Below are 268,311 nucleotides of genomic sequence, written 5' to 3'. Positions count from 1 at the left end.
GAACTTTCACAGGCTATGCTTGAGAATCACACCTCACCACCAAGTCTCAAAAGGTTTGCGGAACGGCGACATTCCGTAAACAACAACCCCTTCTTTTCAACCTCCAAACCTAACAAAACAAGCCACAGAAGTCTCATGGAATAGGTGGTAAAAGATCTAGGAAGGATACGGAAGGACACGAGTGGCTGAGGGGCGGGGCGCGGACCTGGTAATCCCCGACGACTCTCTCCCCGCCCCCATGAACTTCCGCCCTAGCACCTCCTCCGCTCTCACGGGCGGACTGCCGCAAGCTACGCGAAGACGCGCTGGCGTGCGCGGCCCTGGGGGCGGAGCTCAGGGGTAGCTGGGAAGCGACGCAGGACGTGCGTGCGTGCGTACGTGCTCGCTCGCGGTGGCGGCGGCGGATCGGAGAGGCCAGAGCCGGAGACCGAGCTGGGATCGGGCCCCGGGCGGGGGCGGTGCGAGCGGCGCCAAGCGGATCCTGGGGGCGGGGACGGAGCCGGGGCGGGCGGGACTGGAGCGGAGCCCGGGAACTAGGCGGGAGGTCCCAGGGTCTCGGGTTAGGGGGGTGGAGCCGCACTTCGTCGCCGCGGGGGTGCCGGGACTCCGGCCTCAGTGCCGCCGCCATCACGGACTTCCTGTGGGACAAGCGCACGGGCCTCGCCGCCAGAACGGTGAGCGCGCGGGCTGGCGGGCCGCGGGGCCGCGCGGAAAGATGGCGACCGCAGGGCGGGCGGGAAGAAGATTGGATTGGGGGCAAGGGGTCGGGGCGAAATTAGGAGAGGGGGAGGGCTGAGAACTGGGAAGTGGCAGAGGTGAGGAGTAGGAAGATGAGATGGAAGGTCGACCTGCCCTAGATGTATTCTGGAAGACAGGTGGGGAAGTTGGGAGGGATCAGAGTAGGAGAAGGGGTGATGGAGTACGGATAGGAGTGGTTCCAGAGATGAGAAAGAGCAGAATATCAAAGTTGGACCAAAGCCGGAGAGGGGGAAGACACCACCGTGTCACTTGGAGGATGTGGAAAGAGTTTTACCCTAGGAGTTATTTCTGGATTTTCTGAGTGAGAAAGAGAAAAAAAAAGATGCACAAGTTGAGAAAGGTTGCAGGCTGGAGATCCTTGGAGGAATGTGGAGAAGGACAGCCTGTGAGGGACTTTGGTGGCAGTATGTATATGGTGAGATGACATTTGTGTGGCTGTGCTAAGCAAGGTTGGATTACCTGGGAGAGTCTTGTGCTTGCATCTTCTTGGTTTCCAACAAGCCCTGTTAGGCCAGGAATGAATCAAATGCCACCCTCCTCAGTTTGAGAAGTAGCTCAGAATGGGAGCCAGATGTTGGAGTCATGCCTTTTCCACACCTAATCCTACCCCCGCCCAACAAGACTTCTGTCCCTGGGCCTATGTAATTGCTTTCTGCCCTCCTCATCTTCCTGGATTGTGACAGTGATTACTCTCTGATTCTTTCCTTGAAGGAAAAAAAGGATTTGTGCACCATGCCATTCCAATTCCAATAACCAGAAGGTGGCCAGCTTTTAGCCAACTGGTGCTGATATTAATTAAAAACCAGTTATTCTGTACTTAGTAAGCACAAAAGGGGAGGGGCTGGATGGGAAGCTGACTGCAGCTTGGAGCCACATGTATTTAAAACCACTCAAGGGGGATTTGGCCAGTGATGTGAGAAATGATTAAGATAGTTCAAGGAGCCAGACCCAGATCCCTGTAACTTGCTTATATTTGGTTTATACAGCTATATGTAGAAACCTGGGAAACTGGATTCCTGCCTTCAGGACATGAATGGCCTATTTGGGGAGATAAGATACACTTTTAATGATTGTAAAGCATTTGTGATAATAGTCTGTAGTAAAGCATTATTTTGTTGAGTTATGAGGAACTTAGCGTGGCATAGATCTATCCTAGATACCAGCCAATGATGAACTGTTGCAGTCTTCATCAGTTACACAGTCTCAACTGTAATGAGCTGTGGCCCAGACCTGAGTGTCTTCATGAAGGCAAGTTTGAGGAAAATCAGAATAGAGCAATGAGCTGAGTGGGGGGGAAGATTCCTAAAGTTTTTGGGTAGAGTTAGTAGGTGAATATATATACTTCATTAAGGAGGACTTGTAAGCACAGAGGAAGACTGAGGAAGTTGTGAGTGGTTAAAAAAAAAAAAGTAGAAATTGAAGAGCAGAAAGCAGCTTAGCATCTCTGGAGCAGCCAGTCCTTGGAGGGGACTTCTGAAAACTCAGAGCTCGCCCCACTATTGCTACTTTTCCTTCCCTTCCAGATGCCTCATCCTCGAAGGTACCACTCTTCAGAGAGAGGCAGCCGGGGGAGTTACCATGAACACTATCGGAGCCGAAAGCATAAGAGACGAAGAAGCCGCTCCTGGTCAAGCAGCAGTGACCGGACACGGCGGCGCCGACGGGAAGACAGCTACCATGTCCGTTCCCGGAGGTGAGGCTTCAGGAAGAGAAACTCACACTTGGCCCACTCACTTATTTATTTATTCAACAAAGATTTATTGGTTTCAAGCCAAGTAGCTGGTGGAAGGTGATGCTCAAAACGGATAACAAAATAACCCATTTACACTGTGGTGTTAAGAGTCTTATCATAGGGGAAGTATATAGTAGGGGGCTGAGATAGCATCCAACAGGTTTGGTTGGCAAGATGTGTATTTCAAGGAAAACGTCCCAGAGAACGTGACATCTAAGCTTGTCTGAAAGACGAGAGAAGTGTCCCAGACAAAGGGAAAGCAAGTGCAAAGGACTAGGGGCTAGAGGTAACTAATGAGCTAATAGACAAGACAGAGGTAGGTCTCCATGGTTTTAATAACTTAGCAACATGCTCAGTGGGAGGGATGGGTTAGGGATAGTTTGGAGCAAAGCTGGATATCAGTCAGGAATAGCTTAAAAAAGAAATGGCTCTTTATTCCATTGCATCACTGGAGGGGAGGAGGAGGCCCTCCCAGGGAGTTGTATGACAAGGAATGTGGCCTGAACAGATGCACTTAATGGGTGTTTGTTGTCCAACAGCAGCTATGATGATCGTTCATCCGACCGGAGGGCGTATGACCGGCGATACTGTGGCAGCTACAGGCGCAACGACTACAGCCGGGATCGGGGAGAAGCCTACTATGACACAGACTACCGGCATTCCTACGAATATCATCGGGAGAACAGCAGTTACCGCAGCCAGCGCAGCAGCCGTAGGAAGCACAGACGGCGGAGGCGGCGCAGCCGGACATTCAGCCGCTCATCTTCGGTGAGTGTCAGCCCAGGCCCTTCCTCTCCCCACTCTTCTTCAGCTCTCTGGGACCCTGGTAAGTGAGAAGTATCCTTGTTCTCATCTGAGCATTTGGGGCATGAACAGTAAGGTGGGCACTGAGTCTGTCTACTCTCTTGGAAGCTCTCCGACTCTTGGAGGGCCCTGGAATCTGCTTTGGAGATTGATGGGCACAGAGCATTTGTGAACCCCAGTGCCCTCCCTGGCATGCTGGGCTTACTGTGTTGGGAGCAGCTCCTCCACCCCCCAAGGCCTCCACTTTCTAATGGGGACCTTGCTTGTGAACTGCCTTTCTCCCCCATGTACTCCATGGCCCCGTCAGCAGGTGGGCTTGGGTGGGGGCAAGGGGAGACCTATGCCCGCCTGGAAGGGCATCGTGTAGAGCATGGGGTTGTGGGTGACATTGGCAACGACACCACTTCTCTGCTCTGCCCGTGCCTCCCCCCTTTCCCATTTTGGGTTTGGGGACTTGGGATTATGCGCCGCTCTCTCTTCTCACCCCGATCCAACTTACTGCATCTGACGTGTTCCCTTCCACTGTCCCCCATCATCGTCTGTCCCCCCTGGCTGGGCGCCTGTGACCGGTGACCCCTCCACCACCCACCCCGCCTCCCTCCGGCCCCCGCTCCGACACCTGGCTTGCTCCGACCCCCCCCGCCCCCCGACAGCAGCACAGCAGCCGGAGAGCCAAGAGTGTAGAGGACGACGCTGAGGGCCACCTCATCTACCACGTCGGGGACTGGCTACAAGAGCGATGTACAAGCCAAATCGTAACAATCCTATAGCCTGTAATGGTCCCATAGCCATCCTAACGTCCCGAGCCAACCCAAGTCACAGCCTCTTTTGCCTTTTCTCAGTGGTGTTGTTTATCTGGGTGGTTTGAGTTGCTGTTGAGAATTGACCTCTGCTGTCCACTCCCAGCTCTCATGGCCCCTGGGTTAAAGGTGGTGGGAATCATGCAGGGGTTTTTTTCCCCTGTGACCATCTGTATCTGTTCCCCCTTCCTTCATCTCCTCACCCCAGGTTGCTGTACCCTTTTTTCTTCGAACTCAGCTCATTCCCCACCTTCTCTCCCTCCCTCTCCCCGACCCTGCTCTTTTTCATTTCAGATGAAATTGTAAGCACCTTGGGAGAGGGGACCTTCGGCCGAGTTGTACAATGTGTTGACCATCGCAGGTAACTGTCAGCCCCCCTCTGTACTCCACACCTGGTAGCCATAAAGAGGTAGTGAGGGTTATCTAGGGCTTTTTTGCTAATGAGCCATAGGTAGGATATCTTAATCCCCAGGCAGCCCTGTTCAGTCTGAGATGTTCTTGAGATTCCAGCAAAAGCCTCTCCTGCCATCCTATAGGGGCGGAGCTCGAGTTGCCCTGAAGATCATTAAAAATGTGGAAAAGTACAAGGAAGCAGCTCGACTTGAAATCAATGTGCTGGAGAAAATCAATGAGAAGGACCCTGACAACAAGAAGTAAGTGAGTGAAGGAGTATGTGGGGAGTCTGAGAGGCTCCACCCCTATACAGGAAAACCTTCCCGACCTGGACTAGACAGGCAGGGGAGTTGTAGACCTTCTCATCCATCCATCTTTTGTTCATCATCTTAGAGTAGTAGAACATTAGGGCAGGAAGAGAAGGTCTGTGACATTCTCTAATCCTTTCCCTTGTTTTCAGGGCAGTTAGATTGCTCTGCAGTTTGGCTCCGACCCAAGATGGCCTCAGTAGGGATATGCCCTGGAAATGGCCCTGAGACTGAGAATCAACATTTTCATCAAAAAATTAGTTGTGCTTTTAATAACTAGAACTATGCTAATGAAGCCACAGACATTTATGTGTAATTTTTCTGATCACACACATTCCATAATCTAAATGTAGAATAAGAGTATTAAGCAGAGGGCCTCCCTGGTGGCGCAGTGGTTGAGAGTCCGCCTGCCGATGCAGGGGATACGGGTTCGTGCCCCGGTCTGGGAGGATCCCATATACCGTGGAGCGGCTGGGCCCGTGAGCCATGGCCGCTGGGCCTGCGCGTCCGGAGCCTGTGCTCCGCAACGGGAGAGGCCACAACAGTGAGAGGCCCGCATACCGCAAAAAAAAAAAAAAAAAAAAAAAAAAAAAAAGAGTATTAAGCAGAGACATAAGTAGGTATAAACATGGGCCCAATGATGGCTGATGGTGAGTGAATTTCAGGAGCGGGAGTTGGGGTCAGAATGCAGAAGTGGCAGTTTGACAGTATACGGTCCACACTGAAGCCTGGCGCTTGGCAGCTCCTCAGCAAATAGAACTTTTTTTAACTATTTAAAATGTTGCAGGAAAATGGTTTGAAGTTTCGCAGGTAGTACTTCTCTCCTTGGGTCTGCCAGAAAGGCCACTGCTTAGCTGAACTGAATTTTCTTGGTGATAATAGCTGGCATGTTTTTATACAAGTATGTGGAATCAACAGCTATGCAGTCCCTCCTTGTTGGAGGGGTGGTGGGCAGATGGGAGCTCATCAGACATCCCCTTCCCCCATCTCTCTTCCCAGCCTCTGTGTCCAGATGTTTGACTGGTTTGACTACCATGGCCACATGTGTATCTCCTTTGAGCTTCTGGGCCTTAGCACCTTCGATTTCCTCAAAGACAACAACTACCTGCCCTACCCCATCCACCAAGTGCGCCACATGGCCTTCCAGCTGTGCCAGGCCGTCAAGTGTGAGTGGGGCGGGCCGAGGCGGACTCTGGGGCAGCCCCTCCCTCCATTGGACCTCTTCTGTCTCAGTTGTGCACTGCTGAAGCCCCTAAACAGTCAACTCAATTATCTGCAGTTCTTTTATTCACTATCATGTTGACATCTCTTTCTCTTCTGACTTAACTCCTTCACTGATGTCCTTACCATCACTGATTGCTCTTACTCCACATTGAACCTAGCAGGAGCTGGAAGAGAAAGTGTTTGAAGTCAAAGCACCTAATTAACTCTTTTTTCCTTTATTCCCCTTCCTTGGGAAAGTGTAAGTCAGGCAGCAAGCACAAAGAGACAAAAAGATTCCTCGAGCTAGAGGTTTACATTTGTCTGAGCTGAGAATGCTCTCTGTTCCCAGCAAACCAGGCAGGAGCAGGGAGTAGTGCAGCCAAGGGGCCAGGTAGGGACTAGTACATACTTCCTCTTGAGTCTTCATAACAGTACAGTTTCACAGAGTTGAATTCACAGGAGTCAGATAGACACATGTCAAAGTCAGTGCAAAAATGCAACCCATAGGGACTTCCGTGGCAGTCCAGCGGTTAAGACTCTTCTTCCACTGCAGTGGGTGCGGGTTCAATCCCTGGTTGGGGAACTAAGATCCCGCGTGTCACTCGGTGTGGAAAACAAACAAACAAACAAAAAAAAACCCCGTAGCAAGCCATCTTTATACTTTGGTTGAGAAGTACATGTATATCTGATGTTAGTAAGTATAGGGCTTCTGACGTGGATGGACCTAGAGTCTGTCATACAGAGTGAAGTAAGTCAGAAGGAGCAAAATATCGTATATTAACGCATATATGTGGAACCTAGAAAAACGGTACAGATGAACCGGTTTGCAGGGCAGAAATGGAGACACAGGTGTAGAGAACAAATGTATGGACACCAAGGGGGGAAAGTGGCAGGGGTGGTGGTGGTGGTATGAATTGGGAGATTGGGATTGACATATACACACTAATGTGTATAAAACAGGTAACAAGAACCTGCTGTATAAAAAATAAACAAAATTCAAAAATTAAATAAGTACAGGCCTTCTTAGACTAGGCATTTCATTTGGATGTAGAGCAGAAAGCAGCCTAGTGCTTCTGGACCTGCCTTCTCACCAGCTTTGAGCTAGGTGACCAAGCCTGGGGTCAGCTGGTACCAGTTAGCTCTGGCCACTTGGACCAACCCTGACCTGGCCTTCTCCTCTGCAGTCCTCCATGATAACAAGCTGACACATACGGACCTCAAGCCTGAAAATATTCTGTTTGTGAATTCGGACTACGAACTCACCTACAACCTAGAGAAGGTAAGATGGACAGGGTCCACCCCTTGGTCAGTGGGCACAGGTGGCCATGCCACTTTGCCTTTCTCTTAGCCCTTTCTGTCCTCCCTTTTACTTCTTTCTCCCACATTTTCTGCTCTGGCTCTGACTAAAACTGCAGTACCAGAATAGTTGGAAGGGGAGAGATACAAGACAAATTGGAAGAGAATTTGGAAAAAGAACCTCAGTTAACTTTCCAGTAGAGTGAAAATGCTTTCAAGGTTCTTGGTTTGGGCTTCCTTTTCTTTCTGTAAGGAAAGCTCATCTCCACTGACTAACTGGAGATCATGGAGATCTCAGCTAAGGAAGCTATTCCTCACTTTGCTACCTGCTATATATTTTCAGAAATATTGTACACTAGTCACTTGGGTATACTCTTCAGATGCATAGAGACTTGCATGCTGTTCCACAGTTATTCCTAAATCTTCTTCCTCCCCCACTCCTAAAGTAGTCTGCTGGCTATGGGGGTGGCTGTAAAGCAGAAGGCATGTGTGGGAGCAGGCAGGAGGTCAAAGTCGTTTTTTTAAGGCTCAGAAGCACTTTAGAGAATAGTGGTAGAAGCTCGGTCTGTTCATTCTCAGTCTCGGTGCAGAGGTTCATGTTCTTCCTGCTTTGCTCCTAGAAGCGAGATGAGCGCAGTGTGAAGAGCACAGCTGTGAGGGTGGTAGACTTTGGCAGTGCCACCTTTGACCATGAACACCATAGTACCATTGTCTCCACCCGCCATTACCGAGCACCAGAGGTCATCCTCGGTAAGGGGGGAAGGACAAGGTTGTCCAAGTATGTGAGGGGGTGTGGTGGTGAGGATAGGGCCCCCTGAGCCTCATAGTACCTTTTCCTTCCCATTCCTACCCAGAGTTGGGCTGGTCTCAGCCTTGTGATGTGTGGAGTATAGGCTGCATCATCTTCGAATACTATGTTGGCTTCACCCTCTTCCAAGTAAGTGGTGGGGTGTTTTATATGACCACTAGGTATTCTCCTGCCTAATTTCCTTGTCTGCTGAGGAGCTGCCTGCTCACTCCACATTGCTTATCTTCTTGGCGGCTAGACCTCAGCATCCCCTCTCGGTCCCACGCTCAGTTCTGTCTTTGTTTCCCAGACCCATGACAACAGAGAACATCTAGCCATGATGGAAAGGATCTTGGGTCCTATCCCTTCCCGGATGATCCGAAAGACAAGGTGAACCTCGAGTGGGAGGGACTTAACCCTTTTCCTCTTCTCTCCGCAAAATTGGTCTCTATCACATCATTTTCTTTTTTCTTTGACACCTGCCCTCCCCTCAGCTACTCTTGAGATGAGGGAATAAGGGAATCATCCCACAACAAGAGGAACCTCCTGATTCCTCAACTTCCCCCTTCCCCTCTAGGAAGCAGAAATATTTTTATCGGGGTCGCCTGGATTGGGATGAGAACACATCAGCTGGGCGCTACGTTCGAGAAAACTGCAAACCGCTTCGGGTGAGCCGGGCTGGGAATAAATTGTGCCCACCACCCAGAGGTCACTTCCTTCTTAAGGTGTTTTGCCCCTGGAATGCATTTCACAAGCAGAGGGTTAGGAAAGAAGGGGAGGAAAACTGAAAGAAGACATCTTTGTTGATAGAAGAGAGATAAGAGGGAGTGGTTTTATGGAGGGAATGAGGTTAGACAGCCATGTTTTTCTTGAGCCAACCAGAGATGAAAGCAATGTCCTGGATTCTTTAGGTCAGGCAAAAAAGAATAAACTGCCTTTGAAGAGGTTACATTTTACTGACAAGCTAAAGAAGATTCATGAAGTTGACAAGGATATACAAGTAGAACTTTCAAAGAGTATGAAGGAATAATTGTGCTAGTGGGAAGGTAGGGTGAGCTGTGACATCAGAAATGGTCACGGTGTGGTCATTCATAATGGTAGCAAGCAGAGCCGTGGTCCTTCAGGATTGAAATCTAGGGCCTTGAAGAACGCAGGGTTTGTAAGGCATCGTGCCTCACCTTTTTCCTGCCCTCCACCACCAGCGGTATCTGACCTCAGAGGCAGAGGAACACCACCAGCTCTTCGATCTGATTGAAAGCATGCTAGAGTATGAACCTGCTAAGCGGCTGACCTTGGGTGAAGCCCTTCAACACCCTTTCTTCGCCCGCCTTCGGGCTGAGCCACCTAACGCCAAGTTGTGGGACTCCAGTCGGGATATCAGTCGGTGACGATCAGGCCCTGGGCCCCTCTGCCACTCTAACAGCAGTGGGTGTCCAGTTCAGGACACTGGTGCTTTTTTATACAAGAGAACAGAGCCGGAGCCCACTCCTTCCTACTGGCTCCCTGTGTACCTGTGAATATGTGAAATAGTGTAAATATGAAAGAACTTGGACCTATCACTTCAACCCCTGCCTTGTACATAATGCTATTCCATCTCACACTCTTCCCACCCTCACTTGCCCCTTCACAACTGAGTTGGATAGGGGCAGAATGAGGTAACCAGATGGCATCTATCCCATGTTTTATAAGGAATTTTGTACAGTCTTTGTGAAATAAAATGACGTGCTTCATCTGACCCCCATCCCTGGAGTTTGAGGTTTGGGGGTGCTGGGGTGGAGGGATGAGAAGATTGGCAACGAAGGGAGTCCCATCTTATCCTCCAAAATTAACTGTAGTCAGGTTACCAGTTTACCTGTCCAGTTTGTCTCGGGAGGAGAGTGATGGCTGGGTAACATTTCTTGACGGTGAGAAGGGTTATCTGGAATGATAAGGTTTGGGAAGGAGGTTCGATTACTGTAGCTCTTAGGCTGGGCCCCAGGATAGAGCCCGAAGTCCAGATTTAAAAAATTTTTTCAACTGGGCTCCTGGGAGAGTACCATCACCGGTCGGAAGACCCCGGTCGTATGTCTCGGAAGACGAGGAGGGACCGGGATTCTGACGCGAGGCCTGCTGGGAGGTGTAGTTCGGTAATTGAGGGAAGTCACGTGGGGAAGGGGCGGTACTTGGCTACTGAGACTGAGTGAGAGGTGTCACGTGGGGCACTTCCTTCTTTGCCTTTGACCGAGACGCAGGCGCAACCCTCCTGCTGCTGCGGGGATCCTTGTGACCCTTCCGGTGTGTAAAGCCAATCCGTGCACAGAGAAGCGGGGCGGACCGAGAGGAGCGGAGGGAGCTCTGAGAGCCACTGCCGCGGCAGGGGCGTGGAGGGCAGGGGGCGGCCCAAGCCGAAGTTGCAAACATGGCTCAAAGCAGAGACGGTGGAAACCCCTTCGCCGAGCCCGGCGAGCTTGACAACCCCTTTCAGGTGACTTGCGCCGGCCTCTTTGGGGCAGCTGGGGTGATTTTTCGAGTCTAGAGGGTCGGGCTAACTTGTATTCCCGTTCGTGACATTTGACCCGAGGAAGGGCCGCCACGTGGGAGTGACGACTACTCCAAACCAGTGAGCATCCTGGGGGGGCGGGCCCTGCCCCTTAAGGAGCTGGTACTGGCAGTGTGGCGTGAAGGATTGGGGCAAATAAGGGGACAACAGCGTGGCCCCCAAGCTGCAGTCCTTGGAGCCACAGCAGTTGAGAAGAGGCCCCTGTGAGTTCCCCCAGAGGCACCAGGTGCCAGCTGAGCCCCAGATCTTTGCCCACAGGACCCAGCTGTGATCCAGCACCGACCCAGCACGCACTATGCCACGCTTGATGTCTACAACCCTTTTGAGACCCGGGAGGTGAGATTCTGGGAGCACGGGCGGGCGAGGAAGGGTGGGGTATGCCAACAGGCCCACTTTGTTGGGGTATAGGGGACTTTTTTGCACGCAAAGGAAGAAACACCGTGATCTTAGCTCCCTGAGAGAGGCCAGTCTGCCATGGGATGCCTAATCCTAAAGACACTAAGGCCAAGGATCCATCAGTTTGAGCTCTAAATGTCAGTCTTGGGAGGACCTGGAGTCTGGCAGGGCCTGATGAAGACCCTGTCTGGTGAGCCTTTTTTGAAGAAGAAAAGGGATGGGGCCGGTTGGAGTTGCAGAGAAAACAAACCATGTTTAGGTATACAGTTAGAAAACAAGGGATAAAGAAGACTAGACCTGTTTGTCTCACTGCAATAGAAAAAGGTAAGAGTTTTTAAAAGTTTAAGGAGGTTGATACGGTAGATGAGTGCTTTGAGTCCTGGGTAAGGAACTCGATGTGAGGGGTTATGAGGGCTGCTGCAGGTTGTAAAAGAGTTCTCTGATACAAACACAAGAACTAGCTTTCTAACAACTGGGGGAGGGGCTGCCACCTTAGGTAATGAGTTCTAGGTCTAAAGGTATTCAAGTAGACTCTAGATTCCTGTGTTATGAAGGACTAGATGATTCCTAAGGTTTTTTCCAAACTCAACAGCCACCACCAAGCTATGAGCCTCCTGCCCCTGTTCCGATAGCTCCACCCTCAGCTCCCCCTTTGCAGTCTTCGAGAAAGCTCAGCCCCACAGAACCCAAGAACTATGGCTCCTACAGCACCCAGGTAAAGGGGGTGTATGGGTAGAGGTTGAGGAGAGGGACCAGCCCTGGGGTTCAGGACTCACATTGGCCTCTGCTCATACTGGTCAGGCTTCAGCTGCAGCAGCCACAGCTGAGCTGCTAAAGAAGCAGGAGGAGCTCAACCGGAAGGCAGAGGAGTTGGACCGGAGGGAGAGAGAACTCCAGCATGCTGCCCTCGGGGGCACAGCTAGTAAGTGGGTCCTTGATACGGTTGGGGAGGGCATCTGACAGGTTCGAAGTCTCAAAAAAGGACCTCAGAGCATGGGCACTGGAGCCAGACTGCTGAGTTTGAATTTGGGTGCTATGTCTTATTAAGGGTGAGCTCTTAGACAAGTTATTTAATCTTGAGTGCCTCAGTTTCCTCACTTGTAAAATGAGAGTAATGTTTGTACCTGTTTGACAGGATTGTTGTGAGGATTAAACAAAGTCATCTATACAAAATGCTGGGCACAGTGCTTAGAAGTTGTAAGTCATAATAAACACTCAGTATTAATATAACTTTTGCCACTGGCCCTTGTTTCTCTGAGCCCTCAAATTGGAAACAGAAGAGAAGACCCGGAGGTGAAAGGAAGGGGGAGTGATTTGTTGGTCTCTGTCTCACTTGTGAGATCCTCCTGCTCTTTTTGTGCCTTACAGCTCGACAGAACAATTGGCCCCCTCTACCTTCTTTTTGCCCAGTTCAGCCCTGCTTTTTCCAGGATATCTCCATGGAGATCCCCCAGGAATTTCAGAAGACAGTATCCACCATGTACTACCTCTGGATGTGTGAGTAGTGAGAAGCCTTTTTGAAGGAAAAGTACAGGTAGTAACCTGTACATCTTTCTTTTCCTGGAGCGCACTCACCCAGAACTAGACACTTCACCTATCCTCAGCATTTGAGTTAAAGGCTCATTTCTCCAGGAATCTTCCTGGATTACTCCTTTTATAGTATTTAGAACTTATTCTCCAGCCTTCTGGCAAATGTATGTTCTTGCCCTCTCCCCCTTCCCCCTGTCCTTATGCATAAATGTATTCTGAATCCTTTAAATGTCTTTGCCAAGGGGATCACACATGATTGAGATTTGCTAGTTCTGTCTCCCCTGCTGAGGATCCTGTGAAGGCAGAAGCCGCCTTCCTCTCCTTAGTCTGCCACATTTGGTGAGGGCTGTGGGGTGGGCTTCTAGGGAAAAGAGCTTTCACTGACCCATCATCCTGTTCCTCTAACCCTTAGGCAGCACTCTGGCTCTTCTCCTGAATTTTCTTGCCTGCCTGGCCAGCTTCTGTGTGGAGACCAGCAATGGCTCAGGCTTTGGGCTCTCTATCCTCTGGATCCTCCTTTTCACCCCCTGCTCCTTCGTCTGTTGGTACCGCCCCATGTATAAGGCTTTCCGGTAAGAAGGGGGAGTGGGGGTGGTGGCAGGGAGGGGACTTGGATGGGTCCCATTCTGCTTCTCCAACCCTAATTCTTTGCCTACACTTCCCTTTCTTTCTCTTTGCAGGAGTGACAGTTCATTCAATTTCTTCGTTTTCTTCTTCATTTTCTTCGTCCAGGATGTTCTGTTTGTCCTCCAGGCCATTGGCATCCCAGGTTGGGGGTTCAGGTCTGTGAGGCTGCCATCTACCTTCACCCCTTCCTCCCACTCCTGTAGACCAAGTCAGCCTTGGGTACTGGCATAGGAGTTGTTCAGAAAAAGGAAATGTGGTTTTTATCCTTGGGAGGTGCTAATTTAACCAGAGAGACAAGATGTCCTCCATGATAGAGAGCCCAGACACAACTCTCAACAGACATAGATTAAGGGAAAGATGGCTGTGGTCAATCTGAAGAGGCTTCCTGGAGGAGACATGTGTAACCATGGTTGGAGAAGAGGAAGAATCCTCAACAGAAAGGTCTGTTTGGAGTGAGGATGTCTGGAAGAGCTTGGAGAGCTGGGAGCTGATCGTTCAGAAGCTGGGATTAAACTGTGAAGAGAGTAGGTGTAGTTTGGGATTGCGGTGCATGGAAAGCTGCCAGACTGACAGGAAAACGGCCCCTGGTGGGAAGACATAACCAGCGGAGAAGCTGGGGGGACAGAGACCCAGCTGTGAGCAGCCTCTCTTCACTTCCATATACTTTCCCCTCCTTACAGTGGCTGGATCTCTGCTCTGGTGGTGCTGAAGCCCAACCCAGCTGTAGCTGTGCTCATGCTGCTGGTTGCCCTGTTCTTCACTGGCATTGCCGTGCTGGGAATTGTGATGCTAAAGCGGGTGAGGGGCTGTAGATGGGGCCAGGAGAGTGAGATCACGTGTCCCTAGGGGCATGGGTGGAACATTCAGGAGCAACTGGGGAGGGCCAGGCTGACAGACGGGTTCTCAGCTAATGGACCTGGGAGGCGGGTGTTGTGGGGTATGTGTGGGTGTGGGTTGGTAGGGAGCCACAAGGGAAAAGCTAGAGCTGCAGGCTGGTAAGTGGTGGTGATGGCGTTAGATTGGAGTGGGATAACAGTGGCCAGAACGTGCTGTAAAGTCTATGTCTCTACTTGCAGATCCACTCCTTGTATCGCCGCACAGGTGCCAGCTTTCAGAAAGCCCAGCAAGAATTTGCAGCTGGTGTCTTCTCCAACCCTGCGGTGCGAACCGCAGCTGCCAGTGCAGCCGCTGGGGCTGCTGAAAATGCCTTCCGGGCACCGTGACCCCTAACTGGGATGCCCTGGCCCTGCCACTTAGGGGAGGTGACCTAGCCCCCATCCCTGAGGTCTCTGGGACTTGATGAGACGTCACTACTTGATGTCTTCACTATAGTGCCCCCAGTCTCACAGCCATGACTGCTGAACCTGACTTAAGGGTGTGGGGAGCCCAGTGTGACCCAGTCACTGCTTCCCTCCCACTCCCCTTCCCCCAGTCAGGCCACACTGCAGCCACCTCTACACACCCCAACCCAGCTTCCTTCTGCTGTGCCAAGGCTGTTGCTTCGGTTATTTAAATAAAAAGAAAGTGGAACTGGAACACAAATCACCCCGTTTCCAGAATTTTAATGGGAACTAGGCATTATGGAAGAGAAAGTGGAGGAGACTAGAATGGAAGCAGAATGTGGACTCCAGAGGGAAGGTCTGACCTGGCCTTAGTGTAAATGGAGAGCTCTCGGGGATGGGACAGCAGAGCCCGATAGCAGGCGCAGGAAGAGGGAGGGAAGTCCACGGTTGGGGTGGAATCGAGGAGCTGCCAGGGAGCCCAGCTCCCTACCCCTCTCCGTTAATGACAGGGAAGAAGCCGCTACTTCTGCTGGGAACACAGCAGGCCGAGGGGCCTGAGAGGCTGGGTGGGGCTCAAATGGGAGCCGAAAGCGTTGTTAGCTCCCGAGGCCAGCTTGCCCTGCAACCCTGCCTACTGCTCCCTCCCTCCCTCTCCCCTTCTCCCTCCCTCCCTCTCCCCTTCTCCCTCTCCCTCCCTCCCTCCTTCCCTCTCCCCCTCCCACAGGGTCTCTGGCAGGGACTACAACTCCCGGGGTGCGCTGCGCTGGCCCTCGCACCATGCCCCTCCTCCCGCACCATCCCATCCCCATCCCCCGCCTCCAGTCCCGGACCTGCTGCAACCGAGCTGGGGGAGCGGGGGTGTGGTGGGGAGGGGAGCGGGGCTGGCGACCCAGGAGGCGGCGGCGCCGCCGCAGCCTCTCCCCACCAGGCAGCCTCGGATCCCACTGGACACTGAGGGCACACCGACCGCGCCTTTAGAGTCACGCCGCCTCTCCCCTCTTCTCTAGACTTCTTTCCCATCCTTCTCGCCTTCACCCTTCCCACCCTTCCCAGGGTTCCGGACCGCCGCCCTCTGTTCACTCCCGGACCGGCCCTTCTCGGCGCCTCTCTTCTCTAGGGAGATGCGATGAGCCGGTGCCCCCGCGTCCTCATTGCCGTCCCGGGCACGGTGCCCGTCCAGTGCCCGTGGTGGGGAGGGAGCACTCCGGGGCCCCTCCGTGACGCCCCTCCCTTGGCCCCCTCCTCAGCTGGAGTCCCTGGGCCATGCCCCGGGGGACCCAGCCAGGGAGTGGGGTCTAGAGCGAGGGGGGTGGAGAGGAGGAAGGACGGGGCCTCGGGCGCCTCTGAGATGCTCCCAAGCGTCAGGGGGGGCCGAGCGAGGCTCAGGCAACCGGGCGGCAGGCATGATGCCCTCGCCTAGTGATTCCAGCCGCTCGCTGACTAGCCGGCCTAGCACCCGGGGCCTTACCCACCTCCGTCTCCACCGACCCTGGCTGCAGGCTCTGCTCACGCTGGGGCTGGCTCAGGTGCTCCTGGGCATCCTGGTGGTCACCTTCAGCATGGTGGCCTCATCTGTCACCACCACCGAGAGCGTCAAGAGATCCTGCCCGTCTTGGGCTGGATTCTCGGTGAGTTGGGTGCACAGTTGTTGGGTGGGGGAGGCTCCTCGGGCCCCACCCCTCCACACCAGCTGCCAGTCCAAATCCTGGCCTCTCCTCCCTCTCCTGGTCCTCCTCCTCCTTACAGAGCTGGGTGCACCCTGTGGTGAGGGGCTCACTCAGGTGCCTCCCCTGTCAGGCTGAGCCTGTGCCCACTCTATCCCCAGCTGGCGTTTTCCGGGGTGGTTGGCATTGTGTCTTGGAAGCGGCCGTTCACTCTAGTGGTAGGTGCCAGGGTCTGATGCCCACGGGGAGGCAGGTGCCCAGCACCTGAGGGGATGCCTATTTATGCCCTCCAAAAGGGAATTGACTCTCCCATTCATGCTGTCCAGGCACAAATGTCTGTGAAGGAGGGTGGCTCCATCTGCGGTAGAGGGTACTCTTGGGGTCCCAGCCCTGAGTCTGTGCCCTGTTTCCCCCAGATTTCCTTCTTCTCCTTGCTTTCGGTGCTCTGTGTCATGCTCAGCATGGCTGGCTCTGTTCTCTCCTGTAAAAACGCTCAGCTGGCCCGAGACTTCCAAGAATGCATCTTGGTGAGATTTGAGGAAAGAGAGCCTGAGAGTGCTGGTTGGGGGAGGTGTGCAGGACAACCTGGGCTTGTCCTGATTCAGGCTGCCTCACCCTCTCCACTCCCGCTCAGGACGGAAAGGTCTGTGTGTGCTGCCCTCCTGTTCCTCTACTGCGGCCCTGTCCAGAGTCGGGGCAGGAACTGAAAGTTGCCCCTAACTCCACCTGTGATGAAGCCCGAGGGGCCCTCAAGGTGAGCATGCACCCCCCCCTCCCCCCCTCCGCCATTCCTTCCTCTCCCACCATCTTCCTGGTTCTCACCCTTCTGCCTCCTGGAGTCCTCACAGGCCCCGAGTATGTGGGGTTTACTACACCCCAGGCGCCTCTCACATCCCTCTCTCTCTCTTGCCTTCCCCAGAACTTGCTCTTTAGCGTCTGTGGGCTCACGGTTTGTGCCGCCATAATCTGTACTCTCTCTGCTATTGTTTGCTGCATCCAAATCTTCTCCCTGGACCTTGTGCACACGGTGAGTGGGGAGCCGGGGTCAAGGCCGATAAGGCAGGATGTGGGCAGGGTGTGTGTGCTGGGATTGGGCTTGAGGGGTGAATACAGTGCTGGCTTTTGAGCACCAGGGGCTGTGGGTCACCTAGTAGGCATGTCTGTTGCAGGGATATTTAGGGGGTCCAAAGGAGAGTGAGGAGAGAAATGACAGGGAGTAAGAGAAGTACGTGATGCCAGTCTGGGGGCATTGAAAAGTGGGACTAAAAGTTGGGCGGAGTCAGGAAGGTCTTAGATGGGGGTGGGGATAATGGGTTGATGTTCTGGTGGGGACAGAGAACAGATAGTGATTTTGGGTGCAGAAAGGTCCATGTAGAGGAGGACTTTCTAGATGGGCAGGGCAAGAGCTGAAGGTCCTCGGCTGGGGCAGGGTTAGAGGAGGAACTGGTTTTGGCAAAGGGGCCAGAACTGAGCTTCTTGGAGGGGGTGGGGCCAGAAAATGTAGATGAGAGAGGAGTTTGGGAGCCAAGGAGCTGTATTCCCAGAAACCAAGTTTGCTGACTTGCTTGCTCCCCAGCAGTTGGCCCCTGAGCGCTCAGTCTCAGGCCCTCTGGGGCCTCTGGGCTGTACATCCTCGCTCCCAGCCCCTCTCCTACACACCATGCTGGACTTGGAGGAATTTGTACCGCCTGTGCCCCCGCCGCCCTACTATCCCCCAGAGTACACCTGCAGCTCAGAAACAGATGCACAGAGGTGAGGCCAGGTGGAATCTGTGGGGAAACTAAAGAAGGTGACTGGGGCTGAGGCCGGGGATTGGTGGGGAGGGATCTTTTTGGAACAGGAGTTCTTTCCCAGGCTTTGACCCTCTCCCTCATCCTGCCAGCATCACCTACAACGGCTCCATGGACAGCCCGGTGCCCTTGTATCCTACTGATTGCCCCCCTTCTTATGAGGCCGTCATGGGGCTGCGAGGAGACAGCCAGGTGAGAGCAGGGCTTGGTGTGGGCTGGGGAGTCAGAGACAGAGCCTGAAAGCTGGTGAGCTGCTGTCACTGGATAAAGATAACACTGGTTCTCGTGATCTGTATGGCACTGGCACATTCACTGTCACCTTTGATCTGCCTGATAGCTTGGCGAGGTGGGGGGGGTAAGAACTGTTGTTTCCATTTTACAGATGTGGAAACTGAGGCCCACATAAGTGACTTGAACAAAGTGACAAAGCTGGACTGGAATCTAGGTCTCTAGAGCTCTGTCCAGCCTATGGGGTGGCCTAATCAGTGTGTAGGGCTTGACCCTTGACCCTTGTGTCTTCTGCAGGCCACTCTGTTTGATCCTCAGCTTCATGATGGCTCCTGCATCTGTGAGCGAGTGGCCTCCATTGTAGATGGTGAGCGGAAAGTGGGGAGGGTGGACAAGGTCTGGGATGCCTGGGATAGCAGAGCTGGGTGTGGGGGGCAGAGGGGGAGAGACGAGACCGAGTTGGTGGTTGAGGAACAAATGAGGGCTGGGGCTTCTTGCAATCCTGGGCTTAGTTGTCTCCTCTGAGATAAAACTGGAGGCAGGATGGCCCGCCAGAGGCTGGGCCTGAGAAAAGAGGAACCGCCTGGGCCAGGCCAGGCTGGTGCTACCCGGCAGCCCCTACCACCCACAGTGTCCATGGACAGCGGGTCTCTGGTGCTGTCAGCCATCGGTGACCTCCCCGGGGGCTCCAGCCCGTCGGAGGACTCGTGCCTGCTGGAGCTGCAGGGCTCCGTGCGCTCCGTTGACTACGTGCTCTTCCGCTCTATTCAGCGCAGCCGCGCCGGCTACTGCCTCAGCCTGGACTGCGGCCTGCGGGGCCCCTTTGAGGACAGCCCCCTGCCCCGGCGGCCCCCGAGAGCTGCCCGCTCCTATTCTTGCTCTGCCCCCGAGGCCCCACCCCCGCTGGGTGCCCCCACAGCTGCCCGAAGCTGCCACCGGCTGGAGGGCTGGCCGCCTTGGGTGGGACCCTGCTTCCCCGAGCTGAGGCGGCGGGTCCCCCGGGGAGGCAGCCGGCCAGCTGCAGCCCCTCTCCCCCTCCCCCCGGCTCGCCGCTTCAGCGATAGCTCAGGTTCCCTCACCCCACCGGGGCACCGGCCTCCTCAGCCGGCTCCCCGACCACCGCTGCTGCTGCCACGGTCCCACAGTGACCCGGGCATCGCCACCTCCAGCAACACCGGTGAGCCGCCACAAGGTTCAGGAGAGGGCAGGCACTGGGAGCTAGAGGGCCAGCGATACCCACCAGGATTTGGGACACTGTTGAGGTCCCTGGGGAGGAAGAATGGGTGAATTCACTCCTGCAGTAGACACTTCTTATGTCCCCTCCTAGAAATACATCAACAGTTTAATGGCTAAAAGAAGAGGATTTGGTTTTTGGAACGCAGTCCCACAGTTCCCAGCTTGGGCTAGTTACCTACCCTCTCCAAGCCTCAGTTTCTCACCTGTAAAACAGGTATAATAACAGTACCTCACCATAGGTACTGTGGAGTTACTGAGGAGAGATGCAGGTCAAGTGCTCAGCCCGGGCACAGAAAGTGTTTGTCGTTACCATTACGTGCCACGTACTGGAGACGCTGCAGCAGGGCACGATAGCGCCTTAGTCCCTGATTTGGTGGATCGTACCATCTAGTTGCTGGCGGACCTGAGCAGAGATGATGCCCCCTTGGTTGGGCATGGGGTGTGGAAGCTGGGCTTGAGTTCTCAGGAGGGCCGTGAGATTGGCGGGCGCATCCACTGAGCGCTCCCACTCAGTCCCTGTCTCTCTCTTCCTTCTCAGCTGAATTCAGGGACCTTTATACCAAAGTGCTTGAGGAAGAAGCTGCTTCCATTTCCTCTGCAGATACAGGTGAAGCATATGGTTGGTGCCCAGGGGGCAGGGGGTAGGGGAGTGCTGCCTGGCCTTCTCTGCACCTCCCATTCTACCCACTCTCCCTCTCCCTCTGTCTCTCCAGGGCTCTGCTCTGAAGCCTGCCTCTTCCGTCTAGCCCGTTGCCCTTCCCCCAAGTTGCTACGTGCCCGCTCAGCCGAGAAACGGCACCCTGTGCCCACCTTCCAGAAGGTCCCCCTGCCCTCAGGCCCTGCACCTGCCCACTCCCTGGGGGACCTGAAGGGCAGCTGGCCAGGCCGGGGCTTGGTCACTCGTTTCCTCCAGATGTCTAGGAAGGCCCCAGACCCCAATGGGAATGGAGCCCATGGACATAAGCAGGTAGAGTGAGGGAATCCAGGGAAGACACCCAGGAAAGCCTGGTGCTTCAGGTGGGGCCACACTGATGCTCTTTCCTGTGGCCCCATCTAGGTGCCCCGGAGCCCATGGGGCCGGCCAGGCCGAGAGAGCCTCCACCTTCGCAGCTGCGGCGACCTCAGCTCCGGCTCCTCCCTGAGACGCCTCCTGTCTGGCCGCAGGCTGGAGCGCGGCACCCGCCCCCACAGCCTCAGCCTCAGTGGGGGCAGCCAGGAGACTGGGCTCTGACCTGGGCATCCTCCCACACTGAACAGATCCAGATGAATGCTGGGGCCGCAGGCACCAGCTGGTTGGGACCAGCAGCCTTCAGCACCCCCTTGCACTGGCTGACACAAAAAGAAACCTGCTGAACACTCCCAGAAGTATCCCTTTCCCTCCTACCTCTAGGGGCTCCTGCTGCTTGCCTCTGCCCCTCCAGCCTGGGGAGACCTTCTGTCCTGCGCTGCATGGGTGTTCAGGCTGTGCGGAGAGATGCCCCTGCTTACAGCGTTGGAGGAGGAAAATAAAGTCCTGTTCCTCCAGCATGAGAGTGACTCTCTCTAATTCACCACGGGCCCTGTGGCCAGGGCAAAGGCATGTCCCGGTTGTTCGAGCACAAGGGGCTGTACGCCTGTGCAATGGGGTGGTGAGGCATGAAGGGTCAGAAAAATCTGGGTGGCCTCTCAGCTCTGCCACCTTTAGCTGCATGATCTTGGGCAAGTTATTGAACCTCAATTGCCTGATCCTTAAAACATTGTGAGGACGAAAGTTTGTAAAGCTCTTAACACACTAAGTAAGGCTTCAATAAATTTCAATTTTCCCTTCTCTTCTGGTTCATTCTTTGTCACTATTGAAATTTATTCTAGCATCTCTCATAGTTATGAAAACTCTCAAGACGCTGATTATCTATTTCCAGCTACCACACAATATCTCTGCCCCTTTTCATAACCAAACGTTTTTTCTCTTCCTTCCTTCCACTCTTGAACATCCATTCTCTCCTCGCCCATTCCCATCAGGCTTCCTCCCCTACCTCTCCCCAGGCACTGCTCTTTTTTAAAAAAAATTTTTTAATTTTAATTTTATTTATTTATTTATTTTTGGCTATGTTGGGTCTTCGCTGCTGCACGTGGGCTTTCTCTAGTTGTGGTGAGCAGGGGCTACTCTTTGTTGCGGTGCCCAGGCTTCTCATTGCGGTGGCTTCTCTTGTTGCGGAGCACGGGCTCTAGGCACGCGGGCTTCAGTAGTTGTGGCTCGCGGGCTCTAGAGCGCAGGCTCAGTAATTGTGGCGCACGGGCTAAGTTGCTCCACGGCATGTGGGATCTTCCTAGACCAGGGATCGAACCTGTGTCCCCTGCGCTGGCAGGCAGATTCTTATCCACTGCACCACCAGGAAAGCCCCCAGGCACTGCTCTTGACAAATTTTTCAGTAAGCAAAAAAGTTAGACCCACTGGCCAATTCTCTGCCTGCATTTCACTTGACCTCTAAGAAGCATTTAACCCAGATAATCAGCATCTTTCCTCTTGAATTTTTCCCATTCTTGTCTTTGAAAACATCATACTCTCCTAATTTTTCTCCTGCTTTACTGTCTTGGTATCATTTGTCAGAGTTCACACCTCTGCCCAACCGCTTAACACTGGAGGGCTCCAGGGCGCTCCCCTTGGCCCTCTTCTTTTTTCTACCTCCAGTCTGTAAGTGGCCCTATCAAGATCCATGGCTTTAAAGGCCATCTGTGTGTTCGTGGATAACTCTCTCCTTTACCTCTCCATGAGCTCCAACCTCCAATTTGACATCTTTGCTTGGATATTTAATGCGCCTCTCAGACTCAACATGGCCACAATGGAACTCTTGATTCCCACCCCAGCACCTGTTCCTCTTCCAACATTCCCATCTCAATAAGTGGCACCATCATTCACCTAGCTGCACTTTCTATAAGCTTGGGAATCACCCTCATTTCTTCTTTTCCCTCATCCAACACATCTGATCCTACCTTGAATTTATCCATGTCTCACCAGCTACCTAGCCCTAGTCATCACCCTCTCTCCCAAACTCTTGATCTATTTCCATTCTTCCTACAATCCATTCTCCACTCAGCAAAGTGCTAAGAAATCATGTCATATTAAAGTTCTGCCTAAATGTACTGGCTTTCCACTGTATTTAGGATAATCTCCAAACTCCTTATGAAACTATGGTCAGGTACAACCTGGTCCACTCTGCTTCAGCCAAACTGCGTTGCACAAGGGCCTTTGTACGAGCTAGCTATTCACCAACACGAAACTCGATGCCCTATATCTGTTGCTTTCACCTAATTCGGGTCTTAGTTCCATTCTCACGTTTTTATTGAGCACTCCCCATTCTATCATACCGCCTTGTTTTGAACACCTATCACTATCCAAAATTACCTTGTTTTTGTTTTCTGTGTCGTCCCACAGAATGCAAGCTCCTGAGAGCAGGGGCTTGCTCATTGCACTGGATCTAACAGTAGGTCCTCAACAAACTCATTAAGTTATTAAAAGGCAGAGTGGGGCCTTGTATACAGCGTGGAGACCCTATGACTTTGGGGATAGCCGTGGGGCCCTACAGGAGAGGAAGGGGTTAGGGAGAGGCACTGCCCATAGATGGCGTCTGGCTGCAAGGCTTCTTGAATAATTCACCATCATAACAACCCAGCTTCAGGGAGGGAGAGTTAGGGCGCAGCCAGAACGACAAAATGAGGTAGCAGGGAGTGGAGATTGGGATTCCCAACGGGGCAGTTTCTGGGCACTGAATGTTCCCTATCCTGAGGCTCCCAAAGGAGGAAGTTCAAGAATCCATCTCAACTTCCGTAAGCTGGACTCATTGAGGGAATTCAACCTCCCCCAACCCTTAGGATACGCTGCCGAGTGTAAAACGAGGCGCATGCGCGCTTCTAGCTTCCCGCGCCCTCTTTCCGAAGAGACCTCCGGATACGCTTGCGCCCTATTTGGGCTACGGCTGGTCAGCGAAAACAGTCCGTCTCCAGCATAACCAATAAGACGTGAGGAAAGGGCCTGCGTCCCGCCTCCTGACGATTCAGGGGTCTCCCTTCTTGAAGCTAGGCTCCGGCCCCGCCCCCGCCCCGCCGGCCCTGCGCGTCTCGCGGCTGCGCGTGGTGCAGTGCAGCCTAGCTCTGCTGAGCCCCCTTCTACCGCCCCGCCCACCCCGCTTTTGCAGGCTGCTCTGGGATTTCCCTTCGCCTCCGTTTGGGGCTGCTGTTTCGCTTCGCCGACGGTAGGCGTAATGGATTTTGCACTTTTGGGATCTTAACTCTCCTTTCCCTGCGTCTGCACTTCACCTTTTTATCATCATTGTTATTATTAATTGTAGGGATGGTTGTATGTTACTAATGAAGAAGAGGGGGAAAATCTTCAAATCCTCTTCTACCCACTTGCTTTTTTGAGGGGTGGAGTGGAAAGAAAGTCTGTGTAATTTATCCATTCTTCAATCATCCGACAGATGTTCATTGAGCACGGGACGAGCACCGGGTGCTGTGCTACGTACTGGGGATACAGACTGATCCCCGCCCTACTGGGCTTTCTCACGGACAGATCAGCAGACAAAGGAGTTAGCCGGCCAATGGGTGCTATAACTGACATTAAGCCATTTGTACAATTAATTGCAAATGTAATAAGAGCTACAAAGGAGATGTAAAGGCTCCTCACACACAGGAGGGGGTGTGTGTGAAAGGAGAGAATTTCTTGGAGAAAATGACATGAGCTGAGTTCTGAAAGGAAGATGAATAGGCATTACCTAGGCTAAATGGAGGTGAAGAGTGATGCATACTAAAGAAGAGCTTGGGCTTCCCTGGTGGCGCAGTGGTTGAGAGTCCGCCTGCCGACGCAAGGGACACGGGTTCGTGCCCCGATCCGGGAAAATCCCACATGCCGCGGAGCGGCTGGGCCCGTGAGCCATGGCCGCTGAGCCTGCGCGTCCGGAGCCTGTGCTCCGCAACGGGAGAGGCCACAACAGTGAGAGGCCCATGTACCGCAAAAAAAAAAAGAAGAAGAGCCTTTGGGAGGATTCTGATCCAGAAAGGATGTAGAACAAGGGGGCCAGTCTGTGACAGGCTGTAATTGGAGGCTGGTCTCCGTCGTCGTGCCCCTTACAGTCTGATTTCTACACAGCAGCCAAAGTGATCTTTTAAAAATATAAATCTGATGTTGTCACCTCCCTGCCCCAAAATGTCCAGTGAATTTCCGTTTTGGAACAAAATTCAGACTCCTCACTGTGGCCACCAAGGCCCTGCAGAACTTGACCCCCAACCTTTTACTCCAACTCGCTTCTTACTCACTGTCCCACTCACTCCTTCTGTCCAGCTTCCTTACCCCCTTTTTTTTTTAAGATTTTTTTTTTTTGGATGTGGACCATTTTTAAAGTCCTTACTGAATTTGTTACAATGTTGCTTCTGTTTTATGTTTGGTTTTTTGGCCTCAAGACATGTGGGAATCTTAGCTCCCCCACCAGGGATGGAACCCCCACCCCCTTCATTGGAAGGCTGTCTTTTTTTTTTTTTTTCTTGGCTGCATTGAGCCTTTGTTGCGGTGCGCGGGCTTCTCTTGTTGCGGAGCACAGGCTCTAGGCACGTGGGCTCAGTAGTTGTGGCTTGCGGGCTCTAGAGCGCAGGCTCAGTAGCTGTGGTGCACAGACTTAGTTGCTCCACGGCATGTGGGATCTTCCCAGACCACAGCTCGAACCCAGGTCCCCTGCATTGGCAGGCAGATTCTTAGCCACTGAGCCTCCAGGGAAGTCCCCCTTCCCCTTTATTTTGTTTCATAGTTCTCACGGCCACCTGAAATTACCTGTTTTTTGTCTTCCACCACCACTAGAACATAAGCTCCATAGGGCCAGGGACTTTATAATCTTATTCATTACTGTATCACCAGGGTCTAGAACAGTGCCTGGCACATAGTAGATGCCCAATTATGATTTGTCAAATATGTGTCTTGGGGAGCACATAGCAGGGGTGCCCAGCTCATTCAGGGGTGTCAGGAAAATGGTACTGATGGTAGGGACATTAAGGCTGAGGAGTTAATGACAGAAAAGAATAGTCATTCATTTTTTTCAAGAGAGGAGAAGAAAATAACATAGAGCAGAGAGGCAAGATGGAATGTGGCCTATTAGACAAAATGTGATTGGAGCATATGGTCCAAGTGGAGAGGTGAGAAATGAGACTGGAACAAAGATGCCAGGTCCCGGTAGCCCTCTTAAAAGGCAGTGTGGAGCCGTTGAAGGATTTTAGGAGGGAGAGTGGTAGCTTCAGAATTTGTATTTTAGTTAGACCATCCAGTTCTTGGAGAATGGATTGGAGGAGAAAAGTAGAGTGTAGGAGGCCAAGCAAGAGTTGTTTCAGTAGTTTAGAAGAGAATAGAAAGGGAGAAGGGTACAGGGAAAGGACAGAGTCAAGGATGAGCCCCAGGTTCTGTGAGGAAGAGGTTCTATTCATGGGGAAAGAAAACACAGGAGGAAGAGTGGGTTTGGCTGGAGGAGATGATGCTCTCATGATGGTCCTGCTGAAGTGTCTGTGAGACACCCAGAGGAAAGGTCTGGAGGGCAGAGTCACATCACAGAGTCCATCCCAGGAGAAGGATTGGGATTGGAAGTGAAGATTGTGGAACCAGAAAACAACTAGAAGGTTAGTCAAAGCCATGGGTTATCTCTGTGGAGAGAGAATGACGTATGAGAAGAGAAGGCCTAGGACAAAACCCTAAGGAACAGACAGAAAGAGGATGTGAAGCCTGCAAAAGAGAAGGAACAGCCAAAGAAGTGGGAGGACATCCAAAGCAGCAGAGTGTGGAGTCATGAAAACAAAAGAGAGTGCTTCTAGGAGGTAAAAAGTCCAGTCAAATAAGGGCTGAGCAGGGACTTCCCATGATGGCTAAGAGCTGCTTGGGCTTCAGAGTAGGACAGACCTGAATTTAGGCTTGACTCTGCCACTCACTTGACCTAAGTCAGTTTTCTCATCTGTAACATGGGGTTGTCAGGCTAATGCATGTAATAAGCACTCATAAAAGATTGGCTGTTGGTATCTTGAGAAAAATTATAGGGGCTTCCCTGGTGGCGCAGTGGTTGAGAGTCCACCTACCGATGCAGGGGACACGGGTTCGTGCCCCGGTCCGGGAAGATCCCACATGCCGCGGAGCAGCTGGGCCCGTGAGCCATGGCCGCTGAGCCTGCACGTCCAGAGCCTGTGCTCTGCAACGGGAGAGACCACAACAGTGAGAGGCCCGCGTACCTCAAGGAAAAAAAAAAAAAGGCTGAGCACTATTCATTGGACTTAGCAACAGAGGGATCATTAGTGACCTTGGCAAGAGCAGTTTTGGAGCCAGGAGGGTCCAGTATCAGCCCGTGGAGTGTAGGAAGTGGAGAGAGGACTCATCAGGTGTAGCAACTCATTCCAGAGGTTTGGCTCTGAGTAATATTACATGCATTGTTGCATGAAATCCTCATAACAACCCATGAGGCAGGAGTTTTGGAGATGAGAAAACTGAAGCTCTGAGAAGTCAAGTAACTTCCCTATATCTCAGTTCTAGTGAGAAATGAAGCAAGGATTTCAATCCTGTATAATCACTCGGGTGTTCATGCTGAAACACCCTTCCTTATTGCCTCTTCTTGAGGGGAACAGGAGAGAAATGGTGGTGGCCGGAGGGGGCAAGTGTGGAGGTAGAGGCCTCGCACAGAAGACTCCTTCTACTGTACCTGGAGGTAAGAAACAAAGCCTGAATAACAATAACAGTAATAATTCCAGCCATCTATATGGAATTTTACAGTTCACAAGGAACACCTCAGATTTTTGGGGGGTGTGGTCTTTGTTGCTGCGCGCAGGCTTTCTCTAGTTGTGGTGAGTGGGGGCTACTCTTCCTTGTGGTGCAGGGGCTTCTCATTGCAGTGGCTTCTCTTGTTACAGAGCACAGGCTCTAGGCGTGTGGGCTCAGTAGTTGTGGCTTGCGGGCTCTAGCGCGCATGCTCAGTAGTTGTGGCGCCTGGGCTTAGTTGCTCCGCGGCATATAGGATCTTCCTGGACCAGGGCTCGAACCCCTGTCCCCTGCATTGGCAGGTGGATTCTTAACCACTGCGCCACCAAGGAAGTCCCTTCTCAGATATTGTTATCTTCAATGAGCCTAATTACAACCCTGCATGGGAAGCTCAGAACAATAAGGAGCAGGCTCACAGTTGTTCAGTATTTGAATCGTACTTCCTGTTGCCTCCACCAAATCGCCTTAGTTAGGTCTCACTCTCACTGTAATAGTCTTGTTCAGAGTTAACCTCATTCTTCCTGAAGTTCACCACTCCTTTGCTTCAAATCACACCAAGGACAGTCTCTGAAACACTGACAAGTAGGACCTTAAACAGCGAGAAGGTGCGGTTGGTAACTTAACCCATTCATTCATTCAGTAAACTTGAGCCCCGATTCTGTGCTTGTCTCTAAGTGAAGAGTTTTAAGGTTTCAGAGAAATAGTAACCATGAGATTTGCCCTGTGACCATTTATAAACTTACAGAAGACTAAAAATATGCAACTGAAATATCTGGGAGGCTGTATGACATGATGGCTAAGAGCTGCTTGGGCTTCAGAGTAGGACAGACCTGAATTTAGGCTTGACTCTGCCACTCACTTGACCTAAGTCAGTTTTCTCATCTGTAACATGGGGTTGTCAGGCTAATGCATGTAATAAGCACTCATAAAAGATTGGCTGTTGGTATCTTGAGAAAAATTATAGGGGCTTCCCTGGTGGCGCAGTGGTTGAGAGTCCACCTACCGATGCAGGGGACACGGGTTCGTGCCCCGGTCCGGGAAGATCCCACATGCCGCGGAGCAGCTGGGCCCGTGAGCCATGGCCGCTGAGCCTGCGTGTCGGAGCCTGTGCTCCGCAACGGGAGAGGCCACAACAGTGAGAGGCCCGCGTACCACAAAAAAAAAAAAAAAAAAAGAAAAATTATAGGAGAGCATGTGAGGTACAAATACTTTCCATTTGCACTGGGCTTTACAAGTATGCTATGGTTATTGTTTAAGAGTTGGTTAATCATGGGCTTCCCTGGTGGTCCAGTGGCTAAGGCTCCGTGCTCCCAATGCAGAGGGCCCAGTTTCAATCCCTGGTCAGGGAACTAGATCCCATATCCTGCAACTAAGTTTCCACATGCCGCAACGAAGATCCCACGTGCCGCAACTAAGATCCAGCGCAGCCAAATAAATAAATGAATAAATATTTTTTAAAAAAGAGTTGGTTAATCAAACTAACTTTATTGCCACAATCATTTGGCAGCATATACATGTATCAAATCATCAGTTGTATGCCTTAAACTTACACAGTGTTACGTCAATTATATCTCAATAGAGCTGAAAAAAAAAAGTTGGTTAATCAGATGAATCCAAGGGTGAAGCCACACCCTAGCAATTAAGGGGCAGAAGGGTCTCACTGGAGAAACAAGTCGTTTGGTGTCAGGAGGAGTGGTGTATCTTCAGATCAGAAACCAGAGCTGAAAGGACAGGTTCCAGGTTGACTGGTAAGGTTTATCCATTCATTCACCTCTTGAGTATTTTTTGAGCACCTACTCTGCTATGCATGGCATAAGAGTGTCTCTCTTTGACTTGATCATGGAGGTGACAGTGGGACTGGGAGGAGGCACCCTCCTTGGGGAGTTGATCTGAGACCTAAAGAGCAAGGAGCCTGTGACATGGTACTTGCCAGGCTCCAGGGCTGGAGTTTGCTGTCTGAGCCAAGCCTACAGCTCATCACAGGGCTGGCTGAAGTGGGATCAGAACTCTTGTGCTGGGTCAGCCAAACTATTTTTGTATTTTTGCTTTTCGCTTATATTTATTTCCCAGTTGTCCTCCCTTGGTGTTTAGCTAAGTCTTTTAAAAGTGCTGTGCAGGGATTTCCCTGGAGGTCCAGTGGTTAAGGCTCCGCACTTGCACTGCAGGGACACAGGTTCGATCCCTGGTTGGGGAACTAATATCCCACATACCTTGCGGCATGGCCAAAAAAAATAAAAAATAAAATAAAAGTGCTGTACAAAGGGGACCGAGGAACGCATTTGTGGCCACCTAGTACGTCCCTAGTGGCTACTGCAACCTGGGCGTTTGAGGTGACTCCCCTAAGGGCAGTGGTTCTCAGTCGCCCCCTAGAGGGCATTTTGGAAACGTCTCTTTAGTGGAGACCAGGATTAGGAGGCACTTTGAGGATTTAGTGGAAGGAGGACAGGAAAGGTAGACCATCTATAACATGGAGGACAGTCCTGCACAAAGAAGAACTGTCTCTCATTCTACTTGGTTTTGGAATGTTCTGCTCAACAAAGGGCTTCCCTGGGGGCTCAGTGGTTAAGAATCCACCTGCCAATGCAGGGGACACAGGTTAGTGCCCTCGTCCGGGAAGATCCCACATGCCACGGAGCAACTAAGCCCATGTGCCACAACTACTGAGTCTGCACTCTAGAGCCTGCAAACCACAGCTACTGAGCCCACGTGCCACAACTACTGAAACCTGCACGCCTAGAGCCCGTGCTCTGCAACAAGAGAAAACCCTGCTTGCCGCAACTAGAGAGAGCCCATGCGCAGCAACAAAGACCCAATGCAGGCAAATAAATAAATAAATTTATTAAAACAACAACAACAATATATGCAAATATATAAATCAGCAGGACTTCATTATATAATAATGCAGAAAAGTTTCACAAGGTGTTTTTTTGTTTTTTGGAACAGCCCAATAATTTAGGAGGAGATCATTATGGAGAAGGAAGCTTAAATTAAATACATTGTCTTGACATTATTACATCTGTCTACTCAGTGTATTAGAGCACTTCCAGCTATGCAATATACTTCGTTTAAAAGAGTTTCAATGCAGTAGTGTACCTGCAAAAGCAATGAACCAACTGCAAATATGTAATAAAAGTAAAGTTTTTTTACTAGCTTCATTGAGGTGTAATTTACATACTATAAAAGTTTCTCCTTTTAAGTGTACAGTTCAATGATTTTGAGTAAATTTACAGAGTTTTGCAACAGTTAATCTCCATTCCCACTCCAGCCCCAGAAAAGCACTAATCTATTTCTGTCTCTACGGATTTGCTTACTCTGGAATTTCATATAAATGGAATCACACAATGTGTGGTCTTTTTGTCTGGCTTCTTTCACTTAACATGATGTTTTTGAGGTACATTCATATTGTAGCATGTATCAGTATTTTGTTCCTTTTTATTGCTGAATAGTATTCCATTTAATGAAATACCACAATTTGTGTATTTATTCACCAGCTGATGGACATTTAGTTTGTTTCCATAAATAACGCTGCTGTAAATATTCATGTGCAAGTCTTCAGGTGGACAAATGTTTTCATTTCTTTTAAGTAGATACCTAGAAATGGAGTTGCTGGGTCATATGGTAACTCTACGTTTAACATTTTGAGAAACTGCCCAACTGTTTTCCAAAGTGGCTGCACCACTTTACATTCCCACGGTAACATATGAGCATTCTAATGTCTGCACATCCTTGCTAACACTTGTTATTGTCTATCTTTTTGATCATAGCCATCCTAGTGCATATGAGGTGGTATCTCATAGTGGTTTTGATTTGCGTTTCCTTAATGACTAATGTTGTCAAGCATCTTTTCATGTGCTTGTTGCCCATTTTTATATTATCTTTGGAGAAATATCTATTCAAGTCCTTTGCCCATTTTTTAATTGGGTTATCTTCTTATTACTGAGTTATAAGAGTCCTTTATATATTTTGGATACTAGGCCTTTATCAGAGATATGATTTGAAAGTATTTTATCCCATTTTGTGGGAGGTCTTTTCACTTTCTTGATGACATCCTTTGAAACACAAACACTTTTCATTTTGATGAAGTCCAATTTATCTTTTTTTTCTTCTGTCATTTGTGTTTTGGAATCGTAAATAAGAAACCATTGTCTAAAGAGATTCTGGACTTAAGCTATAAGAAGATGAGACTTCTGGGAACCGTGGGAAGAAGTAATAGTATTTACGTGTGGGAGGGACATGACTTATTGGAAGCCAGAGGACGGACTATGGCAGATTGCCTCCTAGATGGCCCCCAAATGATCCCCACCTCCTGGTGTTTACACCTTTATTTAGCCCCTCTGCCCCACACACATCTGTATAGAAGACCTGTGTAACCAATAGGATATTGTGAAAATGATAATGTGTGACTCCTGAGGCTAGGACCTTGTGGCTTCTGCCTTACTCTCTCTTAGATCACTCACTGGAGAGGAATCCAGCTGCCATGTTGTGAGGACACTCAAGCAGCCCTATGAATTATTCCACATGGTAGGGAACTGAGGCCTTCTGCCAACAGCCAGCCCCAGTTCACCACCTATGTTAGTGGCTTAACTTGGAAGCAGAGCCTCAGCCCAGTCAAGCCTACTACAGATGATAGCAGCCCTGACCAATATCTTGGCTACCGTCTTTTGAGAAGCCTCAAGTCTGAACCATCCAGATGAGCCACTCCTGAATTCCTTACCCACAGAAACTATGTGAGATAACAAATGTTTGTTGTTGCCTAAAACAAAAGAAAAAGAAACCACTGGCTAATCCAAGGTCACAAAGATTTACTCCTAGCCTTCCTTCTTCCAGAAAATTAAGAGTTTTAGCTCTTACATTTAAGTCTATGATCCACTTTGCTTTGATTTTTGATTATGGAGTGAGGTAAGGGTCTAAGTTTATCTTTTTCTTTTAAAATAAATTTATTTATTTATATATATATATGTATTTTTTATTTTTGGCTGCTTTGGGTCTTCGCTGCTGCACACAGGCTTTCTCTAGTTGCGGTGAGCGGGGTTTTCTCTTGTTGCGGAGCACGGGCTCTAGGCGCGCGGGCTTCAGTAGTTGTGGCACGCGGGCTCAGGAGTTGTGGCTTGTGGGCTCTAGAGTGCAGGCTCAGTAGTTGTGGCGCACGGGCTTAGTTGCTCCGCGGCATGTGGGATCTTCCCGGACCAGGTCTCAAACCCTTATCCCCTGCATTGGCAAGCGGATTCTTAACCACTGTGCCACCAGGGAAGTCCCTAAGTTTGTCTTTTTGCATGATATCCAGTCATCTCGGCACCGTCTGTTGAAGACTGTCCTTTTCCTTACTGAATTGCTAAGGCCTAGAATCAAATAGTGAATATGTGAAGACATGTGGAATGCACTGAATATTATTCATAAAAATTGACTTTTAAGCATTTTGATTTATCATATATTTTATGTTTTTGCAGCACAATAATAATTACATATTGTAAAAATGACATATGATGAAACTTACATATTGAAATTATTAATTCATGGACTGTTTTTGCTTCTGTTAAATCCTAATTTATTCCATTTAGGTTAGTACATATCTGACTATTTTATAATGTCTTATAGGTAATCATGCCTAAGCATTTACTTATTGAAAACATATTTTGCTATAAAAAATAGTCCCATTATCTTTCCTTTATATGCCAATTAAGGCAACTATATTGACTCTCTTAAACTGTGTGTGTAGGTAAGTCATATTATCTATACGTTCATTTCAGGATAGTAGAGAGTATGTGAGGAAATACTTTTTATGAAAAGCGGTGCTCAGGCTGTTAGGCTGAGATCTCCCAGGACAGGGAGAGTGAAGCTTGGGAAGAGAGGCAGACCTGCTTCTCCCCAGCTGAAAATCAATCCATCTTGCCCAACCTGGGAGTCCTGGATTCTGTTTCATTATTGACAAGTTATCCCCTGACCAATGCCTTTGAAGAACACAGATCCAGAAATGTTGCCATCTAGCCAGCACTAAAGAAGCCAACTTGGGCTTCATTTTTTTTTTTTTTTTTTTGCGGTACGCGGGCCTCTCACTGTTGTGGCCTCTCCCGTTGCAGGGATCGAACCCGTGTCACCGGCATTGGCAGGTGGATTCTTAACCACGATGCTACCAGGGAAGTCCCTGAAGCTTTACCTTAATGGCAGTGTCCATATACTGCAGTTGCTGAGGCCTCCATGGCCTGGGACCCATGGAGACAGCCACTGCCATTAGGCTGCACAGGCGGGGATGGGGGAGAGGTTTGATGCTGCTTCGAGGCCTGGACCCGGCCAGTGGGTGGCCGTAGTGAGGGCTTGTAACTCTGCGGGACACAGCCCTCAGCCTGTCCCCGGGGCACCCCAGCTCACCTGCTGGCCCCGCGGCTGGAGGGCCTGGAGGGTCCCGGCGAGAAGGCCGAGATCTGCCTCGGCCTAACCCACTCTCTGTTGAGAGGACCACCGCCAGGCTGACTGCTGGTGGAGTAGGACCTCTAACCGCGGCGCTCAGGGTCTCGCGTTAACAGCCGCGAGCTAAGGGGCCGTGTGCCCGCCCCGCCTCATTACAAATCCAGGTTCCACAGCTGAGTAGTCAAGCGACTTAGGGCAACTTCATGACCTTTCAGAGTCTTAGTTTCCTCATCTCTAAAATGGGGAAAATAATAGTATCTGCCACGTGAGAATAAAATGAGACTATGAACATAAAGTAGCACAGAATAAGTAGTCAATAAATATTAGCCCTTATTATAACCAACTTTATTTAGAAAATAAAATATAAAAGCCTCAAGGGCAAACCACATTATGAGAGAAGAAACAAGACACTCACAAACTCTGTGCCTGCAGAAGGAAACAGGGAGGGGAGTGGGGCTCTAAGGCCAACAGAGCACACAGCACAGGGAGATCAGCTCGGGGCTTTGTGGCCACCTAGAGGGGTGGGAGAGGGAGGGTGGGAGGGAGGGAGAGGCAAGAGGGAGGGGATATGGGGATATATGTACACATATAGCTGGTTCACTTTGTTATACAGCAGAAACTAACACACCGTTGTAAAGCAATTATACTCCAATAAAGATGTTAAAAAATGTAAATAAATAAAGAGGAGGTAGGGGCAAATGTAGTATGTACTTAATATCAATAAATATTTGTGGAGTGAGTGAACTAGAGGGAAGTAAGATCACCTGCCCTCCTCCCAAGAACAAGCCCTGTGTAGCATTTCCTGGAAAAACAGGAGGTCTAGATGGGGCAGATTTGACATAGTGATGATAGTTCAATTCAATGCAACAAGCTGGCACCTACCCACCCTGTTCCAGGCCTTCTACTTAGAATGAGTAAGCCATTCCTTTGGGGAACCCCAAGCTCCTTCCATAAACACAGCCCTAACTTGTTGCAGTATTTGGTGCCAAGCAGTGTGCTAGACACACATTATCATACTTACACCTCACAACAATTCTGTGAGATAGGAGTTATCTCTCCCCTTTTATAGATGAGAAACAGAGGCTTAGAGTGATTAAGTAATTTATTGAAGGTCAGCCAGTAAGTGGTAGAGCCAGGATTCAAACCAAGCTCGTCTCACTGAGACTGTATTCATTATAGTCTATATTCAGTATAGCCTCAGTGAGACTATAGCTCCTATAGGGCTACAGGAACCTAGAAGAAGAAATGGTCAATTTTGCCTGGAGTGTGTCTGGAAAGACTTCACTGAGATAATTTAAAAAAAACAAAAAGGCACAACAAACAAGTGGTTCCCAAGTGTCTACTGTGTACCAGGCACTGTGCTTATCTCCCTGATTTCAGTAGTGACCTGGTGAGGTGGTGGTATTCCCTCCATTTTACAGGTGAGGAAGTAGGCTCAGAGAGCTGTAGTCAGTCAGGTCATAATTGTGTGTGTCACTCCCACTGAATCAATATGATGTGGGCCATGAGGCAACACCATGGACAACCCCCTTGTCACATCCACTGAGGGTGCAGCTTTGTACCACGCTTTCCAGTTTCGGAGCTACTTTACACAACCTCCCTGTCCTGTGATTTCCTTCTCATCTGCATCTGATGATGAAACAAGTGAGGACTGGAGAAGCACTGTCCTTCTGCCCAGGGCCCATCATCCCTGCACTTACTTCTCTGGTTAATATTCCCTAAACCTCACCTCTTCTCCTCCGTGAAACCTTCCAGGATAACCACAGCATGAAGGGTCTCTCTGTGCACACCTGTTACCAAGTTTGTCTTTATCTGTAACCATCCATGTAAGAGTCTGACTCTCAGGAGACTTCTGAACCTCAATAGGGCAAAGACTTCTTAATCATCTCTCAGTATTTTGGCCTCAGTATTTTTTTTTTTTTTTGGCCTCAGTATTTTGCATAGTGAACTTCTTTTATTAGAATCACCTTTATTAGCATGACTTTAAAATTTTTTCTCAAGAAAAGAATGTGCCTGCTGTGGTTCCCATCCTTTGGGATTCGGGAGCCTCTACCCAATCCTTCATTCAGATCTTTCCTCTAGATTCTTCCTAAAGTTGTCACCCATACATGCCTTCCAGAATTTCATAGGGTGTATAATCACCAACAGCCAGGAGGAAGACAGTCAGTCGCCCTTTACAAGTATGGTTGCGATTGCCTCACTTCTTGTGTCATGTGACTCTCCCATGGTTATCACATGACACACCCACTCCATTTTGCCGGAATTAACCCGCAGGGTTCATCTGGTACGTATAGCTACCTCTGGCTCCTGCACCCATGTTTTTATTTAGCTGATACTCTATCCCTCCAAGGTTTGGGAACCTCGCAGTCTCCTCATCTGGTGATGGAGCTTTCAAGTCCTTCCGGAGAGGTGAGTGGGCCAGGGCTCCCAAATGGTCTTGTCGCTCTTTCTGGAATCCTGGCCATCCAGGCTCTGGAATTCAGTGAACGACACACTCTCCTCGAAACCAGGCCATCACGGCCCTTTGATGGAGGGACAGATGGAGGGAAGATGAGGTTGAGGGAGAAATGGTTAGGACGAGGGGTGGAGGAGGGTCCTGGTCAGGGTGGGCAGAGAGCTATTACTAGCAGAGGGCTTGGAGGGTGTCTGGACCCAGGTGTCTGTGGGCTTTGTTCCATTCTATTAAAGGTGGGAGACTAGGCTGGGTGCCCACAGGCAGCCGAGCCCTGCCTGGGAGAGTAGATGAGAGGTGGAGAGGGGCTTGCCCTCTAGCCTCTCCTCATTCTGTTCTCAGGAGTATCCCAAGCCCCAGGACAGAGTAGGCATCATGGCTCCCAGCCTCATGGGATTGCTTCTACTGCAGGCCGTGTCGTGGGCATCAGGTGAGTCAAGGAGGAGGGAGGGAGCCCCGAGGCCCCCTTCTGCCTTATGGTCCTTTGGTAGTCTCTGGCATACTGGTGGTGGACTTCATTAGATGCTCACTAAGCCCTTTTGAGTGACTGAGATCAACTGTGGGGTACATCAAGAGAATCTTTGAAATCAGTATTCAGTCTTTCCTTCCCACTAGTGTGTCCTTCTCCCCATCTTCATCCTTCAGCCCTTGCTTCTCTTGTGCTCTCTCCGTCCCAGGTGCCCACCCCTGCAGCCCTAAAAGCTTTGGCTATGGCTCAGTGGTCTGTGTCTGCAATGCTACGTACTGTGACTCTCTTGACCCCCTGACCCTGCCTGACCCTGGCACCTTCAGCCGCTTTGAGAGCACATGCAGTGGGCGCCGAATGGAGCTGAGTCTAGGGACCATCCAGGCCAACCGCACAGGCACAGGTAACCACTACACCCCTCACCCAGGCTGGGGTCCTCCTGGAGCTAAATCATGCCAGCGATCACCATGGAGTTTCTCCCCTGTGCACTGACACCCTTTATTCCCTGCGGATGTCCTCAGGGCTGCTGTTGACCCTGCAGCCAGATCAGAAGTTCCAGAAAGTGAAGGGTTTTGGAGGGGCCATGACAGATGCTGCTGCTCTCAACATCCTTGCCCTGTCACCTCCTGCACGGGATTTACTACTCAAATCGTACTTCTCTAAAGAAGGTAAGGAGGAAGGGGACAAGATGACATAGTGCAATTGACACTTTGACCTTTCCTTTGACCCTGACATCCACCCATCCCTGACATATGGGTCTCTGTTAATGCCCAGTGAAAAAAATGATTGTCCTACCCATCTTCTGCTGAGTGCCTGGGGCCTCTCAGGCTCAGAAGGTCTGTGCTTCACCCAGAGCCCAAGTTCCCCTTGGCCCTCACTCAGACATAATTTAGGACTGGCAAGTGGTAGACAATGTCCCACATTCTCCTACTGACTCAGACACACATATCTTGGTCTTCTTTTTCTGCAGGAATCGAATACAACATCATGCGGGTCCCCATGGCCAGCTGTGACTTCTCCATCCGCACCTACACCTATGCTGACACCCCTGATGACTTCCAGTTGCTCAACTTCAGCCTCCCAGAGGAAGATGTCAAGCTCAAGGTGGGCACTCTGGCTACCTCAGGCCCCAGTGGCATTGATCCCTGGTGGTTGAGAGGCCTCAGGCTAGAGCAATCTGCAGAGAGACATAGAACGTGCCCTCTGCTCTCTGTGTTCTGTCCTGGGGTGGGAGGGCAGAGGCTGATAGCTAGGCCTGATACACTGGTTGGGCCAGTCTGTTTATGTTCCAGCTCTAGATGTCTCCTCACCACCTTTGTTTCTAGATACCCCTGATTCACCAAGCCCTGAAGTTGGCCCAGCGCCCTGTCTCACTCTTTGCCAGTCCCTGGACATCACCCACTTGGCTCAAGACCAATGGGGCAGTGAATGGGAAGGGGACACTCAAGGGTCATCCCGGGGATCTCTACCACCAGACCTGGGCCAGATACTTTGTCAAGTAAGGGAACAGCAAGGCCATGGGGTCCAGACCAGCCTCCCATCTCGGACACCCTGGTCTGTGTCCCAGCCCTTGATCTGGTTCCGCCTCCAGATCTCCTCAGCTCACCTTTCTACCTTCTGGGTCTTTCAGACTCAGGCCCCTCGGTTTTCCCCACCCAGTCAGGCCTCCTATTCCCCAGGGTCTTGGTTCCCTGTCTTGGCCACGATCACTCACACCCTTTCCCTCGCCAGGTTCCTGGATGCCTATGCTGAGCACAAGTTACAGTTCTGGGCAGTGACAGCTGAGAACGAGCCTTCTGCAGGGCTATTTAGCGGGTACCCCTTCCAGTGCCTGGGCTTCACCCCTGAACACCAGCGAGACTTCATCGCCCGTGACCTGGGTCCCACCCTCGCCAACAGTACCCACCACCATGTCCGGCTGCTCATGCTAGATGACCAGCGCTTGCTGCTGCCCCACTGGGCCCAGGTGGTGAGGACCAGGAACTCCACGGGTACCCTAGTGGCCCCCAGGTCCAGCATCCGAATGGCTGGCTCCCGAACAGAGTGCCTTCCCTGCCCCAACTCTTGATTCCTAGAGCACCCTGGCTGGGACCAGGTGCCCCGGTGGCACCCCTGGGGTGGTGGTGGTGATCCCCCTCTGGATTTCCAGGGCCCCATGAATCTCCACGGTTGTCACTTTAACCCCCTCTAAGTTGTGTTCATCCCACTGCCCACTTCTCACGTCCTAGTGCCTCTTCCAGAACCCTTTGTGCAGGACCCAGGCTCAGTGGCTCTTTTTCCCCAGTAGTCCTTCCCTTTTCCTGTACAGGTGCTGGCAGACCCAGAGGCAGCTAAGTATGTTCATGGCATTGCTGTACATTGGTACCTGGACTTCCTGGCTCCAGCAAAAGCCACCCTGGGGGAGACACATCGCCTGTTCCCCGACACCATGCTCTTTGCCTCAGAGGCCTGTGTGGGCTCCAAGTTCTGGGAGCAGAGCGTGCAGCTGGGCTCCTGGGATCGAGGGATGCAGTACAGCCACAGCATCATCACGGTGAACCACCTGTCTCCCTTTCCGCAAAGCAGACCACCTCAGACCCCTTGCTAGTCTCACCAAAGGCTCTTCTCCAGCTTTTCCCCAGCTGGCTTACTCTTTGGAGCAAATTTTGGGATATCATGCTCCCCTCTGTTGCCTTCCCTTCACAGATCTGCACACCATCACCCTCGTTCCAAATGCCTGAGCGGTTACATCTGCCTCAGATCCCTCAGCTTCTCTGGCGATGCCTCTGTCCTCACAATCCCTCGCTCCTTAGATATTACTCCCCTCACAAGGCTGAGGCACCATAGCCCGTCTCCCTCATGTGACACTTAACTGTATCCACTGGGGGCCTTTGTCTCTGCCCCGTTCCTACCATAGAACCTCCTCTACCACGTGGTCGGCTGGACTGACTGGAACCTCGCCCTAAACCCTGAGGGGGGACCCAATTGGGTGCGCAACTTTGTCGACAGCCCCATCATCGTGGACATCGCCAAGGACATATTTTACAAACAGCCCATGTTTTACCACCTTGGCCACTTCAGGTGGGTGGAGGGCAGGCATCCCCACTCCACACCAGTCCTAGCATCTCCTGCACTGGGATTGTATCCCCGCCCCCCCTCCCCCACAGTGAGGAAGCAGGAAGGTGCCGAGGGTGGGAACTTTGGGAGCAGCACGCATGTCCCCCTTGCACCATCTAGGCAGGTTGTGACTAGCTGGCATTCGAGACACAGACAAACCCTGAATGCCCGATGCTGGGGCTGGGAGGTGGGAGGGCAGGGCACACCCAGCCGCACGGTTTGAGGCCTGGAGAGTTAGGGCAGAGCTTTGGAAGGGTTCTAGGGGGAGGGGTAGGTGGCAGGGAAGATGACTTCTTAAGTGAGAGACTAATGAGCTGCCCTCAGGGCCAGGGGGGCTGGGCTGGGGTCCCTGACGATGCCTGTTCTCACTTCAGCAAGTTCATTCCTGAGGGATCCCAGAGAGTGGGGCTGGTTGCCAGTGAGAAGAATGACTTGGACACAGTGGCACTGATACATCCCGATGGCTCTGCAGTTGTGGTCGTGCTAAACCGGTGAGAGCAGTGGGACCTGGGAACTGGGCTGAGGACAAAGACGGTGGGCTTGGCGGGATCACACTCTCAGCTTCTCCTCCCCACCTCCCCCAGCTCCTCTAAGGATGTGCCTCTTACCATCAAGGATCCTGCCGTGGGCTTCGTGGAAACTATCTCACCTGGCTACTCCATTCACACCTACCTGTGGCGTCGCCAGTGATGGAACAGATGCCCAAGCAGGCGCCTAGGCTCAGCATGGACATCGAGGGGAGAGAGTCAGCTTACATGCTGTCTGTGGCTACAGAGGGTACAGCAGGACTGGGGGGGAGCTTAAGTGACGTAAGCCCAGAGGCAGTGGTTTGGGTGACTCACTCTCCCCTCTAGTTGGTGCCAGGGGCTGGAGGCGCCTAGGGAAAGGACTGGGAGGCCCCAGTGGTCCTCCACCCCCATGCTTGTGTGAGCGTGTGCTGTGTGCTGGTTGCCTGTGGAAACTGGGCCCAGGCCCAGGGTGAGCTCACTGTACAAACACAGGGGTGGGGGGTGGATGGCAAGAGAGGTTAAGGAAAGGAAGAGACTAGGAAGGCTGAACCCAAAACTGGGAAGTGCTTGTCTTTCTTGGAGATGCAGAACCAGGCCCATGCAGATGTCAGCACCAGGGCACAGGCAGCGAAAGAAGCCAAGCACCAGTGGGTAGACTCAAGCACCCAGATGGCCCTCTTGGTCCAGCGAGGAAAAACAGAAGCTTCTTAAAGGAGAGAATGTCTGATCCCAGTCAGTGTGAGCAGTTTTATTCTGGGGGTGGGACCCCATTTCCAGCCATACCAACAATGGGGAAACATAGGAGTCTCTGGAATGCATGACAGTAGAAAAATCAGTCCTGGGAGCATGAGGAAAAATCATTCCTCTTCAACCTCCTCAGCCATGCCCAGGGCCCGTGTGCTTGGGGCCCGGGCAGGTGGTGCCCGCTGGATGGAGACAATGCCACTGAGCAAGGCATAGCCCGCCATGGCTGCCAGCCCCGCCAACACAGATAGGATCTGGTTCCGGCGCCGATATGGCTCCTCCTCAGTCTCTGGGTTTGCTGGTGTCTGGCGTGGAGGTGGCACCTCAGCTGAGGGGCAAGGAAGGAAGGTGGGTCAGGGGCTGGTTTCTGGATCCCCGCCCACTCTCCGCAGAGCTAGCGCCCACCCATCACCCATCTGCCCCTTACCTCCCTCCCAGGGGAAGTAGAGGCTGAGGATATGGGTGCAGTAGGCACAGAGGTTGTGCAGCCCCCGCAGGTGGGCCTGCAGTTTCCCACTGGGCAGCTTTGCCTGCTGCAGCAGGGCCAAGTAGCTGAAGACAAAGGCATCCAGGGAGGCGGGGCTGCAGCAGAGAGAAAGGGTGGGATGGAGAAGGGGGAGAGATGGAGTCGGAGGAAGAGTCGGCCCTGGGAAGGTAGGCTCTGGGCAGCAGGGAACCACCAGGGGAGGAGAGGACACACAGTTCTGGTCCTGGTGTGGGGAAGGCGCCCCAGGTGGCGCCAGCCTGGCCTTGAATGGCACTCTATCCCAGGGCTGCATAAAGGGCACATTGAGTGCCCCACAGCCCAGCAGGCCCCTCCTGGGCCTGGCGGCCCTCCCACCCTCCTGTACCACTGAGGCGGCTCCAGGCCCACACACAGCCCCACTGTCACCAGACCCAATGTCTGTCCCGAGGACCTCTTGTCCAGAGCCTGAGCCCACCCTAGTCTCTGTGGCTGTCTGAACCTGTACCTTCCTTCAAGCCACCTATGATTCCCCGGGAGGCAGACTCACGCATCTCCAAAGAAGAATTTCTGAGAGCCCAGGCGCTGAGAGAGAAGGGTCAGGCATTCCCGAGCTTCCTGGTACAGCTATAGGGGGACACCAAGTCAGCTTGCGGCTGCGGGAACAGTGCCGCCTCCCCTGCCAGGCACTCCCACTCCTGGCCATCGTCCTGAGGGCTTCTCTCATACAACAGCCCCCTGTCCCAAAGGTACCTCCTTCTCCAGCTCTTCCTCCTCCTCAGGCCTGTGCTCCCCACACAGCAGCTGCAGCCGCTCCATGTACTGCCGCTGCATGCGGCCAGGCAGGAAGAAGTTGAGGGGAAAGGGCATAGCCTCTGCGTACCACTTCCGGGTTACTTCCACATAGTTCTTGGCATCTACCCAGAAAGTATGTATCTGGATTGGGTGTGTAGGAAGGAAGAGGCAGGTCTGAGCCAGTGCGCCTGCCTGACCCAGGGTGGGCTTCTGGTCCCCATGCTGCTCCAAGCCTGTAGTGGGTGTGTGTGGGGTGTCTGTGTGTATGCCCGACCCCCTCCCCCGCTGACCATCCATGCTGGGAGGTCTGGGCACACTCACCAGCACCGGGAGCAGCTTCTCCTCCAGCAGAGACATAAAGGCCAAGGTGTCTGCTCCTTGCCGGGCTGACAGATCATAATCAGCATTGTACTTCTGTGGAGGAAACATCCACTGTGAGGTGGATGCTGGGGGACCCCAGGGACACTTCCTCAAGGAGGGAGGCACCCTGTCTGGCACCACCCACACTGACCTCTGAGTGTAGCAGAGGTAGAGTGTGGGGCTTTGCTCACTGAGGCCCCCTTGCCTGGGCCCAGTCAGTAGCCTGTTGCTGTTGGCGGGAAGCCTGGACCTTGGAGCCTGCTGGCCGTCAAGGTCCCGCGCCCATTGGGGGTTGGAAGGAAGGCCCAGCCGCAAACCAGGAGCAGCTCCCAGAGTTTCCACAGAAAGCTGGCAGGATGCCTGCTGACGGCAACTTTCTAACAGTAACTTCTCCGATCCAGACACCACAAAACTAGCAGAGCGGAGCTCAGATGCAGGTTGGGCCTCAGTCAGTGCCTCGGGAACTAGGGGACGCCATCCTCATGCTCCCAAGACCCAGTGAACCCACGTCTAGGGCCCCAGTGCCCAGCTCTTGGGTGTTTCTTCTATGTCATTCCATGGCCCAGGTGCCACCACCACACACACATTCCAACCATACCCCCAGGTCTCAGCCTGCCACACCTTGTAGGCTCCAGTGTCTGCTCCTCAGCACCCTCCTCCACACCCTGAGTAAATGCTGTCCTCAAATAACCTCTTGAGTGTGATCCTTAAATCTCTCTGAGCCTCATTCTCCCCCATGGAATAGGGATAATAATCTTTCTCTCAGTGTGGCTGTGTTAGGAGAAAACTCTTTGGCAACTGGGAAAGCTGTGTTCATACATAAGGCAACAATAGCCCAGTCCCGCCAGGAACTCTGGCTTTTACCTGGATCCCCTCTCTCCATGCCTCTCAAGCCTCCATTAATTCCCTGGTTCCTCCACCTTTGGGAAAGTAGAAGTGAATAAGAGAGCCCCATTTCTGACAATATGTTCACTTTTGGAACTAGACCATGAAACTAGAAGAGCCCTTGGAAAGCAACCTGGCTAAGCCCCATAGTTTTACAAATAAGGAGCTTACGGCTCTGAGAGGTTAAGCAATTTGCTCAAGGTCACACAGCCAATGACAGTGAAAAGCACAGCCTAGGCCTCCCCAATCCTCTCGTAATGCTCTTTCAACTTCCCCACGCTGGCTCTTAGCTTCGTCCATCCTGAGCTCCATATTATAAAGCCCGACCTGGTCCCTGAAAAAAGGGCAATGGCCCTTAGCAATTCCTCTCTGGTACCATCTTTTTTTTTTTCTGGTCTCATCTTTGAGGACCTCATCTGAGCCAACTGTTCTCTCCTACTCTTCTTTCCCTTCCATGTGTCATCAGCCTGTTCATCTCTCCCTCCTCACCCAGCAGGCAGGAGTCATTGTGCCTCCAGATGCCTTGACAGTGGCCTAGCTGAATCTCTAGCCTACTACTGAGATACTGATGTATCACAGCAACACGTCTGTGTCTCCTCAACCAGACGTTATGTTCCTTGAAGCTCGGTCCCCTGCGTCTGGTTTGGCATATATTAGGTACTCAATAAATGTGTGTTGCACTGAATTGTCTGAACGTCTCTCACTGGCAGCCCCCCTACCCAAGCCACCTACCTCTTTTCGAAGGTGGGTGATGATCTTGTGTGGTACTGAGATGACCTCTCCATGACTGGTCTGAAGGGCAGGCAGAGTTCCTGACGTTGAGAAAGAAGTATGTCCACCAGACCCTTAGAGCTGCCTATCCATACATAACTGCACCACATCCCTGTCTGTCTCCTGCTCTTCCCTTTGTACACTCCCTTCCTCACCCCCCAGGGACACTGGGTACCTGAAGGGCTCCGCCAGGGGTTGGTGATCTTGTGCACCTTGAGTGGGGCACCAGTAAATCTGGCATAGGTCTGCAGGGAAGGAAGCAGAAGGCAAAGAGGCCAGGGACATGGCCCCCACAGGGGAATCAAGAAAAGAAATAACATTTATTGAATACCTTTTGTGCTATGCCCTATGCTTAGGAATTGCCTCACAAAAAAAGAGGTAGACATTACTGTTCCCATTTTACTATGGGCAACACAAGGCTCACAGAGATTATGGACATGTCCATGATTACAAGTCAGCCAGGAAAATCCCTCCCTCTATCTCCTCTCCTGCCATCTACCTGGTGAACACCTAGCCTCATTTGGAAGCACTAACCATTCCTTCCTGGGCAGTCTCTATGGCCTGTTCCTACTTATAACTTAGCACCTGAACATTTTATTACACTTATTTGCTGACATGTCTATCTTTCTGTGGACAACTTCAGGGGAGGGACCAAATGCTATTCATCTTTACATGCCAATGTTTGGTATTTGGAAGAGGCCTAATACATGCTTATTAAATGAAAGAGTGAGTGAATGTGTGAAGTGAACTAGTCTGTCTGTCTCCAAAGCTTTTTCTACAGAGCCTGGCTGTAGGCCTTTTGGTTAAATAAAGAATAACCTCAGTAAATGCTGTTGATTGAGGAGGAGGAAAGGGAGGCTGAGGAGAAAGCAGCAGTGCCGAGCCGGAGAACCCTGAGATCGTCCAGCCTTAGTAAACCTTCGGATGAAGAAACAGCCCAGAAAGAAGGGATCGTCCCAAGGTCACAGAGCCAGTAAATGGATGTTCAAGAACTAAAACTCATCTTCTGAACCCCTGATCAGGCCTCTTTCCATCGCTAAACAAAACCTAGGCTGCTACGACACAGGACACTGAGTCTATACCGGCCAGGCACGCTCTTTGATGGCCACAGTTTCCCCCACTGCACCCGTGCTGAGGCGCCCTGGCAAAATTCGGATGACCGGCTAGTCCGGGCCCCCTCCCCAGTCCTCCAGGGCCCAGCAGAGGGCGCCGGCGCCGCTCCTCACCAGTACGGCCAGGCTGTCCAGGTCCACTGAGGGCAGCCCCCAGCCCCCCGACCAGCAGAACAGCTCCATGAGCGCCGCCATCTTGCCCGCCCTCTGTCCCGGAAGCACCTCCCCCTGCGCTTCCGCCCTCCACTGTGCGGATCCGCCCCCAGCCCCTCAGGCGGATCGCAGTGGAGAGCCGGGGGAGGCCCTCAGGAGGGCGCGGCTTATCCCGGCCCGAGAGGCTGCCTGACGGCGTGGGGCGGGGCCGAGGGCTTCGGGGGAGGGCGGACACCGCCTGATCCAGAGGTGGCTCGCGAAGGGGGGAAGGGCTCTCAGCGCGGCGCGCCTTTGGAGAGTTAGGGTTCCTCGGCCGAGGGGAGCCCTGAACCCCCGAAGGCGCGGCGGGCCCAGGAGAAGGGGGTTTTGTGCTCCTGGACGGGCTCTGGGGGCCCTCGCAAATCTGCATGAGGTCTGGGCTGCTCCGGGGGCCCCTCAGGGCTCGGCCCTGAGCGGGGGCTGCGGGGGTGGGGGGGTCCCCCGAGCTGCATGTTTTCCACAGCGCGTTATGTTTGGAACCGGCCCCGCGCCTCCTGTCGCCATGGAAACAAAACAGGGGCGGTGGCGGCGGCCGGAGCGAGGCCGGGCTGGGGCCTGAGTGGGGGGAGGGGAGGTGGGGCTCGCGGGCTGTTGCCTTGGTAACGGGAACAGAGGCGCCCCTCTGCTTCATCCGGGTCACGGCCTGTCCGCCGGTACCCCCAGTGTTCTCAGTCTGGCCCCCGGCCCCTGGCCTGTCCTTTGGTCTACTCCTGTCCTTGGTGTCCCTTTCCTCTTTCCTGATTTCTTCAACCTCACTGACCACTGTTTTAGACTCTCCCTCCAGTTCCCAGCGGACGCTTCCAGACTCGAAGTTTTCCAAAGCATGAGGGAAAAACGGAGGCGCAAGCACAAGTCATGCCCCCCCCTCCAATAAAGAGCACTTGCTCTATCCGAGCAGCAAACTTCATGCCATGCGGCCATCCCCTGGGCACTACAGCGAGCTAGTTTCGGCCACTCCCTTGGAATTCTCTCAGGCCAGCTGTGGAATAATGCCCACTGTCTGGCACTGCCCCGCCAAGGGTTCCTGCCTTCCCCAACTGTAGCTTCCAGAAAACAGTAGCATTCGGTAGCAGCCCCCAACAGCGAGATGCCGGGAGAGAGGGAGGCACCTGGGGGAGAGCACCATTAGGGAGAGGCAGGAGGCAAGGAGGCCTCCAGGACTCTTCCCCAGTGCCCCTGGTTCCCGGAGCTGGGTATGCCTCCAGGGTGATTGGCAGCTCTTTGTTTCAGCCCCCACCTCACCGCCTGCCGGCCCCCCCTTCAACTCCACCTTCCAGTCCCTCCGCCCCCCCGCTCCTGCTCTCCGCCTAGCCTTTTCCCCTCCCAGCCGCCTGCCTGCCAGGGGTAGTGAGCCGGCTGAGCGGCATGGAGACGCAGGAACTTCGGGGGGCCCTGGCTCTTCTCCTCCTTTGCACTTTCACATCTGCCAGTCAGGACCTGCAGGGTAAGCCTGTACCAATCTTCTTAGCCCCCTCTCTGCCTCCTCCCCATTTGCCCCCAGCCTAATAGCAGGGAGCATGTGGGCAAAAGGAGAGGGGAGAGTCCTGACACTGAATCAGAGAGAAGAGTTGATGAAGTTATGGCCCTTTGGGGAGGAGTTGACACCACAAGGTGGTGTCAACTGGGAGTGAGTGGGAGCTGGCCAGGGTCAGCATGAGGCCAGGGCAGAGGACTCAGGAGCTGGATGCTAGCTAGGGCTGCCTGGCTGGGTTGGTGTCTGAGCAACCCCAGGCACCCCAGGGTTTGGGAGAGCAGCTCAAAGGTGGCTTCTTTCACCCCTGGGATCCTGGCTGCCTAAGAACGGGATGGGGGGGGGGGGACCGAGAGGTCTGGGCCCTCCTGGAGGTCTGGTGGTAGGATGGGCCTGTGGCTGTGGGAGAGGTAGCTGGAGCAGATGACACAGGCACAGATTCTTTGCTGGCTGGAAGGGAAACCACAGATTGGCTAGGACGCAGGAGGCAGGGGAGCTGGGTCCTACGTTCCTGTAGGAGAGAGCCAGACAGTAGGAGGGTCGGAGCCTTCAGTGAGCAGCTGTTCTCATCCAGAGCAAGCGTGCTGAACCCCCAGGATGGGAGGAGGGGCACTAGGGTGTGGAATGAGCCAAACCCAGCCGTGTAAAGAGAAACTGCCTTCCTATTTCTGTGCTGTGGGCACCAGGTGCTACTCCTGCCTGGGATCAGCACAGTGACTCCTTTGCGCCACCTGGTGGGAGCATCTCAAGTTTGCGGGGTGCTGTTTCTGTATTTCCAAGTGAGCCTCAGGCCTGCTGGTTCCCAGAGTGGCAGTAAGGAAGGCACAATGCCTTGTCCTCTGATGGCGACAAGGGCTGAATTTCGAGGAGGTGACTAACACTATCGGGTGGTGATGAAGGATGCCCCACCCCCGAAGGCTCAGAGGAGAGAGCAGGCCTTAGCATTTGACAGGGGTCTGACCTTGATCATCCCTGCGTGACCAGTGATTGACCTGCTGACTGTGGGCGAGTCCCGGCAGATGGTAGCTGTGGTGGAGAAGATACGGACAGCCCTGCTCACTGCTGGGGACATCTATCTCTTGTCCACCTTCCGCCTGCCCCCCAAGCAGGGTGGTGTCCTCTTCGGCCTCTACTCTCGCCAAGACAACACACGATGGCTGGAGGCCTCTGTTGTGGGCAAGATCAACAAAGGTGACTGGTGGGCATCTCCTTTCCTGCCGTGGTGACCCCTTTGAGAACTCTTCCTCATCCCCACTCTCAGATCCCTCTTAATTCTCCTTGGGCTCCAGTGGGGACCGTGGACCCATCAGGCTGTGTCCAGGCACCAGGGGCACCTGGCGCTTAGGAGGTGCCTCAGGAGGCCAGGCAGCCAAACAATAGGGTGAGGCATCTGTAGGAATGGGAGTTGTATGTGGGAATGCCTGGGGGGAGGGGAGGCATGTCTCTGTGCCCCAGAAGTGGTATCACTGTGTCCCAGGGATCTGAACTGTCTCAGATCACTGGGACGGTTCAGTGGGTACAGAACTAGCTGCCACCCTAGCAGGGGAGAGAGTGATCTGATGACACTGAAGACTAAGAAAGTCCTAGTCTTTGAATCAATTTGGAAAACATTTTTCGTGTACCTAATATGTACAAGGTGTTGAGAGATACATAGCTGGATAAGGAATGATAGCCCTAGAGATGTGGTATTCAGAAGAATTGATCCATCCCGTCTCTCAGCTGGGAGACGGGATGGGGGACAGTGCACATACTGACCTCCCCTTCTGGGCAGTGCTGGTGCGGTACCAGCGGGAGGATGGCAAAGTCCACGCAGTGAACCTACAGCAAGCAGGCCTGGCTGACGGGCGCACACACACGGCTCTCCTGCGACTCCGAGGTCCGTCCAGACCCAGCCCTGCCCTGCAGCTCTATGTGGATTGCAAACTGGGCGATCAGCATGCTGGCCTTCCGGCCCTGGCCCCCATCCCTCCAGCGGAAGTCAGTGGGCTGGAGATTAGGACAGGACAAAAGGCTTATTTGAGGATGCAGGTGAGCAGGAAAGGAGGACCCCCTGAGTGTCTGTGAAACAGTTTGCACCGGTGGGAGGAAGAATTGGTAGGTCCTCCCACCCTACTCTGCATCTGTCCCCCCAGGGCTTCGTGGAATCTATGAAAATGATTCTGGGCGGGTCCATGGCCCGGGTCGGAGCCCTGAGTGAGTGTCCGTTCCAGGGGGATGAGTCTATCCACAGTGCAGGTAACACAGACTTCTGTTAGCTGACATCCTGGACCCTGGGTCCTGTGATCTTTGGTCCCTCCCATCCTCTTGACCTCCCTCCCCCTTAACAGCAGTTCTTTTGGCACACCTATTCCTGGGGCTTCTGACTCTGTGGTCCCAAATCTCCTTCACCTCTGACTCTATGATCTCCAAATAATACCATCCCAGCAGGAGGTGTGGGTCAAAAATATCTACTTTAAGGTCATCCCACCTACCAGCGTGGCCAGAAAAATAAAATGATCCAAAAAAAGAGTATAACTCTGAAGAACTCTGAGTGGGGGTGAGGAAGTTAGCTGCTTGGTCTTTCTTCGTTGACTGAGCCAAGCGTCTTGAGTCTTTTTTAGCTCCCACTGGCATCTGTCACCTACCAGCCATTTCCCTAAGCATTGCCCATCTGGCTGGTCTCTCTAACAGGGATGCTCAGAGGCTCTTGCCTAAATAAAATGTCCACTTCTCCCAGATATTTCAAAGAGCTCTTGTGGTGGAAGCTTGGGAGGGAGGAAATGGAATGTACTGGGGCCCTGGCCCTGCTTCGGGTCACCTCTCACTTGGATCCCTTCTGCCACTACCATGCCTAGGAACAGGAGGATTTGGGTTTTGACTATCTGTGAGGCAGCTCCCTTAGAGGGACCCTCATCCAGTGGAGGAGCAGGTGCTGCTTGCGCGTCACCACTGCCCTCCTACCATTCGACACCACATCTTTATTCCAAGACTCCAGCCCTTTGTTCCTGTTCCCTCCTTCCTCCTCCTTACCAGCCAGGCCCCTCCTCACATGTCCACCCTCTGTGTTTTCTTGTCCTCTCTAGTGGCCAAAGCACTCCACTCCATCCTAGGTGAGTAGGCCTCGCTGAGGTGAAGGGGCATGAGGATGTGGGGGAGGAGCCGCTGCCTGAAACTAAGTCCTTTTCAGCCAGGAATGGGGTGGGGTTTAAAGATAGGTGGGCAGCAGTGGCAGCACCTGGCGTATTACCCAGAGAGGGCACGGGGCTGGTGCCCCAGTTCTGAGCCTCTCTGCACCCTGGACCCTGACAGGGGAGCAGACCAAGGCGCTGGTCACCCAACTCACCCTCTTCAACCAGATCCTGGTAGAGCTGCGGGATGACATCCGAGACCAGGTTTAGTGGGCCGGTGAAGGGTGGCGCTGATTCTGGGGTGGGGTGGCAGATGCCAAGAGCTGACTCCGCCCCATCCTTCTGTCTACCAGGTGAAAGAAATGTCCCTGATCCGAAACACCATCATGGAGTGTCAGGTGTGCGGTGAGTAGGAGAGTAGGGGAGGGCTCCAGGTGGCATCAGTGTGCTCCCCACCCCAGGGCTTTGGCCTCCACTTCTGGTGAATTAAATGGTGACTTGTAGGTGACTCTGACTGTGCCCGCCCCACCGCCCAGGCTTCCACGAACAGCGTTCCCACTGCAGCCCCAACCCCTGCTTCCGAGGCGTGGACTGCATGGAAGTGTACGAGTACCCCGGCTACCGCTGTGGGCCCTGCCCCCCTGGCCTACAGGGCAACGGCACCCACTGCACAGACATCAATGAGGTGGGTGAGGACCCTTTCTGGAAGGGCACAGAAAGCTGGGGTGAGGGAGTTAGGAGAGGCCCAAGAAGGTGGGGTGAATGTTGGTCAGAAGCAGAGGAACCCTGGGTTTAGGAGAGGCTGGAGACCAGAAAAGACATATGAGAAGGAAGGGAGACAAGTCTGGGACGAAGACTGCAGGGCCACGCAGGGAAGGAGCTGGGAGAGTGGCAGGGGCATTTTGAGAGGGCTGGCTAGGAGGGAACCCACAGGAGGCTGGGGGTGGGATCAGAGCATAAATGAGGTTGGGGAGGGGAGGCCTGCAAACAGGGAGACCAGGAGCAGTGGTCCTGGGATCACAGGCAGGCGCCTGACCTCTTCTCATCCGGTCCCCAGTGTGCTCACGTGGACCCCTGTTTCCCGGGCTCCAGCTGCGTCAACACCATGCCTGGCTTCCACTGTGAAGCCTGTCCCCGAGGCTACAAAGGCACACGGGTGTCTGGTGTGGGCATCGACTACGCCCGGGCTAGCAAACAGGTCAGGTTGGGTAGAGTCCGTGGACAAAAGATCTTGGCTTTGCAGGGGTGGGGGACTTCTGGGTTGGATGTGGAGCCCTTGTGATAAATGGGATGAGGCTCCTGGCTCATCTGCCAGCTTTGCACTGGTTTGGGGTCTGGGCTTCATGTCCATGTTCAAAGATAAGGCCACCCCAGTGCTCTCTCCTGTATCTGAGGAGACCCACCGTAGGTCTGGTTCTACCCAAAGTCTGCCCCTTCAGGTCTGCAACGATATTGATGAATGCAATGATGGTAACAATGGTGGCTGCGACCCAAACTCCATCTGCACCAATACTGTGGTGAGCTGAACGCCTGAGTGTCTGGGTGGTGGGAATGTGCAACCCCCTCTTCAGATTTCCTGCTTCCCCTCCTCCTTCCCTAGGACATTACATGTGGTAGGTGTTCAACACGGACCTGGTTTGGAATTCTGATTCTGCATCTTACTAGCCATGGCCTTTAGCAAGTTATTTACCTTTTCTGAGCCCCAGCATCCTCGCTTGAGAAGTGGGGCTATTACCCTCCTTGAAAGGTTGTGAGGAGAACCTAAAGGAGATAAGTAATGGACCTGGCCTATTAAGCTGTGAGGGTCCCTCCTACACCCCTCGGGGGATGGGGATGTTGCTGGTTGTGGTGGGCTGACCCTCCTTCCTGAGACACTGCCTCCCTACTCTTAGGGTTCTTTCAAGTGTGGTCCCTGTCGCTTGGGCTTCTTGGGCAACCAGAGCCAGGGCTGCTTCCCAGCCCGGACCTGCCACAGCCCGACCCACAGCCCCTGCCATGTCCACGCGTACTGTCTCTTTGAACGCAATGGTGCAGTGACCTGCTCGGTGAGCTAGGCCTGGGGCTTGGAAGAAAAGGGGTGTGTGTGTGACCATGTTTAGGGACTGGTATGGGGGCTTGCATGGGAAAGGGAGGTGGGCCCGGGCCCAGAAACTGGTTGGTGAAAATAGAGCCTGAAGAGGGTGAGGTGTGGGGAGCCAGCCCAGACCACTAACTCCCACCCTTTGTGTTGCCCCAGTGTAACGTGGGCTGGGCTGGGAACGGGAATGTGTGTGGACCCGACACGGACATCGATGGCTACCCAGACCAGGCACTGCCCTGCATGGACAACAACAAACACTGCAAGCAGGTGCAGGGGGCAGGCGGGCGATGAGCAGGATAGGGCACCCCAGGCTGGGATAGGACAGAACTCATCCATCCATTTCCTCCCCCTGACCTTTAGGACAACTGCCTTCTGACACCCAACTCTGGGCAGGAAGATGCTGATAACGACGGTGTAGGGGACCAGTGTGATGATGATGCTGACGGGGACGGGATCAAGAATGTTGAGGTGGCTCCCAGAGGTCCTGACCTTTCCAGCTTCTCTGTGACGCTGTTGCCTTGTCCCATAACCCTGTTCTCCATTGGCCACTGGCAGCTCCTGAGGAGGGGCCCTAATACTCCACGTTAGGGAGCCATAAGCCTGGTGCCCACCATGAGGTGGACCACAGGGAAGTTGGGTGGGTGGCACGGAGCCAAGCAGGTGGGTCATCACAGGAGTGGTGATTGTAGACAAGGGTACAGGGATGAGGAAGGTGCAAGGTGGCCAGTGGTTCAAGGGAGGCCTGACTCTTTCCCTCCCACCCCAGGACAACTGCCGGCTGTTTCCCAACAAGGACCAGCAAAACTCAGATACAGATTCATTTGGTGATGCCTGTGACAACTGCCCCAACGTTCCCAACAATGACCAGAAAGACACAGATGGCAATGGGGAAGGGGATGCCTGTGACAACGACGTGGATGGGGATGGTGCAGGCCTGGGGCTGACGGGGGGGAGGCTGGGAAACCTCTTAAGAATTTGGATATGGTGGGAATGAAGCGGGGAGGCTGAGAATTTGGGAAGGGCAATGCTTGGGGGAAGTCAGCCTGGGTGAGAGATTACCTGTGGCAGATGTCAGTGGGAATGTGAGGGAGGGTGTGGGGTTAGGCAGGGAGTGGGCAAGAGGATAAGACAAGCTACAGGCAGATTTCCTGACCAGCTGTCCTCTGGATGGGAGATAGAGCTCAGGGCTTTCACCAACCTAGAAGACAGAGTGATACGTTCTAGTGATAACCTTGTGTTACCTGCATATCTTCTAGGCATCCCCAATGGATTGGACAATTGCCCTAAAGTCCCCAACCCCCTGCAGACAGACAGGGATGAGGACGGGGTGGGAGATGCTTGCGACAGCTGCCCTGAAGTGAGCAATCCCACCCAGGTACAGGGGAATGGAGAGGGCAGGGAAGGGGTGGGGCGACTGGTGGATGAAGCCCAGCCCTTTGGATGGGAAGTGGTCAGGTCACCCTCTTTAGAGTTATCAAGAGGAGATGGTGAGAATGGGTCCCTCTCTCTCAGACAGATGCAGACAGCGACCTGGTGGGGGATGTCTGTGACACCAATGAAGACAGGTAGGGTTTTGGCCAAGAGATGGAAGATTAGGAGATACTTTACTTTCCTCTAGTATGTTCTCAATTCCCTCTAGGGTCTAACTTTAACTCTCCACTACTATCGAGTAGCAGGTCATTCCCATAGTCTACCTTCCATTCTTACTGCTGGACCTTCACCTCATCTGGCTGACTGCAAGGGGTCTGGCTGAATGGAGGGTAAACCGCAGAGAGACTCCTAAGCAGAAGAGTGGGGAAGGATGTGGTACCTTTAAAAGCCTTTATTAGGTGCCTCTTTTTCCGGACAGTGATGACGATGGACATCAGGACACTAAGGACAATTGCCCACAGCTGCCCAACAGCTCCCAGCTGGACTCAGACAATGATGGACTTGGAGATGAGTGTGATGGGGACGATGACAATGATGGTGTCCCAGATTACGTGCCTCCTGGTCCTGATAACTGTCGCCTGGTACCTAATCCCAATCAGAAGGACTCAGATGGTAAGGCTGGAGTCCCCAGAGGATTGGGCTGGCATGGGCTTTGCCCAGGGAGAAGTGGCAGGCCTTGCTGGGGAGTGAGGGAAGGCAGGGTGGTGGAGAGAGGTCAACATCTCAAGGCCCGAGAGGTGGTAGTGTTGGCTACTGGCAGTGGCCAGGGCCTTCCTGAGCACCTGGCTTCATCCTGCCCAGGCAATGGCGTTGGTGATGTGTGTGAGGATGATTTTGACAATGATGCAGTGGATGACCCCCTGGATGTGTGCCCTGAAAGTGCAGAGGTAACCCTCACGGATTTTCGGGCCTATCAGACCGTCGTCCTGGATCCTGAGGGTGATGCTCAGATTGACCCAAACTGGGTCGTGCTCAACCAGGTACTAGGGCAGTGGGCTGGGCGGGTGCTGTCAGGCCAGACTAGCAAGCAGGGCCTAAGGAGGGCAGCACACCTGGACCAGGGCTTTTGTCTTTACTGCATACCACCAGGGCATGGAAATCGTTCAGACCATGAACAGCGACCCCGGCCTGGCAGTTGGTATGTAAGGGACACCCAATTCAACAATTTCAATGACTTCCAAATGGAGGGGTCCTACAGGCAGAGGATGGAGCCACACATTTAGCAGGCATCCCTTCCCATCCCCACCCCACAATGGGCATCAGTAGCTTTGCTGCCCCTGACTCTGATCCCACCCACCCACCTGCCCCCAGGATATACAGCCTTCAATGGTGTGGACTTTGAAGGCACCTTCCATGTGAACACAGTGACTGATGATGACTACGCAGGCTTTCTCTTCAGCTATCAAGACAGCGGCCGCTTCTACGTGGTCATGTGGAAGCAAACGGAGCAGACCTACTGGCAGGCCACACCTTTCCGGGCTGTTGCCCAGCCCGGGCTACAGCTCAAGGTCCTGCAGCTGCCCAGATTCCCCAATCCAGGGCCCTTTCCCAAAGGCTCCCCCACCAACCCTGGGGCCTCCCCCACTGCCTGAGTAGAGGGAACCCTCTTACCCAGACATCTGGCCTGGAGGTTGGCTCCCTGGGGCTCCAGAATATTCTCCTGACTCCCTTTTCCACCTGCACTTACCAACCTGCTGTCTTCCCTCGGTCGGGTCCTGGGGTTGACCCACTGTGTTTGCCGATGCCCCCTAGGCAGTGACATCAGTGTCTGGCCCAGGCGAGCACCTCAGGAATGCCCTGTGGCATACAGGTCACACCCCTGATCAGGTACGGCTGCTGTGGACTGACCCACGAAATGTGGGCTGGCGTGACAAGACTTCCTACCGCTGGCAGCTGCTGCACCGGCCTCAAGTTGGCTACATTCGGTGAGGGGAGGGGCTGAGCCCTCCCAAGGGACCCCAGGCCCAGCCTTTCCTTCACCTCTAGCTGGGACTCCCCAGTGACCTCCCCTCTACTCAGTGCCTTGGTGCCATTGGGCCCAGACTGGGACCACTTCTCTCTACCTCCCCTCTCACCACAGACTCGGCTGTCCTGGCCCTGCTTTCTTCCTAACACCAGGCAGCTTGGGCTCTGGTGCTGATGCTGCCGAGGACCTATAAGCAATGTTGGGCAAGTCCTTCTTTTTCTGTGCCCCATTTTCCCCTCTGTAAAATGAGGGTGCGTCTGGGAGCCTCCAAACCCCAGGCCAGTCTGTGGAGAGGCACATCACATCCAGCCCCATCACTGGTACAGCCCAGAACCTGCCTCATCAAAGTGTCTGACCTGGAAGGGATCATCATTTACAGAAGAGCTAATGGAAACCCAGACTCCACACCTCTTAGTAGTGAGGCTGAGGTTTCTCAGTTCAGCACTCTGTCCACAACTTTGCATTTCCTATTTGGTGGGGATGACAGGGAAGGGAGGGGCAATGGCCAAGAGCCCAGAGTGCAGGGACTTGGGTTGGTTCCCCTTTAAGGTGTCTGGGGCTGCGGGGTGCCAGGACAGGGGATGGGGGGGTGGACTAGAGCCTGGGAAGCGGGTGACTTCACCCCCCAGCCCATTGTACTCATCGTCATGGCAACCCAATCCTCGCTTGGAATGCGGCTGGTGCTTTGAGATGCAAAGGGGGCTGGACAAAGAGCCAGGGGCCTCAGGCCTGAGAAAAGCACCCCCCTTCCCTCCCCTTTCCTTCCTCCCTTTTCCCCACCTCCCTTCTCTCTCAGGCCTGGTGAATCCAAGGGGGGTTGGGGATGAACAGGGCCAGGTCATGGTGGCACAGTGCCCACTGGCACCCTAGCACCAATGGACACCCCTATCCTGGACAGGGTGAAGCTTTATGAGGGTTCCCAGCTAGTGGCCGATTCTGGGGTGATCATTGACACATCCATGCGAGGGGGGCGTCTTGGTGTATTCTGCTTCTCCCAAGAAAACATCATTTGGTCCAATCTCCAGTATCGATGCAATGGTGAGCCTCCAGACGGAGATCAGCCTGACCTCTCCTGCCTTCATGGGAGTTACTTCTTCTGACCTTAATCATATCTCCTTTCTCAGACACAGTGCCTGAGGACTTTGAGCCATTCCGGAGGCAGCTGCTCCAGGAAAGAGTGTGAAGAGGTGGCCACCGGCTTCAGAATCCTGATTTTAGACCCTCAGGCCTTGGGGTCCATCCTGGAGACCCTGGGGTCTAATTTACAGCCCCTCAGCCAAACACAGAACCTCCTCTGGCACCCATCAGTTCAGCCCCAGAGGTGTGGTGACCCCACTGTTCAGGACATGAGAAGTTTTTGAGGGGTATTTCTCAGGCATTAACGCCAGGAAAGACAACAGCACGTTGCCATAAAGTTCCAATTGTTTTCTAAGCCAGTGCAATTACTTATTTTAGGGGTTTTGCCGGGATAGTGTGGGGAGCAGGAAAAAACCTGAGGCGGGGAGAGGACTAGCAGAATGGAAGTTAGAGATCTAGAGGAAATTTGGCTGAGTCTGGGGCACGGTGAGGAAGGTGCTGGACGGGGGTTAGGTGAAGGACGGAGGTTAGGTGAAGGATGGGGTGGTGGTCGGAGGATGGCTAAAGTCCTCCCAGCCCCACTTACTCACGGTGGCAGCGGCGACACTCCAGTCTATCTTAGAGCAGCCGGGTTCGAGAGCCAGGAGGGCTGGGGCTGCCCCGCTCGGGGTGAGGGGGAGGCCGGGGGGCCGAGGGGGCCGGAGGCCGGGACGAGTGCAATATTGGCGGGGGAAAGAACAACACTGCACCGCGTCCCGTCCCTCCCGCCCGCCCGGGGCCCGGAATCCCGCTCTCCACCGCCTGAAGCCGGACCAGCCCGAGAACCCGGGACGCGCTGGGGAGTTAGGTTCACCTTGGAGGCCAGACAGACTTGGCGCCCGGAAGAGGGTGAAGGGGGTGGTAAGGGGAGGGAGAAGGGGAGAAGGGGAGACCGCGATATCCCGGAAGGCCGCTTTCAGACGCCGGGGCGTTGCGCGCGCTTGCTCTTTAAATACTCAGACTGCGCGGCGCGGAGCCGTCGCCATGGTGACGCGTGTCCCAGCAACCGAACTGAATGGCTATTGCCTGGCAACGCCAGGGGTTGAAGTTTTGGGGCCTCCCACCTAGATACTCGCCCTTTCTCTAGCCGGCGGGTGGGGGTGCTTCCCCGCCTTCGGCCCGCGCCCGGGCGCGATGACGTAAACGCCCTCCGGCCCCGAGCCCGCCCCCAGGTCCGGCTGCCGCACAATGCCGCGCCGAGCCGGCGGAGTTGCGCGCGTCTGGGAGCTGTGGTGTTTCTCCTCTTCCCCGGCTTCCCTGCAATCCTGCCGCACCGAAGTGTTCTTAAAATTCATTTCTCAATCTGTATTCTTTGGGGCTAAGAATTGTTTCCTAATGCGGACGTAATTGCTTCTGTCGGTCTAGACCGCAACCCAGGACCTCCAGATGGGACTCGATAAGCTCCATGTGCGCCGTTGTGGCCCCAAATACTCCTTGGTCCCACGTGTTTCTGCCCTTCAGAATATCACTTGGTCTTCCCAAATCATGCGCGCTCACAAATGGTTTTGCACCACCCCCATCACCTTGTGCCCACCGGCCCCAAATACCACTTTGCTCCACAAAGGATAGTTCCGTGCCCCTAAATACCATTCTGTCGCCCCACCTATTCTCTGCCTCATAAATACGTAACTAATCTGTCCCATTCTCCCTCCCACATTCCGCTGCCCTCTCCAAATACCTCGGTGCCCCTTCCGTGTTAACTCAGGATTCCACCCACTTAGCGCCATTTCCTCCAGACACCGCCCCCACGCGCCTGAGTCCCCTCCTAAAGCTCCAGCCCCTCCGTCGATGGTACAGTGTGTTCCTCCCCTTCTCTGTCCAAGCCACTGCTTCTTCTTCCGGCCCGGGCCTGCCCTCCCCAGCCTCTCTCTGCCCCAACTTAGGCAGCGCCACCCAACCTCCTCTCCCCGGACGAGGCAGCCCCTCAGCCCGCTCGGGCAGGCCCGGTGAGGCTCCCGGTGACCGCTAGAGGGCAGGAGAGCCCGGCCAGCGAGCCGCCGCTACAAGGTGGAGGACTGGGAAAGCAAAGACCCTAGGGTTCGGCCGAACCCAGATTTCATATTTCTTTAACTGGAAATTTCTTCCCCCTTCCCCTTCTCGGGAGAAAGTCAAAGAAGGAACTCAGGCTGCTGGAAAGGCCGGCAGGGGCCTGTACTGTGGGTTTCAGTGTAGAACCGTGTGTGGAACGGGACAGGAAGCGGTTAGAAGAGTGGGGCTGTTCCGGGAAGTAGTGGGGTGGAGGGGGTCCAAAACTAGCACCTAGTTTACTCATTATCGAGCCTTCCCCTTCCTTCTCAGCCCCCAGAGTGGGACTCCAAGGGACCCAGGGAGAATGGGGCAATGGTGCGGGGGACCTGAGGATGAGCTTCCCGGCTTTGACCTAGCCCACTTTCTCTGTTACTTTTCTCACCTTGTCTTGTCCTGGGGCTAAAATAGGACCATGGGGACCCAGGTCAGGTTCCAGACTCCCTCCACCGCCTTCTGGAGCCAGGGAGTGGTTGGTGAAAGGGGGAGGCCAGTTGGAAAACAAACAGGTTGTCAGAGGGTTGAGTGATTGGAGCCCACGTACCCTATTTGAGGGGCCAGGAATGGTTGGGGAGGAAGAGGAAGAGGAAGAGGTAGGAGGTAGGGAAAGGGGGAGGAGGCGGAGCTTTGTCACCTGTCACCTGCTCTGGCTGAGCCTAGGGCGGGCGGGGGACCGGTATAAATCAGCAGGCGCTGTGCCTGCTCCACCTCATGCGCACTGCCTGCCTGAGTCTGTTCTGCCCCCTCCCCACCACTTGGCCAACACCATGACACCGGACATCCAGGCCCCTTTCTTCTTCCTGCTGCTGCTATTCCAAGTGCTTACAGGTGAGGGGCGCAAGGTGGGGAGGGGGTCTTCCCAGCCTTTCTGTGGGTTTTGCTTCCTGGGAGATGGCATCCAAGAGGCAGAAGTTGCAGACAGGGGTGGCCCAGTCTGTGCCAGAATAAAGAATAAAGGAGTGAGGCTAAGGACAGGCTGAGAAGAGACAGCCCCCCAGGAGAGTGGGTGCCAGGGGCAGGCGAACGTCCTGAAAAGAAGTCTGGAGGGGGTGGGGGTGGAGTCAGGAGAGGTAAATCTTAGGAGTGGAGAAACCCGACAAGCCAGGAGCAGACAGATATGGGAAGAAGGAGGGAGGCTGCCAGCAGGGAGGGAGGAGGAGGGCTGACCTAGGGGCCACTCCCCAAATCCTCCTAGCATTACTTCTTCAGATGCCAGAGAATGTATTTTCTCCTTGTGCTGATTTGTCCCCCAACCCAACTCTGTAACCTCAACTTCTGACAGCTGCCACCAACCCTACACTAACAATCTTTCTTACAGTCTCTGATACAACCCCACACAGTAGTGTACAGGCTTTGAGTAACCAAAGCTCTGCCTCAGGCTCGGCTGCCTCTCCGGTCTACGATGGCACCTCACCCTGGGCCACCAGTGGCGCCTCACCTCCGAGCACCAGCCCTGCCTCAGGCTCGGCTGCCTCTCCGGTCCACGGTGACACCTCACCCTCCAGGCCCAGTGGCACCTCACCTCCGAGCACCAGCCCTGCCTCAGGCTCGGCTGCCTCTCCGGTCCACGGTGACACCTCACCCTCCAGGCCCAGTGGCACCTCACCTCCGAGCACCAGCCCTGCCTCAGGCTCGGCTGCCTCTCCGGTCCACAGTGGCACCTCACCCCGGGCCACCAGTGGCGCCTCACCTCCGAGCACCAGCCCTGCCTCAGGCTCGGCTGCCTCTCCGGTCCACGATGGCACCTCACCCCGGGCCACCAGTGGCGCCTCACCTCCGAGCACCAGCCCTGCCTCAGGCTCGGCTGCCTCTCCGGTCCACGGTGACACCTCACCCTCCAGGCCCAGTGGCACCTCACCTCCGAGCACCAGCCCTGCCTCAGGCTCGGCTGCCTCTCCGGTCCACGATGGCACCTCACCCTGGGCCACCAGTGGCGCCTCACCTCCTAGCACCAGCCCTGCCTCAGGCTCGGCTGCCTCTCCGGTCCACGGTGACACCTCACCCTCCAGGCCCAGTGGCACCTCACCTCCGAGCACCAGCCCTGCCTCAGGCTCGGCTGCCTCTCCGGTCCACGGTGACACCTCACCCTCCAGGCCCAGTGGCACCTCACCTCCGAGCACCAGCCCTGCCTCAGGCTCGGCTGCCTCTCCGGTCCACGATGGCACCTCACCCCGGGCCACCAGTGGCGCCTCACCTCCGAGCACCAGCCCTGCCTCAGGCTCGGCTGCCTCTCCGGTCCACGGTGGCACTTCACCTGCCAGGCCCAGTGGTGCCTCATCTCTGAGCACCAGCCCTGCCTCAGGCTCGGCTGCCTCTCCGGTCCACGGTGGCACCTCACCCCGGGCCACCAGTGGCGCCTCACCTCCGACCACCAGTCCTGCCTCAAGATCAGTTATTACAGCACACGAGGGCACCTCTTTTAAGGTTACCATGACCCAAGCCAGCAAGGGCACTCCAACCACAGTTCCCAGCTCTTATACTCCCACCATTTCTGCCAGCCACACTACCGGGACAATTGCCAGCAGCACTAACCAGAGCATAGTACCTCCCACCTCCTCCAATCATAAGACTTCTCAGCAGTTGCCTATTAGGGTCTCCCTGTTCTTCCTGTCTTTTCGCATTACGAACCTCCAGTTTAACTCTTCCCTGGAAAATCCCAGCACCAGCTACTACCAGAAGCTGCAGAGAAGCATTTCTGTATTGGTGAGTAGCTGCCTTTCCTCCACCGTGCTCCCCTGAAGCAGCCTTCAGAACTCTTTGAAGACCTTGCATCAAAACTTAGTCCTTTCCCTCTCACCCCAGTTTGTGCAGACTTATAAACAAGAGGATTTTCTGGGCCTCTCAGACATCGAGTTCAGGTACAGTTCTGGGTGTGGACTCTATGTGGGATGGGTGGATATTGTCTTGACTGTGGGAGGGGCTGGTGTGCTTGTGGTTGCGGGGCATGGGTGGTGTGCTGACCCAGAAGCTGGGACCCATGGCTGAGTTGCCTGTTTCTCTCTGACCAGGCCAGGATCTGTGGTGATAAAATTAACTTTGGTCTTCCGAGAGGGTACCACTGCCCACAACGTGGAGAGACAGCTTGGTCAGCTTGAAGCAGCAGCAGTCAAATATAACCTGACCATCAGTGGAGCTAGTGGTGAGAGCACTTCCCCAGCTGCCAGCCAACACCACACTGCCCGGGACCCTCTCTCTCTCCAGCATCTGGATTCCTGCTTTTCCTCTTGGCACTAATAAGGGGAGGGTCACCTCCTTTGAGAGAGTGCTCTGACCGCTGCTTTTCCTTTTAGTGCGTGATGCATCATTTCCTTCCTCTGCCCAGTCTGGGTCTGGGGTGCCTGGCTGGGGCATTGCCCTGCTGGTACTGGCCTGTGTTCTGGTTGCCCTGGCCATCATTTATCTCATTGCCCTGGTAAGTGCTCAGTCCCCAGCCCTGACGATAGTCCCTCTGCTAGAAGGAACCCCCATGCCCCCCATTACCTCCTATCTCCCCAGGTTGTGTGTCAGTGCAGACAAACGAACTATGGGCAGCTGGACCTCTTTCCAATCCGAGATGCCTACCATCCTATGAGCGAGTACCCCACCTACCACACCCATGGGCGCTATGTGCCCCCTGGCAGTACCAAACGGAGCCCCTTTGAGGAGGTGAGGATGGCGGAAGGAGGCAGAGGCTTTGGCTGGCAGGGGTTCTGAAAGGGTGCTGGGAAAGCCCAAAGAACTTAGAAGAGGTGAGAGTGACAGTAGGCAGTGAGGGCCTGACAAGGCTGGGGTTGGAGGTCAGGCGAGTTCTGGGGGAAAGGCCTTGGGAAGAGACCATGGAAGAAGGGGGACCTCAGTAGGGGGTGCCCCCACTACCAGCACTCCCAGAAGAGCATTCACTGCTCTGCTGAACTGGTGCCAGGGCTGTTCACTGGGATGCCCAGAGGCGAAATGAGTGGGGCACTGCGCCCAGGGGAGCCCTTCATGGGAGGAGCACCTGTGCCCCAGCTTGTCTCCTAAGAATGGAGGGTAGATTGAGACAGACTAGTGGGGAGGAGGGGTCTCTGAATTGGGGAAGAAGTCTCACCAAGCCAGGTAAGCCTGGGTGCCGGGTGAGGGGGAGGTTCTTGGGAATCTCCGGAGAAGCACAGACCCCTCCTCCCTCTTTCTTCCTTTCCCTCCAGGACCTAGTAAATAATTACTTGGCCACCTGGGGCTGGAAAGCCACTCCAAGTGGGGGAGGGGAGAGGAGTTTCCTTTTCTTGACCCCATTTTTCCTCCCCCTGGGGACTTCCTTCTTCCAGTTTTACAGACAAACACACACCTCCTTGGGCTGGAGGAGCAGAGAATGGAGGGGGAAAGGGGCAGAAGGGGAAAGCAGGGGGAGCTGATAAGAGCCGAGGGGAGGGAGGGAAGGGGAGCTCGAGGAGGAGGAGGAGGAGGAGGAGGAGTGGCCCTGTTTACAGTCACCTGGCTGCCGGTGGTGACCAGCAGGTGCTCTCTCCAAATTAACCCTTTGAGAGCTAGTCAGGCGCCTGGACCATTCACCCCAGCCACGGGGTGCCATCCAGGGGCCTTGGGGAGGAAGCTTCTCCCAGGAAAGCTTCTGCCCCTCACCCTGGATCCCTTCTCCCCCTACCTAGGTTTCTGCAGGCAACGGTGGCAGCACTCTCTCTTACGCGAACCTGGCAGCCACTTCCGCCAACCTGTAGGGGCACGTTGCCTGCTGAACATCCAGCCAGCTCCGACTGCCTCCCTGGGTTTCTTCACTGCTGCAGCCCCCGCCTTGCCCCCAACTCTGCTCTGGGCTGGTGAGCTGGGCATTCAGGTGGGCTGCCTCCCTCACAGGCCCCCACCAAGTCCCCTAACCCATCTTAGCCCTGGCGAAGCCCATCTGAGCCCCTGGGGACAAGCCTGAGGCAGTGGCTCCCAGGAAGACTGGCCCGGACAGGTGGGAGATGGTAGTGGGAACCTGAACATGGCTGAATAAAACTCGGGCCTCCTCTGCGCTGACCGCCAACTTTTTTTTTTTTTTTTTTTTTTGCGGTACGCGGGCCTCTCACTGTTGTAGCCTCTCCCGTTGCGGAGCACAGGCTCCGGACGCGCAGGCTCAGCGGCCATGGCTCACGGACCCAGTCGCTCCGCGGCATGTGGGATCTTCCCGGACCGGGGCACGAACCCGTGTCCCCTGCATCGGCAGGCGGACTCTCAACCACTGCGCCACCAGGGAAGCCCAACCGCCAACTTTTGGTCTGTCTTCTGTGACCTGCTGATAGAGGGGCGGTCAAAATGTGTGTGAGGGGGTCTGGAAGAGGCCTTGGGAAAGGAGAGGGAGGAAAGAAGGCCAGAAGGAGCGGGGTTCACTTAAGAAGTAGGTGACATTGGGGCGCAGGAGTGCTTGGTGGAAGAACTCGAGTCACCTCTGTCACCTCTCCTGCATGGCTGGCGGCTCAAGAGGAAGGAGGAAATGAAACCCGGCGGCTCCATCGGCCAGCGTGACCCAGCTCCGCCCGCACGCACGCCCGTAGCTTTCCCCTTTCCCCGGGCCTGGGTTTCACTCCCGCGCCCTCCTCTCCCCTTGGCACGGTGCACCCAGGCGGCTCTATTCTTAGCTGTCCGGGTGTGAAGTAAGTCCTCGGGCGGCGATAACAGCTGCAGAGTCAACAGGGCCACGATAAGCTCCATGTCATATCCGGGGGCTGGCACCGGGCCCGGGCCCCTCCCTGGCCGCCCCGCCCGCCTCTGGCTCTGGAGTCGGCTACCCAGCACCCGGGGAATGGGGAAGTCGTTCTGGTTCCCTGATCCCTTTGGGCCCAGGCACGGGGCCCGCCCCCTCAATCGCATTCCCGCAGAGCCTGGCGCCGCCGCCCGGACGCCCCATCGCGGGGCTGACGCAAACAGCCACCGGAGTGAGGCGCCCCCTGGCGGCCACGATCGGCTCGTGCCTGGGCTGGGTACAGGTGTGGCAGAAGGCGGGGAAGCGACGGGCTTGGGGACCTCCTTCCCTCAGGCGCCAGATCCACCGTGCACCCCTGCTCTGAGTTATAGCAGGGAACCCTCGATCCCCGCGCCCCCCACCCCGCCCCACCTGCCACGTGCAGCACAGAAACTAAGAGGAATGGGCTCAGGGAAGGCAAAGACATCACAGGAAGGCCTGGCATCACAGTTTATTGTTTATAAACCATGAAAATAACAGCTGTTGCTTGACATAGGCCTAGCAGTGCTCACCGCAGGGGGAGGCAACAGCGGGCACCAGAGGCCTTGCCAGGCCCAACCCAGTAGGGAGACTCAACCTCAGCTGGTTCCCCAAGGGAGACTTGGCACATTGGCATGGGTGCAGGACAGGTAAAGCATGCAAGAGGGAGAAGAGGGGGATAAGAGGCATGCGGCTGGGGGTACAGGGACCCAAATAAATAAAGCAGGATGATAGGGTCCCTTTCCCCTCACCAGGGAGTGCCTGGGCAGTGTCCAGCCAAAAAGCCTGCACGCCCCAAAGCTGTAGTTCAGCATGGATGGGTCAGGGAGCTTGGCAGGGCAGAGGGCAGAGCTGGGGAGCATGCCCAGTGTTCCAGGTGCCTTCCCTCCCAATCAGCCTGGGGAGGAGCACAGGGCAGGGATGGGGAAGGGGCTGTCTCCATTGACTCGGGTAAGATGCCAAGGGCAGGTCACGGGGCAGAGATGTGGGAGTGGGAGCCTGGATTAACAGGCAGTGGAGAGAATGGGGGACATCCAGAGAGGTGAGCAGAGGAGAGTCCCTTGGTCAAGAGAAGGCCCTGGGAAGACACAGACATAGGGGAAGGGACAGGACCACATGGCAGGAAGAGTTTGAGGGAGAAGCTGCGGGAGGAATAACCCAGCTTCAGGAGGCTTGGAAGGCCAGGGCCCAGGAGAGGCCTGGAAAGGTCAGTCCAGCTTGGCAAAGCCCCCAATGGTGACCTTCCTCTCGGGCTTAGTGCCCACGGGCTCCTGTAGCTGTACTGCACCACCCCCAATGAAACAAAAGGCAGGGCACACAGGTCCCGAGCAGTCCAGGGGGCACTCCAGGAGCCCTCGGAAGGACACAGCATCCAGGAAGGAAACCCGACCCCGCTCGTAGTCCAGGCAGATGCCCAGGCGGGGCGGCAGGGGCACTGTGCAGCTGGCCGCCGGGCCATCCCTCCCTGTCAGCCCTGCATTTGAGCTGGCCCCAGCCCCCAGCAGGATCTTGCCCATGCCAATGGTTAGGAAAGCGAAGGGTGGCGACGCCTCCACTGTGGCATCCTCGGCACCGCTGTCATGCCCACTGTCCGGGTCGTACCTGCAGGGGTGGGCGTTGGGTAGGAGGACGTTGGGGGGTGGAGTGTGTGGGGGAGGGAGTACCAGAGGGCTGAGATGTTGGAAGGATGGAATGTTGGGGAGTAAGTGGTTCAAAGGATTCATCTGGGGTGCTTCCTTGGTGGCACAGTGGTTAAGAATCTGCCTGCCAATGCAGGGGACACGGGTTCGAGCCCTGGTCTGGGAGGATCCCACATGCCGCGGAGCAACTAAGCCCGTGCGCCACAACTACTGAAGCCTGCGCCGCCTAGATCCCGTGCTCCGCAACAGAAGCCACCACAGTGAGAAGGCCCGCGCACTGCAACGAAGAGTAGCCCTCAGCTCGACGCAACTAGAGAAGGCCCGCGCACTTCAACGAAGAGTAGCCCTCAGCTCGACGCAACTAGAGAAAGCCCGCGCAGCAGTGAAGACCCAACGCAGCCAAAAATTTAAAAAATTAAAAAATAAATAGAAAAAAAAGAATTGATTCTGGACATTGAGAAGAAAACATGTTGAAGAGACAGGGGTTAGAATATAGGGCTGGGAGTTTGGTTTGGTAGGAAAGTGGTGTTGAAAGGAAAGCACGTTGGCCAGAGAGGTGGGGGGAGGAGAAGAAAGACAGGGTATTGCTAAAGCACACTGAAGAAATGCAGAGCTTCCAACACAGGAAGGTGGTGAGGAAATGGTGCTGGGATATCATGCTGAGAGAGCATTTTGAGGGTTAGAGAATCTTGGAAGGATGAGGAGTTAGTGACTAAGGTACTGGGGGAGAGGGGGAGAACAGAGAAAGGAAGCTGGGAAGGTGGATGTTGGGAGAGAGATGAGGGCAGATCAGTGCCTTAGATGAAGGATGTTAGAGGGATGCAGGGTTTTGGGGACCATAGGGTTAAGAGGGAACTGGTGTCGAAAAGAAGGCATTTTAAAGAAATGGGGTACTGGGGGATAGAGTGCTGGGGAGGAAGGGGTCAGGGAGAAAAGTATGTGTGGGTGGGTGTTAAACAGGATGTTGTGGATGAGACAATATGGAGATGGAAAGTTGGAGGGAAGAATTTTAGGATGTTGAGAAAAGATGTGGGTGAAGGAGGTACTGGAGGGAAAAGGCTTTGTGGAGAAAGGATGTTGGAAATGGGGTGTTAGGGAGAAAGGACATGGAGACTTGGAGAGATGGTGTTTTAGCCTGAGTGACAGATGGAGGGAAGTGGAGATGGCTCCCTTTACTATTGTCCCTTTCCCCAGCCACTCCGAATATTAGTCCACAAAGCTCTTTCACTGAGCTCACATTTCTCCAGACCACAGCCACCCCCACAGCCTGGCTCTTATTACTTCCTCCTAATCTCCTCCCAGCTCCATCCCAGCAAGTGTGTCCTCCCCTTGCATACCCCCACCCTGTCCCCAGCTCCCCCACCCAGGTCCCCAAACCCCCAACCCTTCCAGAGAGGCCTGACCTGGGGCTGATCACATCGGGGGCACCCTGGAAGCTTTCCTGAAGCTTGCTCTCCAGCCCGACGCCCACCTTCACCAAGTAGGAGGCTGGGTCTACGGCGCAGGCCCAGTAGCTGCGGCCCTGGGTCACAGCCACATCGCCCAGGACCACATCCACACTCAGGTGGCAGCCCGTCAGTAGCCGCTCAGCAGCCAGCAGCAGGGGCAGCCCTGGAACACTCCGTACCGCTCGCTGGTCCTTGCTGATGGCCAGCCGCTCTCGGCTTGTGCCCCAGCGGCCGTCGAGGAAGAAGTGCAGGACTGGAGTTGGGGAGGGTTGAGACAGAAGGAAGGGCTTCAGGGACAAACACTGGCAGTGGGGGGGAACTTGAGGTGTTAACACGAGACACTGGGAGATTTCAAAACATGGGACGAGTTGCCAAGGGATGGGCAGGGGGCTCTGGGGAACAGGGCCTGGAGAACTGGAATGGGGAGCATAGGAAAAAAGAAGGGGCATCCCATCCCAAGTGGGCATGGGGCCACAGGAAGAGTTTTAGTGATGACTAGTGGGCACAGAAATCAGTCTCCCAGACCCAGCTGACTCGCTGTGCTGCCTCCCACCCCTTTCCCATGGCTGCACCATGGAGGGTCCCCACTGCTGTCCATTCCACCTGGTGACATCCCACCACCATCCACCTGTATTTTCCAGCCCGCACTCTGGTGCTCTTACCTGGCTCTTATACTTAACCCCTAATTCTTCTGCCCCCTACTTGGGTGGTGATGCTTCTCTATTATGCCTACACCCCGGAGTCCCCACTGTTTTCTGGAGAGTCATTTTACCAACATTTATTGAGCCCTTACCCTGAGCCAAAAACTCAGCTAAGCCCTTACACGTTATCATCTCACTTAATTCTCACAACAACCTTATGAGATAAGTATTGTTACTATCCCTACAGAAGAGGAACTTGAAGTTCAGGGAGGGTGAATAACTCGTGTAAAGCCACACAGCTGGCAAGAGGCAGAGCTGGGATTTGAACTCAGGCAGTCTCGCTTCAGAGCTAGTGAGAGTGACGCACTGTGTTATGCCATCTCCCCGGGGCCCACCCAGCACCAGCTCTCAGTGCCTGGGTCCCAAGTGTACCCTGTGCCCACTCACCGGGCGCTGGGGGCGTGTGCAGGTGCACATCTTCACTGTACTCGCCGTAGCCAGCCTTGTTGCAGCCACGGACACGCAGCACATACACAGAGCCTGTGTCAGGGTTCTCAAGCAGGGCGCTGGTGCCCCTCACCTCTTCCCGCCGCTGCCAGCGGGTGGGGCCCGGCTGGGCCGGCACATCCGTGCGCCGGAACTCAATGGTGTAGTGCCAGGCAGGTGGTGAGTGGGGGGGCAGCCGCCAGCACAGGAAGATCTGGTCGTAGGCAAAGGTGCGCTGGGTGTCAATGACCGGAGCCTCGGGCACTGTTGGAAGAGACAGCGGGGGTCAGTCAGGGCCTGGCCGCGGGCCTGGCATGGAGGGTGAGCAGGAAAAGGGAAAGCAGCGGGAGCCGGGGGGGTGAGTGTGAGTGAGAGGGATCTGGAGAAGACACCTGTCTGGGCCCTGGGCAGGAATGGGCAGGGCAGAGCCCACGGGAGAAGGAGAGACAGGAGGCCTGATGCCAGTCCTGGTCTGCCACTCCTTTGCTCTGGCCTTAGGCCAGTCACGTCCCCTTTCTGGGCCTCAGTTTCCTCCTCTGTCAAATGAGGGTATGAGATCACATGGTGTCCCTTCTTTCTATGACCCTTTTTATTCTATGAATAAAGAGGAGCCCCAGGGAAAGGCAGGCAACGGCCACTGAAGCCCAGGCAAGAGGGCACTGAACAGGAAGGAGGGAACTGAGTGGGAGGAGATAGATGCAAGAGTTAGCAAGACAGAAAATAGGGGACAACAGAGGGCAAGCAAAAGCTTGATGGCAGGGGACAAAGTCAGGGGGAAGAGAAGGAAAGTCTAGAGAGCAAAGGTCACAAGGACAAAAGGTCAGAAAGGCAAAGATTAAGAAAGGAAGGCATGAAAGACAGACGGCATTGGTCAGGGGAGAGGAAGGTGGGGATGGGGTCTGGTCAGGGCAGGAAAGAGAAGGAAGCCATGAGTGGGTAGCCGGGCTGTGTGGGAGTGGCAGGGCAGGGCAGGGGGCCTGGTGGGGGGCAGGACCCCTGGGGCAGGGCCGCTGACTTGCCTGGGGTGCTCCGGAGCAGAGTCCGCGGTGGCCACAGCCTACAAACAAAGAGAGGGAGAAGCGGCGCTGAGCGCGGTGGGACGGTGTGCTTGGGTGGGGTGGGCTAGGTGGGCAGGGCGGCTGGCCAGGCCAGGCAGGAGGCTGGGGAGTTCCCCGGCGGGCGCTGCCCCCCGGGCCCGCTGCTGGGGAGGAAGGGAGGAAGGCTCTAATTGGGCACGGGGCCTGGCCATCTCCTCACCTCGCAGGAAGTTAAGCTCTGTCAGCAGCTTCATCTCACGCCCCACGTCCAGCTGGCAGTGGCGGAAGGAGGAGCTGGCAGCTGGCCGGAACATCTGGAGGGCCTCCGTAGCTCGGGCAATCCTGGGATGGGGACAGGCCAGGGTCAGGCACTGCCATCTGGGCAGCCACCTTTCCCCTTGATTCTGCCTTGCCTGCCCCTAGAGCCTTGGTATCTGCTGGGGGCCTTCTTCCCTGTCCATTCGGGCAAACTGATATCAGTGTGGCCTGGTGAAAATCCTCAGGACCCAGCTCTCCATCGGGCAGTACTCTCGACATTGCCTTATACATGGGCTACACCCACGACTGCCCCTACCCCGCAGGAGCCCATGCCCCTGTGCCATGCCCCTGAGTACCTGTTGTGCAGCTGTTTGGCTGCTTGCACAAAGCAAGGCTGGTCTGTTTCCTTAAGAACCTCCTGAGCGTAGCCCACCAGACCTGAGCCATCCAGCAGGCTCCGGTGCTCCTGGATCTGGGCGCTGAGACGGGCCAGCCGCTCCTGCTGGCACTCCTCAATGGCCTGAAGCAGGGATGCCCGCCTCTCCTCCAGCACAGCCCCCAGCCCCCGCACCAGCTGGGACACCTCCTCCTTGGCCTGCTGACCACTCACCTGCCCAGAGAGCAACACTTACTATCTTCTTCTTGAAGGCAGCACCTGCACCAGACTCCTGGGGCACCACGCCATGGCTAGGATCACAAAGGATCTGGGGAAATCCTACCTACCCATTCTAATAGGGCCAGGTTCATGGCTCCAAAGGCTCCTGTACACCCAGATGGGCTCAACTCCTGACCATTTGTGCTAACCTTGCTGGATGCCCACACCATAATCAATCCTGATCCCTTAAGGACTCCCCCAGATAAGAGGCCATGACTACACTAATGTCCACCTGCACTGTACTAACATCTTTCAGCATCTGTGCCATCCTTATCGCCCATTCCCATATCAGCTGATTCAAGCAATCTGGCAAAAGGTATCAGAGCCATCACCTCACCCTCCTTGGTCCAGGGATGTGCAACATCCTCAGCAGGCAGCTGAGCCTGAGGGCATCTGAGCTCCATCCCTGGGGCTTTTCAAGCTCTTCCTCTCCTGGGTGATAGACACCCTGTCTCCACTGCAGCCTTGGGTACCACCTGGCCTGGGGCACTGTTATTCCTGATGACCTGGTTTAACCAGAACCTCGACACATCCATGGACCCTAAATGGGCTTCCTGAGCTTGCAACCAGGTGATTGGGCTGTGCGAATCCACACCCCCTTCCTGCTCCCACTCCCAGGCAGGGCCCAGGGCCCATCTCCATGCCCTCCCTCACCTCAGTGTGCCTCACGGTCTCCTCCAGCTCACAGATCTGGGTCTGTACTGTGTCCTGGTTTCCCAGGATGTATGTCAGGCTCTTTGTCAGCTTGTCCTGAGGGGGAAGAAAGAGGTGGGCATCACACCCGGCTCCAAAGAAGCCAGCAGTTCAGAGGAGGTGTGAGAGGGTGTGAGTGTGGCTCAGCACTGGGGTAGAGTGAGGTGGGGTCCTCACCTTGAGGGCCTGGTAGGCACTGAGCACAGGTGTGATCTTGTGGCCACTGTGGGTGCGTCGCACACGGCAAAGTTGGCATACCAGTCGTTGGCATGTCTTGCAGTAGTGGGTCACCTCTTCTTTGTGATCTGGGCACATCAGGCCCTAGGGACAGAAAGAGCAATGAGACAGTCAGCCAGTGGTGTGTGTAAGGGTGCTGACCTACCAGAGCAGTTTGGTGCTCTCCCTCTGCTGGCCCAATGTGGGTGGAGAGGAGTTTAGCTGGTGGTGCTCCATGGTGCCACCTGGTGGTACACCCTGGCATCAAGGAGAGCCTTTCCTGCAAGCTCCAGGCATTAGCCTTGCTTCTCCCTTCATTTATGTCACAGAAATGTGTGGTAATAACAATAATGATGGTAAATTTAGCCTTGTGCTTAATAATTAGCCTTGGCAATCTTGTTTACTGCTGTAGCCCCAATGCCTAGAATAGCACCAGGCACATAGGTGCTTGATAAATATTTGTTCAATGAATGAGTGCATAACAGACCGTTTTAGTGTATAAATAACCTTCACAAACATTATCTCAGTGATCCTTTCAACAACACTGCAAGCACAGATATTGCAGGGCAGATATTATAATCCTCATTCAGCGGATGAGATGGAGGCTCAAAGACATTCAAAGATTTGTCCAGTGCCTTTTTGTTACAGAAAAAGGAGCTCGGCAATGGCAACTCCCTGGCCATCCCCTTTTGGAAGCCCACAGTGCTGGGCATGCCCTCCCACCCAGCACCACCATGCCCCTCCCTTCCCAGGCCCTGCAAGGGCTGGCTCACCTTGGGGCGAAAGGAGAGGGTGGGCAGGGTGGGCTCATGTTGGGCCTTCTGGGTGCCCCAGGGGTGGAAGAGCTTGAAGCATTCATTGCAGAAGGTGGCGCGGCACTCAGTGCAGCCCTTGGTGGCCTCTAGTGGCGGGGGCTTGCACAGCTGGCACAGGATGGCGCCACCCACACTCACACTCTGGCGGTACCGCTCCACCACACGCTCCAGGGTCAGGTTCCGGAACAGCCCCGCCAAGCCCCGCTCCCCCAGCTCCACATCGCCCTGGCAGGCTGGGCACGGAAACGTGATCACCTGAGGGTGCAGAGCGCCTCGCTTCCGCCCGGGGTATGTCCCAAAGCCTGTGGATGGGCCGGGAAGTAGGGAGGTGAAAATTATAGCTGGCTCAGAGCAGGGGAAGTCTTTTCAATTAAAAAATTAATTTCTATTGTGCCAGAGTGCAGCTCTCATTAGAGCCTGGATGGGCAGTATCTCCACCCCCTGAAAAACAGACAAATGCCCTTGGCCAGTGATGGACCCCTTCCATCTTCCTGATGGACATCCCAGCATCCCCACCCCCACCCCACAGGTGCCAGCCCCACCTGACTTAAGCAGTCGGTCCAAGCGATCTGGCTTGGGGAGAGTTCTGCGGGAGAGGCGGGGACTTCGGGTAGAAGGGGTGGAGGCAGGAGAGGTGGGCTCAGAGCTGGGATCCCCACCATGGCCTACGTAGCCCTGCTGGCCCAGCACATCCCGGGCACAGGCCTGGCATACATTGTGGGTACAGGGCAGCACCAGTGGCTGCTTGTACATCTCTTGACACACTGGACACAGCAGTTCCTTCTCCATGTTCTTCATGCTCGTCTGTGGAGGGGCCAGGAGGTTGGATCAGAGCTTGGACACCTGGGCATATCTCAGCAGCCCCTCAACTGCCCCTTAAAGACCTAAAGGGTCTCAGGAGTGGACAAGACAAGTACAAGGGACCAGACAAGCTATGGATTTTCCCCAGCACAAGCCTTGGCCTGGTTCACAGGCCTTCTCAGCTCCCTGTCTCTTGCTTCTGTTTCACTCCTGCAGAGCTACAGACCTGAGGAGGAGGGATGGTTGGAGCTCGGGTCGCCCCAGCCTCAAGCCCCACCCCCTTCACTGTCCCAGTCCCAGCCGGACCTGCAGCCCCTCTCACCTGGCCTTTGCCCCATCCCCCCATCTCCGGGCCGCTGGCCCCAGGCACATCTCTCAAGGATACAGCCCATTCAGCAGCTCGGTGCGGACCCCCGCCCCCTTCTCTGGCACTCCCCTGCCCCCCCCCTCCCCCGCGTGACTCCTCCCTAAAGCCAGGCTCTCTCCATCCTCCTGCTCACCCAGTCTGTCCTCCAGCCGCGGCTCCAGACTGCAGCCGCCCTCGGCTCCATTCCCCATCACTAACCCATCCGGCTCCTCCTAACCCATTCCCTTTTGCCCCCCACCATCCGGCCCTCCAGCTCCCTTCCCCGGGGTAACCCGGCCTGCCGCAACCCCCTCCCCAAGCGAGGGGGAAAGGAGCGCCCCGCCTACTTGCCCCCTCCCACCGGAAGTACCCCTCCCTTTTTTGGTGGCGGGGGTCCTCAAGCTATGCCCCACCCCCACACCTCACCTTGGTCCCTCTCTTCGCAGCCATCCCGGTCAGGGGCGCAGCTGACACAAAGGAGGGAGGGACACGGAGGGAGGGGGAAGGAAGTGGTTGGGGGGAGCAGGGCTGGCACCGCCCCTGGGAGAGCCGGGCCCGGGTTGCCATGACAACCGAAGGCTCAGAGGCAGCCCTGAGTGGGGGTGCAGTGGGGTGGGGTCTTGCGGAGGGGCTCAAATTGGGAACTGCACCGTGGGGCGGCCCTTTCCTCGCCCCCCACCCGTCCTCAGTTTTCTTGGAAAATATCCAAGCTCACTCACGCCCCCTCCTCATAGCATAGCCCCGTTGCCCTGCAGCCCCAGCCCCGGTGCACGGCTGGAGGCTACCCCAAGCCACCCGCTGCGTCCGGGTAGCTACATGTTCCTCACACCCCAGCAGATGGACGCCTTCACGGCATTCACCTCCCGGCTGTCCCCGGGATTACCCTCTCATACCTGCATCCCGACCCTCCCAGTCCTTTCTGCCGTCACCCGCCCCCTGTCTACATCCCAGCACCTTGCGGGACCCCCACCTGTTCGAGGTCCCGGCTTGCCCGGGACCCCTATACTCCCCCTCCCCTTCCCCTCGACCCCACCTTAACTCACACTGATGCGGACCAGTGCATCCATGATGGAAGTGAAGGCCTGCATATCCTCACCCTCAGCCATGGCCCTACCATGCCCGCCCGCCCCCGTGTGCCCGATCCCGGCTGCGGCTGCGAACCCCGGGCTTAATGCAGGAGCCCGGTGGGGATGTGGGGAGGGGTGGGGGTGAGATGTCACTGCGCATGCTCCAGGGACCAGCCTCGAGCGGCGCTGGTCGAGGTAGGAGGTGGGAAATAGTTTTTCCCACGTGGTTCTCAGAAGGCTGTCGGGTCGGGGGGTGGGGTGGGGTTGGCTGGGTAACATGGAATCGTATTTGAGGGGGAGCCATTTCTTATGTTCGAATTCTTCATTGGCTTCTAATCTTACTCATATAAAGCAGAAGGATAATTTCAGAGAAAGATGGGCTCCAGAATGGAAGGACTAGATTTTGGTTTGGGCAAGAGTCCAGGGGAGATATCAAGGCAATGATCATGGGGCAGGTGGTCTTGAGGAACAGGTACTAAAGCTGACATAATTGACAAAGAAGACAGAAGTGGTCTAGAGGCTATAGTCCATGGGCACAGTGACTTGAAGAGTTAAGTGCAGCTTGCACTGAGAGGCAGCAGATGCTCTGGGTGCGGGGAAGGGCGGGGGACGAGGGTGGTGGCCAAGGACGCTCTTGGACGCAATATTTCCTCCCTGCAGGAAGAGGGCGCTGCATTCAGGCGCCGAGAGGGAGAAAGAGGAATACGTGGGGGAGAAGCAAGTCCACGTTGGGGGCTGACGCATGCGCACAGCCAACCGTGCCCGGTTCGGCTCTCCCCTTGTACAGAGGCGCGGATTGGACCCGAGGGCAGGGCATGATGGGTAACAGGACCAGCGGGGTCCCCCACCGGGCGGACTAGGAGGAGGTCGGATTTGGGCGGATCAGCTTTCGCGGTCCTCTCCCCGCAGAGCTGACGTGTCCTGGGTTCCAGACGACGGGCATTTCCACGGGGCCGGAGGGTTCGGGGCGTCCGGGACTGAGGAATTCTTGGGGGTTGCCGCGGGGTGTGGGGAGTTGGGGAGGGTGGCTGCAGTCCCGGGAGTGCTTGCAGGTGGCTGGGCCTTCCAGTTCCCGGACCTGCCGAATCTGCCTGCGGCTCCTGGAGGGAGGGCTGGGCCTGACTCTGCGTCTCTTCTCCACTCCAGTGGTGGGTACAGGCACCTCGCTGGCGCTCTCCTCCCTCCTGTCCCTGCTGCTCTTCGCTGGGATGCAGATGTACAGCCGCCAGCTGGCCTCCACCGAGTGGCTCACCATCCAGGGCGGCCTGCTTGGTTCCGGCCTTTTCGTCTTCTCTCTCACTGTATCCTTTTTGCGGGGGAGCGGGCAGAGGTGTTTGAGGGTAGGAAGGGTGGTGGGCCACGCAGGCTTGTACCCTTCCCATTAGCCGCACATCTCTGCCCCCATTGCTTGTCCTACTCCTTAACTCCCTCAACCCAGGCCTTCAATAATCTGGAGAATCTTGTCTTTGGCAAAGGATTCCAAGCAAAGATCTTCCCTGAGAGTAAGTGAAAATTGGGGGTTGAGTATTTGAACCCTCTCCAGTAACCTCCCACAACACGGTACTGAATTTCCAGGTGCTTAGTCAGTAAAGGTTTTTTTTTTTTTTTTTTTTCTTTTTTTTTGCGGTATGCGGGCCTCTCACTGTTGTGGCCTCTCCCGTTGCGGAGCACAGGCTCCGGATGCGCAGGCCCAGCGGCCATGGCTCACGGGCCCAGCCGCTCCGCGGCATATGGGATCCTCCCAGACCGGGGCACGAACCCGTATCCCCTGCATCGGCAGGCGGACTCTCAACCACTGCGCCACCAGGGAGGCCCTAGTAAAGGTTTTTTAGGAGGAAAAAATATGTGTATTAAGACTGTCTGGAGACAGATGATGCTTTTGGATGCAGCACTTTATCTAGCTCCCGGAACTGGAGCTAGAAGAGAGGGCCTCTGAAAGCAAGAAACTCAGTTATTTCCTGGCCAGTTCCCAGGGAAGGTTTGAGGGGAACAGGCAGGTTTGGGCCTGTAATGAATACATCCAAGAAGGGATGTTATTTGTTTCCACCAGAAAAAGAAGAAGAAGGGCCAAATCAGTTGAGGGGTTCCGAGGTGAAATTGACCCAATATTAGTGAACTCTGTTTGAGATGATTGTGAAGAGCCTAAGTATTAGATACACCAGCTTTCTTTGTCAGTAGGAATCCTGACCAAAGTAGAGTAACTGTCAGATTGTTTTACTTTTGAAACGGTTCTAATCAAGAATTGATGATTCAGTTATTTATGGAGAATTAAGTTCATAAAGCCAATTAGGCGTCAAGGCCAGATCACCTAAGGGATGCCACATGCCCCAAATGGACAGCAGATGCCATCTCTTGTGAAGCCTTCACCTGGTAGAACAAAGACCTGTCACTGTGGCCCTCGTTTCTTTGTCCTCATGTTTTGCTCTTTCCACCTAGGCTTCCGGAGGTCCTTTCATACAGCGGCTTCAGAACTTCTCTCTGTTAGATTTTATTTCTAACTGTATTGTCTTCATTTGCTTCTGAAAGAAACCTTTGTAGTGGGGCAAGCTATTTGGCCCTCTTCATCTGCCCTGCCCTCCCCAGCTGGTCAGGTGGGATTGCCCTTGCTATCTGCCCTCCCACCTTCTCTCTAGTCCTACTCTAGATGTCTTGAGACCCTTTTCTGCCCCCATGGGTGTGTGTACCCAGACACTGCTCTCCAACTTATGTCCAGGAACTGAGGCCCTCCACTTCCATAACTAGCCAGCCAGGTTAATGAATTGATCCCTATTGGCTGGCTTCTGTTGGAAAGGCCTTGACCCTCTTCCTCAAATGGGAGCAAGCCTTGCCCTTCAGATTCTGCTGTCAGCTTTCCTTTCCTTTTTATTGGAGGGAAGCCAGGATAGGAAAGTTAAGTGATATTTGGGGCAGAGCTGGTGATGAGCATGCATCTCCTACCTCCGTGTTCTGGGCATCAATAAGGCCATCTGAGGTCCTCCTGCTGTTGTCATGCCCTTCCCCTCCAAGCAGTTCCCCCAAGATTCAGAGGACCCCAGATTTCTTCTAGACTCCACATATGAATGCCTGGTGTTTCCATTCTGACCACCCTCCTCGTCCTCTCTTGCTTCCCCAGTTCTCCTCTGCCTCCTGTTGGCTCTCTTTGCATCTGGCCTCATCCACCGAGTCTGTGTCACCACCTGGTAAGTGCCTGACAGCTGAGTAAGGGGTGTAGCATCCTGTCCTTTGGCACCCGGTCCTCCTGTGATGGTTCCAGACTTCCCCATATGTCCCTCCCACTCTGTTCTCCCTCTGTCCCCTTCCCCATTTTCCTAAACCTGATCCTGGATTCTTTCCCTCATGCTGGTATCTGTCTGCTCTAGGAGGCACCAGGCTGGCAGCATGCCCACTGATACCATGACCTTTCTCCTTCACCCTGTAGCTTCATCTTCTCCATGGTTGGTCTGTACTACATCAACAAGATCTCTTCCACTCTGTACCAGGCAACAGCTCCAGTCCTCACACCAGCCAAGGTTACGGGCAAGGGCAAAAAGAGAAACTGACCCTAAATGTTTAATAAAGTTGATTCTTTGTAGCTCTGTAAGCTGTGATATGCTGTGGGCCTCTCCTGCCCATGGCTGCATGGGTGTGCAGAATGTTGGGGCAGATGGGTACTTGCTGTTTTCAGACCTTGGGGATGGTGGGGTTTCCTTCCTCCAGGGTTCATTTTTACCAAATATTTATTGAGTGCCATCAGTGCCAGGCACTTTGCCAGGCACTGGAGTGGCATATACTTGTGTAAGAGTCTCATGGAAGAAAAGTGCATGAATGATCGGCAGTCTTGCCCTTTGGGAAAAGGGGTAAAGACTACAATGCAGGAATGCCTGCCCATCTGAACTGGAATAGATCTTGGAACAGAGGAGTAAGGGAGGGAAAGGCCCCTCACCCCTGCACCTCCCCGTGGAGTTCCATTTAACCTGTGAGGGCTTTGTTACTCTAGCTCCCCACCCTGAGCAAATGAGCCCCCTGCCCCTTCTGCTCCAAGTCTGCAGGTGGGAGTTCCCTACTGATGTTGCCCTCCTGGACCCATCTGTTCTTCAGCATGGATGTATGCCCGTGTTTAGAAAGACTCCCAGGTTGATCACTGTCCCTATCCTCTTTGGTCTGTGCCTTCATTTTTCTCCTCTGTCTCATAGCCAAGGAATTAAGAAACTTCCTAAGTTTTAGCAAAGTGTTGAATACATAAAATGATAGGAACAAGGCCACCAACCTTGGAGCCAGCCTTAATGGAAGTGAGGGATGTGACTTCTCAGGTCCTGCTCTGTCCATGCTCTGCCATGAGGAGTGCCTCTCTGTCCAGAGTGTCTGTCCTTTGGGGCACCTAGGCACCGTCCCTCTTGCTGGGTGGTGTGGGCTTTAGGGTGCTTACCGTGCCTTGGTCAGCTTTGTATTCTCCACAGTGCCTGATAATGGGCAGTGAGGACTGGTGGGTTGGTTGAATGAAAGAACCTGTCCTAGAACAGAAAATCCTATACATGGGATGTGGCTGAGTTTGGGAATGAGACCCCGTGAAGATGAAGAAGTGAGTCAAAGGAGTTCTGGTCAAGGATTAGAGGCCCCCCCCTCCAAACCCCCATTTGTAGCCGGACTCCCGGACCCTTTCTCCTCTATGCCTAAGCTGAGGGAGTGCTATGCAGTTTACCCACATTGCCTGCAGAGGGCGCCACAAGCTCACATATTTCTCCAGGAGACTCGCAACACTTCCCTGCCTGTTGGCCCTGAGGGCTGGGAGGATTGCTGCTGAGTCTCTCCGGTGGAAGCCAACTCTTGGAGGACCCGAAAGACTGGCCCATTGGGAAGGGCTGAAGCCTGAATCAAGTCTTCTTGCTCCTCCAGTCTAGGAATGGAGGCAAAGAGAGTTCAGTGGAGACCAGAGCCTTCCTGAGGGGGAATGGTAGCTCTAGGCTCCAACTTACCTGGTGATGGTTGGGGCGTTACCGTATTTGGGACCCTTGGGGAGGGGAAAGGTTGTCCAAAATGGGTCCTGGACCTCCGGGGAGGCTGGGTTAGTTCTAGGTCTCGCTTTGTCAAACCTAGACTTTCTCCTGACCTGGAACGGGAGCAGTGGGCAGAGGGCCAGGTCCCAGCCCAGGTGAGCATAGACACAGCTGGGGGATCTGGCCACCTCAGGGCACCATGCCTTCCAAGATAAGAGCTTGGGTGGGGCCAGGTTAGGGGAGGACAGGGGAGAGCCCGAGCAGGTGCCAGGACAATGTCAAGGGATCTGGGCACCTGCTGCCACCCACTACATAGGCATCAGCGACAGTATGTGGCCAGGAATAATGACACCTTGCTCAGGGAATGGGTGCCTTTACCAGGCAGGTTGGCGCTGACCTCAGCTCTCCACCCAGCCTATCCCTGGGGTGCCTAGCTGCCGGCTGCCTCCACCTGACCTACCAATTAACCCTGGGAAGGGTATCCCAGACACCAGACACCATCATTAAGTAAGGGGGTTGGGGCTTCCCTGGTGGCGCAGTCTTTGGGAGTCCGCCTGCCGATGCAGGGAACGCGGGTTCGTGCCCCGGTCCGGGAGAATCCCACATGCCGCGGAGCGGCTGGGCCCGTGAGCCATGGCCACTGAGCCTGCGCGTCCGGAGCCTGTGCTCCGCAACAGGAGAGGCCGCAACAGTGAGAGGCCCGCGTACCGCAAAAAAAAAAAAGTAAGGGGGCGTCAGACCATCATGGCTTCTGGAGACCCGAAGGTGAGAAGGGCAAAGGTGCTAACCTCTTGGCCCCGGGATGCCTGGGTCTCTGTACCACCCCGGAGGCTAGAGGCCTAGGGGAGAGACGGGCGGTCTGCCCCTGGAGGCCAGAGGGAAGCCAGGTGCTTCCTTCTGCTCCCTCACACGTGGCCCTGACACTCGCCAGCGCCCGCTGCTTGCTCCGGAAACAGGAGTAAATAATACAGCGGGAGGGGGCCTTGGATGCTAGTTGGGGGGGTGCTGGCGGGAGAGGGCTCCTGACTCAGAGGTGCGCTTCTTGGGGCAGAAGGTGATGCCACCTAAAAAGAGGGTGGTGGGAAGGTGAGATGAGGGGGCTCCCCTGCCTGGGCAGAGGCTGGACTCCTCTCGGGCTGGCACTGACATGAGGGGATGCCTGGCATTTAGGGCATGCCAGAAGGTGGGGGGGGGGGCAGGGCAGACAGGGAGGGGGAGTCTACGCCGGGCCTTGGCTCCAGCCCTTTCCGGACCTTATTGTCCTTGGTGAGAACAGGACGCTGTCCCGTTCCCACTGCCCGGCCCCCCAGCTCTGCTCCCCAGGGGCTCGGGAAGGATGTTGGGAAACAAGAGAAGCCAGAGATTGGTAGAGACAGAGATGCTGAGAGACACAGAGACAGATACAAAGGGAAAAGTTTCAGTCAAAAGCAAGTATTGAAGCTCATTGTGAGCTTGAGCCAGCGCCGAGCGCTATGGGAACCATACGAATGGGAAGCTGGAGGCCCTGCCCTCAGGGACCTCTGGACTGGCCTGCTGTGCGCACTCTCCTCCTTGACTTAGGGTTACTCACAGAGCCATCTCCTAAGCAAACAATAGCCAGAACCCTTGTGCGGGCACAGTTGGTGGCACTTAATTGCTTCACCTCAAGTACATTTCTTTTCCTCCCTCCCAGCAGGCTGGAAGTTCCTCCAGGGGCAAGGCCAAGATCATGCTCCCAAGTCCCACCTCCCTACCCCCTCAGGGCTGAGAGCAAGCTGGCACCAGAGATTGTACTATAAATGCTATCTGGTTGAGCTCCCGCCCTGGCAGAGAGAGAAGCCCCCTAGTTGGCCCTAGAATCAGGCATTGCATTACCTGGGGTGGAGGGCAAAGTGTGAACTGCCTGCCCTGGGACAGGAAGCAGGCTTTAGAGCTGCCCTCACCCCCACCCCGTCCCCGCCCCCTGCCGCGAAGAGCCAGCTATTCCTACCCCAGCCTCCGCATCCCTGGGGGCTTGGGGTGGGCCTCCTTCCTTCGAACTCTTCGACCTGGGCCCACAGTTCTCAGCAACCACTCCCCTGGGAGACAGATCCGCTGAAAGGTGGAGAGAAGTCCAGGTCCCTTCTGTCTACTGAGGTTCCAGATGCACTTCAAAATGAAGAAAAACTGAGACATGTTTGAAATGTGTACACTTGACAAATCAACACTTTAAGACAAAATTATGATACAATATAATCATGCTAGTCGCAAGGTCATTACAGGAATTTTAGAAATGTTTCCCTTCACAGGGAACTGCAGGCCCTACTTTATAATGTAAAGTTCTATGATAATGGGCCTGTCAGAGTCATTGTAGGATTCTTTCTACTTTTGTATATATTTGAAAATTCCACAGTAAAAGTTAAATCATTTGTACTGTAAATTCCTTCTTTCTTTTCTGTGGGAGAGTGACAGTGTGACTGAATGAAACCACACTTGGAGATAACTTCAGAAGCCTACATTTGAGGCCCTGTGTGACAATGAGGCCTGAGCCAAATGGCCCTTATGGTCTTCGAGGAGCCCTTCTCTGAGAATTCCACTCACCGCAAATAAGTTGGACATGTTTCCCCTACTTTTAGGCTCAGGCACTAACAGAAGGGACTGAAAAGTGGGATTCCTTTCTGCACAGGTCTGGACCCCACAGAAAAACCTCCCACACACCCCCATTCTGGGCCAAGAGTTGCTGTGAGGGCTGCTTCAAGGGAATTTCTGGGACTGAAGTGCATGTACACCGGTGTGTGAAGGCCTAGACTAACCCTCCGGGGAGATCCCTCCCCTTCCTGCTCTCTGCCTCCAGCCCCCATTTCCAGCCTCTGTGACCCGGGCCTTTTTCCGACTCAGACAGCTTCAGGTTCTAGACGTATGTGGGGCAGTAGGAAAGAGCCCATGTCTTGAAATCGGACAGACTTGAGTTCTAGTTTTGGCTCTGACACTTACCAGGTGAGGGTCCTTGGGCAAGCTGAGTGATCTCTTTGCACCTTAAATTCATCACCTGTAAAATGAGGATAATAATACTTGCCTCAAATTGTGGCAAAGAGGATTGGAATTAAATAACAACATGGAAGAGCCTAGCATAGAGCTTAACCTACTAGGCATTTGACAAATGTCATCTTCTTCTCCCACGTGATAACAACCATGACCTAGCCAGCCAACTTAGTGCTTTACAGATATTCTCAGTTTCAACACTTACATCAACATTATGAGATTGATATTCTTACTCTGTGTGGTTAATTTTATGTGTCATCTTGGCTGGGCCACATTGCCCGGATATTGGGTCAAACATTACTCTGGATGTTTCTTTTTTTAAATTTTTTGGCAGCACCATGTGGCGTGCAAGATCTTAGTTCCCCGACCAGGGATCGAACCCATGCTCTCTCCAGTGGAAGTGTGGAGTCCTAACAACTGGACCACCAAGGAATTCCCACTCTGGATGTTTCTGTGAGAGGGTTTTCGAATGAGATTTGCATTTAAAATAGGAGTAAAGCAGATTGCCCTCCATAATGTGGGTGGGCCTCATCCAATCCACTGAAGGACTACATAGAACAAAAGACTGACCTCCCCAGAGAAAGAGGGAATTCAGTGGCAGATAGCCTGTGGACTTGAACAGCAACGTCGGGTCTGGCCTGCTGGATTCTCTCACTGGTCTATACTCTGGGCTAGGACCTGGCCCTCTGCTCACTGTTCCCAGCCCCAGTCAGGAGGAAGTCAAGACAGAGACCCTGCAGATATTGGGTTTGCCAGCCTCTACAACTTCATGAGACAAGACCTTAAATTTCACGGATATATCTCCTATTGGTTCTGGTTCTCTGGAGAACCCTGACCAATACATCTGTTTTAGTGAAATGAAATGGGGTAAAATGAAAAAGAGGTTAAAACAACCTGCTCAAGATTATAAGGGAGGACTGCCCTGGTAGCGCAGTGGTTAAGAATCTGCCTGCCAATGCAGGGGACACGGGTTGGATCCCTGGTCTGGGAAGATCCCACATGCCGCGGAGCAGCTAAGCCCGTGTGCTACAACTACTGAGCCTGCACTCTAGAGCCCGCGAGCCACAACTACTGAGCCTGCGTGACACAACTACCGAAGCCCGCACGCCTGGAGCCTGTGCTCTGCAACAAGAGAAGCCTCCACAATGAGAAACCCGCGCACCACAACAAAGAGTAGCCCCTGCTCGCCGCAACTAGAGAAAGCCCACGTGTAGCAACGAAGACCCAACGCAGCCAAAAAGAAATAAAGCAAGAAAGAAAAAAAGAAAGAGAAAGAAAAAGATTATAAGGGAAGGCAAGGCTGGAATTGAAATCCAGATCCATTGGTATTTGCCTTGATGCTTAACCAACACGGTTACAACACAGCATCTGATCCCTGCCACCCCTGACCTCATCTCCTCACACTCTTCCCCATGCTCCTCCATCCCACTCCTGGCTTCCATGTGTCCCCTGTGCCACCTCATGGCCTTTGCACAAGCTGTTCCCACTGCCTGGAACAGCCATCCAGCAGTTATCTACACTTCTGTGTCCTTCACCTCATTCAAGTTTCCATGCAAATGTCTCCCTCTCAGAGACGCCCTTCTGACCATGCTATATCACATGGTACACTGTCACCCTTTAGCCCCTCACCTAGCTATATTTTTCTTCACAGTATTTCTCACTACTTGATATATTAAATATTTGTTTGGTTGCTGTCTGTCTCCTACCATTTCATTGAAGTAGTTTGTTTTCATCGCAAGCTTCATTGAAAGCAGAGATTTTGTCTCTTTTGGTCATTAGAATACTGCTTGACGTGTAGTATAGTAGTTGCTAAATACATGTTTGTTAAGAGAACCAAGACCCACTAGCCACACACCATTGTCACACTTTGAGCTCTTTGCTAAAACTCAACTTCCAGCCTGCATCAGCTCCAAACTGCTGAATCCTCAGAATCAGCCAAATGTTTCTGTCAGCCACCAGCCCTGTTCCTGGATCCCTCCTGCCTCAGGCTATCATCTTTTCCCATCTTGGTCTCTTCTAGTTCACCTGATTCACCCAGACCCTTCTCCAGTCAGCAGCACAATCTCTGATGCACTATTTCCCCTGAAAGCCCGGCTGTGATTTTGTCTGTATGTGTTTTTGTGGATTACATGTCTGTCTGTCCTGTCACCCCAATGAAGCTGTGGGTGCCCTGAGGATGCTGATAGAATCAACACAATCTAATCACCTGGAACCTTCCTCAAGGACCCAATAATCACCATGGCACCTGCTGCCTGACAGGACACACACAGGCACACATGGGGACCTCCCACTTCTCTAAGGGGGGAAGATGCTGACCTGAGGGACCAAACCCAACATAAATACTTTTTTTTTAACATCTTTACTGGAGCATAATTGCTTTACAATGGTGTGTTAGTTTCTGCCGTATAACAAAGTGAGTCACCTATACGTATACATATATCCCCATATCCCCTCCCTCTTGAGCCTCCCTCCCACCCTCCCTATCCCACCCCTCTAGGTGGCCACAAAGCACGGAGCTGATCTCCTTGTGCTATGTGACTGCTTCCCACTAGCTAGCTATTTTACATTTGGTAGTGTATATATGTCCATGCCACTCTCTCACTTCGTCCCAGCTTACCCTTCCCCCTCCCCGTGTCCTCAAGTCCATTCTCTACGTCTGCATCTTTATGCCTGTCTTGCCCCTAGGTTCTTTAGAACCATTTTTTTTTGTAGATTCCATATATATGTGTTAGCATACAGTATTTTTTTATTGTTGCAAGTTTATTTTCCCAAATTTCTTACCATTTATTTTATAATTTTGTCCTTTATTTTATTAGGTAATATTTTTTTGAATTTTATTTTATTTATTTTTTATACAGCAGGTTCTTATTAGTTATCTATTTTATACATATTAGTGTATATATGTCAATCCCAATCTCCCAGTTCATCCCACCACCACCACTTTCCCCTCTTGATGTCCATACGTTTGTTCTTTACATCTGTGTCTCTATTTATGCCCTGCAAACTGGCTCATCTGTACCATTTTTCTAGGTTCCACATATATTGATGGCATACAGTATTAACACAGATACTTTTAAGGGGTCTTTCTTAGGTAGCCTGACCCTGGCTGGCCTTTCCAGCCTCACCTCCTGCCACTCCACCATGAAGCAGTCTTTGCGCCAGAGACAGACACAGAGGGTTACTCACAGTGAACTCTCAAGCCTCCCTGCCTTTGTTCAGGCTTTCCCTTGGCTTTGCAAGCGCTGCCCTCAACCACCACCTGAATTCTCTTACTCATCTTTCCAGTATTACCTTGGGCTTTAGGGCCTATTTGATAGAGGCTCATGCCTTCCCTGAAACAGTCAATCCCTTCCTCTGTGTTGTATGTAATTTTTCATATTCTCCCATCTTTAGTGCACTTTAGAATAAGGGTTCCACGGGAATTTCCTGGTTGTCTAGTGGTTAGGACTCTGTGCTCTCACTGTCGAGGGCCTGGGCTCAACCCCTGGTCGGGGAACTAAGATCCTGCAAGCTGCGAGGTGCGGCCAATAAATAAATAAAATAAATAAATAAATAGAGGGCTCCAGATTTGGAATTTGTCTCTCACTGAAACCAAAGCTTGCCAAAGATGGGACTTCCCTGGTGGCACACAGTGGTTAAGAATCCGCCTGCCAATGCAGGGGACACAGGTTCAAGCCCTGGTCCAGGAATATCCCACATGCCGCGGAGCAACTAGCCCATGAGCCACCACGCTCCTAGAGCCGGTGCTCCACAAGAGGAGGCACCGCAATGAGAAGCCCATGCACTGCAGCGAAGAGTAGCCCCCACTCGATGCAACTAGAAAAAGCCTGCGCACAGCAACAAAGACCCAACACAGCCAAAAAATAAATAAAAGCTTGCCAAAGGAGAAAACTCCAACAAACGTGAGAAAACTGAAGCTCAGAGAGGTTAAGTTACTTGCCCAAGGTCACATAGGTAAGTAAAGGAAAGAGGCAGGACCCAACCTCAGGACATCTGGGGCTCTAAAAGCCCAAACTTTTAACCCCCAAGCTGTACTGCCTTTCATACCTTGCTATAATCATGTCTACTTGTGGCCTGCTGTAGCTGCAGAAGGGTAAAGGTCTGTAAAAAGATTGAAGAGAAAGGAGTTGGACCATAAGAATCTGCTGGCTTTCGTCCAATGCTATCCAAAGCCAAAGACCCTGTGTCCAGTAGATGGGAGTCTCTGGAGTAGTTATATTTCCTGGGACCAGGACAGCTGGGTCAGTTTCCCTGGAGACCATCAAATGCTAACCTGTCCTTCCTTCTGCCCCTCATCTTACATTTATAGAAGCCCTCTGGGTTTCCCACGCTATGCTTGGTCCTGGAGTTACAATGGTCCTGGGTGGCCCAAGTGGGGAAACAAAACACCTACAGCTCAACATGGTAAGTGCCATCTATAAAAGAGAGCCTGTGGGAGCTCAGAGGAGGAAGATGGTATCCAACCCTGCAAGACAGGGTCAAGGCCCAGGAAGGCTGCTTGGAGGACGTGATGCTTGAGCTGAACATTAGAGAAATATGTACCCACATTTTCTTGTGGCATATTTAGGGTTTCACTTTTCACATGAAGTTTTGTTTAATGCACTGGGAATTTATTTTAGTATAAGACGTGAGGTTGAAATATAACTTAATTTACTTTTTCAAATGGTAAGCTTGTTGCAAATGTTTTTCAAATAATCTATCTTTCCTCACTGGAGATGCCATTTCTATCATATGCTGAAATGGTGTATGTTTGATCTATTTCTTCACTTTTTATTCTGTTCCATTGATCTAGGTAGGGAGATGCTATACCTTAGTGGCAAAGTTTGCAGGCTCTGCAGTCTAGTCTGACTATCTAGGGCATACCTGTTTCTTCATTTGTGAAATGGAGATAATAATAGTACCTACTTCATATGGTGGCTGTAAAGATTGAATGAGATTATGCACATAAAGTACTCATTACAGTGCCTGGCACAGAGTAATCAATCAATGAATGTCAGCGGCTATGACGATCCTTATCTGCCCATTCCTATACCAGTAACCCAGAAAGGTGAAATTACTAAGCATATAGCTTTGAGTCAGATGGGACAGTCTGCTACTTACTACCCTGCATGACCTCGGGCAAGTTACTTACCTTTTACCTTCTCTCCGCTTTGGTTTCCTCATTCATACATGGGGATATAAAAGTACCTACTGCAGCCTGTTGTGAAAATCAAACATGCAGTGTCACAAAAGGCATGACACAAAATAGCCCCTCAATGACTGTTTAATCTGCTGATTATTATGACACTATAATTTGTTTTCTGTCTGCCCATCCTTCCTTTCTTTTATAACTCTTTGTTTTCCCTGAAGTTGATAATTGCCTGACCTTTTCTTTCACTCGGTTTTCTACATACCTATCATGAATTCATCCCCCAAATTCTGAAAAGCATATACACCTTCTCTTAATACCTTAAACACATCAGGTGATTCCTCTGTCCCCACGGTTTTTTTTCCCTTAAAGACACCCTCCTGAAGCACTTCTTCTTCTGGCTCCAAGTCTTACTGGTTGCTCCTCTGAGTTTCTCTTTTAAAATATGACAACCGGGCTTCCCTGGTGGCGCAGTGGTTGAGAGTCCGCCTGCTGATGCAGGGGACACGGGTTCGTGCCCCGGTCCGGGAGGATCCCACATGACACAGAGCGGCTGGGCCCGTGGGCCATGGCCACTGAGCCTGCACGTCTGGAGCCTGTGCTCCACAACGGGAGAGGCCACAACAGTGAGAGGCCCGTGTACCGCAAAAAAAAAAAAAAAAAAAAAAGACAACCTCTGTTCTAACACCTATCTCAGGGCACCTATCTCAGGGCACCTGTTAGTTGTCAATGCATCTGCTTTCCTGACTCCTGCTTTCCTCCTTCCACCCCAGAAGGGTCTGTGTCTTGACATCTCTATTTCTCCAAAGTCTGTCGTGACGCTCAAGAAACGTTCCACTGAATGAATGAATAAAAGAATAAATAAGTGAATAAATGAATGAATGAATGAATGAGTGGAATTTTTGTGCAGGAGAAGTGAATTTAAGAGGAACGATATTACATTCCCATCTTGTCGCAAGGCTTAAGGGTGTCCTCAGGCTGTCTACAAGCCCCACGCCAGCTTGGAGCGGGGTCTCGAGGTAGGGAAGCAGCACCGAAAGCCCTCTGGGCCCAGGTCGCGGCTGCAGGAGCGGAGCCGGCTGAGCACAGCCTAGGTCAAGACCGCGGCCACGAGCCTGCCAGGCGCCGCTCGAGGACTACAACTCCCAGAAGGCCGCGCGGCGGAGGAGCACGAGCCGTGGAGGATTCCGGACGCTGACGTCGGAGCCGTGCGGCGCAGGGAAGACGCTAGGCTGGGAGGTAAGTGTAGGAGGAGGGCTGAGGGCTGAGAGCGGAGGGTGGAGGTCGGGAGCGACGGAGGAGCGGCCCTGAGGTTAGGTGGTACGGAGAGGGGGTGAGGTAGAAGGACAGGGAATGGGTCTCAAATGAAGAGCGGGTAGCGGGGTGTCAGGGACCTCGAGCTCTGCTTCCTCTTCCCGCAGTGACCATGACGAAATTAGCGCAGTGGCTGTGGGGACTGGCGCTCCTGGGCTCCACCTGGGCTGCTTTGACCATGGGAGCCCTGGGCCTGGAGCTGCCCTCGTCATGCCGGGAGGTCCTGTGGTCACTGCCCGCCTACTTGCTGGTGTCCGCCGGCTGCTATGCACTGGGTACTGTGGGCTATCGCGTGGCCACTTTTCACGACTGCGAGGACGCCGCCCGCGAGCTGCAGAGCCAGATCCAGGAGGCCCGAGCCGACTTGGCCCGCAGGGGGTTGCGCTTCTGACACCCTAACCTCATTCCCGAACGGACAGCCTGCCCTCCCCTCCCCTCCCCCATTAAAGCGCCAGTTTATTTTCTAACTTTGTTTTGAGTATGGAGTATGGATGATGGGAATTGGGGATTCTGTGTACCAGCTGTTGAGAAGTGAGAGGTAGAAGAGCCACCTTCCTGAAGCTCTCTCAGCCTTTATCTTTGCATTCTGCTGGTACTTCCTCCTATCTGCTCCGAAGGAGGCAAAGACGCCCTTCTCAAGATCTCTCAGAATGGAAAAGTCATTTCACTTTCCTGGTCTTTTTAGCCCTGTTAGGAAGGACTTCTTTTTTTTTTTTTTTTTTTTTGCATTACGTGGGCTTCTCACTGCTGTGGCCTCTCCCGTTGCGGAGCACAGGCTCTGGACGCGCAGGCCCAACAGCCATGGCTCACGGGCCTAGCCGCTCCGCGGCATGTGGGATCTTCCCAGACCGGGGCACGAACCCGTGTCCCCTGCATCGGCAGGCGGACTCTCAACCACTGCGCCACCAGGGAAGCCCCAGGAAGGGCTTCTTGAAGCCTATTCTTCTTCATAACATCCAAGCTCTGTTCTTTTTAAGGCCTTCCTACGTCTTTACAACTTCTTGGTTCTTTCAGATACCTTTTCTGAGCCAACCCTACCAGCCCAAGAGTAACTGTGGATCAGACAGTTCCCGTCTACCCTTCACCAAACCAGGCAGGTTGACTATCCCTGAAGAGAGAACGAGCCTTGATGGGCAAGGGGTAGGGAACAGTTTATTTTAAGGCACATTCTAAAGATTTCACCCCGACCTCCAAAATTAAAAATTAAATCTTGAAAAAAAATAAAAGTGATTCATCTCCCAGGTTCCATCCAGTCTTCTAAGTAAAGCCCTTCCTTTAGTCCCTGGATTCTCAAAGCAGTTCTTTTCCTTTACCACAACACACTTCACCAGTGGAGGTGACCAGCAGGAAGAGCTGAAACAAGGTTTCTTTGGTAGTAGGTTGGCATTAAGGTGCCCAGTGGTCAGGTGAACTCCCTCAGGTTTGTAGAAATTGATAGTTCCTGTCTTGCTCCTGGGGGTACTTCCAGAAAAGGCAGAAGCGAATGAAGCTGGTGAGTATTCCTGGAAGGTTGGGCACCTGAAATCACAAGGGCTGCTATGAGGAGAGGAGCTGATTTTCCACCTCGTACACCTGTCACCCCGCCCCTGTTCTGCTTACCACAATGTACAGATCTTTTAGTCGAAACCCATAGAACGTCCAGGAGGCAGAGGTGAGGAGGGTGGCAATGGTGAGTGAAAAGGAGAGACGTTGGGTCGATTTAGTACGAATGACCTTGGCCTGTGGGAAAGGATGAAAGACACTCCTAGCAAGGCACATAGTAAATCTCCCACCTTGCCTAAGAATTTCCTCAGAAAAAAAGTCCAATGTCCTCCCTGATCTTCTGTTACCCAACCTTTCCCTCCTGCCCCCCACTCACCCAACTCTACTGCCCCGTCCCCTTCCAGGATTTGGGTCTTTCCTTCCTCTGGAGTATAAGCTACAGTCTCTGGCTATGGGAGACTTATCTTCCTTTCCTCCCTGGACACCCCCACTCACCAAGTCAGCTAGTGGTGAGAGGTACATACTGATGGTGAAGACACTGCAGAAGAGGCCCAGCTGCTGAAGCCGGGTCTCAGTGTCGGGCACCAGGAGCCAAAAGTAGCCAAAACCCAGGACAAGGACCCCCAGCAGGGTTGCAGTCTGAAGGAGCACAGCATGCTGCAGAGGAGAGAGTAGCCTTACTTCTGGATGTACCAGGAGCCCTCTCTGACTCTGCTGCTGGAATTAATTCATCCTGCCCTCTCCCATGCTCCAGTTGGGGAGCCAACCTTTGCCCAAGCCTCCAGTATTGCACTTGTCACATCCTCTTTCCCACCAGTGACTTGAGCACATGTCTGATCCACGCACAACCCTGTAGGTTTCTAGGAGCGGGAAAGGTATCTTTTTTTTTTTTTTTTTGCAGTATGCGGGCCTCTCACTGCTGTGGCCTCTCCCGTTGCGGAGAACAGGCTCTGGACGCGCAGACTCAGCGGCCATGGCTCACGGGCCCAGCCGCTCCGCGGCACGTGGGATCTTCCCGGACCGGGGCACGAACCCGTGTCCCCTGCATCGGCAGGCGGACTCTCAACCACTGCGCCACCACGGAAGCCCGGGAAAGGTATCTTTTTTTGGTGAGCTTGCTACACAGAGCAGGAGCTTAATGCTTGTGTGAATGGGGAAGCAGAGCGGATCATCTCACTCTCAGCCACTGGCACTGACTTTGAAGGAACTATGGAGACAAAATACCTTTCCACTCAGTTTGTTGGGCAGCAAGGCACCATCAGGCTAGGCAGAGCTACCAGCTTTGCTAGAATGGGGGACAATATGTGAGTCTCAGAAGGCTGGCTTCATGTCGGAAGGAGGACTGCAAGGCTGGAGGGGTCTTCCAGGAAAAGTTGGCAGTGCCAGCCTGTTATAGTCTTCTAGGAAACAGTGCCCTGCCAGCAAGGCAGGGCAGGGCATGTAGCAGAGGAAGGGGCTCTACCTTCCGATGGCAATAGTGCAGATACACCAAGATATACAGGGTCTGAAGCACAGCACCCACGGCGTTGACGACGATTAGCGTCCAGTTTCCCTTCAGGGCCCCATAACTCAGCCAGCTCAGGTTGCTGCAGGGTGGAGGGGAGGGACATTCGCCCGCTGGGTTGAGTGTGAGCGGGGGACCCGAGGGGCCTCGTCCACATTCCTCCTCACCCCTCCCCAACCTCCCTCAGACAGCCTTTCCCGCCGCAGGCATCGCCCCTCTCACTTGACATCCGTGGTGAGAAAGGGCAGGAACTGGACACTATCCACACTCCGGGTCATCCGCATGTGCTTGAGGTCCGAGCTGTAACGGGGACCCGAAGGCAGGGGGGGAGAGGTGGAAAGGGAGAAACAGGCAGCTGGGGCGTCGAAATCCCCGATGCCTGTCATCCTTTCTGGACAACTGCAGACCCCCGGCCCTACCCTCAGCACCCTGGCCTTCTCCCTCAGGTAAAGTGACCAGCCTTGCCCTTGTACCCCGGCCCTCTCGACCCGATTCCACTTTGACCCTAGGTTCCAGATGCAGCCTGGGGCTGCGGCCACGTCTCTGTCCCCTCTCTCTCCTTTCCTGACTTCCTGGTCCTGCCCCAGCCCAGCCCGTCCGCGCTCTCACAGGCCGGTGGAGAACATGCCGAGGGTGAAGAGCACGCAAGCTCCGGAAAGAAGCGAGTCGGCCAATCCGCCCGCCTCCATCCCTCCCCGAGTCGGATCCCGAGCTCGGCGCCTGCGGCCAGCTAGCAGGAACCGAAGCCCGCGACGCCGGAGCCCCGCCCCTTCGCGCCCCCGGCTCCGCCCCTGCGCGCTCGGCCGTCCCCCCGGAAACTGAACCGGAACCCGGCCCACCCCTAGAGCTTCAAGCCGGAGCTCAGGCCCCGCCCCTGCGAGGGCCTGTGCCGACCCCGCCGGCCCGCTGTCGGCTTGCAGGGTTGCCCGTCTTCCCGTTGCTCTCGGTTTTCTGGCCGGTCTCCTTCCTAAGGCTCCGCGGATTTGTCCCCGGCATCAGCCGCTCCACACTCTATGCTTACTTCTTAGATCACCCAGACCCCCAGCCTCAACTCACTTTCCCATAGGCCGCAAGCCTACGTGGTAGAACTCAAAAGCTTGCTACGGGGAATTCAACACGCTTTCACGGAGGGCCGCAGCTCAGAACTTCAGTTGCCCAGGGATTAGGAGATTTTTTCGCTGTTTGCTGAAGCCTCTTTCCGGTCTCTTCCCTAAGTAACAGGGACTGCCAGGAATCACCAAGTCTTTGTGAGATGCCCTCCCCCTTCAGCCACACTGCCGGCTTTCCGTGACTTGGCCAATCCACTGGACAAACGTATATCACCGACCCCCCCTAGTCCAACCAACTTGCTGCCGGGAACTTTCCCTCCCAGCCTCCCACACATCTCTGCTGGTGGGGCTGTGGGGCGAGCCGCATGCCTCAGCTGGCAGGCGTTCCGAGCGGCTGCCCTGACTCACCCAAGAGCCTGAGTACCTGAACAGTACGCCAAAGCCCAGCGCTGAGAGGATACGAGTGGGGCGGAGGTTGGACAGGAGGAACTTCCAGAGTGGGGTGCAGCCTAGAACCCGAGAGACTGCTGTGGGGAGCACTCCTGTCCTGGACAACCCTCAGAGGAGGAAACACCCCACCCTTGTGGGCTGGTGAGGGGCATGTATTCTTTTCAGAGAGAGGGGAAAAAACTCAAACCCAGTTGCTACTGACATAGCACAGAGCCTAGCAGCAGCAGGGACTCAATGGTCATAAATTAGGATGGAAGGGCAGACAAGCATGTCCAAAAAAACAAACACATTGCTTTATTTTGAGACAAAGAACATTGTATAAAAAAAACTCCAGTTGTAGAAATCAGCAGACACACATCTAGTTCATATACAGATTCTGTACTCGTGGGCCCTGCCCTTCAGGCTACAGTCAGTCGAGGCACAGACTCTGTGCACATGGGCACTGCCCTTACAGCTACACTCTAAGAACAGGTAGGCACAGCCCCCCTGCTGGCGCAGCTCTGTGGAGTGATGCCCCAGGGTGGGAGAGGATGTAGTGCCTGGCTACAGTCCTCTCCGTGGCACCTCCACAGAGGAAAGTCTTGGGGGAGATGCTGGGTCAGCCCAAGCATGCTGCCTCTCCTGTCCCTGGCTCCCAAGCAGGAAACTGTCTCTTGCTTTTCCTTCAGAGCCATCCTGGCTCTCTCTGGGAGGGACATCTTTGCCAAGCTCAGTGTCCATCCATGTAAGCCCAAGCCCCTTTCAGCTCGGCTCCCACAGTGCCCTTCTTAAGAGGCCATGTCCACACAGCTCGTTTCTTTGGCTTAAGGGCAGGAATGGAGGGGAAAGGACTGTCTCCACTTCTTTGTCCATCCCTCTGAGGTGGAGGCGAGGATGGCACTGTCAGGCTTGCTGACCTCCTTTGGGTTGAAAGCTTTAATACTGACCCGTTTTGAGGCTGCTGGGTGGCAGCTTGTGCACGTGGTAGGAGTGGTTCCCAGGACTAGGGCTTTGGGAGGCCCGCCCTGCCCCCTCAGCCCAGTTCCAGTTCTTACAGTGCATGCGGCATACACCTTCATGGGGTTTGCAGCAGCAGGAATGGCAGGAGCAGCACAGCCCAGGCGAGTGGGAAGAGGCGGGGGGCGGCACTGTGACCAATGCTATGTAGAACCTGCACCTCTGGGTCGTCTGCAAGGTGAGAGGGCAGAGGCCCCCAAGGTGAGCAGCCCCCCTATTGGCACTGGCCCTCAGCCCAGCGAGGTTTCCCCTGCCCCTGCCTGGCAAAAGAGCCACCTCCTGTACCCACCCTCTTCAAGCAGACCCCCTTTTGTGCCCCAGGCCCAATTTGCTCCAGCCACCTACCTGCTGGAAGTCTCTTCTCCTGTGCATTGGCATGGGCCTGAGGACTGTGAGCTGAAAGATAAGGGTGGTCTTAGGTCAGGTACTTGGTACACCAAGGAGGCAGAGGGGTGGGAATGCTGGGTGGGCTGGGCAGTGGGACTTCCCAACCATCCCAGATCACTAGACCAGGCCCAGGATAGCGATGGAGCAAGGAGGCCCACAAGGCTGTGACACTCACTGATTTTGCCATTGACGTTCACCTTCAACCTCAAGCACTGGTCTTCCTGGTAGTGGATGGGTTTGGCTACAAAATAAATCCAGAGAGTGATAAGGAAGGAAACTTTTTTGGAAGAAAATATAAGCGTAAATGCCTCTGACCCCGCTTTCTCAGTCCCTACTCATTTTAATCCCTCTCTTCCCTCTAATCTTTTTTTTTTTTTTTTTTGCGGTACATGGGCCTCTCACTGTTGCGGCCTCTCCCGTTGGACGTGCAGGCTCAGCGGCCATGGCTCACAGGCCCAGCTGCTCTGCGGCATGTGGGATCTTCCCAGACCGGGGCACGAACCTGCGTCCCCTGCATCGCCAGGCGGACTCTCAACCACTGTGCCACCAGGGAAGCCCCTCCCTCTAATCTTTGATTCTCACCTTCCTTAGTTTTTGCCCACTTTCTGCCCCAAGTTCAGTCCAAGCTCCCATTCTTGGGAATAACCCCTGACTTTGGAGGTGGTGGTAAAAAGAACATAGACACTGTCCCCTCCCTACAGCCCATCCTCCACTCCTCCCAGCCTGAAGTTGGGGGCAACCTGCACAATAAGTTCCCCTTACCTGGCCACTTTGTCCTCACCCTGCCTAAGCCCCACTGACAGGGTGAGTCCTGGATTCATTCTATACAAAGCTGATCTCACAACTTGTAAAATCCACCAGTGGCTCTCCACTGCCCTCAGGATAAAGTCCAAACTCCTTAGCACTTCTTAGGCCCCCATGCTCTATCTACCCTGTCTATTTCTCCAAGCTCCTATCTCCCCACTTCCAGGTGTCCCTCCTGTTCCCATCAGTCTGAACCATATGAAGTTCCCTGAAGATGTCATGCCTCTTTGCACATGTCCCCTTGTTTGGCCAGCTCCTCTGTCTGTCCTAAACTCTTGGGTCATCTTCCCCAGGAAGCCTTCTCTGAGGTACGCCCCCCACCCCAGACTAGCAGGTACTCAAGTCATTTCCGCAGGGCCCCTGAGCTCATATCTACCATATCACCCTGTTCTAATGGTCTGTTAATCTATGTATGTCCCTTTCCAGGCTCCTGGAGGACAGGGACTCTGTAATGTTTTATTTATCTCTGCGCCTATAGTGCTAAGCAGAGTGCCCAGGACACAGTAGAAGCTCACTCCACATTTGTAATGGGAATGAACGGAAACAGACTTCAGGATTGGAAGGGGCCGTCTGCTGCTTGCCTTCCCACTAAGCATGTACCAAAGCATGTACATCATGCCAGGTGTGTCCCCCAGTGTGTGCACCTGTGTGCATGCCTCCCGGGCACTCACAGATGTAGTAGTAGCTGTGTCCCTCTTTGAACTCCTTGCCCAGGGTAAAGGGTGTGAAGCGCTGGAACTTCTCAGACAGCTTCTCTGGGCCATGCCTGGCACTGGGCTGGTTGCACTGCCAGCGGACCTGGTCCTTGGATTGGGGTTGGCACAGTTGGTACTGCTCACGCTCCACCAGGTACAGTGTGTACCGCTCCATGGCAGCGTCTGCCACAGAGTCATCCTCATAATGAGGACAGATGATGTCCAGGTAGTCATTTAACTGCACGTGTACTGTGTAGTCCTCATTCCGAAACCTGGGCATGCGCAGAGGTAGAGAAAGCTGGTGGTCACTCAGAAGCCAGGCCAGAGCCTTGAGCTTCCAAATGTTTACATGACCCCTCACGTTTCATACTGGACCACCGCCCCCACCAAAGATTTTTTAAACTCTCAACTTCCAGTATTTAATTTACTCATCTTGATCTCTTTGTTTTTTTTTGTTTTGTTTTGTTTTGTTTTGCGGTATGTGGGCCTCTCACTGTTGTGGCCTCTCCCGCTGCGGAGCACAGGCTCTGGACGCAGAGGCTCAGCGGCCATGGTTCACGGGCCCAGCCGCTCCGCGGCATGTGGGATCTTCCCGGACCGGGGCACGAACCCGCGTCTCCTGCATCGGCAGGTGGACTCTCAACCACTGCGCCACCAGGGAAGCCCTGATCTTGATCTCTTAAATATATTTCCACCATCTCCAAACATTCCCGCCACCATCGTCTGCCACTAATCCTCTAAATAGCATCCACTTAGTATCTTTCAGGTACCAAGGCACTTCCCATAACCTCCCTGATATTTACCCAAGGATGGGCTTCTAAATATTTCCTCTGCTCACTCTTCTACCTATAAATATTTCCCCAACTCTATTCTACCACTTGCTCCTTTAACTGCTATTAGACCTCAATCTGAGACCCTACTGGCCCATTCTATAATCAAGATCCACATAACCCTTTCTCTTTCCCATGCTAGTACTCGGCGTCCAACAATCTGTCTTCACTTCTCTTACTCCTCTCATTTTTCCCCTTGACCCACTGAGTATATCTCACATTGTTCAACTTCACTTTTCCCCCAACACCCAGGACATCCATGCCCACAGATAATGTCCAGTCCTTTTGAGTTAAATTGCTTTAATCAATTCATCCAGTCCCCTCAAATCTCCCCTTCTAGCTACTCAAATCTATGCTCAGCTCTCCTTGTCCACTTCTCTCAAAGCACCCCAAAACCTCTCTGTCCCTTTATCTCCAAAAGCCATACTTTCACCTCTTGTGAAATGAGCTCCAGAAATGCTGGAGTTCTCAGATCTGAGAAGGCCTCTCCCCTCCCTCTTCCCAAGATGGAGCCAGCTCCCCTCCCCCAGCCCATTCCCCCCAGGCTCCAAAGGCTCCAGCCGGACTGCCCACCGACCCCTCCCCCGCAGCTCTAGACACCTGGCTCCAGTCTAGGTGGGGTCCTAGTAGGGGAAAAAGTGCCTCCCCACCTCCCTCTCCAAGCCGGTCAGCTTCTCTGAATTCCACCAACCATGGCCAGCTAGAGACTCAGCAGAGTTGGCTGCCAACTTGCTTCAAACCAAAGCCAGGGGCATGGGTGGTGGGGAGAGGGGCAGGGGTTAGGCCAAGAGGCCTCTGAGGTGGGCACCCACTGCTCAGACCCTTAAGAGGCCTGGCTCTGCAGAAGCATGCTAGTGCTCCAGTTAGGCTTACCAAGGCCCCTCCCCCACCCTGGGGAAAAAGAGAGAGAGAGAGAGAGAGAGAGAGAGAGAGAGAGAGAGAGGGAGGGAGGGAGGAGGAGCAGAGAGAGGCTTTTAAAATTCCTCTCTGGAGAGATAAACATAGAAGCCATTTCAGAACAGGTATTTCAGCTCTGGGTCTGGCGTCTTTCCTCCATTCCCGTGACGGGCACTGACTCATTCTTCATCTACCTCTGCCACCCACCCCAGCATTCATGAGAACCTGTGAAATTTTCCCTTGTCAAATGTGGACAGCCCCCAGGACCCCAGGATGGCCCAGTGCCCACTTGCTCTGGGCACTGTCCTCCAGGCAAAAGGAGCTGACAGGTCTGAATGGGTGGGGTACCTGCCCCTCTAGCACTGAGGAGGCCAGGGTGCAGCTCACAGTGGCACTGCCCTTCTTCCCATGCTGCTCCTTCCTGGGGCCTGGAGATCCCAGGGCTGATGCCCACTGCCCTGAGTCACCCATGCCAGCCTCATACCCACCCAGCTTATTACCACCTCGTCTTTGCCCTTAAGCTGGGCCTGGCTTGGCTGCTTGTGGTCTCCACTCTGGGCTGGCTTTCTCTTTAGTCCTGGGTATGGTAGTGTGTGTGTGTGTGTGTGTGTGTGTGTGTGTGTGTGTGTGTCCAGATGGACAGGGCAGAAGCTGTGCTTGGTGGGTGCGCCCATCACCCCCCTCCTGGGGGTACAATCTGCTCCACTTAGCGCTCCTTTGACTCTTGCTCTCCATTTGGGAAAGGGGGGCAGCGGCGTCAGGGAAGGCGGGGAGGGGGGGCAAGGAAGAGGCTCCTTCCTGAAAGAGAGGAAACCTGGGAGCTTGGGAACGGAAAAGGCCAGGGTCCCCTCCTCCCTACTCCTGGCTTCCTGTCCCCTCCTCCTCCTTCAGCCAACACCTGGCACGGGCATAAACAGGGACTTTGCTCTCTCCCTCTAGGACAAGATTGGGTCAAAGAAGCAAAGAACAGAGAGCAAGGAGTGAGGTGGGGGAGGGCTGACTGCACTGCCCCGTCAGGCGGCCAATGGGCAAGAGGGCATTGCCCTCTGGGGTTGGCAGCTGGCTGTTCCCTCCCTGCCCAGCTCTCCAGACGACAGACCCCCTACCAGGCAATGCTGCCACAGGGTCAAGAGGAAACTGGCACAATCTATTTCTCAAGGGGAGTGGGGGGTAGGCCTGCTAGGGCTGCCGGTGGCTGGGCAGAGTGAAGTGTTTTTCCCCCCCGACCCCAAGGTGTCCAGCCTTCCTTTCCTTACTCCACCTTACCCCCCTCTCCCGTTTTCCTGCAAATATTGTTCCCATAACTTCAGAAAACTCAAGAACAAAGAACAAAGGGTCCGATGGAGCTTCTCCCTCCCCGTACCATTTGCCTCACAGCCCTAAACCTGCCCCGGAGAAATTAACTCCTTCCTGCCCAGAGCCCTTTGTAACCCTTTTAACCCCTTCCTGTCCTCTGAAACCTTTCCCACGACCTCCCTCTCCCTTTCTCTTCAGTTTTACTACCTGAACCTCAGATACCCTCAAGCCTACCCACACACAGCATGTGCCTCATTCATGCCACCTCAAAAGACTCTTGAGGGGGGAGGGCTTTCCAGGGTGACCTTAAATACAGAATGAATACTTAATGCTGGCAGCCCAGGTCCCTCCTGAAGGGTCCTTCCAGGATTACAATAAGCATTCTGCTTACTCCGGATGTCAAGACCTGTCAGTGTGGGCAGATGCCCAAGTAACACACAAGGAGAGGCACAGAGGCTTTCTCAGTGGAAGGGCCTAGAACAAGAGCCCTGGCGGCCAGAGAGAGTGGCCCCTGCTAAAGGCAGGGGGTTCAACGCGGGTCCCTCACTTCGGAGTAACAGGGGTGCCAGAGGGAAGGAAAAGAGGGGCAGAGTCAGTGCCTGTGCAAGCAGATGCGGGCAGGGTCCTGCCCTGGGGTGGGGTATTCCCAGCTATGGGGGAGAAGAAAGTCTATGGGATCCCTCCCGCCTCCGGTCACCTCCCCGAGACTCAGGTTAGGGGCTAGCCGGGACAGTTAACCTGGAGGGGGGAGCAGTGCCAACCGGGCGCCCAGGCTGTCGGCCGGAGACTCGGGGCTTACTTGGGGTTTGAACTGTTCCAGAAGACGGTGTGGCGGTCAGCAGCGGCCAGACTGCAGCACAGACCCAAGAGAGGGGCCCAGAGGAACTCCATAGCGCGGGGCCGGGCCAGGCCGGGCGGGGACGAGGATCTCCTCCGGGTCTGGGTTCCCGCAGGCTTTCTCCGCGGCGCAGTCAGCACAGGGCTCACTGCTCTGGGCCCTCCGCCTCGCGACTCCGCCTTTTGGGCCGGCGCCGCCCGACACCCCGCCCCGCCCCCGCCCCGCCCGGCGCGCGGCTGCCCTGGGCCTGGGGGCTGGGGAGGTGGAGGAGGGGAGGGCAGGGGGGAGGGGAGGAGAGGGGAGCAAAGCGCGCACCTCCGCCCGACAAATCTGCTCAGCGCTGTGTGTTTGCTCACTCGTGGATCCGCGTGCAGCTTTGTGGGCCTGTGCGGGGTGGTGGGTCTGTGTCCCCCAAGCAGTCTCGTGCGGGAGAAGGGAACGAACTCCACGTGCGGGTCTGCTAACCAGCGGGTGCGGGACCCGGCTGGCGGGCGCCGTGCGCCGATCTTGAAGGGTGCGAGGTTGTTGATAGGTCCCGCACCTTTCCCGAGCCTTGCACACCCAGGCTCGGGCGCCCGCGTTTCCACACTCTCCTCCTACCCACCCCTTTCCTGGACTCTGCGCTCGGCTGCCCCTCCCCACACACGCTGCTGTTTGTTTTTGTTGGGTTTGTCAATGTTGTCTTTGTTCGGGAGATTGTGTCATTGCCTAGATGCCGGGAATAAAGTGCAACCCTGTGTGTGATCAAGTGTGTAACGTGTGCGGCCGGGGCTTAGGGCGCCTCTGTCCGTCAGTGCCTGTGAGAGGGAGGAACACTCGGGATTCTGGACCCGCGAGGGGGTTCGCTCTTATTTCTAGGGCTCCAAAGGGCACTAATGACCTGTGTGTGAGTGTGTGCTAACACGTGTGTACCGTGCGAACAGGCTTTGAATATGGACTGTGAGAATCTGGGCCTGAAGGGTGACAAACTGTAACCACACATGTGCATCTGGCATGTGTAAATACGTGTGATGGCGCGCAAGTGTGAAAGCATTTGTGAGTAGTATCACAGCCGCGTGTGGGGAAGCGTGTGAAACTTTGACGTACGTATGCTAATGTTTGTGAACAGCGTGTGAAGAGGAGGGGAAACATGCACAGGCGAGCAACGTCTGGGGGCTGGGGGCTGAAGGCGGGGAGGGGGTTTTTGTGCAGCGTCCCAGACTGGGCGACTGGGTCTGGCCCAGTTTGGGCTGGGTCTCCCAGTCAGTCAGGCCCCAGTATCCAGCTCGCCACCCCGCACCCCGAGCAGTGTAAACAAACCCGCTGGAATTCGCCTCTCGGGGCTCCTCTCCCTGCCGGGATCTGCACCGTCTGGGGCAGGGGTTGGCGGGTGGGTGTCTGCCTCCCAGATCTTGGGACGGAGAGGGCGGGCAGGTGTTTGATCAGGTTCGTGTGTGTGTGTGTGTGTGTGTGTGTGTGTGTATCTGGAGCTGGAAGTCCTAATACTGTATGACTGCGTGCGTTTGGTGATTCATGTGTGTAATTGTGTGGCTGTTTTGCATGCCCGTCCGGAGTTGATTTTGCGAGTCTGTACACACCCCTGGCCAGCCCTTCCAAGCGGCTGAGCAACGCGGGAAGCCGCAGACCCGGGGCCCCCTTGAGGCTCGAACCCAGCTTCCCCGGTTCCCAGGCTGTTTCATCCTCCTCTTTTACGGCCAGGCCTCGCCGCAGCCCCTGTAATTACGCGGGGCCGGGACGCAGCGGCTAGTCCGGCGCTGGCCCCGCCGGGGAGGAGCCTGGGGCGGGGGAGGGCCCAGGCCAGCCCTACCCCGTGGGGGGGGCCCAAGTTGCTAGAGGCCCGACTCGGCCGGATTCCGCCGCGCGTAGGATAAATATTTACCCCGCGCGAACTAGGGGCTTGGCTCGGTAACCTGGCGGCCGGGTTCCGGCCAGGCGTTGCGCACGGCCCCTACCACCACCCCCTCGCGCGCACCTGCCCCCAGGCGACGTGCCCAGCCCCGCGTTTACCCGAGGTGCAGCCCGCCCCTCCCTCCGGGGCCGAAGTCTACCCGCCGAACCAGCCCCAGAGCGACGCCTCACGCGCGTTTTGCTCACCTGGGAGGGCACCTGGGTGTCGGCCACCCACGTGTCCCAGGCGAGATTACCCCAGCCCTCTGCTCGTGTCCCATAGAATCGAAGTCCCACGAGGGCAGGGAGTTTTGCTGGTTCACTGCTGTATTGCCAGCACCCGGCACAGCACCCAGCACGCGTAGTAGGTGGTCAAGAAATCTTTGTTGAGTGAGTGAAATCACTGTTCAGTGTTACTTCTGCGGTACTTACTGCTCTAAAAAGAAACCAGAAGGGTTAGAGAAGGAAGGGGTGATGGTAGTTCTTCAGAGAGGGTGGCCCAGGATTGCCCCCTGGAGGAGACAGTTTGGGGCACATTCCCCCGTTTCTCTGACCGCCGGGATTTCTGGGCGGGAAACAGTGGGGTCCCCTGGGCTGCGCCGCTCGGGCCGGGCAGGTTCGGGCTCGCTCGGCCCAGCCCGGCGGGGCCATGTCCGTTCCCGCCCTGCCTGCGTGTAGGGCTGGAGCAAGCCGGGTGGAGGAGAGGTGGGGGGAAATTCTGGGCACGAACGGGACGCGGAGCCCTCTTTCTCCAGCTTGGCACTGTCCCCAGCATTCTCTCTGAAGGCTTGGAGCTCAATCACTCTTCTCCTATCCTAGTATTTGTGCGTATGGGGGTCTTTCGTCCGAACTAATGGGGCACCTCTAGACCCCAGCTGTTGTGATGGGCACCGAAGGTAAGGGTGCGTCTAGGATAAAATCCCTGCCCTTGGTTAGCCCTCAGACCAGTAGGGGAAATAGAGAAGCCACCATTTATACAATAGACTTGCTACGAGGAAAAGCCGAGATTGCAGACCCACAACCGCCCTCGCGCTGCCTGGACACTCCGAGAGCCGCTGCGACTCCTGGTGGACCGGGAGGAAAGCTGCAGGTACTGAGAGACCCAGACCGAGACCGCCCAAGGGACTTTGGCTCGGAGACTCGACCTGCAAACCAGCTCAGCCCCGTGCCCTCCCCCATCCCAGCCCCCAGCCTGCCCAGGCGGGTCTCGTCTCGGTTCTTGCTTTGGGCTACGTCTCACCACAAAGTTGTGCACTTGTGTTGGCTCTCAGCATCGCCACCCTCAGGCAAACATCTGTGCTCAGTGGCGGGAGCCATCTGAGGTGTCTGTCTGTCTGCCTGCCTGTCTGGGAAATTCCCCGCATGAGTCCTTTCTGGAAATTCCTCGGGGACAGGATTAACCCTCTGAGGGCCGTGGGGGAGGCCCAGCCTCTGGAGGGAGGTGCTGTCCACCTGTGGGGCACTGTTGGCCTGGAGGTACCATTCCCAGTCTGGACCGTGCAGAGCTACTTGGTTGCTACTGCCTTGCTGAGCGCCCTGTGGTTTGGGGCGGGGAAGGCCAGAACCACAAGGCCCTGGGACACAGCCAACCTGGCACAGCCTCTAAGGGCATCACTGGGCAGTGGGATGAGGCAGGGCGCAGAGGAGGTGATCCAGAGCTTGAAGCAGCCTCTGCTCCTCTCCCTGTGTCATTTTGAAAAATGAAGTGTATGTTTCCCACTTTATTAGTAATGTGTGTATATTTTTCAAAAGTTGAACAAGAGAACAGGAGAATAAAGGGGAACCACCAGCTACTGTGAACATCTTCAACCCTCCCCTGCCAGCTTTTTGTTTGTAAGGTTTTGTTTGCTTGCTTTTAGATATTGTGTTAAATATGACTCATTTCTATGTTGTAATTCTTTTTTCCCCTTTAACTTTACAATAGAAGATATTTTCATGTATAAACTCTTTGTAAACAATATTTAAAAAATATTTTTAAAGTTTATTTGTTGTGATTGTTTATGAGATATTTCTCTCTATATATATTTTTAATTTTTTTTTTTATTTTTGGCTGCGTTGGGTCTTCTTTGCTGCGCACGGGCTTTCTCTAGTTGCGGCGAGCGGGGGCTACTCTTCGCTGCGGTGCGAGGGCTTCTCATTGTGGTGGCTTCTCTTGTTGTGGAGCATGGGCTCCGCAACAAGAGAAGCCACTGTAATGAGAAGCCTGCACACCACAAGGAAGAGTAGCCACTGCTCGCCGCAACCAGAGAAAGCCCGCGCACAGCAACGAAGACCCAACGCAGCCAAAAATAAAAATAAATAAAATAAATAAATTTATTTAAAAAAAGAAGGATGGGACCATGGTTTCTGCACAGAAAGCACCAGAAGGTGTTTGTTAATGATGCCACCAAAAATTAATCACTTATACCAAATACTGTACTGGAAGGTGCTGGGGGCTCTGAAATATACCCTTGTCCTAAAGGCATCTAATCTGCTTGCAAATATGTACTGAGAATATAAAATAAGAATTATAATAGTGGTATAAGTGGAACAACAGGCTGTGGGCTCACAGAGGAAGGAATGTTTATTTGGGGTCAGGAATGCTTCACAAAGGAGGGGATATATATGTTTTTTCCTCTGCCTTCTTTTGAGTCTGCCAACATGGCTGACTCAGGAGGAGATATTTGAAATGGGTTTTGGAGGATAAGTAGGCATTCATATTCAGGGATGAGTGGAAAAAAACACAAGTAGAGGGGTTAGGGTATGTGCAGCGAATACTCTGGTGTAGCTAAAATTACAGTGGGTCTGGGGGAGTGGCAAGAGATGAACGCAGGAGGTTTGGGGGCCATGTTGCCAAGGGCCTTGACTGCCATGCTCAGGATTTTGAACATTATTCTGTAGCCCATAGATGCTTAAGTAAGAAACATAATCAGGGGCTTCCCTGGTGGCGCAGTGGTTGAGAGTCCGCCTGCCGATGCAGGGGACACGGGTTTGTGCCCCGGTCCGCGAAGATCCCACATGCCGCGGAGCGTGAGCCATGGCCGCTGAGTCTGTGCGTCTGGAGCCTGTGCTCCGCAATGGGAGAGGCCACAACAGTGAGAGGCCCGTGTACCGCAAAAAAAAAAAAAAAAAAAAAAAAGAAACATAATCAGATTTGTATTTTAGAAAAATCACTGGAGGTAACAATGTGGGTAGAAGAGGGAGCTCAGAGGTAGGGGGGCTGGTTAGGCCTGAGCTGCAGGAGTTCCGGTGGGAGTGAGATGGGCCTGAAGCTGAGGAGCAGCAAAGGGGGGAGAGCAGAGGACAGAGCAGACAGAGTTGGATGAGAGCTGAGCCATGGGCAGGAGGCCGGGAGGAGTCTGGGATGGCTTGGTGGGCCAGAAGTGCCATTTACATATAGGAAATGGAGGCGAGGAACAGACCCAGGAGGGATAAATAAAGAGGACAGTTTTGGACATTGTATCAATTGGGAGTGATTTTGGCTGCAAATAACAGAATACCCAACTACTAGTGGTTTAAGCAAGAGGTTTTATGTTTCCCCCAACACAAAGCCCTCTGATGTGGGACAGCAGCTCGACAGTGTCGTCAAAGACCCAATGCTGTCCGCCTCTCTGCTCTGCTGTCCTCATGACTCTGGTTACAAGATGGCTGATTGTACAAGAGCTACATTCAAGCTGCAGGAGCCACAGGAAGAAGGGGTGGGAGCAAGAGGGTTTCTCCTCCTAAGGGTCTCTTTCTATCTGGTAAGAAAATCTTTCCTAGCAGCTTCCTAGACAACTTACTCTCGGGACAGAACTGGTTCAGTGTCCATGGCTACAGCAACATTTGTGCAGGAGAAGGGACAGTTCTGGAGGGTTGGGGCTGGGCCTGGGACCCTCCTCCCTCAAATGGGATCTGCTCTGTTCCCCAAAGAAACAGGAGTCTTGTTAGACTGGGAGCAGGATAACCACTGAATGGTGCCTGCGCAGACATGTTGCATTTGAAGGATCAGTGGGATTTCCAGGGGGAGGTGTCTAAGGGAGGCAGTTGGGGATGGGAGCCAGGAATCCTTTCCCTGTGATTTTGACTGGGGAGAAATCCTTCCTTCCCAGCTACCCAGCCTTGGTCCTCTGGTCCTCCAGGGTAGAAAAGCCGGGTGAGGGTGGGTGGGAAGACATTTATTCTCAATGAAGCTGATAAACCTCTCTTCCACTTCCCTGTCCCCCTCCCCTCCCCCTAATCTTTCACTACAACATAGTGTAAAAGCAGGAATTTAGACACTTTTATTTCAGGGACATTACTTTTACATAACTTTTTTTCCTAATTACAGAAGGAATACATGACCAATACAGAAAACTTGGAGAAACACAAATGAAGAAAGAAAAAAAATCACCCAAAGAAGTTAAATCTCAGGAACAAGCACAATTCACAGTTCTTTTCCCCATGGCTCTGGAATTTTTTTATTTTTTTATTTTTATTTTTTGCGCTACGCGGACCTCTCACTGTTGTGGCCTCTGCGGAGCACAGGCTCCGGACGCGCAGGCTCAGCGGCCATGGCTCACGGGCCCAGCCGCTCCGCGGCATGTGGGATCTTCCCGGACCGGGGCATGAACCCGTGTCCGCTGCATCGGCAGGCGGACTCTCAACCACTGCGCCACCAAGGAAGCCCTGGAATTTTTTATGGTAAATATCTTTGAGAGGTTACAGTTCAATGCCCATGTTACGGCCAGCTCGGAATCCCTTACATTTGTGTAACATTTTACGCTCTTCCAGTGTTTTCAGCTGTGTATTTTATCACGTACTATTTCATCTTTATAGACTCCTACACATTTTGAGGTGGGCAAAAGCAGGAATTATGCCCCCACTGATTAGATGAGGAAACTGAGGCTTGGAAAGATGATGGTATACAGGACTCAGACGGTTAGCTTCGGTGGGGCTTGGGTCCACAGCACCTTATTCCTTCCACACCTCACTGCCCAACTCTCCTGGGCATAAAGGAAAGACCTGGGCATCCAAAGTGCTGAATTTGCTGTGGGCAAATGGGGGAATGTGTATGGAGAAGGGAAAGGAAGGGGGTGGAGAGGGGGCAGTTCCTTCCCTCACCAGAGCCCTTGAGGGAGAGGGAGGAGAGGGGCTGGGGAGGTGGGAGGGGAGGGACCTGAGGGGGTTTGTGGGTCAGGCTTGTGAGATGCAGTCTTCCAGCGCTGAAGCCTGCCCTGGCCTGTCCCTGCAGGCAGTAGATGTCCAGATAATGGCTTACTTTCCATTTCACCAAACATTTTTTGAGGTCAGTTTGTTTATTAGGCACTCTGTTAGGCACTGCAGGAAAGACCAGATAAGGCAACCTGTGAGCAGGAGACAGAGTGGTGCTGTGAGAGCTGGGTCTGAGTCCCAGATATGGAAACTTGGGAAAGGCATTTTTCGTCGCAGAGCCTCCACTGTTTTCATCTGTAAGATGGGGGCAAGGCTACTTTCTTCCTGGAATTATTATATGGATCAAAGGAAATAGCTGCTGTGAGGGGCCTGGGGGAGAAGACTGTCAGTAAGGACTGGTGTATATTTCTCTTTACTAGGCCTGACCTCCTGTACTGACTGGGGGTAAATGTGCTGACCCTGGGAATGAGGAAGGGGAGTCTTCAGGATACAGGGAAGGTGATGGAGGAGGAGCCTTAGGAACACAAATATTTGTTCCTCCAGGTAGTACTTGATAAATGCCCCAGGGACAGGGCAGCCTAGAGCTCTGAGGTGCAGTGGGGGCAGAGATGAATGGGGGAAATCCTTTTGAGGGTTCCCCAGGTAGGGATGTTGGGTAAGGGCATTCCATGCCCAGAGGGAAGGTGCAGGCCTTTCTCCCCTGACTGCAGGGGCGAGGGGAAGGAGATGGGGGGGAGAGGATCTACTCCCTCCATGTTCCTTATTGCCCCCCAGCCTCCCTCTAGTACCCTCCACCACCTTCTCCATCCACTAACTGTGGGCCAGGCACTGCTGGGTCCTGGAGATCCCAAGCTGGGTCTTAAAGAAGAGTAGGAATTGATGAAGTAAGGTGGGGCGGGGGGAGGGCACACAGCAGGAAAGGGCGACACAGCTTGGGGCTGGGCACAGGGAGCGGGCTGGAACCACGCAGAGAGGAGGGGCAGGAGTGTACAAAGAGCTGGAATGCAGGCGGAATGTTGTAAATACCTCGGGGAGATGGGCTCCCAGTACTTTGTGACTCGGAAGAAAAAGCTCCTCACACGGGCAGGAGTCCCCGTGTGAGGAGGTGTCGGGATAGACATCCTGGAAGAGGCCCTTTGGAGACGTGGCTTGCAGGGAAACTGCTTTTGCATGGGCTGAGGACATTCCAGATTGGGCTGGAGCAGGCCAACCCAGAATGGCCTCAGAGACAAGCCGAGGGGGTTGTATTTCATTGGGGAGCCCTAGGCTGAGGGAAGGCAGAGAGAGAGGGGAGGTTTGGAGACTTGAGAGTGGATAATGGGCAGGTTGCCCTGGGAATAATAACATCAGCTCGCGTTTATAGAACATGTTCTCCATTCCAGGCTCATCTGAAGCACTTTGTGTACATTAAGCACTCACTACTTACAATCACCGTAAGAGATAGGTAGTATTATCATCCACATTTTACAGATGAGCAAAGTGAAAGCACAGAGAAGTTCATAACTTCCCCAAGGTCACACAGCTGGTAAAGCGGTGAAGCTGGAATCTGAAACAAGGCAATCTGGCTCGAGGGTCCTGATTTAACCACTGCACCATACTATCCAGCTGTTCCTAGAAAGGGGCAACTAGTGCAGGCCACTGGGGGTGTAGAGTGATGCAAGGCCATTCTGGAAATGATCTCTACAGGATGCAGCAGTTGTTTGGATGTGGGGGAAAGATGGAGCTGTTAGTTCAGCATCTGGAACCCAGGTGGGAGGCAGGGCCATGGAAGCCTCCAGATAAAAGCCTTGCTCTCCCAGGCCTTTCTGCTAGAGCTCAGTCAGTCAGGTGCTTCCACCCAGGGCTCTTACTACAAAGGAAGGACTCAGAGATGTGGGGACTTAGAATTCATTTCTCCCTAGGCTCTTCCTGTGATCCTGGCTGTAGTCTTGGCTGCCCCATGTACCTTGGTCCTTGCCCATCTCCCAAGGCAGGTTCCCAGCCTTTCCATCTGTTGTGTGAACTACTGGACTTCCTTCCAATAAATCATTTTTCTGCTTTAAGTGACCTGGAGTCAGTTTCTGTCACTGGCAAGCCAGGACCTGGATGGGTACAGAGGGAGTCGGTGATGATACCAAGGTCTAAAGCCTGGGAGACCAGAAGGGTCAGCTGCAGATGTATGTTTTGGGGGAAGGACAGGGAGTTCTGTTTCAGCAGGTTAAGTTTAAAAGTGCTTGAAAAAGCCTGGAGAGGGCTTCCCTGGTGGCACAGTGGTTGAGAATCCACCTGCCAATGCAGGGGACATGGGTTCGAGCCCTGCTCCGGGAAGATCCCACATGCTGCGGAGCAACTAAGCCCGTGCACCACAACTACTGAGTCCGTGCGCCACAACGACTGAGTCCGCGTGCCACAACGACTGAGTCCGTGTGCCACAGCTACTGAAGCCCGCACACCTAGAGCCCGTGCTGCGCAACAAGAGAAGCCACCACAATGAGAAGCCCGCACACCACAATAAAGAGTAGCCTCTGCTCGCCGCAAGTAGAGAAAGCCTGCGCACAGCAACAAAGACCCAATGCAGCCAAAAATAAATAAATAAAATAAATAAATTTATTTTAAAAATAAAGAAAAAAAAAGAAAAAGCCTGGAGAATGGGTTGAGAAGAAGTTTCTTCTTGGCCGCTGGGCCTGAGGACAGCGCTTTGAGTTAGAAGTGTGGAGATGGAGCAGAGAATTAGGGTTTGAGGTGCTGGAACTGACATGAGAGAGTGGAGAGCTGGTTTGCAAACAGTGCCTGCAGGGAGCCAGGCAGGAATCACGAAAGAGTGAGGGGGCCCAGGTATATTTGTCAGGGAGGCCAAATGCAGGCTTCAGGCAAGCATCCCATTGCTTTAGTCATCCCAGCAGAGGGAGAGCATCTTTACTGTTTCATCAAGAGCCCAAGGAGAACTCGCACCGTCCTTCCTTGGGCCACATGCCCATTCCCAAACCAATCCTTGTGGCCTGGGGCTGCTGTGCTGGCACTAGCCAGGCTCAGGACAGTGGCTCACTACTGGACCTGGGAGGTGGACTGAGGATGAGGGGGGTCCCACAGGAAAACTGGGCTTCTGTCCCCAGAAGGGGAAATGGAAGCTGGGCAAGCAAACAAGCAGATGTCAACCAAGGGAGCTTGGTAGCTTGAGAAGTTTGCAGAATGGAGGGAAGGATTCTTTTGGATGGAGAAATCTGGGCCCAGTTATAGGTAAAGAGGAGAAAACTACTGGAAAGAGTCTGGAGATACAGAGGGGAAACTGAGGAAGCAGGCCCCAGGAAGGACGTGTCGAGATGGGCTTCAGGCTGCAGGGTAGGAGTCCATCTTGGTGAAAGGAGGAGCAGCTGTTTCTGAGTGGAGGCAGGTAGGGAGATGAGGGTGGGAGGAGGGCTGAGGTACTGGAAAGAAGTCACTAGAGAACCCGTTCCCAGGCCTCACCCAGGCTAAGAGCTTGGGCTTTGGAGACAGAATGCAGAGATTCAGATCCCAACTCTATCGCCTATTAGGATGTGATGCTGGGCAAATCCTATCCGGAGCCTCAGTTTTCTCATTTATGCAATGAAGATGATAATAACGGGGCGCACCCAAAGGATCACAGAGAAGATTAAATGAGATAATGTATGTAAAGTACTTAGAAAAGCCGGCTAGTGTCTGGCATATGGAAAGACCTCAGGATTAGCTATTATGATGGTAATTATTATGATTTTTAGTGCAGAGGGCTCACAGTAACAGTAATGAATTCCAGTACAACTGGCTCTGGCTCCCACCTGCTGACACAGGACCTCCAGCCCCCTGCCAAGTCCCTCTCGAATATTGCTGATGGTCCCCACAGGGTGTTTCGAGTGGGTTCATCATTGTGTGTGCACGCTGAGCGCTGCAGCTGTTCTGCTGGGTGCAGTGTTTTTCTGGTGGTGGGAGTGGGGTGGCAGGCATCTCCCTCTCCTCTCCTGTGTGACCTCGGTCGGGGGAGGAGAGGAAGGTCCCTGAGAAAGGCCACTGGTGTATCCATGTGGTTTGGTGGGTCAGCTCTTCAGTTTTCATTTGCAGCTGCTTCTCTCTATGAGGCCTGACAGGCTTCCCCCGGGGCTGGGCTGAGGATGGGTGTGCATATTCGCCACCTTGCTGTACTGTACTGGGACCTCTAGTCCTCTCTGAGGATGACAGCTTTGCCACGGAGCCTTTGGGGAGCTTCCACAGCCCCTCCGGCAAGGGCACTCCTGTGAGGTGTTCTCTCCTGGCTGCCTGGTGATTGCCAAGCCCAGTGCACACACAAGGCTCCGGTGAGTGACCTGCCTCAGCCCCTCCTGCCATAGCAGCCCAGCTGAGTCCCCAGCAGAAAGCTTGGGCAAAGAGACCGGCCTTGCCGGGCCCCTGGCAAGGCAGGTTGGGAGCGGGCCCTCTCTCCATCTCTGGGCTGTGCTCAGTCACCAAAGGCCCAAATCAGCCCTGAGGCCCCAAGGCCCTTATCAAAGCCAGTTATCCGCCTTCTGCCCCCACCCTTCTACCAGGCCAAGGACAGACCCAAGACCTCCCCCACTGCCTAGTCCCCATCTCTTCCCAGGCCCCTGTTTCAGCAGAACTCTCTCCTCTTTCTTCTTCCAAAAAAGAAAAAGAAAAAAATCCCCATATGTCATTTGAAGCACCTGGATCCTCTGTAGGAGTGGAGAAGGGCAGGGTACCAGCCAGCGACGATGTCCCACCAGAAGAGTTTAATTGATTTTAGGACCCGTAGCTCTAATCTCCAGGGACAGAAAGCAGCTCAGTGGTTGCCTGGGATAGGGGGTGGGGGTGGGGATGGGGGTACTGGCTGGAAGGGGGCGTGAAGGAACTCTCTTGGGAGATGGCAATGTTCTTTATCTTGACAAGGGTGGTGATTACAGGGGTGAATACATTTGTTGAGAAAGTCATCATCAACCTGTACACTTAAAATGTGTGAATATTATTGTGTGCAGATTATACTTCTCTAAAGGCGATACAAAAAAAATATAGCTAACAAACAACAGCAAAGGTTAACTGGAGACTCCAGTTTGTGAACCAGTGACAGGGACAGTGGATGAAGCAGCTGGGGTGGCTTCCTGAGGGTCCCCTGTGGGTAAAGGCACTGGGCCAGGGGCTGGGGCACTGAGAGAGGCCCGTCTCAGCCAGCATCCTCTGGGTGCCCCAGTCCCTGCTATGAGGTCCTTTCCTTTCCCCACAGCCAGGCTCGCTCTAGGAACTGTCTGATTCATGGCAGGAAACTATGTCCTTGAGAAGTTTCCTCATAGGTCCACCTGGAGCCTGATAAATGGTTTTGTCCTGGGCTGCTTGTGTGGCTGGTGCTCTGAGGAGCAAGGACTGCTCCTCTCCCGCTGGCTACCGGGAATGCCTATAAAATAAACATGACTGAAAAAGCCGGTGACCACGGTAGACACAGATGAAATGAAAAAAAAAAAACAAAATCAAAATAAACAAAACTCCCAAACCCACCCTGAGCCTCACACAGAAAAACCAAGATCCCTGAGCTGGGTGGGATGTAGAGCAGGCCTGTTTGGGGTGATATTTATACAAGGGGCTTGGTTCCTCCCTCGGGCAAGTACAGCAAGTTGTAAAATTTGAAGGCACATTTTAAAATTGTTTAAAATCCTCCAAATGTGTTTCCTGTCTGGCACTGCGTATTGGTAATATGTGTGCATGTGTGGCCTGGAGTATGTGTTAATGAGGGAGTTTAGAAGTAGTGATGGCCAAGGAGCCAACGAGAATCAGGGGCAAGAAAGGAGTCTGTTGTTGGTCAGGGTGTGTGTTCCTCATGTTGGAATGTGTGTAAAGGGCTGTGGGACCTGGGAAGGTGGTTTAGTCTGGGAAATTAGCATCTTTTTAAAAACCACCATACTTATACATCATTAGTTAAAGGCCTATAGGGGTAATCATGCAGGTATGTGATTTTTACTTCTAAAGCAAGTAGGTGTGATAATATCTGACAACATATAATAATTAGAATGTCGCAATACACATTTTGATCAATTAGATGATGATGATTAGTACTCCTGCAGGTCATGGCCTTCTACCTTTGCTTAAGCTGTTCCCTCTGCCTGGATGCCTTCACCAGCTGTCAAAACCCTAGTCATCCTTCCCAGCTGGCTCAGTACCACCTCCCCACAGTGCGAATTAATCACTCCCTCTTCTGGGCCCCCATGACATTTTGTCTTTTACAATGTTTACTTTGTTCCTTCCTTTCTGAAATTTAGCTGAATAAGTGTCCGTTGCCCGTCACACATCCTTTGAGGACCAGAACCGACTTGGCTCTCAACGTCTCCCTGCAGCTCTGTGCCCAGAGTGGGCTCTCAGTCAATGTTTGCTGAATTAAACTGTGTTTTTGTTTTTGTTTTTTTAAAGAGGGTTACTTTGCAGAAAATAAAGACTCTGCATTGGCACAGACCTAATTTGGTAAAAGCCATCACACTTTAAGATATTTTTATTTCATACTCTTTGAAGTTTGCCTCATTTAGAGTGTTGAGTGCGCTGAATTTGGAATTGGTGGAATTCAAAATCTAATTTGAAGAAAATGTGGTATTATGTTGTTGTAGTTCTCATACATAATGTTTATCTTGTTAGGAAATCCTTTGTCTGGGGACAGCTTTTGTGGGAGGGCAAGACGGCCTGTGGTAAGTTTGTCTTTATTATGAAATTTCCTGGCATCTGATTGATGAAGGATGGTGACACTCTGGCAACTGGGCACCATTCCCTGTAGTGTTTTCTGGAGAACTCAAAACTGGGTATGGAAAAAACACTTGATTAGTGTGAATAATGGAAAGGCATCCCAAATGTAGCCTGATTAAATAGAAATGTTAAAGGGAGTGGCAATCTATAAGTCTAGCTGTTGTATTCAGCTCTCAAAAAAAAATAAATTACAAAAAGCAAAAGATGAAGGCTCCTTGGTGCTCAGTAGTGAGGCTGTCTTGGAACAGAACTGGAACAGATGCCTGGGGTGGGCTCTCTCATGAAGGTGGGTATTCATGCTTTTTTTCCTTTGCTTCCTGGCTGCCCCCCGGGAGGATGTAGTGCCTGGGAAGAGACAGGTGCTTAGGAGCCAGGCAGATGGGGGTGGGGTGTGGGGTGGGGATTTAAGTGGTCTTGAGTCTCAGTTCTTGAGTCTTGAGTCTCAGTTCCCTCATCTGCAGAATGTAAGGAATAATAAATACCTTACAAGGGTTTGGGATACTCTTGTAAATTGCCCAACACAGCACCTGACGGATGTAAGCGCACATGTGTGGTCGTTCCTCCACTTAGCTTGTGGGGGTTCCCCATCCTCTTCTCCCAGCCTGTCTATGCTATCCTTTCTTCCAGATTAGGCTTACCAGATTTAGCAGATAAAAACGGGGCATGCCCAATTTAATTGGAATTTCATATAAGCAATGAAGAATATTTTAGTATAAGTATGTCCTATGGAATATTTGGGACATATGTATGCTAAAAAAGTATTCGTTGCTTATCTGGAATTCCAATTCAACTGGGGGTTCTGTAGTTTACCTGACAACTGTGTGTCAAGGTGCATTTTCCTTTGTGAAGCCTCCTGGGTCAACTTAGTAAGCTCCACCCTCTGAACCCTTGTAACCCTTCATGACTTTGACACTTCCTTGACATCCAGGAAACAGCACCACTTTTATTTATCATTAATAATAATGACCACTTGCTGCGCATCTATGGTGCACCAGGCATGTAGGGTTACACAACCTGCCGTATTAGCCCTCACACTAACCCTACATGGCTGGAATTAGTGTCCTCAGAGGCCCGAGGAGCATCAGTACAGCCCAGCGGGTACACAGTGGTATCATCCTTCAGGCCCAAGTGTGCAGGACTGAACCCAAACCCCACACTTCTGCTTCCTAGGTCTCTGTCAGTGCCCGGCCCACAGTGGCAGCTGCCCACGTTTATTGTTACGGAGAGTGATGCTCCAAAGGAGCGGCACCACTATCAGAATTGATTTGGGGACGGAGGGGTTACGACCTGTTTCCTGAGTCCTAAAAACCTTATGGCAGGGCTTCCCTGGTGGTGCAGTGGTTGAGAATCCGCCTGCCAATGCAGGGGACACGGGTTCGAGCCCTGGTCTGGGAAGATCCCACATGCCGCGGAGCAACTAGGCCCGTGAGCCACAAATACTGAGCCTGCGCGTCTGGAGCTTGTGCTCCGCAACGAGAGGCTGCGACAGTGAGAGGCCCGCGCACCGCGATGAAGAGTGGCCCCAGCTCGCCGCAACTAGAGAAAACCCTCGCACAGAAACGAAGACCCAACACAGCCAAAAATAAATAACTGCATTGTTCCTTGCAGTACTGTGAAACTCATTCCTGAGCAAAGTCCTCTCTGACACTGCCTGTGATAGAGCACGTGTGGGATGCACAGTGTATACGTGGCATGTGGTAGAGAGCTGGGGCTGGCCAGGACCGAGGACATCCGTACTCCTCTGGGGGTTTTTTTGGTTTAAGCTTGAGAAGCAACTGTAGGAAGCTATGGTCCTTTTTGGAAAAGGTGTTAAGCATAACTAAGCAGCCATTTCCGATACCCAATCTCCATGGGTTTTCTTCTCCCAGATGCAGAGGATCTGGGAGTGTGGGTGAGCGGTAGATAGGTTTATGGTCACCAAATGGAAATGCAGCTCCTTCTGTGGTTTGGACCTCAATTACCATATTAATGTTACTTCCTTGCTTGTGCTTCGAAGTTAGACAAATGCATCATGGTCAAGCACAGTTTGTTCCCAGGATAGAAGGAAGTGACTGATGAGCATGAATGGTTATAGCTGTGAATATACCTGAGCTAGGGGGTGGATCTTCACCCCGATAGGCTGGCTGCCTCTTTCTTCTCATTACCCCTTTTTCTATTTTTATTCCCATTCTAGTTTATATGAATTCTGGGGAGTTGGTTTTATAAGGGGGTGGGGAGAGCGAAGGAACTAGCCTCTCCTAATGATAACCAAGGAGTAGGTATCATCTCCATCCCAGAGTGGGGATGGAGGGGTTTAAAAGCCTTTCCAGGCTTGCAAACCTGAAAATCGTGGAGCTGGGACCTGAACTCAGGTCTGTCTGACTTTGAATCCTCAGCTTTTTCCGTGCTGATGCACAAATTCTGCCCTTTAAAAGACTTGGGGAAACAGGAGGGGTTAATCACACATGTCTATTTCTTAAAACCACACTAGAATGACTGTGAATCATTATATAATAATAATATAGCTCCTCCAAAGATGAGAGGTTTAACACATTTTGGAAGGTGGGCAGCTGGTCGGGGAGTGGGAACTGATTTTTTGAGAAAGGAAGAAGCTCTAAGGTGGGTGCCTGCAGGATGGACTCTTGCCAAAGGATTTTGGAAGAGTAGGGCATCTCTCAAGGCAAGATCTGGCCCAGGGCTGGAAATGGAGATGGGGTTAGGAAAGGGGGGTCTGGGGCAGTTAGGCCCCCAGGTCTTTCCTGGATCCCCAGAAGTGAAGCAATGACACCCTTGTAAACCCTACCCCATAGGAAACCTCCCCACTGCCCTGAGTGAATGAATTCCCTAAGAGATCTCATCAGGCTCCCGGCTCACACGTCCCCTGTGGCTTGCAAGATCTTAGTTCCCAGACCAGGGATTGAACCCCTGGGCCCCTGGCAGTGAAGGCGCAGATTCCTAACCACTGGACTGTCAGGGAATCCCGACTCACACATTTATATCTAACCCATCCCTCACCCTAAACTTTACACTCACAGATCTACTGCTTATGTGACATCTCCACCAGGAAGTCTAGTTGGCATCCCACACTGTTGGGATGGCCAAAATGCACTCTTGATTTCCACTCCCAAACCCATTCCTCCCCCTAGTGACTCCCACCTCAGCAAATGGCACCACCTAATTGCCAAGAAAAACCAAAGCAAAACGGAGCAAAATGGGAGTCACCCTTGACTGTCCTATCTCTCAACCGTCATCCAGGCCTCATCACATCTTGTCAGGTCTGCCTTCCGGTACATTCTGAATCTGACACCAGCTTACCACCTCCACCTCGACCACTTGGGCCGAGCCACCATCACCTCCCCTCACCTGGATCTAGGCAACAGCCTTCCCTCCGGTCTCCCAGCTTCCACTCTCACCCCTATAATCCTATTCTTTACAAGATAGCCAAGAGATCCTTGTAAGCGTAAATTTTATCCTGGGCTCCCCTGGCCAAACCCTCCAGTGGCTCCCAGTCACACAATGGAATTCAGGTGCTCACTGTGGTCTACCAAGCCCTTCATTATCTGGCCCCAGGCTCCCTCCTCCACCTTATCTCAAACCATTTTTCTCCTTACTTACCACTGTCCAGCCACACCAGCCTTCTTGATGCTCTTTGACCTCCCCAACTTGCTTTAGCCTCAGAGAATTTGCACTTTGAATGTCAGGCTGGAAAACCTTTCCCCAAGATATACACTTAGTCAGTCACATGTCGCCTGCATTGAGAGGTCTTTTCTGATGACTCCAGCTCACAAGAGCTTGCACGAGGAAGGTCACACCCATGCACTCCTGTTCCTCGTCATTTCCTTTTTTTTGACATAATACAAAAGATGTTTATTTCTTACTCATATAAAGTCCAAAATAGGGCTTCCCTGGTGGCGCAGTGGTTGAGAGTCCGCCTGCCGATGCAGGGGACACGGGTTCGTGCCCCGGTCCGGGAAGATCCCACATGCCGTGGAGCGGCTGGGCCCGTGAGCCATGGCCGCTGAGCCTGCGCGTCCGGAGCCTGTGCTCCGCAACGGGAGAGGCCACAGCGGTGAGAGGCCTGCATACCGCAAAAAAAAAAAAAAAAAAGTCCAAAATAGACATCTGATTGGCAGGTGGCTCTCCTCCAAGTGAAGATTTAGAACTTCCTTTATCTTGTGATTCTGTTATCTTCAAACTATGGCATCCCAGGTCACCATGCTTATTATCACTGGTAAAGAGAAGGCTCCACTGGATGAATACAAGGTGAACATGGCATGATTGTTATTCTCACTCCATCTGAGGCCTTGCCAGCTTCATCAGTGGTCCTGAGGTCTCAGCTTCAGTCTCTGGAGCAAGCTGGAAGTCCCACTCATCCCATCCTCATTGCCAAACTGTCCCCTCTTCATCTTATTTTGCTTTACTTTTCCTCACAGCACTTGTCATTACCTGACATTTATATTCATACATATATATATTTATATTTAAAATAGATTTTATGTATTTATTAAATATGTATATATTATTTTCTGTTTATTTTTTGTTTCTTCCCAGTAGATTTTAAGCTTCATGGGGCAAGGACTCTGTTCCTTACTGTAGAGAATAATGCTGGGAAGATAGTAGGATTTGAAAAAATAATCTAGCCTCAGGAACACCAGGCAAAAATAGGTAAAAGGAGTATATGGATAAAAATAGTCTGTGTGCTGAATGATGAAATTCCTGCCCCCTTCCCTACCTGCTTCCTGAAAGCTAGGGCTGTACTCCCAGGAACAAGATTAGAGGACTCTTTTCTAGATAAAGTGCCAGAGAATGGTCCCAAAGAAAAGGTTAACCTTTAGAAAAGATGAGAAACCCTCTAGATATCCTTTTTTCCTCCCTTCTTCTTTCTATCCTTCCCTTCTTCCAGCCTTCACTCTTTCCAATTTTCCCTCTGTTTCCTCCTCCCTTCCTTCTTTCCACAAATATTTGTTGAGCATCTACTATGTGCCAGACAATCTTCTAGGTGCTTGGGCTCTATCTGTAAACAAAACTGAGGTAGATCTTTGCCTTGAAGAGCTAGTATTCTATCGGAGTACAGTCACAAACCCAGCTTGTACATACAGTTACCCAACAGCTTTTTCTGTGCCTCATGCTGAAGTATGAATGGATAGCCGAGGATCAGCGGGCATTTGAGGAAGGGTCCAGTGGGAAAAAGACAGAGATAAAGCACACAGAGAAAAAGAAATCACAAAGAAAATAGGAATAATGCAGGGAGTAGAAGAAATCTTTAAAAAAAAATGGTAACTGATATTTTTAGAGAGGTAAGAGGATTCATGAAATAAAAAGATTATGTTGGGCTTCCCTGGTGGCGCAGTGGTTGAGAGTCCGCCTGCCGAGGCAGGGGACACGGGTTCGTGCCCCGGTCCGGGAGGATCCCGCATGCCGCGGAGCGGCTGGGCCCGTGAGCCATGGCCGCTGGGCCTGCGCGTCCGGAGCCTGTGCTCTGCAACGGGAGAGGCCACAACAGTGAGAGGCCCGCGTACCGCAAAAAAAAAAAAAAGATTATGTTAAAAAGCAATTAGACATTTAATTAATCAGAAATTAGACATACGTTAGTAAAAACAATTAACCAAAGGAATGAAAAGTTTAGCTGAAGAAATCTCTAAGAAAGCAGAAGAAAACAATGTGTTGGGGAATAGGGGAGGAAATATAAAAATTAGAGAAACAACCCAGGAGACTGAACATCCAACTAATAAGAGAAAGGAGATGGGAGGAAATTATCAAAGAAATAATACTAGAGGGCTTCCCTGGTGGCGCAGTGGTTGAGAATCCGCCTGACAATGCAGGGGACATGGGTTCGAGCCCTGGTCTGGGAAGATCCCACACACCGCAGAGCAACTAAGCCCATGTGCCACAACTACTGAGCCTGTGCTCTAGAGCCCGTGAGCCACAACTACTGAGCCTGAGTGCCACAACTACTGAGTCTGCACTCTGGAACCCGCGAGCCACAACTACTGAAGACTGCACCTGGAGTCTGTGCTCTGCAACAGGAGAAGCCACCCGGGCATGGCAAGGAAGAGCAGTCCCCTCTCACTGCAACTAGAGAAAGCCCCGTGTGCAGCAATGAAGACCCAACGCAGCCAAAAATAAAATAAGATTAAAAAAAAAAAAAGAAATGATACTGGAAACTTTCTAAGAACCAAAATTTTAGAATGAGAGTGATTTGCATTCATACAAAGGATCAGGAATCGGTTTAGTCTTAGACTTCTCAGTAGCAACGCTAGAAACTAGGAGACCTTGATGTCCTGAGGGAAAACGTTTTCCAACCTATGATTCTACCCCAACCAAACTAGCATTGAAGGATGCGGTTAGGATAAAGGGCACTACAAGTCACTCAAACACACAGAAGAAAGCAAATGTTTCGCAGGAAGTTCTTGGAAATATGTCCACAAAGGAGCAGTAAACACAGAGAGAATGGGACATGGGATCCAGGAAACAGGGCTCTAACACAGGATAAAGGGGAAGGGAATTCCCAGACTGTTGATGAAGAGGAGCTCCAAGGTGGCAGCTGTGCAACAGAACTAAAGACCAACCAACCCAGATTAGAGCAAAGGAGTGAATGACTCCAGGAAGACTGTCTCCAAGAAAAAGGGCACTGCCAAGCTATTGATGCGTCTGACCACATTGAAAGGAAGGATCGATCAGAGAGTTTGGGGATAAATTAGTAATCAGGAAAAGAAAACAAAAATAAATAAATAAAACAGTCCAGGAAACATTTTAATTTTAAATTCATTTTTGAGTTGGTAATACATTCACATGGTTGAAAAATCAAAATGATATAAAAAGCAAAATAACTGACTCCACGTACCCTGTCTCCTCCCAAATAGGCAACCATATTATGTTAGTTTCTTATGGACACTTCCAATGATTTTTTTTTTTAAGTTGTGGTAAAAAAGACATAACAAAATTTACCGCCATAATCTCTCTCTCTTTTTTTTTTTTTCATGGCAGCACTGCACCGCATGTGGGATCCTAGTTCCCCAACCAGGGATCAAACCCGTACCCCCTTCACTGAAGCGCAGTCTTAACCACTGGACCGCCAGGGAAGTCCCCCATCATAATCGTTTTTAAGTGTACAGTTCAGTAGTGTTAATTATATTCACATTGTTATGTTCCAGTGTTTTTTCCATAAGCTATGAGTAAATATGAATATACTATCTTATGTTTTAAAATATTCTATATACATTGTTCTACACTTTGCTGTTTTCGTTTTCCATTATATCCTGGAGATCTTTCCACGGAGAGTTTCCTCATTCTTTTGTCAAGTGGCTTAGTGTTCCACTGTGTGGAGGTACAGTAGTTTATTAGACCAGTTCTCTATAGAAAGACACTTTTTTTCCCAATACTTTACTGTTGTAAATGAATGCCACAGTGAATAACTGTATACATACTTTGTTTCAAATGTCTGCAGATATAGCTGCAGGACAAATTTCCTGAAGTGGGACTGCTGGGTGAAAGGGTAAATGCATTTGTAATTTTGCTTGATATCTCCAAATCCCGCTCCATGTGAGTTACACGGTTTTGCCTTCCCACTGGCGATATATAAAAACGCCTGTTCCCTGAAGCCTCATCAACAGACTGTGCTATAAACTTTTGGATTTTTGCCAAGCTGATAAATGAGAAATGCTACCTCAATGTAGTTCTTTTTTTTTTTTTTTTTTTTTTTTTTTGCGGTACGCGGGCCTCTCACTGTTGTGGCCTCTCCCGTTGCAGAGCACAGGCTCTGGACGCGCAGGCTCAGCAGCCATGGCTCACGGGCCTAGCCGCTCCGTGGCATGTGGGATCTTCCCGGACCGGGACACGAACCCATGTCCCCTGCATCAGCAGGCGGACTCTCAACCACTGCACCACCAGGGAAGCCCTCTTTAAACATTTAAGAGCCATTTGCCTTTCTTTTCTGTGAAATATTCATGTTCTTTGGCCATTTCTCTATTGGGTTGTTGGTCTTTAAAGATAATTATTAACTACAAAGAAAATAAAAAGTTTTTGAAGAAAATTCTAGAATGGATCATAGTATATTACAAGGCTCAATTCTGAATAATTATTACAGTTTCATAACTATCTAAATGCTAAATATTGAATTTACCAAAAATTTGGATTTGACTGTATTGGGAAGGTAGAAGCAAAGTGTGTGTGTTTGCGCATTGAGGGGTAGAACATAGAGAACTAAATACCTTCCATAAGAGGAAGTCATAGATAAAGTCTAATATTAAAAAAAAAGAAAGAAAGAAATAACAAACAGCAGTACCAGCTAAATCAGATTGTTTAGAAATATGAAGGTAAATATCAGAAGAAGCAACTAGAAAGTTTGAGTGTGGTTGCCTCTGGGAATGGGGATTGGGAGTTGGGGAAGGGTGTAGCAGGGGCTATTGTTTTTCATCAAAGTTATTTAGTCCTATTTGACTTTCTAAACTATGTAATGCATTCCTGTGATAAAACAAAATTAATTATATACAATTAAAAGGGGGTGCTATATACATTACAATATAAAGCCTCCCCCTTTTCAATAGAGGGATATAATGGAATGTGATACACAGGAGTGTTTATGCTAGTTATTGCAGCCAGAAAGGGTTAAAAGACTGAAGAAGACCCAACAGGTCTTTTTTTGTCTTAATTAATTAATTATTTTTGGCTGCATTGGGTCTTCATTGCTGTGCGCAGGCTTTCTCTAGTTGCGTCAAGTGGGGGCTACTCTTCGTTGTGGTGCGTGGGTTCCTCATTGCGGTATCTTCCTTCGTTGCGGAGCATGGGCTCTAGGCGCACGGGCTTCAGTAGTTGTGGCACGCAGGCTCAGTAGTTGTGGCGCACAGGCTTAGTTGCTTTGCGGCATGTGGGAGCTTCCCGGACCAGGGCTTGAACCCGTGCCCCCTGCATTGGCAGGCGGATTCTCAACCACTGCACCACCATGGAAGTCCCAAGGGCTTTTTTTTTTGTTGTTGTTGTTTTGCGGTACGCGGACCTCTCACTGTTGTGGCCTCTCCCGTTGCGGAGCACAGGCTCCAGACGCACAGGCTCAGCGGCCATGGCTCACGGGCCCAGCCGCTCCGCGGCATGTGGGATCCTCCTGGACCGGGGCACGAACCCCTGTCCCCTGCATTGGCAGGCGGACTCTTAACCACTGCGCCACCAGGGAAGCCCCCAAGGGCTTTTTAAAAAGCAAACAAAGTCATGTTTGCAGTAAAGTCTCTTCCAATCGTAGGCCAACTTCTGATTCCGTCCATGATGGAGTAATAGGGACCATCCTCTACCCTTCTGCATTAAACAACTAAACAAATGGACAGACTCTATGAAACAATGATATTCAGACATTGGACAACAGGCAGAACAGAACAGCAATCCCTGAGAGGGAGGAAAAAAATGAAGTGAGCTCTAAGATTTCCCAAGATTACCGCCTGAAGAGAATTTCCAGGCAGTGGTGTAGAGAGGGGCACCCAGGCTGAGCCTGGTGATCTCCCGGAGTTGAGGAGAAGGAGCTGGGGGTCTGGGGAGGCCAAGGTGGGCAGTTCACAGGTCAGGGCACTGAAGAGGACAGAGCTGCATGGAGAGAGAATTCTGGAGATCTGCAGAGCATCCCCTCCAGGTGTTCAGTTGTGTGCTGAGCAGTGTACACATGTAGGGGAAGAACCATAGGAAAGGAGACATTCCTCAGAGCTTAGACAACTCCAGGAATACTTTGTGTTCCTGTTACCAAACCAAACTTGGGTTTGCTTGCCTGCTTGAAGTAAAGCCAATCTATTGACACCAAGTTGTGGTGAAGGAGGGTGGAGGTTTTATTGCAGGGCACCAAGCAAGGAGTCCAGGCAAGTTCTTAAAAGACCTGAACTCCTGTGTGGCATTCAGAGAAAGGTTTTCAAAGGCAGGGTGAGGGAAAGGGTGTTGTAGGGTACGTGATCAGCTGGTGGACATTCTTCTGATTGGTTGGTGGTGAGGTAATCCAGAGTCAACATCATCAACCTTCTGGTTGCAACCAGTCTGGGGCAGCATACAATTAACTTCTTCCACCTGTGGGCGTTTCATTATCTACAAAACAGCTCAAAGGGTATGGCTCAGAGTATTGTCTGTAGCCCTTGAGGAGGAACTAAAAGTCCTTGACTTTATTTAATGGTTAAACTATTATTATTTTGTCTTACTTGACTGTTTTCCTTTGTTTCTACATTTCCTCACTTCTCTGATTAAATTTATTCTTTGGAACTTGGGGAAGGCCTAGGAGTCTGAAGTTTTTCTACAAACAAGAGGCAGGTGGAGGACATGGTGGGGGTCTGTCCTGGGAAGGCCCCAGAAGGTCCTGCTCAGTTATAGTCTCACCAGCCAAAGTGGAAAGACCTCCTAACAGTTATCGCTCTGTGCCAGTTATAAATTTATTGCCTCTCAGCTCTAAATTGATTCCTCAGCGGCTTCCTTGATGGCGCAGTGGTTAAGAATCTGCCTGCCAATGCAGGGGACATGGGTTCGAGCCCTGGTCCGGGAAGATCCCACATGCTGCAGAGCAACTAAGCCCGTGCGCCACAACTATTAAGCCTGTGCTCTAGAGCCCGCAAGCCACAACTACTGAAGCCTGTGCGCCTAGAGCCCGTGCTCCACAACAAGAGAAACAACCTCAACGAGAAGCCCACGCACCACAACAAAGAGTAGCCCCTGCTCGCTGCAACTAGAGAAAGCCCACACACAGCAATGAAGACCCAACGCAGCCAAAAATAAATACATAAATAAAATTTTTAAAAAATTGATTCCTCATTGCCTGCTCTGTGAAAATGGAGATGAGCTCTTTAAATATTTTTTGTTATTTTAAAATTATTTTTTCTTCCAGTTTTATTGAGATATAATTGACATACAGCACTGTATAAGTTTAAGGTGTACAGCATAATGATTTGACTTACATACATTATGAAATGATTGCCACAGTAAGTTTAGTGAACATCGATCATCTCATATAGATACAAACTAAAAGAAAAAGAAAAAATACTTTTCCTTGTGATGAGAACTCTTAGATTTACTCTCTTAACAACTTTCACATATAACACACAGCAGTGTTAGTTAGATTAATCATGTTGTACATTACATCCTTAAGACTTATTTATCTTATAACTGGAAGTTTGTAACTTTTGACTGCCTTCATCCAATTCCCCCTCCCCTCACCCCCACCTCCGGTAACCACAAATCTGATCTCTTTTTCTACTAGTTTGTTTGTTTTTGAAGTATATTGACCTACAACACTAAGTTAGTTCCTGGTACATAATACAGTGATTTTATATTTCTATACAGTACAAAATGATCACCACTAAACATTATGGGCATGATTTTAGGCTTTGTTAAAGGAGGATGCTGCAGAGACATTGCAGGAGGAAGTTTTCCTTCTGGATTCTGGTGTGCTCTCTCCACAGGTTTCTGTAGCATACACAGCTTCTCAGATGCAGCTGGGGTAGGGCTCGTCCTTCTCAGCCCTAGAAGTAGTGGCTGAATATCTGCTATTCCTATATGCCTTTAGAGTTCTGTTTATCTCTTACTGACCAATCTCTTGTTATGGTTAATAATTCTATAAAAAAAATATTTATGGGCTTCCCTGGTGGCACAGTGGTTGAGAGTCCGCCTGCTGATGCAGGGGACATGGGTTCATGCCCCGGTCCGGGAAGATCCCACATGCTGCGGAGCGGCTGGGCCTGTGAGCCATGGCTGCTGAGCCTGCACTTCCAGAGCCTGTGCTCCGCAACGGGAGAGGCCACAACAGTGAGAGGCCCGTGTACCGCAAAAAAAAAAAAAAAATGTATTGGGCTTCCCTGGTGGCGCAGTGGTTGGGAGTCCTCCTGCCGATGTGGGAGACGCAGGTTCGTGCCCTGGTCCGTGAAGGTCCCACGTGCCGTGGAGCAGCTGGGCCCGTGAGCCGTGGCCGCTGGGCCTGCGCATCAGGAGCCTGTGCTCCGCGGCAGGAGAGGCCACAGCAGTGAGAGGCCTGCGTACTGCAAAAAAAACCAGACCACCAAAACAAAAATTTATTTATTTATTTTTGGCTGTGTCAGGTCTTAGTTGCGACACGCGGGATCTTTCATCGCAGCACACGGACTCTTCGTTGCCACGCGCAGGCTTCTCTCTAGGTGTGGTGCGAGCTCCAGAGCACGTGGGCTCAGTAGCTGTGGAGCGTGGACTTAGTTGCCCTGCAGCATGTGGGATCCTAGCTACCCAACCAGGGATCAAACCAGTGTCCCCTGCATTGGAAGGTGGATTCTTAACCACTGGACCACCAGGGAAGTTCCAATAATTCTTTATATTAAACTTTCCCTGTTCCTGGCTGATACATGGGCTTCAAGGAGCATCCTCAGAAGAGTATTGACTCAGTGGCCAGACCAAATTAGCCCTAAATGAAAGGCTGTTTTGGTCTTGCCAAATGGCACTTAAAAGCAAGTTTTAAAAGATCAATCTGTTTCCAAGTAACTTAACTGTGTCCCTGAACAAGGCTCAAAAATATTCAAAGCAATTAAAAAAAAAAAGGGCCAGCACCAAATAACATAAAATTCACAGGGTCTGGCATCCAACCAATAACTAACACACATGAAAAAAAGCAGGAAAATACAACCCAAAATGAGAAAAATCAACCAATCGAAACAGATCCAGAAATGACACAGATGATAGAATTAGTAGACAAAGGATTTTAAATAGCTATTATGAATATATTCCATATGTTCGGGAAGATAAAGAAGCACAGGAACATGATAAGGATAGGTGTGAAAGATGTAAAATAGACATCCATTGAACTTCTAGAATTGAAAATTACAGTGCCTGGGATGAAAAATATACTGGATGGGATTAAAAGCAGATTAGACACTGCAGAAAACAGCTGGATGAACTTGAAGACTTAGCAATAGAAAGTAGCTAAAATGAAACACAGAGAGGGAAAAAAACAGAAGAAGAAAAAGAAGGAGAGGAGGAGAATGTAGTAGTAGCAGTAATCAGTGAGCTCTGGAATAATAGCAAGCGGCATATATACCTGTTTGGAGAGCCAGAAAGGTGGGGAGAGGGGTGACGGAAAAATATGTGAAGAAATAATGGCCAAAAGACTTTGTGTTTTCGACAAAAACTATAAATGCATATATCCAAAAAGCTCAACAAACCCACAAGAAATATGAAAGCACATCATAATCTGCCTTAGTCACTGCTGAACATCAGTGATGAACAGGAAATCTTAAGAGCAGCCAGAGCAAAAAACATGTTAAGTAAAGAGGAAAAAGAGAAGCAGACTTCTCGTCAGAAACAATGCAAGCCTGAAGACAGTGGAGCAACGTCTTTAAAGTACTAAATGATAAAGCTGTCAACCTAGACTTCAGTGGAGATGTCTTTCTAAACTGAAGATGAAACAGAGATGCTTCAGACATTCTAAAGCTGAAGGAATTCATTACCAGCAGACCTGCGCTATAAGAAAACATTTCAAGCCCTTCAAGCAGAAGAAAAATACCAGATGGAAATCTCCATCTACACAAAGGAATGAAGAGCACCAGAAATGGTAAATATATGGGTAAATATAAAGACTATTTTCTTATTTTTAAATTCTCTTTAAATGGTAGGGGAGGGATTAAAACAAAACCAATAACGTGTGTGGGATTTATGGGATATGTAGAAATAAAATGCAGTACAACGATTGCACGGAGGCTAGGAGGTGGGAAATAGACAAAGTAAGGTGCTTACACTGTAGGTGGTATAATATTACTTGAAGAAGACAGTCTATGATAAATGAAAGATACATTCTGTAATCTGATGGAACCACACACACACACACGTTGAAAAGTATAGCTTAATAAGATAATAAAGGAGGCAAAAAATGGAGTCACGGTCACAAGCATCCACAGGGGCATGTTGGCTGCCCGCTCTGCAGACTGAGCGTTTGGGTTGGGTTCCTCAGGCCAGAGGGGTGGGAGGGGGCGCAGGGGGGGATGTCCCACAGAGCCTCCAGGTGTTTAGGACAGAATAAGTACTGTCAGAAAAACGCTTCCTCTCTCTTCTGCCACCTTCTGGCAGTAAATCCAGCCTATTTTTAACTCAGGCTTCTGCTTAAGTGCTCTTGGCTACAAGAGAACCTACCGCTTCTGAGGCCCCGGGCGGCCACAGTCTCCCTGGCTTCCCCGCTGTCCTCAGCGCCGGGAGGCTCACGGGCTGCTCCGATGCTCCCAGCTGCCCAGCCACCTGTCCCAGGAGAAGAGGCTCCTTCGCTGCGGGAGTCACAGCGAACACCCACGCACGGTAGGTGGCCCTTCAGCCCGGGCGCAGGTGTGCGAGAGAACCTCTAGGGGGCGCCATGCACACAGAGACTGTGGGAGCGGCGCCGGCAGGGTAGTCCGAGAGGGAATGGGACTGCAGACTCGTACCCGAGGGGATGGTGGTGGTGTGGGTGCATGAAGGTGCACTGTGTGAAAAGGGTGTGCTCTGCTGCGAGTGTGAATGTTTTTGTGACTGCTTATGCTATGAAACATGAACATAACAGCCTCTGCCCTTTTGGTCAGCCGCCCCCTCTGCCGGGCCTGTCTTCCCTCCTAGTGCGCCAGCCAACTCCCACACGCTAGCTGGCAATCTGTATCTGTGAGTGTGTCTGGGCATATCCTTGGGGTCCTGTAGGTTCCAGAGGGTGTGAATGTGGCATTGCTCTCTCCCACACCCCACCCTCTCCCTCCCCTAGATTTTCCCGGACTCCAGACTTTGTCCAGCCGGTTTGGCTGCTGCCCTTCCTGGCAGGAAACAGTTTGTTTAGTTGGGACCGCAGCGTGGTCTGTGTTGGCAACTGTCATCTGTCGGATGCCAGTCCTCAAGCATGTCACCCTGTGTGACCCTGGGTGCAAGTGTGGCTTGGGTGCCTGTGAGCCCCTCCACCTGTGTGTGGGCTCTCGTTTGTTGAGTGTGTTAGACAGTGTGACCTTCCTGTGCGTGCCTGGTGCCCGTGAAGGGTAGGAGTGTGGCTTTGAAGTGTGTTGAGCACGCACGCCGGAATGTGTGTGGAAGTGGTGAAGCGGTGTGTGTCAGGGGCCTGCCCGCGGGGCGGCTGCAGAGGCAGGGGGTGCCGGTGGGCCCGTGCTGCCTGAGCTGCCCCCTTGGCCCAGGGAGGACCCTTCCACCTCAGCTGTGTAAACAAGGCCCCTGCCTTCCTTTCTGAGGCCCCTTCAGGGTTGTCATTCCCCCCGCACCCCATCTCAGAGCAGGGAATTTGATTGAATGCATGGGATTGCAGTGTTGTGAGGTTGTGAGGTTATATGACCGGGTGTGAACTGAAGTGTGCAAAATTGTGCGTGAGCGCGAATGTGAAGCCGCACACCAGCCTCTGAGGGGCAGGTTGGGGGACCCCAAGCCACTTGAGCTGAGCTCTAGCAGGTCCCCAGGCCGGTTCGCCCACCCTCTTATAGCCAGGCTTGGCGACAGCCCTGTAATTAACCCTGGCCAGGTGCTGTGGTGAAAGCCAAGCGTGTGACGCTGACCCTCTGGAGGAGGGGCTGTATCTGCCCCCGCTCCCCCCAACCTCTGTTTAAGCCAGAGGCCAGGCCTCCCCGGCTCAGATCTCAGGCCAGAATCGCTGGGTTCTGCTTGCAGCTGCTCTTCCTGCTCCGGGCCCAAACTCTCCTGTCTGGCCTGGCCCCAGCACATCTGGGCTGTTCCCTGTGTCAGCACCACACTTGCCAGTGTGTCATCCAGGGGCTGAGCTACCCAGCCTATGTGTCCCCACCACTTCCTACCTCTGTCCCTCATGCTAGCCCTTGCCCCCGCCCCAATGAGGACAGCTCATGTCCTTCATCCACACCTGTGTCCCCCCCATCCAAGTCCATGTCTCCTGGTCCTAGCTCGTGTCCCTCCATTTCAATCTCTGTCCCATCCCATGTCACCACCACATCTAACCCATGACCCATGTCCCCCCAGCTCAGCCCATGCTCCTGGGTTTGCCAATAAGGCAGAACAAGGATGGCAAGGGAGACTGCGTAAGGCTTTGGGGCTGAGTAGCTCTAAGCTGGACAGGTGTGGACTTGGCCCAAGTCCACTCTCAGCCCCATAGCATCTAGAACTGAAGGGAGGGAGAGAAGGGGGTAAGAGGTCAGAGAAATTCTGAGATGGAGGAGGGACTGGGGTGTCTCCACTCTGCCCCAGGCTCCAGGATAGGCTGAGCCTAAAGCATCCTCCAGCGCAGCCCTCTGCTCCCCTCAAGGGCCAGCACCCACCCTTGCAGGCCCCCAACCCAGGGCACAAGGCTTTGAACCCAGCCTGGATTGCAAACGGCCCTGCTGACCTCGTGTCCAGAGGGGGAGGATGTGGCTGGCTCTGAACTTCACTCCACCAGCCAAAATCTGTGCTGAGTTGTTTGTTGTGGCTGCTGTTTTTCACCCTGGGGAGGGCAGGAAGGAAGGGACCGTGTGAGAGTCTCTGTCTGGCTGTGTCCTGGGATGTCCCTATGAGGACCCTCTGGGAATTCCAGCGTGTGTTGATATGAACCCTCCTGAGGCCCTTGTGGAGGCGGCCAGGACAAGAGAACAAGGAGGAAGAGGACCCTGCTCAGCATGGGCATGCTGCCATCTGGAGCTGGATTTGCCAGTCTGGAGCTGGCACAGCTCACTGAATTGAACTTCCCTGGCCTCAGGGCCCTGTCCTTTGGGGTGGGGACAGGACACTAGCAGAATGTCAGTTCCTGGGGCACCATCTGGCAGCCATCAGCAGATTCTAGGGGCATCCCAGGTGCTGGGATGTGGCAGCAGGAAGAAGGTGGCTTAGCCTGGCTTTCCCATGCCCTGCTGTTGTCCTGTTGCTCTCTGCCCCGCTCCCCGCAGTATCTAGCTCAGTCCCATATCCCAAACTGTTCTATTTGGTTCTGTGCACTCCTCCCCTGCTTTATCCTCTCCATCAACAGGTATTGAGTCTGGATCGTAGGCCCCCTTCCTTCCTGCCTGCCACCCCTGCCCTCATTCGCACCTCCAGCCCTTGCCCTCAGGCCCATCACTGGCAACATCTCACCTCTGCCTTGGCCAGGTCATCCTGGGCTATGCAGATCTTGGTGCCACAAGGTAGAGGCCCTGTGCCAGGCGGGCTCAGAGTCATGTCGTCTGTGCATCTACATGCTGAGCCCTCACCCCACTCCATCGTACGTGCTCTGGGAACTAAAGCCTTGCCTGAGGGGGATCCCAGCAGCACCCGAGAACTTCCTGAAGCCCCAGCCTCGGGGGAAATGAAAAGAGATCTTTGAAGTGAGTCGTGCTTCCTCCTTAATCCCTGTTTGTGGGGGATTAAGGGGTTTCAAAGACCAGTCTCAAATTCCTGGGAAGGTGCGGATCTTCCCTTCTGGGGCATCACAATATGATAGAAAAAATGGGGGCTCAGGAAACCTGAGTTCCAGTCCTGGCTCTGCCACGGACATCTAAGTGACCGTGGGCAGGCCACTTGCTCTCTCTGAGCCTCGGTTTTCACATATGTAAAATGTGGGGTTTGGACTGGCTCCCCCAATCCAGAGCTGAAGCCCTTTGATGTCTTTCTCCAAAAACTCTGAGTGACTTTGATGGAGGGGATGACAGGAGGCAATCATAATTTGTGGGAAAGGGTTCCAGGTGGTGGTGCAGCGTCCAATGGTCAGAATACAGCGACAGACAGACCCATTTTGAATGTCAGCCTTGAGGGACATAGCCTCTTAGACCCTCAAGTTTTCCTATCTGTGCTATTGGGGTAGAAATGCTTCCAAGGGCACGATGCACACAATGCATATAAAGCACTGGGCACAGTGCCTGGCACGTAGTAGGCGCTCGGTGAATGGAAGCTGGCTTGCTCTAGTTCCTGCTCCCAAATGCCTGGCCTTCTTGCAGCCTTCCCATTCTTGGATGTTTGAACTCACTAGATCCTCCCCATCCCAGCCGGCCAGCTCCTGCCCCACGTAGCCCTGGGGTTGGAGGGAGCCTGCAGCCTGGGCTCCTTTATGGGACAAGCCCACACTCCTCAGCTTTCAAGGCCCTCAAGGCCTAGTAGGGCCCCAGCTATGTGTACCTCCTCCTCCTATGTCCCCAGGCTAGAGTGATTTTTTCCCCCCATGTTCCTATAGCTTCCTGGCATGTACCCATGTTACACCTGGTTATATTGCCATATGTGTGTGTGTCACTGATTCCTCATCACATATCAACACATGCGAAATTATGAGCTTATCTGAGGCTAGAGACTGTCTTCTTTGTATCCCCAGTACCCAGGTTAGGGCTTGGCACTCAGCAGGTGCTCAATAAATGTCGATTGAATCCATGAATGACTAGATCGATGAGCCTACCTTTTCAAGTCTTGTCTCCACATAGGGAGCCCCAGACTAGTGCACTGGCTGCCCCTGATCCTTTCCCCACCTGCCCTCCCACCCCCACTCCTCTCAGCTCTGCCAGTGGGAAACCTACCCACTCTCCACGGTCCAGTCGAAATTCCGTTTCCCATGTTTTATGAGTACAGAGGGGGAGAAGACACAGTCCCTGCTGCTCAGAGACTCACAATGCAGCTGGCAAGAGCCACAGGGCACATAGGAGGGGCACTCACCCATGACCCAGCCTGCCCACACAGTGCCCTGGTTGGGCTGGAGTCACTGCTTAGCAATGAGGAAAAAGGCACCCCCTCCCTGGGCCAGGGAGCTTGGCTGGGCAAGGGAAGCCTGGATAGATTTTGGCCCCTATCAGCAACCCCTCACCGCCCTCCTGAAGTGCCCACCTGTACAACCCTGACCTCACTGGGCTTAGGTGGGGCTGTGACCTTTGACTGCTTCAGCCACTGTCCCGTCTTTTGCCTTCTGTCCCCTGACTCTCCTGATGGATGTAGGGTGCTGTAGTTATGTGCGGCTACAGCACCAGCAAACTCTCAACCTTTTGGCCATAATGTTTTAAATGAAAAAAATAAAATTACAAAGGATTATAAAGGAAAGCAATTATATTGAAACACAGTTATCAAAACATTTACATTGTTTGGTATAGTAATATATATGCTTCTTTATTAACTCATTAAAAACAAGATCTAACAACTACGTAGTGATGAGAGTAAATGATATTTTGAGATACCTTCAAATACTATAACGCAGTCTGAACACATCTGTGTCTGTTACAAAGTCACAGGCGCCCTTAAAACTACTGTGGCTATTTTTTTTTTTTTTTAGAGCTTCTTTGTTTTACCTTCACATTGTTTTTAAATTTATTTATTTATTTATTTAGTTTTGGCTGCGTTTGGTCTTCGTTGCTGCGTGCGGGCTTTCTCTAGTTGCGGTGAGCGGGGGCTACTCTTTGTTGTGGTGCGCAGGCTTCTCATTGTGGTGGCTTCTCTTGTTGAAGAGCAGGGGCTCTAGGAACGTGGGCTTCAGTAGTTGTGGCACATGGGCTCAGTAGTTGTGGCTCAGGGACTCTAGAGCACAGGCTCAGTAGTTGTGGCACACGGGCTTAGTTGCTCCGCAGCATGTGGGATCTTCCCCGACCAGGGCTCAAACCTGTGTCCCCTGCATTGGCAGGTGAATTCTTAACCACTGAGCCACCAGGGAAGCCCGCTACTGTGGCTTATTGCCCAAGTACATAGGAGAATGTTAAATTTCAGTTACAGGCGAGTGAAAATAAAGATATAATTTTTTCCTATCTAGGTTCACACCCCCCTGAAATCCATAGACCCCAGTCAAGAACTTCTGGTTACAGAATGGAATGGGAAGAAAAGGAGAAAACCATCACTGATTGAGCCTTATACTCCCTCTGCCATTTAATCTTTACACCAACCCTGTGAGAGGTGTATTATAACCTAAATTTTCTGATGAGATACTTGAGGCTCAGAGAGGTTGCCATGCCCTGCTCGGAAGCCCTTGTTTCTCCGTCCACTCAGAGCTGCCTCCTTAGGGGAGATGAGCCACAGAACAAGGTGTTCAGTTGACCCTTTGGCCCTAGAGTCCTGTCTCCTCCCCAGGCCCTGTGACCTGTGGGGTTTATTTAACCAGTGTACAGAAGAGTGATGGCCCCTGGAAATCACACACACTCAGTTATTTTCATCTCCAGTTTATTTTTTTTAGACTAAGAGCAGAGTATGAAAGTCACAGCCAAAGCACTTGAAAAAGGCCCAGGAGAATGGGTGGGGACCACAGAGGATGGGCAGGGCAAGGTCCTGGGAGCTGGGTCCCCGCTCAGGGCTGGAGGGGAGGGGGCGTTGTTGTCTCACGGTCTCCAAAAGTGTCTGTGCGTTGCATAGGTCCTGTCTTCACAGAAGACAAAAGAGGGGCCAGGTGGTCCCCCAGTGGGGGGCCTAGCCTGGTGGGGAAGGGGTCTGAAGCTGGAAGGGGATGTCAAGGAAGGTCAGGGGGTTAAGGAGGGGGAGGGACTCTGTCCATCTGTACATTATATATAGAGATATAGAGTCTGTACATGCCTGCCTGGCACCACAATGCCCACCCCTTGTCACCCTTGTCCACTGCCGGCCCCCCCAAGGGTGTCTACTTGTAAACTTGGATTCAATCCAAACCACAGTCCTGGGAGTGGGAGTAGGGGGAGGAGGACGTGCTTATTGCTGTAAACAGGGGAAGGGGGCAGCAGGCGGTGCCACCCCCTCGCCCATCCAGTCCCCTCCCCATGTTCTGCCCCTGGAAGAGAGTGATTGGGGGTGTCTCCCACACTTCGATTTGCTCTCTCTGGGGCACATTTGCCTCTCTTGGGGGGGACAAGGGAGGAGGGCATCAGGGGTCAGAGAAAGGTACCAGGGGGCAGGGAGTCCTGAGCACTGCCCCTTATGGCACCCCGGGTTTGGTACCAAACATTACCAGAGCCACAAGGCCACTAGGAACCCTTGGCTGTCCCTGCGCCTGGTCCACTACAGTGCCCTACTTGGTGGGGAGGGGGCAGAAGGGGTGGGCACAGATGTATGGTGCAGACCCCACTTCCAGTCATCGGAGGAGGGGTCTAGGCCCCAAGGCTAGGCTTCCTTTGGAGAGGCCAAAGGCTCCCTGCTCCGTCCCAGTCCCAATCCATCTCTCCCCGCCAAGGGAGGGGGCAGAGCTAGGAGGCCAAGAGTGTCATAAGGAAGAAGGCGATGCCCACCGCCAGGGGCAGGTGTTCCCGCTTGGGGCTGGTCCCGCTGATGCTCTTCTCAAGCTTGGGCACCTGGGGGTTCTGTCCCTCAAAGTCTTCTGTGGATAGATGAATAGACAGACTGGTGAGAGCTGTGCTGCGTGCTGGGGCGGGGCACGCGGCAGCGGCAGCAGCAGTGGAGCGGGGGACGTGACCACCCACAGGGGTGGTAAAGATCGGTGACCCCGGGAAAGACATGCAAGATGAGCAGGCACCGGGGAGGGGGCTGCGGTTCCAGCAGTGGCCACCAGAGGGCGCTGCGCAGACTCACCCAGCACGTTGATCTTCACATTGGGGCCCATGGTGAACTGGGGGAGAGTGGGGACCGGCTTCTCCCCGGAGTGCGATGCTGCGGGGGGGGGGGGAGGTGCAGGGGGGGAGAGAGGAGGGGATAGTCAGGGCCAGGATTCCCTCCCCCTGTTACAGCTGAGGAGCGAGTCCCCCTCGCCTGTGCCCTCCGCCCCCACCCCCAGGAAGCCAGGGGAGCCCCAAAGCAGGGGAGCCGAGAATGGGGTCGCGGCTGGGAGCCTATTATACTCACTGGAGGCGCAGCAGACGAACACCTTCATCCTCAAACACTTCCAGTGCAGATTGTGGGTGGGCGTGGCTGGGGGGGAGACTGGGCCTGAGTCGCTTTCTCCAGATTTACACCCCGTGCCCTCCTCGCTCAGAAACTCTCCTTCTCACCCCCTCCAAACTGCCCCTCTTGGGCAGTGTCCTTCAGTACCTCCTCCACCCTTTGCGCATTGGTCGTGGTGGGTCCACCGTCAGCCCTAGAAGCCCCTTGGGTCCCATCCCTCAAGAAACAATGACCCCTGAGGTCCCGGCCCAGAAATGGCCCTCACAGAAACAGTGACTCTGCGACCCAAAGTTCGGAATGCCACTAACCTCTTTCTTAGCCTCAAGACTCTGAGCTGGAACCCTGAGGTCCCCAGCCCCCACGCCTCATCCCGAGGTATCACTCCAAGCGACGGAGACCTAGTGCCTTGTAGCGTTGGCCCGCCGCCGGCCCCTCGGGATTCCACCCCCTGGCACTCTTAGGTCCCGCCCTGGTCCGCCGCCTGGCCGTCACTTACAGATGTAGTAGTACTCGTGGCCCGCGTGGAACTCGTAGCCCAGAGAGAAGGCGCTGTAGCGCTGGAACTTCTCCGAGAACTTGATGGGGCTGTGGGGAGCGTGCGGTCGGTTGCACTCCCAGCGCTTGAAGCCTTGGCTGGCGTTGCAGGTGCGGTAGCCTGCCCGGCTCACCATATACAGCACGTACTGCTCCGCCCCGCCTCCGGGCCCTGGCCCCGCCCCCGGGCCCACCCCTGAGCTGTTGTAGTGCGGGCAGTAAATATCCAGATAATCGTTCACATTCACCTGCACCGTGTAGCCCTCTCGCCGCAGGCTGTGGGGAGAGGAAGCGGGTCAGAGAGAACAAACCCAAAGCCAACCCACTTTCCACCTCACCGCTCCGCAGACCTTCCCCAGGGTCCTCGGAGCCTCCCGGCTTTTCTTTTGAGCTTCATGTCTTCTCAGTCCCTGTCTCTGTCCCCAGGGCCCTAGTGCCGCCAGTCCCCCCACAATCCTTCCAGGCCCACTCCTTGTTCTGCCCTTCTCATGGTGGCCACCAGAGGGTAGCAAAGGCGCAGGGAAGCCCTGCCGGCCTCCGAAGGAAAAGAGGCGGGGGAGAAGGGTGGAGGGAAGAAGGGAACGTACGCTTTGGTTACCACAGAAACGGCGCAGGCCCCTGCGACTCCCAGACCCAGGCCCGGATTTCCTCTGTCCATCCCCCATAATTCACTAGTAGGGAGGAAGGATAGAAGGAATGGAAGTGTGAAAGTGGGAGGGATCCTTTCGAGGGATGCGCACCCTCCATCGCCTCTCCCAGCATGCTTTCCTGCTGCTGCCAGTCCGCCCCAAAGGCGAGTCGGACAGGACCTGCCCTCACAGACGCATGTATGGAGGCTTCATGCATATACATGCACAGGTTCTATGGCACACACACAAATATGTTCACCGCCCACTCATAGGCGGCATACACATAGAAAAAGTAGGTGATACGTGTGCTGGACTGGCATGCCAGTATTGGTTGACCCCAGCAATCTCAAGTTCTCTTCCTGCTCTTCCCACACTGGCACATGCTCTCTCTACAGTATGACTGGCCTCTGTACCTTGAGTCCCACTGACCTCCACCCTGAGGCCACGGACAATTAGGTCCCCAGTAACGTGACACAATAGATCAGGGAACTAAGGGACTCAACACCAAGGCTCCATGTGGTGTCGTGCTAACCAGCCAAAACTTCTGTCTCTATACACCTCCCTCCTCAACCTGGAGGCCAACACCCCAGGTGATGATGATGCTGGGAAGAGTAGTGGGCATAGTGCCCAGACAAGATGGCTGTGCCTCTTACTTCCCTGACCTTCTATGAGCAGAGAAGCAGATGCTGGTTCCCTTGTAATCCCCACCTGCCTTGCTAGTTACCATCAAAGTGTTGGTGTTACTGTTCTCCATGGTGGTACTGAGTGGTGTGGGGATGGGAGAAACATCTGAATGGAGAAAGAAACTCAGAGAAGTAGGCAGGAGTTTCCCCTAATTTCCTTAGCATAAGAATGCACACATCTTGGCAGTGAGAGGGGAGTGTGGTGGACACAGGAAGGCATGGGGTACTTGGCAAAATATCAAACCACTGGGGTCCCTGGTCCCTGGAACTCCCTGAGGGGACAGACTCACTTCCCATGTCGCCAGGCACCTCCCAGTTCCACAAACAGTAATTAGATCCATTAGGGAAATGAGCTTGGAGGCCTTTGGATGGCATGGGGCCTTGAGGGTCCCTCCTCACCTCACCCTACTTCCTTGGCCTTGCTTGTGCCACCCCCTCCCCAGACACTCCCTTCCAAGTCTAGCAGTAAGGCAGATAGGTAAGAGCTGGTGCTTGAGCACCCCAGTAAGAATGGGCACAGCCTCCCTGAATCATCAGGAATGCCACCAGCCCCACTTGGTTCCCATGGGAGTGATGGGTCACACTGGCCCCTCCTTGGCCCTGGCACTCAGGTGGGCAGGAGTCTCTGCCTAGGGCACTGGGAGCAGGAAAACGGGTTAGACCAGGCCTAGCTCCCAGCCACCACCCCAGGTTTGCCTCTCTATCCCCAAACCCAAAGTCTACTGTTTTCTCCACAGGCTTTGAGGAAGGGGGGCCACCAGTGCCAGGCCTGGAGCAGCTGCACAGGCACACTGGGGCCTCTGTCCTTGAGCTTCGCCCGGTTTTCCAGCCCTCCTCTGAAGTAGCGCCTCCCTAGGGCACTGCCCAGTTCCTCCACAACACACTCTGCTCTAATAGAGAGGAAGCCAAAGCCAGAGCTATCCCTACAGGTACCTCAGTTTCCTCAACGCAGAGGGGAGTAGCCTTATACAAAGGTTGCTGGGCGACCACAACTGAAGAGAAGCCACCTCTTTCCCATCCCTGGGCTGAGTGGAACAGCCCATGAAATGCACCTCGCCCCCCAAGCTGGGCATGTGGGAGAAAGAACTGCTTGTGGAATGACTGTGCCCAGTTGGTAGCTGGTGGACAGGGGGCAAAGGGCTGGGTGCCAGGAATCTCCAGCCACACCTCCTGGGACACCTGAGGTGTCTGCTCGGCTTGGGCGCTTTAATTGAATCTGTCATCCTCCCAGCCTTGGCACTGAAGAGGGAGGTGCCGCTAGGCCCGGCTTAGCGCCACAGCTCACCCCCGCCTCCAGGGCCGCACCTCTCTAACCTAGAGCCACACCCCGCTCCCCGCCCCACGGGAGAAGAGGATAGGCTGGGATCTGGGGGCTGGGTCGTGCCTGCCCCTTCAAACAGTTCTCTATTCTTCCTCACTTCATCCCCTCCTAGCCTCCCACTTCTCCTCCAGAAAGGCGTGTCAACACACCCCACCTGGAGAGGGTGGCCCCTCACCCTGTTATTTCATTTCTCCTGGCTCTCTCCGCCCCCGGTGCGCATTCCGACCCCTCACTTTCACTCCTTCAGTGCCCTACCTGCTCGAGCCTGGTGGGGTGGGCGGCGGTGGAGCGGGGAAGGAGCAAACCTCTCCCCCTGGGGCAATTAGGGGCAGGTAAACAGGGTGTCTAACAGACCAGGGAGTAGGGAAAGGATCCCCAGAGAGCTGAACTTGTTAAATCCCTGCCCCCACCCCTAGACGCCAGGATGCAGAGCTAAGGAAGTGGAGGAGGGATAAAGACACCGGACCCCGGCTCTCCTCTCTAGCGCGCGCCCCCGAGGCTGCGCGCCGCTCACCCCAGCAGACTAGGCCTGCCCACGTGTGTGCGGCGTGGGGTCCGCGCACCCGGGCTTGGGTGGGTGACTGGCGAGAACGCTCGCGGGGCGGCGCGTGCACGCTGACACCCCCTCACCCCTCCGGCGCCCCGGGCCTCGGCGCCCCACCGTATTGGGTCTTGCCAGCCCCTGGGCCCCGGGCTTCTCCGGACGGCGTCGGATGGGAGAAAATCAGCGCGCCCCATATCCCGGCCCCTCCTCCCTGCGACAGCGGCGGCGGCGGCGGCGGCGGCGGCGGCGGCGGCAGCGGCGGCGAAGGTTTATTGATCTGCAGCGGCGGAGAAGCGCGAGAAACCCGCCCAAAGCGAGACACATAGAAATGGAGAGAGGGGAAGACGCACACCGAGAGGGGGGATGAACAGAAACCGGATTCACTGAGAGGGGAAAGGGAGTGAGACACAGCGAAAGAGAGGGATCCAGAAACCGAGAGAGAGAGAGGGAAGAGAATGAGACAGGAGAGAGGCTTGGAGAAAGGGAGAGACGTAGAGGCCGCTCCAGAGAGGCCCACAGACAGCAAAGACGGAGACGGAGAGACGCAAAGCAGAATATCAGGGACGGGGAAGGGGTTCAGGGCAGAGACTCGGTGACAGAGAGAAAAGAGAGAGCGAGAAAGACCAACAGGGACGTAGTATAGCCTCAATAAATATTTGTTCAATAAATGTATGAATGAAAGAGAGAGAAGCAACAGAAACATTTCAGAGATAAAGAGACAGGTAGGGAGACAGCTAGAGAAAGATGTTCCGTACACTTCTTGAGACAGGGGTGAAGACCAGCACCTTTGCACACTTCTGCAAAGAAATGGAACACGGGCCTGGGTGCATATATTTGGCCATTGGCCAGTCCCGACCCCCCCATTCGACTCCGGGCTCAGGGGACCCCTCGACCTCACACTCTCACGCTTTCCTCCAGTATAGTTCGCCCAATCCCTAGTTTCTGGGCCAGGTTGGGAACAGGTCTCGCTTATTCCAGAGGACCAAACGGAGGGGCCGAGTGGGAGATAGGAAGCGAGATCACGGTCGCTTGCAGGGCACTGCCACCAGGTCTGTCAAAGAGGCCAGCGCACAATTTCCACCAGTACCCTCCCACGTGACCCCCAGGAGGCGGGGTCGCAAGACCCTCTCCACGTGATCCCAAGGGGCAGAGACCCTCGGCAAGTGACGGTGGGTGGGAGCCAGGAGCCCAGCTCACGTGACCGGGGGGAGGGGGCGCGGGAGCCTGTGGCTCGGCCCGGCCCCGCCCCCAGCTCCCTGGCCCTCTCCACTCCCGGCTCCGGAGCACGTCGCTCTCACGATTTATGGGGCCGCGGCTGCCGCAGTGAGGGAGCCGGGGAGCCCGGGCGCAGCGGCAACAAAGGCGGAGGAAGCGAGGCGGGGGCGGCGGCGGCCTCCCGGCCCGGTGCGCGCCCCCTCCCATCTCTGCCCGTCCAGACCTGTGGGGGAGCGGGGAAGACAGAAAGGAGGCTCTCGGAACCTGGGCTCCCCCACCCCCTACCGGGGCTTTCACCTGCGCCCAGGTGTATGAGGGGAGGGGAACCTGATCGACAACATCCCCCTTCCCCCCACCCCGTCATTCCCGCATCCCCCTGGCTCCGGCTTCTCCTAAGAATATGGGGGTGCCCTGACGGTGGTGGGGAACCCGGGTCCCCTCACCTGCGCGCTCTCTGCTCCCTGCCCCCCGCCAGACTCTAGCGGGGCGGGAGGCGGACGTGTGAGTCTGGGGGAGGGGGACGAACTAGACTGAGCAGGGGAGTCAGCCCCCAGTGCCCCCCGGATTTCTCCGAGTCTCGGTCCGGGGGGGAGGGGCCGTATCCCCACCCCCGAGGTTTCCATGGGAAGCGAGAGGGGGGCGTCGTTGGCTCATCCCCACCCCCCAGTCTGACACTCCGGGCGCGACGAGGGAGAGAGGGGGAGGCGCAGAGCCCCAAACAACAAAGAGCGGAGCGGCGAGCGGCACTCCCTCCCCAGGGAGCTTGGGGGTCGCGGCCGCCCGGCCTTCTCAGTCCCCTCCCGTGGGGCCTCGCCATTTGCTCCCGAGTCGCCCCCTGGGGTGGGGAGCCAGAAACAGTGCCACCGCCGCCGCCTGGGTAGGTGTGACAGTGACCCCCGTGTCCCCAGGGATTTCCCCCCACACACACACACACACACAGACACACACGGAGGCGGCCGGGGTGATACACGCGGCGGCTCGGCGGGGAGGAGAAGACAAGGGCAGCAAGGACTGAGCAGAATGAGGACCTGGCCCCGCAGCCGGCACCCAGCCGCCTCTTCACACACCCCGGGAAACCACACGGCCGTCCTGACACCCGCCCAGACCGCGGCCAGCCACCCTAGCTCAGAAGCGGCCGGCCACGCGGACAGCGACCGCAGCCCCCTCCCCGACCCGTCGCCCGCTCCCACCCCCAGACAATCGCCGACGCAGACACACAAATCACACACTCAGACACACACGCACACTGACAGCCGCGCACGCCCGCTCACTCTTGGAGCCACACGCCGTCCCCAGCCCGGGCGTGTGTGTGCGTGTGTGACACACCATCTCCTTGCCTCCCTCCCTTTCACCGGTACCCCACGTTCCCATTCCTATCCAAGCAGCACCTCCAGAGCCCCCCAACTTGGCGGCCCAGCCCCAGCTCACCCCAACCGGGCTTATCCATACAACCAGGGTAACCCATTCGCCTTCGTTCTGAGGAGGTGCTTGGTCGGACTCCTTGCCTCAGCTCTGGACTCCACTTTTAAAAGCAGGAGTCATAGACAGAAACCCTCACGGCTGAAAACAGGTCATCCCTGGGTCCCCCAAGTGCGGCGGCCTATCCCCAGCACACTGGTACTCCCAAACCCCAGCCCGGACGAAGGAGAGGAAGATGGGGGAACTGTCGGGTGGGGGTAAGCTATTCCAGAGGCGGGTGTGGAGAGAAGCCAAGGTAGGGTGGGGTGTCCCCGAACAGCCTCTTCAGCACGGCCCAAGCCCTGGTTACTATACCTTAACAGCCTCTTTCAGACACCCCCCGAGTGTCATAGATGCTCACAGAGTGTTTCCCCCTCTCCCTCGCCTCCTAGCCCCCAGCTATGGTCTCCCAGGACTCCCACCCCAGGTTCCCCCAGGACTTCCCAGGCCTCCCCCTCTCACTGACGCGGGACGCATGGGCTCCCTGGGCCCCCGACTCACTGCTGGTTGGAGCTGTTCCAGTACACCGCATGCCGGTTTCCCAGCGCCCCCCCGGGCCCTTGGGCCAGCAGCGGCAGCAGCGGCACGGGCACAAGCAGCAGCAGCAGCAGCAGAGGAGCCGCCGCCATCCCCGGAGCCGCCGCCGCCGCCGCCCCCCGACTGAGCCCCGCGCTCCCGGCTTCTTGCTTCCCAGCTCCCTGCTGCTGCCGCCGCCGCCGACCCCAGAGCCTTAGGCCACGCCCCCAGCCCGTCCCTCCGCCCTCCCGGGCGCGCCCCTGAAGCCCCGCCCCTGGCGCGCTCCCGCCAGGCCCCGCCCCGCTCGGGCCCGGAGCGCGCGCGCGGCGCGTGGGAGGTGAGGCCCGTGCTGCCCCCTCGGGAACAACCGGAGCGCTACTCGCCTCTCACTCTTAGGTTTAATTTGCTACCGCCGGCCCTGGGCCTTCAGCTCCCCAGTCTGGAGTTCCCAGGAGAAGAATTAGGGAGGCCAAGACAGGGATCTTGATCTCCCGTGAACATTCATTTCTGGGATGGGGCGAAGGAGACTTGAAAAGAAGCTGGAGGTCCAGGACCCCTTAATAAGTAGAACTAGGCCCCCCTCCTTTCTGAACAGTCTGGTCCTCTGCTCCCTTTATGCCCCTCTTCCCATGTGCATGAGGAGTCAGGTGGGTTCTAGAGGGTGGCTGAGAAGCCCTCAGCTTCCGCCTAGGACCTGACAGCTGTTGACCTGAAGCCCCCAGCTGAGCAGGTGGCTTATTTTTCTTGGAGGTAGTGTAGAGTAACTCAGCCCCCAAGAATGTCAGTACTGGGTGCTGGAAGGGCCTTCAGCAGGCCAGGGCCCAAGGCAGAGGAGGGACCAAGGAGAGTCGTCTATAGCAAAACAGGCTTCCCTGGGACACCTACAAAGGATTCTTGACTCACACTCAACCAGAGCCCCCTCCCAGCACAGCCAGTGGTGTCCCCAGGCATTCTCACTCCTACTCTTACAGATGCTAACAAGAGGGCAGCAGGCAGAGCACCTCGTATTCCAGCTCTCACCATAGTCATTGTCCTCACAGTGGCACCCAGGCACAGACATTACACTCACACATTCAGGAGAAAAGGCACAGACACCCAGAGGCAGAGAACATAGAAACACAGGCATTTGATACAGACATACAGACACACACACAGATAACCCTTCGGAGACACACACAGGTAAAGGCACTATCAGACAACTAGAGATCTGTAGAAACACAGGGGTTAGGTACACAGAGACTTAGGAGCACACACCCAGACACACACACAGTGACTCACACACAAGACCATGCACACACTCTGACACACACACAGCTCTGCACTCTCCTCTTCTCTCTTTTCCTATGAAGTAGAAGTTGAGGGAAAGGGTCTAGAATCCGGACCTAGGGGGTATCCACCCCTCATCCCCTTTTTTGGAGAGGCTCAGATTAAGCGTGATCAGGAGGACCAGGTCTCAGACCAGACTCTCAGAAACCAATCCAACCACCTGTGCCCAGGGTGACAGGCATGATGCTCTTTTCTTCTTACTGCAGGAGAGAGGACATACAGGCACTCTTTATCTGCTTATTGTTGGCGGGAAAGGGATCCTGACCACAATTTGGCCTCAGCTGCTGGGTTTGGGGGAGGGGCAGTGCCAACGAGAAAAAGCCCTGTGCCTAGCTGCTGCCAGGCAAGAGCAGGCTCTGTCTTCTCTGGGCTCCTCTTCACCCCAGGAGATCTCTCTCTTCTCAGAAGCCAGAAAATAAATTAGGCCCCTTGGGGTGGGAATGGGGGACATTGCAAACAGCTCTCCCTCCCCCTAGACTCCTCACCCCCAGGGAGATTTGTTTCACCCAAATGATGCTGACCTGCCTACTCCAGGTGCCACAAATCCCAGCCTCCTCCCTGCCTATCCACATCCCTGCTCTGCAAAGGGAGCCTTCTCTCTGTTGGGCCCACAGTTGGCAGGGAGGCTGCCCATATTCATAGGGAGTGGAGCTTCCTGGTTTGGCCTAGGACTTTAAATTCCATTTTAGAAGCCCTGTTTATAGAATCTGGGTCCCACTTAACGATTTGGGCCCTTTTCTGTAAGGCTCAGATACTCCTCTTTAGAATCCAGCATGCTCCCCCCAACCCCTGCTCAATAATAACTGAGTTCTTTTCTCTACAGTTTGGAGCTCTCTCTCCAGGATTTAAGCAGCTCTCTCTATGGGGTCTAAGCCTCTGGTTTTTAAGTTCTGAGTCACTCTCTATAGAGCCTAGGCCTCTGTCTATGGGATATGGTGCTCTGTCTATCTGGGCCCCTATCTAAATCAGGTGCTGGCTGATTTGGGCTTTTGGGTGAATTAGAAAAACCACCCCTCTATGCAGACCCAGTCCTTAGGGTTCATCTCCTGGCAAGAGGTGCCTTTGTGCAAAAACAAAGGTGCTGCTTCCTTCTGTGGGAGGTGGCCCTATGTGTCTCTCTATCTTAGTGAGGGAGCTTGGGCTGATCGCCTTTACTACTTCTTGGGTGGCTCCTTTGTGCCAGGCACAAACCGCACACCTGTATGTGGCAGTTCTGAGTATAGGATATGTGCTTCCAGCTGTAATGCTTAGGCCTGTCAATAGGCCTCTATTCATGGGGTCTGGACTTCTCTAGGGTTTGGGTCTCTGTGTGTAAGAAAGATCTGGGCCACTGTCTACAGGCCTGGAACCGGATCTGAGGCCTAGGCCTCTTTCTGTGGCATCTGGGTCATGGAAAGACCCAGGCCTCCATTAATGGGGCCTAGGGCCTCTGTTTATAACAGTGACTCAAATCTTTCCTGACTGTGACTCACAATAAGATGTATATTTTGCATTTGCAATACAGTACACACACACACACACACACACACACATTCACATATAACTGAAATAATGTTTCATGAAGCAATACTTACCCGTATTACAGAAGATGCACTCATATTTTTCTTCTGTTCTATTCTTAAAAATTTATTAAATAAAGTACAAAGCTCGTTAAGACCCAGAAAATTGATTCCTTGATTGTATCACCCTTAGTCAGTTACAATCTATAGTTTGAAACACTCCAAGGCCTGGGCCCTGAATGACACCCCTCTGCAGAGTGAGGGCCTCTGTGGAAGCTGGGGTTCTCTCCATGGGGCTGATCCTCTTTCTCTAGGGCCTCAGGCCTCTTTCTCCTCTCCTGCAGGCTCTGCCTACATTTCCCTCTGACCCTCAGGCTTGCCAGTATGCTGCTGGCTGCCATGTTCTCTCCAGGGGCACTGAGTCAGGCCCTTGGGAGTTCTCTGAATGTGGTGCCTTACCCCACCCACCCCTCCCCCTGGGGCCAAGGAAGCAGGGAGCTGAACAGGTCAAGAGCAGAGGGAGTACTCAGGCTGTGTGGCCCAAGGCAGCTCCCTTGACATCGGGTGGCAACCACAGAGCCAAGCTGTGTTCAATAAATCATGGAGACTAGGGCCTGGGGGAGGGGGAGGCCAGAATGGAAGGGGGGCCATGGATAAATAATTCATTAAACAAATAAACAAGGAGCCTGTGAGAGGGAGGATCAGGCACGCATGTGAGCGGGAGAGGCAGCCACCAGTTCCAGACATGAAATATTCACAGGTTCCGCACCTCGCCCAGGGCCCATGTGTGTGCCCCAGTGCAGGCAGCCTGTTGGCGTGGTCCTAACACGGGACCCGGGGTGCTAACAAGGAGGGCAATGCACGTATCTTCTGACTTCCAAGTGTGATGTGTGTGTCAGCACGGCTACATGGTGCTCTGATGTGTGGTCCAGGACACAGGAAATTAGAATGCAGGGCTTGGTGGGTGGGGTTAAGGTGTCATAACCTCTGATTCTAGTCATGCCCTGATCCCTCAAATGAGTCCAGCAAGCTCAAAAGCCTGAGGTGGAGAGGCTTCTCTGGGGTGTTACAATGGAGGTGCGTGTGCATCCTCTGAACGTGCTTCTAGAAAAGCTGAGAGGGAGGCAGTTGGGCTTGGCAGTTAACAGGATGGGCTTCGGTTCGAATTCCATTTCCACCACTCGCTGGCTGTGCTAGTCACCTCACTTCTCTGAGACTGTTTCCTCATCTGTAAAATGGGGATGATAACACCCTCGAAGAGTTGGCTGTTATGAGGATTAAGATCCATGTCTGGGAAGCACTTAGCACAGAATTTAGGACCCACAAGGTGCTTGATTGATGGAGGCCTCATCATCATTATTATCCTGAGGTCTGCCCAGGATAATAGCTTCAGATTCTCTTTTTCATTTGTTCCTCCCCATCTCCAAACTTCTCTTAATAGCTATCATAGCGGGAGAGGTGACCTTGGGCTTGGGGAGCAGGGATGGGATAGGAAAAGATTAGATAGAATGAGGGGGAGGAGAAGTTACAGCCAAAAAGAAGCTCACATCCTTGACAGTGTGAAAGGAGGGGGTCCTTGACCTTCTTCTCAGACCCCAGAGCCTCTCCTAAAACTCTCCTTAGATCCATAGTCTCTTCTCTTTCCTGCCACCGAAATTTAGCTTTCTAGCAAGTGGCTGCAAAGGGACAGAGGAATTGGGGTAGAGTCTCTGAGTAGCAGCACAATCTCCTCACCCCACCCGTCCCCAGGCCAGTCTTCACTGCCAGAGCTCTAGCCCCTACCCTCTGCCTATTGGTTGAGCGCTTCCCTGACAAAGATGGCTATGTCTGGGCAAAACTCAGAGAAGTGGCACCCCAGACGGGGTGGGGAGAATCCAGGCTGGAGAGAGCTGCACAGGGCCAGGGTGGAGTACCTGGGGCCTCCCACTAGGCCCTAGCATTCCCCAGCCCTCTCGTGTCCCCTGGAAAGGATCTGCTCCCAGTGGGAGAGAGCCAGCAGACAGGCCTGAGCCGGCCTACTCCTCCACAGACAGAAGAGGAACAGGCTGGGGGAGGGGGCCCGAGATCTTGGTGGGGAGTGGTGGCTGTAACCTCCACGTCTCCTGTGAGGAGCCAGGGGCAGAGGGGGCAATGGCCTGGGCACACCCTAGGCCGTAGCCCAGCCCTTGCCTCCCTTGGCTAGCCTGCTGCTACTTGGGGTGTCAAGGGTCTGGGCCCGCAGGTGTGAAAATGGTGCCTGCCCACCTTTTCCCAAAGAGCCAACATCAGTTCTCCACTTCCCCTCCCCTGGGCTGGGCAGGTTCAGGCTAATCTGCTCCAGAGCTTCACAGCAAACACTGATCTGTAATAAAACCACAATGTGTGTTCGGGAGAAGGGATTCCAGACACAGAAAATCCAGACACACATACACACTCACACACATACACACAGATGCAAAACATACAGCTCTGGGAGGGCAGACACCAGCAGTACTGAAAACACAGCTAAACATGGACCCATACGCTGAGTCAAACACACAAGCATGGTTAGTTCTACACCACTCCTCCATGCCATAAACTTTGTCCTTCAAAACCCAAGTCTTCTCTGACAGTCCATCTTCCCTGTGCTCCCATAGCACTTTCTGCACAGTTCCATAACTGCATTTGCACTTGGTATTGTAATTATTTGCTGGCCAGTTTGTCTTCTAGAGTAATCTGAAGATTCCTTAAGGGAAGAGATCCTGTCTTATGCAAGTGTATATCCTCAGCATCTAGCATGCAGCCTGGTATTTAGTTAATAGGAATAGGTGAGGTGCTTAATAAATAATTGTTGAATTGATGAACAGAAGAATAAATGCATTCAGATAGTGAGACACCCATGCCTAGAGTCCCTCAGAAGCACACAGAGCATAACCAGTGCATGCTACTCAGGCTTCTGGTCCCACCTTCTTGTCTGCTGGTCCCCTGACCCTATTGCCTCTTAGCTTCCGCAAAGTCCCTCCTTTCTCCTTCTTTGCTCAGTGCGAGACCATGAATTTGAGTACCACCTGAGGGCTGGCAGGCAAGGTAAGGGTTAATGACACCTCATTAGTGCTTAATTGGAGAAAGGAAGCTGCCCTGGAACCAGACAGGTGGGCAGGCCTACCCCTTGCTGGAAGCAGGCATCCCTAGTTCCAGTACCCTGTCGGGCATGTGGGTGATTTGGCCCTGGAGACCCTCATCTCAGCCCGGGGCACCTCCCCCCACCATTTGCTTTGCCAATTTAGTCTCTAGGCAGTACAGACCAGCCCTCCCCATCTGTCATCAAACATCCAGAGGGAGAGGCAGCCTTCTTATCCTTTCTCCTTTAGCTAGGCTGTGCCCCTTCCTACCCCTGGAGAGACCGGAGGCTGGGAGGAGAGGTGGGGTAAGGAACTGGACAACTGAGAGGTAGATTAGAGAGCCACTAAGGGATAGATATGGGATACAGACAGGCAACAAAGCTGGGGATGTGGAGATGTCTGCCCAATTTGACCTTAAATGAAGAGAATGCAAATGAGACACAGACGATATGCAGATGAAAGCGAGGAGCTCATAATTAACATTCCGGGTGGCATCAGCTCCATACCCAGGACCCCAACGCTGTTGCCAATACTCCCCTCCTAACCTTCCTGGGTTAAGTGGCACTGCCCATTACTTTGAGTGAGAAAAATGATCTCAAGAAAAATAAGAGCTTGGTTGGGCTAGGACTGCAGGACCTGGGAAACAGGGCTCCACCCTCGCCTCCCCGCCCGCATCCCAAGCACCACCCAAGCTGCTGTTGAAGCACAAGCAAAGACCACTTTCCAGGTTACGCTCGGACGCACCGTCGGTTGCTATGGGGACCCCCTCCTCGTCCAGGCCTGAACCAATGGGCATCACCACTGATGACCTCATGCCCCAGGCCCCGGGATTCTATTGGTTATTTGGAAGCCAGAGTACCCTTCTCCAACTGCGTCACCGCTGGGGATCCCCCGACGACCCCAGCTGGTGTGGCCGACTGAAAGAAGGACGCGCTGGGAGCTCACAATTTGCTGTATGAATGAATAAGGAAAGGAAGGAAGGGATTAATGAAAGGGAAGAAGAAAAGAGGGTGGGGTCATATAAAAAGACCAAAACTCCAGGATTCAGCCTCTAGGGAAAGACTTGCAACCCCAGAAAGTGCGGAGCAGGATCCAGGTCGGAGACTCGAGCTCTCAGGATCTCGGGACAGCAAGATAGAGTGATGCAAAGATGAGGGGAGATTTTGCATCGTTCCGAAAAGACTAGCTTGGCCATCTAGCACCGCTGAGCTCTGGGGAGATCGGTGACTCCCCCAAACCTGCAGGTCTCCCAGCCTCCTGTTACCGCGCCCCGGAGCACGCCTCGAGGACTTCTCATGGGTAGGGCCCAGAGCCTTCAGCCCGTCTAGGTCCCATGAGCGGACTTGGCCCTCGCTGGAGACGCACCCCAGGACTGAAACAGTTGTCCGCACAGGGCCCAGGCTGTAAGGAAAGTGAGTGTAGGGAGGGGCTGGCTTGAGGCCTGCGGCCGGCGGGCCTAAGTTTTCACCGCCCCCCCCCGCCCCCAGGCCAAGTGCGTGGCTGCCCAGGTGTCCACCCTTAACACCTGCAAGGAGCTTAGGCGGCCGGGGAGGGTGTGTGTCTGTGTCAAGTGCGCGCGTCTGCCTGAGAGTGAGGGCGTGTGTCTGAGTGCCGGGGAAAGCCGACTGGGCCCCGCGTCTCTTTCGCACATGCGTTGTCAGCGGCGGATCCGCGCGCCGGCCACAGACTCGGGAGCGAGCGCGCCCGGCTTGGTCCGCGAAGAGAGGGTGTCTGGGGCCGCTGGGAGCAGGATGTGACCCGCACGTTCCTCAGTGCCAGGCTAACCAGTCATCCCCGGCCTGCGCCGCCTCTGCTTTCGCCGGAGAGGGGCGGAGGTAGCAGTACAGTCGGTTTCCAAGGCGACATAGAGACACCGTCCTGGATGACAGTAGAGAAACTCGAACTCAGGACCAGAAGACCGAGCTCATAGTTCATGCTTCAGCTCAGACTTCACCCTCCTGGATGACAGTAGAGACTGAACTCGAACTCAGGACCAGAAGACCGAGCTCATAGTTCATGCTTCAGCTCAGACTTCACCCTCTCCACTCCAGCCCCTCGCCCCCGCTAAGGATCTTGTTTTGGGGTGAGGGCCCTGACACGCAGGCACACGTACCTACAGACAAAGCATTTTATGAAAGTGGCCTTGAATGGGGGACGGGAGGGTCCACTCATGTATGCTCCGTCCGCGGCGCTGTCCTCCATCCCAGGCCTCAGCCAGAGCAATGGAACCAACCCAGAGGGACCGGGGTCCGACCCAGGTGTGCAAGGGGGTGGGGCAGCGGTTCGCAGTCTCCAGCACTTCGGTCTGGTCTGTCAGTCTCTGGACCCCCAGCACCCTCCGCGGCGCCCCCCCCCTCCCCGCGCATGTTCACACGCCGCCTCTAGCCGCCGCAGCCCCGCCGAGCTAATCAGCACAACATCCACCTATCGATCGTTGGCTGGGTGCCAGGCGGGCCGGCATGGTGCCAGTGCAGACTGTGGGGCACCGGGACGGGTAGAGCATAGCTTCGGGGGAAGGAGCACCCCTTCCCTGGCTGCACCCAGGACACCGTTCAGAAAGAGGACCCCGGTTAGTCTTGGGGTGGATCATAGCCTTGCCACCTCTGCCTGCCTGAGGTGGAAGAGAGAGTGAGGCTGAGAGCAAAGGGGACCCTCCCTCCTCGGCCCCACCTCCTCCTCCTCATAAAAGCGAAGAACAAAGAGGCCGCTGGGGAAGAAGGCTTTGATCTGACCCCACCTTCCCAGTTCTAGGCCAGGCACCGCCCAGACTGCCCTTGGGGAGGGGGAGGGACGCCCAGCTCTCAGGGACCCAGGCATTCTGAAACCCAGGTGCTGTCTTTCTACTACCCCTTGCTTTTGCCCCAATGCCCTGCTTGGTGCTACCACAGCTTCCGCAGTGCCCCAAGTGGGTGGGCTATCAGGAGCACCTGTCCCCTCCCCAGCACAGGAAGCCAGCTAGGGAGGTGGTAGAAGGTGCCAAGCTCCACAGCTGCTGCTGGCACCCACCCCACACTGCCCAGAGGGTGCCTACTGAGGCCTGGCATGGATGGTCTGGGCACAGCTGGCAGGGAGGTCAGGCCAAGCCAAGCTGAGAGCAGAGGCTGCAGGGAGTCCCCCCCCGCCCCCCCCCCCCGGTGTCAGGGAAGGAGCCAGAGGGCAGTAGGTTGGGGAAAGCAACAAAAAGATGGGCGGTTTATTGAAGGCTTGGTCCAGACACTTATAAAAATACAAATTGGCATGAAATTCGACCTCATGGCAAGTCCGTCTTCACAGAAGACAAGTGGGTGACCCCCTGGGGAGGAAAGGTGCTGCCCCAGGGAAGAGGCCCACAGGGCACTGGGCACAGATGGCAAGCCTGGGCTTCTTGCTTGACCTGGTCCAGCAATCACCTGTCCCCAGGTCTTCGGCCTTGGCCCCCAGCAGGCTCAAGGATCCAATCCCATCAAATCCCAGTCTTCCTGGGGGATGGGATGAGAATATCAAAGCAGCTGACAGAGACCCTATGTTTGTCTTGCCTCTGTTCCAGGGTGCCCAGGGCTGTCTGCAGCTCCCCTGCAGCTCCTCTTCAGCCTGTGATGAGGAGGCTGGCACCTGGAAGGGTCACCCCAGACCCTCTGACCTCCCCCATCACTATTCCATCTTGTCTGTCTGGCTTGGCCCTCCCAGCTCAGGTAGGGGGCAGGGGCCCTCCTCCAGGAAGTCTTGGGAGGGTTCTGGTTCCTGGGGGTGGCAGGAAGGGTCCGCTTGGCTCAGAGAACTCTCAGGAGACGCAGAATTGGGAGCAGCAGCAGCAGCAAGAGACAGAGGGGGCTGGGAGTGGCCCCCCCTTGCCACCCTGACGTGCCACTCTCTCCAGGGCTCCCAACAGGATGGGCTGACTCAGGCTCTGTGAGGGGGAGGGGGTAGCATTGATGGGTCCTCCTGCTTCAGCAGCCTCCTTCCTGCTCTCCCCATTACCTGTTCACTCCCACCCCTTTCTAAGGGGTCTCCCGAACTGGCCAATCCCTTCCCATAATCTACCACCTCATCATCTCTAAGCCCCAACTTCCACGTCTCCTCCCAGTTGCCATTAGAGACCACCAGTTCAGCTAAGGCCTTGGACAGCCTTGCCCCTGGAGATGCCATTCCCTTTGTGTAGGGGAGGCTCCCACAGGCTAAATGGGGGGAGAAGAGGTTCCTCAGAGTTTGATGCTCCCAGATTCTTCCCATTCCTCCCCTCATTCCTGAGGGCCCCACACTAGCCAGAAGGGTTGCTCCCCTGCCCCAACCCACTCACTGTCCTCCTTGCAGCAGACAGACACCTGGAGCCTCAAGCACTGGCCAGGACTCTCCGGAGTTGGCACTGCTGGGTGGTGGGAAATTGGGAGGAAGAAGTTAGCACAGGCTAGTTTGCATGCCTCAGACTCTGTTTCAAACCCTCCCAGCTTCTTTTCTCTCCAGTTCCCTGGAAAGCTTTTCCTTATTTGGGGGCCACATCTAGGTGCCAGGCCCCCATCTGTGACCCTACTCATGTCCTCTTTCCTGACTCCTCTTCCTTTCCCCTCCTCTCTATTGGTTCACTCTAGATGTCCCCCTACTCGGTCCTGGACTCAGGCCCCCTGCCCACTCCCCCCCTCCTAGGCCTAGCCTTCCTTCCCAGTCCTCCCATTCCCCCACCCCTCAGGATCTCTGCCTTGACTGCTGGCAATGGCAGGTAGCCCCATTCCCCTCCCCACCTTCCCCAGGAGGCAGCCAGTGTGCCCATCTTCACTCACAGATGTAGTAGTAGGTCTCTCCAGGCAAGAATTCGAAGCCGAGGGAGAAGGGCGTGAAGCGCTGAATCTTCTCTGAGAATCGAACAGGGCCAAAGGGAGCGAAAGGCAGGGAGCACTCCCAGCGCTTGAAGGCACCCGGCCCCTCGGCCCGGCAGGCCTCATAGCCTGGCCAGTCCACCATGTATAACGCAAATGTCTCAGGGCCCTCAGGGGGCCCTGGACCCTCATAGTGTGGGCAGAAGATGTCTAGGTAATCCTTGAGGCCCAGCTCCACCACGGCGTCTCCTCGAAGCAGCCTGCAGGCATAAGGTAGGTGAGGGCGGAGGGGCTCATGGCACGGCATACCTGGGGCACAAGGGTCAGAGATACCCCTTCCCAATGGTCCCCACCAGCCAATCCCCCACCTGCTGGAGAGGGAGCAGCTTAGGAAGGCCTGAGTTCTCCAGACTGACACCTCTTGCGAGACAGAGTGCAAGAAAAGGATGAGGTAACCGATTCACAGGTTCAGAGAGGTTAAGGGACTGCAGTGCTTATAACCACATGGCCCAAATGTGAGAAGGCCACTCACTACACCCTAGCTTTTGGGTGGGAGCTGCCACCCACCTATCTAGCCCTAGTGCCCAAGACAGGGCCTGGTGTAGCACCTGTGCTTGATAAATGTTAGGTGGATGGCTGCTGTGAAGAAGCTGGGGCACAGAGGCAAGGGGCACAGATCTGGGCCCACAGAGCAGTCACAGACTAGAGATGGAGCCTGGGAACAATATCCTCATTAACAGATGCATAAAGAGGAAGGCTTGCCTTTTAAGACCTCAATTCAATGCTGAAAAGAATGCCATAGTTAAAAAAAATGAGAGAGTGGATGGTGGGAACCTCACTTTTTTTTTTTTTTTTTTTTTTGCCAGGACAATCAAGTGCAATACAAAGAGGGGAGCCCCCTCCACATACCTCCCAATCTTTGGCCTCCTCAGGACTCCCTTCCACCTGCCTGGGGGAGTCAGTACAGGTGGGAAAACCTGGGACATGCTGTCCCCCTCCAGCATCAAATAGAGCATGAATCACTTCCCCCCGCATCCCCACCATACACAGAGTCCAACTTGACTTATGAAAGGCCCCCAACTGTCTCTCAATGGGTGGTCTTAAGACCACCTGCATCTGGAGTTCTGATTAGAAATGCAGATTCCTGGGCTCAGCTCAGACCTACTGGAATACAAGCTGGGCCTTTGTACGTTTTGTTCCACGGCATCCCCAGTGCCTGGAAAAGTGTCTTGCACAAGGACAGCGCTCAACAAATATTTGTGGATTGAATGAATGAGCCAGAAACCTCAGGGTTAGGGGCTAGCAACCTGAATTTTTTTTTTTTTTTATGGGAAAGAATTTAATTGTTGAACTTTTTTTTGTTCTAAAGAATTGGACCAATCACAACTGAAAACGTTTTTGATACAAAATTTATAATTTTGAGTTTCAGCTTTCAAGATTGAATCCCAAAATTTCCCCCGTATTTGCTATTACATTTTGCTTTCCATTTAAGTTGGGTGATCCTTCTCCAGTACTAGTTTTCTTCGTACAATGGGCCTCCTCCAGAAGATCCTGAGCATCTGAAGCAAAAGCAGAACTACAAGACAGACTATGTCCCTCTCCCAAGTGCCACCTCGTTGCTACACGCACCCTTCCTAGGCCTGGTGATACTTTTTTTTTTTTTTTCTCCTTTTTTGAATTATTAGCTGAAATTGTTTTGGTATCTTTTTTTTTTTAATTAATTAATTTATTTATTTATTTATTTTTAAATTTTTTGCCTTATAACAAATTTAATCAGTTATACATATACATATGTTTCCATATCCCCTCCCTTTTGCGTCTCCCTCCCACCCTCCCTATCCCACCCCTCCAGGCGGTCACAAAGCACCAAGCTGATCTCCCTGTGCTATGCGGCTGCTTCCCACTAGCTATCTACCTTACGTTTGGTAGTGTATATATGTCCATGCCGCTCTTTCACTTTGCAACCTGAATTTTTAACAAAACCTCCAAGTGATGCAGAAGCACTGGTCTAGAACAGAGAGTGAGGAATTCAGAGTTGGAGGACAACAATAGCTCTTATCACACAGCATTGGTATTGTAATGACCTGTCCCGAAGCTTGCTGGCCCAGGGGTTCTTTGGGCTCCCAGAGGGCAGAGCCTAGGTCTTATCTCTAACCCCCAGCACGGTAGCACAGATCCCGGCACAGAGTACATGCTTAATAAATGTTAGTGAGTGAACAAACGGCGTCACAGATTGTCTTAAGTGAAAATCAAAAAGAAAAACAGATGGAGAAAGCGGAGGGAGGCAGGGAGAATTGGGGAGGAGGATGGAAACAGGAAAAAATATCGACGTTCAAAGGCAGGCAGCTCAGGAGAGAGAAATAAATAATAGTTTATATTTGTGCAGCCTGCACCTCTTTCACACACATGACCTCAGTTAGTCCGCCTGACTTCCCAGGGTACTAGGCATTATTAGCCCATTTTACAGATGAGATAACTGAGGTTAGGGAGGTCAAACGACTTGCCTAAAGGTGATTCAGCTAGAAGGGCAGGGCCGAGACTGCACAGAAATAGGACTAATAATGACGAGATGAAAGCAGAGTTACAGAATGAGATCAGGAGAAAGAGTAGCACCAAAGGGAAGGCCAAGCGAGGAGGAGAGTAACCTTCTTTCACAAGAGTAAAGCCCCCCCCGCCGCAAGTCCGCCGGCCCCAGCTTGGGCCGTTGGGAGGCTGGGGATCACCAAGAGAGAAGCGAGGGGGGCGGGACTCGGAGTGCAGGCCGAGGTCTCTCGGCTGCCGGCTCCGAGACCCCACCGATTGCCTTCGGGGCTGGGGTCCCCCTCTCGCCCCGCAACGGGTGCGGGCAGGGGTGGGGGACCCCGGGCACGCCTCGCCCCTCCCTCCTCCCCCGCCGGCTCAAACAAAGGAGCCCCGGCGCGCGGCCGGGTCCAGGCGGCGCCGCGCACAGTGCGCGTGTCGGGCGCGCGCCCGGCCCGGGAGCGCGCAGGCCCGGCTCGGAGCCCGCAGGTTTCAGCCCTGCTACCTGGGGTTACTGGAGTTCCAGTAGACCTCGTGGCGGACGCCACAGCCCCCTCGCAGAGGGGAGCTGAGGAGCGCGGCCCAGAGGACAGTCCGCAGCAGGGGCTGCAGCCGCATCGCCCCCGGGGTCTGGTCTGCTCTGGCCCGGGCGGGCCCGGCCCGTCCCGCTTCGCAGTCGCGCCGAGAAAGGTACAAAGTGCGGGTGGGGGGGGGGACTTGCGGGAAGGGGGGTGGGGTGCTGAGACTCACAGGCCACGCCCCTGGATAACTTTCCACCAATGTGGGCGCGTCTCCGCCTCTTCATTCAAAGCCAACCCTTGTTAACCTTCTGTGCGCTGTAGCGCGCGCGCCAGCTTAGGCAAACTCTTGCTGAGGCTAGAGCGCGTTTCAAGGGGCCGGCGAGGAGGGACGTATTCCACTGTCTAGGAGTTGTTTTAGGGAGGTCGTGTCTTTCGTGTCTGTATTGGTACAGGGTAGAAAGCCTTATTAAATCTTTGGAAGATTTAAATATGGGCCCACGCCTTTTGCCCAGAAAGAGGCCAAGTGAGGCACGGGAGAGGATCCACGAAGTTGTCCAGCCATCTTAGGCACCATTGCTCCTTTTTCTTTGCACATCTAGGGATATAGCGAGGGGAAGGGACAAATCGCCTCCTGGGACCACCCCCCACCCCCACCCCCCCTTTAAAGAACCTCAGATGGCGAGCTCGATGTCCACCTTGGGGTTGGCCCCTGTCCCTTTCCGCCCCACACCTTCGTTCTGGGCGAACGAAGGTCATAGTCTCAAAGACGAAGTAATGAGGTGGTTGCGGCCCATACAAAGCACCTCTGTTCCCGAACCCTTAGGTGGGGTGGGGGAGGGGAGAGGCAGGTGCGCGGCCTTGGAATCGTGGGAGCCGCCGCCGCGCCCCGCCCCGGCTCCGGGGCTCTGAGAATGCCAGCTAGTTCCATTTTTCCCAGCCGCTGGTTAGAGGGTGGGGACAGCGAGTCCAACAGCTTGGCCGGTTTGTCGATGGTCGCCGCCAAGGGGCCGCGCAGCGCTGGAGGTGAGAACTTGGCTACTGGGGGTGGCAGAGGGCGTACAGCGCCCTTTGTGGTACTGGATTGTGCAGAAGGTCATCCCAGACTGGGCAGAAACAAGCCGCGAGCATCCCAGGGACACCCGCTGACCCAGCCTGGGGCTCTCGCCCTCCCTTTCCTGTCTTCATCTGAGGCGCAGCGTCTCCTGGCGGCCAGATCTGGAATCGCGACAGGGGAGACCCTCCTTCCCTAAGCAGACAAACTTCGAGGCGCGCTCCCAAGACCTCACTTTTATTGCAGTTCTGCAGAGACAGGCTGTGCGCACCTCCCTCAGCTCCGTCCAGCTCCCAGACACTCCCAACCCCAAGATGCCACTGCATGGGCGGGTCCCCAGGGTGCTGCTCGACAGCAAGTGGAGGTGCCCGGTGTCAGTGTCTTAAGACTCCTGTTCCGTAGCGTCCAGGCCCCAGCTCCTTCAGTCGCCGCGGGGGACTCCAGGGGTCTGCCTGTTGAAGTCCTAAGTCCAGGTTGGAGGCAGCGGAACCTCAGGAGAGGTCAGAGGTAGAGCGAGGACACTGCTGGGGGCGGCGGCGCAGGCCTGGGGTGTGGGAGGCCGAGAAGAAAGGTCAGAGGTCCCCCCAGACCACTCGCCCCCCCAGCCCATCCTCAGCGCCCCTCCTCCCCTACCTGGAGGGTACCACTGGGGGCGGGATTCCAGCTCCAGGGCCAGACAGGTCAGCCGAAGGGCGCTGGCCGTGAGGGTCAGTAGGCAGTGGTTTTCTCGGGGGTGGGGGCTTGGTGGGCCCCTGAGACTGAGAGAGAGAAGGCAGGAGGCCAGCTTGGGAGGGGGTATCATGTTGCCCACCTCCCACACACTGGTGCTGGGGAACACCAGCTTGAGGGGCGGCACCAGAGGACACCTTTGTCTGCAAACAAACCTGTCACCATTAAAGATGCCACTGGGGTATGTGCCCTTAGGCACAGGGGGCATCTTACTACCAGCACCACTGCCGAGGCTACCAGCACCACATCCCTGGGTGGGGGGGAGAGGCTGTGCCCTTCTCTCCCCCCACCGTTACCTTCGGGTACCTCACCACCGGGTCAGCGGGCAGAGGGCGGGTGGGGGGATTGGGTCGGTCAGCCAGCTCAGCCTGAACAGAGAGAGGGGCAGTGACTGTGAGAGCACAGCCAGGAGCAGTGGGCATGCAATGGGTCTCCCGAGGGGTTCAGGTCAACATGCAAGGTCAGCCAGGGGGCAGGAGAGATTGGGGGCATGCGCATGGGGCTTGAGTGCATGCCAGTAGATGCCTTAGGGGAGAAAGGTGTGGGTCACCTGTGGTGTCCCTGGCAGACTGCAGTCCCACCACTGACCACCAGATGGTGGTAGAAACCAAGGCAGGAGGCTCACCCTTTGCTACTTCTGGGGAGTGTCTGAAGGCTGAGGGGCACCCTGGTCCCCTAGTGAAAAGCGCCACTGGCAGGGAACAGGGAGGAGAACTGCAGTTGGGCACCAAACCTCCCACCTGCCCTGGGCCAGGGTAGGGCCTGGCCCAGATTTACCTGGAGTCTCTTGGGCACAGGGTCAGGAGGCAGCCGCCTGGAGGGAGGGGCCGGGAAGCCAAGAGCACTAGCCTGCTGAAAGAGCAGGAGGAGCAGACAGGCAGAGTGGGGGGCGAGGTGGGGGAGAGGGAGCAGAGAGACAGATGTGAGCAGAGAGGTGTTAGTGCTCAGGGATGGGCAGCCAGGGCCCCGGGGGCAGTGGGGCTGTGCATGCGGTTATTCAGTTTCATGCAGAGGGGGGTGACAAGTGGTGGAGTGGGCGTGCAGACCACCTCCACACACACACTTCTGTCATCAGATCCAGAGGGCTCAGGGCAGGGGCACTCACCGGCCCTTCTACACATGGTGACCAGGGCCTCATCAGGTCCTGGCACACTGAAGGCCACTCTGAGCACCACCCCCTCGTGCCCTCCAGGGGGCATCACTGCTGGGAGCACAGGTAGACCCACCTTTCAAAGCCACTGGCTAGGCCAGCTCAAAGAGCACAGCACTCCCTCCTCTAGGTGACTGCCCCTCCCCAGTCCAGGCTGGACTCTGCTTCTCAGCCTGCAGCCAGGGGACGGGAGGGGAGGGCTGGCCCTGACTCCTCTGACTGACTCTTGGGCAATGCAAGTCTTTCTCTGAGTCTAGAGCCTTCAAAACCCGCCCCCTCCCCCCAGGGCCCAAGCTGGATGCCTGGCCAGGACAGGGTCCTCTCTCCTCTGGCATGCAGACTTACCTTGGCACCTGGCATCAGCAGAGCCCTCTGCGGGGGTCCTGGGCGTTCGGGGGGACCAGACTGGGCTGCCCTGAACATGGAGAAAGGCAAGGAGAGAGGGCCCAGACTCAGACCCTGTTCTCCACCCATTTGCAGCCTTTGAGTGGAGTTAACCCTTTGTGGCCCATTGGAGCACGGTGTAGGCCAAATCAGAAGTGGGAAGGGGAAGCTGATCAGCCTGAGGGAGGGCCCCACTTCAGCACTGGGGTTCCTGGAAAGAAATGATCCTAGCACCCCAGCTTCCCCATGTGGGTCTACATGTGAGGTGAAGGGTTACGGGGCACATGTAGGGAAGGGAGATGTGTGTGGGGTGTGGTCTGGGGGGCTTGGGTTCAGAATCAGGTGTCAGGGGCTGCCCAGGGACGGGGGTGGGGCTCCAGAGCTGCTGTCCTTAACAGAGCTGTGGAGAAAGCTGGTAGTGGGGAGGCTGGTACCTGTATTGGCAGCTTGGTCCCTTAAGCTGGCAGAGTCTCTGGCGCAGGCGGGCACGGTGCCAGTAGCTGGCACCAAGCAGCACCAGGACCAGCAACAACAGGAGGCTGAGGGGCAGCCCTGTGGTCAGGGAGCTGGTTGCTGTGGGTGAAGGCAGGTTTGAAGGTGGGCAGGGCTAAGAACGCTACACCCAGGAAGAGGTGGGGGGGCAGGGAGGTCAGGTGATCAGAGTAGGTGAAGGGGTCAGGGGTCACACAGAGTCAGGGAACCAGCAGCGAAGGGGTCAGAAAAAGAGGGGCAGTGAAGGATGCCGTCTCAGCTGCCCCTGTCCCCCACCTCATGCTACCTCTGATGTGGGTGGTGCAGTCTGGGGGCGCCCAACCCTCCTCACAGTGGCAGTGTCTGTTGCTGTCGCAGACCTAGGAGGTACAGGTTGAACAGTGAGGAGCTGTGCCCTCTGGGGCCGTGTTTCCCTGTCCCCAGCTTTTCAAGATCTCAGATGTCCGCAACTGGAAGGCGTGCTGAGAATGATAGTGTGGAGGGCACCAGCGTTCTGGAGAGAGAGACTCTTTATCTGTGCCAGAGAAAATTAGATTGAACTCACATTGTGAGTGCCTTCTATCTGCGAGGCACTGTGCTAGAAGCTTTCATACTCATCTCATGTGCCCCCAGGAAGTGGGTACTATTATTATGCCCGTTAGTTAGAGGAGGAAACTGAGCTCAGAGACGTTAATAATCTGCCCCGGATCCAACAGTTAAGATGTGGTAGAGCACAGATTAGAACCCAGGTGTGTCTTTTCCTTCCCAGAGGCTCCCTGCTCCCCTTTCATCTCCCCCCATGCCAACTCACCCCATGCCCATGGCATTTGCTTCGACATTCCTGTGTTCCCAGGATCTCCACCGGTTGGCATTGATGGTCGATGCACACCTGCCCGATGGCGAGAGAAGAGCAAAGATCACCTTCTCAAGAGCTTTACTGGCACCGGGAGGCCAACACAAACGAAGCCCACCCCGCTTTTACAGGTGGGGAAACCAAGGCTCAGAGGGTGACGGGACTCTGCTCCATCAGAAGTGAGAATCTGAACTCCCCTCAGAGTCTGCACCTTCTTCACCGGTGGCTAGTGAGGCCTGGGCGCTGCCTGCAGCAGTCCAGATATCCCTCCCCACCTGGTGCTGCCCACCTAGGCTGCTCACCAGGCCGGGGCCACAGGCTGTGCCAGGCAGAGTCATCAGGGGCTGGGCCACGTCGTTGCCCAGGTCCAGGTGTACCCAGCTGCAGTTCAATTTCAGCTGGGTCCCGTTGGCTTCCAGCATCTCCCAGTGAAGATCCCGGGCTGAGCCCAGCAGAGGCTGGGCCCTCCCTCCCTGGCACTGGAGCTGCCCACAAATGGCATCTCTGGGGTTAGGGAGGAGGTGTAGGGTAAGTGGGGCGGAGCCAAGACTCCCACAAACCCAGAGGAGGAGCCAGGTTCCCTCACTTACCTAGGGGCACAGGACACATAGCTGCCATCAGGGCTGCGCCCACAGCTCCCAAAGGCGTCCCCCCGAGTGTTGGCAGTAAGGAGGCAAAGTGGTGCGGCGGGCTGGGCCCCAGGCCCCCAGAGAGCCTGGCACTGCTGGGCATAGGAGGTACAGCGTCCTTGCACGCACACAGCCTGTCCACCAGCACACGGCTCACCGTCCCCCAGGCTGACATCAGGGGGGCACTGGGAGCTGTCTCCTGGGCAGAACTCGGGCAAGTCACAGTCACCTCTGGTAGAGCGGCATTGCCAGCCAGCCGGGCGCAGCTGTGGAGGGTGGGTAAGCATCAATGTGGGTGCTGGGCCAATCCAGCCAGGCCCTGGGAGTCAGAATGACCTTTTCCATACTGGCCCCTGGCAGGTGGGCTCTGGGCGGCCAGTCCAGTCTGTGCCCACCTGGCAATTTTGACAACAGAGTCCATCGGACGCACACTGTGCCCCTGGCCTCAGCTGGCAGGTGAAGTAATCACAGCAAGGATCAGTGCAGTCCTATGGGCAAGGGCACAGAGGGGCCAAGCATCAGAGCAGGCTGGGCCTGAGGGCCTGCCCTAACCCCCTCCCAGAGCCTGAACCCAAAAGGATGCACACAGCAAAGGAAGGCCAGAGCCCAACAATCTATGTGCAGTCCCCGCAGACAGGGAGGTGGGGAGAGGGATTCCTGAGGCTTGGAGACGGCTGACGAGCCAGGGTGAGGGCACAGAAGTGAGTGGGGCAAGGCTCTGGGTGAGGGGCTCACATCTGGGAAGCCACAGTCACATTGCTCGCCGGGCTCCACCAACATATTTCCGCAGACACTGGCCATCGAGGGCAGACCGGAGAGCCGTTCAAAGAGGCAGCTGCCCATTCCACCCAGGAGGGCTTTTTCCAGGGCCTGTCGGCTGCAGTTGCTGAAGTTCAGGCCTGGCAGGAAGCTGGCGATGGTGGCAAGGAAGGTTGAGGCTGCGGACGGCTCCCTGCCCCCTGCCCCCTGCCCTCTCCATCCTGCAGTTACTCACTCTGTCGAGGCCTCCATGATGCAGCTCTTGGCTGGGGCTGGACCTGGACAGGGGCAGCTATTCCCAGGTGAGTCATGGCCCAGGCCTAGGCTGTGGCCCAACTCGTGGGCTATTGAGGAGGCGACTCCCAGGATGCTTGTGGAGTGGTCCTGTCATTGGGGAGGGGATACCCCAGGTCCAGCACCAGCCTGACTGCTCCTCTTCTCTCCTCATCTGACCTCTTGGGCACTGAGCAAGCACCGCCTCCCTCCTTAAGTGCTTCTAAAGTAGGAGGAGAACCCAGGCCTGGGTGGCAGGAAACCTGGGTTCTAGCTCACCTCTGTTACCCATCTCTAACTATATGGCCCTGGGAGAGCACCTTTGTTCTTTGGGCCTCAGCTACCTCCTCCTCCCCCAAGAAATGGGAAGAGCTCATAGGTGAAGACACTAATGAGCGGGCCACAGGCGAGGGTATCCTGACAGCAGAGGCCACGTCATGCACCCCGGCCCTCTATACCCTCAGCTTTGGGGTTGGTAACTTTGCTGGGGGTTTCAGTGAATACATGGGGCCACGTTTGGGAGGAGCTGAACGGGAATGGGGAGGAGACGTGGAAATAGCTCACCATGTTCACACCTCCTGAGAATTCAGGAGAACAGATGGAGTTCTGAATGGCCATGCCCACCATGGGCCCAGAGAATGAAGTGGCACTGCGGGATTGAGAGGGCAAAGGTTAGGGCCCAAAGCCAAGGTGGCCAGAGCTTCAGGGTCTCAGGTAGGGAGCTGGGATGTGAAATTTGCCAGGCCGGGGCAGGGCCGGAGCAGAGCTGGGCCCCGCTGGCTGAGCCTGGGGGGTCTTACGTCACCAGCTGGGCACTGTCGTGGGGCACCCGAGGCAGCAGGTCTGTCCGGCGCCAGCGGAGGAAGCTGTCTAGTGTGAGACCTGGGTGCTGGCTTATCTCTATTAGGTCACGCTGGGTCCAGGCCTCCAGGCCCACTAGCGCCACCCGGACATTCAGAGGCCTGAAGAACTGAAAGAGAACTGGGGCTCAGGAGAGGGGTTCCCATGGTCGGGGGCCATAAGGATGCCGCTGGGTCCCATACTCACTGTGTCCAGGAGGAGGGCCACTTCCAGGGTGCGGTTCAGCAGGCTCTGGAAGTCCCGGTACCTCTGGACCTGTGGGTCAAGAGAGGTGACCGTGAAAGGCAGCAGGGCAGGCAGAGGTCAGGGGAGGGCTTGCAGGGGTCAGCAAGCTCACCTCGGAATGGTCAGCCACAATCACCAGCTCAACAATCTTGGTCTCTGTCACCACGTCCTGCCTCCACTGTGGACAAGAGGAAGGCGCATCAGGCACACCCACCACACACCGCCAGCAGCCGCGTAGGGCTGCCCAGGCTGTGTCCACAACCACCCTGTGTGGTCAAACAGGAGAGTGAAGAGCCCATTTTACAGAGAACCACTGAGAACCTGAGAGGCCAGGGACTTGCCCAAGATAGACAAAGAATAGGTTTAGAAGCTGCGAGTAGAGCCCTGCTTTTCTGGCTTCAAATTCAGTGCTTTTTCCAAATTGAAAAAAAAAGAATAATAGCCAACACCATCAAATACTTAACGTATGCCAGGCAGAGTTCTAAGCATTTACATATATATAGGTATGTATATAGATTTATTTAATCTTCACAGTAATCCTCTAAGGTAAGTAGTTTTATTATCCCCATTGAATAAATTAGGAAATTGGCTTCTTATTGCTTTATGATCAGTAACTATGTATTTGCTGTATCCAAGTGAGAGCTCTCTGCATTTGGATCATAAGACAGATGAGGAGTTTGAGTCAAGAATCTGCATCCAAATCCTGGATATACCACTTATTAGTTGAATGGCCTTGGCCAAGTCACTTAACCTCTCCGAACCAGTTTTCTCACTAAAATAGAGCTACAGATAGCACCTACCTCCCAGGGTTGCTGGGATCAGTAAAGGAGATAATGTTCACAAAATGCCTGGTACTGGGAAATTGCTCCATTAGCAGGAGCAGTTGTTACTGTGAACAAATAGCTCTGAGGGCCCGGGGGCCAGCCCTGGGGACAACAGAAGCCCAGCCCTCCTGCCATTCATCCTCACCTGGAGAAGGTGACGCTGTCCCAGGGGGTGCTCTGGTGGAGCCTGAGTGGGCACAGATGTGGGCCAGCTCAGGGCACAAGTGTGGCCTGGCAGGAGGAGGTCTTGGAGCCGGGAGATAACAGGGGGACCCTGAAGGTCCCCAGGCCCCAGCTCCAGGGAGTAGCTTCTCTCTGGGGACAGGATCACCAAGCCCCTATGCAAAGATGCAGGAAGTCAGAAAACTTTTCAGCTCCATGCCTCGTTTACACTCACTCTCTACACCTTCTTGGAATTGACCCCTTGTACCTGAGCCCGGAGCAGGTGCAGACAGAGACCCAGGAGTCGGCGTGGCCCTGCACTCTTCCATGGTAGCAGCAGTTCTCCTACAGCAGAGAAACATGAGTGCCAAACTTGAAGGCCAGGCCAAGGTTTCAGCCCAGGAGGCTAGCCTGTGGGTGAGGATAGGCAGTGTCCTCCCATTCTCCAGGGGTGGCACCTTCCAGTCGCCCCTTTCCTTCTTCCCTTGGGCCAGAAACAGGGCACAAGATGACCTGACTCACCAGAGTGTGTCCCTCACTGACCACCCGGGTGCCATCAGGCTGGTACCACACCAGGGTTGGACGGCCTGAGACTAGCTCCCTGTGGAATGAAGAAGAAGGAGGGCAGTGCTCCCAGGGTGGTGCAGTGACAGCCTGAGACCTGGAGGTGGTAGAAGGGTGGCTGGGGGCTGGGCAATCCCTGCAAGCTTCCTGCTTCCCCTGGAGACAGCAGAGTATGGTGGTTGGGCCACAAACTCTGTCAGGCTATCTGGGTTCCAATCTAGTTTTCACCACCCACTAGCTGTGTGAACTTGGGAGAGTTATTTAGCCTCTCTGTGCCTTCTTCATATATGAGGCCAATAATAATACATAATAGTATCTACCTTATAGAGTTGTTATGAGGATTTAATGAGTTCAGGCTCTTAGTACCTGGTACATCGTAGATGCTATATAAGTTGTTAGCCATGTTATTGTTAATGTTACCACTGTCATTATTACCTATTCTGTAGCAGCTCCAGGATATGACTCTCACCATCCAACTCCAATTTGATCCGCAAAGCCTCAGGCAGACTGGTCTGTGGGCACCAGAGGGCATGTCACCTCCCTGGCCCTGTCTGAAACTCCTATCTTCTCTAACCAGAAAACCTCAGGCCCTTAGGAGAGCACCAATGATTAGATCATTGGTGGGGGGATCCTGAGGGAGGGGCCAGGAAGCCCTGCCTGGCCTGGGGTATTGTTCTGGGGGGTTGTGTGGGGAGGTCAAGGAAGGTATCCGAGCCGCCCCTTCTCGGCTTCCTGCCCAGAGAGGAAGCATCATGGAGGACCCAGTCCAGGCCCCAGCCCTTCCTCTGACTCAGCTTTAGAATTGGGAGGGGAGGGTGTTTGGTGAGGCCCTGACCCTCTCAAAGTCTCCCCACTGAAAAAGCTAACATGAGACCAAGAAAGCAAGTTTGGCCTCAGAATTTCCCAGTGGAGATGGAAGGGTTTGGTGGGGCTGAGGCAGACAGATGTGTGTGCAGTGGGGAGAGCGAGATAAGTGAAGCCAGGTGCTGGGGTGTGGAGGGAGAGGCAGCCAGACCTGGGATGGCCATGCTACAGTGAGGTCCATTCACCCACTCCTCAGCCAGTCTTTGCCTGGAGACACCTGATTATTCAGGGTGGTGGGTGGTGGGGGTGTATTTCTTTTTTCGAGGGGAGAGAGAGGCTCACCTGAAGTACCTCTGCTAGGCTGAGCGTGAGGTTGTCCTGAAGGATCTGGGGCTCCGAAGACCCATTCAGGGCCCTCTCTGGCCTTGCCTGCTTCTCCTCAGTGCCACCTGCAGGGTTCCCAGGACACCCCAAGAGAGTGCTGAGAGAATCAGCACCACGGCTGGGGGTGGCTGGTGCCCTCTGACCCACCTGGCTCCCAGCATATCAAGGCCCTTCTCTGCTTGAAGAACCCTTGCATTGCATGCTGGGACTTAAAGAATACTAGAGGGAGGGGGCGGGAGCTTCTCTCCAATTTTTCCCTTTCATCCCACCGACCCATCCACAAGTCCCCAAAGAAAGAAGTTCAGTTTGCCCAGTCTGTGGCCCCCCCGTCCCCCTCAGACCAATCCCAGGTTCTCACAGGGACCCTCCCCCTGTTTCTACCCCCTCCCAACCACCTCCCCCCAGGAACGCCCCCTCTCAGGACTGGGCGAAGACTTGTGGCCCTGTGCCCACTCACCCTCCCTTTCCTCACATCAGAGATGCCGGGAACGCCCATTTCTGGGTAAGCATTGCAAACACCCCCCCCTCCCTAAATACCCCTCATGCCCAGTTAGGCACACCCGCTCCCCACAGCCTCCGCTTCCTCCCGGAGTCCGCCCCCCATCCCCACAATGGCCCTCTCTCCTCCGGACACTCCACCCCCGCCTGCCCTCTCGGCCCCCAGCCCAAGACAGCAGCGGGAAGTGAAAGTTCCAAGGAGGAGTTGGTGTCCCAGCCTCTTTCCTGGCCAATTTTCCCCATTCCTGGCTCCTCCCGGGCCCCCTCCCGTTCAGCCAGCTTTCTGGTGGCATCAGCACCAGGGTGAGGGGTGCCTGGCCGCTCAGGTCTGGGATGGGGGCCAGGAAGTATCCTCTTCGCCAAACCCTAGGAGACGTGCCTACTCGGCGCCCTGGCACCGGGTGGAACGGTCAGCTAGGCCCCAGAGGAGCGAAGACATCAGTCCTGGGGAGCAGAGACCCTCTACCGCGATCCTGAGGGGGCGCTGGGCCAGGCCCTGCGGTGCCTGGTCCCGGAGCCTGAAAGTGTCCGCGGGGACTGTGCAGAGGATGACAGAGTAGGGGGCGCCGGCATCCCTCCTCCTTCCCTCCCCACTCCATCGCCCAGTCTCTGGGCCCTCGGCCCAGGACAGCCGACCAGGGCGGGCTGCACTCTGGTTGGGGTCTCTCAGGGTCTCCGGCCGACCCCAGGACCCCAGTGCTTCCCGACTTCCCTGCGCGTCCTCCCAGTCCGCCCCCCGGCCCACTGCTGGCAGGGTACTCACCTATATCTGGGAGCGGCCGGGAGGGCAGAGGGCTGCCCGCCCCCAGGAGCCCCAGGGCCCAGAGCAGCGCCAGCCGCATGGCAGCGGCGCCCGGGGTCGGACGAGGGCAGCAGGTGCTGGGCGGAGTGCCGAGGAGCCGCGGCTGCCGGGTCTGCTTCGCTCACCTAGCGGCTCGGCGCAGCCACCAGGCCCCGCCCCGCCCCCTCCCACCCACCAGAGCCAGGCTCCGCCCTCGGAAGGCCCCGCCCCCACAGCGCGCCTGGTCCCAAAGAGGCGTGGACCTAGCCCATGACTCCGACTCCCGCACGGCCAGCGCTGATCTGCACAGCGGCGTCCCGGCTACTGTGCAAAATAGGAGCCGAGGCCCGGTCCGACCGCCTTGGGAGTCGCGCCTCCACCCGGCCCTGGGTCCCGACGCCTTCCTAGCAGCCTCACTGCCCTCTGGCCTCAAGTCAGCCGCCCCGCTCTGTCGGATCAGGCGGGCCAGTTCTCCCGATTGCCCGGCTCACCCTCCCGTACCGGACCCCTGCGAAGCGCGGGCAGCAGGCGTGTACAAAGCATTTTATTAAACAGGAAGGAGCGGGTGGGAGAGCCAGCAGGACGCCCCTTCACTCCGCGTAGGTAGCATCGTCGTTGCTGTCGCTGTAGGCGGAGGAGGAGAGCTCCTCGCGGGGTGTGCAGACCGGGCACCGCTGCCGCATGTCGTTCCAGCACGACCGGCAGTACACCGCCTCGCAATCCGGCGTAGGGCACACGTAGGACTCGGGCGTCTCGGGTGCCTGGCACACCACGCATCGCCTGCGCAGCCAGGGGCGCAAGAGGGGCAGGCAGCGGCGGTGCAGGATGTCCTCCAGGTGGCGGCGCTGTTGGGAGGCAAGGGGGGTTTAGAGCCCGTTAGCGATTCTTGTCTGAAGTCTCAAGGCCTGACTATGCCCACATGTTGGAGGAAGCTAGATTGGGCAAAGAAGACCCCTGGAGGGCGAGGGTGCTATGCAAGTGGGTCCTAGAGAGCCTCCCTCACTCCGTGATGGAGAGTGGGAGGATGAAGCCTCGATTCTCTCCCAGCCAGTAAGAGCAACTACCATCATCACGTTACCATAAATCGCCTTATTTGATTCTCACTGTGGGGCTGAGAAGTGAGTAGGGCAGATGAGACTATCACTATTGTGTCCCCCACACACACACTTTACAGATGAGAAAGATGAATCTCATAAATGTTAAGTGACTTTCCCAAAGGCACAGACTGAACAATCAAACCTGCCTGGACGCAGGTACCCTGATTCCAAATCACAAGCCTGGCTCATTATGTTCCCTCCCTCTCCCACCCTCTCTCCGCACAATTGCCAGGAATTCTCAGGCCACCTTACCGGATGCTCTTTGCTCAAGAAACTCCAGGGGGGACTTCCCTGGTGGTCCAGTGGTTAAGACTCCACACTTCTGACGCAGGGGGCCCAGGTTTGATCTCTGGTCAGGGAACTAGATCCCACATGCCACAACTAAGAGCCTGCGTGCCGCAACTAAAAGAGTCCGCGTGCCGCAAAGAAAATCCCGCAGGCAGCAATGGAGATTCCGCGTGCCACAACTAAGACCCGGTGCAGCCAAATAAATAAGTAAATATTAAAAAAAAAAAAAAAAAAAAGGAACTCCAGGGGTTGGGACTTTCCTGGTGGTCCAGTGGGTAAGACTCCGTGCTCCCAACGCAGGGGGCCCAGGTTCAACCCCTGGTCAGGGAATTATATCCCACATGCTGCAACTAAAGATCCCGCATGCTGCAACGAAGATCCTGTGTGCCTCAATTAAGACCCGGCACAGCCAAATAAATAAATAAATAATTTAAAAAAAAGAAAGAAAGAAACTCCAGGGGCTCCACTGCCTGCCAAACAAAGGCAGAACTCCTGGGCTTGGCCTTCTGAGCCTTCCACAGTCTGGTCTCTTTCTAGCCACTGCTCCAACTTACCCTTCCCTGAACTTTGCATCTTCTGTGCCAGTTTCTCCTTAGACTAGCTCTGGCACTTGGCATTCCCTTTGGACTCTGAGTCTTTGCACATTCTGTTCCCTTAGCTTGGAATGAATGCCCTTCACATTTCCATCTACCCATCAAAATCCAGTTAACTCCATGATCTGGTCATGGAACCATAGTATGTTCATTTTCAGTGAGTTTCTTAGGAGGCTGGATCAAGATGGTGGAATAGAAGGACATGGAGCTCACCTCCTCCTGTAGTATGTTCATTTTTTCATCAGACATTCATTCAGCCCCTACTGTGTGTCATGGGAGTTGGGGGATCTAGGCACTGGAGGAAAAAGTTAAGCAAACACAGTCTCTCACTTTTATGAGCTTTGTTAGGACTGATTAAATAAGAGTGACTGACACTTGCTTTTTAGTTTGTTTGTTTTTTTTTTTTTTTTTTTTTTGCGCGGTACGCGGGCCTCTCACTGCTGTGGCCTCTCCCGTTGCGGAGCACAGGCTCCGGATGCGCAGGCTCAGTGGCCATGGCTCACGGGCCCAGCCACTCCGCGGCATGTGGGATCTTCCCGGACCGGGGCACGAACCTGTGTCCTCTGCATCGGCAGGCAGACTCTCAACCACTGCGCCACCAGGGAAGCCCGACACTTGCTTTTTAAATAGTATTGGGCACTGTACCAAGAAACTGTAAGTAAATTAACTCAATTCAAACAATAACCATGTAAGGCAGATATTGTTGTTATCATCTCTTTTTCAGGCAAGAAAACTGATGCTTGGAGAGGTGACCACTTGCCTAGGATCACACAGTGACAACTAACACATGTACAGAACTTGCTATGTGCCTGCACCGTGACAGTGAAACTCATTTAATCCTTACTACAACTAGATGGAGTAGTTAACTCCATTTTACAGAAGGGAAAAACCAAGGCTCAGCATTTAAGTGTGTTCAAGATCACACAATTGTCATAGTAATAAGGGGAGGAGCCAAGATTCAAGCACAGGCTCTCTGGCACCAGAGCCCCACACCTGACCACCACTCTATTACTGATCTCTAGTGAGCAGGCCTTACAGATCTGTCCAAACTCCCCATTCTTCAGAGGAAAATCTGAGGTCCAGTGAAGACCATGGCCAAGGTCACACAGCTTAATGAGGGAGTGTGGACTGGAGCCTGGTTCTTCCAATGGTGTGCTCTTTCTGTACACTGCATGCCCCTTCATGAAGCCTCCCTGATCCCCAGCCCACCTGCTTCCCCTCATCCACCAATCTCCCACCCCACCCACTGATGGAACTGCACTGAGGTTCTGGTCTGAAGCCCTCTCAGAAGAACCTGTGGCTTTGCCTTGGGTCGCTTGATTCTGACGAACCCCTCTTGCTCTCCTTTGACCTGACGGTATCAAATCTGATTCCCCTTTTCTGCCTGCTTCCCAATGGTCCACTTAGGATCCCAGGCTGTGCTGAATCCTGGGGCACAGAGATGGACACAGCCTTGACTTCCAGGAGCTGGATGACCAGGGCCCTTGGCATGCATCCCATCAGAACTCACGGAGCATCAGTAGGCCTGGGGCCTTGGTGGGGGCTGGGTGGACTGAGGGGAGACGCCCCTCCCCCCAGACCCAGCCAGGGGCACAGGCCTGGACTTACAGGAGCCCTCTGCTGTCGCGCCCGCCTCACGATGGTGGCCCTCCTCAGCTGGGTGAAGGCTGCTCTCTTCCTCAGGAGCTCGTTGTAGAGGAAAAGGATCCGCTTCTTCTCACGCTGGGGCCAGGGAGACAGTACAGAGGAGGAAGACATTCCCCAAAGATGGGGCTTGTGGGGAACTGGGCTCAGGCTGGTGTGTTTGTGCATGCAGGGGTGGAGAGGGCGGGGCGAGGCGCACCTTGGGGAAGTAGAAGGCTACGATGACCCTCCGGAGCCGGTAGCCGAAAGCTTGGAGCAGGCAGAGACACACTAGCAGACTGCTTGGTAGTGCGGCCCTCAAATAGGCCCTGGTACTCAGGGGCACGGGCTGGGGCAGGCAGGCTGGCAGAGGAGGCAGGCCTGTCAGGGGTTTGGCCAGGACCGGCCGCGGCTCTGGGTTGGATTCCCCATGCCAGTGGGGTGTGGGTTAAATCTCTGATTACCCTGTTCTCCTCCTGCCTGCCCCTCACCCTGCAGAGCTGTGTCGTCGGTACTATAGCCACTAGGCCCATGAAGCTCTTTGCTCAACTTGGCACAGATGTAGAAATTTTCCATCACAGCAGAAAGTTCTGTTGAACAGCACTGCTCCAGAGGGCTGGGACCATCTGGCCCCAAAGCCCCAGCCCTCAGACTCCTCTGACCCAAGTCTGTCATCCTCCAACTCTTCAAGCCTGACCTGATGTTCCCTAGTTTAATTTCTCCAATGCAAGCACGCTGACCCCCATCTTGCCACAGCCAAGGCCCAGTCCCCCAACTCTTTGTCTTGGAAAGACCCTGGCCTTCCCAGCCCTCAGTTCCTCTGATCCAAACCTTCAGCATCACTCACGCATGTTGTTGGATTCCACCACCATCTCTGAGGAGGTGTTCAGGGCCCCGATGGTATTCCGAAGAAGCCGGGCAAGCATGGAGTCTCCCCCGACTTTCACCTCCAGTTTATGACTGCCTGAAGCCAGGACAGGGGACGTGGTGTGTGTGTGGAGGGGAGTCAGGAAAGAGTTGGAGTTAAGGGGATGGGGCAGGTTGGGGACTGGATGTAGGGGAGAGGTCAAGGCATACAAATACTTCTCAACTGCACGGGGCTTTCCATCCCTTCGCTGAGTACTAATCCCTCCTTTTGGTAGATATAAAGAGGGGTGGAAACAGAGGCCCCCAGTGATAGCTGTCAGGTTGCAGGGCTGATATTTGACCCTAAGGAGGACAGGGAGGGGCCGAGATGCAGGAGGAGGCGACGAAATTGGAAGAATTGGGGAGGGGTGGCTGCACAAGGGTGGGAGTTCTCCAGGGGAGTTTCTCTTGGGCCTGGAGCCTGGAGTGGGGACTGGGCTCACTTCGGAAGGAGTACTGCACGAAGGAGTGGTGGCGGATGGTGTCGAAGACGGAGTAGAGAGCCCAGTCCAGGCCACACATCAGTAGCAGCAGCAGCAGCAGAGGCAGTGTCTCCATGAGCTCCCTCACCTGCCCAGGGGGCAGGAGGGGCAGAGCTGGGCAGCGCCTTAGGCCCTGGCATGGAGTCCCCTCTGATGCCTTTGCCCCCCCCCCCCCCCCCCCGCGCAGATCCCCGCCTCTAGTAGGATCCAGGGGCCTGCCCTCCGTGCCATCCTCACCACATTTCTCATTTCTGAGGCCTGGATAGTGGGGTCCCAGGGGAAGATGACGGTCTTCTTCTCAGCGCTGCGGAGTGGCAGCACAGTCTGCTTGCCCTGGGAAAAACGTCCACACGGTGAGAGCACTGAGCGCCCGCTCTCTTTCCCCTCTGCCCTCCTGGAGCGTGAAGCCACACAGGGCGCAGAGCAGGGCACCCTTGGACAGGGCTGCGCCCACTCACCATCTTCTTCCTGCGTTCATCTATCTGACAGAAGTAGGTGCTGATGTAGATGTTGTCGAAGCGGATGTCCCCGTTATAGCTGTCCATATAGGAGAAGCACCTGTGGACGAGGGTGTCTCCATCGCCTCCAGGTTCAGCCACCCCCAACCATGAGCTTCCCTGACGCACAGTCACCTGGCCACCCAGCATGCACTGAGCACCATCTGCGTCCTAGAAGAAGGCTCTGCCCTGCCCTCCAGCAGTCCACGGTCCAGCGAAAGACATGCACATACACACTGATGAGACATAACAGAGGTGAGGAGGGGAGGGAGCGTCGTGTAAGTGCATACGTGTGCCTGAGAGGTAGGGGAAGGTTTCCCAGGCATGGAACTTTCAGGATGAATATCAAGCAGAAGAAACAGCAGGAGCAAAGGCACGGAGACAAGGAAACCCCTGGAGGTTGCAGAAATCACCTGGTCCACTGACTGCCACGTTCACCTCTCAAGTCCCTGCCTCTTGGCCGAGCCCTCAAAACATCTCCCGGAGGTCACTTCAAGCAAAACTCGTCTCAAGCATCATTTCCCTTCTCCTCTGACACACCCTTGCATACGGCGATGTTTTCCGTGTGTGCGTGTGTGTGCCCGCGCAAATGTAACTCTCCTCTGTGTATCTCCCAAAGTCCCACATAATGACTCAATTTCCTGAGGAAAAAATGTTAATTGTTGGAAATGTGTTTAAAACTGTATAAGTACATTAAATAAGCTCTGTAAACTGTGAAACATAAGTTCCAGCGCTGTTAGTTTTGGGACCCTGTAAAAATCCACATCTTTGCCCTTAGAAGTAACTATAAATGCAAAGAAAGACTGTGGGCGCCCCCTTGTGGAGAGACCTAGCACTGTTGGGCCTGGGCCTCCTGAGTCTGGTCTCCGCCCCTCAGCCAGCTCAGCCCCTTCAGTTAGTGACCTCACCCAGGTTGAAAACCTGGAAGTGGCTTTTGACTCTGTGCCTCCTTCCTTCCCTCCCCAGGCTGGCTCTGAGACCTGCTGCACCTTCCCCCTACCTCCCTCCATCTCAGGCCAACTTCCTGCCACGCCCCACTCCACTCAGGCTCCCTAATCTCTGACCCACCTTGGCTTCCCTGCCTCCAGGCTGTTCCAGTCCACCCTGAAACCTTGCAACTGGGGGGCAGTTCAGGGCCCTCCTGCAGGGATTTCCAGACTGTTCTGGCCATGCCCACTTCAGCCCAGTCCTCAACCCCAGCCTCTGCCTTCCACATCCCACAAATGCCAGATTCCTGGCCCAAGAGAACACCTTTCCTCTTCTTGACCGTAGCTCCCCATCTGCAGCCTTTTGAAGCCCAGTTATGGCCCTTGCAGGGGCCCCTCCTCAGCTCCCATACCAGTCCCGAGAGCCAGTCCATAGTACAGCCCTTGAACCATCTCTGTTTTGTGGATGCCTCGCTTGCCTCCCCTAGACCCTGAGCTTCTTGAAGGCAGGAATATGGCTCATTGATCTTTGTCCTCCCACAGGGCCCTGGGCACACACATAACCACTCACCTGCAGTCACTCTAAGCTCCACAAACAGGGGCAGACAGAGCAGGCGCCCCTGTGGCCGCCCTTGCCCAGCCCCTGCCCATCTCAGGCATTTGGGGGTGGAGACAGGAAATAGAGGGTCCAGAGGTCAGCAGGGAAGCCGAGTGAGGCTCAGGGCAGCCCAGCTGGACGCCAGGCTGGGTGGGGTTGAGGACTTTGGTCCAAATGGAGGGAAAGTAGCAGCCAACGCAGCAGGCGGAAGAAAATGAAAGCAGAGTTGGACGATAAAAATGGCACAAAGTCAGAGCCAAGGGGAATATGAAGGGCAAGAAAAAAAATCAAAAGTCAAAGCTAAAAGTGGAAAAAAAAAAAAGTCAGCGTTGGGATAAAGGCCGGAAGGAGGTAGATAAATGAAGACGGTCGCCCTTTTAAGGTAGTGGGAACATGGGTAACGTTTCTTCTGACAAAATGTCCACACTTCCTTTACCTTTGGGTAAACAGCGACCCCAGCTTTATAAAAAGGCAAAGTTAAAGGCACAAGAACATTCACATTCAGAGTCGGAGGAGGGCCCTGTAACTCTGTTCTTAGGGCCTCCCTCAGGGCAGGGCTCCAATCCAGAGCGGAGGAAGGGGCATCTGGGTGGAGGTTCAGGACTCACGCGTGGAGGACGAGCAGGAAGCTGCAGGAGAGCAGCACGTGCAGCAGCCCCAGGACCCACTCGAGCTGGGCCTCCTGGCGTCTCACGTAGTCCCGCACCTCGGTGCTCACGTGTTCCCAGCTCGTGTTGAGGCCCAGCACCCCAGGCCGCTTCTCTTCCTGGTGGACAGCCCGGGTGCCCACTCAGAGGCCCAGACCCAGCCTCCTAGCCTCTCTGTGGCTTCTCTCCCCTGATGCCCCACTCCTGTCCCTGGCTCTTCCCAGGACCTTTAGGAGTTGCCGCTGCCTTCTGTTCACTGCCCTCCTTGACACAGTCTTGCACCTGTATGAGCTGACACCTCCTCACACCTGGCCGACCACCCATCCAGAGTGCCGCAGGCTCGGCACCCTCCCCCTCCTGTCACCCAATCGCAGCACCACTCCTCATCTCTTCTCCCTCCCTCACAGCCAGCCACCTCCCTCCTGTGCTCGCTCCCTTGCTCTTCTTCCTCATGCCCTGTTCCCTGTGCCCTCCTCCCACTCTCTATCTCCCCCCACCCTCACACTGCCCCTCTCCTACCTTGAGGTTAATAGTGGCTGAAAATTCCCCCTCCAGGCTGCGAATAGACTGGTTGAGGGAGTCATAGGTCTGCCCAAAGTTGCCTTCCACTGGGATGCGACTACGGCACCAAACTTCCGTCACTGGTGGACAGGGGGGCCAGGTTAGGGGCCTCCTTGGGCCCGGCCTCCAGTCCTCCCTTCCCGTGACCCTCTTCATGCTGCTTTTTTGTCTCTCTGCCCATGACTTTCTTTCTTTCTTTTTTTTTTCTGCGCTATGTGGCTTGTGGAATCTTAGTTCTCCGACCAGGGATTGGACCTGGGTCCTTGGCAGTGGGAGTGTGGAGTCCTAACCACTGAAAGTCCCTGCCCATGACTTTCTACCACCCTGAGTCTTTCTCCTCTTCACTCTCCTTGAATCCTTTCCCCCATTTTTTTCACCTGTCTATAACCATATCAAACACTAACTAATTATGATAGCCAATACTTAATAGAGCGATTCCTCTGTGGGCCAGCTCTGTTACCTGCTTTACATGTATTATCCCCTTAAATCCTCAAAAACCCCTAATGGCATGAGTACTATCATTATGCCCATCTTTCAGGTGAAGAGATGAAGCTGAGAGCCTTGCTGTAAACTCACCTGAGTCACAAAGCTGGTCAGTTGGAAGGGCTGGACCCTGAGGATGCTGTGTCCTCAGAGCCGAAAGCCTCCCCTCCTGAATGCCTTCCTGCCCTACACCTACCCAGTGGTCCCCAAGGACTCAGATCCCTAGCCCTGGTGCTCCCCACCCTCCTGCCACTATGCTGACCCTTGGCAATGCCACAGAAGAACTTGAACTTCATGGGCAGGCAGAGCAGGTGGTTGAGCAGTGGGACCCAGATGCGTTGAATGCACTCTCTGTGCTTTTGGTCAAACCAGCGGCGGCAGTTTGTCATGGCCTTGTTTACCACATCTGCGGGAAGGGACAATGGGGGTCTGAGGTCCCCACACCCTGACCTGGAGCCCTGGCCCGGCAGCCCTCCCCGCCCTACCCTGCCCAGGGATCCCCCTCACGGGAGCAACGCAGCTTGGTCTTCAGCTCATACATCTTCTGTGTAGAGAGGCGGTGTCTGAAGGCTGAGGCGCGGAGGGTCTCTCTGCCTGGGGCTGTCTCCTCCGAGCCCTCGGCATCCTCGGGCACGTATCCACTCTCACTGTTCACCTGGGCATCCAGTTCCTCAAAGGAGTTGGTGATGTTCTGAGTCTTGGCTTTCAATGACTCTTTGCTGCTCTGGGGTCGGAGGGAGGAAAGGGGTCAGGCATGTGAGCTTAGAGCTTCTGCTGCCAGACAGCCTGTTCTTCCCCTGTTAGCCAAACTTTGGGCTCTAACCTGGAGCCTAGGCCCAGAGATGGACTCTCGCCTCAAACAGTCCACTGTTCGTAGAGCTTGGGAGCCCTCTCTCCTCCCCAGGTGCCTCTGCTCCGCTTACGTCCCAGGCTTCCCATCCCAGGTCCTGGTTAGTCAAGGAAGGGCTCCCCAGGTCCTTGGACTTCACCCCTCATCACTAACCTCTCAGGCCACTGTGCCAGCTCAATGTCTCCGACTCCCAAGCCCCTCAGCCCTTCTCTCCCCAACTCCTCAACTTTCCAATTCTTCTAATCTCTGGTACCCAATTCCAGTACCCAATTCCCTCATCCCCTGATCCTCAAAGTTTCCAAACTCCTCAAGGCCAGGGCCCCCAGTTTCCTGACATTCTAGCTCATCTGAGCAGACTACCACCTACTCAGGCGTTTGGAAGTGTGTGTGTGGTGTGTCCCAGTGGCTGGGGGCGGGGGCTCTCCTGGCACTGAGTGTCCAGGGACCAGGGCACATCCTGCAATGTTTGGGAACAGTTCTGCCCAAAATGCCAGTACCGCTCCCCGCATTGGGAAACTGTAAGTCCAGGGTCCCAGCTCAGGTCATCTAGGCCCTGCGGGGAGAGGGACCCCTAGGCCCTGCCCGTGTAGGGTGCTGACCAGCAGGTCCTTGAACACTGCCCGCAGGGGGGCTGTGGAGACACGCCAGGCCGAGCGGGTGTTGTTGACCTGCAGCTCCACAGTGCAGCCCAACGATGCTATCACCTCATTGACGTTGCGCCGCAGGTTGGCCACTGGTCCTGGGGGAAGATGCCCTGGTAGATTAGCTCCCTCTAGAGCTGATTAACTTTCTTCAGCCCATCCCTAGCTCCTACTCTGCGGGCAGTGACCACCTTCTAGAACTGTACACTGATGGGGCTCAGAAGCTGGTGAGAGGTCATCTCATTCAACCCCTGATTTTTTTCTCTGGGTAAACTAAGGTGGCCCAGAGATGTGGAGGCACTCTCTCAGGGACACACAGCAAGTTGGAACAGCTGGGATTACACCCCCACTCTTTCTCCTTCACCAGGCCTGGCTCTCAATGGATGGCCCACCCAGGGTCACTGCTTCAGTGCCCTGGTACCCAGGGGCACACACTCACCCTCATAGATGGCGGCTAAGGCGTATCCCAGAACAAAGAGTCGGCCCTCCTTGCCCAGCATCTTGGGTACTAGCAGGAGGCTGGCGCAGCGGATGTGAGGGGAGGTCCCCCAGCCTATGGCTCCAAAGCCTGTCAGGAGAGCCCAGGAGGTGGCGAGGCAGAGTCAGGACGCTAAACCACCAGGTTTAGCAGAGCATGCACCCCCCACACACACACACAACTCCCTTCTAGAACCATCACCGTACTGCCCTTGTCCCATTTACACTCACTCTGATAGGCCTTCTAGGCCACTCATGCATTCATTTATTGAAGAGCCATTTACAGAGTTTGACTGTGTGGCAGCCTGTGGAAGGGCTTGGAGAGATGGCTAGAGATTGAAAAGCCATGGCTGGTGATTGACTTGGTGTGTGTATGAGTGTGTGGGTTTGTGTTAGGGAAGGGGGCCAACACTTCCCTTTTCCGGGCTGGATTCACACTAACCCTAGGTACTGAGGGAACAGAGAGAGCAAGAGAAAAATTCTGGAAACAGGCACTAGTCCTCAGAGCAGTCAGAAGAGAGGTCACAGCCACCTCAGTATTCCCCGTGCTCTGACACCTACAGCGCTCACCATCTCGGTCCCTAATTTTAGCCCTTAATCGTGTAACTCCTGGTATGTTTTAGCAGTTTCACATGTGTCTCCCTGTGGTCTCTGCAGGGAGACAGTGAGCTCCTTGAAGCTCATAATCCAGGGAGAGAGACAGACGGGTAAACAAATGACCGCAACACCAAGTGCTAAATGCACAGGGAGGTGCTTATAAAGAGCTGTGGGAGCCAAGGAGGGAGCGGGTGTTTCTGCGGGGGCGGGTGGGGCTGGGAAGGCTGGACAAAGGAGGTGATGTGTCAACTGGGCCTGGAAGATGAGTAAGTGTTGTTAAGCATTCCAGGCCAAAGGAACAGCATAAACTGGTCAGGGAACCTAGAAGATTCCTGCGTGGATAGAGTGTTCTCCCAAGAATCGCCAAAGCAAATCCCAAGTCCTGACTCTTCCCTCCATCTGCACTGCCCTCGTAGAGTCCCCAGCGTCTCTCACTGGGACTAACTAGTCCCCCAGTTCCTCTCTTGCTAACCTAAACTTCAATTTTCACAAGGCAGCCAGAGGGATCTTGTAAAAATGTAAATCCGATCATGTGCCTTTTCTGCTTGAAACCATGCAATGACTTTCCATCTCACTTGGGAACAAATCCAGACTCTCCTAACACGGTCTACCGACTCTCGTGATCTGGCCCCTGCCTACCTTCTGAAGTGATCTCATGCTACTCAGCCCTTGGCCCACCATGTCCGCCCATGCTGGCCTACTGCTGTTCCTAGAACTTGCCAAGCTCATTCCTCCTCTCAGGTCTTTGCCCTCGCTGTTCCCCCTGCCAGGAGCACTCGTCCTCCTAGTCTTCACCTGGCCGGCTCCACCAGCCTTTTGGCCTTTTGGCCAAGACTCAAGCTGAGGATGATAGTGGACAAATAGTTGTCCTACATTCTGAGGATGATTGTTGACCAAGCGTTGCTCTACATTCTAAAGAGAGCCCCATGGAGCTTGCTGATCCCAGTCTGGGCTTTACCAAAAGAGCAAAACTGGTTTTTCACCCCTCTACCCCAACCAGTCTGTACAAAGACAAAACCAGAAATCTGAGTTTTCTGGACGTAGAGAGAAGTGGTTAGAGTAGGCAGACATGGGTGGAGAGCCTGAGGAGAGGATGGGTGTTCACTTCCTCATGCCCACTGACAGACTCCAAGAGAACCCTTCTGAAGCTGGTGCTGCAAGAAGGGGAACCCGGCTCATCCCTCCCAGCTGGACGCCTGCTGAGCTGCAGAGCCTGGCAGGGCCACCCCAGGGCTGTCACCGGAGCACAGAGAGGGAGGAGAGTTCACGGACGTGCTCAGCAGGGTCTCCTGGGAGTGTCAGGGAAACATGAACATGGAGAGTGGTACTCGCTTCTCATCATGACAGGGGAGAGGGCAGCTGCAAGGGGCCCTGCTTTCCCAGTTTGGCAGGGCAAGGATGTGTGCATTTCCTCTGGGACAAGCAGACGTGTGGAGGGCAGCAGGCCTCAAGCCACCACTCTGGGATGGGGACCCTCTGCCTGCTTGGATGGAGGCATCCAAAGGTAAGAGGCTGCAGGTGGCCTGTAGGAGCTACAGTGAGCTTCATTCGAAGTCAGTCAAAGAGAACTGCCCTGAGCAGGAAACTGGGCACTGTGCGGTCCACACAGAGCCTCCAGCGGGACCATGAACGGGCCCCCTGAGACAGCCAGGATGTGAGCACTCGCCACACAGAGGCGGTGGAATTCAAACAGTATCAATGACTTCAGACTTTTGTCCCTTTTCCTCTAATTCTTCTAATCCCCTTTCTGACATCAGAAGAACCAGAAGGGGAAGGAAGTGGAGAAAAACAGTGAGTGAGCAGGCCGTGCCCCCTTCTCCACCGCGGGACCTCAAGCCAGGGATCAGGCCTGAGCTGCGGGGCAAGGGGGCGGTAAGGAGGGAAGATGTTTGAGAATGGACGTGAGATTGAAATCTTGACGTAGACTGGATTGGACCTCTTAAACCCTAAAAACAGTCATAATTACTGAAGCAGGACTAGGGCTTCTAGATTAAAATCACCAGAAAGCTAAGGGTCTGTGTGAGAGGTCATCAGTGGGAGAAAGGTTGAAATACAGTGGTCAGGGAAAAAGTAGTTTCCTGTTGGTATCCCATAGAGGTAGATCATTCAGTGAACCCGGGATGATGCCATGTCCGAGCCCCTTGCCTGGGACAGTGTTAGGAAGGGACATGTGCCGTCGCTCTGACCAAAGAGGTGTGGGGGAAGTTGGCTGGGGGGTTACGGGAAGTTTTCTTTGTTCTTATAAGAGACATGAGGAAGGAATGTTCTGCTCTTTTGACACTCCTGTATGAGGATGTGATGCCTGGATTTGCCGCAGCCATTTCATGACCCGAAGAGGAATGATCTACAGACCAAAGACAGCAGAGAAAGAAGTCAAAAGGAAGCTGGGTCTTGGTGGGTTTACTGAGCTGCTGAATTATCCAAACTCCCAAACCACTCTACCTTGAAACTTGTTATATGAGATGATAAACTCCCTCTATGGTTAAACCACTTTTAGGTGGGTATTCTGTTCTTGCGGCCCAACACCTCCTGATACGAGGTCTCCATTCAAATGTCACCTCCTCTGAGAAGCCTTCCCTGACTACTCAAGCTAGCTCCCAATCCCTTTCTATCACATCCCCCGGTTTACTTTTTTTCATACCACTTGTCACCATCAGAAATGCTCTTGTTTATTTCTTGTTCATGTGTTGTCTAACTCTCTCCACTAGAATGTAAACTTGAAAGAGAACGTAAACTGTGAAAGAGCTGGGTGTGCGGGTGTGGGGTTGGGGAGCGGGGAAGTAGTTGAAGGGAATTAAGAGGTACAAAGTTCCAGCTATGTAATAAATAAGTCACAGGGGTATAATATATAGCATAAAGAATTTGGTCAATATCCTTATTGGCCAAAATATGGCCAATATTTTATAATAACTTTAAATGGAGTATAACCTATAAAGATATTGAATCAATATGCTGTACACCTGAAACTAATATAACATTGTAAATTAACTGTACTTCAATTAAAAAAAGAACATGGCCAATAATATTGTAGAAACTTTGTACAAGGACAGATGGTTCCTAGACTTATCGTGGTGATCATTTCATAATGTCTGAAAATGTCAAATCACTGTGTAGTACACCTGAAACTAACATAATATTGTACATCAACTATATGTCAATTAGAAAAAAAAGAAATCATTATAAAAAAAAGAAATCATTAGATTTATATTGTAGCTGTCACTGCACATGTATATATACAAGTATGCACTATATATGACAATGTATGTATGTGTATGTAAGATGTGTTATATACATTATAAGCTCTAGGAGTGTAAAACTTTTTTTAAAAAGTGCTGGGTGTTTGCCAACCTTGTCCACTGCTGAATCCTTGGCAAGTGCTCAGTTAGTGCCAAATGAATGAATGAGTGAATGAACTGAATTTATCAGGAGCAGCAGGAAACAAGACCAGAGAGGTCAGGAGAGATGCGGATTATGAATGGTCATGGGGTTTGGACCATAGCATGGGGGTAATAGGGAGTCCCTCAGATTGGGGAGACTCTAGTGGGCAAGGACTGTGTCTTCTTCTGTAGACTGTAGGGGCCTCTTCCCTCCTCTCAAAGGCCAAGACAAAGCTGAGGCTACAAGGGACACTTGGGAACAGAAGAAACAAGTGGAGACTCCTTCCTGGGCACCCAGGGCTGGGCTGTGTCCCTGTCCTTAGCCCGGCACTAACCCACCAAGCTGTACAACGTCACCATCTTCTGATCTTCATAGATGTTCATAGGGTTCACCAGGAGCTGAAAGAGACCTAAGGATACAGGGTCAAAAGCCAAAGGTCAAAAGATGGGCCCCCTAGGGCTTCCCTGGTGGCGCAGTGGCTGAGAGTCCGCCTGCCGATGCAGGGGACGCGGGTTCGTGCCCCGATCCGGGAAGGTCCCACATGTCGCGGAGCTGCTGGGCCCGTGAGCCATGGCCGCTGAGCCTGTGCGTCCGGAGCCTGTGCTCCGCAAAGGGAGAGGCCACAGCAGTGAGAGGCCCGCGTACCGCAAAAAAAAAAAAAAAAAGGGTCCCACCCCTTACGTCTGCTCTGTACTCACCTATGGCCAGGAGCCCCCCGGTGCCTGCCCCCAGCAGGAAAGCACTGACCGGAAACTCGCCCCGCTGGCGCCACAGGAATCGGCTACAGGAGACGGGCAGCCCCCAGCTCAGGAACCTCTGCACCGCTGAAGGGTCGAAGAGTTTAGCCCAGCAAGGCCAACATACTACTCTTCTGGCTGGGGTGTGATTCATTAGGATTAGGGGCTTGCGGCAGGGTAGAGGCTCGGGGAATCTGGATGAGGGTGGCAGGAACTTGGGGGATCCTGAAGGAGGATGAGGGACCCTGGGGAAGTGGGGCAGACATGAGCGAGAGAAGAAGAAAGGGCTAGGCCGGAGGAGGGCACTGGATGAGGGGGTGGAGGCTGGGGGACCCCAAAGTGGGGGAAGGGGCTGGGGTCCTGGAGGAGAGATTGGGTGAGAGGAATGGGGGCTGGGAGTCGCTGGGAGTCACTGGGAAGGGTCGGGGTCTCTGGTGACTGACTCACTGGTGTGGGGTAGTTTCCTTTTTTGCCCTTTTGCTCCATTCTGATGAGGTCTGACGGCCATAAGTGTGCTCTGGATTAACCCTCTGTCATCCCAGAAGTCTCCTCGGAGATATCCCTGGACAAGAGGTTCTGCTTCTGTCTCCACCGCCTCACCCACAGCCTGTCTGGGGTCTGTGTCTTTGAATCCCTCTGCTGTGAAATGTGGAGATTAGAGATCTACCTATCCCTCTGCAACTGGATAAAGAATTCCAAGATACAACAAAAGCCCTCCGGAACCTTAGAATTCAGTGAGAAATTCTAGGGCCTTTAAGAGCCACAAAACCTGGTGGGCATCTCTTGGAGACAGGGAAACATTTAGTCTCCGCAGCCGTGCCCAGAGTCATGAAGGATGCTGGGCACCCCGTTGGGGCAGAGGAGACGAGCATGGCGTGGGCCGTGGGCCGCAGCGCGGGGGGCTTTATCCTGGGCTTGTCCTTGGCCACAGCCTATGGGCTCCTGGAGCTGCTGGTGGAAGGGCACAGCCCCTGGGGCTGCCTGGTGGGCACCCTCACTTTGGCCGCCTTCCTCAGTCTGGGCATGGGATTCTCCCGCCAGGTCCGAGTCACCGTCCTCCTGTTGCTGCCCCAGGCCTTCTCCAGTGAGCTTGGCACCCAGTGGAAGGGGTGGGCCCTGGGGCAGGGGCTGGGGCAGGAGGGATCTTGAGGGAGAGGGCGGTTGAGGGAAATACTCTCAAGGCTTCTATAAGGCACTTGTACGATATATGCCGCCATGTGCCAGGCTGGGGGCCTGGTTCTGAGGGAGCTCTCTCCCCAGAGCAGGGCCGGACACTGCTATTGGTGGCTGCCTTTGGCTTGGTACTGCAAGGGCCTTGTGCCAACACCCTGCGCAACTTCACCCGGGCCAGCGAGGCTGTGGCCTGTGGGGCAGAACTGGCCCTGAACCAGACCGCCGAAGTGCTGGAGAGGGCCAGGCAGCCCCTCGTCAGTAAGGCCGCCCATCTCCACGGACCCCCAAGTTCCCCCTCGTCCGGCGCATTCTACCATCCTCTGGCTTCGTTCCTCTCCGTTGGTCCTGGGCCCTAACCTCAAAGCACCCTGTTAGACCCCCTGACCCTCGCTCTCAGGCCTGCTCCACCGCCAGATGAACTATTTCCCAGACCCAAGCATCTGGGCTGCCCATTTCCCGAGTGGCAGGCCCCCTCCACTCCCTACTCCAGGGCAATGGTGAGAACCTCCTCCCCCGGAGGAGGAGATCCCACAGTACCCCTGCCCCTGCCTCTCAGGTGCCCTGAACAAGATTAAAGCCATTGCCCAGAAGGCCAAGGAGGTGGCTGACCGGGTCCGAAAGTTCTTCCGGTCAATCATGGATGGCGTGAAGCACATAGGTCAGTACATTAACATGTTTGTTTGGGGCGGGGGTCAAAATTCACCCAGTCTCTTCACCCTCACACCCCGTCCAGGACTTTTTGGGCCCCGCCTGGGTGTTGACTAGTTCCCACTGGATATAGCACAGCCAGGGCCCTGACCATGAGCCTCTCCAGCTCTGGGTGCTGTCCTGGTGTTCCCCACCCACCCCCCGAGAAGATGCTGCAGGACTCCTGGGTACCAGCCCCGCAGCCATCCCCAGCCAGGGCCCTGCGGAACGTGTGGTACTGGCTCCTGCACATCGGCGACGTGTGCAACTCGGAGCTGGGCAACCCTTACTTGAAGTGTGCTCGGGTCTTCGACGACGCCAAGGACAGCTGCATGCAGGTCATACCACACGCCTACCACCTGTGTTATGTGCTCATGCCCTTCAAGCTGATGCTGTGTGGACTTGCCAGTGGTGAGAGAGCCAGGGGCTCGCCGGCAGGATTGGGGGCCCGGCAAATGTAGGGGTCAGGTGGGAGGGTGGGCCCAGGGGCCCAATGGGGGGCAATAAATATGGGACCAATAAGGATGATGCACCCTTTGTGGGACTGGGGGGGCAGATAGGGAGGAACCAATGTGGAGGGTTGGGCAATAAGGAGAAGCCAAAATGGTTTTTTGTTTTTGTTTTTGTTTTTTTGCGGTACGCGGGCCTCTCACTGTTGTGGCCTCTCCCATTGCGGAGCACAGGCTCTGGACGCACAGGCTCAGTGGCCATGGCTCACGGGCCCAGCCGCTCCGGGGCATGTGGGATCTTCCCAGACCGGGGCACGAGCCCGCATCCCCTGCATCGGCAGGCGGACTCTCAACCACTGCGCCACCAGGGAAGCCCAACCAAAATGTTTTGAGCCAGTGTGGAGGCTAGTAGGAAAAATGAAAAGTCAGGGGGCCCTGTGAGAGCAAGATCCCTGGAGGTGGGAGAGGCAGGCTGTGTCTCTCTGCCCCTGCTGACACTCAGTGTCGGCTTTCAGTGGTCCAGGTTTTCTGCATCATCCCCCGGTACATCCAAACCTTCCTGCGCGAGAGCATCGTCACCCGTGAGTGATCCCCTCGTGGCCCTGCTGCATGCGGTGCTCCTGAGAGGCCTCCCTCCCTCCTCCCAGGATGTGCCAGCCCAGGAGTGCTCCCAGACCATGAATGAATGACCTCAAGAGGTTACCCAGGCCAGTGTCCATGCTGTACAGATTAGGAAATTGGGGCCCAGAGAAGAGGAGGTGCTTCCTCAAAGCCTGACTTGAGAGCAGGAGCTGGGGAGAGAAGCAAGGTCCCCTGTCCCCGCAGCAGGTCATTGAGATGTTCGTTGTGGAGACGTAAGGCTGGTGCTAAGCACGCAGCGGCAGTGGCATAGGCTGTGGAGACTTTGTCCCCTCCTCAGTCCACTGTAGGTCCCAACACTGGGGGTTCCTGGCCGGCCTGTGAGCCATGGGACTCCTGGGCTGACCAGGCCCCTCCCGAGTGCAGCCCCACCCCGTCCTAACTCTCCTTGCTTGCCTCTCCCCTGGACCCGCGGACCTCAGCCGTGAGGAGTTTGATTAACCAGGTGCGTCAGGAGTTTGAGTTCAACATGACAGCCACCCACCACTTCTCTGTGGATCTCAATGCCTCTCGGAGCCTGTCCCAGGTAGCTCTGGACCTCCACGAAGCTGTCAGCATGAAGCTGTACCGCGTCCGAGAGGCCTTGGCTCTGATGGGCTACACCACACCTCTGCTGCTCATGCTTCTCTACCTCCAGTGAGGGGATGGAGGACGGGTGTGAGGGTGGAGAGCTAGGGCTGCTGGGGGGCCAGCCCATGCCCATGGCATCCTGGGAGGTTGGCGTTTGGGGGCAGGGTTGGGGGCTGGGGAGGGTGCCCTGCCTTGGGGGGTCTGGTAGGGGGGTGCTGAGGGGCCTCACGTGTGCCACGCCAGAGCCGTGTGTTACCGGTACCGCTACCTGAACTGGGACAATTTCGACAACTTCTACATCACCAGCCGATTCCTGCGCATGGATGCTGTCCGCTCCGTGGCGGGATTGCCCACGGTGCTGCCACTCAGTGCCCGTGAGGCCAGACACTACATCAAGCCGGGTGAGGGCCCTGAGGACCCGGAGACAGGGACCCTTAAGGGAGGCCAGGGATTCCCCCAACCCTACTGCCCTGCCCAGAAGTGCCGTGCACAGGCCGGGCTCAGGGCAGGACAAGAGGTAGGGGAGACAGGCCAGAGCTGAAGGAAATTTCCGTCTGGGGGGAGACACAACCCTGTCTTTGGGGAGCCCTCAGTCTGAAAGGGGAAAGTAGGGTCCCTCAGAGCACGCAGACAGAGAGAGAAGGGGAAGATGATGCTTCTGGGAGCACCCTGGATGTCAGGACGGAGGGAAGGATGGGTAGGGAGTGGGTATGGAGCAAGGGAAGTGAAGTTGGGGAGGCTTTTGGTGGGGGGCAGGGTGGCGAGCAGGAAGTGTGCCTGTGCTGATATGGAGGTGATGCAGCTGGGCAGGGGTGGGCAGTGCTGTCTGTGAAGTGGAGGTAAGCGTATCAAGGATGCCTCAGGAGGGAGGATTCCTAGAGACTGGAAATAGGCCACCAGGCCCAGGTGGAGATGCTAGGCCTGCACCTCTAGCCACGGAGCCCCTGCCCACAAAGAGTGCTTCCCACCTTTGCCCAAGGGTCCTCACAGCTCCCGCATCTTCCAGATGAGCAGACAGGCTCCAGCTTGATCAGGGGCAGGAGCTGCCTCCGGGAGAGAGATCTCTGTAGGAGCTGGGTTCTGGTGGGTGGGAAAATTGGGGAACGTCCTCCTGACCAGCTCTCCTCTACCCAGGCTCCATCTTCTTGTCCCAGCGGGAGCAGATTTTCTACATCCTGGCAACCTTCCACCTTCTCCGGCACCTCCTCCTCGTTTTCCTCCTGGTCTTCTTGGACTATGCCATCTTCTGGGTCCTGGACCTGGCCCGGTACCAGCTGCAGGGGGAGATCGTGGCCCGCAGTGAGTGCCCGAACCTCCTTAGCTCCCTCAGTCCTGGGGGATTGCCTGAATGTCCCCATGTCACTCATACTTACCAGCCCCTGACATTGCCACTCCTCCAGCTCTATCCTCTGCCTGGTAACCCCTGTGCCCAGTTCAAGATTATGCCATAACAGAATAGCTAAAAACACAAGCTCTAAAGTCAGACTGGCCTGGGTTCAAATCTCAGTAGCGTCCTTTACCAGATGGTGACCTCGAGCAACCTTGCTGAACCTCCCAGACCTTCATTTTCCTTATCTGAACCATGGCACAATCATGGTAGCAACCTCTCTGGGTGGCTCTAAGGAGTAAATGGACCACATGTGCTAAGTGGCTGGTGGACCTTTGACTGAGTGTGTGCCACAAACCACAGAATAGAATTAATCTAATCCTGTATACCAGAGGCCCAACAGAAAAAGTAAAAAAAAAAAAAAAAACCCAGAACATGGGATTTCCCTGGTGGCACAGCGGTTGAGAGTCCGCCTGCCAATGCAGGGGACATGAGTTCGAGCCCTGGTCCGGGAAGATCCATATGCCGCAAAGCAACTAAGCCTGTGCGCCACAACTACTGAGGCTGCGCTCTAGAGCCCACGAGCCACAACTACTGAGCCCGTGTGCCACAACTGCTGAAGCCCGCGCGCCTAGAGCCCATGCTCCACAACAAAGAGAAGCCACCGCAATGAGAAGCCCGTGCACCGCAACGAAGAGTAGCCCCCGCTCGCTGCAACTAGAGAAAGCCCGCATGCAGCAACGAAGATCCAATGCAGCCAAAAAACAAACAAACAAACAAACAAAAACCCCCAAACAATCCATAGAACACTTAGTTCAGTACCCGCTACACAGTCAATGCTGAGCAAATGCTTCATTTCTTTTTAATTTTAAATTTTATTGAAGTATAGTTGACTTACAATGTTGTGTTAATTTCTGCTGTACAGAAAAGTGATTCAGTTATACATAATATATATATTATTTTTCCTATTCTTTTCCATTATAGTTTATCCCAGGATATTGAATATAGTTCCCAGTGCTATACAGTAGGACCTTGTTTATCCATTCTATATATAATAGTTTGCATCTGCTAATCCCAAACTCCCAATCCTTTCCTCCCCCAGGCAAATGCTTTAAAATAAATGCTTCTGGGTGTCCACGGAGTCAGGGGATGGACTCACTGACCATTAAGGTCATTTCAAATCTGGTAGCCTGGGAAGGCAGACCAGGCACCAGTGCCAGCCAGCTCTGGACCGTGGAGCCAGTCCCAGGTGCCAAGGGCTGATGTTGGGCCCCAGGGCACCATGAGGGTGCCTAGGGCATCCAGGACCCCTGGCTGAGGGCCTGGGGGCCATCTCTATGCCCTGCACTGTCCACTCTCCACCCTCCAGAAAGTATGGCCTTTCCGGCATGGGGGAGTGGGCAGCTGCCAAGAGCATCCCTCACACAGTGTCTTGGTGCCAGGCCCTGTGCTACTATCCATAACTGTGGAAGGCACTGGCTCTACTGGGAAGATTTACCGCGACCTGGTGTCGGCATTTGATGTCCTACAGCAAGGCAACATCAGCATCTTGTCCCAGCGCTGCCTCCTGCGTCCCTTGGAGCCCAACACCACTGGTTACATACTCATCGGTATCCACACCCCTGAGGGCACTGGGGGAATAGACGCCATTCAGGGAAGGAGGCGCAGACTGCTGAGGGTGAGCGTGGCTGGCACCTCGTGTCCTCCGGCAGTGGCTTACTGTGTCTGCTGTGCCCCCAGGTGTCATGTATGGCCTGTGCTTCTTCGTCACTTTGTTCGGCAGCTATGTCAGTCGCCTGCGGCGGGTCATCTGTGCCTCCTACTACCCATCCCGGGAGCAGGTGAGGGGTCCGTGGCCAGTTCCTGCCCCCCTCCCCAGGCTGCTAAGCTCATGGCTGTCTGTCTTGGTTTGGGGGAGTTAAGAGGCCTTCAGCAGCCCAGCTCTCTCTCCTCTGGTTGAACCCCAAAGCAAATGATCTGGACTGCAGATGGCAGAGATGGTGCCTCTTGGGGCAGGGCTTTCTGAGACAAAGCTTGCCTCCAAAGTTTTGTTAAAACCCTGGGGGGACAGGAGCCATGTTAACATGTTGAGGTGTGAATGGAAACTCACCATTTGTTTACTCATTTATGACTCACTCACTGAGCATCTACCATATGCCAGTTACCGTGCTGGCCTCAAGGATGCCAAGGTGAACCAGACACAGTCTTGAGGCAGGCTGGACAGGCTTTTAACCACATGTTACAATGAAAAAAGTGTTTTTATTAAGGAATGAATAAAGTGCTATGGAAACCCAGAGGAGGGAATGGGTGAATCCACCTAGGGAAGTCCCAAAGTCTTCCCCCAGGAAGGGGCATTGAGCTAAGCCTAGAGGGATTCATAGGAGCTGGACAGAAGGCAAAGGTAGGGAGTGAGGTGGGAGTAGAGGGCATTCCAGGTAGAAGAAACAGGATCAAGGGGACCCCATCCTTGACCTCCCCTCCAGCAGGAGAGGATCTCCTACCTCTACAATGTACTTCTGAGCCGCCGAACCAAGCTTTTGGCCGCCCTGCACCGATCAGTGAGAAGACGGGCAGCTGACCAGGGCCACATGAGTGTCCTCCAGGTGCTGGCCAGGCGGTGAGCCCACTGTCCTTCCTTATATGAAGTGGGGTGAGAGGGGGTAGAAAAAGAGCCAGAGGTCAGAATGGATCACTGTCCTTCCTAGGTGTCCAGAGGTTTGTTTGAAGAGGGTGCTCATTCCATGGCATTCATGCATGAATGGATTGGGGATGAGAATTCTTAGGGGTGGGGAGTGAAAGGAGGAGGAGGACAGGAAGCAGAGATGTTGTTGCTATAGTCAGAGGGATGGAGGTTTGCCTTCAGGAAGCGCTACCCTTGGTTTGGAGGGTGGTGCTAGAGAAGATAAGGGTTAGTTACGCTGGCTGGGCTGGCCTCCTTTTTCTAAAAAATTAATTAATTTAAAAATTGAAATATAGTTGATTTACAGTGTTGTGTTAATTTCTGCTGTATAGCAAAGTGATTCAGCCACACACACACATAAACTCTTTTTTAATATATATTCTTTTCCTTTATGGTTTATCACAGGATATTGAATATAGTTCCCTGTGCTATACAGTAGGACCTTGTTGTTTATCCATTCTATATATAATAGTTTGCATCTGCTAACCCCAAACTCCCACTTCATCCCTCTCTCACCCCCCTCCCCTTTGGCAACCACATGTCTGTGAGTCTGTTTCTGTTTCATAAAAGTTCATTTGTGTCATATTTTAGATATCATGTATAAGCCATATCACATAGTATTTCTCTTGCTGGCTGACTTCACTTAGTATGATAATATCCAGGTCCATCCATGTTGCTGCAAATGGCATTATTTCATTCTTTTTTATGGCTGAGTAGTAGTCCATTGTATATATGTACCACATCTTCTTTATCCATTCATCTGTCCTTGGAAATTTAGGTTGTTTCCATGTCTTGGCTATTGTGAATAGTGCTGCTATGAACATAGAGGTGTATGTGTCTTTTTAATTAATTAATTAATTTTTGGCTACGTTGGGTCTTCATTGCTGCACACGGGCTTTCTCTAGTTGCGGTGAGTGGGGGCTACTCTTTGCTGCAGTGTGCGAGCTTCCCATTGCAGTGGCTTCTCTTGTTGTGGAGCAGGGGCTCTAGGCGCACAGACTTCAGCAGTTGTGGCTCGCAGGCTCAGTAGTTGTGGCTCGCAGGCTCTAGAGCACAGTCTCAGTAGTTGTGACACACCAGCTTAGTTGCTCCATGGCATGTGGGATCTTCCCAGACCAGGGCTCGAACCCGTGTCCCCTGCATTGGCAGGCAGATTCTTAACCACTGCGCCACCAGGGAAGTCCCAGGGGTGTATGTATCTTTTTGAATTACATTTTTGTCTGGATATATTGGGCTGGCCTGCTTAGTGTCTGGGGCCCCTCTCCTCAGGTGCTCCTGCCTGGCTCCGTTTATCAGCCACTCTAGGCAACACCAGACCTACTGCCTGGGCTGCGGGCAGCCCCAGGATGAGGGGGACACAGAGAATTCGGTGTCCTGCAGTACCCCAGGCTGCCGAGGTGAGACTCCTGGGGAGTATGCCTCTCCCTTCTGGGACTCACCACATTTGCATATGACAATCAGCTGTTGTCCTTCTTTTATGGACCTCTCCTGTACCTCACCTTTTGTACCCCTCCCTTCATTACTATGCATGTCCTCATTTACACAGAACCCTCAGGTAGCTCATTTTCTCTGTGAGCCTTAATCCTCCGGTGCAAATAGAATTTATATGCAAGTGGCGTTGCAGCAACTCCCTAGTGTGCACCGCTTGATGAGGATGGTCCTCCCAAGGGTGGGGTCGGGGAGGCAAGGGCTGAAAGCTGGGGAGCACAGTGGTTGGGGGGGTACAAGTTTACCTCCTTTCCTCCCGGCCTCCTCCAGGTCTCTTCTGTCTCACCTGCTTCCGCCTCCTGGACAACACCTGCTCCGTGTGTGCATCTCCCCTCTCCTATCAGGGGGAGCTGGACCTGGAGCTGTGAGTCTCCAGTGACATGGGGTGGCCGGAGTCTGTGGGGGCAGTGGGAGCAGCCACCCCTCCCCCAGGACCTCTGTGGGCTACTGAGATGGGAGGCTTCTCCAGGGACTCCAGTGATGAGGATGGCCCCCGCCTATGGCTGGCGGCAGCTCGAAGAAAGGGTCCTGAGCAGGAGGCGTTACTGCAGCAATGGCTCCAAGAAACGCTGGGCAGGCCCCCCTTATCGGATTCCAGCTCTGAATTCAGGTGAGCAGAAAGCTGAAGGAGTTGGGGCCTGGGAGGCCTAAGATGTTCTGTCACATTTACCAAGGGCTTCTTGGGTGCCTGGTCCCCTGCTAGAGCTGGAGATGGAGATAAAGGGAGGGGAGGGAAGGGAGGCTTGCCCTGGAGGAGCCCACCAAATGGTGGGGGAGAGTGACATCAAATAGATCAGTGACAAATGTGGAGAGCGCCCCGATCAAGGAGTGAAGCAGGCTCTGGGCAGCACAGAGGACAGAACAACCAATTTGGGATGGGGGGATATCAATGAAGGCTTCATAGAAGAAGTGAAAAAAGAGGTGGGTTTGGGGGCAGTTTGTTAGGCTGAGGAGTGGAGGAGAGCATTCCAGGGGGAGGCTTTTGTGTGTGAGTTTGGAGAACGCGAGACACTTAGGAGGTGCACGGTGCTCCGGGGTGGGCGGAGCTCAGGGAGACGTGTATGTGTGGCCAGGTGGAGACCGCAGAGCATGCTGGGAGATGAGGCAGGGAGAGGTGGGAGAGCGCCTCACTTCGCCATCTGAAGATCCTCAGTCAGAAAGTGATACAATCATATTTGTCTTTTAGGACAGTAAGCTAAGGAGGCAGAATGGAGTCTGGGCAGGAACAGGGAGACCAGAGAGAAGGCTGTCTTATCTCAGGAAAAGTTGGTGATGGCCTCAGGATTGAGGTGCTGAGAATGACAGGGAGTTTATGCTTGGGACTGGGCGGTGTTAAGGCAAGAGGAGAAACAGGTTCTGCAGAAAGAGGAATGGCCCAGTTCGAGACCTTTGAGGTATCTGTAGGGAATCCAGCGGGAGATGCCCAGGGGACAGTTAGAAAAGGGCAGGGCTCTGGGCCAGAGGTGTCTTTTGGGGGGGATGTTGACTTAGAGACTGGAAGAGAGAGGATGAGCTAGATCACCCTGGCAGAGGGCAGGGCAGGAGAGGAGGGGACAAGGACAGAACCCTGAGGGGCTCAATGACAAGCCAAGGAGGGGAGAGGCTAGGAACAGAGAGCCAAGCATATCAAACGCTGTGAGATGATCAAGTGGGATGAAGCCTGAAGATTGGCCATTGAATTTGGCAGTTGAGAGATCCTTGGAGTGGCTTGTGGGAACATTTCTCATGGTGTGGGGAAGGCCAACACCAGTCTTAATGGGTTGAGGGGGGGTGACTGGTAGAGAAGACTCAGAAACAGAAATGGGGTACGCGGCTCTGTGTCACTGTTGCAAGAAGTTGGAGAATTCTTTTTCTTTTTAATATAACTGCAGTAGTTAAAAAAAGGAAGCTTGATGGTAAAGAGGAGGGAGTTAGCTTCATAGAACAAAAGGGTAGCTTGGGGCTTCGCTGGTGGTGCAGTGGTTGAGAGTCTGCCTGCCGATGCAGGGGGCACAGGTTCGTGCCCTGGTCTGGGAAGATCCCACATGCCACAGAGTAGCTTGAAGGGAACCTAAAGGATTTTTCTTTATCCAAGTATAGGGGGATTTGAGCATTTCAGAGGTGAAAAAGAGAGCGCTGAAGAGAGAGGGATGCCAGAGAGATGGGATCTAAGGCCAGGTGAACAGGGTGGCCTCAAATAGGAGCGGGCTCGCCTGAGGCAGGAGGGGAGAGGGTATGTTCCTCTGAGCAGAGCCGAGCCTGCTCCAGTCTGGTGGCCTTGCTTTTCTCAGGGAGGGTGGGGGCCGGGGGCAGGAGGCAAGCACACCTGCTAAGACAGCAAAGAAGGGGTCTGGGAGTGGAATAAAAGTTTCAAGGAGTGGGTGGTGGAGGCTGAAATATCTGCCTTGGGGACTGTGCAACGGAGCCAGCGGGGGAGGTTAAGAGATTTCCAGGTAGCATTACAGGCTCCGATGAAGTTGAAAACCATAATAACGTGTAAATGATTGACTCCAGCATGCTTGGTTATGCGGGTTTTTTCGAGCAAATGTGGTAGCCATGAACAGGATTCCAGGGTTGAAGGTTTTTTCTGGGCAGGTCAGAAGGATAAGATGGGGAGAGAATTGGGGTGTCTTTAGTCAAGAGTGTCTGAGATGACTGACTTTGGGGAAGAGAAGGCACTGAGACCCCAGGGAGCAGTCCTAGGTCTATGTCTCGACGGGGGTGTTAGAGCAGAGGCCAGGAGGGACACAGAGGATGGGCCACGCCTGGGAAGAATTAGGGGATAAATGAAGACAGTGGCCAAGGTTGAGGGTGAGGTCAGAGTGGGAGCAGAGGTGAAGGTCATTATGGCCAAGGAGGTTGAGGACTGAAAGGCCAGAGTGTTGGAAAAGTCCGCCCACTAGTGAGGAGGCGGCTGGGCCTCGCCAACAGCCCGAGTCTGGTACCAGCACCCTGGATGGGTATGGCAGGGTGTCTGTGAGGCCTGGGGAGATGGCCACAGCCCAGGGGTGTAGCTGCCATGGCAGCCAGGGACTTTGCAATACGCCCCAGGCCTGCCAAATTTGAGAAAGGCAAGCAACCTCCACTTGGGAGGACTGCAAAGAAAACTTTCCAGTGGTCACATTCCAGGGCGAATGGGGCACTGGAAGTAGTAATGAGTTGAGGGGTTGAAGGGGAAGCAAAGTTTTATTTTTAGAGGTTCCAGAGGGCTCAGTGAAGTTAAAAGCTGGGTCGCCAGAGGGGATAGCTTGAGCCTTGAGCGGCTATTATTCCCAAGGTCACTGCTGGTTCTGCCCTTACTACCCACATGACCTTGGGCAAATCGCTGCCCACTCATCTCTCAGCCTAAAATCAGAAGCTATCTACAGCCATGAGCTGGTTTGCTTTGGGGGGCCTGTGAGAGCAGCAGCGGCTGGTAAATTACAGGAGCCAAATCTGAACAGATGGGGCAGAGACGGGAGGCAGGAATGCACCTGTGAAAACAGAATGTTGGTGACTGGGCCACCCCCCTTCCTCTCCTCGCTAGTGACCTGGATGAGGAAAAGGGGCTTTGGAAGAGGAGGCACAGGTAGCAGCACCCACGGGAGGCCCAGTCTGTCAGCATACTCATGCCCCCCAGCCCTCCTGACCACCTCAGAAATCCTCTGCCCCCAAAGCAGCCGCTTCCCTGCTTCAGAACCCCAGTCCCTCTGTCTCTCATTTCCCTCTCCTCCCGATCCCTCCCGCCTATCTCCAAAATAAAGAAACCAAAGGTGGACACAAGTGTGAATCTTAAATTATTATTTCTTCCTGTCACTTACACCCGAGGTGGGGGGCAGGGCAAGGGGAGGGGAACAGGGGAGGGGGGATTGCCTCCCCCCCACCCCGTAAGGCACTGAATGGAGAAGCCGCAAGGGGGGAGGGGGGAGGCCACATTGTCCTCACTCCCTGGGGCTAGGCCCCAGGTCTCCTCAGCCCTGGGCTCTCCCATCACCTGAAATGCTAAGATGAGGCCCAGGGCAACCCGACCTCCCCCTACCCCAATATATTACATCATCACTTTTTAAATAGATACAAGGACTGGTCCCGCTACCCCCTCCCTGTGACCCCCCCCACTATTGGGGGTACCTGGGCAGCTGTGCAAATGGGCATGGGGGTGCATGGGGGGGAGGGAGAGCACCGGGCCCCTGAACCTACCCCTTTTAAGGAGGGGGAGGAGCCGCCAGGCCAGGGAGGGGAAATAGTGCAAGGCAGAGCCCAGGCAGAATGGGGTCCAGCACCCAGCGAGGAAGGCGGGGAGGAGATACCCCCACCCCCAGCAGAATTGGGTAGTTAAAAATCTGCAACTAGATTTCAACAAGACCAACAGAAAAGGCTATGTACAGACCGGGGGTGGATTCAATCCTAAGGGTAGAGTGAGGGGATTACTCTCCTCGACCCAACAGGAAGCCCGGCTGGCAAGGGTCTGGGGAAAGGATCCCTTTCCCACAGGTCCGCAGCCCACCTTCCTTGCGGCCAAGCAAGAAGCTATTTGCCCCGGCCTTGGCAAGGGGGCGCCGCTCACCAGCTGGGGTGGTGGAGGTTGAGAGAAGACGGCTCGCTGGAAGTGGCCGCCAGGGGCGCTCGCCCGCGCAGGGCACGGCCGCCAGATGGCGCCGGCTCTCCCGTTCTCCGCAAGGCTGCCCCCAACCCCTCACCCTGTCCCACACCCTGCACCGCGCCAGCCCGGGGGCGGCGTGAGTCAGGGGCGGCAGCGGTGTCGGCGGCTCCGGCTTGCACCTGGGCGGGGAGGAGGAGAAGAGGGTAGGCCACCGCCCGGCCCGCCCTGCCCTCTGGCCCCGGGGAGGGAGCGGCGGGAACAAGACATTCCCTGCCCAGCGACTCGGGAGGGGAGGGGAGGGGAGGGGAGGAGAACCAGCAGCAGCTCCCGTAGTTGGGCGGGGCCCCTCCCGCTGCCCCCAGGGGCGGGCGAACCAATCAGGCCACCCCGCCCCCTTCTCCAGGACCCCATGACTCAGCGCTGGGAGCAGGGCGGAGGGGGACTAGGATGGCTCCTTCCTTACAGGCCCAGTCCCCCAGTCTTTCAAGCTTCTACCTTGCTTTCCCCCACTTACCCTTCCTTTGCCGCCCCCCTTTGCATAATTCACTGCCAGGAAAAGGGAACAGAAACCAGGAAGGAGGGGTCTCGAAAGGGAGGGGCAGTCCTTCACCCCCTTACACAGCCAAAACCCCAAGGGGCATGGGGGCAGGGCAAGGCTTTGGTCCCAAGCCCCCCACCCCCTAGAAACCCGCATAGCCGAAGAGGGACCCCACAAATCAGAAATCCATTATTGCTTCTACTCCCCAGGAGCAGCTGGGGACAGGGACCCCACCTTTACAATGGAGCTGTAAATATATACATAATATCGTATGTATCACTCCCTTGGGAGAGCACCCCAATCTGGGGAGCCTCTGCCCCAAAACCTTCTCAGCTTGGAACTGGAATGAGAGCTCTGAGGGAAGGGCCCAATTTCCGATGCCAGGGAGGCTCAGTGCCCGGACCCCAGCGCCGTCTCTGCTGCACACTCCCGCTGCTCAGCATGGGCATCCCGGCCCCGTGCTGCTCCAGCTCGGCCACTCGTCCCTCTTTAAGAGGACTCCATGGCACCTTCAGCCTGAGGTGTGGTGGGTGCCCCCTCCTCCTCATCGTCATCAGGGGGCCCCGGGGTGGAGACTGGGGGCCCAGTAGGGGCTGGCTCCTCCCAGAATCGAGCCAGAGAGAGTCGGAAATTGTCCAAGTGGCCATTGGAGAGGTCGAGGCCAGCAGGGGTCGGGGTGGCGGCAGAGGGCGGGGGGTAGTGAGGGGGCGCATCGTCCTTGCGGCGCCGCCGGGTGCGCACCTCCAGGCAGTTCTGGCCTTTGAGGTGGCGCTGCAGGTGGTCCTCCTTGGCGAAAGCCTTGTGGCACAGGTGGCACTCATAGGGCCGGTCCCCTGTGTGCAGGTGCATGTGGTTCTTGAGGTCATAGCTGTGCAGGAAGCGGGCTGGGCAGTGCGAGCATGAGTAGGGGCGCTCTCCTGTGTGCTTCCTCATGTGGATCTTCAGCTTGTCATTCCTGGCACAGGCAAGGGGGAGGGGCAAGGAAACGGTTCAGGATGTGATCCCTGGGTCATCCTGGCCGGGTTCCCAGGCCTTGTCCCACTCCCGTCCCCCACCATTTGTTTCCCTATTACTGCCCCAGGAGACCCTTGCTGACTTGCCAGCAGCTTAACTGGGCCCGGCCACCACCCACTCTGCCTCCAGCACAGCCAAATCTTTCATGCCCCAGACCTACCTCCCTTGACTTTCTTTCTCCTGGTCTCCCTATCCTGGTCTCTCTCCTCACCCTGGGCATCACCACCCCAGTCCCTCCAGGATCACCTGCTTCCACACCTCAGGTCTCATAATCCCTTCCTCCCTCCCACTCGACATAGCCCCTGCTGCACCCCTTCCCCACTGGTGCTCACCGAGTGAAACGGACGCCGCAGACTTCACAGGCGAAGGGCTTCTCACCCGTATGGGTCCTCATGTGGCGTGGCAGTTTGCCAGCCCCGTGGATAATCTTGTGGCAGACCGGGCACTCCTGGGGCATCTGGGAGCGGCGTTTGCGCACCAGCTTGTCCTGGCCATCTAGGCCTGGTGCCAGGGCGTCCTGGTGTAGGGAACTCAGGTAGGCCATCAGGTCAGGATCGATGGCATCCTCATCTGAGCCCAGCTCCTCTGGGGACAACGGGGGCGCGCCACCCTGCGCCAGCCCATAGGCCGGGGGATATGCCAGCTCCTCCTCTTCTTCCTCACCCTCATAGGCCTCATAGCTCAGGGGCCCCTCATGGGGTGAGGCAGTCCCTGTGGGAGGGCTGTAGCTGTCCCCCAGCCTACTGCCCCCGCTGCTGCCCACTCTGCCTGCTGCCTCCTCCTCCTCCTCGTAGGTCAAGGGATGGGTGGGCACTGTGGGCACTTCAGGCACTAGGTGGTTTGCCCGGGCCCCCTTGGTCTGCAGGAAAGCTTTTCGGGGCTTGCGGCTGCGGCGGGCAACAGGCCGAGGGGGCGGTGGCGGCGGTGGGAGGGGCACCTGTGGAGGGCTGTCTTCACCGTTGGGAACTCCCGAGGCTGAAGCTGTGGCTGTGGCGAAGGCTTCCAGGTACTGGCGAGCTCGCTCACAGTCGTCCTCGTCAGGGCTGGGAGCTTCTAGTCCGCTGCCCTGCAGAATCTCCATGCAGGCAGCGATGACACACGGGATCTCCAGCAGCCGCGCAGCCTGGAGCACTGCCGGCATGTTGGCGCTGCTGGTGGTCAGTGTGGCTGTATAGGCAAACTCGAGCAGGGCACCCAGCGCCTCCGGCCCCACAAAGTCCAGCTCACACACGCCGGCCCCTGCTCCCCCGGCAGCCGCCCCGCTGCCCCCAGCGCTCAGGACTGCCCCGCCACCACCCTCAGTGAAGAGCTTCTTGAAGTAGTGGCTGCAGGCAGCCAGCACAGCCCGGTGGGTGCGGTATTCAAGGCCCTGTGTCCGGATGGTGAGGTCACATAGGTGGCCCAGCTGGCGCTGCTCATTGAGGCAGCTCAGGAGCTCACTGCTGTGGTCTGGGAACGGAATCCCGATCAGGTCGTCCTCGGGGCTCCCCATCTTCTCCTGCAGAGTCAAGTAGAGAGGGAGGTTAAGAGCGCTCAGCCCTGCAAGGTGGTCCAGGGAAGGAATACATACCAATGTTGGCCAGGTGACTACAGACTATTTAGACGGTCTTCTAAGTACTTTACACCCACTTCATCTTCCACAACCTTCTAAAGTAACAGTTAGCATTCACTTCACAGACAGGAACCTGAGGTGCAGACAGGTGAAGCGACTTTCTATGTTAATTGCAGAAGAGGTTCAAAGCCAGGCGATGGGCCCAGAGTCCGTGTTCTTAACCACTGTGCACTGTTCTGCCTCTGTGAGAGCAGGAGCCCTGCCTTTCTGGCCTTTCCTAGAGACCCGTCTGCTTCACCTGCCCCATTCCCCATCCCTTTGGAAGAAGCACTGGACTGGGAGAAAGGATGCCTGGGTTCTGGTTCAGGCTTCATGAAGAATTGGCTGAAGGACTCTGGGTGGCTCTGGCAGCCAGCCTCAGTCATCTGAAAAGTGGGGTATTTGTGATGGAACCTCCTCTCAGCCCAGAGAGAGGCCAATGAGAGAGTTCAGATTCACACTGCGCCAAGGACTGTTCAAGGCAAGGTCAGGTGCTTTAACTTATGTTATCTCCCTAAAGCATTTGGTGTACAGTAAAACACTATGCAAACCTGAGAGGTGGCTTCCCAGCACCCTCCTCCTCCTCCTTCCCCACCCACTAAAAGTTCATCTCCCCTTCTAGATCCCCCCTTCTAGAGGCCAAAAGGGAAACACAGCTCCCAGCATCCCTCCCCCCACATCCTCCCCTCCCCCATGGGGCCAAGGAGCAGCCACCCTTTGCTGGGGTGTCGCTGGCTGGCGCGGGTGCTTCCTGCCCCGCACCGATAAGCATCGTCCCCGCCCCCTCTCCCACTGCCAATAGGCCAAGTTCCAGTCCCACCCCTCCCCCACTGGGCTACCACCACCACCTCTCCCTCCCCATTCCCATCCAGTCAGGAGAGTCCCCCCTCTCCAGAGGACCATCTTTCACCCTCTATGCTTTCCCCTCCAAGGTAGAGCCAAAGAAGGTGCAGAGCTGCCAGCAATCCTGAGGCTGGTGGAGGGGAGGGGAGGGGTAGTAGAGGGAGTCTGGCCTGGAAGTGGGGAGATCTGCTTTAAGTCCTGGCTCTGCTACTATCTTTTTTTTTTTTTTTTAACCATACCATTAGATTTTATTTATTTATTTATTTATTTATCATTATTATTTTTTAACATCTTTATAAGTATTCTGCTGCTATCTTGCTGAATGACCTTGGGCAAGTCATTTCTCTCTGTGCTTCAATCTCCTCACTGTACAAGGAGGAGCTGGGAATGGATGCCCCAAGGGCTCAGCCCTTCAGCCCTGACATTTATTTGGTGGGTCTGGAGCAACTGGAGACAGAGTTGGGGCCTGGAAAGAGCTGGGCTCTGGAGTCATCCAGGCTTGAGTTTGAATCCTCAGTCTGTGGCTGATTAGCTCTGTGACCTTAAACAAGTGATTTAATCTCTGGACCTCTTTCCTCATCTCTAATATGGGATCATTCCACCTGACTCCTAGGGCTGTGGTGAAGGTTAAATGAGACCGTGGGTGGCACAATGCCTAACACACACAGTAGGGGCTCAATAAATGTTCTGGCCTTGGCAAGGAGAAACAAGGCCTCACATGGAGGCAGATTCCACTATACAGATGGTCTCTGCTGGGAAACAAGTCTGTCTCCCTCCCTCAAATCACCCCAGGGAGTCAGGTTACTACTAGCTACATGACCTTGGACCAGTCACTTCCTTTCCTGAGGAGGCCTGTTTCCTCATGTAAAATTAAAGACTGACCTAGATGATCCTTAGGGCAAGTCCCACTGACATTTTGTCAGTGTCTTCTCTGCCACTCCCAACAGCTGCTCAGTCTTGGCCATTGATGGGGAAGATTTTGGGAGGGGGGGTTGGAGGAGTCAAGGGCTACAGGTTTCCTCTTGAGGACACAAGAACTGCATTGTTTCTGCCTGCCTCCCTGTCCCAGCACCAGAACGCCTGCACGGAAGCCATGAGTGAGCAGCACCCATGTGGCTCATAAGCCACAGACAAACACGCTTAGATAGCCCACCCCTTCCCACCTTAAGTCCCCAAATCACTTCTCTCCCTGGGGGCCAAGCAGTCTGGGAGCACTCCCAGTTTCCTTTGGTTCTCCTACCTGTACTTTACAAATAGTACAAGAGGCAAATGGCCCCAGGACTTAGAAACAAACAAAATTGGGTGGGCAGCAGCAGTGGCCACTCAAGCAGCAGTGGGCTCCCTCCTGGGCCCAAGCAAATCCTGTCCCTCCTGAGGGGGATGGGTGGGGCTGTCCTCGATGTCCATTGGCCTGGAGCTGGGCACCCGCAGGCACGTGGCTAACTAACCCCATCCCTCTCCCTCCTTCCCTCCACACCCCACCCATTCCCGCTGCTAAGCCCGCCTCCCTTCTCCCACCCCAGGGCCGTCTCCGAGGCAACTTGGTGTGGCGGGGGCGCTGATTGGCTGACCCCGCTGTCAGGTCACAGGCTCTGGCTGGTTCACGATGCAACTCACTCAGGGCTCGGGCAGGGGTGGGTGTTTAACCCCTTGGGCCTAACCCCGTGGCCACAAGGTACCAATGGAGGAGGGGAGAGGCAGAGGACACACGTGGGAAGGGGAGGTGTTCACATGGTTCTCTAGCTTCTGGGAAACTCCCCTAGCCCTTACCCAGGGCTCTGGCACCCAAGCTAACTTAGGTGCCACCTGGAACTAGGCTGGTGCCAACCAGGCCAAGGGGATACTCCTAGCCCCATCATCTGGGAGGGGTTGCTGAGGTGGAGGCCTCCCCCTTCTTTCTGCCAGGGTGGGGCACTGGTGCCAGGATGCCCACCCCACCTTGGGCACCCTTCCCACCTCTGTATCCCAGAGGGCCCAGCCCCCCGACACCCATGAGTGTCCCCACCCAGCCTGGCATGCCCCCTCTTGCTAAGACCTTGTGGGCATGGGCGTGTGTGGTGGCTGGGGGGGCAGCTGTGCCAGGGAGCCAGGCAAGGTCTGTTTGGTCTGTTTGCCTGGTAGGGGGAAGAACTGGGGGCCCCACCCCATCTCTCCCCACTTTCCCGCCACCCCCCCCCAGGCTCCCCTCACTGTCAGGCCTGCTAGACCGGCCAAGCCGGTGGGCAGCTCTCTTGAAACTGGGCCCTGAGTCAAGCTTGCCCCATCTTTGGTGGGGGGAAGACTTTGGGGTTAGAAAGGTGGGAGGGGGCAAAGGTGGGAGCCCCTATCACCTACCCCTCAGTGCCCAAGGGCACCTGCCAAGGTGTGTCCACCACCAAGAAACCAAAAGGTAGAGGGCACTGGCCCTGGCATGAGAAGGAAAAGGAGGCTGGAACTCTTTCCAGGTGCTGACCTCCGGCAGTGGCCAGTGCAGGGCTGGGGGCACCAGGGCCAACACTGCCGGCTCGAGCCAGCTGAAGAGCTGGGATATGAGGCCCTGAACGGGGCAGCTGAATAAAGCTGGCCCCCCTTCCCCACACCCTGGGGATTAGGGGAGTAAGGCTTAGTGTGGGGGGCAGCAGGCGGAAACAGGATTAGCGGCGGAGAAAATAGATATGGGCCTGAGACACAGGCACACAGAGCCACCCCTCCCCAGGCTTGGAGGCCCCCACCTCTGGGCTCTGCCAGAGAGCCTGAGAGGGACCTGGCCAGTCCTCTCCAGGTGTAGCAACATGGGGTGAGGGAGGATGAGGACCAGGCTGTGACACCTCCTGCCAGGGTGATGGAGAGGCCTGACACTCTTCCCACCTTGGCCGGCCACCCTTCCCCCTTACTTCTTTCTCCTTTCTGCCCCCCCAACCCCCACCCCAACTCCAGCCTCAGGTTCTCTTCCTGTTTTTTTGGAGCTAAGTTTGCACGAAGCCAGGGCTTTGGCCTGTGGCTGGACCAGGGGGGTGGGGCAATAGGACAGCCAGTCCAAAGTCCTCAGGGACCCAGGAATCCTAGTTCCCCAGCTTCTCTCACCCCTTCTTAGGGCCTCTGAGGCCCAGGGGCTGAAGCCATCTGGCCTGCCCAGTTGGGAAGTCAGGGTGAGGGGTTGAGGTGAATCCCCTTGAGGACTGGAATGGCTTCGAAGGAGAGGCCCTTGGCCCAGGGATGCCCTAGGCATTTATGGAGCCCTTCCCTCCCCACCCCAGCCCCTCCAAGCTAGTACATGCCTTCCCCATCCCCCATAGGCCGCTTCCCCCTCCTAACCTCACCACCCCCGGCACTCACACTTCCTGGGGGCCGAGGCGGGGAAGGGAGACCGCAAGCCACGAAGGGGGAAGGAGGCAAGGGGAGTTGGCTGCTTCCCGGTGCCGTGGGGGTTAAGCCTCTCCTCCCTCAAAATCCCCAATTCCTGGTGCTTCAGCTCCTGACAGGAGGGAGACCTCAGTGTCCCCCCACATTTTCTTTCCATGACAACTGTCCTGGTCCACAGCCTCTCAGGCCGCATCAGGGGAAATCTGAGGGAGATAAAAGATGGCGGAGGAAGGAATGGGGGCAACTCCGTCTTCCCCAGGCTTCCCCTCTTGTCCTTTGGGAATGAGGCCCTCTCCACTCTTGGCCCCTTTCCTTGGCCTCTTCCTGTCCCCTTACTGCCTTCTCGGACCCTTGTCTCCCCTCTCCGCGACTCATCCTTTGCTTTCCTTCCTTCAGCCCTTGCGAGGCTCCCGCTTCCTCTCTACCGCATCTATGTCCCTAGGCCTCTGAGGAATCATCCCTACCTCTCCTTTCTTTTCCCTTTTGGTTCTCTCACTCAAGCCTCCTCACTTCCTCCATTTCACCTTGCTCCGAGCATCCCTTCTCTTCTCCCCAGGCAGGCGCAGTGTGGAGAGGGGAAGAGGAATTAAATCAAGATGCCAGGCCTGCCCTCCAAGGCCTGGTCTTGCCATGAGATGGTCACACTTAAGGTACCCACGGCCCCATTTTGGATGAAGCACAGGGCCAAAATTTGGGGGACAGTTGGGGAAGATGGGTGGGGGGGTGGTACAGTGAAAGCGGATGTGGGGTGGGGTGAGGGGGACAGCCTAGGCCTCTCTGCCCGTCAGAATTTCCAGCCCTGGAGCTGGAGCTGCTGGACTTTCCCCAGAGGCTGCCCACCCTAGACCAGGCAACTGTGCACTTGGACAGACCCTGGTCATCAGGGTTCCCAGCGGGGGTCTGCCGGAGCAGTGCCAGATACCCTTAGGGCCTGAGGAGACCACACAGGGTGCCAGGGTCTGCCCTGTGCCCACCCCCTCCCCCCAGTCTAGCGTCTCCGGCTGGGTAACCGAGCCGGCTGGTAACCCCACACCCGCCAAGCCGCCAGCAGAAACCTGAGCCCCCCAGCCCCAGAGGACACCCCGGCCCGATCCCCGGAGCCCGGCTCCCTGCCAGGCTGTCCAACCTCCTGTCCTGGCCCAGCAACCCCTCGGCTCCCGTAGGCCCCTTCTTCTGCTCTCCTGTCCTCCTGGGTCCCCCAGACACAGAAGCTTCCCCACGTTCCAGCTCCTCAGCCCCTCAGTTCCTGAACCGCCCCCTGTGAAGTTCAGACACCTTCTTCCTAGCCTGTTTTTCAGTCCCTCTCTGACCCTTGGCCAATTCTAGGCCTCCAAGCCTCCCCTGGGGCCTGATCTCCCAAGCCAGAGTGTGGCCTACTCACCTGAACGCTGAGGGGCCTTGCCGGCAACTCCTCTTGGCCCCTGGGGGGAGCAGGTTGGGAGGGGTGGGGGAGGGCCGGGCTGGGGGGGAGGTAGGGTGGCTGTTCCCCGCTCCAGCTCCCTCCTTCAAAGGGGCCGCCCACGACTTGGCCCAGCCCCTCCCCCCTACAGCCTTAACCCTCTGGGTGCTGTCCCCCTCCCCCCAGATGGAGGGAGGGGTTACCAGAGGGCTGGCAGCGTGGGAGAGGGCCTAGAGTCTCTGCCTGTGGTGCCCGAAGCCCCAGCTGTACCCACCCTAGCCCGTCCTTTCTCAGTCCTAAAAGGGGAAAAAGGTGAGCAGTAGGAAAGGTAGGAGCTGGGACAGTCCAGGAGGACAGAGGTGAGGAGGAGCAATGGGAGAGGCTGCTGGAGGTGGGACCAGGAGAAGGAAGAAGGGAGGGGAGGGCACAGGAGGCAGCAGTGGCCAGAAGCGGGAGGAGGGGAACCCTGGACAGTCAGTGCCAGGGGTGACAGGTGCCTAGGTCCCAGCCCCTCAGGGCATATAGTATAATAGGGGAACACAGGGAGGCCCTCCAGACCGCAGTAGGTCCCTCAGCACCCCTGGGAGCTGGCCGAATTCTCCCCACTCTGTACTGGGCTGGGGCCCTCAGGGGCTGGGCAAGGCAGCACCCCGCCCTCCCCATGCCTCACCCCAAACCCACTCACATACCACAGTTCCTTGCCCGGGCACCAGCCCCTGCCAACCAGGCCAGGGGGCAGCACTTGTGCCAGCCCCCAATGGCCAGGAGGATCAGGGGGACAGAGCTGGCCTGAGGGGGGTGGACAGATGGGGGGAGCTGTGGGCACCGAAAGAGGAACGAGCCGGGAGGGGGCATCTGCTGGGAAGCGGCTAGCCCCACCCCTTGCGTAAGCTGCCGCCACCCTGGCCGGTTGGGTGGGACCCGCCTGGGCCTGAGGGGTAACTCAGGAGGGCTCTGAGCCCAGAGATGGGTGGGCCACAAAGTTCCACTTAAACAGCTTCTGGGGTCTCTTATTCCTGGAATGGGGCGCGCCCTAGGTCCTCCAGACACTAGGCCATCCCAAGTCCTACTGGGCTGGGAGGGGGCACCACAGAAATGCCCCCTAAAATATCCCCCCCCGTTTCCCCCAACAGCTGCTGGCTCAGTGCCGCTGGCCTGCTGCCCCTCACCAGCTCCCGGCCCGGTTGGCACCTACCCACCAGGATGCTGGCAGTCCTGCCCTCCTCTCCCTCCTACCCCCCTGGCTTCCAGCGCCCCATGCCAACTGTGGGCCTCGGGTGGGGGAGGGTCAACCCTGTGCCTTGGTGCCAGCTAGGCGGGCCCAGGCCCTTAGGTCCTACAGATAAGGCACAAGACCCTGTTCTCAAGCCATCTCCTCAAGAGGCAGCGCACGGGCTAGGGCCTACACAAAAAGAGCCCAGGGGGCTATGGACAGCTCGATGAGCAGTTATTGAAGGCTCCACTCCCCAAGGCGGGGGCCAGTGTCTCTCCCTGCCACCAGGCGCCGGCCTCCCGGCATTCCCCCTGCCCAAGCATTTGCTTGGGCACCAAAGTCCCTGATATTCCTGAGTGCCCTAGTGCCTGCAGCCTGTGAGGGAGTGGGGCGGGGCTGCTCTCTGCCCTTTGATCCCCATAAAGGGAGGGAACCAGCCTAGAGGGCAGGGGGCAGGGAGGGAGTTCATGGGGCCCCTCCATTTCACCCCTGCCAGGGGCAGCAGGGCAGGGTGTGGGCATCTCTTGGGTGGGGCCCTCAGGTGAGAATGGGTAGCATGTCTCAGCTGGGGGGGATGGATGTCAATCATGGGTACATGGTGGCATGTGGGAACAAGATGGTGAGGACAAGGTGGGGGGATGCAGAGGGTCCCCACATTCCAAATCATCCCAGTCCACTTTTAGTCCCATCCAGAAAAATTTCCAGACTTAACCAAATTGAGAGATCAAGGAGGACTACAACTCCCAGTATGCACCACAATTGCTTTGCATGTACCTTGGGAGCTGTAGTTCCCTTGAGAAGCCCAGTGCTCTCCTCTTCCCCAGAGCTTTGCTGATGGGGTGGGGAGGGCAGAGCAGAGGACTTGGTTATGAATCTCCAAGGGGACTGTGTTTAGAAGAGGTACAAGGCAGGAGGTCCATGGTGTGGGGAGAGGACCCCTGCTCCCAGGCAAAGGGGGAGGAAAGGAGGAAGGAAGGAGGAGAGGATGTCTGTTGAAAGGGGCATATGGGTGGGGAGGAGTTGGGGGGAGTGGTGGAAACAGGAAGGAAACTGAAGCCAGAGACATGAGGTCGAAAGCAAGGGCCTGGTGGAGCCCCACTCCGAGGCTCAGCAAGGACTGGAAAGGCATTTCCCCCTGCTGGGCCTCGGCACCATTCTGGTGGTCTGGTGAGGCATAAGAGGAATTAGTGATGTCAAGTAACAGTAGACTGGTGTGTTTTGGGGGGTCACTGGCTCCGTTTACCTGCCACCAGCCCTCTTTTGTCTAGGGCACCCTCAACTCCCGGATCTGGCACAGGTATCTGCTGGCTGGAGAGCTCTGAAAGCTGACTAGGTTCTAGGATGCTAGCAGGAAGAGGAAGGGGTTGGGGGAGGTTAGGGCCAGGCCTGATGGGTATGGCGGAGGGAGACATGTATGGGGTTAGGCCCAGGTGTGAGGTCAAGGAATTGTGCTGGCAAATGAGGATGCCATCCTCTAGGGCTGAGGCCATGACAACTGGGAGGCCTCAGTGAAGAGAGGGCTAAGATGCCAAGGAAGGCCACCAGCCTCCCACCCATCCCAGGCTGTGGGACAGAATGAAGAAGGCGGCCCTTTCCAGTGTCCCTGTGGAATTTGCTAAAGGTAGCTTTTCCCCTTGTGCCAGGCAGCCTGTGAACATTAACGGTGGCAACTCAGGGGACCAGATGGCAGCTGGGTGCCTTTTCTTAGTGGGGGTGGAGGTCAGAAGCGGGCAGAGGCTCTGCTTCCAGGCCACTTTCCCTGGGCTCCCCAAGGTTCTGGGACAGATGCTTATAGGCCCCAGCCAAGACTCTTGCCAAGACCTGGGTCTGGCTGGGTGGTGGGTCATTCTTGCCTCTCCAAGGTCTTTGATGGTGGGCAACAGTAGCTCTTACCCCTTCCCCCAAGTTCCCCAGGCCCGCCTTGGCGCCTGGCCGCCTGTGTGTTGGCAGGACTGGTGGTGGTGGGGGGGCGGCGAGGCAACTTCAAACTGTCCGGGCAAAACGTCAAGTTTACTCACGAGTTTACTCAGCAGAAGGAGGGGGAAGAGGCCAGGGCAGGCACACCCCATGCCAGGGTCCTATCCGTCTGCTTGTCCCCACCTTCCTCCCCCACCCTCCTCTTCAGTCCTAGGCCAAAACAGGCATAGGCCCCAAGCCCTGGTGGCAGGGCAGTCTTAACTCTTGGAAGGTCAGGGAACCAAGCAGGCTGGAGGCAGGAAGCCCTGAAGCAGGCCCAGAGGCTTCTATCAGAGGGCAGTGCCCTGCCTGGAGCCCATTCACTACCAGTCTTGGGACCTCGGCCTTAGGCCAGAACTGGGTCTCTTAGCCACCAAGAAGGGGGCAGTACCAGGCCAGGCCTCCTCCATCTGACCAGTCCCCTGGGCAGTGACTTCTGACCCCAAATGCCCAGTACTAGGCTGTGCCTCAGGCAGCATGATGCCATCTGGGCAGCCATAGGATCAGGGGCTGGTTCTCTAGGCCTTGACTTGGAATGAGGGGCCAGCACCCTATCTGACCTACTTCCCTTTCCTCCCCACCTGCTTTCATTCTCTGCTTTTCTCCCCCAGCCTTCACTGTCCCCACCCCAGAGGCGCTCCGCCCCCCATGCCCGCTGGGCCCCCTCCCCCACCCTTCCCCAGGGTGCCAAGTGCAAGCACACAAAGGGCCCGATGGTGCATTGTTAGCCCAGCCCCCGCTGCCCGCCTCGCCCTCCCGGGGCAGGCACTAGGCCAAGGAGGAGCTGGGGGCCCTGGGTGCCAGGGGGCACCATGGGGAAGGGGGAAGAGGTCAGCACCTGTCTCCCAGTCCCTGGGGTCCATGTCAGCCAGAGCTGAGCAGTGATGAGAGTACCCCATTAGAGCAGGCCTCTCTCCTTGACACCTGAGCCTAGTGGGCACTGCCTTCTTTCTTCCCCAGAGCCCCCTTCGGGTGGTATTAACCCCTTCCTGACCCCTGTGCTAAGGCTGGGGGGTGTGGTACCCAAGGGAGGGGACAGTGTCTGGGGGTGCCAGCAGGCTGTGTGGTGCCCACAGCAACCATGTAACAGAGGCACGCTGGGGGAGCCGGGGTCCCGAGGGCCAGGGCCAGGAGGCACTGACAGAGATTTCTTGTTGTTTCATCAGCTGCTCCAGGGGGAGCCCCCTGCCCTTCTCCCCAGTCACCACTAAGGAGGAACACTAAGTGTTACCCAAACTCAGTCACAAATATGTCCCTCTCCAGCCCAGCACAACACTCCATATGCCCACTCTCCCCTCCCAACCTGATGCCCACTCCATGCCAGCTCTCCCAGCAGTGCCAGGAGGGTACAGGGGTGACCAAACCAGTTGGTGTGTGGGGGGGAGCAGGAGGCAACCCCATAATCATCCAGGCCTCACCCCCCTACACACATGCACCCTCAGGAAACAGAGTTCCCATCCTGGTTTAACCCCTCACCGCCCAATCTGGCTCCCCCTGCCCCTTGATAAACTGTCTCCCTCCTCCAGGAATAAGTTGGGGGAAGGCGGAATAGCTACGCTGACTCATTCCCATTCTCAGCTGCAGCTAGGGGTCTCTAAGGCACTCGGGTGGGGGTCAATTCAAGAACGCCCTCCACCTGGCCCGGAAGCCAGGACAGCCTGCTGGTCTCCCCCTCTCCCCAGCACCCACTTCCGGTGTCCCAAACTAGGTCAGCAGCGCTCGTTTCCTGTGGGTCAGCTAGCACCCGCGCCTCTGCCCCTCCCCTGCTCCGGACCCAGGCTCCCCGCCCCCCGCCCCCCAGGGCGCCCCGAGGTCTCACCACGTCTCAGCCGCCCTTTGATACGTGGGGGTTGTGCGGGGCGGGGGGCAGGGGACCCGCCCTCTCTCCAAACACCAGCAGGGCCGGGGCGCCTGGGCAGGCACGTGTCCGGGCACAACCCGCTGCCCACGCCGCCCCCCCACTCCCGGCCCCCCCTCGCTCTGGCCGGGACACGTCGCTCTCTTACTTGGGGTGGGGTGGGAGGAGAGAAAGCTGGAAATTGAAAGCAGCGCCCCCCACCCCTTTGAATGGCAGCCCTCTGCCAGCGGCGCTCAGAGTAGGTTCTACAACAACACAGTAGCGACCCCCACTCCGGGTAGGGGCAGGTGCGCCGGCGCCTGTTGGGGGACGGGTAGTAGGTAGAATTCTTCCCAGTCGCCCACCCTCGCTCTTGGGCTCTGGGGGCCGGAGCTGGCTTTGAAAAGGTGGCGGCGGTACTGGAGCCTGAACGAAGAGAGTGGGATTGAGGGGAGGCGGAGAGAGGGGTCGTTCTATGTCGCTCGGAGGTTGTCGCTGAGTCCCACTACCAGCGAGAGAGCGCGACTCTGGAAGCGCAAGAAACCGAATAGTCCAGCCGGTAACTTTCCCCCAAGCCGCGGCTCCTCCTGTGCTCCCCCCACCCCCCATGCAACTGGCCCGGGTCCAACCCACCGCGCCAGGGGGCGCGGAGTTGGGGGGGGAGCGTTGTCCTAGTTAGAATCCGTCAGCGTTTCCATTCCCTCAACTCGGACGGGTCGGGGGTCTCCCCCTAAAGTCACGAAGGAGACTGGGGGAGCGCTCAGCGCCGCCTCACCCACTCTGCATCCCGGAGCCGCCAGTCTGTCTGATCCCAGAAGTGCAGAGAAAGTTTCTGGGGACCCTCCGCCCTGGGTTGGGGGCGGCAGTAGTTCCTTCTCTACCTTTCCTCTCTGTTAAAATCAATTCCAAAGACCCGGAGTGTTGGGAAGGCACAGGGAAGGGGAGTGGTGGGAATCTGGTCTGCGTGCGTGTGTGTGTGTGGGGGGGGGGGGGGTCCCACTTACAGGACGGACGAAGGACACTGCAGCAGTCTCGAGTATGGGGGACCTCTAGCCAGGAGACAAAAGTGGGGTACACTCACCTCTCTGCCTTTGGGTCCGCTGGCTGGAGCTGCTGAGGCTCCGGGTGTGGGGAGAAGCGCGTCCCCCGCCAGGCCCGGGGGCTTGGGGCCCTGCTCCGGTCCTGGTCAGAAGGCCGCGGTCAGTGGCTCGTCGCTCTCTGCTGGGGGGCTCCTCCTCCGCAGCCCTCTGCCTCCTCCTGCCGCCCGCCCCCCCCTCGGCCGCCGAGAACCGTACATTCACCTGGCTCCCACCCGCCCCCCCCTCAGGGCCCGCCTCACCTGTCCTGCTGTCTCACCTGTCCTCCTGCTTGCTTTCCCCCCATCCCTCCCCCCGCCCCCTGCCACCCCCCAAACTCCCCCTCCCAACCCTTAGCAACACCCTCTGTCACTTCCTGGTTTTTCACCCGCCCCCCCAGGCCCCCCTCCCTCCGCCCAATAAGGACATAAACTTCAACCCCTTGGTCCAGCCAGTCTCTGCAGGGCGCAGATGGATCCCTCCCTCCTTTTTCGCTCTCTTATTGCAAGCTCTTACTTTGCTCTCCGAGCTTTTCCCACCCTCCTCTTTTCCCTCCTTCTTTCCTTCTCTCTCTCTTTCTCCCTTCACCTGCCGCGGTCCCTTTCCTCCTCCTCCTCTCCCTCTCCGTCTCTCACTCTCTCTCTCTCTCTCTCTCTCTCTCTCTCTCTCTCTCTCTCTCTAGCCCCTATCTCTCCCAGTCCACCTTAACTCGAGCTCCGCCCCCGACCCCCATCCAGCCCTCCGCCGCTACTCCGTCCCGCCCCCTGAACTCCACCTCCCGGCCCGCCCATTGGCCTGAACACCCGCCTATCCCAAGTGGGTCCCTCCCTGCGTTCGGCCTGGGAGGGGGCGGAGCCGAGGGGCTGGCCTGAAACCTGGAGGAGGGGAAGAGGAGGGGGCAGTGTCCGCAGCGGCCGGGGAACCGAGCACCCCCATCAAGGACTCCCACTCCTACAAGAGGGGCTTCCGTAGGGTCAGCACCTCGGGAGGGAAGGGTATGAGGAGGTTAAAGATACAGTAGGTGGGGGCGAGGCGGGGACTTAGGAGATTGAGGGAGGGGGTCCCGTGAGGGGCTATAATCAGGTCAGAGCCCCTGGAAGTAGGGGGAGGGGAGCCACCCGGCCATCAACTCCAGCTCCTACGCCCCACCCCACCCCTTGGAGGCGGGGGAATTGAGGCTGCGGGCACCCTGCGTCCCTCCCCACGCGTGACGGCGCCTCGCGGGGAGGGAACGGCGCCCTGGGCAAGCAGCCTCTGCGCTCCAGCCGGTGCCCGATGCGGCCTTGGCATTGTCGGAGGGGAGGGGCCAGGTCCGTGAAGGGGGAGGGGGAGGAACGCTCACGCTTCTGCTCCCCGCCTCCATCCCGCTGTTCCCTAAGTGGAGAAACTGAGTCTCCGCGAAGGAGGGACCTCTGGACTTGGGTTCGCTCAGAGACCTGGGAGGCGAGAGGGGACTGAGTGTTTTACGATGTGTATGTGGATTTGGGGGGGGATCAGGATACGTACTTCAGTGCCCCCCAACTGAGGAAGGTAGCCTGTTTGGGACGCTTCCAACTGGGCCTGCGGCGCTACGTACCCCAAAGAGCCCCTCCCACTAGTGTAAAACTGATTCAAATCCGGCTTCGGCGGGCCAGGTTCCGCTCCCCGAGGCCGGCCGGGCCGAACCGGGTCGAACTTGCTTTCTCCAACCCCAGCCCCCTCCGCAGAGGGCCTCCCTCCCTTTCCAGCAGGTGGCTCCGCGGGACACCAGCTCAACCTGTTGGACCACAATAGGCGGCGCCAGGGGGGCCCTGGCCCTCACCCGGGCTGACCCGGGATCCCCGAGCAGGGGGAGGGGCGGAGTCCCGGTCCCTCCCTCTCTCTCCCTCCGGCCGTGACTCAGCCTCGGGGCCGCTGCCCTACTCCCCAGCCAGGGGCGGAAAGTGTGAGGCGCCCCTGAGGGCCCAGGCCAAACCAAACAGCCCCCCACCCCAGACATTATCTCACTGTAGATTTAGGGGGGCTCTAGGAAGGAGGGGGTAGCAGTAGCAGGCATGGGGCTCTCCCGCTCGGGTAATCCGCTCCAGGTTTTCCTATCGTCCCTGTCCCTCTTGGGTCCCGAGGCTGGTCACTGCTCCGGGTTTTCTTCTCGGCCCCGCCGGACAGATTCTGGTTCGCGAGCGCCCGAAGCCGGCGGGGTCCAGGCCAGGGATTTTCTCTCCCTTCTCCAGCTCGGGGTCGCGCTAGCCTGGAGAAGGGCCGTGCCAGGGGCAAGACGGCAGTGCCAGAAGCACAAGTGAAATTGAGAGGGGGCTGCTTCGGGGTGGAGAGGGCATGGCCGAGGAAAAGGGGGGCGGGAAAGTGGCTCGGGGAGGGTAGAGCCAGGGCCTCTAGAGGCAATAGAAGGGAGGGCGTCTTGGCATCAGCCCTTAGGTATAGAGAAGCGAACAGCGGGCTCGCCATGTCCCCCATCCCTGGGGGTCGCCCCAGGCGTCTTGTTGGACCCCACCTGGATTTTTCAGTGGCTGGAATGCCATTCCTCACTTGAGTCTCGAGAGTCCGGGAACCTCCTGTTAGTTTCTCAGTGACGCCCCCTCCCACGTTCTCTTCTGGTCCACAAAGCTCCCTCGCTGCGAAGTCGGGGTGGGGAACCCCGACTTGAAATTCCCGCCTAACCCCCAATTCCCGGGCCCTTACCTCGCCAAACCACTGAGACCGCGTCGGCCAAGAGACGCTGACTGAGGGCCCCGCCCTCTCCCACGAAACCCCAGCCTGGCCCCTGGGGCCTGCCGCCACCCCTGCCCGCCACTAGGCCTGGACTGGAACTGGGAACTGGAGGGCAGGTGTGGGCCCTCCAGGGGATCAGGGAGCGTCCAAGATCTGCACGTTCAGATGGTCTTCAAGCGACCAACTAGACCTTAATTTTGTGTGGCAGGAGGTGGGTAAATACCCGGAGAGTGAGGTGGTTGACCAAAGAGAAGGATGAACGCCCAGGCCGGGAGTTAACCCCTTTTAGGGAGAACTGCACACCTGGGGCTGCGACAGCGATTCGGAGTGAGGGCCAGGTGCTAGGCCGGGCCACGTGCGCCAAGGGTGAGCTGCAGAGGAGCTGGATGCTTGCAGAGCCTGGAGGAGAGAGGGCTTCTGGCGGGAAGAAAGGCAAGGCTGTGACTGGGCGGGGTCCTGAGTGAGTGGGTCTAGGGGCCTGCTTTGGAATGTGGGGGGCTGAGCTGGAAGCGGCGCATCAGCTTCGGCGCCCACCTCTTCCCCGCTCTCCGCCTTCCCCCAGCTGCCTCCGCTTCCCTCGAAAAACCCGCCGCCCAGGAAACCGCTGGGGGCGCTCAGACCGCAGCCCTGCCGCCCCCCGGCGCCCCCACCGCGACCGCCCAACCCACCTGAAGGAGCCGTGGCTGCCAGGGTTGCCCCCCTCCCGCCGACTCCCCCCACACCTGCGGGCTGCACTATTTATAACTCGGCGCCTATTCCGGGCCTCTGGGCGGGAGCCCGGTGTCGCGCAGCGCTAATCGTCGCCGGGATCTCTGCGCCCCCCAGGGCCGGGGGAGATAAATTTAGCCTCAGGAAGCTCGGGGGAACATTTTCCAAAACTCCACGTCCCAGAGAAGGCGAAACTGAACCCCTCTGCCCTCAGCCTCCTCCGGACAGCCACCAGGCGGCGCAGGTTCCCTGGCTCGAGAAGCCGGGTCGCTGCTTTGAAGCTGGGGTAGGTAAAGGGTTGAGAAAGAACGACCTGAGGGTACTGAGGGGCGAGGTCAGAGGGGTCAGAGAATGGCCAGAAGAATGGGTATGCCCCCAAGGCTGGCAAAGACTGGAGTAGACAGTCTCAGCTGGGCATAACTGAGAAAGGACGAATGCCTTTTGAAGGGGAAATAACTCATATGCAAACGAGATGCAAATAGGGACGCAAATAAGAGCGTATGCCGTTGGGGGTCTGCGCTCTGGCGCTAGTGAAACAACTGCCACACTCCCCTTTCTGCCCGTCTTTCAGTTTAGCTGGGAAAACGTGGGACCCTTCCAAGATTATTACTATAATATCCAGTGTATTGCGCACGGCTCCTCAGACCACTTCTCTTGACACCTCTCCAGCTTCTGCACACCACTGACGGTCTTATATCCGACGTAATCAGCTGGGAATCCTGGATATCAGGCCGCTCCTCCGCATGCTGTCGTACTTGGGGGTCACTTCCAGTTCTGCCTGGTCTCCTTCCCTGTTTTACCCCGCCCAGTCCCCTACCCCTTGTGGCCACTAGAGGGCCCCGGGGCGCCGAAGGGTAGATGAGATCTTACCCATCCCTCCCTGTCTAGGTGCCTGCACATCTTCCTTTATTGCTCCCCTCATCCCCCTCCAGTGAGTTCTTGAGGCAGTAGTTTGGACACTTAAAACCTGAACTTACTCTAGTTGGGAAGAGAACATTGCAGGGAAGCTGCCACATTTCACTTTCCCTTCTAGACCAGTGGAGAGGTGTAGTCCAGGGAACCATCTCCTGGCTTTGTGGCTTACATGAAAAGGGCGTAGCTGGGCCTCCCAAATGAGCGCGGGGGAAATCAAGAACAAGGGGAGCTCAAAATGGATTAAAGACCTAAATGTAAGGCCAGAAACTCAAACTCTTAGAGGAAAACATAGGCAGAACACTCTGTGACATCAATCACAGCAAGATCCTTTTTGACCCACCTCCTAGAGAAATGGAAATAAAGACAAAAATAAACACATGGGACCTAATGAAACTTCAAAGCTTTTGCACAGCAAAGGAAACCATAAACAAGACCAAAAGACAACCCTCAGAATGGGAGAAAATATTTGCAAATGAAGCAACTGACAAAGGATTAATCTCCAAAATTTATAAGCAGCTTATGCAGCTGAATAACAAAAAAACAAACAACCCAATCCAAAAATGGGCAGAGGACCTAAATAGACGTTTCTCCACAGAAGATATACAGACTGCCAACAAACACATGAAAGAATGCTCAACATCTTTAATCATTAGAGAAATGCAAATCAAAACTACAATGAGATATCATCTCACACCAGTCAGAATGGCCATCATCAAAAAATCTAGAAACAATAAATGCTGGAGAGGGTGTGGAAAAAAGGGAACACTCTTGCACTGCTGGTGGGAATGTGAATTGGTACAGCCACTATGGAGAACAGTATGGAGGTTCCTTAAAAAACTACAAATAGAACTACCATATGACCCAGCAATCCCACTACTGGCCATATACCCTGAGAAAACCATAATTCAAAAAGAGTCATGTACAAAAATGTTCATTGCAGCCATATTTACAATAGCCCGGAGTTGGAAACAACCTAAATGTCCATCATCGGATGAATGGATAAAGAAGATGTGGCACATATATACAATGGAATATTACTCAGCCATAAAAGGAAATGAAACTGAGCTATTTGTAATGAGGTGGATAGACCTAGAGTCTGTCATACAGAGTGAAGTAAGTCAGAAAGAGAAAGACAAATACCATATGCTAACACATATATATATGGAATTTAAGAAGAAAAAAAAATGTCATGAAGAACCTAGGGGTAAGACAGGAATAAAGACACAGACCTACTAGAGAATGGACTTGAGGATATGGGGAGGGGGAAGGGTAAGCTGTGACAAAGCGAAAGAGAGGCATGGACGTATATACACTACCAAACATAAGGTAGATAGCTAGTGGGAAGCAGCCGCATAGCACAGGGAGATCAGCTCAGTGCTTTGTGACCGCCTGGAGGGGTGGGATAGGGAGGGTGGGAGGGAGACGCAAGAGGGAGGGGATATGGGTACATATGTATATGTATAACTGATTCACTTTGTTATAAAGCAGAAACTAACACACCATTGTTAAGCAATTATACTCCAAAAAAAAAAAAAAAAAGAACAAGGGGAGATTAGGGTTGAGGTGAAGTGGGAAAGCATGGAGTAGGTGCAGAATAGAGGTGGATAGTCCCCTCCACATTTCTGCTAGTCTGGCCCTGCCTCCCAGGCCACTTAGGCTACCATTCCAAGCACCAGTTCAGAAGAGGAAGGCAGGAGAGAAGCTCTGAATTTGAGATGAGAAAATCTGGGTTCACTAAATGACTACCCTACTGCAGTGTGCTGTTCATATGACTTTGGAGGGGTCACCACATCTCTCTGGGCTTGTTCATGTTAAGATGGGACAATTGCCCTTGTCCTGCCTACTTTTGAAGTGGACTTTTGTAAGGCTCAGATACTCTGTAGCTGAAAAGGACTCTGGAATGGTATATGAGGTTTTTGTTATCCTCCCCATCCCTCTCCTCAGTCTTTCCACTTTCAGGGCTCTGACACTCTCTTTCCAGCTCTGACACTCTCCTTGGGCTACTGGCAGTCACTACTTCTCTCCCCTCTTCAGCTCCCACCACCTGCCACAATCACAGGCCCTGCCTTCCACCCCTACTACTTCCCCAGTGGCCCTTGCCAGACATCTCCTCCCCTGGCAAAATCAGAACCCTCAGACTTCAGGATCCACCTCCAGGCACTGCCCCAGCTTGGTAGGAGTGAGGTCTAAGAAAGGAAAAGGAGGCAAAGGTCTAGAGCTTGAGTCAGGGAAGGGCTGGAGTTGGCCAAGCAGGGTGCAGGCTATGAGGGGGAGAGGGAACTCCAAATTCAGATGGGAAGTTGAATTCTGTGTCCATCTCTACCACTAACCTCTCTCTGCTTGGATTCAGACCTTCTTACTGCTGTGCCCTGGGGCTCTGAAGGCACCAGGCAAGAACACTGACCTGCATTTTGTGGATGTCTAAAGAGGGGCTGCCAGGGATAAGAAATAACCTTGAGTTGGAGTACTATAGAGTACCATACTGCTGTAAAAAAGAATGGGCAGGCTCTAAATATACTGATGTGGAATCCTGTACAAGGTATGTGAAGGGAAAATAGCAAGGTACAGAACAGGGTATAGAGTATGTTATTAACTAGAAGGATAAGTATATGCAAGTGCAGCCACTTCTCCCTACTGCTGTTGCTGTAAGCCTGCTCTGAGCCACCAACATGTCTGGCCCCGATTGTGCCCATGACTTCCAAAAAGGTCTCTACTATTCTACCCTTGGTCCCCTAAAGTCTATTCTCAACCCAGCAGCCAGTGTGAGCCTTTTAAATAAAAAATCAGTTCATGCTCAACTGCCTGCAACAGTTCCTCATTTTACTCAGCATAAAATCTCAAGTTCTTACCATGGCCTACTAGGCCTGCCTCCACTCCCAGCCTTAGCTCGACTTTCTCTTTTTCCATAGAACCTATCACCTAGTAACATCAATGTACTTATTTTTTAATGTTTATATTTTATTTTCTGTCTCTACCCACCAGAATGTAAACTCCATGAATACAGGGATCTATTTTGTTCACTGCTGTATTCAAATCAGCCAGATTGGCATATAGCAGATGCTCAATAATATTTGTTAAATGAAAGAATAAATGTTTTTCTATTTGCAACAACACGGATGAACCTGGAAGGTATTATGCTTAATGAATAAGTCAGACAGAGAAAGACAAATACTGTATGTTATCACTTACATGTGGAATCTAAAAAATAAAACGAATGAATATAACAAAACAGAATGGACTCACAGATATAGAGAACAAACTAGTGGTTACTAGTGGAGAGTGAAGGGGGAGGGGCAAGACAGAGGTAGGGGATTAAGAGGTACAAACTACTGTGTATAAAATAAATAAGTTACAAGAATATATTGTACAGCACAGGGAATATAGCCAATATTTTATAATAACTTTAAATGGAGTATAATCTGTAAAAATTTTGAATCACTATGTTGTACACCAGAAACTAATATAATACTGTAAATCAACTATACTTCAATTAAAAAAAAAACTAAAAAAAAAAAAAGAATGAATGACGATGCAGTATATGCATAGACTATCTCTTGAATGCTGTCCAAGAAACTGGTCACCATGGTTACCTCCAGGCTGGAGAGCTGGGGGATAGGTGTGGGAGGGAGATAATTTTTACTATCAGAGTTCATTAGGCATATATTACTTTGACAAAAAAAAAAAAGAAGAAGAAAGAAAGAAAGAGAGACAGAAAGCAAGAAAAAGAAAATAAACCCAGAGAAAAAGGAGTTAACTAAGAAGTCTGAGGAAGAGCTGGTCCCTGGCAGTGAGGGAGGGCCACATACACCATCTCCAGGCCAGTGTCCCAGGACAGAATGGAGGGGGGAGGGCATAACTGGGCCCCAGGGAATGCTGGGTAGAGATCCCAGGGACACTTTGGCTGGCTCTGAGGTCATGTGGGGCTGTGAGTGGGCATGTCATTAGGCAGGAGCAAGACGATGTAAATGGCTGGTGTGTACCTACCACTGGGAGCGATTCAGGGAGAGCATGTGTTGGTGGCTGCCAAGGGGAAGAGTCAATTCTGCTCATTCTGGCTGTTTGTGTCCTATGCACTGTCATAAGCCTGAGGGACCTGTGTGGCCACACAGGTGGCTTTCTCTTGCAGCTTTGTGTGTGAGCTAGAGGAGCAGGGCCGGACTTCCTCCATAAGCTGGGAACTAGCACCAGCTCAGTGCTTTCCCCAAGATCTTCAGGGCAGGGAGCTGGCCAGACCAGGTCTTCTGTTTGGGTTCCCATCCTTAACACACAGGGCTTCACAGAAGACCCCACCCAAGCTGGACTCCTCCCTATCTACAAGTTGGGAGGAACCTGGCCTTTCTACCCAACGCCCTCCCCACCCAGGCACCAGTGAGTCAGGAAAACTGGCTTTCATTCTGTTCTATCCAGGAAAACTTCCTTCCCTCCTTGGTTCCCAGACTCTTCCAGTGCTGACTTTTTCTGACTTCCCTGTAGACATTTAGAACTTTTGGTCTCAAGGCTTATTTATTGTACATACAGTTCAGTGATTCTCATACAGAGATACTGGGGGCAGCCCATTCCTGGTACTAAGAGGGCATGGTAAGATCAGCCATCTGGGCCGGTGGGCTCACTATACCAGGCTTGGAGGAGTGCCAGGTGCTGCTGCAGTCTGACTGGGGTCCTAGCCAGCAGGCCAAGCTCCTGTGCACCAGAGGTGTGCTGGAGGTGGGGCCTGGGAATAGAGGCCCAGAGATGAGGCAGGTCTGACAGATGGCACAAACTCAAAGCAGGATCACACTTCACTCATGGTTTGTGGCCCATCCTTGGTCAAGCACAGCTGGCCCCAGGAGTCTTGATGGGGGTTGGGCTGGGTGCTAAAAAAGAGAATGGGAAGCTGAGAGGCAGGCTCTGCCACAGAAGCTGCAGCCATGCCTCCTGTCTGTTTGCCCTACCCTGCCCACCTGAGCCATGCTGGCCATGGTGCCAGCGGGGAGGAGGCAGCTCCCTGCTGCCATTAATCCAGCAGCTCCTTGATACACCAGCAGCAGAGGAGGATGTAGGCGATTTCCTTCAGGGTCCGCTGCAGGCCCTCCCACCCTGTGCCCATCTTCATGACAGGCACCCGGAGTCCAGTGTCTCGCAGAACTCCTCCAAGGGAGATGGGCAGGGCCTGGGCTAGGGGCTGTGTCCGGGACTGCATGTGGGCAGCAGCTCTGAGGAAGGGTGTGGGAGCTGCCTCTAGTGCCTTTTATCCACATTGTCCCCACCCCCTTCAGACCTCATGACTGTGGGGACAAAGGCCCCAGGGTCTAGCACAGGGAAGGTTCTGGGCCCGAGAATGGGCTGAGTCAGCCCCTGTGCCCAGGGATGGTGGGGTGGGGTTAGTAGGAGGAGGGCCTGGCCACTCCATCTTTCATCCTCCACAGCCAGGCCAGCTCAGCTTCCCTTCCTCCAGCCTGGGCCTCGAAGCCCTGGCTGCCCTGCCCGGTTATCCCTTCCCCCAGAGGTTGGCACTGCTCCCTGCTCCTGCCCTCTGGTGGGCTCCTGCTGAGGCTGGCACTGAAAATCATCAATGAGAGCTCCTTTCCAGCCTCCTCTCTCCCCTGCCGCCCCAGAGTGAGCACTGAGGGCTCCGAGCTGCCAGGGCCTGGCCCACTTGCTTCTCCCGTCCCCTGAAGCAGGAAGATACAGCCAGAGCGACAGGCACAGGAGAGGTGGTTTATTGACAGGTTAGACCCCAGGACGGCCCCCTTCCCTTCCTCCTGGACAGGGCAGGAGTGGGAGGTCACATGCGGGAGTTCCGCTCCTCGTCTTCGTTCTCAAGCAGGTAGGCTGGACGGTAGGTGGGCTGTCCTCCTGAGTTCGGGCACTTCAGGGCCGGGTTCCGCACCGTGTTCTCCCGGCTCCCCAGTGACGTATAGCTGGTGGGGCGGGGGAATGGGAATGGAGGGCATGGGTGAGTGTGGTGGGCTTGGCTCTCCCAGTCCCAGCACCCTCACATCTTCCACACACCCATCCTCTTCCCCCAAATCCTTACCCTTGGTCATACAGGATACAGTATGGGACAAACAGTTGACGCAGAAAGTCCCAGATGTCTCTGTAGGTCCAGTCCTGGGAGGTCAGAGAAGAGTCACACATACTTTCCTCTCCCACACCTACCCACTGCCACCTGGGAAGGGGCCTATCCGGGACTCTTCGGCTCCCTTGGCCTCTGAGGGAGGGCCTGCTACCCAATTCTCTGGTACATCTTGCTCTGTGTAGGCCAACCAATAAGAAAGAGAAAGCTTTTATCCTGTCCCTCTCCATTTCTCAACCCACCCTCCACTGGCATCTAAGTTCCAGGAGGACAGGGAGAGGATATCTATGTCTGTGTAAGCCTGTGCTGTCCGGTAGAACTTTCTGCAATGATGGAAATGTTCTTTATCTGTGCTAACATGGTGGTCGCTTGACATGTTGTTAGTAGAACTAAAGAACTGAATTTTGAATTGTAATTTAATTTAAAAATTGAGATATTCACATGCCATGAAATTCATCCTTCTAAAGTATACAATTCAGTTTTTTTTTTAGCAATTTGTATTTCATTTCAATTAGTTACAATTTGAGTGTAAATAAATGGCTCATGGCTACCATAACAGACAGCACAGGTCTACGTCATTGTTCTGTCCACAGGAGAAAGCAGGATGCCTGCCATTGAATTAGTGCTCGATAAACGTTGGTCAAAAGGCTGAACCAACAAATAGCACAGCCTCCCCTGGGTGATGGGGCTGTTTCATCCAAGACCCAGGGTCGAACCTCCCCCACCTCAGGTAGCCAGGGAGCAGTGACTGATAGGGGACATGAGACTGAAGGCGATAAATCCCCTTCCCCCGATACCAGTAGCGGGTTGATGCGCATGAATGAAGGCCACCCTGGGTCAGTGGGACTGAAGGGGCAGAGGCTGCAGGAGTAGGGGTCGGTGCGGCGGGTGCCCATCAGCACGGCCTCCAGCTGGGGGTGCTGTGCCCGCAGCTCGCTCAGGGCCTGCTTCATGTCACCCTCAGCCTCCAGCACCTGCAGACTGTACCTGAGGAAGAGCAGTGGGAGTCGAGAGTGAGCCCTGCCAAGCCCCTCTTCGAGCCCAAACCTTCAGGTCCCTAGTACCTCTTGATGGTGTCCTGTAGAAACTGCTCCAGCTCAGGGAAAGGGGAGATGCTGCGGATATACAGGATCTGGAGGGGCTCTTGAGCATCAGGGTATTTCCTGGGGAGGGGGCAGAATCCATTGGCTTGCGAGGGTGGGCAGGGAAATGCTCTCCAGAGGGCTTGCCTTTTGGCCCCTGGGATGGACACACCCTCCTTCTCCCCTTTCCTCATCCTTCCCATCCATCAGAACCCACTTCGTCTGGGAAGCCCACTCTGACCTCTTACCTCTCAAATCTGGAGCATACACTCCTGTTTCCAGTATGTAAGCCTTACCTCCCCGACAGGACTGTGACCACCCTGTTGTCGGGGATGGTGGCTTGCACGTCCATACCCCGCGCCAGGCAGGTGTCAGACGCTCAATAAACATGGTGGGGGAATGGAACTGAGAGGTCACTATGGCTACCATCCTCCCAAACCCCACCCAGACACTCCCTTTCCTCCCTGCTTCTTAGGATGGGGAACTAGAGAATGGGGCCGATCTCTCTCTGGGGTCTTGCTTCCAGGGGGTTGGCTCACTTCTGCACAGCGGCATGGAAGAGGTGCAGGAGGGCAGTGCAGTCCTTGCCCCCGTTGAATCCCACGCAGAGCTGGGTGAGGCTGTACTGAGCCAGGGCAGTCTCAATGGTCTGTAGGGCACCTGCCACCTTTTCTCTCAGAGAAGACCCTGCCAGGCAGGCAGGGAAGAGGGCATCAGATAGACATATGGCTGTCAAAGGGCAGTGGGGGCCAAGCTGCCCTTGCTTAAAACCCTTCCATATCTTTCCAGTGTTCCCCATGCCTTCATCTGCCCACTCGGCCCTGCAGTCTGCCCCCAGCCTGTCATTCAGCCACACCTCACGGCACTCTTCACCTCAGTGTCTTCCCTCTGGAGGTCCTGGTTTCTTTCCATTCCCCTAAACCTCATGCTGCTTCCTTTCAGATCCTCTCTCGCACTGTTTACTCTTGCCCACCTCCTGGTCTGACCACATCCTCCTTAGCACTCAGCTTGTATGTCACTCGCCCAGAGAAGCCTTCTCGGACCCCACATCAAGGCTGATCTCCCTGCTATGGAGACCCCCCATCACTGACACCTCATGCACGATTACCTGTTTAACGTCTCCCTCTCCTGTTAAACTCCTTGTCCAGAATAAGGCATACCTCTGTCAAGTTATACCCCCAACAGCCAGCAGTGTTGATGAAAGGAGGTACTCAATTGATATTTATTGGAAGAATGAATGAATCAGCTGTAGCTATCTTCTACCTTCTCCTGGATCTGTGGGAAGCCTCCAACAGCCCCCGCATTCCTGATACTGAGGGTGGCACCAAAGGTCTGGTGTATGCTGCCCCTCCCCCAGGAGGCCCCTACCTGACTCAGTGAGTTTGTACACGGCCTCACTGGCCTGCTCCACGGCGTTGGGTACGTAGGGGACCAGCGATCCCTGGGGCAGACGGGCAGTCAGGTAGGCCAGGCATTCCTCCAGGGGCCCTTCTTCTTCCGAGTCCAGTGTCAGCTTCACCTGATAGTAGTTGCTGCCCCAGTCAGGGTAGGAACCCAGGCCAAGCCTGCGCCCAAAGTGGGCCTGGGCCTCAGCCAGGATGGGGGCGATAGAGGCCTCGTTAGCTGCCACATACAGCTCTCGCAAGTGGAACTGAACAGCTGTGTTTTGGAACAGCCCCTTTAGCCCCTCCAGCACCCGCCGCAGCAGCTCCGGAATTCCCGGGAAGAGGTAGACGTTTCGGACGGAGACTAGTGGGAATCTGAACGGACGGCCAGTGAGAGGATCTGTGCCATAATGGAGGCGGGCAGAGGAGGGCACCCGCGACAGCTTCTCCCAGCCCTCCCCGCCTAGGGCTTTGATGGCCCCTTCCAGCTCAGGGTGTGGCCTGAGTTCGTCCCCAAAGGCCTGTGCCACTGCCTCGAAGGTCACATCGTCATGGGTGGGGCCAATGCCCCCTGCTGTAAGGACGTGGGTGAAGCGGCTGGAGAAAGACGTGACCTCAGCCGCGATGGTGGCTACCTCATCGGGTACGACAGAGACTCGGCACACCTGGACCCCCAGGGAGCGCAGTGTCCGGCACAGAAAGTAGGTATTGGTGTCCTGAGTGTGTCCCTGTGAGATTGGGGATGGGGAAGATGACAGTGTCAGTGCCGTAGGGATGAAGGGCAAAGGGGGAAGGATCAGGCTGCATCCGCCTGATGACGGGGCACTCTGCTCTTTGGGGGACACCACCTCGGGCTGCCCAGAAGCCCAGACTAGGCACAAGAGTGGGAAAATCCATGTGAATGGAGTCAGGGGTAATGTGATCCCCCTTGGGCCTTCATTTCTGCTTATGGATTCAATCATCAACTGTATGGCGACAACTCATCTACTTCCTCACCAACCCTGACAGTTTTAGTCCTCTGGCTCCAGGTGCTTACTGGGCATCTTCACCCTATCCCTGGCTGTTCTCCTTTTGGCTAATGGCATCTCCAGACACTGTCCACAACGTCAGGTCCTTCAAGCTGTCAATTCTACTTCTGAAATGTCTCTCCATTTGCTCTCTTCCCTCTGTTCCTACTGCCACCAAACGGGTCCTTGGCACCTTTCACCTGGACAGTGGCGGCAGACCCCTGGCCAGAATCCCAGCCTCCAGCCACAGCGCTCTGCCCTGTGCCTCCTGAACAACTTTCCTAATGTGTCACTGTGATTGCATCACCCTTGGCTCAAAAGCCATTTGTTGTTTCCAACCATATACAGAATAAAGTTCAAATTCATTTGCAGAATATTTGAGGCTGTGAGTCTACGGTGTGTGTCCACTCTTCTTTTCCAGCCCCATCTTCTTCTACTTCTCTACAGAGAGTTTAGTGGTTAAGGGTGGCTCTGGAGTAAGTGAGAATCAGGTTGGAACCCCACCTACCACTTACTAGCTGTTCAACTGTGGGCAAGTTTCTTAACCTCTCTGAGCCTCAGCCTCATAATCTATTCATTGAGATTTATAATAAAAGTACCCACATCGGACTTCCCTGGCGGTCCAGTGGTTAAGACTCCGCGCTTCCAATGCAGGGTGCGTGGGTTTGATCCCTGGTCAGGGAACTAAGATCCCACACGTCGGGAGGCTCAGCAGGGAAAAAAAAAAAAGTACCCACATCATGGGGTTGTTGTGAGGATTAGTAAAATCACATATGTGATGTAATAAGCATACTGCCAGGCGCTAGTAAGCACTCAATATTACTATTACAAACCTGATGCCCACCATGACCTCTTATGACTTCTCTGATTATTCAGAAGTGATTTCCCTCTTCTAGTACTTTCCTTCTATCTCACTTATCTACTCCGTGGAATGCCTTGGATCATTTTTCAAACAGGTTGGATATAACTCTGAAATAATACATGCATTGTCATTTCTGTAAAGCCACCCCTCCCCCTACCACAGTGCTTGGCAAATTGTAGGGACTTTGCTACAAGTTTTTCAACACAGTAATTGAAAGAATGAAGGTCACTTTTCCTCCAATATATTGAACTCACTCCAGGACCCTACTGCAGTAAGGGGGCTCCCACCCTGGTTCACCCTCCCTCAACAGAACGTGGAGCAAGCTCCGGAGGACAGGAGAACGCTGCCCCTCCCCCCTCCTCTGTCCCAGACACACCTTGAGGATCTCATCTCCAACAATGATGATGCCCGCCGTCACGCTGCGCCCTGGGGGAGGTTCAGAGGCCCTAGATGCCATGGTCCTGCCTTCTCTGCCCCTCTGCAAGGCCCTCCAGTAGCCACCCAGACCCCCAAATAGGGGGCGCAAGCACGCGGGGCCCGCCAGGTCTACAGGGCACTGGGGGTCATAGTCTGGGAACTGGGGTTCCGGGGTCGAGGGAACCTGGAGGAGCCAGAAAGGACAATGGGGGAGAGCAGGAGTGCAGTCTTCCTCATCACGCCCTTGACAATCGACTCCTTTATCCATGTCCCTTTAATAAACGTGTTCTCAAACCCTAGCCCATACCTCTTTTAATGTTTTCTATGCTCGGTCCTAGTCTCCTTAAAATGTCCTTCTCTCCCGAACCTACCACCTTAAAAGTCTTCTGTCCGTTGAGCTCGGCTCCTCTAGGGTCTGCTCTATCTTGGGCATCCGCACCTTTAAATGCCTCTTCTCTTTGGGGCACCTGTCCCTTTAAATGTCTACCTTATCCTGGGCCTTGGCCCCTTTAAGTGCGTTCCCTCCCTCCACCCACGACCAGAACTCTGCCGCCTTCTGCTGGCTTCCGCACCCTTTCTAGCCCGGAATCCTGTCTCTTCCCGCCACGGTTCAGACTGCTGAGCTCTTCCACGCTCTCACCTGCCTCTTACCCCTTCACCGGGTCTTTCCCTCTCTCCTTCCCTCCCGTGGTAGCTTCCGTACTCAGAGTCCCGCCTTAGACTCCTACCTACCTCGTATTAATTGGTCACTTTGGCCGTCGCTCAGACAACCTTTAAGGGTCAATTGGTGTAGTCGACTATCGCTCTCGAGCTTTAGCTAGAGGGCGGGAGTAGTGCTGGGTTGTTATTGGCGACAGCCACGTGGTCACCCCTCGCCCGGAAACATGGGGGCCGGGCCTTAGCCGGGGGGCGGGGCTTTTCCCTCAGAGCTGGACTTGAGGAGTCGGAAGTGAAATGACTGGTGGTGGTTGGAGGTGCTTTAAGGACTTTGGGGTGCTCCAGTCTCGTGCTGGAAGTAAAGAGAGGCTTGACTCTAACTTCCGTTCTGTGTTGAAATTCTTGTATGCATATGCTGTTATTCATTAACCGTGACTCATTCTGAGGGGTTGGGGACTGGCACTGGTGTCAGAGGGGATTTTATATTGTAGCAAATGGAAGTTGGAGGGACAGCCAAGAAAAATTGTCAGCATTGCCTGGGAGGTAGCAAGATCCTGGAGGTGACCTTTTAGTGTATGGAACTTTCATTTGTCTCTGTTATAAACAGTAAAGCTAATTACCGAAACCTCTTTGACAACAAAGTCTTGCCCCCACCTTGTTCCAGATGGTGCTTTAAACATAACCTCTCCCAGTTAATTGGTCTTGGAGGTACGAGTGAAGGCAGCGACTAGGGAGTGCCACGTGTCCACTTTGGATTCTCACATTATCCTAGCTTCCTCTTATTTCACTTGCCTCTGGTCTAAAAGTACTTCTTAAACTTTAACGCTCCCACGAATCATCTGGGGGCCTTTTCATTTTTTATTTTTATTTTAAAATTAATTAATTAATTATTTGGCTGCGTTGGGCCTTTGTTGGTGCGCGTGGGCTTTGCTCTAGTTGCGCGGTGTGAGGGCTTCTCATTGCAGCGGCTTCTCTTGTTGCGGAGCACGGGCTCAGTTGCTCCGCAGCGTGTGGGATCTTCCCAGACCAGGGCTTGAACCCACGTCCCTGGCATTGGCAGGCGGATTCTTAACCAGGAAAGTCCCCATGGGGGCCTTCTTAATATGCTGTTTAAATCTACAGGATTCAGGCGGTTCGGGTGGGGCCTGAGATCTGCATTTAACAAGCTCTCATTGTTGTGGTCCTAACGCGGGTTGAAAAAGAATTTCCAGACACGAGGCAGGATGAAATAAGATAGAATTTATTAGAGGGAAGGGTTGCTGCCAGAACAGCGGGCCGACTTCCTAGTAGTCTGGAAGAGTCAAGCCCGAACATGTGCTATTGATCAGTTTTTATAGCCAGAAAACAAAAGAATGGTCCGGGGGGGAAAATTTCGTTTACTGATTGGCTGAGGCACATACACCTTCCTTCTGTCTGGTGAGAGTGGGACAGCCCAGATGCCTTTCCTTATTTGGGACAGGTCCCGTTGCCCAGGTGCGTGTTGCCCAGGTGGGCTCAGGAATTTCGTAACCATCTCAACATGGTGGGGAGGGCGATTAAGAGCCCGGTAGGGGGTGTAACGCTGCAACTTTTTCAGGCAGGGTCGTTCTTTGTCCTTGAAGCATCATTGTCCTTGGAGCACCACATTCCCCCTTCTATTTATAGGGCCAATTCCTTGGCCCTATTGGGTACCCTGATCATATCTACCTAACTGCCTAATTCCCTCTCAGGCATTCTGAAACCCCTTTGTGAGAAGGGGTGATGAACTCTCTGGCTGCTTCCTGCTGAGCAGGGGCATCATGGGGCCCTGGGTTCCAGTTGCATGCTCTCTGTCAGGGTGTATCTAGGGAGGAGTGTGGGCCCCATGTAAAGTGATGGCGGCTTGTTCAAGGGGTTGTACGAGTGTTGTCTGGCCGGTGTTCTTTTTGCATCACCACTTGTATTCTGGAAGAGACAAACTTAACAAGGAGGTTAAAAATACATGGCCCGAAAATTGGTCTGGACCTTGCCTGATTGGTTAACCAAAAAACAGCAATCCTCCTTTAACACTGCACAAGTCCCTCCCTGATAAGCTGTTAGGAGGTCCTGAGCTCTTCTATGTTGTAAAACCACTCCTGTTAGAGAATTTATTTGTTCCTGTAGCATGTTAATTTGAGCTGCTAGGTTGGCAATCTGTTGTGTGAGTTCAAGAGAGAGCTGTTGGGCAGTGAAAATAGAGTTTAAGAGTCCTGCTGAGCCTGTTCCCATCCCTGTTAGGAGGATCGAGGAACAGCGAGTGGGACCAGAGAAGGAGGTCAGGGCTTAATACGTAGCCCCTGTGTCAATTAGAAAGGTTATATTAGCCCCTGCCATATCCAGGGTTACCCGGGGCTCCTCCAGTCTTATGGGGAACATAGGGTCCTGTAGGTTTAGCCTCGGGTACCTTCAGTCACGCGCATCCAGGAGCCCCAGATCTACAGTGCAATCCGGTTCTTGCTCCTGGTAGTCAATTAACACTGACAGGGGCAATTGGCTTTGACCTCGGCCCAGGGGGCTGGGACCCAAAATACCCTGAGTGTTGGGTGGTTGTGGAATTGGCCTACCCACTTGAGGGCGGCAGGGACAACTCCTCTTCCAATTGGCCCTTTTGATGACAGTAAGGGCACGGGGTATCGGGTGGTGGGGTGTGGCAGTTCCTGACAGTGTGCCCCTGCTGACTGCATTGGTAGCAGGTCAACGGTGGTTTCTGAGATGGGAGAGGGGCTCCCGTGGGTCTCTGTTGTGGGAGGCACTGAGTAATGGCAAGAGCCATATATTGAGCATATGTCATTTTAAGTTTTCCTCCTCTCTTAGTTCTCATCTGTTCCTAGAAACCTCCTCCCTATTGTTAAAAACCTTCAAGGCCGTGTCGAGTAGGACAGAAAATGGGGTCTGTGGCCTTCGCTCTAGTTTCTGTAATTTCTGTCTTATGCTTGGGGATGCCTGGCTTACAAAGTGAACTGCAAGTACAGCCTGAACTTCAGGGGTCTCAGGGTCTAGGCTGGTGTATTTCCTCATAGCCTCTACTAATTGGGCCTGGAAAAGGGCCAGATTCTCAGAGGGTTCCTGTGTGACTTCTCTGAGTTTATTATAATTGACAGGTTTGATGATTGCCTTTTTCATACCTTCTAGTAGACAGGTAATCATGTAATTTCTCCTAGTGAGCCCTCCTGCTGGCCCATTTTTATTTTCCTGGTATCTCCATCTTGCGTCTGCCCGTGGGACTGCCTCTGCCCCTGCTCGATTCTCACTAGGATTTCGGGCGTGTGCCTCATCTGCCCAGGCCTGAGCCATGGCCCCGATCCCGGCCTTTTCCTCGTGATGCAGCAGGTAGTTAGGACCACGTGAATATCTGACCAAGTTAAGTCAAAGGCTATAGTTAGGGCCTGGAATTCCCTTATGAACATGGAGGGGTCCTGGCTAAAGGAGGCCAGTTTCCCTTGAATATGAGAGAGATCAGACGTGGGGAAGGGGACATGAACTCTGATAGTACCTAGGTCTCCGTTAGCGACCTCTCGTAGGGGAAGCATATTGGGACTCGATTCAGAGCATTGGGCTGCTGGTGACCGAGTGTGGGGAGGGGGTGGAAGGTCTGCTTCTGGGTACAGGGGTGGGGGTTGGGGAGCAGAAGGTTGAGGAGGAGGCTGGGGAGATCGGGGACAAGAAGGGTCATCCAAGATATCTGATGGAGGGGGAGATGGGGAGGGATGAGGTAGTGAAGCTGAAGGTGGGGGGCGAGGACGAGGCATTAAAGCGGCAATGGAGACACACATGTGACAGGAGTCCCTCAGGCTCAGATTCTGACTGAGGGCCATGAAGGCCTGGACATATGGAACCTCGGAATCCTTTGCTAGTTTCCGACAATAGAGATCAAGTTGGAGGATCGTGCTGTAATTTAGCGTCCCATTAAGAGGCCATTGTTCTTGGTCCCCCAGTTTGTATTGGGGCCAAGCCGTGTTACAAAAGAAAATGAGCCTCTTCTTTTTGAGATTGTCCGGGTCAAATTCCTTCCAATTCCTGAGAATACAACCAAGAGGTGAGTCTAAGGGGACAGATGTACCTGAACCCATTCTTAGCCCCAATGCCGTAGAATGGGGGTACTGGGAATCACTGACAGGCAAAAAAAAAAAATCACCGACAGGCAAAAAAAAAATCGCTGACAGGCATATGTGCCCTCTTTGTCTCAGTGACGTCTCCGTGCGACTTAGGCACAAAAATGCCGACTGCCTTAGCAGTCGCGTCCGACTGAGGTGGTCAGAGCAGTGAGAAACCGTGCGGCCAAGGCATCAGTGACCAGAGGGGAATCCCCGGAAGCCAGCCGGGAATTGACTCACCGGTATTAGACTCTCAGGGATGGGAAGGAGCTCCCGGGACGACCTAGAGGCGGTGAGGTCCTTTGGAGTCAGTCCGAGCTGAGGAGAAAGAAGCAGAAGCGACAGAAAAGAGGACTGAGGATTCCGCCTTCTATCCCTACCAAGGAGGCGGTGGCCAAGGGACTGGGGGCTGTGTGTTTTGCTTCGTCCACAATGTGCCTCGCGTTGCACGGAAGTTGTCTTGCTGGGGGCAGACGCTCTAACCGCCTGGTCCGCTCCGTGACCCCCTTATCCTTTCACGGGAGTCTTCAAGCAGCAGGCACCCTAATGGCTTTTAAATGCCTTACCCGTGCCCGCACGATACCCTTCGGCCTAGTCCTCAGTCGGAAGGAAGACAGAGGGATCTTTACCTGCTCTGGGCAGCAGTTACTGGGGCAAAGTGAACCGTGGAGCCTTCGGAACACACAGGGTGTGGCCCTGGCCAGAGTTCCTCCGTTGCTTCCACAGCAACTTGTCTGTTCACAGAGGGTCCCAAGGAATGAGGAGAGGAGGTGGGGAAAGAGATGCCCCTGGAGATCCCCGTACGGGCCACCAAATGTTGTGGTCTGAACGCGGGTTGGAAAAGAATTTCCAGACACAAGGCAGAATGTAAAGAAGATAGAATTTATTAGAGGGAAGGGTCGCTGCCAGAACAGCGGGCCGACTTCCTAGTAGTCTGGAAGAGTCAAGCCCGAACATGTGCTATTGATCAGTTTTTATAGCCAGAAAACAAAAGAATGGTCGGGGGTGGGGGGAAATTTCGTTTACTGATTGGCTGAGGCACATACACCTTCCTTCTGTCTGGTGAGAGTGGGACAGCCCAGATGCCTTTCCTTATTTGGGACAGGTCCCGTTGCCCAGGTGCGTGTTGCCCAGGTGGGCTCAGGAATTTCGTAACCATCTCGACATGGTGGGGAGGGCGATTAAGAGTCCGGTAGGGGGTGTAACGCTGCAACTTTTTCAGGCAGGGTCGTTCTTTGTCCTTGAAGCATCATTGTCCTTGGAGCACCACACTCCTGTCATGCTGATGCCACTGTTTTCTGTAGTAAAGCTCTAAAATTCATTCATTTGGAGGACTGCTGAACCACACCTGGCCTCATTTTACTCTCCTAAAACCCCTCTAAGATAGGTATGATGCCCATTTTACAGATGGGCAACAGGCTCAAAAAGGTGAAGGGATGCCATACAACAACCACAAAACACTACAGTGAATGGCAGAGCCAGGCTTCTAGACCCTTCTTTCTCAAATAATAAGCCCCGTATTTTTTCCAATTGAGAGTCTCAGCTCTAAAAAAACAAAGTCAGGCTTTCCTAATGACATAAGCCATATATGCTACATCATCTTTCTTAGTAATGGTGATATTTGACAAGCCCCGCCCCTCTCCCCGAAACATCAGCTCTGGTCTGATCCTTTATAGTGGGTTCTCAAGCGTAAGTATGCACCAGAATCACCTAGAGAGCTTGTTAAAATGTCACTAGGTTCTACCCTCAGAGTTTGATTCAGTAGGTCTAGGGTGGAGCCCAAGAACGGACACTTCTAAGGAGTTTCCAGGTGATGTTGATGCTTCTGGTCCAGGGACCACACTTGAACTACTGCTCTAAGGAAAAAATGAATGGAAGACAGGGAGAAGTGGGAAGATTAATCTCCCTTACTTAGCACTTCTGTTCAAAGAGGGTAAGCTATTATTTGGCAAAATGTTTTCTCAAATAGCCACAGTTTACAACTGTTTTCTCAAAGGTTAGTGCTGTAACTACCTGTGTAAGAATGCTTGAAATTCCCTCATCCAGGCCACATCCCAGACCAATTAAGTCAACTTCCCTGGGACTGACTTAGGCATCAGCCCTTTTAAAGCTACCCAGGTGATTCCAATGTTCAGCCAAAGTGAGAACCACTGAAAACACCCCCAAACCATTGTGCAGAGTGAACAGGCCATAGGTGTGCCTGAGCCTTAGGCTGGTCAGGAAGTGGAGTGCACTAGCAGCCTCTGGCTGACAGCCTCCTCCCTTTACCCTTGTGTACCCTTCAAAAATCAGGACTACGTTAATGGCAGCATCCCTGACTGTAGAGAAGAGTTCATTTGTTTTGATGAGATGAAGTTGTCCCCATATAACCTCTTTCTTAGGCCTGTAGTTAGAGTGAAATATATTTCAGTAGATGTTTGACAGCAAAGTCTGCTTAAAGTAGATTAAAAACCAGTTACCTGAATGTTGAAATAAACCTCATTATTAACAAAGAGCTAAACTTCATTATCTCACTGAAGGGCATATAATTCGAACCATGATAGTGAATGTGATGCTTGCCCTGAGAGGGGGAAAAACCTTTACAATGAGAGAATTAGATTATAAAAACTTCCTCTTTAATCAAGGCTTTTTAACATGGAACAGATTTCTTGAATAAAATGGAAAGTTTCCAACACATTGAAACATAAATCACCATACATACAACACCTGGCAGAAAAAAACAAAACAGGAAGTTTACACAATCCCTGTAACAGCCATGGTCTTATTCTTAGATGCTTCCTCCACCTGCCAAGCGTGTTCTGCTGGATACAGAGCTCACATTGATTTTGGGGGTCACACTTAGCTGAGGCTGCAACCCAAAGAGCAGTCGTCCGGCTGGGCCATGGTCCTGTTGGTTCTGCTCAAGAAGTAAAGCAGTCACCAGCATGCTCAAACAGTGTACTGAACATCCTTTAAATATCAAAGTGAGAAACAGGAAGGCAACATAATAATGTCATCAGAAAGATGTTAGCAAATGAGGACAGCTGTATAAAGCTTGAGGCTGAAAAGTGGCTCCCCAGCTTCATTTCTTTGGCTTCTTGGGCAGTGGCCGCCGGAACAGCAAGATGTGAGGTTCTGAAAGAGTGAGTGAAATCTAAGAGACAAGCTCACATCATCCGATGCACAACCTATAGTGTCTCCCACTCCCACTTCCCAGGTATCACCCGCTCAGATCTTTACAACTAAATTAAGATTTAAGCATATGGCCTTAGAAGCAGACCCCGAAGCCTGGCCTGTGTGCCAAGTACAGAATTGTCAATATCAGTTCTCTTGCTATGTTTGTGCAGCCCCGGGGTGTCCTTTATTAGTTTTGTCTGGCAGTTTGGTGTCTGGTGTCTTATCAAGAAATATACTTTCCTTGGTTTATTTGGAACACATCCCAAAATTCACTTTCTGATGGAGAATGAAGCAGGGCCCATAGTCTCTACCAGCGTATATGTAGCCTTAAAAAAAAAAAAATCCTCTGACCAAATTAGAGATTAAAGGAGGTTTTTTGAACTTTTTTTTTTTTTTTTTTTTTTAGCAGATGTTGGGGATAGGAGTTTATTAATTTTATTTTATTTATTTTTGCTGTGTTGGGTCTTCGTTTCTGTGCGAGGGCTATCTCTAGTTGTGGCAAGCGGGGGCCACTCTTCATCGCGGTGCACGGGCCTCTCACTATCACGGCCTCTCTTGTTGCGGAGCACTGGCTCCAGATGCGCAGGCTCAGTAGTTGTGGCTCATGGGCCTAGCTGCTCCGTGGCATGTGGGATTCTCCCAGACCAGGGCGCGAACTCGTGTCCCCTGCATTAGCAGGCAGATTCTCAACCACTGCGCCACCAGGGAAGCCCCTAAAGGAGGTTTTTTCAGTGACAGGTTGTGTCTGAATTTCCCAGATACTTTCTTATTTTTGGTCACTCCTGTTTTTCTAGATGGCTGGTGAGTTAAGAAACTAGTAAATCATCCCCACTTTCCCCCTATTTCTTTGGGTTATGCAACCTTATCATTCCTTCATTTCCTCAGTCCTACATGGTTGCTTTCTGCCATTGCACTGACCTGGTTCATGGATCATATAATGGACCCATCCCTGACTCTGCTGAACGCCAAGATTCCTCCATTCAGATTCAGACATCAAATGGGTTTTAGGGACCAGCTTGGCTATGTCCTTGGGCAACATCACATGCCTGTAACAGAAACATGGGAAGGTGGGGAATCTGTATCAGTATTGGGTACAGTCTGTCAGACGAGTGCCTGCATATAAAGCCAAGAGAGGCAAGAAAAGACAAACCAGTTCGTAATGGCAAAGAGTTAATATAATCTTATTGTGGGGCAGAGGCAGCTAGAAATAAAGGCCAAGATACGTACATTCTCACAAAAGTATATTAAAAAGTACACATTAATGAATAACACCAGTGAATGAGCACCTAAATTCCAGGCACTGTTGATATATTGACTCTGCCTTCTCGGAGCTTATAGTCTTCTAATTGATTACCCTAAAATAATATAATGGGAGCCCCACAACACACACACACACACACACACACACACAGTATTAATAAGTAAAGGCAATTTTGAACAGAATTGTAAGGAAGGGAGAGAAGTAATTTCATGGAGAGGAAAGGCCTATCAGAGAAGAGTTAGAACAAAGGGTGAAATATATCTTATCCTTTAAGATCTATCCTAACTTAATTTTCCTAACTCTGAAGGGATGTGCCATGAGACTTCTTTGGGGGGAACTCCATGCTTTTCTAACCAAGGATAAGTCTCCTTTCATGGCAAAGAAATTACTACTCTGACATGAATTGGGGTGATTCAGACTTCACCATTTTCAATGAAAATGTACTGAATGCTCTGTGCTAAGTAAAAGGGATTTTCCCCCCCAAAGAGTCAATTCTAGTCTAAATGTCTGAAATTAGCTTACATCTTAACAAGCCCCTGGCATAAAGACTGGCTTCCATACCTATTTAGACCAAAAAAACCAAACGAACCCTTTCCTTAAACCAAATATCACTGCCAAGACTTACACCTTCCAGGGGATGAAATTAGTGATGTTTCCCTAGCCCTGCAAAGACATTATAAGCACTTAATTTTAGTTAGCCTAGTTCAGATGCAGAGGAAAACAGCTGAGGAAAAGAAAGTTAATTGGGTCCAAACAGGGCCGGGGGGCCTTTCCTAAGGATTTGGCATAAAAATAATACAAATAGTGTGTTTGTCAGCAGACACTGAGTTCTCCAGAAGGCCCAGAGCCCTGCACTAGGCTGAAGAAACACAAGGAAAGCAAGCTTCCAGTTGTTTTAAGTATTACGCTTCACATAGATTGGTCAAATGCCAATGTTTGTAATTCTTTGTCTTCCCTAATTTTCTAATCTAGAATTATGGATTTAGGGTTTATCAAATGCAGACTATAGGGAGTCCTTTCTTCACGATGCTTGGCAAGTCGTACGTGCTCCCACCACAATCTGTACATAGTTCTATCATACCAATTATCATCTTCTTTCTGATGTCTATCATTACTTCCACAGATTTTTAGGTTTGTTGAAAGCAGAGCCCATGGCTTATCCTTGCACTTTAGTAGAACACCTGAAACCTATAAACACTCTGTAACTGTTTCCTAAGTAGATGCCCTTCAAATGTTTGACGAGAATCTATTAGGTCTATATCAAGTCTTTTCTCAATGCTCCTGGCCAGTTTTATTCCACTCCAGTTCTTCGAAGCCCCCTTCCTAAAACAAGCCAGACAACCACGCCCCCTTTCCATGAATTAATAAGCAACACTCAGGCTCTCTCAGAACTCCCCTCACTTTGAAGACTCGAGGAAAAGTCGGGCTCCGCCTTTGCCACCTTCTCCCAGGAGGCTCTACGGTGTTGCCATGATACAAGTAGTCTCAAGAAGGCAAGTTCAATTTGCTCAATGAAGGTGAGAGAATGATCCAGAAACCCGCAAAGCTGAGGGTGGTCGGCACGCTAACACTCTAACCACGTCCACCCACGCCTCCTCCCAACAGGAGAGCTTACTCCAAATTCTCTACCACTTTAGGGTTTCTTTTACGATCGCCCCCTACCCTTCGCGCATGCGCCTTACGCTCTCATTGCTCGCACCCATTCCCTTCATCTCCCGCGCATGCGCCATTCTGTAGCTTCAGTCCCCGTTACTAACTCCTCGTGCCCTCACTTTTCAAAGCTCACGACCTTGTTATTGCCCCCGCGCCGGCACTAACCGGTACTCGAACTCCTCGTCGTCGTATTTGTCCGAATAGTAAATCTGCTTGTGCGACATGATCGCCCTGCCTGAGGACCGTCAGTCCCACACCGCCAACCTTCAAACAACTCCCAGCAGCACACGCTCCCACCCTCTTTGGCCTCGCTTTCAAACACACCGCCCGCGCTTTCTATTGGTCCTTCTGGCGGAAGGCGGGACAACCCCACCTTCAAGCCTCCGATTGGCTTAGATTTGCTTCTCCTTGAATCCTTATTGGAGTGCACTGCTTACGTTGCTCAAGAACAAACGTAGGTCAAAAGTAGGCCTCTTATTGGCTATCACGGCTCCTGTGCGCGTTCTCGTGCTGCCATTGGCTGACACGGGAAAGTGGGATGGGTGAAGGAGGGACGATGAGGTAGAGGGTCAGGGGTTAGTGAGGCCGGAAGTGAGTGCAATAAAGTTTCTCCAGGGAGGCCGGGCCCGGGGAGAAAGTTGGAGCGGCGACCTAAGAAGGCAGTGGCGTGATCCGGAATCAAATCGGCCCGCGGTGCGGTGCGGAGACTCCATGAAGCCCTGGTGAGTTGGGACTTTTTTTCTCCTTAGGTGACCCACTCCTCCTCCCCGGAACCCCTCTCCCGGGACCCTACTTCCGGTCTTCACTTATAAGCCCCGCCCCTGCGACCCCCTCCCCGGAAGTCCCACCTCCCAACTTCAGGGGGCTCCCCGAACCCCGACTTGTTTTCTATTTATTGTCCCCGACCCCACTCCGTCGCCCGACTTTCCTGGAAGTCCCACCCCCAGACATGCTTCCAGGCCCTACTACTAGAAACCCTATGTTAGTCCTTCCAATTCCCCGAAACTCCGCCTCCTAGCGACGATTCTCCGCCAAATCCTGTCTATCAAAAAGCCTATCTCCCAAAAGGGCAGAGCCCTGCCCCTCAAAGAACTATTCGAATTCAAGAAGCCACGCCTCTCTAGGGGTTCCTCCCCTCTAGAAGCCCCGCCCCTTCCTTAATCCACGTCTGATTGTCCAGAAGCCTTGCCTCCTGGGAGCCTCTGATGCTCGCGTCCTGAGAGGGCCACGCCCCCTCAGGAGCGTTATCTCTGTAGGACCCGGGTCATCGCCTCAGAAGCTTTGTCTTCAATCCCAGAAACTTCACCTGCTTGACATTTCCTTGTTCTTTTTCTCTTTGGGGCCTTTGGCTCAGTTTTCCTGAGTTCTCGTGCTCCACTGGGTAGGAAGTCAGAAGTTCACATCTCTGGCTCTTAGGAGTAAGAGATTAGAGGCAGCCCTTTTCCTCTCCCTTACCCCCTTCCAAGGGTGGACCTACTTGAAGGGGGCTGGACTTGGGGTTTGGCACGAGAGTGGGAGGGAGACTCGCTCATAGATTCCCAGCCCCACTCCCAGGACCGACTCCACCCCAGAAACAGCTGTTTGTCTCATACCTGTACGTCGGGAGCTGGGTAGGGCCATGGATTTGTTGGTGTGTGACATATGGGTGTGACAGGAGAGAAAGTTTTCCACCACCAGAAAACGGTGGCTTGGAGTGGGTGTAGGTAACAGTGTCCTTTTTGCTGTTTGATTTTTTTTTTAAGGGACTCCTCAGGCCCCACCACTTCTCTGGCTCTTCCCCTCCCCCTAACCGGAGTTTTAGTCTGGGCATTCCTCCTGGTCCCGCTTGGCCAGCCTTCCCTTCTGGAAACATTCCTGAGCTTTCACCATTTCCTGATACTTTCCGCCTCTCTTGCCTCCTCCTCCCTGCTGGGCTGAGAAGCCACACGCAGCTTCTTCCAGTCACCCGGATTCCCAGTAGCAATCTCCTTTCTTCCCACATAAATTTAAAAAGCCCTACTTCCTCTTTCTTTTCTAACAATGCTCACACCTGTTGGTCATTCCCTGCTTCTGGATCCTGCAGGCACCCACAGAATGCCCACCTCTAAAGATGAGGACATCCTCGTGTGTGTTTGTGTGTGATGGGGGTGTGAGGCTTTGGCAGAATACTCTCCTCATTCTCTCTATGCCTGGGCGCTGAGTCTTTAGGAAACAGTGATAGAATTTCTTCTCGGGAGTGGTGCATGGAGTGGCAAAGCTCTTCTTGGAGGACTAAGTGGGAGGTGATAAGCACAGTATCTAACATGTTTTAAATGCTAGTGTTCTTCATCGCTATAATCATATGATAATTTGCATCTTTTTATATTCTGAAGTAAATTTAAGGATAGGTAATTCTGGGGTGAGCTTGGGGGGTTATGTGTATCTTTTACTACTTTTTTGGGCCACTTTCCGACTTCCTTTATGGCCCCCTTGAGCAGAGCTGTGGAAGGAAGCTGTGGGCGGAAGGAATGGGTTTGGGACTGTTCTCTGTGTCCATCCTCAGTCCTTCTCCTGGCACCCCTTTCTCCTTAGCAGATTTGTCTTCTGCCCCCTCTGTCCCTTCATGGCCTGTAGCCCCCACTTCTCTTGGAGAACTGTTGCACTCTCCCATTTCCTCCAGCCAGACTCTGCCTCTGGCGTGAGGGGCATCATGCTCTGTGGTGGACACCTGCACCCTTCCCAGTCACTACTGCAAGAGGAGGGGTATGAGCTTACCCGCAGGTCCAGGGAGCTGACCTTAGTATCAATGCCCTGGCCGCCCCCACCCCTTCTACGCTTGACAGCTTGCTTCGCTGTGGAAAGGGGGACAGAAGAGTGCTTGGCATGGGCCGCTGCTCCTTGGCATGGTAGGCGCCATGCATGGAGAACAAGCCTCCACCAGCCTGTCCTCTGCTCCAGCTCCTGCCTGGTGGCTCCCTGATGCACCACTCAGGTTGGACTTTATTCCCCTTACTTCACCAGCTTTGCCCTTCCTCTTGGCCCCTCCCTGCATCCACTGGGACCACGTCCTTCCTTTTCCCATTTCTTTAGCTCCCTCCACAGCTGTGGTAGCAGAGGATGCTAATGGCCCAGGCTCCCTGGGGCTGCCACCCCATGTGTGATAGTGGTGGGGGGTCGCCGGGGGTGGTCGGGTCTGGAGGAGGAGGGAGTCTGAGTGTTCAACTAGGACAGGAAGGGAATTGCTGAGCTCAGGGATCCCCTCCTTTTCTCACCCCCAGCTGCCTCTGTTTCCTCCCTCATTCCCCCCGCTGCCCTCCCTCAGCTTCCTGCTCCCTTTGGCCTGACCATGTCTGGTTTGGATTGATGCAGACCTCCTCTTGCCACCCTCCTTTCCTTCTCACTCCTCCATCCTTCCCTCCCACTCCCACTTTATTCCTTTCCAGATTACTTGTTGTTTGTACCGGGGCGGGGTGGGGGGGGGCGGGGGCGGGGCATGGATCGCTCTGCCCTGTAAGAGTTCTGGGTTGGGCCAGTGCTGGAGGCTTAGCCCCTCAGAGCCTGTGAGTCAGCACTGTCCTCGGGATTGGTCTCTCCCCTTAGCTCCCCGCCCCTGGGGAGGAGCCAGTCAGCTCTAGGTCCAGCCCGTTCTCCTCACAGCCAGAGAAGAGGCTCCACGCTGGGCGGGGATGGGGCCTGAAACTCTCTGGGTCTGAGCCCGGGGAGCCAGAGCCACTTGTCCCTCTCCCTCCCCAGGACCCTTGAGATCCCTGGGCCAGAGAGGTCCGATCAGGCTAAGGGCCTGGGATGCCCCCTGCCTGGCCCCCTTGCCCTGACTGGCAGGGGGGCCAGGCTGGGCAGCAGCCTTCCTCTCACTCCAGCCATGGATCTCCTGCCCCCCAAGCCCAAGTACAACCCACTTCGGAATGAGTCTCTGTCATCGCTGGAGGAGGGAGCTTCAGGGTCCACCCCACCGGAGGAGCTGCCTTCCCCATCAGCCTCGTCTCTGGGGCCCATGCTGCCACCTCTGCCTGGGGACGATAGTCCCACTACCCTGTGCTCCTTCTTCCCCCGGATGAGCAACCTGAAGCTGGCCAACCCGGCTGGGGGGCGCCTGGGGCCGAAGGGGGAGCCAGGAAGGGCAGCCGAGGATGGGGAGGGGATCGTAGGGGCAGCCATGCCGGACTCAGGCCCCCTGCCCCTCCTCCAGGACATGAACAAGCTGAGTGGAGGCGGCGGGCGCAGGACTCGGGTGGAAGGGGGCCAGCTGGGGGGCGAGGAGTGGACCCGCCACGGGAGCTTTGTCAATAAGCCCACGCGGGGCTGGCTGCATCCCAACGACAAAGTCATGGGACCCGGGGTTTCCTACTTGGTTCGGGTGAGTGAACATCCTCCCTCCCACTCCCTCCAGTTCCTCTGCTCACTAGTCTCTTTTTTTTCCTGCTCTTCCCCAGCAACTCCCTTGGTTTCTGTGTCCTGTTTCTTAACCTTTCTTGCCCCTTCTCTGATTCTTTTCGCCTCTTACCTTCCAGCTCTGTCTGGGGCCCCTTCCTTCTTGTGACTCCCCCACCCCCATCCTGCCATGCTTAGCACAAAGCCCAGCACAAGCCCTTAGTAAGTGTTGGAATGAGTGACTCTTGACTGTCCCCTCCAGTCTCCTCCCCCTTTCTGGAGATGTCACTCCATCCCACCCAGTGCCTGTCACTCCCCTCCGAATTCTCTTCCCACATGCATGAGGTCCCCCAGGCTTGCCTTCTCTCCTCACCCTGTTGTTCTGCATGTCATGGGATGTATCCACCGGCAGTGGGCAGAACTTCTGCATCCTTACGGAACAAGCAGGGAAGAGTCCTGGGGCTCTTTGTGAAGAGGTGGGGGGAGGCGGCTGACTGTTCTCCCGTCCCTCCCCTCAGTACATGGGCTGTGTGGAGGTCCTGCAGTCAATGCGTGCCCTGGACTTCAACACCCGGACTCAGGTCACCAGGTTGGTGGGGTGGGGGGCGGAGTGTGGGGGTCCTGGGATTTGTGAGGGGAGGGGGGAGTGGGTCACTTGGCAGTGGCGCTAGTGATGGCTCATCTTTGGGTGGTGAAGGGGATTGAGAGAAAGTTACGGAAGGGAGTCGAAGTCTCAATGAAGAGAGGCAACTCTGACCTGGCTCCTTCTTGCTTATGCAGCCTGGGGGGTTGTGGGGGAGGTGGCAGAGGCAGCTGGCAGCTGGAGCTTGAGTGGAAAATGGGGGTAGATGGAAGGTTGCCGCTGCCTTTGGGAAGGGGATGGGACATTTGGTAGCTGGAAGGGGGTGGGCCCAGACCCACTGAGGCTCTAACCCAATCAGCCAGGAAGCGGCCTCTCAGTGTCATCAAATATTAAAGGCCCTTAATTCAATCCACCACGACAAAGAGCCTGGAGTGCCCCTGGAGTCTGGCCTGGCCTTCCCCTCCCCCAGCCCTGTGGCAGCTCCAGCCTGGTGGGAGGCAGGCCGTGGGTCTGAGTACCCCTCTTTCCCCAGGGAGGCCATCAGTCTGGTGTGTGACGCTGTGCCGGGTGCTAAGGGGGCAACAAGGAGGAGAAAGGTAGCTGGGGTCGAGGGGGCTAGGGGTGCTGCTGGGAGAGGTGGAGGAGCAGGGGGAAGGCTGGTGTGGGGCGTGCGGGGAGAAGGCCAGAAGGCAGGAGTGTGCGGGTTTCCTGGTGTGGGGAGCCCCCAGCTTCTGAGATCCTCGGGCCCTTCCCTAGCCCTGTAGCCGTCCACTCAGCTCCATCCTGGGGAGGAGTAACCTGAAATTTGCTGGAATGCCAATCACTCTCACCGTCTCCACCAGCAGCCTCAACCTCATGGCCGCAGACTGCAAACAGGTTGGTGGAGTGGGGTGGGGGGACCAGAAACATTGATGGGAGGGCTAAGTGAGGACCCGGTTATGAGGCCAAGAAACTCAGACGGAAGGCTTGGGAGCAGCAGGATAGTAGGGAAGGAGGAGATTAGGAAGACATAGGTTGAGAAGCCAAAAGGATGAGACTGGGACCCCAGGGTCCTGGGCCAATGGTGGGGGGCGCCCAGTGGGCCCTGAGGCTGCCTGACACACATCATTCCCATCCTTCTCCATCCCCTGCCCTAACCCTCAGATCATCGCCAACCACCACATGCAATCCATCTCCTTTGCGTCTGGCGGGGACCCGGTGAGTTGGGGAACGGAGCACGGGTGGTGGGAGAAGAGTACGGGGCTAGGGGTTGGGAAGACACTGGCTAGAGAATAGAGCCTGCTAGGATTGAGGTGATATCTGAAAAGGACTGGGTTTGAGGGGTCAGGAGTGAGTTGGGGCTATTAAATTTAGCTAACTGGCCTCTTCTGACTCTGTCCACCCCAGGACACAGCCGAGTATGTTGCCTATGTTGCCAAAGACCCGGTGAATCAGAGAGGTGAGGCGTGGTGGGGAGCACTGGGTGGGGCCAGCTGTCCGAGAGGTAGGTGAGCAGGACCCGGTGGCTCCTGGCTGTGGAGGACAGATGACAAGGGCCCCTGTCTGCGCCTCTTCCTGGCCACGCTGCCCCCGAGCTCCCTGACGGCCTCTGCTGTGCCCCCAGCCTGCCACATCCTGGAGTGTCCCGAAGGGCTTGCTCAGGACGTCATCAGCACCATTGGCCAGGCCTTCGAGTTGCGTTTCAAACAATACCTCAGGAACCCGCCCAAGCTGGTCACCCCCCATGACAGGTGAGTGGGCCAGGGATGGGGGAGCAGCCAGCTTTTGGGCCCCAAACCGGAATTGGAAAAGTAGGTCTGCTCTTCCCACACTTGAGCTCAGAGAGGTGCAGGGGAGGAAATAACCTGTGCGCCCCTGCTTCCCACTTCCTGCTATTCTTAAGTTTCCTGTGGCCATCAGGAAGGTCTTTCATGGCCCTGCCTGCTGCAGGGCCAGCTCTTCCTGTCGTGTGCCCATGGTGGAGCTGTAGTCCAGGACGTCCACGCTGCAGCTCTTCCCTGGCTAGATGGGCTTTTCTTTTCCCAGCTATCTCATTGCTGGTCTGTCCTTTTGTGCATTTCTTCATATTTAGTTTAGTTCTTCATTTCATTTTCTTGCCTCTAGAAGCCGTCAAGAATTTGGGCGAGGGAGGATGGCTCTTTCCTGAGATCCTTACCTTTCCCACCTCAGACCAGTAGTATTGAGTATTTAGAGGAGGTTAAACTATTCTGGAGCACCCCCCTCCCCGGTACTTAGTGCTCCCCCTCCCTCTTGGGAGACAGCATAATGGTCAAGGGCATGACTTTAAAGGCAAATCTGAATTCACATCTCAGCTCCACCACCTTTTAGTTGTGAGACCTAAATCCTTTTTACCCCTGACCCTCATTTTCTCATCTATAAAATCGAAGAAGGAAATAATACCTACCTTATAGGGTTGCCAGGAGGATGAAATGATTATATATATGAAACACCCAGCCTCAGGCCTACCCCTCAGGGAATGCCCAATACGTGACTGCTGTTCTGTCTGTTCTCCATCCTCTTACCCATGCTCTTCTCTTCCTCCTGTCCCTCCCAGGATGGCTGGCTTTGATGGCTCAGCGTGGGATGAGGAGGAAGAAGAGCCACCTGACCATCAGTACTATAATGACTTCCCTGGGAAGGAACCGCCTCTTGGGGGGGTGGTGGACATGAGGCTTCGGGAAGGAGCCCCCCCGGGGGCTGCTCGACCCACTCCACCCAGTGCCCAGACCCCTAGCCACCTGGGAGCCACGCTGGTGAGTTGCTTGCATGGAGGTGGGCTGGGCCCAGGATGGCAGCGTCTGGTTAGGGCCTCTGGTCTCACCCTATTTTTGTCCCTTCAGCCAGTGGGGCAGCCTGTTGGAGGAGACCCAGAAGCCCGCAAACAGATGCTGCCCCCGCCACCCTGCCCAGGTATGAAGGGAGCTGAGAGGGGCAGAGTGGGGCGTGAGAAGCAGGACAGGGATCACTGTAAAGCCTCCCTTTCCTCAGCAGGCAGAGAGCTCTTTGATGATCCCTCCTATGTCAACGTCCAGAACCTAGACAAGGCACGGCAAGCAGGCGGTGGGGCCGGGCCCCCCAATCCTGCCATCAATGGCAGCGTGCCCCGAGACCTCTTTGACATGAGTGAGTATCCTTTCTACATCCTCGTCTTCCCACTTGGCTCCTCCTCTTTTCTTCCTGGCCTCCCCTCCCTGAAGGTCTGGCTCTTGAGCATGTGTTGTGCCAGCTGCCTCTTCCAGCCCTCTCTCTGTACCCCCAGAGCCCTTTGAAGATGCCCTGCGGGTGCCTCCACCTCCTCAGTTGGTGGCCATGGCTGAGCAGCTTCGAGGGGAGCCCTGGTTTCACGGGAAGCTGAGCCGGCGGGAGGCCGAGGCACTGCTACAGCTCAACGGGGACTTCCTGGTGCGGGAAAGCACGACCACGCCTGGCCAGTACGTGCTCACTGGCCTGCAGAGTGGGCAGCCCAAGCACCTGCTACTGGTGGACCCTGAGGGTGTGGTGAGTATTGCAGGGGTATGGGTGGGTGAGGCAGAAAGGAAGGTGCAGTACCCTCCTGTGCAGCCCTGTTCCTGCCTCACTGCTTCCTAGACTTCGCCTGCTGGGCACCTCTATCTGAGCGTCGCCTGCTCTCAAGGTGCCTGGCATTCCCCCTCTAGTGGCTTAGGGTTCCTTCCCTTCTCACATCCCTGAACTTGAGCTGTTTTCCCTTCAGTCCCGGCCAATCCCCAAACCTTATGCCCACGAGTGCTGGAAGTTGCTCATGTCACCTGAGTCCCTCTTTTGACAAATGAGAAAACCATCCTTAAGAGGTTGTGATGCTCAATGTCAGATGGTTAGAGGCTAGGCACCCCAAATCTCCTCTCTCAGGAGCCAGGGGCCTCCCCAGCTTCTCCAGACTCAGGGCTCAGACCAGTGCTGTCTCCTGTCTGCACTGTCCCTCTACCCCTCATAACTTTGGTCTCTTTTCTACAGCAACCTCAGCCTCCTTTGCATGTCTTTTTTTGTACTGTATACCCTCTTCTGAGACATACCACCTTCTTCCAGGTCAGGGGAGGAGTAGCTCTCCCTCAGCTTCATGATTTCTGGGCTGATGTCCCCTCTGCCTTTTCCCAGTTCACTGACCTGCCCATTCCCACGGCTATCTCCAGCTTCTCTTTCTAGAGAAGCCTCAGTGATCAGGACTGATGGCCCTCCCGCTTCTGCCATCTTTTTCTCCGGCCTCAACCCTCTTGAATATTCCAGCTTCCTCAGCTTTGGGGACTGAGGTCTTATTTGACTCTTCACCTGAATTGACCTTCTCCTTTCCCACTTCCCCAGGTTCGGACAAAGGATCACCGCTTTGAGAGTGTCAGTCACCTCATCAGCTACCACATGGACAATCACTTGCCCATCATCTCTGCGGGCAGCGAACTGTGTCTCCAGCAACCTGTGGAGCGGAAACTGTGATCTGTCCCCGTGCTCTCTCCTAGAAGATGCCCTGCGACCCCTTCCACCCTATTGCCCAACTCTCAGGACCTCACTTGGGAGTGTTCTGGGGGCTTGGCCTTGTGTAGGGATGGGGGTAGTGTGGACATTGGGTTCAGCATCCAGCTGAGTGAGAGGGTTTGAGTCAGGAGCCAGGGGTAGAGTCCTGCTTCTCCCCAAACCTCACCAAAGTATTAATGTACAGAGTGGCCCCCTTCCCTGGGCCTTTCCTGTGCCAACTTGATACCCCCTTCCCCAAGGTGGGTGTTGGAGGCCTGGGCAGTATGCCTCCTTGTAATGGAAAATGTCCTGTGCTGATAGGCCCAGCGGAGCAATCACCCTTCCAGGGAAGGGGGAATGAATCACACCTTTATTCTACCCCTGGGCTCAGGGTACCCCAGACCCCTCTCAACAACCCTCCCTTCCAGCGTTTAAACTTTGTGCCTTTGACCATCTGCTAGGTCTGAAGATATTTTATGCAGAGTTCTTGGGCCCCTGAAGTCAAGCATGGGGGTGCTGACACCTTGGCTTCTGGGACCCCATCCTCTCCTTGCTCAGTACCCCCTCCCGTTTAGGTTGGGCTAACAGAGGCAGGAGTGGCAGCTGTCCCCTCTCCCCCGGGATATGCAGCCCTTAGAGATTGCCTCAGAGCCCCCTCCCAGCCAGTGGGGAGATGGACTCGCCTCTTGCTCAGTGCCTCTTGAGTGGGGCCCCTCACCCCAGGGGGTCTATATATACATATGGCAAGTCCACCCCCCCCCCATGTTGCATGCATGTTATACTCTAGAGCCAAAGTACAGCCCTTCTGTAGCCTCTGCCCTGCCTCCCCCTGCTGGGGTGGTGGGGGGATGACTGAAGTGTCATCCTAGGTGGATTTTGTGGAAGTGGGAACAGGGGCACTGAGACTCTAAAGCAGTAGACAATCCCCAGATACCATCGGTAGATTTGGAACTGCGTTTATTTTTTATTTTATATACATATATTTTAGGGCTGTAGATTTACTTTACTAATTTGTTTTCCATAGCTTATTCCTGAGCACAAAATGATAATGGATTTATACATCACCTTTTTGACTTTTCAAAGCCCTTTTACAACTATTGGCATTTTCCTCACCCTGGCCTTTGCCGGTAGCGTTATCTTTTCTGAGAGACGAGGCCGAGTGTGAGCTAGGACTAGAGAAACTTGGACCTCCCACCGCGAGGCTGGGAGGCAGAAGTTGGGCTGAATGAGTGTTAGTTTCACACGGGGCGGGCGGGGGCGGGGGCTGGGGGACACTTAAAACCTGCAGTTATTGAATCCCTTCTCCAGGCCGGGTCCTGCCGCAACGACAGAGGAGCCGGCCCTGCTCTGTCATTAGGACTTGTGGATAAGGGAGTGTGGACTATCTAAATCCTCACCTCCCTTTTTTTTCTTTTCTTTTTGTTTGGGTGTTTTCACGGGTCTCACTTATACCAAAGGGAAAGAATCTTCATTAAAGTCCATATTTCTTCTACCTCGGCCTCCTGGTCCCTGTCGCTGCCTATTGTTGGCTGTGGGCCCCCCGCGGTGGGAGGCCGAGGCCTCCTCGGGGCGCGGTGCGGCCCGGCCCACCTGGCCTCGCTCGGGTCGCGCCTCCTCGCAGAGGAGGGGCGCCGGGAGGGCGCGGCGGGGTGGGGAGGGCGGGGCCGTCATCCAAGTAGGTGTTAGTGTCTGCGGCTGGGGCCGCGGCGGCGGGGTGGGATCGCGGCCGGCCGAACCCCAGGCGGCTCGGGCTTCCCGGACGCGCGCTCACGCCCTCGCGCACCTCTGCGGCAGCCCCTCGGCGGGGGATGGTACGGCCCAGCCGCAGAGCCCACGGCCACCGCCTGCCCTAGTGAAAGGGCGCGCGGCGCTCCCGGGCTTGGGACGGCCCCCTGCCCCAGGGTCGTGCCTTGGTACCGCTCTGCCCGCCCGGCGCTCGGGGGAGGGTGTGACCCGGGCCTTGCTCCCCCTCCTTGCCGTGCGCAGTGGTGGCTGCCACGGCGAGTTCCGGTTCCTGTGGCTGCGGCCGCGGGCGGGCGGGCGGTGAAGCTGGGCGAGAGTGCAGTTGGCGCCCGGGCTCGCAGCCCCCGCCTCGCCGCACCTCCAGCTTGCTGCCGCGCGGGGGCCTCCGCCGCCCCTGCCTCCCCTTCCGGGCCATGGTGCAACCCCAGGTCGCGTCCGTCCCCCGCCGCCGCTGACCCCGGTCCCCCACTCCATGGCCGCCTCGGCGCCGCCCCCACCGGACAAGCTGGAGGGAGGTGGCGGCCCCGCACCGCCCCCCGCGCCACCCAGCACCGGGAGGAAGCAGGGCAAGGCCGGTGAGAGCGCTGAGGGGGCCTGGGGCTGGCGAGGCCGAGAAGTCGGGGACCTCGGAGGGAGGGCTGGCGGGCGGGGGAGGTGGTGGTCTTCTGACTGAGGGCCCTGAAGGGAGGGGAGGCTCAGGTGAAAAGGATGGGTGGGTGAAGCCCTCCAGGGGTTGCGGTCAGGGGTTCACAGATTGCGGATCCTAGAGTTTGGGGCACCTGGAGTTCAGGAGCCACTTGGGAGTCTGAGGGTATCGAGATGGGGCGTCTCATTTGAAGGAGGAGGCAGCTGAGAGTGTAGCGTCCAGCTTATTTTTCGAAGTGTACCATTGTTCGTATCTGTGAAGTAAATAAACAGGGGTATAATGAAGTTAGAAGAGTTCCTTATATCATGGCTGCGAGAGAGGAGGTTGGGGAAACCTCAGGGAAACTTGTGTCTGCCTTTTACTACTTTTCCAGGTCTGCAAATGAAGAGCCCAGAAAAGAAGCGAAGGAAGTCAAATACTCAGGTGAATGGTGGTTGGTGGCGGGGGGGTGGGGTGGAGGGTGATTCCTAGTAGCCCCTTTGGGTGCTCTGCTCTGCCCCTCCAATGTCTCTACTTTGCATAAGCCGCGGGGAGAAGAGAAAGTTGTCTTTCTTGTTCTGTTTCTGGTCCTTTCCTTCAACTTCATAACAGATTTTAGGGGTAGGGGTGGGGATGAGATGGTGTGACCAAAGGTCTTATCAGTCAGGATTAGAATCATTCTCTCCCCCGTTTGTGCTGTCGTGTTTCCCACATGATGATAACAGCTACCACTTACTGAACCTTTTCGAAGTGTCAGGGATTGTGCTAAAATGCTTTTAACAGTTTGGGGAGATGGGCATTGTCACTATTTTGCAGATGAGGAATCTGAGGCTTAAAAAAGTTAAATGCCTGCACCAGGGCCTTGAACTTACTTAGTGTCAGAGCTAGGATTCCAGCGTAGTTCTGCCTGTTTTCAAAACACAGTTACTGCACTATGCTGGTTCTGCTCTCCACTCTCAGTTTCTTTGTTGCATTCTAAGGTCCATCTTGATTTAAGGTCTGAGCTGGCCAGTACCAGCCTCCAAAAATGTGTATTGTGTTTCTGATGCCCTCTTGGTTTAGCTCTCCGCCTCCCTCCATGACCCTCTTTCCCTCCTCTTTTCCCCCAGGGCCCTGCATACTCACATCTGACGGAGTTTGCGCCACCCCCGACTCCCATGGTGGATCACCTGGTTGCATCCAACCCTTTTGAGGATGACTTCGGAGCCCCTAAGGTGGGGGGCGCAGCCCCTCCATTCCTGGGCAGTCCTGTCCCCTTTGGGGGCTTCCGTGTACAGGGGGGCATGGCAGGCCAGGTACCCCCAGGCTATGGCACTGGGGGTGGAGGAGGCCCCCAGCCTCTTCGTCGACAGCCCCCGCCTTTCCCTCCCAACCCCATGGGCCCTGCTTTCAATATGCCCCCACAGGGCCCTGGCTACCCTCCCCCAGGCAACATGAACTTTCCCAGTCAACCCTTCAACCAGCCTCTGGGTCAGAACTTTAGCCCGCCTGGTGGGCAGATGATGCCAGGCCCCGTGGGGGGATTTGGCCCCATGATCTCACCCACCATGGGACAGCCTCCCAGAGGGGAGCTGGGCCCCCCTTCTCTCCCCCAACGCTTTGCCCAGCCAGGGGCACCTTTTGGTCCTTCTCCTCTCCAGAGACCTGGTCAGGGCCTCCCCAGCTTGCCCCCCAACACAAGTCCCTTCCCTGGTCCGGACCCTGGCTTTCCTGGCCCTGGTGGTGAGGATGGGGGGAAGCCCTTAAATCCACCTGCTCCCACTGCTTTTCCCCAGGAGCCCCACTCAGGCTCCCCGGCTGCTGCTGTTAATGGAAATCAGCCCAGTTTTCCCCCAAACAGCAGTGGGCGGGGTGGGGGCACCCCAGATGCCAATAGCCTGGCACCCCCTGGCAAGACAAGTGCAGGCTCAGGGCCCCAGCCTCCCCCAGGCCTGGTGTATCCATGTGGTGCCTGTCGGAGTGAGGTGAACGACGACCAAGATGCCATTCTGTGTGAGGCTTCCTGCCAGAAGTGGTTCCACCGCGAGTGCACGGGCATGACTGAGAGCGCCTATGGGTTGCTGACCACTGAGGCCTCTGCTGTCTGGGCCTGCGATCTCTGCCTCAAGACCAAGGAGATCCAGTCTGTCTACATCCGCGAGGGCATGGGGCAGCTGGTGGCTGCTAACGATGGGTGATGCTGGCGAGGTGCCCAGGAAGTGCATACGTTCCTCCCTGCTCTTCCAGGGTGGTGGTTTTCCTGTCTGGCTCTTGGTCCTTGTTTCCACTGGCTTCCCATCCCCATGGGGCAGAAACACAATGTCTCCTGGGGCCAGAAAAGGAACTGAGATGGGCAGGCAGAAGAGCCTGGATTGCTCACTTTTCTGGAAACTTACGTGTTGAGATCTACAGAGGTCCAGGAAACCAAAGCCCTGCCAAGCAGAGCCATTTTTGGTGGCTATCTCTGGAGGCCTAGGGGTGTGGCTGCAAGAGAAAAGAGGCTGGAGGAAGATCTGAAGGGCAGGGGTGTCCCCTCTACAGATGATGGATACCCCCAACACCTGTGCCTAACGCTCCTATCTAGCCCCCCAGCCCCAGCCTTAGTTTTTGGAGTCCAATATTAAAGGTTTCTGGCCAGAGGAGTTGGGGGTCTCTTCCCATCTCTGCAGTAGCCCTTTCATGGGTGCTGGGAAACAGCTTTAGGGAATAAATGGCGATTTTCCCCTTTTCTTACCTTCCCCATGCCTCCTCCAAGACCTACCCAACTACTCCCCCCTCAGAGAACCAAATAGCTTGAAGAAGCAGGAGAGTACGTGGCTATGGCAGTTTCTTGGTGATTTGGGGCTTCAAGACAGTAGGTAAGAGATGCTGTCAGGACATATCTTCCTCATACCAAAGTCACTGGTCCTTTCTCAGACTCTCTTGTGCTTTTTCCCTAATGACAATATTTTTGTTAAAAATTGGGATATGTGGTCTGACAGAGCAGAATATTCGATGTTTGGACTGTCCTGGAAGCCTGGACTCTGGCTATACACGCCCCCCGATCTGTTGCACATTATTCGCAGCGCTGGTCTTCAACTTTTGGCGCCCTTACTTCCCTGCTTCCCTGGCTTGATTGAAGGAAAGCTTGAAGAGGCTCAGAGCCCTTATACCTCATTTTTTTCTCCTGATGAAAGGATCCCTGTCTCAGCCTGTGGGTGGGGAGGTGGCAGGACCCTTATTGACATGGTACTAAAATGCAATCCAGAGCCTGGATGTTTTTTGTTTCCCTTTCCCTGCTATTCTTTATATCTTCTCTGGCATGGTGATCTAGCTGTTCTCATTCCTCTCAGCCAGGGTCCTGCACTAGGCTTTGCTTTTATTTTATTTTGTAAGCACTGCCTGCCAGAGATGGGCCAGCGGCCTGATCAGGAGCCCCTCACAGCTGCTGTCTCTTCTTTACAGCTCGTGCACACATTCCTCAGTGGGGTGGGGAAGGCAGGCTTGGGGTGTGGCCCTGAGAGGAGCTGGTGTTCCCCTGCCCCCACTTCTCCCGGGACCCTAGCGTGTGAAGAGAAGACAAAGGTATACTGCAGAACTCTTTTGCCTGCCCGGGTGTAGCATGCAGCCTCTGAGGCTGTGAGAAAGAAGGGAGCGGCCTCTGGGCCTCTCTCCTCCAGTGTTCCCTGCCGTGGAACAGCAGAGATGGCAGCCCCCCCCCTCCCCCCCACTGCTGAGCTTTGTGTTGTGTTTGTGGTTCTGTTTGCCCCTCTTTTATCGGTTGCTATTTTTGTGGTCTCCCCCATCTCTGCATTTGGTAAGATGGCTATTGCGGGGGGGTGGGGCGTGTCTGATCAGTCCCTCTCCCTCTCAGTCCACTGCTTTTTGGAAGGAAGCGGGGGTGGCAGAGATGTGGTGGGGAAAGTTTTGTACGGTTGGGTTAATAAAATGACTTGGAAAATCCAGACCAGGACTCCTTGCTGCTGGGGTGTACAGGGCTGGAATGAGCCAGTCACTGCTGGTCAGGATGGTTGTGGGGTGAGGATATGTATCCCTCAGGGTCCCTGGAGGTGGGAATGGCAGAAAGACTCAGGATTCTGTGCTGACCCTGGTACAAGCCGCAGGGCCCAGGGAGGCCTCTTGGCTCCACCTCTCCCCCTGTGTCCCTGCTGCGAGAAACAAGTTTCCTTTCTGAGCACGTTCCTGGGGCAGGCTTGGAGCCAAGCAGGAGTTTTGGCTCCAGGGCTTCAGGGAGACAACTGCCTTTAGAGCTTCTGGGGTTAGCGCCCGCACTCCCACTCCCGAGTTGTTTGGGTTAGGGGTCGAGCGTAGCTCCAGGGGTGGGAGAAGGGGCTGCCTTGGTCTAGCAGATTTCATTTTTGGATGCTTTTCAGCCCCCCATCCCCCTTTAAAAAAAAACAGCGGCATCCTTAATCCGCACCGGAGCAGGGTAAGGAGAGTGGCAGGAGGGCTGTTTCCAACCCATAATTTGCCACTCTCCCCTCCCCCGTCCTGCAGCTGTCTCTGTCTGTCCTGGAACCAACCTGGCCCCTTGTCCTGGAGATGTCACCCCTTGCCTTTCAGTTTTGGGTCTTCCCTCCAGAAATTGTTTAGACACTGGGAAAGGAGGGAAGGTGACCCAGGATTCAGTTTGCTGTAAGTCTAGTGTCCCACCGGGAGGTAAACCCAGGTTTAGGGGCTCTGCAGGTACCCCCTCCCCTCCCCTGGCTCTCAAGTTTAGCTGTTATTGGCCAAAAGGTTCCGCCCCCTCAGGGAACTTGACTTTCCATTGGCCAGTCCCCAGTCACATGACCTTCCTTTCTCGGGGCTGTAAAGCTGTAGAGCCAGCAACAAGTTCAGTTGAAGACTGAAGCAAGAGCTGGGTCAGGTAATGCCCTAGCGGGGAAGGGGCCATAGAGATCCGTAGGAGACGAAGGATGGAGGAGAGGAAGGGCAGAACTCTGAGGGGTTGGGCTCCACCGAGGATCTGCAGAGCTGTTTGTTACTTCTGGGCCAGCGGAAGGGGGATCATGGGCGGCCGTTTCCAAAACAGAAACTTGCTCTGGGTCCCCCAGACAAGTCCTAGGTCCTTTGCATTAGAGGTTTGGGGGAACAACTCTTAGAGGGGTTGAAATTAGCTGGATGAGACTTCCCAGCTTTGTACAGAGAGGGAGAGCTCCCCCTTTAGCTGCCTTTTAGAAATAGCACAAGTCCCTGACAGTCCTTACAGGACGTTTTTGTTGAATCCTGCCTGAATGAAAAGAGAGAGTAGTGAGGAGGGGGTGGAGGTGGGTTTTCTTGCAAGAGGTTGATGAGAAGAAAGAGATCTGAAAATAGCAGGGAAGGGTGGAGATTAAACAGCAGAAGGAACTTCCTAATAAGGCGGTGAGATGCTGGCTTGGGAGAACTGGGAGATCTTTTGGAATGCGGGGTGAACCCAACCAAGAGAGAGATACCAACCAGGGTTTGGAACAGACTGTCTTCTGTTCGGGTCTCAGAAGTGTTTGTCTTGTTGACCCAAATACCGTTGCTGGTTTCCATGGAAACAGTGTGTCTGACATCACCCTGGTTGCCATGATGCCTGGTTCTGGAGGACCTGAGCAGGCTGTACACAGCCAGGGATAAACAGGGACTTCAGATCAAGCTGCTGCTACTTCCTTCCTGCCACCACCTGTTAAGAGTCACACGCAGCAACTGGGGATGGGGAGATGATGACAGAATGGCGGGGTTGGGGCCTGAGACCAGAAGGCAGCACAATGATGGTTCTGTGGATGCCTGTAGAAACCAGCCAGGGGTGTCCTGATGGACGTGGTGTGGGGAAGTCACTGCAGCCATTCTCCTGTCTCCTTGTGGGATGGGTGCATGTGTCTGGGAGGCATGGGTATTGGGGGATGCTGTGAGGGGTCCTTCATCTGTCCTGGGCTTGGATCTTGATTGGCAAGGGCCACAGGAGGTTTTTAGGGCACCATGTAGGACTCACACTAGCTCAAACAGAAGGGGAAGTTGTGGTGGTTTCCCAAGGTAGAACTGCCACACTTCTACCCCAGCCTCACTTCCTTTTCCCAGGGTTTTCTTTCAGAGTCCTTTTCCACTTGCCACCTTTCTAGTCCGTCAACAAGCGGTCATGTAGTCTCCTCTAAGGGATCACAGTCCAAGATTCGAGGGGGTCAGCTCCTCTATCCCTCCACCTTTATGCTAGGTCCCAATTGCCAGCCTGGGGGAATAGTCTAGGCCATGGATGGAGGGGTAGGTCCCTCTCTTCTTATCCTGCCTTGTGTCAGGCTTTGGAAGCTGGAGTAACTTCCCACGCCCACCTGGCCAAGTCAGAGCAGATTAACAGGGGTTAGGACCACAACCCTGATTTTTGTCCATGCTTTGCAAACTGTAAAGTGCTTTATACATGATAGCTGCCATAAATCCCTTTTGCCAGTCACCTTCAAGTTCCCTAAGATGAAATTCTGGAGTTTACTAAGAAGGGAAACAACTTAGAATGGAGAGTGAGAGTGACAAAGAGATTTACTAAAGGTACATTCAGGTGGATCTAAGCTATGCCAGTTGTTCTCAACCCTGGCTGCACATGAGAATCATTTGGGAGATTTAAAAAAAATCCTTGCCTGAGCCTGACCCTTGAACACAGTTGTATCAGAATCTTAGGTGATTCCATCGTGCAGCCAGTGTACAAGACCCCTGAACTAGACCACAGAAAGGACTTATGGTGGGTGATGGGTGGGTGGCTTGGGGGTGAAGGAGGCCATTGAGTCTTCTTTTCTAGGCCCTGGGGAAGAAGGTGGATTATGGGGGAGGCTGGGGAGGTGAAGGGAGGGCTGGGTTGTTCCTCACTCTTTTTAGCTGTTCATCGTTGGCAAGTCAAGTCAGCCAATTTTCTGGCCTTCATTTCCCTTCATTTTCCCTGACTATAACATGAGAGAGTTGGCCTGGATTTTTCCCAAAGCCCCTCCAGCCCTATGCTTCTCTGACCTTTCAAGGTCAGTTCCGTTTCCCAGTTTACCAAGGGCTCTTTCGGTCCCTGGCAGAGGCAGGCTTCACTGTGGCTGTTGGTACTTTCTGATTTGAAAGGCAAATACTGCCCAGAAGAGCTGAGGTGTTGGGGTCAGAAGACTGGAACCAGGCTGGTTGTGGAAGTGGCTGCCCAACCCTTAAAGCTTGGAACCCGGTCGAGGGTGCTGTCTCCATCCTGCCTCCCCTGAAGGGAGCTGGGGTCCTTAAGAAAGACTTTCTCTGCAGGTGGCAGCCTCAGTAGCCTTGGGGACCTCAGCAACTATGGCCTCCTGCCCAGACTCGGACAATAGCTGGGTGCTTGCCGGCTCAGAGGTAGGAAAAGCAGGCCTGGGAGCCACATGGAATGGGGGTTCCTGCAGGGCTGGGCTGTTTGCTGGGTCTGTCCCCTTCCTTGGTCTTGGTGATCGTGTGCGTCTCCCTCCTGCTGGCTGTGAGAGGAACACTAGTGGCGGGGAGAAGGCCATCAGGCCCCAGGAGTCAAGTGTTGGGACTTGGACCATGCCTTCAAAGAAGGAAATTGCTGGGGTAAGCTGTGAGAAGCAGGGAAGATATTCTGGTGGGGAGACCAGCATGAGCAAAGGTTCTGAGGCAACAATGGGAGAGTGTTGGGGGAGACCAAGGAGGTCCGTTGAAGGAGGTGGAGACATGGGTCAGACGGTGTTGAAGTGAGGTTGGGCCAGAGCCTGGGAACCTCCAGAAGAAGCCTGAAGGGCCTGGCTCAGGCATTCGGGCCTCCTCTTTGATGGGAAATCGTGGAAGGGCTCTGAGTTGGAGGGAGTCAGGACCATCACTGCCTTGGGCAGAGGGTGCAGCCACTGTGTGGGCTGGGCAGGAAATGGGGGAGAGCGTTTTGAAGGTCCTGCAGTCCAGGTTGTAGTTGGTGGAGTGGGATCCCAGTAGACCGCTGTGCCCTGAAGCCACTGAGAAGGGGGCCAGCAGGATTGGGGGGCTGAGTGTCTGGAGAAGGTTTATCAAGGGCTTGGTATGTTCGTACCGCAGGGAGGGAGGAAGGTGAGGAGCTTGAGTTAAAGGCGTCGGGTTTGAGTGGCCTTGAGGAGACCAGTTGGGGGTGAGGGAGCTGCCCTCAGGATGATGCTGGAGCAGGACCCATGGACTAGGGCTGGCCAGCAGAGGGGACGGACACAGTGCTCCCAGCCAGAGCCCTGGCCCCCTGTTGAGGTGCCTTTGCTGACAGCTGGGGGACCTTGGGCCAGTCGTTTCACCTCTCTGTCCTCCCCTGTAAAAGGGGAGCAGTGATTCTTGCCTGGTAGGAGGGGCCATGAGAAAAAAGTGACTTGAAAATTGTAAAGAAACATACTAAGGTCAAGAATTATTCTTGGAAGGATAGCGGGAGCCATGGATGGGATGAGCGGGCGGTGGCCTGTCAAGGGGGCGTAGGCGGAGAAAGGAGAGGCCGTGGCTGGATGGCCGGGCCGAGAGCACCTTTGGGAGACTGGCTGTGGCTGGGGTGAGTCAGGTTTCTGTCACCTCCTGGGAGAGGAGGGTGTGGGGAAAGGCCAGAAAAGCTTGGAAGATGTAACTAGAGTAGGTGGCCCGTTGTGAGGGCAACTGTGGGGAAGCCTGCGGAGGTCAGGACCATGATCCTTAGGCATCCAGGGGACTTTGTTCTCTTGCCATCCTCCCACCTTCCAACCAATAACTGAGTTGGTCACTTGTGGGGAGGGAGACCCAGGCTCTAGCCGGCTTATCTGGGGAAGTGGGGGGCACCAGGTTTGTACAGTGGTCCACCGCCTCGGTCCAGTGGTGCGTCTTCATTTAACAGAAACTTGGCCTCTGAAAGTTCTCAGAGCAGCAAGTGAGGTTAGGGAATGGCCGAACACTGCGTTGAGCTGAGATGCTGCAGTGCCAGCTGACCCCTGCCCCCTCCCCACTTTGGAGCAGCCCACTACTGAGTGTATTATATTTTTGTGAGATGTGGGTTGAGGTCCCTGAGCAGTGCGGCTGGTCCCAGGCACCCCAGTAGAGCACCCCTTTGTTTCGTCCTGCTGTCCTTCCTCTGGAGCAGCCCTCTGCTTGTGCCCCTCCCCCCAGAACCTGCCTGTGGAGACCCTGGGCCCTGAATCCAGGATGGACCCAGAATCTGAGAGAGCTCCCCAGGCCCCTTGGAGCCCCTCCAAGGCAGCTGCTGAGGAATTAGCTGGGACCTTGGATGGAGAAGGTAACAGGGCCCTACTGAGGGTGGGGTGCAGCCACCTCTCCTCCAAGTTCTGGTGTTTCCCAGTTTCCTCAGGAAGAGGGAGGCTGGTTGGTCTTATTTCTGGCATTAATCTCCATTTAAAACCTTCCCTCATTCCACCCTGGCTTTCTCCTGCCCCTTCCAACCTGGTTGGGGCCTGTGGGAGCCAGAGGGCCATGTAGCACATTCCGTTGGGGGGTAGTGGTGTTTCTCCTTAGCCTTTTCTCCTGCCACAGAGACCCTGTTCCAGAGTGAGAGCTCCCAGTCCAGGCCCATTCTGCCAGAGGAGACTGAGGTCAAGGTGAGGACCTTCACTGCGGGAAGCGTAGGAAATGGGGAGGGCTGGGAGCTGCTCACGGCTGTGTCTGCATCAGGGTGTCCTGGAAGGTGATGATCGTGGAATGGAGTCCCCTGGCTCAGGAGACACAGAAGCCCAGGGAGACTTGGAGGAGACCCCCGAGGCGGTAGGCCTGGGACCGGACACACAGGACCTGGAGGATCAGAGTCCTCCCAGCAGCCTGCCCTCATCCCCCCAAACAGGTGAGAGTTCTCCTTGTCTCCCCCCGTCACTATCCTTCTAGAAGGTATGGGAGTGGGAGTAGATATCGCTACTGAGCACAGCTCTGGGCCAGGCCCTAGGACTTAGCAGCTTGGTGCCCTCCTTAAATTGTATCAGTGAAACCTCACCACCACCCCTGGGGACACTGAGGCTCAGGTTAAGTCACACAGCCGGTAAGGGGCAGGGCCTAGGTCTGGTCGACTCTTTTGTCTCTGCTGTGGGGCCTCCTCTTTTCTTGCCTCTAGATGCAACTCTCATTCCCTGGGTCCCTTCCGTGTGTCAGCTCTGGGGAAGGAGGTTGTCTTCATGGCCTATGTAAGAGGTGGACTAGACTGAGCCAAGATGCAAGTCAGACCTATGAGGGGTGCAAAAAAGGAGGGGGAGGGTGGTCAGTCACGGGACAGGTCGAGGGGAAGGGAGAGGCAGGGACAGCTGGGGAAAGGGGCACACTGGAGGTGTCATTTGAGTGGAGCCTTGAGCAGAGTAGGATTTTAGTCGGTAGGGTAGGTGGAAGAGAACATTCCAGGCCAAGGCTGCAGCATCAACAAAGGGATGGGGCCCCCTGTCCTGTGCTGAGGAGGCTGTTTCCAACGCTGGTGGCAGAGGAGTGTATGAGTCCATCCCTGTTGAGGGGTGACAGGGTGGAGGGGGAGGCCGGGGGCTGGGGCCATTTTTAGGGGGCAACTGACAAAGCCGAGGAAGACCTGAACTAAGGCAGATACAAGGCGAGTGACGTTGAGATGTTTAGGTGTCGAATTGTCGAACTGTCTGCGTGTGGGGTGAAGAGGGAAGGCTGAGGTTGGCTAGGTGGGAGCAGTGGCGTCTTGCCCTGCAGTGGGGGAACACCAGAAGAGAACCAGTTTGGAGGACAATGTGTTGAGTGTTTGGTCCCCAGGGACACCCAGGTGGGAGTGGCCAGGAGGCAGTCAGACAGACATCCATGCCTGGAGCTCCAGGGAGGCCAGGTTGGGAGTTACTGACGAGGGACTCATCTGCTCTGCCAGGAAGCCAGCGGGGTGGGTGAGATAGCAGGTGACTGTGTGTACGGTGAGAAGAGCAGAAAAGCAGAAATGGTGCCAGGGGGACCTCTGCCTCTAGGACCAGGAAGAGCCAGGGACTGAGCGGAGGCACTGGGAAGGAGTGGCCAGGGTTCGGGCAGAACCCAGAGCCGGGAAGGTTCTCCACGTGAGGCACGTGTGGGAGGAAGGAGTGCACTTTTAGGGTGAAAGCTGCTCTTGTAGTTTGCAGATTGAAAGGACTGGTCTCCCCCCAGATGTAGAGAACAAACGTATGGACACCAAGGGGGCAAAGTGGGGTGGTGGGGTGGTGGTGGGATGAACTGGGAGATTGGGATTGACATATATACACTAATATGTGTAAAATAGATAACTAATAAGAACCTGCTGTGTAAAAAATAAAGAAAATAAAATTCAAAAATTCAAAAAAAAAAGAAAGGACTGGTCTTCCGTCTCCAGACTAGGCGGGGGTGGTCACTGATGCCCTGGCAGACGTGGGCAGGGTCTCCACGTGCCCTCTCTGTGGTCAGGGCTGGGGGCCTCTCGTGTTTTCTTCTGTTTCCCGTCTCTCTGTATGTCCCATCGCTTCCGTTGCTTTACTGCCCTGTCCCCATCCCTTCCTCCAGCTTGGATCAGGGAGGAGGCCCACTGCTCCAGCAGTGAGGACGACACCGACATGGACGTGGAGGGTCTGCGGAGACGGCGGGGCCGGGAGCCCAGCACTCCTCAGCCTGCGGCCCCACTGGGTGTGGAGGACCAGGCCGGGGGTGAGGGTGCGGGCAGGGAGCTGGGCATCTCCCTCAACATGTGTCTCCTTGGGGCCCTGGTTCTGCTGGGCCTGGGGATCCTCCTCTTCTCCGGTAAGTGGTCCCTCTCCTGATGAGGCCTTAAGCCTCCACTCTGGCCCCTTCTGCCCTCCTGCTGCACTTTCACTCCATTCCACCCCCTCCTCTGAGGGCCTGACCAGACTCCTCTGTCTCCATTTCAGGTGGTCCCTCAGAGGCTGAAAGTGGTGAGTGAGGACGGGCCCTGACTGGTTCGTGTCTGTCCCCTTACAGCCCTGAGGGAGGATGATGGGGGCAGTTCTCTGGGTCAGGAGTAGGGATGCTGGGGGCTGTACATTTTTTGCTCAGTTATAGGTCTTGTCAGCTATTCAGGGTGACCCTTGACCCTTTACCTCGCTGGACTCTCAGCCATAGGGCGGGTCCAGGGCAGGAGGGTGACTGTGTGTGTTGGGGGGTGGGGGGTGGGAGGGGAGGAGGGGGCTCTGTGTGCCTTGGGGCCAGTTTCAGGATTTCACTTTCCCACAGGGCCCATGGAGGAAGCGGACCTGCAGGTCTTCCCAGATACTGGCTCAGATACTGAGATGCTGGAGGCTGAGGGGGATGGGCAGGCATGTGTGACACTCTCCATTGGTGTGAGGGGCCTGGTGGGGGAGATTCAGGGCTGCGGGGGTGACTGACTCCTTTGCCCTTAGCATGGGCTAAAGCAGCAGCTGCAGACCTCAGCGCCCCCTGACAGTGTTCCCAGCCTGCAGAACATGGCCCTTCTGCTGGACAAGCTGGCCAAGGAGAACCAGGATATCCGGCTGCTGCAGGCCCAGCTGCAGGTGGGCACAAGCAGGGTGGGTGGGCTACACACCCTCCCTAGCCCAGGTGTCTGTCTGTCCTAGTGTCCTCCCCCAAAAGAAGTTTCCTGTGCTCACCCACACACCTTGATCCCCTCCCTTTCCCACTATAGTGAAGTCATCTTCTCAGTTCTCTGTTCATGTCCTGCATGCTAAGGGTTAGGCCAGGACTGGCATACCTGCTTCACGTGGCATGCCACCTCTGCTTGATTGGCATGGTCCACGTGGAGCATTGTGTGGAGAAGCATTTGAAGAACATGCCAAAGCTCAATGGGAAAGAAGTGCTGGGATCAATGAGTAATGTCTGCTCTGGGTATAGGAGGTGGAAATTGGGCAACGAGTATGGGAGGTGGAAATTGGGCAACGACAGCCACATCTTGGCTATCTTTTGGTGAATCGGAGAAGTGTGTGCTTAAAAAGGACATAGAAGCTGAGGCCTATGATGGAATTTGGGGATCCCAGGGTCTGGTGAAGGGTGCAGATGGGGCAGGGGATGAGAACCAAATCCTCTGAGTTTCCCAGGCCATAAAGTCTATGATGGAATGGAATCAGGGTAGAAGGCACTGGGGCCGTCCTTGACTCCTCCTGTGCTCTCCATCCCTACTCCCGTTCCAGGCCCAGAAGGAAGAGCTTCAGAGCCTGATGCATCAGCCCAAAGGGCTGGAAGAGGAGAATGCCCGGCTCCGAGGGGCCCTACAACAGGGCGAGGCCTCCCAGCGGGCCCTGGAGTTAGAGCTGCAGCAGCTGCGGGCCCAGCTCCAGGGCCTGGAGGCTGACTGTGTCCGGAGCACAGATGGGGTGTGTCTCTATGGGGGCAGAGGCCTGCGGGCTGGCAAGGTCACTAAGGAGCAAGGCCCAAGGGGGCAGGTGCCAAGCCCTGGCTTCCTGGAGCAGAAGAAACAGCTAGAGGCTGAGGCCCAGGCATTAAGGCAAGAGTTGGAGAGGCAGCGGCGGCTGCTGGGGTCTGTGCAGCGGGACCTGGAGCAGAGCTTGAGGGATGCGGGCCGAGGGGACCCAGCCCATGCTGGCCTGGCTGAGGTGGGTCACAGGCTGGCCAAGAAGCTGCGGGGCCTGGAGAACTGGGGCCAGCACCCTGGGGTCCCTGCCAATGCCTCAGAGGCCCGGCAACAGGAGCCTCACTTCCAGAGTTCCAGGGAATGGAGCGGAAAGGAAAAGTGGTGGGATGGGCAGAGGGACCGGAAGACTGACCACTGGAAACATAAGAAGGAGGAATCTGGCCGGGAAAAGAAGAAGAGCTGGGGGGGTGAGGAGGACAGGGAGCTGGCGGGGAGGTGGAAGGAAGGCAAGCCATGGGTGGAGGAGTGGGCCAGCAAGAAGGATGGCAAGCGACAGGGTTCTAAGGAGCCCCCCAGGAAAAGTGGGAGCCCCCACTCCTCCAGAGAAAGGCAGAAACACCCTCGGTGGAAGGAGGGGGCTAAAGACAGGCATGACCCCCTGCCACTCTGGGCAGAGCTGTTGAGGCACAAGTACCAGGCACCCCAGGGCTGCTCGGGTGTGCACGAGTGTGCCCGCCAGGAGGGCCTGGCCTTCTTTGGCATGGAGCTGGCCCCTGTGCGGCAACAGGAGCTGGCCTCTCTGTTGAGGACGTACCTGGCGCGGCTGCCCTGGGCCGGGCAACTGACCAAGGAGCTACCCCTTTCTCCTGCTTACTTTGGTGAGGACGGTATCTTCCGCCACGACCGCCTCCGCTTCCGGGACTTTGTAGATGCCTTGGAGGACAGCCTGGAGGAGGTGGCAGTGAGACAGACAGGTGATGACGATGAGGTGGATGACTTTGAGGACTTCATCTTCAGCCACTTCTTTGGAGACAAAGCATTGAAGAAGAGGTGGGCAAGCTGTGGGGGAGTTGGGTCGGTGGGACAGCAGGAGGCAGGAGGTGTGTGTAGGGGGTGTGAAGGAGCCAGGGCCCTGAGCTGGGGCAGGGTGGCAGGGTGTTCTTCAGTTTGAGGTTTTATCTCTGCTTTTAGGTCTCCCCTCCCCCCTAGCCAGTACTTTTCCTGTCTTCCCTTGGGGTCAGGAAGCTGCCTGTGCTTACCCCAGAGTGGTCCTGGGGAGTCCCCTTTTGGGCTGGGGGGATTTTTCCTCCCGAGTTACCCTGTACTGCCCATACCTGCAAGAGAGATTGCTTCCCACCTTCCCGCCTGCCCAGCTGGGGCCTTCATCCTGGGAGACCAGGTCTGGCCACACTCCCCTCCCCCCCGTATGATTGATGGTGACTGCCTGTGTTGCCTGTCTTAAGAGGAACAGGGTCCCATCTCCTCAGGGAGCGCCTTCTCATCATGTGGATGTGGCGTTGTTGTCTAAAGGCCTCTTACTGCCCCCCCACCCATGCCTCTCCACAGGTCTGGGAAGAAGGACAAACACTGGCGGAATCCCAGAGTTGTGGGACCCAGGGAGGAACACAGCCACCAGCGCCAGGGCTGAGGCCCCGTGCTGTCTGTCCCCTGGGAACCGTTAAACTGCCACCTCCCTTGGCTCGTTTGGTGTCCTTGGATATCCTTCACTGAGGAGAGCGGAAATCACCCAGCCCCACACTGAAACCACTTTTGCTAGAAAAAGGTCTTAGCTGGACCTGCCTTGCTATCTATGCAAATGTATGCAAATGCTCAGGGCCCTGGGCCGTGACCCTTGCAGCCTGGTTGTGTCACGCCAGTGTGAAGGGGGGAGGGGAGAGAAGCCTGTTTTTTTGGGGGTGGGGTGGAGGTAGGGGGGATGGGGGCAATTCTAATTCTGAAGCCAGAGAACTTTCCTCCTCTTTGTGTGTGTGTGTGTGTGTGTGTGTGTGTGTGTGTGTGTGTGTGTGTCTGGGGTGGGGAGTGGGCCCCTTGGCTGCACGCACTGACCCAGGCCCCCTGGGATTTGACTGGCCTGGCTGGCTGGGGGCCCAGCATGAGGGCTTCTCCTGGCGTTTTGTTAGATTTGGAAGGAGCTGTCCCCAGGGGGGTAAAACCCCCTTTTAAGCCTTACTGCTCACCTCCCCATGTGAACTGTAGACTCAGATCCCAATAAAATGCTGTTGGAGCTGTGACATTGGGTGGAGGCTCTGTCACTTGGGGCTGTTTCTAAGCACAAGGGACATCCACACTCACTGCCTTGTAGGCACTGGTGCTCACCTTCTCCCATATACTCCTCTCCCAGTCACCTCACCCTCACAGCAAACCTCAGGCCCTCTGGGCTGAAGCTCCCCATTTTGCTCACAGCTGCCTTGGCTGCACCCCTGGGAGATGTAGAAATATGGGAATGGGTTTTGGAGTCTGAGCCTTGGGCTCAAATCCAGTTTGAGTGATTTGGGGCAAGTTAATCCCTGGGAGCCTTGGGTTTCTAATCCTCAAAAAAGGAGACTGAGGGGCTGGAGAAGAGATTAAATAAAGCAGTGTTAACCAAATACCTGTCTTGTATTTGGCACTCAAAAGTGATTTCACTCCCTTCAGGGTGTGGAGGAGGGAGGAGAAGGGGACCCCTGACCCACCCCTGCATCTCCCCCAGGATTGGGGAGGTGAGGGAACCACTAGATGGTGCCTCTGCTCCACATTTGCTCCAGACATCACCTCCCTCACTACTTAGTACCCCAAATCTTGGACCCACCCCCACCCCACTGACTTGGGCTGGCTCTCTGGCTAGCTCTCCCAGGAAGACCCAGATTTCCCTGGGCTTCTCTTTAGGAAGTCTTTCCTGACTGGGATTCTTGATTGGCCTGGAAAGCACCTTGGGAGTGTAGGGGACAGAATGATGGTGTGACTTCAGGCCAGGTCAGAGGAGTGTGTTAGTAAAGCTGAGGGGGCCTGCCCAGAAGGGGGCTGTAATTAAAAGCAAGTGCTTCTGTAACACTACGACTGATGGGCCGCTCACTGTTAAAGGGCTTTAAGTGTATTAGCTCATTTAATTCAGCTGTGGGGTGGGGCGGGGCAGGCTGGGCATGGAACCAGGTCCACTCATTCAGCAAACATTTACAGTCTATTGTGTACCAGAGGCAGTGAGGCACTGAGAATACAGAGGCGTGTTAAGGAGTTTCTAGTCCAGTGGAGCCTGCTTTCTGCAGCATGAAGGACTGCAGTTAGACCTAAGGAAAAACTTCCTCCAAGGCAGAGGGTCAGTGAAAGAGGGCTTTAGGAAAGGAGGCTTCTATTTCTGGAGTGAGGGTCAGGAGGAGGAAGTACAGGTTGGCCTGGGGCCAGGGTCTGGATTTGGCATCCTGGCTTTGTGGAACATTGTCCACATGAGGAGGCCTATTTTACTCGGTTCACATTGCTCACCTTCTGCAGGTGCTTAAAATGTATGCTGCCTGGATTCAGGCTAGGCCTTAGACAGTATTCCGTGTCCTGGGAGGGGGCTGTGCTTAGGGGAGGGGACACAGAATGGCCCCCTGGGTTCCCAGAGGGTGTGGGCTGCTTGGGGCTTCTCAGTTTCATTTCTAGGGCCCATTTCCTTCATTTGCATAACGAACTCTCAGAGACGCTAGGAAGTTCCCCCAAGCCCCCTCCTCTTTCTTAGCCACTCAGGAAGTAGATATGCTGAGCTGGAGGTTTCTGACACTGCTGAATCAGGAAGAAAAAGCCATGAACCCAAGGGGTATGTTGGGGAGGGGCCAGGACACCAGGGACACTGGCCATTCTGGTTACCCTGTCTCGGTGATCCTCATGCCCATCACAGGCCATGAGGCCACCCTCTCCGTCACACCCATGCACCCACAGCAACACTGGTAAAGCAGGGGGACCCCAAGTTCCAGATCATAGGATGCTCTCTGGTGATAGGCCCAGCATGTGGAGATGAGCCAAGGGAGGCTGGAGCTGGGGGACAGCACTCCCTCCTTCCCACATGGCCGGGGGACAGCTCCTGGCCATGCAGGGGCGGGGAGAGCCTGTGTGTAGACCCCCTGGACTCTGCCACATGGCCCAGCTTGGCCTCCAGGGTCTGGGCTGGGCCCTTCCAATTTAAGCACTTGGTATTTTAAGCACTTGGCTCTTCTGCCCTTTCCTCTGGGAACTTCCCCAGCTAAGAGCTCAGCTCTGGGGTGCCTTTGGGGAATCACTGGAGTTGCGGCCCAGTGGGTCCTCTTGGGCCTTGCCCTCTCAAATGGAAAAATTCTGCTTCCTTTGGCCAGTTCCCCAAACTTATTTCCCTGCTGTCCCCCAACCTGCTGTTCCTCCCTCCCATCCCTGCCCTTCATTCTTCAGCCTCACCCCCTTTCCCATTGCCCTCAGCTCAGCCTTCTCTCACCACTGCCCCCTCCAGCCCTTACCTCCTCCAGGATCTTCTCCATCTCTTCCTGCCTCCCCAGGTTCTCCAGGCCCCAGCTTTTCCCTCCTGCCTTTCACTCCCACCCATCCTGGTGAATGGGGGCATGGGGGTGGCGGCTAGAGCACGGTGGTGGTCACCTTCAGGCCTGCACCATGCCATAAGCTCCTTGAGGGTCAGAGGCATGTGTTCCTTTTGAGAACCACCCCCAGCCCCCTCTGCCGGGCCCAAGGACATGCTGGATTGGCGGGCTCTTGCCATGGGAACCTCCCAGGGCCACCCTGGTGTGGGGACGTCTCCTCCTCCCATCTTGTTCTGGGTCACAGACGTTCCCGGTCCCTTCACACTTCACATGCTCACAGAGGGTCTAGAAGGGACACCGCAGGGTGCGGGTATGGGGCTGTTGCCCTGAACCCAGACAACATCCGGTCCCTCCTCTCCGCTTTCACCACTCAGCCGTCTGAACCACAGAAGCTCCTTATTACTAATTCTTGGTGAGTTGTCTGAGTTCCCTATACCTCCTCTGTGCACCTTCCCTTAAGGTTGCTGCCCGTCTCTCTGGTAGCCCTTGGCTTCCAGAATAGACCCTGCCCATATAGAACCAAAGCAGGCCCCTTCCCCGCTCACCCGTTCTTTATCCTGGGCCAGGTCTGTTCTAACTAGCTAGACCTGTGGCCCGGGCAAGCTTTCAATCAGGAAACTGTCTCCGGTCTTCATCACTGCGCACCTATGGGCCTCCTCGCTTTAGGGCTAGGCTTTCTCATCACTGAAGTGAGACTGTGGATCCCCCTTCATGGGTTGTGATGTTGGAGTGGGTCACCCAAAGACAAAGGAGAAGACTTTTAAACTGTAGAGTACTGTCAAAAAAGTTTTATTTTTATCTTACTTAACCTCTAAGGGGAAGCCGAGGCCTCTGTGAACTACTGATGTGGGAGCAGAGGGTGTTGGTTCCCAAACCACATAGTAGGAGCTGGCGGGGAAAAGATGCCAACTAGCATTCAAGACCCAACACTGTGCTCGGTGCCCGGGGGACCACAATCCTTGCTCCTGAGGCTAATTGGATGAGTTTAACACTGAGCAGAGTTTTAAAAGTACTCTCTTAATGGTGCCAGGGAGGTGGAGAGGAAGGAGGGGGTGGCCTTTGAGCTGAACCTTGAAGATAATAGGATAGGTGATGGGGAGGGGATTTCAGACGGTGGAACAGCCCAGTGGGCAGACGGTGTTAAGTTCATGTTCCTGTAAGGAAGCAAGTTCTCCCACAGGCCTGCCTGCCAGTCTAAGGGGGAGCTTTACCATAGCAAATGGGGAGGGGTGCCACTGAAGGCACTGAGGGGCAGGGGGCACGAAAAGGGAGATACACACGGGTGCAGGGCAGCTGGCAGCCGGAAGGGTGGAGTGGAGAGATGTGAAATTGGAGGTAGCTGGGAGGTGTCAGCCAGCAGCTCAGGAGGGAGATCACACAGGCCTGATTTAGAGCTGTGAATTAGAATGGACTGGCCTTGGATGGGACAAGGACAAGGGAGAGGGAGGAGTCAAGGACACCCTGAGCTTCCCAGCCTCATGACAGGTGGATGACTGCATCCTCATGCAATATCAGGAAAGAAGGAGGAAAGGCTGAAGCTGCTTTTGTAGGCGAGGGGATGGGGGTGAGGTGGAGGTGGGGTGTGTGGGCAGGGTGGGGATGGGGAAGCTGCTGGGCTTGATTGTACAGGATGTGGAATAGGGATAGAGCCAGCCTCCTGGCAGGTCTTCCCTCTGCTCCATCAAGTTGCACGTCCCCACCTCGCAGTCCTTGTGTCTCTCCTACCCCCCACCCCACGCC

The 268,311-nt window shown here is 54.5% G+C and overlaps 21 protein-coding genes across 66 annotated transcripts; 10 read left to right on the top strand and 11 right to left on the bottom strand.

The window, feature by feature from the left end:
* The first annotated feature begins 410 nt into the window (after window positions 1–410).
* On the top strand, window positions 411–14,700 carry LOC309799020 (dual specificity protein kinase CLK2). Of its 7 annotated transcripts, XM_082612025.1 has the most exons (20): window positions 496–674; window positions 2,283–2,452; window positions 3,031–3,259; window positions 3,949–4,036; window positions 4,390–4,456; window positions 4,632–4,748; window positions 5,796–5,962; window positions 7,184–7,278; window positions 7,916–8,045; window positions 8,150–8,232; window positions 8,393–8,472; window positions 8,660–8,750; window positions 10,880–10,957; window positions 11,610–11,732; window positions 11,819–11,939; window positions 12,386–12,514; window positions 12,960–13,119; window positions 13,228–13,329; window positions 13,855–13,972; window positions 14,251–14,700. In XM_082612025.1, the coding sequence occupies exons 2-20, from the start codon at window positions 2,283–2,285 to the stop codon at window positions 14,395–14,397; spliced, it is 2,295 nt and encodes a 764-aa protein (XP_082468151.1). In that variant the 5' UTR covers window positions 496–674; the 3' UTR covers window positions 14,398–14,700. The 7 variants fall into 7 exon arrangements, with proteins under 7 accessions (XP_082468148.1, XP_082468147.1, XP_082468146.1 ...); XM_082612022.1 differs by lacking the exons at window positions 10,880–10,957; window positions 11,610–11,732; window positions 11,819–11,939; ... (3 more) ...; window positions 13,855–13,972; window positions 14,251–14,700 and adding an exon at window positions 9,285–9,813 and having other exon boundaries at window positions 411–674; window positions 3,034–3,259; window positions 3,952–4,036; XM_082612021.1 differs by lacking the exons at window positions 10,880–10,957; window positions 11,610–11,732; window positions 11,819–11,939; ... (3 more) ...; window positions 13,855–13,972; window positions 14,251–14,700 and adding an exon at window positions 9,285–9,813 and having other exon boundaries at window positions 412–674; window positions 3,034–3,259.
* A 588-nt stretch (window positions 14,701–15,288) lies between these two features.
* On the top strand, window positions 15,289–21,182 carry ENTREP3 (endosomal transmembrane epsin interactor 3). Of its 4 annotated transcripts, none has more exons than XM_082615386.1 (12): window positions 15,289–16,085; window positions 16,283–16,339; window positions 16,538–16,648; window positions 16,756–16,875; window positions 17,041–17,148; window positions 17,701–17,873; window positions 18,004–18,103; window positions 18,437–18,506; window positions 18,771–19,316; window positions 19,914–19,982; window positions 20,089–20,342; window positions 20,433–21,182. In XM_082615386.1, the coding sequence occupies exons 1-12, from the start codon at window positions 15,861–15,863 to the stop codon at window positions 20,604–20,606; spliced, it is 2,007 nt and encodes a 668-aa protein (XP_082471512.1). In that variant the 5' UTR covers window positions 15,289–15,860; the 3' UTR covers window positions 20,607–21,182. The 4 variants fall into 4 exon arrangements, with proteins under 4 accessions (XP_082471512.1, XP_082471511.1, XP_082471513.1 ...); XM_082615385.1 differs by having other exon boundaries at window positions 17,698–17,873; XM_082615387.1 differs by lacking the exon at window positions 16,283–16,339 and having other exon boundaries at window positions 17,698–17,873.
* Window positions 21,183–23,531: 2,349 nt separating this feature from the next.
* On the top strand, window positions 23,532–40,789 carry GBA1 (glucosylceramidase beta 1). Of its 3 annotated transcripts, none has more exons than XM_082614189.1 (12): window positions 23,532–23,604; window positions 35,881–35,939; window positions 36,325–36,412; window positions 36,660–36,851; window positions 36,970–37,116; window positions 37,419–37,552; window positions 37,774–37,946; window positions 38,180–38,417; window positions 38,757–38,981; window positions 39,345–39,508; window positions 39,919–40,035; window positions 40,129–40,789. In XM_082614189.1, exons 2-12 carry the CDS (start codon window positions 35,913–35,915, stop codon window positions 40,232–40,234), a joined length of 1,611 nt encoding a protein of 536 aa, XP_082470315.1. In that variant the 5' UTR covers window positions 23,532–23,604; window positions 35,881–35,912; the 3' UTR covers window positions 40,235–40,789. The 3 variants fall into 3 exon arrangements, with proteins under 3 accessions (XP_082470315.1, XP_082470317.1, XP_082470316.1); XM_082614191.1 differs by lacking the exon at window positions 23,532–23,604 and adding an exon at window positions 28,756–28,873; XM_082614190.1 differs by lacking the exon at window positions 23,532–23,604 and adding an exon at window positions 35,796–35,814.
* Window positions 40,787–45,419, bottom strand: MTX1 (metaxin 1). Its single transcript, XM_082614192.1, has 7 exons — window positions 45,298–45,419; window positions 44,247–44,316; window positions 44,033–44,112; window positions 42,014–42,469; window positions 41,811–41,887; window positions 41,225–41,379; window positions 40,787–41,125 (listed from the first exon to the last, which is right to left on the bottom strand). Exons 1-7 carry the CDS (start codon window positions 45,376–45,378, stop codon window positions 40,911–40,913), a joined length of 1,134 nt encoding a protein of 377 aa, XP_082470318.1. The 5' UTR covers window positions 45,379–45,419; the 3' UTR covers window positions 40,787–40,910.
* Window positions 45,420–46,211: 792 nt separating this feature from the next.
* On the top strand, window positions 46,212–56,862 carry THBS3 (thrombospondin 3). The gene is made up of 23 exons (XM_082614188.1): window positions 46,212–46,819; window positions 47,831–48,037; window positions 48,618–48,874; window positions 48,979–49,081; window positions 49,909–49,935; window positions 50,135–50,217; window positions 50,307–50,358; window positions 50,490–50,638; window positions 51,011–51,151; window positions 51,393–51,470; window positions 51,846–51,998; window positions 52,190–52,300; window positions 52,394–52,501; window positions 52,800–52,959; window positions 53,290–53,408; window positions 53,546–53,598; window positions 53,883–54,076; window positions 54,266–54,444; window positions 54,554–54,602; window positions 54,776–54,972; window positions 55,217–55,389; window positions 56,329–56,468; window positions 56,555–56,862. The coding sequence occupies exons 1-23, from the start codon at window positions 46,741–46,743 to the stop codon at window positions 56,611–56,613; spliced, it is 2,871 nt and encodes a 956-aa protein (XP_082470314.1). The 5' UTR covers window positions 46,212–46,740; the 3' UTR covers window positions 56,614–56,862.
* Window positions 56,863–59,248: 2,386 nt separating this feature from the next.
* On the top strand, window positions 59,249–63,570 carry MUC1 (mucin 1, cell surface associated). 2 transcript variants are annotated; one of them, XM_082615384.1, is made up of 7 exons: window positions 59,249–59,399; window positions 59,950–61,274; window positions 61,374–61,429; window positions 61,580–61,710; window positions 61,862–61,983; window positions 62,067–62,216; window positions 63,194–63,570. In XM_082615384.1, the coding sequence occupies exons 1-7, from the start codon at window positions 59,339–59,341 to the stop codon at window positions 63,260–63,262; spliced, it is 1,914 nt and encodes a 637-aa protein (XP_082471510.1). In that variant the 5' UTR covers window positions 59,249–59,338; the 3' UTR covers window positions 63,263–63,570. The 2 variants fall into 2 exon arrangements, with proteins under 2 accessions (XP_082471510.1, XP_082471509.1); XM_082615383.1 differs by having other exon boundaries at window positions 59,267–59,399; window positions 59,890–61,274.
* Window positions 63,571–64,708: 1,138 nt separating this feature from the next.
* TRIM46 (tripartite motif containing 46) lies at window positions 64,709–74,456 on the bottom strand. 5 transcript variants are annotated; one of them, XM_082614182.1, is made up of 10 exons: window positions 74,325–74,456; window positions 72,677–72,938; window positions 72,093–72,436; window positions 71,281–71,424; window positions 71,065–71,160; window positions 70,112–70,365; window positions 69,718–69,839; window positions 68,422–68,724; window positions 67,289–67,586; window positions 64,709–65,847 (listed from the first exon to the last, which is right to left on the bottom strand). In XM_082614182.1, the coding sequence occupies exons 1-10, from the start codon at window positions 74,385–74,387 to the stop codon at window positions 65,454–65,456; spliced, it is 2,280 nt and encodes a 759-aa protein (XP_082470308.1). In that variant the 5' UTR covers window positions 74,388–74,456; the 3' UTR covers window positions 64,709–65,453. The 5 variants fall into 5 exon arrangements, with proteins under 5 accessions (XP_082470308.1, XP_082470307.1, XP_082470310.1 ...); XM_082614181.1 differs by lacking the exon at window positions 74,325–74,456 and adding an exon at window positions 73,708–73,835; XM_082614184.1 differs by lacking the exon at window positions 67,289–67,586 and having other exon boundaries at window positions 65,626–65,847.
* Window positions 74,457–75,034: 578 nt separating this feature from the next.
* KRTCAP2 (keratinocyte associated protein 2) lies at window positions 75,035–77,919 on the top strand. Its single transcript, XM_082614186.1, is given in 6 exon segments — window positions 75,035–75,132; window positions 75,134–75,170; window positions 75,495–75,649; window positions 75,787–75,850; window positions 77,461–77,527; window positions 77,767–77,919. Coding segments are annotated over 6 exon segments (486 nt in total). The 5' UTR covers window positions 75,035–75,090; the 3' UTR covers window positions 77,888–77,919.
* Window positions 77,920–88,610: 10,691 nt separating this feature from the next.
* Window positions 88,611–89,230, top strand: DPM3 (dolichyl-phosphate mannosyltransferase subunit 3, regulatory). Of its 2 annotated transcripts, none has more exons than XM_082614179.1 (2): window positions 88,611–88,688; window positions 88,871–89,230. In XM_082614179.1, exon 2 carries the CDS (start codon window positions 88,876–88,878, stop codon window positions 89,152–89,154), a length of 279 nt encoding a protein of 92 aa, XP_082470305.1. In that variant the 5' UTR covers window positions 88,611–88,688; window positions 88,871–88,875; the 3' UTR covers window positions 89,155–89,230. The 2 variants fall into 2 exon arrangements, with proteins under 2 accessions (XP_082470305.1, XP_082470306.1); XM_082614180.1 differs by lacking the exon at window positions 88,611–88,688 and adding an exon at window positions 88,701–88,761.
* Window positions 89,231–89,895: 665 nt separating this feature from the next.
* On the bottom strand, window positions 89,896–93,027 carry SLC50A1 (solute carrier family 50 member 1). Of its 3 annotated transcripts, none has more exons than XM_082614177.1 (6): window positions 92,806–93,027; window positions 91,972–92,049; window positions 91,708–91,831; window positions 90,741–90,902; window positions 90,363–90,482; window positions 89,896–90,281 (listed from the first exon to the last, which is right to left on the bottom strand). In XM_082614177.1, exons 1-6 carry the CDS (start codon window positions 92,811–92,813, stop codon window positions 90,180–90,182), a joined length of 594 nt encoding a protein of 197 aa, XP_082470303.1. In that variant the 5' UTR covers window positions 92,814–93,027; the 3' UTR covers window positions 89,896–90,179. The 3 variants fall into 3 exon arrangements, with proteins under 3 accessions (XP_082470303.1, XP_082470302.1, XP_082470304.1); XM_082614176.1 differs by lacking the exon at window positions 92,806–93,027 and adding an exon at window positions 92,359–92,491; XM_082614178.1 differs by lacking the exons at window positions 90,741–90,902; window positions 92,806–93,027 and adding an exon at window positions 92,359–92,491.
* A 492-nt stretch (window positions 93,028–93,519) lies between these two features.
* On the bottom strand, window positions 93,520–102,235 carry EFNA1 (ephrin A1). Its single transcript, XM_082612807.1, has 6 exons — window positions 102,086–102,235; window positions 99,953–100,497; window positions 96,107–96,402; window positions 94,807–94,872; window positions 94,590–94,640; window positions 93,520–94,415 (listed from the first exon to the last, which is right to left on the bottom strand). The coding sequence occupies exons 2-6, from the start codon at window positions 100,042–100,044 to the stop codon at window positions 94,303–94,305; spliced, it is 618 nt and encodes a 205-aa protein (XP_082468933.1). The 5' UTR covers window positions 100,045–100,497; window positions 102,086–102,235; the 3' UTR covers window positions 93,520–94,302.
* A 31,462-nt stretch (window positions 102,236–133,697) lies between these two features.
* On the bottom strand, window positions 133,698–156,151 carry LOC309800505 (ephrin-A3; the record flags this gene model as incomplete). Of its 6 annotated transcripts, none has more annotated exons than XM_082614658.1 (5): window positions 133,698–134,819; window positions 135,032–135,109; window positions 135,302–135,367; window positions 135,837–136,150; window positions 155,961–156,151. In XM_082614658.1, 5 exons carry the CDS (start codon window positions 156,071–156,073, stop codon window positions 134,689–134,691), a joined length of 702 nt encoding a protein of 233 aa, XP_082470784.1. In that variant the 3' UTR covers window positions 133,698–134,688. The 6 variants fall into 6 exon arrangements, with proteins under 6 accessions (XP_082470784.1, XP_082470780.1, XP_082470781.1 ...); XM_082614654.1 differs by lacking the exon at window positions 155,961–156,151 and adding an exon at window positions 142,226–142,353; XM_082614655.1 differs by lacking the exons at window positions 135,032–135,109; window positions 155,961–156,151 and adding an exon at window positions 142,226–142,353.
* Window positions 156,152–157,242: 1,091 nt separating this feature from the next.
* On the bottom strand, window positions 157,243–167,556 carry ADAM15 (ADAM metallopeptidase domain 15). Of its 11 annotated transcripts, none has more exons than XM_082613432.1 (23): window positions 167,361–167,556; window positions 166,058–166,164; window positions 165,347–165,423; window positions 164,870–165,008; window positions 164,616–164,692; window positions 164,331–164,523; window positions 163,474–163,539; window positions 163,323–163,391; window positions 163,076–163,245; window positions 162,840–162,924; window positions 162,238–162,386; window positions 161,979–162,153; window positions 161,639–161,731; window positions 161,205–161,509; window positions 160,917–161,118; window positions 160,573–160,650; window positions 160,069–160,141; window positions 159,725–159,863; window positions 159,252–159,321; window positions 158,534–158,608; window positions 158,053–158,124; window positions 157,661–157,785; window positions 157,243–157,571 (listed from the first exon to the last, which is right to left on the bottom strand). In XM_082613432.1, exons 1-23 carry the CDS (start codon window positions 167,437–167,439, stop codon window positions 157,529–157,531), a joined length of 2,661 nt encoding a protein of 886 aa, XP_082469558.1. In that variant the 5' UTR covers window positions 167,440–167,556; the 3' UTR covers window positions 157,243–157,528. The 11 variants fall into 11 exon arrangements, 8 of the variants coding, with proteins under 8 accessions (XP_082469558.1, XP_082469559.1, XP_082469560.1 ...); XM_082613433.1 differs by having other exon boundaries at window positions 164,870–164,948; XM_082613434.1 differs by lacking the exon at window positions 158,053–158,124.
* Window positions 167,557–167,968: 412 nt separating this feature from the next.
* DCST1 (DC-STAMP domain containing 1) lies at window positions 167,969–184,872 on the bottom strand (the record flags this gene model as incomplete). The annotated part of the gene is given in 23 exon segments (XM_082613188.1): window positions 167,969–168,223; window positions 170,965–171,078; window positions 171,200–171,342; window positions 171,827–171,943; window positions 172,329–172,455; window positions 172,605–172,700; window positions 172,826–172,925; window positions 174,997–175,154; window positions 175,555–175,676; window positions 176,342–176,485; window positions 176,587–176,803; window positions 177,529–177,668; window positions 178,010–178,138; window positions 182,357–182,431; window positions 182,721–182,846; window positions 183,207–183,282; window positions 183,285–183,341; window positions 183,343–183,398; window positions 184,655–184,659; window positions 184,661–184,701; window positions 184,703–184,753; window positions 184,755–184,784; window positions 184,786–184,872. Coding segments are annotated over 23 exon segments (2,466 nt in total).
* On the top strand, window positions 183,630–195,433 carry DCST2 (DC-STAMP domain containing 2; the record flags this gene model as incomplete). Its single annotated transcript, XM_082613189.1, has 15 exons — window positions 183,630–183,843; window positions 184,020–184,190; window positions 184,489–184,594; window positions 184,837–185,030; window positions 185,584–185,649; window positions 186,130–186,343; window positions 186,521–186,678; window positions 187,412–187,576; window positions 189,047–189,214; window positions 189,345–189,445; window positions 190,091–190,221; window positions 191,554–191,681; window positions 192,043–192,136; window positions 192,242–192,382; window positions 195,278–195,433. 15 exons carry the CDS (start codon window positions 183,630–183,632, stop codon window positions 195,321–195,323), a joined length of 2,097 nt encoding a protein of 698 aa, XP_082469315.1. The 3' UTR covers window positions 195,324–195,433.
* Window positions 195,434–195,514: 81 nt separating this feature from the next.
* ZBTB7B (zinc finger and BTB domain containing 7B) lies at window positions 195,515–211,502 on the bottom strand. 5 transcript variants are annotated; one of them, XM_082613192.1, is made up of 4 exons: window positions 211,420–211,502; window positions 211,145–211,245; window positions 198,215–199,380; window positions 195,515–197,823 (listed from the first exon to the last, which is right to left on the bottom strand). In XM_082613192.1, the coding sequence occupies exons 3-4, from the start codon at window positions 199,372–199,374 to the stop codon at window positions 197,358–197,360; spliced, it is 1,626 nt and encodes a 541-aa protein (XP_082469318.1). In that variant the 5' UTR covers window positions 199,375–199,380; window positions 211,145–211,245; window positions 211,420–211,502; the 3' UTR covers window positions 195,515–197,357. The 5 variants fall into 5 exon arrangements, with proteins under 5 accessions (XP_082469318.1, XP_082469317.1, XP_082469319.1 ...); XM_082613191.1 differs by having other exon boundaries at window positions 211,403–211,483; XM_082613193.1 differs by lacking the exon at window positions 211,145–211,245 and having other exon boundaries at window positions 211,403–211,456.
* Window positions 211,503–220,461: 8,959 nt separating this feature from the next.
* Window positions 220,462–220,647, bottom strand: LENEP (lens epithelial protein; the record flags this gene model as incomplete). The annotated part of the gene is made up of 1 exon (XM_082615085.1): window positions 220,462–220,647. The coding sequence occupies one exon, from the start codon at window positions 220,645–220,647 to the stop codon at window positions 220,462–220,464; it is 186 nt and encodes a 61-aa protein (XP_082471211.1).
* Window positions 220,648–221,151: 504 nt separating this feature from the next.
* FLAD1 (flavin adenine dinucleotide synthetase 1) lies at window positions 221,152–226,983 on the bottom strand. Of its 4 annotated transcripts, none has more exons than XM_082616546.1 (8): window positions 226,917–226,983; window positions 226,236–226,460; window positions 223,974–224,718; window positions 223,145–223,292; window positions 222,588–222,686; window positions 222,321–222,510; window positions 221,485–221,558; window positions 221,152–221,368 (listed from the first exon to the last, which is right to left on the bottom strand). In XM_082616546.1, exons 2-8 carry the CDS (start codon window positions 226,314–226,316, stop codon window positions 221,233–221,235), a joined length of 1,473 nt encoding a protein of 490 aa, XP_082472672.1. In that variant the 5' UTR covers window positions 226,317–226,460; window positions 226,917–226,983; the 3' UTR covers window positions 221,152–221,232. The 4 variants fall into 4 exon arrangements, with proteins under 4 accessions (XP_082472672.1, XP_082472671.1, XP_082472670.1 ...); XM_082616545.1 differs by having other exon boundaries at window positions 226,849–226,959; XM_082616544.1 differs by having other exon boundaries at window positions 226,236–226,959.
* Window positions 226,984–233,617: 6,634 nt separating this feature from the next.
* Window positions 233,618–237,318, bottom strand: CKS1B (CDC28 protein kinase regulatory subunit 1B; the record flags this gene model as incomplete). The annotated part of the gene is made up of 3 exons (XM_082613896.1): window positions 233,618–234,138; window positions 235,099–235,226; window positions 237,260–237,318. 3 exons carry the CDS (start codon window positions 237,316–237,318, stop codon window positions 234,086–234,088), a joined length of 240 nt encoding a protein of 79 aa, XP_082470022.1. The 3' UTR covers window positions 233,618–234,085.
* A 356-nt stretch (window positions 237,319–237,674) lies between these two features.
* On the top strand, window positions 237,675–247,980 carry SHC1 (SHC adaptor protein 1). 3 transcript variants are annotated; one of them, XM_082614174.1, is made up of 13 exons: window positions 237,675–237,816; window positions 241,260–241,427; window positions 241,960–242,030; window positions 242,557–242,620; window positions 242,781–242,900; window positions 243,168–243,221; window positions 243,411–243,462; window positions 243,628–243,754; window positions 244,579–244,777; window positions 244,865–244,934; window positions 245,013–245,147; window positions 245,284–245,522; window positions 246,342–247,980. In XM_082614174.1, the coding sequence occupies exons 2-13, from the start codon at window positions 241,263–241,265 to the stop codon at window positions 246,468–246,470; spliced, it is 1,425 nt and encodes a 474-aa protein (XP_082470300.1). In that variant the 5' UTR covers window positions 237,675–237,816; window positions 241,260–241,262; the 3' UTR covers window positions 246,471–247,980. The 3 variants fall into 3 exon arrangements, with proteins under 3 accessions (XP_082470300.1, XP_082470299.1, XP_082470298.1); XM_082614173.1 differs by lacking the exon at window positions 237,675–237,816 and having other exon boundaries at window positions 240,607–241,427; window positions 245,016–245,147; XM_082614172.1 differs by lacking the exon at window positions 237,675–237,816 and having other exon boundaries at window positions 240,608–241,427.
* A 245-nt stretch (window positions 247,981–248,225) lies between these two features.
* On the top strand, window positions 248,226–263,935 carry PBXIP1 (PBX homeobox interacting protein 1). 3 transcript variants are annotated; one of them, XM_082614170.1, is made up of 13 exons: window positions 248,226–248,806; window positions 249,251–249,300; window positions 249,966–250,070; window positions 256,060–256,146; window positions 257,887–258,013; window positions 258,268–258,332; window positions 258,406–258,571; window positions 260,233–260,466; window positions 260,595–260,618; window positions 260,917–260,999; window positions 261,084–261,215; window positions 261,849–263,080; window positions 263,597–263,935. In XM_082614170.1, exons 1-13 carry the CDS (start codon window positions 248,704–248,706, stop codon window positions 263,676–263,678), a joined length of 2,490 nt encoding a protein of 829 aa, XP_082470296.1. In that variant the 5' UTR covers window positions 248,226–248,703; the 3' UTR covers window positions 263,679–263,935. The 3 variants fall into 3 exon arrangements, with proteins under 3 accessions (XP_082470296.1, XP_082470295.1, XP_082470297.1); XM_082614169.1 differs by lacking the exons at window positions 248,226–248,806; window positions 249,251–249,300; window positions 249,966–250,070 and adding an exon at window positions 251,034–252,399; XM_082614171.1 differs by lacking the exons at window positions 248,226–248,806; window positions 249,251–249,300; window positions 249,966–250,070 and adding an exon at window positions 253,622–253,702.
* The last annotated feature ends 4,376 nt before the right edge of the window (window positions 263,936–268,311 follow it).

This window comes from Mesoplodon mirus (assembly GCF_964341445.2).
Source record: "Mesoplodon mirus genome assembly, chromosome: 3".
Taxonomy (NCBI): domain Eukaryota; kingdom Metazoa; phylum Chordata; class Mammalia; order Artiodactyla; family Ziphiidae; genus Mesoplodon; species Mesoplodon mirus.
Note: the sequence above shows the minus strand (reverse complement) of the source record. Positions and strands in the feature narration are given on the sequence as shown.

What these genes read in the sequence shown, in the direction of transcription:
- LOC309799020 (XM_082612025.1), top strand. Translation starts at nt 2,283, where the DNA reads ATGCCTCATCCTCGAAGGTACCACTCTTCAGAGAGAGGCAGCCGGGGG. An exon ending in AAAACTGCAAACCGCTTCGG is followed by an intron (nt 8,751 to 10,879) that starts GTGAGCCGGGCT and finishes CTTTGCCCACAG; the next exon opens with GACCCAGCTGTGATCCAGCA. An exon ending in CATGTACTACCTCTGGATGT is followed by an intron (nt 12,515 to 12,959) that starts GTGAGTAGTGAG and finishes TCTAACCCTTAG; the next exon opens with GCAGCACTCTGGCTCTTCTC.
- ENTREP3 (XM_082615385.1), top strand. Translation starts at nt 15,861, where the DNA reads ATGATGCCCTCGCCTAGTGATTCCAGCCGCTCGCTGACTAGCCGGCCT. An exon ending in ACTTCCAAGAATGCATCTTG is followed by an intron (nt 16,649 to 16,755) that starts GTGAGATTTGAG and finishes ACTCCCGCTCAG; the next exon opens with GACGGAAAGGTCTGTGTGTG. An exon ending in CATTTCCTCTGCAGATACAG is followed by an intron (nt 19,983 to 20,088) that starts GTGAAGCATATG and finishes CTGTCTCTCCAG; the next exon opens with GGCTCTGCTCTGAAGCCTGC.
- GBA1 (XM_082614189.1), top strand. Translation starts at nt 35,913, where the DNA reads ATGGAGCTTTCAAGTCCTTCCGGAGAG. An exon ending in TTTCAAGTCCTTCCGGAGAG is followed by an intron (nt 35,940 to 36,324) that starts GTGAGTGGGCCA and finishes TTCTGTTCTCAG; the next exon opens with GAGTATCCCAAGCCCCAGGA. An exon ending in GTTGTGGTCGTGCTAAACCG is followed by an intron (nt 40,036 to 40,128) that starts GTGAGAGCAGTG and finishes CACCTCCCCCAG; the next exon opens with CTCCTCTAAGGATGTGCCTC.
- MTX1 (XM_082614192.1), bottom strand. Translation starts at nt 45,378, where the DNA reads ATGGCGGCGCTCATGGAGCTGTTCTGCTGGTCGGGGGGCTGGGGGCTG. An exon ending in AGGAAGAGCTGGAGAAGGAG is followed by an intron (nt 41,888 to 42,013) that starts GTACCTTTGGGA and finishes GTCCCCCTATAG; the next exon opens with CTGTACCAGGAAGCTCGGGA. An exon ending in AAATTCTTCTTTGGAGATGC is followed by an intron (nt 41,380 to 41,810) that starts GTGAGTCTGCCT and finishes TCTCTGCTGCAG; the next exon opens with CCCCGCCTCCCTGGATGCCT.
- THBS3 (XM_082614188.1), top strand. Translation starts at nt 46,741, where the DNA reads ATGGAGACGCAGGAACTTCGGGGGGCCCTGGCTCTTCTCCTCCTTTGC. An exon ending in ACAACAAACACTGCAAGCAG is followed by an intron (nt 52,301 to 52,393) that starts GTGCAGGGGGCA and finishes CCTGACCTTTAG; the next exon opens with GACAACTGCCTTCTGACACC. An exon ending in CCTCAAGTTGGCTACATTCG is followed by an intron (nt 55,390 to 56,328) that starts GTGAGGGGAGGG and finishes TATCCTGGACAG; the next exon opens with GGTGAAGCTTTATGAGGGTT.
- MUC1 (XM_082615383.1), top strand. Translation starts at nt 59,339, where the DNA reads ATGACACCGGACATCCAGGCCCCTTTCTTCTTCCTGCTGCTGCTATTC. An exon ending in GCTATTCCAAGTGCTTACAG is followed by an intron (nt 59,400 to 59,889) that starts GTGAGGGGCGCA and finishes TCTTTCTTACAG; the next exon opens with TCTCTGATACAACCCCACAC. An exon ending in AACGGAGCCCCTTTGAGGAG is followed by an intron (nt 62,217 to 63,193) that starts GTGAGGATGGCG and finishes CCCCCTACCTAG; the next exon opens with GTTTCTGCAGGCAACGGTGG.
- TRIM46 (XM_082614182.1), bottom strand. Translation starts at nt 74,387, where the DNA reads ATGGCTGAGGGTGAGGATATGCAGGCCTTCACTTCCATCATGGATGCA. An exon ending in GTGCCTACCAGGCCCTCAAG is followed by an intron (nt 71,161 to 71,280) that starts GTGAGGACCCCA and finishes CTTCCCCCTCAG; the next exon opens with GACAAGCTGACAAAGAGCCT. An exon ending in CCCGATGTGATCAGCCCCAG is followed by an intron (nt 65,848 to 67,288) that starts GTCAGGCCTCTC and finishes CCACCCCTGCAG; the next exon opens with GTACGACCCGGACAGTGGGC.
- DPM3 (XM_082614179.1), top strand. Translation starts at nt 88,876, where the DNA reads ATGACGAAATTAGCGCAGTGGCTGTGGGGACTGGCGCTCCTGGGCTCC.
- SLC50A1 (XM_082614176.1), bottom strand. Translation starts at nt 92,438, where the DNA reads ATGGAGGCGGGCGGATTGGCCGACTCGCTTCTTTCCGGAGCTTGCGTG. An exon ending in TTTCTCACCACGGATGTCAA is followed by an intron (nt 91,832 to 91,971) that starts GTGAGAGGGGCG and finishes TCCACCCTGCAG; the next exon opens with CAACCTGAGCTGGCTGAGTT. An exon ending in TCTCACCACTAGCTGACTTG is followed by an intron (nt 90,483 to 90,740) that starts GTGAGTGGGGGT and finishes CCTTTCCCACAG; the next exon opens with GCCAAGGTCATTCGTACTAA.
- EFNA1 (XM_082612807.1), bottom strand. Translation starts at nt 100,044, where the DNA reads ATGGAGTTCCTCTGGGCCCCTCTCTTGGGTCTGTGCTGCAGTCTGGCC. An exon ending in TGGAACAGTTCAAACCCCAA is followed by an intron (nt 96,403 to 99,952) that starts GTAAGCCCCGAG and finishes GCGCATGCCCAG; the next exon opens with GTTTCGGAATGAGGACTACA. An exon ending in GAACGTCAATGGCAAAATCA is followed by an intron (nt 94,641 to 94,806) that starts GTGAGTGTCACA and finishes CTTATCTTTCAG; the next exon opens with CTCACAGTCCTCAGGCCCAT.
- ADAM15 (XM_082613432.1), bottom strand. Translation starts at nt 167,439, where the DNA reads ATGCGGCTGGCGCTGCTCTGGGCCCTGGGGCTCCTGGGGGCGGGCAGC. An exon ending in TGGCCCTCCTCCTGGACACA is followed by an intron (nt 163,246 to 163,322) that starts GTGAGTATGGGA and finishes GTTCTCTTTCAG; the next exon opens with TTCTTCAGGCCTCTGAATGT. An exon ending in GACAGTGCCCAGCTGGTGAC is followed by an intron (nt 162,925 to 163,075) that starts GTAAGACCCCCC and finishes TCAATCCCGCAG; the next exon opens with TGCCACTTCATTCTCTGGGC.
- ZBTB7B (XM_082613192.1), bottom strand. Translation starts at nt 199,374, where the DNA reads ATGGGGAGCCCCGAGGACGACCTGATCGGGATTCCGTTCCCAGACCAC. An exon ending in TGCGGCGTCCGTTTCACTCG is followed by an intron (nt 197,824 to 198,214) that starts GTGAGCACCAGT and finishes TGCCTGTGCCAG; the next exon opens with GAATGACAAGCTGAAGATCC.
- FLAD1 (XM_082616544.1), bottom strand. Translation starts at nt 226,544, where the DNA reads ATGGATAAAGGAGTCGATTGTCAAGGGCGTGATGAGGAAGACTGCACT. An exon ending in TGCGCATCAACCCGCTACTG is followed by an intron (nt 221,559 to 222,320) that starts GTATCGGGGGAA and finishes CTGACCTCCCAG; the next exon opens with GACTGGACCTACAGAGACAT. An exon ending in TGTATCCTGTATGACCAAGG is followed by an intron (nt 221,369 to 221,484) that starts GTAAGGATTTGG and finishes CCGCCCCACCAG; the next exon opens with CTATACGTCACTGGGGAGCC.
- SHC1 (XM_082614172.1), top strand. Translation starts at nt 240,933, where the DNA reads ATGGATCTCCTGCCCCCCAAGCCCAAGTACAACCCACTTCGGAATGAG. An exon ending in ACCCGGACTCAGGTCACCAG is followed by an intron (nt 242,031 to 242,556) that starts GTTGGTGGGGTG and finishes CTCTTTCCCCAG; the next exon opens with GGAGGCCATCAGTCTGGTGT. An exon ending in TGGCCGCAGACTGCAAACAG is followed by an intron (nt 242,901 to 243,167) that starts GTTGGTGGAGTG and finishes CCTAACCCTCAG; the next exon opens with ATCATCGCCAACCACCACAT.
- PBXIP1 (XM_082614169.1), top strand. Translation starts at nt 251,701, where the DNA reads ATGCTGTCAGGACATATCTTCCTCATACCAAAGTCACTGGTCCTTTCT. An exon ending in TGGGACCTTGGATGGAGAAG is followed by an intron (nt 258,014 to 258,267) that starts GTAACAGGGCCC and finishes CTCCTGCCACAG; the next exon opens with AGACCCTGTTCCAGAGTGAG. An exon ending in GGGGATCCTCCTCTTCTCCG is followed by an intron (nt 260,467 to 260,594) that starts GTAAGTGGTCCC and finishes TCTCCATTTCAG; the next exon opens with GTGGTCCCTCAGAGGCTGAA.